Here is a 220,944-nt window from a genome sequence, read left to right on the forward strand (position 1 = left end):
GACTGCATCCCTCACAGTACTAGAACATATTGACTATTGATTGGCTGGGCAATAAGGCCCATTACAGGAGGAGCGCAGAAACACAGCCTGAGGTGTAGTGCTATACATACATGCACAAAAAGCCTGGATAATAGGGCCTAGCAGAGAGAAAACTGGGGGACAGAACAGCTTTACCTTTAACACAGAGGCCCCAAACCCAGGACAGGAGAGGAGTATGTATGTCCTGCAGCACAGCGGGGTGGATGCAAGGATTTGATAGATGTGAAATTAAGCCCTGGAGTGGGATGCAAGGATTTGATAGATGTGAAATTAAGCCCTGGAGTGGGTTGCCTGGAGAAGTCACAAACCCTTCTCTCTGAATGTCCCTAAAGACACTAGGGAACTAAGACTGCTGGGTGCACCAAGCTTCTCCCAAGCACCAGCTGGACAGTCCATCCTTGCTGTCTTTATCAGCATTATAGATAAGAAAGAGTCCTCTGGGGACAAAGTTTCTTAGAGGAAATGTTGATTTGCCCTTTGCTTTATGATCTCCTGATATAATGAACAAGGTTCAGGAGGATTAGCTGACTGCAGACAGACCAATGTTCCTGTGTAGAGAAATCAGATAGACTCTCATTACCACCCAGCTCATTTCTATGGTCAGAAAACGACCTCCAAACATTTTCAAATACATCCAGTACAAGGCTGATACAACTTCTCTAGCATTTGACCGCATACGCCTTCTTGCACTGATTTCATGCTTTCTGCAAAGGGGCTTCCTCTGTAACTAGATTGTCTGGGACAGGTATAAAGACCAATTTTTCCTCTAAGATCTCCCAATACTAAGTGCTTAATAAATATACATATGAATAACATTACGCAATAATCTGCAAGTCCTCTCCCCACACATTTCCTTATGCAGTTCTCACAACAACCCTGTAAGGTAGGTCCCATGATTAACTCCCATTTTCTGAATTCTGAAATATTCAAGAAACACGCCCAATATCACACAGCCAGTAAGAAGTTCTTTCCCTTGCTTAAATGAACTTTAAAGTCGGAAGAAGAAAAGTTATGACCAACCTAGACAGCATATTAAAAAGCAGAGACGTTACTTTGCCAACAAAAGTCCGTCTAGTCAAAGCTATGGTTTTTCCAGTAGTCATGTATGGATGTGAGAGTTGGACTATAAAGAAAGCTGAGTGCTGAAGAATTGATGCTTTTGAACTGTGGTGTTGGAGAAGACTCTTGAGAGTCCCTTGGACAGCAAGGAGATCCAACCAGTCCATCTTAAAGGAAATCAGTCCTGAATATTCCTTAGAAGGACTGATGCTGAAGCTGAAACTGCAATACTTCAACCACCTGATGCGAAGAACTGACTCATTTGAAAAGACCCTGATACTGGGGAAGATTGAAGGCAGGAGGAGAAGGGGACGACAGAGGATGAAATGGTTGGATGGCATCACTGATTCGATGGACATGAGTTTGAGTAAACTCTGGGATTTGGTGATGGACAGGGAAGCCTAGTGTGCTACAGTCCGTGGGATAGCAAAGAGTCGGACTCGCCTGAACAACTGAACTGAACTGAAAGCCGGAAGAGGCAGCCCCATCTTCCCATCACATATCTTTTCACATGGATCAATATGCACTACAGTATTTCAGGGATGGGAACACTGAAGTCCGAGGTTAGTATATGATGAATAAATGAATAGATACATTATGCAGTGGATGCACTGTATGGAGTCAGTGGAACGGAGACAACTTAAGAAAAGGAAGAATCTTTAGTTCAGACTATTTATAAGGAGGGAGTTCCCTGACAGTCCAGTGGTTAAGACTTGGTGCTTTCAATCTCACAAGCCGGGCAGCAAGGTCAAAACATAACAAAATTATATATAGGGAGTCTACTGAGTGTCAGGCATTGGAAACCCAGGCACAACTGCCCTGCCCTCATGGGCCTTACAGTCCTTTGCAAAAGATAGACGTTCAGAAACTATTACAGCAAACTAGTCACACTTTTTGTTAAATGCTGCAAAATGTTAGCGGGGATCTCTGGTCTGGTCCAAAGGAAGAGCTCTCATGATGGGAAGGTTGGCCTCTTTTGAGCAAGAGGTTACTTTTGCACAGGCAGAAGTAGAGAAGTAGAGGCAAATTGGGTAAAAAGAAGAGGGAAACTTTCTCACAAATAGAACTTAAGAACCGCGATTTCCAGTCCCGCTGCCTGGCTGCCTAGCTGCTTTACGAAAACCAGGAAAGAGAAAGCGAAGGCTAGTGAGAGGTCGATTCATGTAAGCGGGGTGGGGCGGCAGAGAGAAGCAAGAGAGGCGTGAGTCGGCATCGAGAGAGTTAAGATGGGCCGGCCCGGGATGCAAAGGGTTAAGCAGGGCGGTCCGGAGTGGGTCCAGTAGACCCGCCCACCGGGACGGGGGGGGGCGCGGCCTCGCGGAAGAAGCCCTTGGATTGGCCGCAGGGAAGGCGTTAGGCTAGGACGGTACCAACAGTCGCGAGCCGCGGAGGCGGGGGGTGGGTGTGGGACCGCCGGCTCAGCGCCGGGAGAGGTGGCCGGGAATGGCCGGGCCGGGGGTGGGCGGGAGCCGCAGTAGCGGCGGCTGGGGGCGGTGAGCGCGGCGTGGGGCTGCCCCTCCCCGGAGGTGGCGGGGGCGGCCGGGGCCGCGCCGCACCGCACCGCGCGGGCGGCCATGGAGCGAGCCTAGGGCCCTGCAGGTGAGCGGCGTGGGGGCGGGGTAGGGCGCGCGACCCCCGCCCCGGGCGAGGCGAGGCGAGGCGGGAAAGTGCGGGCAGGTCCGCGGGCGGGGCGCGGTGCGTGGCGCGCGCCGGGCGGGGGCCGTCTGAGGGCGGGGCGCCTCCCTGAGGGGCTGGGCACCGGTGCCCCGAGCGGACCCCGAGCGGCGGCTGCCTTAGAGACCGGCCCGGGCCGGGCACCCGCCTCGTTGGCCCTGAGCGGGCTCCCGCCGGTCGTAAAAGCGGCTGAAGGGACGCGGCCGAGGCCGCCGCCTCCTCGGCCCGCCTGAGGCGCGGGCCTTACCTGGGTGCGCCTCGGGCAGCCGGGGGTCTGTCGAGTTGACCCACCCTTGCGCCCGGACGGCTTCCCCAGAGCCGACTGGCCCCGGTGCCGCCCTCGTGTCCCGCCGAGCGCCCGTTGCAGCGGCCCGGGGTGGGGGGGTCGCGCGCCCGCGGGCCCACCTCGTGGCCGTGAGGCGCGAGTGACCTCCAGGCCCGAGGCGGCAGGCAGGGTAACCGTGCCTAGGGATCCGCGATCCCCTCGGAGTCGTGCACCCCGCGCTCGCGGTAGGGCACAAGTTAAGGAAATGGTGCGGTTGTGCAAAGTGGGTTGCGCTTGAGATTTCATTTCCGGGTGCTGTGGCCCCCTCAATTAAAAGAGAACCGAAACGTTGCCATTGATCAGCGTGAGGAGTTGTCAAGTTGCGTCCTTGATTGTGGGATCTGATAAGAGTTTCATTCTAATCAGGCTTCTGTTACCTGCAGGTCTCCCGGATAGGATGAGAAACGGTAGAGGATGTTGGAGGGAAAGTGGAGGGGACAAGACATGATTGGTCATTAAGGATTTATTAGCCCTTGAGACGGCCATATCGTCGGTTGGAGGAGTGAGGATTTATAATTTTGGGAAGTGAGAAATGCTTGATACAGCGACTTGAGTCTGGGGCCAAGTATCAGTATCATCCCCACCCAGCCAAGGTTTGGTTTCTCACCTTGAAAAGAAGGAATAGGGATGTGAGATCTTTTAGCTTTCAAATGGCTGGACTTTATGTAAAACCGTAACTATGATTACTGTTTACTAACAGTTGCTATCCTCCTTGTGTTGTAAATTAATGCGTATATTTCATTGGGGTTATTTTAAACTGGGCTGGAGACCTCAGTGTAGCACAGTCCTTGAATTTATGCAGGACTCTTGAGCCAAGCCTTAAAGCGCTTCTGCGTATATTGTTATTTATCATCAAAACATACCCTTGAGAATCTGAGATACAGATGTTAAAGATGCTAAATTATTTGCCTAGCCTTAGAGCCAGTCTACAGTCCATGGGGTCTCTAAGAGTCAGACATGACTGAGCGACTTCACTTTCTCTTTTCACCTTCATGCATTGGAGAAGGAAATGGCAACCCACTCCAGTGTTCTTGCCTGGAGAGTCCCAGGGACGGGGAAGCCTGGTGGGCTGTCGTCTGTGGGGTCGCACAGAGTCGGACACGACTGAAGCGACTTAGCAGCAGCAGCAGCAGCAGCAGCAGAGCCAGTCTAAGGTCGATTTATGTTAAATGAAAGAATGAAAATTGGAAAACATGCCCAGGGTAATTTGAAATAGGGAACAAACAGATCACTGTTTCTATCATGTACTCCTTAATGTCACAGAGTTACTTTATGCTGAGTTGATGATTTCTTGACTTTTAGTCCATTCTCTTGATTTCTATTTGTAGACTCCAGTTCTTTCACACAGCATTAAAGCTGCTTTTTATCTTTTCTGAATTTTGAATTTCTAAATGAAATTTTCTGTTTCTTCTACTTGCAGGGCAGTCTTCAGCTTCCTTCACTTTGTGTGACCATCATTTTAATGGCATAAACCCTGAAGCCAGATGCTTCAATTCAGCTCTTGAATTGATAACTTAAAAATAGCAGCCACAGTGGTTGTCTCTTGGTGATTGCTCCAATCTCTTTATAGAATTAAGAAGCTGCTCTTTGTATTCTCTGGGCACAGTTGGAAACAGTAAAAAGGAGACTGTCTTTTGAAGCTGATGTCAGGCCACTTTGGGATTAAGTGCCAGGTAGTTTGGGGCTGAGAAGCACAGTTACAATGTGTTTAGTTCCTAAGTCACTCTGACTCTCCTGCAGCTCCTTGGACTGTAGCTTGCCAGGCCCCTCTGTCCATGGGATTTTCCAGGCAAAAGTACTGGAGTGAGTTGTTTCCTTCTCCAGGGAATCTTCCCGACGCAGGGATTGAACCTTCGTCTTCTGCTTTGGTGGGTGGATTCTTTACCACTGATCCATCTGGGTGGAAGCACAGTTATAATGAGGAACCACAGTTTAGTGTTGTAGTGATCATGACTGATGTGCTTTGTTTTTTGTACCTAACAGTGTATAGTGGATAGTAGATGTGGAGTAAATATTTGGTGGTTGAATGAATGAATGGAAAACAGTATGAGGGAGGAGGACACATCCTTGTGCAGATATTTAATTGTCTAGTTCCTCTTTACAAGAGGAAAAAAAAAAAGCCAAGAAAATTGTTTCAGATTCATGTTGCAAGTAGTTCAGTAGAGGTGGGTATCTGTAAAGGGTGTTACTTGCTGGAGCTGCCCTGAGATCTGATTGTGTGATTGGATGGTGTTCTCGCCACCAGCAGCCTGGGTGCAGCTTCATAGACTTCCTCCTGCAGCCTGCTCTGACTCAGCTCACTAGCAGTTGGTCTGGTAGACACTATTTTTGCACTAGTGAAAAAACTCGAGCTCTTGGTGTTGACCATACCAGTATCACTGACCCTGACTGTCCATCTTCTGGTCCTTCGTATTGGGGATGGGAGAGGGGATTTATCCTTCCCTGAAGTGCTTGTCATCCCACACCTGTATATCTCTCCCTCTTTTCCTTCCTTACACTGCCTCTGTAACCCTCAAGGACTGAGGAATTCATTGGCACAGACCTCGGGTACTAAACAGAAGACCTTACTTTGCAACTGAAACCAGCTTTTGACCAACTTGTAGCGTCAACTTGACTGCTAGAGCCATCTAGGAGAGAATGTAATACAAAGCTCTCACTTGTGATTTTGTTCATATCCAGAATCAGGAGAGGTAAGGCCCCGCTCTGGACATGGTCAGTCTAGGGGGTGTGTCTGTCATACTAGTGTGAGATATGAAATGAAGGCTGATGCAGAAGAGAGACGCTGAGCTTTGGCGTGTGTGTTTGGGAGTCTACTTTCTAGCAAGGTAACTGCCCTATGGAGGGGATGGTGTTAATTTGGGTACATTATGAAAGGAGGGCAAGGAATATGAAATTATGAATGTGGAACAGATCCAAGTACAGGGTGAGGCAGTGAAGTCTATCATTTCATCATTCTTTGCTCTTAAATGCTGACTTTCTGCTTTATGTATCGATACCAACGTGGGAATATGATATTACCACCGTGGGAATAGGCTATTGTGTACAAAAATCCTTTTTTGGCTATATTTTTTGTGCAGAATTTTTTACAATGTATTTTATGTTTCATTTGCTTTTTAAACAATGTAGTTTAACCTTTGTTGATTTGAGATTATGGTTACAGACAGTAATCCTGCAGGGCTCGGAGGTGATTGACATATGTAGGTTGTTTGCCCCTTCAGCTTTTTGAATTCTTGAATTTGCTTTCAGCAGTCAGTCTTTCTGAAAGCAGGGGTGAAAAAGCTATGCTTTTGCTGCTGTTAGTGTCCCTGCTGCCCTTTTTAAAATTTTTTACAGCTTCTAATCTTCTGTGGAGGAGCAACCCAGATAACTCTGCTTCCTGAAATTGAATGTAAAACAGCTAAATAAGCTTAGTGAGGGTCTGCCTGGCTTTTCTTTATTAGTGGATGAACTTTGTAACCATTATTTTGGCTGCCCAAAGACCTGTGGTTCTTGTTTCTTATCGTTGGTTTAGATAGTGAATTTGTACTCTATACAGGTGCGTTTATGTCCCTGTAGTTCTTTCTGTATAAAAAAGAAAGTGATATGGAGATATCAGTGTTGGTTTTCATTTCAGAAAATATTGCCAATAACACTTGAAAGCTTGGTTCCAGCCCTGTCGTGTATCGTTCTTGGACAATGTCTTGGACCATCTCCAATCTTCCTCTTAGCATTTCCAAATCATCTTTACTCCTAGTCCCAACCAACACCATACACCAGCTTGGCAATATCAATGGCCATGAAAGGTGGAAGCAAGGTATATAGAAGGCAGCCGTTTAAAATTGAGTGTATAAAATTGGTATTAATATTTGATATGTCAATATTTTTACTGTATTTATATTTGAATTCATTACAGGACTTAGTTTCCCTATATTGGTTAAAAAAAGAGGTCACCTTTAAACCAAAGAGCTGAAGAAATGCTTAAAACCATAAAGGTGTCTGCCTTCCTCACTCTTCACTCCTTTTATTCAGTAAGTGTTTATCTCATGTGTCCTGAACTGTACTAGCTTACTTCTAATTACAAAGAAAGTAAAATATCCCCTGTCCTTGAGGAACTCACAGTAGGGTGGAGGAGACAGGCTGCCAAAAAATATATGTGTGTGTGTATGTGTGCACTTGTATTTGTATTCATATATAGCAAGGGATCATGCTGGGAGCCACTCAGCCATAATTCAGCACAGACCTGCTTGGGGATCCTATTTCTAAAGTGATCTGCAGCCTGGCAGCTTGACCGACCCTAGAACATAAGGTTAAAAGTGTGAGGCGTTACTGTTGAATAAAGTTTACATACTTTTTCATACGTTCAGCTTTTTACTGTTGAATGAAGTTTACATACCTTTTCAAGAACAATAAAGATAGAAAACATGAAATTTGAAGTAAATTTTTTTATTATTTGAAATTCTGTATTTCTTCCCTGGTGGCTCAGACGGTAAAGTGTCTGTCTGCAATGCGGGAGACCTGGGTTTGGTCCCTGGGTCGGGAAGATTCCCTGGAGAAGGAAACAGCAACCCACTCTAGTACTCATGCCTAGAAAATCCCATGAATGGAGGAGCTTGGTGCAGGCTACTGTCCATGGGGTCGCAAAGAGTCGGGCACAACTGAGCGACTTCACTTCACTTCACTTCACAGTATATAGTAATCACATTCTGTATAGCCTTAAATGATTGTTAGATCTGATAATTGAGCAGTGAAATACCTCGAACTTAGGAAAGTTCATTATACCTGGCTCATTTGAAACAATACAGATTCTTGGGCATTTCCACAGAGTTTCTAGATCAGTGAACACTGCCTGTGTTGGTTTTTTAGAACAAATCTCAGCAGTATGAGCTGAAAATTTTTTCTTTTCACTTTTCAAGAAAAATCATTAGAGGATTCCCCTGAATCAAGATTTAAATGGGACAGGTTGCAGGAATTGAATTTTTTTCAATGAGGGAGGAAACACTCTGATGCCTGTTTCATTTTTACTTTCACACCCCGAAGAATACTTCATTAATGTCTGGCGATCATTGTAGTTCCTTCCTTTGCAGGGAACTGTTAGAGGTTTTCACATAACACAAGTTTATATTTATTATGTGAATAAATATTTAAGTGGAAGTGAAAACAGTGAGGAATATATAACACTTGAACCGACTTGGACTGTGTAGAAGTTCGATTTTCTATACCCACAACTTAAGTTACTCCAGGGCTTATCTTAAAAGCTTTATTGTTCAGTCTTTCAGTCCTGTCCGACTCCTTGTAACTCCATGGACTGCAGCACTCCAGGCTTCCCAGTCTATCACCAACTCCCAGAACTTGCTCAAACCCATGTCCATTGAGTTGGTGATGCCATCCGACCATCTCATCCTCTGTCATCCCCTTCTCCTCCCACCTTCAATCTTTCCCAGCCTCAGGGTCTTTTCCAGTGAGTCAGCTCTTCGCATCAGGTGGCCAAAGTATTGGAGCTTCAGCATCAGTCCATCCAATGAATGTTCAGGAGTGATTTTCTTTAGGATTGACTGGTCTGATCTCCTTGCTGGCCAAGGGACTCTCAAGAGTCTTTTTCAGCACTACAGTTTGAAAGCATCAATTCTTCACTGCTCAGCCTTCTTTATGGTCCAACTCTCACAGCCATACATGACTAGAAAAACCATAGCTTTGACTGTATGGACTTTTGTCAGCAAAGTGATATCTCTACTTTTTAATGTGCTGTCTAGGTTTGTCATAGCTTTCCTTCTAAGGAGCAGGTGTCTTAATTTCATGGCTGCTCTAGGACATGCAAAGCTGTCACCTTTAAAACACAGATTTAATCTTCCAAACTGAAGAACATTGTGAAGGGCATTCTATTCAGCCATTTTCGTGAAATAGAAAAAGTTCATGCTTCCCATCTGTTTTACTTACGTTGAATGTGGTAGAATTGAACTTTGTAGACAAGAGGAAAACATTGGCTTAAGGTTGGCCAGATTAGTGACATAACCTCCTAGTCCTCTGCTTCACCTGGCATACACTCTGACGAAACCTACTTGCTTACAGTCTTACCTACTCCTCAAATTTAGGGAAGTCTTTGGTTCAGAAATATAAGGTTACTAGAACTCTTGGTAATGCAACACATGTATTCAGCCCCGACTGTGTAAACCCAGGAGACAGCGTAACCAATGAGGGTTATTTTCTTTGTCATTCTTTCTTCTCAGGAAGTCGTCTTTGGGTTTTTGATATGGTAATAATGACCAACAAGCAACTACTATGGGTTGTCCAAGCACTAGTTTTAGCACAATACACCTGGTAGTACCATTCATTTTTAACAGTTCTGTGAGTCAGGTAATAGTGTTTGTATTTCCTTTTTCATATAAGGAAATGGAGGCCCAGGGAGGTTAGCAGAAAGAAGGTGAATTAAGAACCTATTTAAGTGAAAAGGAAAACTGTAGGTAGATACTGATTAATGATGTTATTTGTTGCTAGGTTTTGTTTCAATTGAAGACTCCCAATTGAAGATGGAAAAGAATAATATTATGCTGCTGTAGGCGGTGGTGGCAGCACAGGAGTGGGCTAGTTTTCTGAGGATATAGAGATTTATTTAAGTAGTGAACACTTGATACCACTTAGTATTGGAGGTTTTGACTTCTTAAGCTAGAGGCTCACAATGCTAAGTGGAAAGATTTCTGAATGCCCTTTATTTTACTTATAAGAATTGTCACTAACCATCAGGAGAGACTGCGTTTATTTCTAGGAGGCAGCTAATAATAATGTAGCAAAGTGCTCTAAGGTCACTACCAATTGAAAAAAACAAAAGGGCAGTATATCAGACTGCCCTCAAGGTGAAAATATGCGTTTTTATTTTATTTTAGTACTAAAGGGCTATAATTTTTGCTATTATTTACGCTTTGACTGAAATTTAAAGGCTAGAATTTATAACCTGGGTGTTGAGTGTGTGGGGTTAGCCTTAATTGCTCTATAGTGTATAAATGAACTTTAGTAAATGATACATTTGAGATGCTCTTTTTTTCTTTTGTTACCTTTAAGAAACTTCATTAATCCAATTTTTATTTGTACTTAAATGGTTAATTAATATATCCCAGATGGTTGATATGGACAGAATAGACATGAAAATGTTAGGCTTACAAATTACCCCCAAATTAGTGACTTAAGGCTAAATGATTTATTTCTCATATTAGGCAGATCAACTGGGCCCAGCTGATTGGTTCTTCTGCACACATGATATTGGCTGGAGTCACATGGGTGGCTGTATTTAGCTGAGACCTCAGCTGGAACTGGAATGCCCTAAATGGCTTCACTTATGTATCTGGCTCTCAGCTGGGGTGGCCAGAATAAGTAGGGGCAGACCAGGCCTCTCATCATTCAGTAGTCTAGCCTGAGCCGCTTTACATAGTAGCTTGGTTCCAAATGGAAGCTGCTAGGTCTCTTAAGACACCTAGCACTCGGCCACTTGCACAGCATTCTGTGATCAAAGCAAGTTACAAAGCCAGCCCATATTCTAGGGAAGGAGAAATAGATGCCACTTCTTGACGGGAAGAATTGTTGGTTTCTGTCTTTGTAGACAGTCACCCGAAAACTGATAATTAAATTCAGGTCTTACCTGTTATGCTTACCTAACCTTCAGAGGTTTGCTGAAACCAGCAATGACCAAAGAAGAAGTTCGTGAAATGGTCCTTGTGATTTCCACTCAGGATGAAGGGCAAGGAGATTGTGTGAGTAAATATGATAATATGCTAGTTATATAATAAATCCTACCTCCTTCACCATCTTCTTTGTTAATCGCCCTCTGCGTGAAATGTTCGTATTGAATGTGTTTTCCTTCTGGTACCTGACACTTACAAAATGTCTTGCATTCCCTTCATGTGGTAAGAACTTATTTGACCATTGAATTAAAAACACAAAAAACAGGGATTGCTGAAGCCTTTGTTTTTGGTTGCTTTGAACAGAAGTTGGGATTTCTTCTCGGTGACCTCAGGTGAAGTAGTGTGAGGTCTCTTGATTAAAGGGAGATTCAAGGTGGCACAGCTACTAATGAGGTTTGGAACCTTGCTGGTGGCTTGGAGCCCCTGGTAAGGTAGTAAGTGTTGGAGCCAGGTCTTTTCATGTTCCTCAGCAGTCACATACATTGAATTTTATCACACAGTGGCTTACAGATCTTTGCACTAGTGTGTATTTCTGTATATGCTCCTCCAGACATCAGTCAGATTCTTGAACAGAGGGATCTAGTCTTTATACTATGACTTCACTTTTTTCTGTAAAACCTCTATTTCCTCTCCCAAAACAATTTACAATGTAGTCATAAGTTTATCCTTATAAAACACTTACTGTATGTGTAGGAGTGTGTGTGTGTGTGTGTAAGAGAGAGAAGAAGAATATATCAGCTTCCATATCAAACCTCATTTCACTGATACAGCCAAGAGTGAAACCAGGGTTCACTCTGAAGATTTCTTATGAACGTCTCTCTTGCACAACTCCAGTCTGGGAATTTATGCCAACTTTTAGTGTGAAGACCACCATTAGCCCTGCTTTTTTTATATTGAACATTTTTTTGTGTTTTATTATTACCTTGAGTCTATTTGTTCTTTGAGGTAGGCTCTGTTCTGCATAACAGAAACATTAAAATAAATGACCGTAATATAACTGGACAGTGTTCCACTGTTGGAGGCATTTATATGAGGCAGTGCAGGCATGAAATAGAGCAGGCAGACTCCTGAGAATGCAAGAGAAGTTTTCATGAATAATTTGGAATATACCCAGTGATGTTGCTTTCATTTCCTTAATATCTGAAATGGTGGATCCTCTTAGAAACCCGGTTTGCAGACTAGATAGTATGCTGCCGTTTTAAAAAGATAATACAGTATGGAAGCTCTGTCTTGGGAACTCTCCCCTCTCAAGGATATAGGAGAGGAAGGGATCACTGTAAAGAGTAAAGGAGTCTACGTCACTAGAGGAAGGAATCATTCTATATTGGGTATCTAATACATTTTCCTGGAAAGGAGTCTTGCAGACTCACAGGCTTTTTGTATAAATTCCACTAAAAACTCTATATTGTCAATTTCTTGAATACCTTTGTGCTTGCCCTGTAGGCTGAAGGAGTACCAGCCTTCCAACTAAAAGAAAACCTCTTTCTGAGCTGTCAATATTTACTCAGAAAAAGACTATCCTCCGAAACTACCAACTAAATTGAATGGTGTCAGTAGAGAAGTATATTGCCTAAAAATGGGTAGTTGATTAAAGATAGCCAAGTTAAGGTGCCAGGTGATATTTTCACTATGCTACGTACTGTAGGGAGTGCAAAAGTAGCTAAGATCAGTGAGGAGTCAGAATTCCAAGAGGGGAATTAAGAACAATCTATAAGAAGACACTGGATACGGCAGAATGTAGTTAAGTATTGGCCCAAAGACAAGAGAGGTTACTATAGTAAGGAGGGACCAGAAATGGCTTTGAAGATGGCCCTTGAAAGCTAGATTAGGCTTTAAACAGGAGAAGATGGGAAGAAAAGATAGGAGCAAAATAAATTTTGAGAGTGCTCCAGTGAGCAATGACACGTAGGGTACCATGTTCACACTGTTTTGGCGGAAGCTGACAAGTGAGGAGGGAAGAGAGTAAGAGTGGTGCCTAGCAACATAGATTGGCCGATGCCATCATTGCTTTGCTAAGGGATTTATGGAACTCACAAATGGTGTGTGATTAGAAAAATGATTTTGCTGCATTATCTATTCTGGATTGGAAGACCTGCAGGTCCAACAGGCTGTTCTTTCAGGGATTCAATAAAAGGTGCCCTCCCTAAATGCAGTCAGTGGCTGTGGACATGCCAGGCAGTTGTTGAGAGCAGGGCCAAATTGCAGTCTTACTTGTTCTACCAGGACGTGGTGACTAATCGCAAACGCAAAAACTTGCTCAGCCCCTTCTTAAACCTACCCTCACAACTAATCTGCAGAGGTAAATAGTGAAGTGAGGTAACAGTTGAATCTTTCAGTCACTTAATAGGAATTTCTTAGTTGAGTGGATGAAGTATTTGCAGCCCTGAACTGATGATGAGTGCGTTCTTCTGTGGCCCATCAAAAGGTAATGAGATTTCAGAACTTACAAGCACACACGCTCAGTTTGTTTTGTCTGAATTTTGGAGCTACTCAAACTCCTCATTGCATTGGTGATTTAAAAACAAAACAAAACACCTCCCTGTCCCCAATCTTTGTGCTAAACGTTTAGATATGATATGTTTATATAACACGAGGGAGGACTTTCTTCATTCTAAATGAAATGAGCAGCATCATTAGAATCTCGGGTTAACCGGACTTTAGTCCTGAGGAGGGTTTTGTAGGACATGAAAGGCTGTTCAGCTGACCCCTTTATGCCAGAATAGCACCTCAGCTGGAGGCTGTTGCAGCTGGAGGGGCTAAGGAAAAGATTGTCGACAGTGGATTTCCACATTGCATTTTAGCACTGCAGCCAGAGATCTGTACTGTTGAACAAATAACTGAAGAATTTGTGTGGTCTAGGTCATGTTAGGACCAGCAAAAATCTCTGAGATCTGTTCTACTAGCATCCCTGTTAGCAGTAATCATAGGGAACTATTTTACTGAGTTTTACACCAAATTTGATACCATCACAATTACCTTTTGGATACACTTGAATTGCCTGTGTTTCAGCTAATAGTGTTATGTACTCCCTGGGAGATGATGATGCAACGGAACAGGTGGCTGGAGATAATTAGAATTTGAATTTGACTCTCACTTTGCCATCTTCCTGAAAATGAAACGGGAGTGGTTAATCACCAAGAATAAACTGCGTGTCAGCAAGCTCTCAGCAAGGTGCTGCCCTGAGAACACACTGCCGCTCTAGTAGACTGTTTTGGGATGTATTTCCAGCTGCTAATAGGGGCGCAGTCTCCGGTTTGGCTGGGAGTGGCTCAGCCTGAGTCGTTTGCCCCATTTTTGTATTGGTTTTATTTCTTCAATTAATAGTTTGAGTTGTTAAATGAATTGGAGAGTGAAGCAACACCCTGTTATCTTCTTGTCATCTTTGGCTTATCCCAGCACAGTGCTGCCTGTAGGCATTTAGCAGAGCAAGCTTGTGCATGTTTTTAAAGGGCCCTCTGGAGTGGAAAGCAGCCTGTCAGCATGCAAATGAAATTGAATTTTATGTTCTTACACCTTGGCAAAAAATCTTGTATTTGGGATCTTTCAGCTTGAGAACTGACCAGTGTGGTGGGCCCCACACAGGAAGCACTTCTCTAGGTCTGTAGCATGAGTATCTTTGTTATGTGCCTGACCAGTCCAGATTTAGTCACGTTGCTATAGTACCAGGTTTCATTAATTTTCTGGTCATGTTCTCCTAATAGCCAGATGGTATAGGGATATGTGTTTCCTTTGCTTAATTTATCCAGATTTGATTATCCATATTTTACAGGGTTTTTAATTTTGAAAAATGATTAGAAGACTGATAAGTAGAGATACATGTCTGGGTGTTGTATTTCAGTATGTGAGCAGCAGATATGACATGTTTAGGCTTGCTGGGTATTTGAATTCAGAGAGGGAGTTATTACTCTTCTCTAGATGCAATGGCACCCCACTCCAGCACTCTTGCCTGGAAAATCCCATGGATGGAGGAGCCTGGTGGGCTGCAGTCCATGGGGTCACGAAGAGTCAGACACGACTGAGCGACTTCATTTCACTTTTCACTTTATGCATTAGAGAAGGAAATGGCAACCCACTCCAGTGTCCTTGCCTGGAGAATCCCAGGGACGGGGGAGCCTGGTGGGCTGCAGTCCATGGGGTCACGAAGAGTCAGACACGACTGAGCGACTTCATTTCACTTTTCACTTTATGCATTAGAGGAGGAAATGGCAACCCACTCCAGTGTCCTTGCCTGGAGAATCCCAGGGACGGGGGAGCCTGGTGGGCTGCTGTCTATGGGGTCGCACAGAGTCGGACACTAGTGAAGTGACTTAGCAGACCCTCTTTGGTGGAGAAGGAAATGGCAGCCCACTCCAGTATTCTTGCCTGGAGAATCCCAGAGACAGAGGAGCCTGGTGGGCTGCTGTCTATGGAGTCACACAGAGTCGGACACGGCTGAAGCGACTTAGCAGCAGCAGTAACAGTACCCTCTTTGGCATTTTTTAAGAGTTCTTGTCTTATAATATGTCATAATACTTGTACTTGGAGACAATAACTGGAAAGCTACCAAATACTGGTGGTTTTGGATAATCAAAAGTCATTTATGGGTTTTGAAAGGTAAAATGAAAATTAAGGAGTTATGCATATCTTAGTATTTAACTTTTTTGTGCTTTTTCTCATTGTTTTGGTTTCTAAGAATTGGTGGCCATCCAAATGGCTCCGAAACGGCTCTGCACCCTATTAAAACAGGAGTATTTGCTTTTAAATGTTCAGTGTACCTAGTTCTTAACTGTTACATCCTTCCTTGGACCAGTTCATTCTAAATTATTGAGTCTTCTCAGACATAGGATTAGTCCAGCTGAAAGAGTGAGCAATCTGTTTGAGGCTTGCAAAAGATTCAGGGGTGGAAGGACAGAATTTCTGAATGAACTGTGCTCTATACTTGGGCTTGCAGGAATTGTGGGAGGCACCTCAGTGAAGAGATGGACCAGTGTGTATAATCATGGAGTCTCCTTGCTGACATCACCACCCGCTCTCCTTGATAAGTGAGAGTGGTCGGGGAGAAGGAAAAGAGGTCAACATGAAGCTAAAGCAGCGAGTCGTGCTGTTAGCAATTCTCCTTGTCATCTTTATCTTCACCAAAGTTTTCCTGATTGACAACTTAGATACGTCAGCTGCCAACCGGGAGGACCAGAGGGCCTTTCACCGAATGATGGCGGGCTTGCGGGTGGAGCTGGTACCCAAGCTGGACCACACCTTGCAGTCTCCCTGGGAGATTGCAGCCCAGTGGGTGGTTCCCCGGGAAGTGTACCCTGAAGAGACACCAGAGCTGGGAGCAATCTTGCATGCCATGGCCACCAAGAAAATCATTAAAGCGGATGTGGGTTATAAAGGGACACAACTGAAAGCCTTACTGATACTTGAAGGAGGACAGAAAGTTGTCTTCAAACCTAAGCGGTAAGTCTTCATCTTGGAAGTTATCTGTGCTGTTTGGTTCTAACCTGGAATTTGTTTGAGTGCTCATCTCCCTCTCCTACTGTTCTCTTCAGTAAAATGGGAGGGAGAGACCCGAAGGTCTCTGAAGTCTTTTCTAGCTCTTAATGTTCCATGATTCTTTGAGTAAGGGAAACTTGCAGGAATATGTTTTGGTACCAAATTAGATTGAACACTTTACAGTGAGAGCTCTCCTTGATTTCTAAATTTATCAAGTACTATGTGCCAGATGTTAGAGATACAAAATGAATTGGTTAGGAAGTAAGCAACTTGTTACCAAAAGTGTACAGTTAAAGACCAGATATCCACGTGTCAGAAATGCTGTGGAGTAGGAGTCACCCAGAGTTGGAGTGAGTTTTGGATGAGTAACCTAAGTCCTTTTTAGTGCTAAAGCTATGATTCTTTCACTTGAGCTTTGGTTTTGTTTTAATTAATGGACTTTATTTTATTTTACTTTATTTTAGTAATTTTAGGTTTGCAGAAAAATCGAGGGGAAAGTATAGAGCGTTCCTATGTATGTCCTTCCTCCTCCTCCCCAGTCTCTCCTATAATTAACGTCTTCCATCAAATTAGTACCTTTGTTACAGTTGATGAGCCAATATTAATTTATTAACTAAAGTCCCTAGTTTATGTTAAAGTTCACTCTTGGTGCTGTGTATTCTGTGAGTTTTAATAAACTCATAATGACCAGTATTCACCGTCACACCATAATAAAGGACAGTTTCCCTGACCTCAGAGTCCCCTGTGTTCTATCTATTCATTCTTCCCTTCTTCCCCCTGAGTCCCTGGCAACCACTAATCTCTTTAGTGTCTCCATGGTTTTGCCTTTTCCAGAATGTCATATAGCTGGAGTGATACCTTTTGTAACGTTTTCAGATTGGCTTCTCTCCATGTTTTTTAAGGTTCCTCTGTGTCTTTTTGTGGCTTGATGGCTCTTTTTTTTTTTTTCCCCTGAATAATATTCCATTGTGTAGATACATGTACCGCAGTTTGTTTATTCATTCATCTACTGAAAGCTATCTTGGTTGCGTCCCAGTTTTGGCAGTTGTGAGTAAAGCTTCTATAAACATTCGTGTGCAGGTTTTTGTGTAGATAAGTTTTTAGCTCATTTGGGTAAATACCAAGGAGCATAGCTGCTGGACTATATGGTGAGAGTGTGTTTAATTTTGTAATAAACTACCCATCTGTCTTCCAAAGTGGTTGTTGCATTTTACCTTCCCATCAGCTATGAGTGAGAGTTCTTGTTATTCCACATCCTCATTAACCTTTGGTGTTGTCTGTGTTTTGGATTTGGTCATTCTAATGTGTGTAGTGATACCTCATTTCTTTTGCCTGTTTTAAGCAGAGAACTGAGCCATTTTAGTTGCCTCAGTCCAAATTTGAACTGGAGAAAGAGCTAGTTCATATACTATTAGACAGTGATCTCTTTGGACTTCTCTAAGGATCTACAGAGAGAATTTGTGTGGCAATTCTACAGTATAATTTTTTTTTTCAAGTTTTCTGTGTGTATATAAATTTGAAATAGGTTAACATGGTGTTAATCTATATTCTTTTGACAGAAATTAGTTACCAGTGCATTTTCTCAAAATTTGTAAGGTCTGAAATTATCTGTGGACTAAGCATTTTTTTTCATTCCTCAGTGGAGCTTTGGAGAGAATTATAACACATAACTTGGGGTCTCTTGCTGGAGTGGGAGAAGAAACAAGGGGTGATTATGTGCAAAAACTTAACTGTGACCAGAGTAGTTGACTTACCTCTCTTCATGACCCAAATATCAGTAGATAATAGGCAGCCAAGAGCTAGTATATTGGGATTCCAGAAATGGAAGGGATCTGCATTTGCCTGGAACTGGGAGGTAAAATGGAAGATTTGGAAATCAGGTAATGTGGGAAAAGCATGGCTATGTGGACCTCGAATCTAATTTCTGTTGCATGCACACTGTTTGCCAGGTGTTACACTAAGTACTTTTGTATGTTAATGCTTTTAACCTTCATCACAACCATGGACAGTTACAGTGCTTATTTCCAGAAGCAGAAACTGAGACGTAGAAAGAGTAGCTTGACAGGGTCACCCTGCAGTAACTAATGGAGCTGGCGTTTGGATCTGTCAGAGTGTGAGCAGCTGGTGTTCTGCCACACACATGCGAGCCTCTCACATTTTTTGTCTTCCTTTGTAAGAGAGAAGATATGGATCATCCATTTTCAAAAATTTGCTAGTTTCCTTTTGAAATGTGATCCTTGACCTCTTGATTTGTAGCCTGAGCGATCAGCAGCATAAGCAGACTGATGGAAAGAAAGCAAACTAAAAACAAGAATTAAGTTCATGTAAAAAGAGATGAATTGCAGGCAGTTTATGTTTAAATAAAAGACCCTCTTCATACCCACTGTTTATACACTGGGGAATTAAAGGTGAGATGGGGCAGCAGGAAGTGTTAGAAGGCAGATATTACTGACGGTGTGCAACGTTAGTGTTAGTTCAGGCGCTTTGCAGATAGGTCTGCAGTGTTCAGACAAGTTATGGAGGGTGGAAGAGGCCAGACTGGTGAGAAGGGGAAGTGGCAGCAGATAAACGCATGAGCTAACGTTAGTCACTGATGCTTCATCTCATATCTCTTACTACCACTGCAGCCTTCCCATACTTTCCTCTTCCAGACCATCCTGAAAACTACTATCATCCTTCTCCCAAATACCTGTATCATCACTGTGCTCCCCAGCTTTAAAACATCCAAGGATTCCCATTACTCACCAGACAAAACCCAGCCTCCACAGCCTGATGGCCAAGCCTCTTACAGCCTGGTCCTCCTCTCTACGCCCAGCTCTTTATTCTTGTCAAGGCAGCCCCTTAATCCCCCGTCATCTCCCAAATAGCCCTTTTCTGTGCCCGGCTCCAAGGATGTTCCTCCCCAACCCTGTGCAAGCTGCCGAGGCCCCTACAGTGGGTGGTAGCACCCTAGTCACTCTGGCACTCTCGCAGGCTGGGGAAAGTGGGTTCACATAAGTGCTTGTAGAAATCGACTCCAGTCCGAAAACACCCAGCAAATTGCTATTCTGACCCCAGGGGCCTCTGAGACTATTTAGTCCTAGTATAAGTGCAAATTAATGTCCTTGGTTACATTCTGATGTCCTTCACCAGGAGGATAGGAGTGATTTATCGGCAGTTACTGTATGAATTTCGTTGTTCTGTCAGTAACTTAAGATGGATCGCTCTGTTGAGAGGAGGATCTAAGTCCTTCCTGCTGAGTTGAGACGTGCACCTTTCTTTAACAGCCACTTGTGGTTCAGCATTTCTGGAGCCTGGTTGTCCATGTCCTCCTGTCAGAGATGGAAGATTTGTATAGTGCATGAAATGTACAGGAATACAGTCATGCCTTTATTTGCACATTTTACCTTACATTATTATAAAAGTAATTTTGTTTTTTAATGTAGCTGTATCTTTTCTGGAAGTACATTGATTTTCATAAGGAAAAAACTGCAGTTATGGTGGGAAAAGAACAAGCTGGCAAGGGCCCAGAGCTTGGGAGAAGTGAAGGATCATAGGAAGTGTTGAAAGGGACCTTGGTGATCAACTAGTCTAACTACTCATTTTACTTCTGGGAAGAGTGAAATCCAGGGTTCTGACGTTCATGTTTCACAAAAACCGAAACATGAACTAAGGATTCAGACCTCTGGACTCTAGTGCAGTTCTTTCATTTTGATTCCTCTTCCTTTGCCATTTCCTTCCCTTCCTGTTTCTCCAGCCCATTCCCAAAGTTTCTGAATTTTTCTAGGGTTTTACATTTCATTCTGTGCAGCCTTTCCATGTTCTGGAAAGTTCTCTGACATTTCAGTGAAAGGAGTGGACTGCATATCACCACAATCTTCTGTGGCTCCGCTACAGTCCTGGGAAATAAAGTATTCCAGGCCTGTCACCTGCAGCTGTAGTGGAGAGAGAAATGCTTGAATAGTGTCAGCTTTCGCTGCAGTCCTTTTAAAAACTGAGACTTTTAATTTGGAGGTAGCAGGTGTAATCCTAGGCAGTCTAAATGATGCTTTGACCCCAGAAACAAAAAAATACATATGAGTATATTGACCAGGCTAAGAAGAAACGGGTGTCCAATCAGGTGTTGAGGCATGTCTGTCTACTAACATAAATATTTCATTGCTTTGACTTGAAAATGTGTTTTATGAATATGGTTTCACTTTATATTCTGTGGTCATTTATGTTGAAGGTCACTGCCTTGTATAATACTGTTTCCCACTTCCTCATGGCCTTTTCCGCTTTGGAGATCCAAGTGACCTTAGTGGAGTGGCTCCTCTTCACATCATTCTCAACTTATGTCTGTCTTGTAAAGCCTACTAGGTCTCCTTTTGATTCAGGAAATGCAAGTGAACAGTAGAAGTCATAGATGAATTGTGTTCAGTTCTTCCCATTAACAAGTTTAAGTTGTATCTCTATATAATTAGTAGAAAGAAATATGCCAGTTTTCATTATCCTTCATTTATGTCATGCATGTGATGTAAAATCATCAGAATGGAGTTTGAGATGAAAGACATCTTCGTTGTTGTTGTTTAGTCGCTAAATCGTGACTAACTCTTTGCAACCCCGTGGGCTGCAGTGTGCCAGGCTCCCCTGTTCTTCACCGTCTCCTGGAGTTTACTCAAATTCATGTCCATTGGGTCGGTGATGCTATCCAACCATCTCATCCTCTGTCGCCCCCTTCTCCTCCTGCCCTTAATCATTCCCACCATCAGGGTCTTTTCCAATGAGTCAGCTCTTTGCAAAGACATCTTAGAACTTCTTTTTGGTCCAGCCCCTAATATTATCAATAAGAAATCTAAGACCCACAGAAAAGAAGGGTTTTACTCAAGGTTACCCAGGCAGGTAATGACAGAGATTTACCTAACTCTCACTGCAGTCCAGTATTCCTTCCACTGCATCATCATAAACTTAAAAAGAGAATAGTTATTCAGATAACTTAAAAAAAATTTTTCCTTTTCCTACTTATTTAACAAAGCCTAAAACATATCAGGACCATTGTTTTCCCCGAGAAATTTAAACTTCTGTAATAAGCCTTACCATAGCCATTCTGGTAAGCAAGCCTTTTAATTACATATTTGTCTTCATTGTTTCAGTTTAGTCTAATAGGCAATTCAGCAGACATTTATTAAGCACCAACTCTAGATTTAGCACTGTGCTGAAGATACAAAGAGTTCAGAAAAGTACCTTATAGTCTCACTTAAGCTACTTTGAAAGTCTTTAGGAAGGGTAGAAATAACATCCGTGTTTTATTCATAGAATGATTGCAGAGGTAGGTGTATAATTGTAGTTTGCTTCTCCACTTCGTCTTCACGTCATCTACTAGTGATCCATGCTCACCCATGGCTGTTCTCAGGGGTGACAGAGGTTGCTAGAGCAGAATCAGGCTTGCAGAGTGTCTGTTTTGCCTCTTGCACTGTCACCTCTGGTGCTGATGTAATTCATGTCTACATCTGTGCTTCCCATTCACTCTGCAGGTATAACCGGGACTATGTGGTAGAAGGGGAACCATATGCCGGTTATGATAGACACAATGCGGAGGTGGCAGCCTTTCATTTGGACAGGTATGTGCAATCACAATGGGTTACATTCGTTTCATTTCCTTTTAAAAATATCTTGGGGAGGTCTTGTGGACTCCTTTCAAAGGAGTGTAATTAAAAAAAAAGTGTAATAACTTTGACTTGTTAACTTACTTTAGATTGCTTCCACTAAATTTGTATGAGTGCCTCATTATTTGGGTAAATAAAATGGCAAGAAGAAAACCAAAGTTTGACTTCAAATCCCTAAATTGAACTGGTCATTAATTGGGCCTGGCAGTCCTGGTTTTTGTTTTGTTTTGATTCTGTTTTTAAGTAATATTCATTTATCCTCATATGCTGGAAACATAACATGACATGTATGTAAATATTATTTTCCTTCGTACAAAATATGCACAGCTTCAATAACCAGGATAAATGTGGATTCTAAATGTGCAAGTTAATGAGGAAAACTAATACTTTTTAAGCTGGTTATTAGTCAGGATTCTTGTAACTGAATTGTCTAGTGTCCCAGTTGCTCCTTCTAATCAGATCTTTAATCAGGGCATGTTGATAGACTTTAAAAGAAATTATTCACTATATTTTTTTAATGAATCTATAAGGAAACTATAAGAAAATAAAGATAATTTTTGTCTTTTTTCAGGACTAGGAAGGATTTTCTAGGTATAAAAACAATAATTTAAAAATCACAAAGAAGGACTTTCCTCGTGGTCCAGTGGTTGACTCTGTGCTTCCATTGCAGGAGGGCATGGGTTTGATCCCTGTTCAGGGAACTAGGATCCCACATACTGCAGCCAATAAATAAATTTTTAAAAACTCAGTAGATTCAACTAAAAGAAAAAATTTAACTCGTATGTCAAAAAATGTAAAAATTTAAAAGCAAACTAACCTGAGAGGAAAATACCTGAATCTAATATATAATCTAAGCATTAATAGCCTTAATATACAAGTTTATAAAATCTTAAATATACTCTAAAGCACTAGTAGAAAATGGTTTAAGAACACAGTTGGCTGAATAGAAATTACTGATTGCTAATAAATATGGCAGAGGGAGTTCATCTTCACCAGTAATAAAAAAAAAATCCAGATAATTCCCTGGTTGTCCATCGGTTAGGATGCCACTCTTTTGGAAGGCTCAGATTCAGTCCCTGGTTGGGAAGCTAAGATTCCGCAAGCCACAGAGTGCGACCAAAAAGAATCCAGTGAAATAATGGGACACTGTTTTCTCCTCCTGAAAGTGACAAAGAGCAGAAAGAAGATCGTACTTTATCGGCAGGAAGAGACTGGCATCCATACGCTGCTTGTGTCATTGTTAATCGGTTCCGTCTTTAAGAACTCTTGCACCATGAATCCAGAATCTTCATGTTCATACCTTTGAATGCCTTTTAATGCAAACATCTAAGACATTTCTCGGAAGATATTTCTAAAAAGTGCTCTAGAGAATCAGAAATTCAAAGATACATATAGCAAGATCTTAGCTAGTAGCATTTTCAGTACTGAAAATCTGAAAGCAACCTAAACATCTAATGACAGGGAAAATTAAATGAATGTTCATTCATAATACCATGAATTTTCACTGCCCCTATTAAGACCTAGTGGGAAAGAGCTGGATAAATCCTACTTATCACTTAACTGCACATTAAAATCAGTCTTTGCAAGCCCTTATTTGTTTCCTTGTTTTCTTCATCCCTAATCCCTTTCCTGTTTCTCTGTTGATGGACACCAGCAGTGCCTGAAGATCTTTTTCCTATAACCATACCAATATTTCATATTATCCAACACACTAGTTTTTGTTAATCTGATATATGTGAAGTGGTATCTCATTGTTCCTTTATATTCCCCCAATTATTGGCAGAGATACCTCCTCATCTTTTCACAGCACAGCACCTATTTGTTAACTTGGAGTGAAGTTGTCTTTGTACAGAAATTACTACTTTGGATATTAATTAAGTAATGTTTCAATTTATGACCTGTGCTTTGGGGCCTTGTATTTAGAAGCCTTTCCCTCCCTCAAAGTCTGAAAGCTATTCTCTGACTAGCCCCCTATCCCTTTTGTTAACTGCCTCAGCCAGGCCAAGTACCACTGAATATGACTCCCCAACACTAAATGGATGCTCTTCTTTGGTCTGACAGTGGTCAATGGGGAGAAAAGATACTTCCCCACTTTCTTTCCTACCCCATGCTCCTTATACTTTTCTGCTCTGAGTTGCTATTTCTCCATCACATTAGGATTTAACCCCCTTCTCTGGCCTCAGAAGATTCTCTCAATTTTTATGTTACTTTGATCGATCTGTGATCTCCTTGCTTTTGCGGCTTTTTTAAGAATGAGTTTAGGATAGAGAGTCAGTCAGCAGCCCTGAACAATGGATTATTTATTGCACAGTCATTTGTAATTGTAGAAACCTTAAGGCAACTTTCTAAGAGAGTCAGAAAAGGCTCATGATGCAATGATGAGTGAAAAGCAGGAGGCAAAATTGCACATAGTATAATTTCAATTATGTATATACACACAAGAGTGAGTATATGTCTGTATATACATGTCTGAAAAATATGGTCGAATGCCAGATTGTCACTAGTTACTTCTGGATTGTGGAATTATGGATGATTTTAATTTTCTTCCATAAATTTTCTGTGTATTCTGAATCCTGCCCCTCCAACTTTTATTCAGGGAGCGTGTATTTTTTTTTAGCAAGAAAATTCCCTTTTTTAAAAAAATGATAGTGCTCAACCATAAGGCTGTACTTTGAGACCATTAGAAGTATCTTAAAATGTATCCGTATTTAAGTTGTCCTACGAGTTTATCCTTTTAGGTTAAGTTGTGTAGTTTTCTATCAGTATTCTGTTTTATGCAAAGATTTGAAACCATGTGTGGGTTTAGGCCCAATCTTTTTTTAATGTTTTGTTAAGTTTATTTTAAAATCTGATTATGAAAAATTTCTAACAAACATAGAGAGAACATTATAATGAACCCATAGACCCACTCCCTAGGTTTAACAGTTGCTCACATTTTGCCAGATTTATGTTCAATAAATTACATCTCAATATTAAATTCATTAATATATGTACCTCTGAAAAATATTTGCCAGCAATCAACAGTATCTTTTGGAGAAGGACATGGCAACCCACTGTAGTGTTCTTGCCTGGAGAATCCCCATGGACAGAGGAGCCTGATGGGCTACAGTCCATGGGGTCGCAAAGAGTCGGACATGACTAAGCGACTAACACACACAACAGTACCTTTACACACCTAACAACATGATTAACTGATTTTTAAGATTTCTGTTTAGGGAATTCCCTAGTCAGGAAACTAAGATCCTATAAGCTGCTCAACTTGGCCCCCAAAAAAACCAAAAAACCCTACTGTTTAAAATACATCACAATAGATACACAAGCAACAAAGATTTACTATATAGCACGGGGAACTATAGTCAATATCTTGTAATAACCTATAATGGAAAATAATATATATGCATATTCTGGTTTAGTTGCTACGTAGTGTCCGACTCTTGCAAGCCTGTGGACTGTGTAACCTACCAGGCTCCTCTGTCCATGGGATTTCCCAGGCAGGAATTCTAGAGTGGGTTGCCATTTCCCTCTCCAAATATATGCATATATATATAACTAAATCACCTTGCTGTGCATCTGAAACTTTGTAAATCAAATATACTTCAATAAAATATATATTTTTTAAAAAATTTTAATAAATAAAAATATATCCCCAAAGATTTTTCTCTTCTGTTCAACCTTCCAAACCAGGATTCTAGGTTTCCGCCGAGCTCCCTTGGTGGTTGGCAGATTTGTTAATCTGAGGACAGAGATCAAGCCTGTTGCCACGGAGCAGCTCTTGAGCACCTTCCTAACCGTAGGTAAGCAGGTTATAGAGGACATTTAGATAAGGCAATAGTTAATAAATTAAATGGGGCATCATAGAGCAAGCTTGTTCATGACTTTTAGGAATTGAAGAACTCAAGGGAATCAAAAGCAAATCAGGCAGCTTGTTCTCAGGTTACTGGGGGAAATAGATCTAAAGGTAGATGGCAGGAAATTGAAAGTTTTCCCTAATGTGCACTTTGTGTATGAAGTTGGAAGTGAGATCATTTATGCTAGTGTGGTTAGGGAATAATTTTATTTCCTTCTGCTTGATCTTAAATCTCAAACTCAAAGTTTGCCCTAAATCAATTATTGTCTGTATATCATTGCCTTGATGGTTTCTTTCATGCCCCTGTACTTTCCTGGAAACTGTGTCCTGCTTCCTGAAAATTGAGCAGACCTTACGGCAGCTCTGTAAGAGGGTCCGGGTTGTACCTGGAAGATCACCACTGCCGCCTCCTACTCTGCGAAGGTCAGCCTGTAACTCACTGTGTGTGGAACTGACTGCCACCCTTCTGGCCTCTGTTCTCCACTGTCATGCTCTGAGTTGAGGGGTCTGCGTAGAACTCTCGCTCCTGTTCTCCTTGCAGACACAGTGAGGATAGGAGGAATTCAGAGGTGCTGTGGTCTCCTGTCTGAGCCTCCTCATGGTAACATTTTCAGTAACATAGTGCTCTGCATTGATATGACTGTTGAAATAGACATTGCAAGATGAACTTCACCTTGCTTTGCTACAGTGAATGTATTTACATTTATAATGAGGTAAAACTGAATATTTAAAGCACTTGCAACAGATTCATCATTCAGAATTTACACTTACAGGCTACGGCTCTGCTGTTCTTACAAATAACCAGAAACATACAGTGTCACTGATTTGTTTCGTATATTTTCTAATCACTTTTGCTTGCCCAATTTTATGCTCAGGTAAACATGCATTCCTGATGGATGAGAGGAGGTCATGAATAGGCCCGCTATCTAGAGACTAATGGAGGTTAACTCTCATATACCAACTGCGCAAGGTGTGGGGAGAGGGGAGAGGCCTGAGAAAGGAGTGCAGAGGAGGTTATTCACACTTCGACTGAGTGTTGAAGAATCTGTGTATGCTGCCCAGGCAGTGGAGAGGGATTGGCATTGGGCAGAATAGCAAGAAGTAAATAGAAACAAGGGCACACACCCCTGAAGTACACAGAACCATATGTGTAGGGAAGAGCTTCTGGGTACACCCTGCAGCACAGGGCAGTGTCTTAGTGTGGCTGCTGTAACAAGATATCATGGACTGTGTGGCTTAAGGAATAGGGGTTTATTGTTTCCACAGTTCTGGATGTTGGAAGTCCAAGACCAGGGTGCCCGTAAGGTTGGGGTCTGGTGAGAGCCCTCTTTGTGATTCACAGGTAGCAATCTTCTTTTTGTATCCTTACATGACAGAGACAGAATGAAAGAGAAATAAGCTCTCTCATGTCTCTTCTTATTGAATATTAAAGGCACTAATCCCATCATGAGGCCCCCTTCCCAAAATTCCAGCTCCCAGTACCACCATACTGGGACTTCATTGTGTGAATTCTAGGATGGACATTAGCTTTCACTTCATAGCAGGCCATTTGAGGGATTCGCTGGAGACAGGTTTTTAAATAATAATGACCTTACCACAGTATAACTAAACTTGGGGTAGCCTTTGCAGCTGTACAAAGCACTTTCACACAGTTACCTTATTTAATCATCTTGACAAAGAGTACAATAAATAGGGGAGATTTATCCACATTCAGGCATGAAAAAGAAGTTTAAAAAAATTAAAAGACTTTCTCCAAGTCATGGATCTACTAATTGTTAGCCAGGATTCAGACCCAGATTTTAAGACTCTAAGATATTTGATTTGCTTATATTTTTATATTCATTCATTTATTCATTGAACAAAATTTGGTTTCACTTCTGTGTGGCAGACTCCAAACCAGTACAAAAATGAACGACACCTTCCTCCGTTCAAGGAGCTTTGTCTAAAAGAGGAGGAGCCAGACATTCACAGAGAGCCTGTGGGACTGTGGAAGGGAAGAGGAGAGAGTCTAGAAGCTAGGGACAGGGCGATAGTTTTAACCAAGTTAAGGAGAGAATAGCAGTCCTGCAGGACGGTACAGTGGAAAAGAACACTTGTTAAAGTTTTTTGTGCAAGTGATTCCTTCGGCAGCCTAAAGAAGCTTTTCTGTCCTTTCTTAAATACATAAAATACACAGATTTATAAGTAAAACCAACAATATTGAAGTATATATTTTTGACTTAAAATTACAAAAAGCAATGTTGTGATAGAGTAACGTGTGCTTTGTTATTTTACACATTAAATAACAAGATTTAGAGTGACTTGGAGAAGGCAGTGGCACCGCACTCCAGTACTCTTGCCTGGAAAATCCCATGGGCAGAGGAAAATCCCTGGTAGGCTGCAGTCCATGGGGTCGCTAAGAGTCGGACACGACCGAGCGACTTCACTTTCACTTTTCACTTTCATGCACTGGAGAAGGAAATGGCAACCCACTCCAGTGTTTTTGCCTGGAGAATCCCAGGGATGGGGGAGCCTGGTGGGCTGTTGTCTCTAGGGTCACACAGAGTCGGACACGACTGAAGCGACTTAGCAGCAGCAGCAGCAGAGTGACCTAGTAACTACCATGACTTCAGACCATAAATATAATTGATAGTTTGCAGTATCTGCAACAGTGCTAATATGATATGAAAATGTTTGATTTCTACTGGTGAAAAAAAATCACAGCTAATGCTAATACTATGGTTTGCTCCCTACCATCATGCTTAAAGGAAATGCTAAGTTTTAGATAGAAATTAATGAAAAGGAAAATGTGATTTTGTTTCCATCCAGTTCACAGGTTCTCTGAGTTAACCTCATTGCAGGTGGAAGGCAAAGCAGAGACAATGGTGACGAAATAGGAGAGGGACGTTGAAGCTCAGGAAATTGCATAATTCGGCTGAAGTAAAGCCTTTCTCCTCAGGCACTGGGAGGCCACTGAAAGAGTTTGAGTATGGAAAAATGAGATTTGAGTTTTAGAAAATTAATCGTAGCCACACTGGTGGATGAGTGGGAAGAGGCAAGATGAGAGGAGAGCCTTTGGAGGCTGTTGTAGTAGATTCACATGCAGTGAGTCAGAACTAAAGCAGGGACCAGGTATGGAGTGATTTAGGAGATACTCAAGAATTAAGGTCTGGGCTTCCCTGGTGGCGCAGCTGGTAAAGAATCCGCCTGCAATGCAAGAGAGCCTGGGTCAATTCCTGGGTTGAGAATATCCCCTCGAGAAGGGATAGGCTACCGACTCCAATATTCTTGGGCTTCCCTGGTGGCTCAGCTGGTAAAGAATCTGCCTGCAATGCGGGAGACCTGGGTTCTATCCCTGGGTTGGGAAAATCCCCTGAGAAGGGAACGGCTACCCACTCGAGTATTCTTGCCTGGAGAATTCCATGGACAGAGGAGCCTGGCAGGCTACAGTCCATGGGGTCGCAAAGAGTTGGACACGACTGAGCAACTTTCACCTCACTTTAAGAATTAGAATGGAAAGAATTTGGTAAACGTTTGAGCTAAGTGCGACAAGTAAGAGAAGAAAGTGAGAGAAGGAAAAATTTTAAGAATGACTCTAAAATTTTGGGGTTAGATAGCTAGATAATGAGGCTGTTACAGAAAGGAACAGACTTAGGGAGATAAAGTAAAGGAAGATAATGTAATTTAGGGTATTTTGTTTCCTTGAATAAAATAATAAATAGATATACTGGCTTCTGTCCCCAGTTCCTGATACATGGCTCCTGAAACTCTTATTAATTCCTCCCTCAGGACACTAGGAGCATACCTTATTCTATTGAGATGATTCTGGGTGGGTCCTGGATGGAAGCTGTGAACCATCAGGCCATAATTCGAAGCTTGGCGTTTTCAGGACTGTACCCTTGCACTTTCTCCAGAGAGGGGGCGAAGGGCTGGAAATAACTGATCATGGCTGGAGTTAGTAATTGATCATGTCTAGGTAAGGAAGTCTCTATAAAAATCCAGTAGTACAGGGTATGGGGTATTTTACCAGTTGATGAACCAGAAGATTCTGTGTGTCCTTATGCCAGGCCCCAGACAAGGACAGAAGCTTCTTTGTTTAGGAATTCCCCCTGTGTATCTCTTCATCTGGCTGCTGATTGCTCTCTATTGTAATAAGCCAGTAATGTAGGAAGTAAACTGGTTTCTTGAGACTTAGGAGCTGTCCTAGCAAAAACTTTTTTAATTGAGGCATAATTGACATAAAACATTATGTTAGTTTCAGATGTACAGCATAATTATTCAGTATTTATATATATTATGAAATGATTGTCACAATAAGTCTAGTTAACAAACATCACCATATATAGTACAGAATTTTTGTGTGTTTCTTGTGAGGAGAACTTTTGAGATCTGCTTACTTAGCAACTTTCAAATATGCAGTACAGTATTATTTACTATAATCACCATGCTGTATATTACATCCTGATGACTTATTTTATAACTGGAAGTTTGTACCTTTTGATGTCCTTCACTCCTCCCACCCCCCACCCCCAGCCTCTGGCAACCATCCATCTGTTCTCAGCTATCCATGAGCTTCTTTTTTTTGTTTTGTTTTAGATTCTGTAAGTGAGATCATACAGGATTTATCTTTCTCTGACTTATTTCACTTGGCTTAATGCCCTCAAGGGCCATCATTGTTCTTGCAAATGGCGAGATTTTATTCTTTTTATGGCTTAATAATATTCCATTATACACACATACACACACACATATATATATATACACCACGTTTCTTTTCTCTATCCATTCATATGTTGATGAGTACTTAGGCTGTTTCCATATCTTGGTGGTGGTGGTGATTTAGTCGCTAAGTCGTGTCCAATTCTTGCGACGCCATGGACTGTGTAGCCCACCAGGCTCCTCTGTCCATGGGATTCTCCAGGCAAGAATACTGGAGTGGGTTCTCATATCATTCTCCAGGGTTTCCGTATCTTCAGTTCAGTTTAGTTCAGTTGCTTAGTAGTGTCCGACTCTTTGCAACCCAATGAATTGCAGCACACCGGGCCACGCCGTCCGTCACCAACTCCTGGAGTTCACCCAAACTCATGTCCATTGAGTTGGTGATGCCATCCAGCCATCTCATCCTCTGTCATCCCCTTCTCCTCCTGCCCCCAATCCCTCCCAGCATCAGGGTCTTTTCCAATGAGTCAACTCTTTGCATGAGGTGACCAAAGTATTGGAGTTTCAGCTTCAGCATCAGTCCTTCCAAAGAACACCCAGGATTGGTCTCCTTTAGGATGGACTGGTTGGATCTCCTTGCAGTCCAAGGGACTCTCAAGAGTCTTCTCTAACACCACAGTTCAAAAGCATCGATTCTTAGGCGCTCAGCTTTCTTCATAGTCCAACTCCCACATCCATACATGACCACAGGAAAAACCATAGCCTTGACTAGACGGACCTTTGTTGGCAAAGTAATGTCTCTGCTTTTTATTACGCTGTCTAGGTTGGTCATAACTTTTCTTCCAAGGAGTAAGTGTCTTTTAATTTCATGGCTGCAATCACCATCTGCACTGATTTTGGAGCCCCCCAAAATAAAGTCTGACACTGTTTCCACTGTTTCCCCATCTATTTCCCATGAAGTGATGGGACCAGATGCCATGATCTTCGTTTTCTGAATGTTGAGCTTTAAGCCAACTTTTTCACTCTCCTCTTTCTCTTTCATCAAGAGGCTTTTAGTTCCTCTTCACTTTCTGCCATAAGGGGGGTTTCATCTGCATATCTGAGGTTATTGAGATTTCTCCCGGCAATCTTGATTCCAGCTTGGGCTTCTTCCAGCCCAGCGTTTCTCATGATGGACTCTGCATATAAGTTAAATAAGCAGGGTGACAATATACAGCCTTGACGTACTCCTTTTCTTGTTTGGAACCAGTCTGTTGTTCCATGTCCAGTTCTAACTGTTGCTTCCTAACCTGCATATAGGTTTCTCAAGAGGCAGGTCAGGTGGTCTGGTATTCCCATCTCTTGAAGAATTTTCCACAGTTTCTTGTGATCCACACAGTCAAAGGCTTTGGCATAGTCAATAAAACAGAAATAGATGTTTTTCTGGAACTCTCTTGCTTTTTCCATGATCCAGCAGATGTTGGCCATTTGATCTCTGGTTCCTCTGCCTTTTCTAAAACCAGCTTGAGCATCAGGAAGTTCACGGTTCATGTATTGCTGAAGCCTGGCTTGGAGAATTTTGAGCATTACTTTACTAGCATGTGAGATGAGTGCAATTGTGCGGTAGTTTGAGCATTCTTTGGCATTGCCTTTCTTTGGGATAGGAATGAAAACTGACCTTTTCCAGTCCTGTGGCCGCTGCTGAGTTTTCCAAATTTGTTGGCATATTGAGTGCAGCACTTTCACAGCATCATCTTTCAGGATTTGAAATAGCTCCACTGGAATTCCATCACCTCCACTAGCTTTGTAGTGATGCTTTCTAAGGCCCACTTGACTTCACATTCCAGGATGTCTGGCTCTAGGTGAGTGATCACACCATTGTGATTATCTTGGTCATGAAGATCTTTTTTGTACAGTTCTTCTGTGTATTCTTGCCACCTCTTCTTAATATCTTCTGCTTCTGTTAGGTCCATACCATCTCTGTCCTTTATCAAGCCCATCTTACATGAAATGTTGGTATCTCTAATTTTCTTGAAGAGATCTCTGGTCTTTCCCATTCTGTTGTTTGCCTCCATTTCTTTGCATTGATTGCTGAGGAAGGCTTTCTTATCTCTTCTTGCTATTCTTTGGAACTCTGCATTCATATGCTTATATCTTTCCTTTTCTCCTTTGGTTTTCACTTCTCTTCTTTTCACAGCTATTTGTAAGGCCTCCTCAGACAGCCATTTTGCTTTTTTGCATTTCTTTTCCATGGGGATGGTCTTGATCCCTGTCTCCTGTACAGTGTCATGAACCTTATTCCATAGTTCATCAGGCACTCTATCAGATCCAGTCCCTTAAATCTATTTCTCACTTCCACTGTATAATCATAAGGGATTTGATTTAGGTTATACCTGAATAGTCTAGTGGTTTTCCCTACTTTCTTCAGTTTAAGTCTGAATTTGGCAATAAGGAGTTCATGATCTGAGCCACAGTCAGCTCCTGGTCTTGTTTTTGTTGACTGTATAGAGCTTCTCCATCTTTTGCTGCAGAGAATATAATCAATCTGATTTCGGTGTTGACCATCTGGTGATGTCCATGTGTAGAGTCTTCTCTTGTGTTGTTGGAAGAGGGTGTTTGCTATGACCAGTGCATTTTCTTGGCAAAACTCCATTAGTCTTTGCCCTGCTTCATTCCGCATTCCAAGGCCAAATCTGCCTGTTACTCCAGGTGTTTCTTGACTTCCTACTTTTGCATTCCAGTCCCCTATAATGAAAAGGACATCTTTTGGGGGTGTTAGTTCTAAAAGGTCTTGTAGGTCTTCATAGAACCATTCAACTTCAGTTTCTTCAGCATTACTGGTTGGGGCATAGACTTGGATAACTGTGATATTGAATGATTTGCCTTGGAAATGAACAGAGACCATTCTGTCATTTTTGAGATTGCATCCAAGTACTGCATTTCAGACTCTTTTGTTGACCATGATGGCTACTCCATTTCTTCTGAGGGATTCCTGCCCGCAGTAGTAGATATAATGGTCATCTGAGTTAAATTCACCCATTCCAGTCCGTTTTAGTTCACTGATTCCTAGAATGTCGATGTTCACTCTTGCCATCTCCTGTTTGACCACTTTCAATTTGCCTTGATTCATGGACCTGACATTCCAGGTTCCTATGCAATATTGCTGTTTACAGCATCGGACCTTGCTTCTATCACCAGTCACATCCACAGCTGGGTATTGTTTTTGCTTTGGCTCTATCCCTTCATTCTTTCTGGAGTTATTTCTCTACTGATCTCCAGTAGCATATTGGGCACCTGCTGACCTGGGGAGTTCCTCTTTCAGTATCCTATCATTTTGGCTTTTCATACTGTTCATGGGGTTCTCTCGGAGAAGGTGATGGCACCCCATTCCAGTACTCTTGCCTGGAAAATCCCATGGACAGAGGAGCCTGGTAGGCTGCGGTCCTTGGGGTCGCGAAGAGTTGGACACGACTGAGCGACTTCCCTTTCACTTTTCCCTTTCATGCATTGGAGAAGGAAATGGCAACCCACTCCAGTGTTCTTACCTGGAGAATCCCAGGGACGGGGGAGCCTGGTGGGCTGCCGTCTGTGGGGTCACACAGAGTCGGACATGACTGAAGTGACTTAGCAGCATGGGGTTCTCAAGGCAAGAATACTGAAGTGGCTTGCCATTCCCTTCTCCAGTGGACCACATACTGTCAGACCTCTCCACCATGACCCGCCCGTCTTAGATTGCCCCACGGGCATGGCTTAGTTTCATTGAGTTAGACAAGGCTGTGGTCCTAGTGTGATTAGATTGACTAGTTTTCTGTGATTATGGTTTCACTGTATCTGTCCTCTGATGCCCTCTTGCAACACCTACTGTCTTACTTGGGTTTCTCTTACCTTGGATGAGGGGTATCTTCTCACCGCCACCCTTCCTGACCTTGAATGTGGAATAGCTCCTCTAGGCCCTCCTGCACCCATGCAGCCACCGCTCCTTGGAGGAAGCTTAGAGAAGTCAAATTATCAGGCATAATGTCTTACAGTCTAATGACTGTTTATAGTCTCTATTTTGAACCTGCAAGCCTGAGCTTAGATCACACTCTTACTCCTGACTTAGATCACACTGTACACCTGACTTCATTCAGTTTTAAAGGGTCTTATTTACCAAGCTCAGGAGTTTGGATTTCATCACATAGATAGCAAGTTTCCTACACCAAGCAATGTTTTGTTTTGTTTTGTATGTTTTTTTATCAATAATATATTCCCACAACTCACAATTTTTTAAAAATGCCAAAGGAGAACAGTGAAAAAACTTCCATCCAACCATTCCTTCTCCCTGCTCCCAGTGGCAATCTCTATTAGTAACTTCCTTTTTTTTTTTTAGTTTTTTTTTAGTAATTTCTTTTTATGTCCTTTTTGTATGAAAAATGAATATATATTTTTATCTGCCATTTTATACAACATGTGTCACACTATACATGCTTCTGCATCTTATTCTTCTATGTAATACATCTTGGAAATCTTTCTATTATCTCATATAAAGAGCTTTTTCATTCTTTTTTTGTTTTACCCGTTACAGCATGCTCCATTGCATGGATGTACCATAGTTCATTTAACCAGTCCCTTGTTGGACCTAAAAGTTATGATATTTTGTTTTTACAACCAGTGTTGCCCAGAATTACCTTGTACATATTTCATGCATGATCAACTATATCTGGAAGTGGAAGTGCTGGGTCAAAGCCACATACATTTTTACCTAGATGTTTAACCCGTTTACCTTCTCAGCAGTGATGCATGAGAATGCCTCTCCCCTAGCTTCACCAACAACATATTACCAGACTTTGGGTTTTGTTTGTTTCATATGTAGCATCTTTTTATTTGTTTAAGAGCCATTTGTATTTTCTTTATCTTTGCATATCCTCAGTCATTTTTAACTCTATCATTGGTCCTCCAGATTTACAAGAGTTCATACTTAGGAAGGATGATAGCTCTTTGTGATGTGAGATGTAAATATTTTCCCCAATTCTTTAATTTCTTTTGCCTTTGCTTAGTTTTTTCTCTTTTTTTTTTATTTATAGAATTTTTTAAATTTATTTTTTAATTGAAGGATAATTGCTTTATAAATGCTTTATGGAAATTTTTTGTTTTTAGTGTATCAATCCATCTTTTTCTGATAGATTTTCTGATTTTGAATCATAGTTATGCCTTGCTCACTCCAACATTATGGAAAAAAAATTTTTTTTTTTTAGTACTTCTGTAGTTTTATTTTTCACATTAAGGTTTTGATATTGTTGGAGCTATAATGAAGTATGGCTCCACTGTTGTTATTTTTTCCCCTAGATGGCTATCAGTTGCCCCAGCAGCATTTATTAAAGAGTCTCTTGTTTTTCCCCTGTAGTAAATTTTCTTCAGCTTATTTAGCTTTAGTTTCTAGACCTTCTGTTCTGTTCCATCGGACATTATATCTGTTCATCAGCTGGTCTATGTTTTAATTATGAGACATTGTACTATGTTTTGAGATCTGATAAATCTAGTCCCTTCTCTTTGCAGTTATTTTAACAGTTTTCTAACAGTTCTTATTTATATTTTTTCCTCTGACCTTTAAAATTGTCATATCTAGTTACCCGCTAAAAGACCCATTGGTATTTTTGATGGATCAAATTAAACTTTTAAGTTTATATGATAAACATTATAAGGATGGTGTATCTTTCAATTAGTGTTCAAATCTCTTTTTATCTGGCAAAGTTTGTGAAGTAATAGTGATAGAGTCAACTTTAGGGGAGGGGTGTGTATAGTGGGTTCATTTTTATTTAGTGTGTAGTAGGCCAGAGGGTGGAAATACTAATAAGTTTGTCTCTTCAAGGACCCTTATACATGTTTATGTTTTAACAACATAAACAGTTGTTAAAATAGTATGTGAGGTTTTATAGGTATAGGAGATTAGCTCATTTAATGGTTATATTTCATAGAGGTGGAGAGCAAAAAAAAATTACCTACCTTAAGTTTTTATTTTGAAATAATTTTATGGTTTATATAAAAGTTGCAGAAAATGATCTGGAGTCTGCCCCCAGATTCCTCAATTGTTAATACTTCTGAATCGGTTGAGAATAGGTTACAGACATGAATATCCATTACTGCCTTATACACTCTTAAGACTTGAGTGAGTATATCACAACTTCCAGGGCACTCTTATACACAACATCATTCAACCATCAAAATCAAGAGATTAACATTGATCCAATATTGCTGATCACATAGACCCTATTCGCATTTTGCCATGTGTCTGTGTAATGGCCTGTGTACATCCAGGATTTAATCTAGGATATTGTATTCAGTTGCATTCACTTATTATGTCTTTTTAGCCTCCATCAGGCTGAAACAGTTTCTCACTCTTCTTGTTTTTCAAGACCTTGATGGTTTTGAAGAGTGCAGGCTGGTTACTTTCTGGAACATCTCTGATGTTCATGTTTCATTATGATTTAAAGACTTTAGTGAAAATGCCAACAAAGTGCTGTTGTTCACTTCTCAGTGCATAGTATCAGGAGGCACATGATGTTGGTCCCATTACTTGTGATGTTAACTCATCACTTGGTTAAGGTGGTGAGTGTCTGCAAGGTTTCTCCAGTGTTTTATGCTTACTAATAAGTAACTACTGAGTACTTTGTAGGGAGAAACTCAAACCTGTATAAACATTATATCGTCACCAGACTTTTGCCCTGCAGTTTTAGCATTCATTGATAATTCTTGCCCACATCAGTTACTGCTGTGACATTTGTCACATGGTGATTTGCTGATTCTTCTAGACTTACTGGTTGCCATTCTGTAGACCTCCCCTCACCCTGCCCCACTTTTGTTTATTTATTTATTTATAAAACTATGAGCATACAGGCTCTTAATTTACTCAGTAACAATGTTATTATTATTTATTTTGATACTCAAACTGTCGCAGATTTGGCGAGGGGGAATCCCTACAAACTGTCTCCTGTCATTTGGAATGTTCTCATCATTCTCTGAGTGCTTCCTTATGGCTGGCATAGCAATATGACCCAGACTCATCTTGTACTTTCTCTGCTCCTGCCCTCGGGTCATCTGTTTCTCCAGGGAACCCTGGTTATTTTTAATACAGCGCTGCTACTGCTGCTGCTAAGTCGCTTCAGTCGTGTCCGACTCTGTGCAGCCCCATAGACGGCAGCCCACCAGGCTCCCCTGTCCCTGGGATTCTCCAGGCAAGAACACTGGAGTGGGTTGCCATGTCCTCCTCCGATGCATGAAAGTGAAGAGTGAAAGTGAAGTCTCTCAGTCATGTCCGACTCCTAGCGACCCCATGGACTGCAGCCTATCAGGCTCCTCCACCCATGGGATTTTCCAGACAAGAGTGCTGGAGTGGGTCGCCTTTGCCTTCTCCGAATACAGCAGTAAAACAATATTTAGAATCTAATAGATGAGTGCTAGGTGTATTCATTACTACCTGAGTGTCGCTGTTTCTAGATTTTCTAGAGGGGCAGAGGTAGAAAACGTATGTGGTATATATCCTTGTGTGTGTGTATATATATGCGTAGATATACACACACACGGTCGTATTTTGTCTTCTTCTATATCTCTGTGTATTAAACCATCTATTCAAACTAGTATCCTCAGTTATAATTCAACAGCGAAGGATTTACTCTGGCCTTCTCCCTTTGTATGTGTTAAACTCCTTTATCTATCTATCAGAAAACTGGTTCCCATTATCCTCAGTCTGTTAACTCATTTGCTCAAGACCCCACTCCCCAACAGTATGTAAACAAAGTCTTGGGCCATTATGCCCTCTCTGCCTCCCCATGGCATTCTGGCCAAAATGTCAGTCCTGTCAAAGGAGAAGAGGCCATTACTTAAAGTGAGTTCAGAAAGATACTTGTGACAGTAGTTGACTTCTGGAAGGGGATTGGGTAGACAGGGCAGAGAGGGAGAAGGAGAGTTACCTTTTCATGTATGTCCTTTTGAATTTTTTTTTACACCGTGTGCTTTTATTTCCTATACAGAAAATAAAGATTTTTAAAATCAATTCAGGATCTTTGTTTTCACATAGAGCTGCTCTCTTCTGCATTGTTTGGGGAGAATTTGGAGTCATCCTTTTTCTCTAAAAGTATTTGGTTCCATTCTCTCCTTTAGGAAATAATACTTGTTTCTATGGGAAGTGTTACTACTGCCGAGAAACAGAGCCAGCCTGTGCTGACGGAGACACGATGGAGGGGTCTGTCACGCTTTGGCTTCCAGATGTGTGGCCTCTACAGAAACACCGACACCCATGGGGCAGGACTTACCGAGAGGGCAAATTGGCCAGGTAAATGCTCCTGTGAGCCATTACTTTATTATCTCCCGTACCTAGTCAGGTGCTGACCCTGTGTAGGAGCCAGGGGTTCTGTCCACAAATAAAAAGGACTATGGAAACCTGCTCGGGGGAAACCTGCTAGTCTAGGACTTTCTCTTCTCTGTGTTTTAAACAACGCTACATGCAGTGCTGACAATCAGTAAACACCCCCCATGCTGCTTGCCTCCAGGTGGGAGTATGATGAGAGCTACTGCGATGCTGTGAAGAAAACATCTCCTTATGACTCCGGCCCACGCCTCTTGGACATCATTGATACAGCTGTCTTTGATTACCTGATTGGCAATGCTGACCGCCATCACTATGAGAGTTTCCAAGACGATGAAGGCGCTAGTATGCTCATCCTTCTCGATAATGCGAAAAGGTAGGACCAGCAGGACTCTCCCTCTCCATTCGGGGTCTTGTATATACAAGAAGGATGCTGTCTAGGATGTCCTGGGAGAACTCTAGAACAGACTCGATAGAGGGCGTCCTTCCTGTTTGTACTCAGGGTCTTTGCCATGGGCACCCATCCTTCCAGCTTGTTCAGAGCTTATACTCCTTTCACCCTCAGGGATCTAAGAGTTTAATAAAAATGGAAAAGTCATTTTTTCCAAGGAGTCAAAGATTCTCATTCTCTTTACAGACAACTGGAAACCAAAGTCTTGTATTTATTGCTACTTATATCATTCTTTCTTGACTAGTTTCTTGACTAGTTTAGAATCTTGAGAAATACATAGTTAACAGAACATGAAATTTAGTTACTGTTAAATATATAGTATCCAAAGGTTCATGCAGTTTAAAAAATTAACTTACTTGATAGGGTGTTTTTGCTATTTTTATAGCAGTCTAGGCCCAGATTTTTTCTATTATGAGTAGGAGAGCAGTTGCTTAGTGATTATAAAGACAAGTCACTATCTTGAATAAGGCAATTTTATTAATTTTGAATAAATGAAATGTCCTTATTTAGATCTGAGCTATTTGAAGAGCACATTGTATTTTCAACTTGCACTCTGCATTCCCCATGGTACCCAGTTAAGTGCCATACTTTTAGTTACACTTAGTAAATGTTTGCTAGATAGAATACTTCCTTGGAGCCAGAACTGTCTAGACTCTAGGTCGCTAACTGTTAACGTCGGTTGCTGAGAATAAGCTGAGCCATGGATCCTCAGCAGAGAATGCTTGGGCAGCATTTGCTAAGCAGGCCACCACCTCACACTGGGCACCAGGCCCCTCATATTCCATGGAAGGTGGTGACAGTTACAGAGTGCGAGGCCAGCAGGAAGTGGCCAGTGCCGTGTGTTTCATTTTCATTTACACTGTATTTTCAGTTCCTGAATATCCTTACTTGTAAAAGTGATCATGTGTGCTATGGAAATACACATGGAAATAATTGCCTTTGCCATTTTTTATTCAAGGGCCTGCACTGTGCTGAGGGCTACCAGACCCTCCAGCTATTAAGGTGAGCTGCTAGGAAAAGAGTGGAAGGTTGACAGTTATTCCAGAATCAGTTCTTTTCTTACTCTTGAATTACTGCTTAAGGCATTTTTATATATGCTTCCAATCACCATTTTCTCAGCCTCTGTGAGCAGTTTTTTCTTTGTTGTAGGGAATAGGATAATCTAAGTCTTTTCTTATTGGTAATTTTGGAGTAGAACAAGTATAACTTCTTTTTACAGGAAATGGCTTTCTCCTTGTTTGTGAGAACCTAATATGAATAGCCTTTATTTCTCTGTGCACCCGTAAAACTTTCTCAGGTTTGGGGGTCTTCAGATTCTCCTCCATCTGTGGACTTCACACTTTGTCACAATGGTTACGCTTCAGCACCTTGCAGTCCCGGCAGGAGCAAGGACCCTTGTAAAGGAGTATATCTGTTTTTCGACGCTGCAGTGCAGGCTGTTAGGAATCCTGGGTCTAATTGGTCATAAACCCTGTTTATTTCTAATTTAAGTGATTTGAGCTGTGGGGGCATAAAATTATCTAGGATCACGTTGGGGTTTCTTATAGCATTTGTTCTTACCTTGATGCTGAAAAGGGAACTGGTGCTTTCATCTAATTTGCCAAGTTTTCGTTTAATTTTCAGCTTTGGGAACCCCTCACTGGATGAGAGAAGCATTCTCGCCCCTCTCTATCAGTGTTGCATGTAAGTTACTTCATCAAATGCATTTGCCTGCAGTGCTTTGCGTACTTTTCTAACCCAGAACCCCCTGGAGATCCTGGTATGTAGCGGATCAGGGAAGTATTTCTACAGCAAGGCTTAGACAGCATTTTGTGTTTTATATGAATGGAAATTGTCAGTTTATTTAATAATGTATATCAGTTTGTTTCAATATCAGAATACAGGCCCTGCTCCCCTGCAGAATCCAGTGCAGGCCATGCCCCAGTTGCTCTGCCGTGTGTACCTTCCTCTCTCACCGCCACAACCCACCTGTGGTTTGCTTATCTTAGTCAGAAGTTGTGTAAACCAAAAATAGCTATCTCCCTAGGTATTTGTGTGTCGTCGCTCGGTCGTGTCCGACTCTGTGACCCCACGGACTGTAGCCTATGAGGCTCTTCCATCCATGGGATTCTCCAGGCAAGAGTACTGGAGTAGGCTGTCATTTCCTTCTCCAGGGGATCTTCCCGACCCAAGGATTGAACTCGGGTCTTGCAGGCAGACGCTTTACCCTTTAAGCCACCAGGGAAGCCCTCCCTAGGTATTTAGTAATTGATTTTCTGAAAGTCTGTGTTAGAGAAGAAAGAAATTAAAAAATAAATCAAGAAAATGAGTTAAAGATTGAGCTCTAAGGAGCTCCTTTTCAGATCATCATTGCCAGTATGACTTTAAAGCGTGAGCACTAAGAATCAGCTCAGACCCAGCTTGCTTGGATACTACTGGTCAACTCCCAGAGAGACACTGATCGCGTAAGACTGCCCCTTCTGGCAGCTGGTCTGTTTTACTTTTCTTTTCTTTCTCTTTTTCTTAAATAACAACAGGATTCTGCAGAAAGTGTTACCTAGGCTACCCTAAATTATGTTCATTAATACTAGGAAGCAGTGATAACATCCAGTTAGAACCTGCATCTGTGAAGGAAGATTATCTTTGTGTTAATTAGTACTGTCAGTCTGGTGCAGTCAGAACATAGAAGAGACATGGTGTGTTCAACAGGAAAGTTTAATATAAAGGAGGGTTAAACCCTCTGATATACAAGTAGAGCTGAGGGAGAGTAACCAATTTGGAAGAGACCCCCACCCCCACCCCCACCCCTGGGTTTGGTCCTCAGTGGAGAAGGTGTAGTTCAGCCCACTTGATAGCAAAGAAGTGCACTAGTTTGCAAATGCTGGGCGTGCAGGAAACAACCCTCCAGAGTGCGGGCAAGGAACAGGCAATCCACAGGTCGTGTCCTGTACAGAGAGAGCCATGACTCAGTAGGGAACCCTCCAGGCTACAGGCAAGACTTATTTGTGGGCCTGTGGAGGGAATAAGGGTACCAGCATGAGTGGGTGGCCTTGGGGCTCTGGTTTCCATGTCAAGAGGGCCTTAGGAAAGTTACTACCAAGCCAGGCCGAAGTTGCGGTGTCACGGAGGACCTGCCTGCTCTGGGAATGCAACCAGGGAAGAGCTTCATTTGGTGACCTTCCCTGAACACTCCTGCCCTGTACAGCAGCCAGAAGCATCTCCCTCAGCATCCTGTACTGAGAAAGCCCAAGAGAAGAGATGATTAGAGGACCTCTGTCCACGAGAGCAGGGCATACATGAAAAGTGGATTTGGAGCTTTCTGAAAGGAAGTCAAGTGATACTTTGGTCATGCAGGAGAAATTCTGATGCTCTAGGCACTCATATTTTTCAGAATTGGAAAACCACACTGCCTCTGTGCTTGTCCATCCCTTCCATGCTTTAGCCAAAGATCCTTACTTTCTTACTGTTCAGATGGCTGCAGAACAGGCTGCCGGCCACATGCAGAGTCAGGCCTTAACGCATACCTAGTAGTTCCCGCATTACCTACAGGGGGCTTCGTACTTTTCTTCTAAAATAAACAGAAGATCCTCTTGAGGCAAAAAAAATTAAGAAAAATAGATACCCTTAAAATAAACTTTTTCTATTTGTAAGATTAATGCTAGAATTTTTAATTCAGAAACAAAAAGAAGGAAATTTAAATTACTTGCTAAAATGTAAGGATACCTTCTGTTAACACTCTAGTGCCTTCATTCTAACTGTATGTGTATGTTTGTGTGTGTGCTTATACACACATTTTCTTTCCCCACAGATTTGAAGTAAAACAGTTTTTCCTTCCAACTTTCCCCCGATTCAATATTATATGGGCATTTCCTCATGCCACTGAATTTTCATAACTACTTTAAATGGCTGCATGGTTTTTCATTGAATGGATGAACCATAGTTTATTCAACTATTCTCAGTTGTCAGACATTCAGATTCACATTTTTCCTGTTAAAAAGAGCACTGCAGTGAACCTGTGTAAATATTGTGTGTATCTCTTGTTAGTTACCAAGAAGGAAATATCAAAATGTGATAATGTCACTCATAATGTAGAGCTGCTTCTAAAACAGAAATGGCTTTTCTAGTTGAGATATTTTAGATAATTATTTCTTTACATTTGTCTGCCAAGCAGGCTTCAGTCTCCATTTGACAGTGAGAGGCTTTATGTAACCTGTTATAAAACTTATTTCTCCCAGCATTCGTGTTTCCACCTGGAACAGACTGAACTCCTTGAAGAATGGTGTGCTGAAGTCTGCCTTAAAATCCGCCATGGCCCACGACCCCATCTCCCCAGTGCTCTCTGATCCTCACCTGGACGCTGTGGACCAGCGGCTCCTGAGTATCCTGGCCACCGTCAAGCAGTGCACTGACCAGTTTGGGATGGACACTGTGTTGGTGGAAGACAGGATGCCTCTCTCGCACTTGTAATTCTCCACAAAATAAGTGAAACTGCTTTTTATAAAGATAGAGAAACAGCACAATCAATTCCAGATGGTATGAGATGGATTGGAAATGGCCAGCAGCGCATTCTGGTAATAGAGGATAGGGTGGCCTTGGATTTCTTTGGTGTTTGCTGTAGTAGAAGCTAAAGCAAAGACTTACAAGCTTCAGACCATGGAACCGTACCTGCTGAACCACCTTCAGACTTCCTCGGCATTTGCCCATCCTAGCAGTGGGCAGCACAGTTGGTCAGTCTTAATTTCTCATGCCAAAGGATGCAGAGAGGTGTGACATTCAACTGGGTTAATGCTGGGGTTGGTTCTGGAGTGTGTATTTGGAGTTCATCCTTATGGTCCTTTTTCCACACTTGCGATCTTCCAAAAACACTTTACAGTCTCTTGAGTCCTTTTTTCCAGGATTAGTCAAATTGGGGATTTTACTGCTTGCTGGGGAGCGGCAGCAAGGAACCCGGCATTCTGTTGAGCCAAAGTAGTATGCTCTGTTGGAGGGACTATGCTTTTAAGGTAGAATTAGAAGGAAGGACAAAAGCAGGAAGGATGTTTGGGCTTTTAAGTAAGAAGGTGGTAGTGCTTTTGATGATTCTTAAAGGAGGAAAGAAGAGAGAGAGACCTGCTTGGTAGAACCAGAATCAAGGAGGTGATTGAATTAGTGAAAAACAGGTTCCGCTGTATTTAAGTTCTTAACATATATAAAAGCAAGCATGACTTGTACCTAAGTAAGAGTTGCATTCTCATGGTTATGTCCAAATTAACCCAAAAAAATTGTCTGTAGAGAACCTACTGTTACAACCCAAGTACAATTCTGTTATGGAGGTTTACTTTCTTTTTTGCCCCAAACAGGCAAATCCTTTGCAGATTAACAAAGCAAACTGACAGCACCTTGCGTAAGAGTTAGGTTGCCTGCGATCCCTGCCATTCTGATTTCCAAAATGAATTTTCACTTTTGTCTTCAAGGTACTTAGTTGTTAAAGCTGTTCCCGAGAGACTGGCGATCCTATTTGTGCCTTTCTTGGAGAAAAGCCAGCTCACTCCTACAGCTAATAGTTCACATCCTGCTGGTGGCTGGACCTGTCTAGTGATTTGGGCCACGCAGAAGGCTAGAAACACAGATTTTAAGCCTTCTGAGCCTTAAAATTAAGGTGGTTACCAGGAAGAGCCTTAAGATTTTGATTTATGTCATACCCTGTCTTGTTCTGAATCCCTGAGGTAGTGTTCTTCTGTCTTCTATTAGCACTTTCAAATATCAGGTTGCTAAAACAGGCTTAGTTGTGTGTTCTGGCAAAGTGATTTTGACATGTAACCAGTTGCATTAAAATACAGGGCGAGGAGAGCTGGCCTGGTGGGTCCACTTGTGCGTCCTCAGAGCTAGAAGCTTCTCTCCTGCATTTTGTCTGGGGACTCTTCGGGTTTTGACTTCTGTGAAGCAAAGACTAATATTTAATTAAAGTGTGGTTGAACAAATTTGCTGCCAGCCACTGGAGACCAATTTTAGGTAACCACCCTTTCAAAAATGGTTTAGAATTTGTGCTCTAATTTTCTCAAATTGAAAGTCCACTGAGTACCCAGTAACTACTTTAAAGCAACGTGAAATTAGGATACTTTTGTACTTAGTTTGTACATTTGGAGATGTACACAGAATAGGCTTATTTTTTAAAAGCTTTTGGATTTAAGACATAGCAGACATATCAAAACACTGAGCTAATGTTAACAGGAAGAGGCACTGATTTCAGTTTTAAAGTCATGTACTGTGTGCATCCAGGGAAGTATACATTTGAGCTTGAGAATACCTTGGATGGTGCTCACCTCAAAGCATCAGGGAGCCAGTAAGAAGGTAGTCAGTGCTGCTTTGCTTGATAAATGTTAGTTGAACTAATTCTTTCAAACACATGATATTGTTCTTTGGTATGCCCCAGTGGAATGAGTAAGAACTGTTCTCAAACTCGGGAACTTTATTCATAATGCTGAAGGCAGAAGATTCTGTTGAGGGAAAATGCAGGAGGGAAGGCTGCTTTGAAAACGTCTCATTCTTTTTTCCAAACACTGCTTCATTCTCCTTCCCTATTTTAATATCTTAAAAGGTGTTCAGATGTATAGTGGTTAAAGTTAGAATTGTGCTAAGAGAGTGGTGTGAACTGATGCTTAGAATATAAATTTATGTTCTAAGTCAATACTGGATTAAGCTGAGAAAAGTGTGTTTAGGTAAATCTCGGAGAAAACCAACTATAAGCTCTTAGTTCTAAAATTCATAAACACTATATTCTGATTAAAAAAATAGGTAGATATTGTTTTTTAAAGTTTTGTAACTGTCCTTTTTATGGTTTATCTTTTGGAATTGAGGGTTGTTATAATCAGGTCATTGGAAGGGTTTTTGGTTAGTCTTTAAGTTGGGTATGCCTAGTTAACATCTAAAGATAAACATGGATACATTTCAATCTTCTAAAACTAAGAAAATCAGAACTGAGTAGCATTTCTGCACTCCTTCTCCTTTTTAAATATATTTATTCCAGAGTTTGCGGGAATATGGGTATAGAGGTTTCATCCTAAAATTGTTCTTTAATATGAAGGTGTATTATTAGTTTGGGGTAAATAATTTTCTGTGCAAAACAAATTAATAGACAGGATCTGACTTGCTCAGAGTATTGCTTAATAATATATTAATAAGGCATTTCTCTGTATTTGCTCTCAGGATTAATATGTCAAATGTAATAAGGAAAGGGAGAATTCAGGTACATCCATTGTATACTGTTTGGGGCAAAATGAATCCTCTACATGGCAAAATTTCAGTGTCACCTGAAAGCCACATGTTCTTCCAAAGAAATCCATCTTTTCTTTCTTTCTTTCTTTTTTTTTAAAAAAAGAGGCTTTTGGCCTTCCCCTCCTATCCAGCATGTCCCTTCACCCTCTCTTCTCCACGGCTTCCATATTCTCATTTGACCAGTCCATGACCACACCTCAAATGATGGTAAACAGCAGCTGTCATTTTGTGAGCTTGGGCTTCAGGAAACATGAGTCAAGGTATATGTATGTATATAGTCATATATGTATTCTAACAAGAAAATATTTATTTTCACACAGGGAAACACTGACTTATGTTGCTGAAGAACCTGAAGCTAGTAAAAGGTTCTCAGTCTCTGAGCGTGAACCTAAGTGACATAAAGACCAACCATTCAGGAAACACCTACTGTGCTAGCCAGGGCCGGTGTCCGAGGCAGATAGACCCGCCTCGTAAGACTGCTGTACAGCAGGGGTGGGCCAGTTTTCCTCCCTTCCACTCCTCAAGTCTGGGTTGAAAAGGTGGGGGCTGGATACTATACTGCCACAGGTTTTTAAGGAACTAAAGTGTTACTCAAAAATACAAAATGTTTAGGGGGGGAATCTGGGAATAATTTACCGGGAAGTAATTTATTTGCTTAAGAGAGAGGTGTTAAGAACCGCGATCCTCGGTTCTGATCTGCCAAGGATTTCCTCTCAGAGCTCTTGCACAAATAGAGGTTGTGCTTGGTAAGACATCAAACAAGACAGATATGCACCTAAATTTCTAATGTGTTCTATGGGTTTCAATTCTGAAAAAAAAGACAATGAATAAAGATTTTAATAAGTACCAATGTATCATTTCCTCTTATTATCCCCTCACCCCACCTGCTGGTTCAGGGTATTTCTATTGTTTTCAATTCAGATTTCCATTTTTGTTAGGGGACAGAAGATTACATCTGCATCTGCATAAACTTCCACAGGGGTTGTTTCACAGAATCAACGACAGATAAGACCTTTACACGTCTCATTACACTTCTTCTCTTTACACATCTCAGTCTTCAGAAGTTGCCTGTTAGGTTGTGACAGAACCAAGATTTTCAGTAGGATAACTCTTAGGTGCTTTTTATTTAATACTTAATTAACTCCATTCTTGCAGCTTCTGCAAAGAATTTTGAATCCCGAAGGACTTGTCAGCACATTACCATAGAGGCCTGGAAGTCAAGACCAGGTGCTGATAGTGATTTTTGGGACACCAGATTTCTAAATTTTGCAATGGAAATGCGACATCATAAACCTCAACCAGACAACTGAGTCGAGCTCTCAAGATTTTGACTTGATTTGTAGCATTTTTGTTTGTGCCAGTTTTAGTCACTTGTGCTTGAATACAAAAGGGAGGCTGAAGCCTAGAACATGTTCCTTACTGACTCACCTCATACGATCCTTTTCTAGGTGAGATTTCAGACTTAGTTTTCTTCTCAAGCATTCCAGAAAGACCACTGTGGAAGCCTAAAGGCAGCTGGGAGTAGCGAAGGAGTGATTCTATTAATATGGGCTTATTTTTACCCAGTATATTTCTTATAAAAATGATTTTTAGCAGCTCTCATTTTATAAAATAGAGACAAGCATGGTCATAACCACTGATTTAGCATGGGTGAGTTTTGTAAGATAAACTGCTTTGTAAGTCCCAGGAATTAAGAGAATAAAGTTAACAGTTGTAAAGATTGTTTTCAAGGCAGATACTGCTGTTGATGGCCTGCAGCAGGTGGGGAGGTTGTCTATTGCAAAGCTAGGTTCCATCCAGATGACCTCACTAAAGGTGCTCTGTGCCCTTTTGCTCTTTGAAAGTGTTTGCTAAAATGCATATTCTGATTGAGTAGGTTTGGGCCTGAGCTTGCATTTCTAACAAGCTTCAGGGCAGTACCAAAGCCAATGGTTCTTGGGGCTATTCTAGAGTAGGATTGAGTTTGCTTGCTAAGGAAACACAGCTGCCTGTAGTTTTCACAAGAGCCACTAGATGTCTCCGTCATCCATGAGATCTTGCTCCTAGCTTTACAACCAGGAGTCTCCAAGCCCTGAGAATGAAATAGCAAATTTACTGAAAATAGAGGCTTACCCATGAACTGGTGTTTGGATTCATTGTTTCTACCTGAGACTGACTTTGGTTGAAAAACAAACGTTGAGTCTTTTAGGAGAAAGATGTCTTGAAATCAAATTGTCCAAGAACTTCCAAGAGACCTGCTTTATTTATACTGTGAAATGAAATCTCAAATATCAGTTAACCCTCCATGAAAGTTACCAGTAGAGAATTATTTCCACAGTCTTAAAACTTGAATTTTTTTTTTTTTAAGAAACCAAGGTAAATACTAGTCATTTTATCAGCATGAATTCACCAGTTTCTTCCAGGACAAGATGGCTCTTAGGTCAGTAGCTTCAATAACTCAGGTGATCTTTGAAAAAAATGCAGTAAGCACTTGGGAAATCCAGCAAGCTTGTTACATGCTCACGTTACGGAGAAGAGAGGCCCAGAGGTCTTCTGCCAGCGGTGTCTTGAAGAGCTGTTCAGTCACAAGCATTTCAAAATTGCAAATTTAAGCCCAGAAAGTGCACTCAGTACTCAGCCTAGCTTGTTTTCAACAGGCTGTGATTACATTGACATGAGACCTCGTGGTTTTTCCATGACTCTCGGGGAGTTTCCCAAATCGAAATATCTCCAGTCTGGAGCCCATTAGCTTCCCCAGCTGTGGAAACCTGCTGACTGCTTGCTGCTCTGTTTCATTTCCCTCTAGCGAAGCCAGACCCAGGGCTCACTTCCCCTGGCTAACTCAAGCTCCCGGTGAGACGGTTGCCCGGTTTCATTTAACAGGTTGGCAGGAAGTTGATCTGCAGACACAGGACAGGGCACCAGTGGGAGCCCGTATTTCGTAGCCCTCAGGCGGGCCACCGGAGCCGAACGAAAGTAACTGGGTGATTGACAGTGGCCATTTCAAGGCCTGACTTCAACTCCTTTGCAACCACGATCACCCAGAATAGACTGCTGCCTGGCAGCGAGGCCCCAGTCGGCTGGGCGGCGCCTGCAAGTGGCCTCTGGTTGCAGTCTCAAGAACCACTCGGTTTCGGTTCCGGGCGGATTCCCGGTCTCTTCCCTGGGTCACCTGGGAGACGAGCTCGGCCCGCCTGCAGTTCCCATGGCAACGCCAATCCCCGGCCAATCCGGGCCTCGGAAGTACGGGCGCCCGCCCTCAGGCCGGGACCCTGAAAGGGCCGGGAAGGCCCAGCGGTGGAGGGATCTGCTGCCGGCCTGGTCATGCTCGGGGGCACAGAGCGTCTGCTCTGGCTCCTGCTTCTGTCGCTGCTGCTGCCGCCCCCGAGTGCGTGGGGACACGGCGGCCAGGCAAGGCCGAGGGAGGGGACCGAGGAGGCAGGCTCGGCCGGGGCTTGGCTGGCCTTCAAGGGCCTGCGGGAACGACTGAGGGCGGCCGGCGCGCTCTCCAGACGCTACTGGGCTCTCTACAGCTGCCGCGTGTGGCCTGAGGGCTGTGGGAAGGATGAGGAGGCGTCGGCGCGGCCCCCGGGTAAGACCCTCGGGCTCAGGAGGGCGGGAGCGGGCGGGAGGGATGGGCGAGGCCCGCTGGGATCCGGCCGCGGCGTTCAGAGCCTCGCGCCTGTCCCGGGCCGTCGCGATCAGCAGACGAGCGCCTTAGCCAACGGCTCTGCTCTTCCGCCCAGCCTTTAGGCCGAGCTAAGAGCAGGGCAGCCTCTTCGGAACCAGGAACCCTCATCACTGCCGCTGGCGCTGCGTCCTTAGGCAGACGAGCGGTCCTGGCTGCACTCCTCGCCCGTTCCTGGCTCCTCCAGACACGGCTTACACGTCCCTGCTGTCTCCGAACCTGCCCTGCCATTATTCCAAGGAGCTGCTCTTGCCCACATTCTTGATGACTTTGAGGAAAATCCCCAGTTGGGCACTCCCCTCAAGTACCTTGTCGTCCTCCTCAGCTGCTTACAGAAGCTGAAGCTGGGCTACCAGTCCCCCAGACCTGAGTTCTGATTTAGTCTCTGTCACTGATAAATTGTGAGACAGGGTCGTCAAATTAATGTCCTGGCCCTGGTGGTCTCAGACTCCTTGCAGTCGATGTCGTTAACTCTAGGTTCTGTAGTGATAATCCTGCAGTAGTGCTAGAAACATCTTTCATTTAAATTAAAAGTTCTTTTTTGGGGGATGGAGAGGAGAGCAGGGCCTCCAGACATGAGGGATCTTAGTTCCCCAACCAGGGATCCAACCTATGCTTCCTGCATTGGAAGTACAGAGTCTTAACCACTGGACTACCAGGGAAGTCCCTAAATCAAAAATTCTAAATTCCAGTGAATGGTTTTTGTTTTGTTTTTGCCAGTGCTCAGTATATTCAAATTGACATCTGATAGAAGAATGGAGCCTGGCTGGCTACTGTCCATGGGGTCACAACTTAGCGATTGAACAGCAGCAAAAGAATTGAGACACTTGGGGTTGGCCGTGATCAGATGATTCTGCAATCCAGAGCAAGTAGGAAGCATGGTAATCACGTTACTGTTTGTCTCCCTCGGAGACCGCAAACTCCTTGCAGGCAGGGCCTGGGTAACTTACACTTTGGCACAAAATAAGATTTATTGTTGAGTAAATTTGCTACAACTAGAGCTGCATCTATAGCAAGGCCATCTACTTCCTCATTACTAGAGATGCCCACCTGAGCCCATTCCCAGGTGCAGTGAGAGGAAGGCCCAGGGCAGAGCGGTGGGGAGTGGTTCTGGAGAGAGGACGGAAGAACCACTCTGGTAGTTTGAAGGGAGGCAGTGTTCAGCCCAGCCTGGGCTCCATTCCTGTCTCACAGCTCCTCCTTTTCTAGGCTGGAGCTTTGCCCTGCTGGGCCAGCAGTACCTGGATATCTTGAGCACGTGGTCCTGCAGCTTCTGGGACTGCTGCGACAGAGGGGACTGCAGGATCATCAACAACTTCACAGGTTAGACCTCACGTGGCCCTCAGGGCCAGGAATCTTGGGGAGGGAGGGAGGCAATTCAGGAGAATGCCAAGGCGTAGGGCCCCAACCTCAGTTTGCCCATAGCTGGCAGCATGGTAGAGACCCTCCCTGTCTCCACCATGCCTCCCATACCCTGCACCCTCATGGCTGAAAGAAAGGCCTTGGCAGAGGGCTTTGGCCACATTAGCTGCTTCAGTAGGTGTTGGCTGAATTGAATTGAAATGAATAAAATAAGGGGGTCTCCCTAAAATATTTAGGGGGTCCTGAAACTTCCAGGCAGGAGCAACTTCATGGTAGTGGGGGGCTGGGTTCCTCCTCCAGACAGGACTCTGCAACCCTGCTAGGGGGGTGTCTTCAGAACCTTCAGAAAGGGTGAAATCAATGTGGATTTCTCAAACTCTTCAGAAAATAGCACTGAATCTCTTCTACTGCAAGGTCTGCCCAGTGGCTTCCTGTTGTGAAGTCCCCAGACAGGATGGCTCCCACCTCAGAGATGGTCAGTGGTGCTCACTCTCAGCCATCCCCAAGCCTGAGGGGGATGCATCTGTGTGCCCCTGCTCAGCGTGGCCTCTTCCCCATCCCTAGGCCTTGAGGCGGACCTGCGCGTGCGCCTGCATGGCCAGCACCTGGCCCGGGAGCTGGTCCTGACGGCGGTGAGGGGCTACTTAGAGATGCCTCGGCCGGACAAGGCCCTGGCTCTGTCGTTCCACGGCTGGTCTGGCACAGGCAAGAACTTCGTGGCGCGGATGCTGGCAGAAAACCTGTACCAGGACGGGCTGAGGAGCGACTGTGTCAAGGTGTTCATCTCCACGTTGCACTTCCCTCACCCCAAGAATGTGGACCTGTATGAGGTGAGGCCGGCCGTGCTGAGGAGCTTGGGTGAGGGCTTGGGCCTGACGGAGGCCTGGGCAGCCGAGACACAGGCCTGGGTGCTGGGAGAGAGGCTGAAGCCAGCCCTGGGTGTGGGGGTTGGAGGACAGCAGCGCGGGAGGGACGATGCTGTTACCCTCAGAGACAGCTACTCAACAGGTGAGGCCCAAGAGGGCCTGAGCTTAACCAGAGAATCCATATGTTCAGTTTGTAAACTGGAGTGGAAGTGCCTCAGGAAGTGTGAAACAGAGCAAGTTAAAGCTTTATCGTAATCACCCCACATGGTGTACTTCCTTCAGGCTGTTCCCCTGTGCTCTTTAATGTCTTTATAATTTATATTGGACAGAAAGTTGCATGTTCCACAATTTTTTTTTAAAAGAGGCTTCTCATAAGTGGTTTTTCCACGGCTTCCCAAAATACTCATTTCGTGCCAACAGGTGGACTCATCACATACAAAGAGTTTCTGCTGCTCTGCTATATTGGGTTTTGTTCATTCAGACATGTTAGCCATGCAATGACCAAACCCCCCTGCAGCCTGCCAGAGGTGACTGTGTCTGGCTTTGGCTTTCAGTTTCAGTATTTGGAGTGTGTTGACCTGGGAAGATTACATAACTTTGAGGACAGACTGCCATGGCAGTTTCAGTGTGGCCTGGCAGGGCAGGCTGCGGGTCAGGACCCCCAAGAAAGAGCTAGCTGGCTTTTCAGTAAAACACCTGTGACTCTCAGCCTCCCCACTGTGGAAATCGACACGTTCACACTCTCACACCCACACACTGGGGAGATGGGGCTGAAGTCAAAAACCAGGAAGGCTACAGATAGATGGAGACTGTGGGCTCTGCTCAAACACCTCTCCCTTGGGGAGGGAGGTGGGAGGGATGTTCAAGTGGGCGGGGACGTGGGTAAACCTCTGGCTAATACATGTTTGGTAGAAACCAACACAATACTGTAAATCAATTATCCTTCAATGAAAAATTAATTAATTTTTTTAAAAAAACACCTCCCCCTGGGGCAGGAGCTGGCCCTGTTCTCCTGGGGAACTCTGCAGAGCAGCATCGTTTCAGTCCAGGACTTACTATCCTGCCTGGGGTGGGGAATCCCAGTTTTGAGTTGGGTCTCTTGGGCACCAGGCTGGGCTGAGATCTCAGGGAAGAAGCTGGTGGGTGCTCTGCTCCTGGGAGTTCAAGACAGGGCTGCCTCTGGGCACCCGAGCCTGTCTCTACCTGTCATCCCTGTGTGACAGCCTGACTGCTACCCCTTGGGGGGGGGGGAGTGAGTCAGCAGTTAGTTCTGGGATGGAACCTCATCCTGGAGCGGGGAAGCAGGGCTGGGGCCATTTGCCAAGGCCCTTTCCCCAGGCTGGCTCCACTAGTTGGCTTTTCAATCTCAGGGTGCAGGAGAATCACCTGGGAGGCTTGTTAAAGGAGGACGGCCTAGCTCCATCCCCAGAGGTTTAGATTGGTGGTTCTGTGGTGGAAACCAGCTCCAGGTGATCCACTGTAGACACCCTGGGAAAACCTCACTAGGGCCCTCAGGGTCGGGAGGTGCCTCCCACTGCTTCCCAGCAGCTCCCCGTATTCTGTGCAGGAGGAGCTGACGGACAAGATCAGGAAGACGCAGGAGCACTGTCGCCAGACCCTGTTCATTCTAGACGAAGCTGAGAAGCTGCACCCAGGACTGCTGGAGGCCCTCAGGCCACACCTGGAACGCCAGGCCCCCAGCAACCGCAGAGCCGAGTCCAAGAGAACCATCTTTCTTTTTCTCAGGTAAGGCCAGAGAAACAAAAGTCAGGACTGGGTGAGGGGAGGAAGAACCCTGTCCGGGCAGTGTGTGTGCCAAGCTTGGGAGCTGAGGGGGGTGGGGTGGGGTTCATGCTCTCCTAGGCTGCCTACCCTTTTCCGCAAAGGAAACCAACACAAACTCCAGGAGAGAAAACAGAAGCCCAGCTGCTTGGGTGGCAGCAAGGGTGGGGAGCCTTAGGTCTCCTGCCCTGATTCAACCAAACACTTCTGAAGGACTCTGACCCCACCCCCACCACCAGCACAGGCCAACTAACTCCCGGGACCAGCCTGGGGAAGACCCAGCCATCCCTTATCTGGCCTCCTCCCTGGTTCTCAGGATCGGGAAGCTCCCTTAGACTCCCCAGTTAGTACATGGCCTCCTGAGGGAGGGATACTGGGAGTCCCCTCTTAGATGGACATTAAGTGGTTTTTTTAAATTGAGGTATGATTGACATATTAGTTTCAGGTGTATAATTGATTTGCTATTTGTTTATAATTGTGAGCTGATCACAATAAGTTTAGTTAATATCTGTCACCATCAGTTCAGTTCAGTCGCTCAGTCATGTCTGACTCTGCGACCCTGTGAATTGCAGCATGCCAGGTCACCATACATAGTTATAAAACCTTTTTGATCCTGTGATGAGAACTTTCAAGGTGTACTCTTCTCAGCATCTTCCAAATATGCAATGCAGTATTATTTACTAAAGCCACCATGCTCTACATTACATCCCCACGAGTTACTAGTTGAAGTTTGTACAGTATTCATCTTATTTTTTCTCTTTCTGACCTATTTCACGCAGCATAATACCTTCAGGATCCACCCATGTTGTTGCAAAGAGCAAGATTTCCTTCTTTTTAATGGCTGAATAATATCCCGTTATATATGCATTTTTTTTCCTTTTCCATTCATCTACTGATAGACACACTTCATTTCTTATCTTGGCCATTGTAAATAATGCTACAGTGAACATGGGGGTACAAATATCTCCTTGAGTATTTTCATTCTCTTCAGACAAATATCTAGAAGTAGAATTGCTGGATCATGTGGGAGTCCTAGTTCCTAGTTTTAATTTCTTGAGGAACTTCTGTACTGTTTTCCATAGTGGCTGCACCAGTTTACACTCCCACCAGTGATACACAGAGGTTCCCTTTTCTCCGCAGCCTTACCAACACTGGTTATTTCTGATCGCTTTGATGATAGGCATTCTCCCAGGTATGAGGTGGTATCTCATTGTAGTTTTGATATGCATTTCCCTCGTGATCACTGATGTTGAGTACCTTTTCATGTCTCTGTTGACCACTTGTATGTCTTCTTTGGGAAGATGTCTATTCAGAGCTTTGTTCATTTTTTCATTAGATTATTTTTTGCTGCTAAGTTGTATGAGGTCTTTATAGATTTTGAATACTAACCCCTTATCAGGTATATGATTTGCAAGTATTTTCTCCCATTTGGTAGGTTTCCTTTTTGTTTTGTTGATGGTTTCCTTTGCTATGCAGAAGCTTTTGGTTTGATGTAATCCACTTGTTTATTTTTGTTTTTGTTGCCTTTGCTTTTAGTGTGAAATCCAAAAACATAATTGCCAAAACCACTGTCAAGGAAATTACCACGGATGCTTTCTTCTAGGAGTTTTATGGTTTCAGGTCTTAAGTTCAAGTCTTTAATCCATTTTTTTCTTCATTTTATTTTATATTGGAGTATAATTGATTAACAATGTTGTGTTCATTTCAGGTGTTCAGCAAAGTAATTCAGTTATACATGTATCCTTTGTCAAATTCTTTTCCCATTTAGGCTATTACAGAGTATTGAGCATAGTACCCTGTGTTATACAATAAGTCCTTGTTGGTTATCTATTTTAAATATAGTAGTGTGTACATGTAAATCTCAAACATCGAATTTATTCTGCCCCTCCCCCACCTTTCCCCTTTAGTAACCTTTAGTTTGTTTTCTAAGTCTGTGAGTCTGTTTCTGTTTTATAATAAGTTCATTTGTATCATTTTTTAATTCCACATATAAGCAATATCATATGATATTTGTCTTCATCTGACTAATCTCCAGATCCATCCAAGTTGCTGCAAATGGCATTATTTCATTATGTAATGGATGAGTAATGTTCCATTGTATACATGTATCAGTCTTCTTTATCCATTCTTCTATCAATGGACATTTAGATACGTGGATTTATTTCTGGGGTTACTGTCAGATCTAGTCCCTTAAATCTATTTCTCACTTCCACTGTATAATCATAACAGATTTGATTTAGGTCATACCTGAATGGTCTAGTGGTTTTCCCTACTTTCTTCAATTTAAATCTGAATTTGGCAATAAGGAGTTCATAATCTGAGCCACAGTCAGCTCCTGGTCTTGCTTTTGTTGACTGTATAGAGCGTCTCCATCTTTGGCTGCAAAGAATATAATCAGTCTGATTTGATATTGGCCATCTGGTAATGTCCATGTGTAGAGTCTTCTCTTGTGTTGTGGGAAGAAGGTGTTTGCTATGACCGGTGCATTCTCTTGGCAAAACTCTATTAGCCTCTGCCCTGCTTCATTCTGTACTCCAAGGCCAAATTTGCCTGTTACTCCAGGTGTTTCTTCACTTCCTGCTTTTATATTCCAGTCCCCTATAATGAAAAAGACATCTTTTTAGGGTGTTAGTTTTAGAAGGTCTTGTAGGTCTTCATAGAACCATTTTAGGAATTTGGGTGCTTGTATGTTTATAGTTATGATCTTCATAGGTCTATCATTCGTCTTTACGTAGTATCTTTCTTTGCTCTTGTAACAGTCTTTATTTTAAAATCTATTTTGTCTGATATGAGTATTACTACTCCAGCTTTCTTTTGATTTACATTTGCATGGTATACCTTTTTCTATACCCTCATTTTCAGTCTGTATGCTTCCCCAGATGTGAATGTGTCTCTTGTAGACAGCATATATATGAGTCTTGTTGTGTATTCAGTCTGTGTCTCGGTTGAAGCATTTAATCCATTCACGTTTAATTTGGTTATTGATATATATGTTCTTATATTTTGTTAATTGTTTGGATTTGTTTTGTAGGTCTTTTTTCTTCCTTTCTTCTTTTGTTCTCTGCTCTTGTGATTTGGTGACTAACTTTAGTGTTGTGCTTGGATTTCTTTTTCCTTCCCGGTGTATCTATTGTAGATTTTCAGCTTGTGGTTACTATGAGGTTTTGGTATATTTACAAACAAGAGTGTTTTAAGTGTTCCTGGTCTTTTAGCTTTTATATGCATTTCCAATATCCTGCATTTGTACTCACCTCTTCCCATGATTGATGGTTTTGGTATCATATATTTGTGTGTGGGTGATTTCCTACCTTTATTGCATGTTTGCCTTTACCAATGAGCTTTTTCCATTTGTAATTTTCTTGTTTCTGGTTGTCGCCTTTTCTTTTCTGCTAGAGAAGTTCCTTTAGTATTAGTTGCAAAGCTAGTCTGGTGGACTGAATTCTTAGCTTTTGCTTGTCCGTAAAGCTTTCGATTTCTCCATTGAATTTGAATGAGCGGCTTGTTGGGTAGAGTATTCTTGGTTGTAGGTTCTTCCCTTTCATACTTTAAATATATTGTTTCACTCCCTTCTGGCCTGCAGAATTTCTGCTGAGAAATGAGCTGATAACCTTATGGGAATTTCCTTGTATGTTGTTACTTTTCTCTTGTTGCTTTTAATATTTTTCATTGTCTTTAATTTTTGTCTGTTTGATTATTGTGTTTCTCAGCATGTTCCTCCTTGGGTTTATCCTGCCTGGGACTCTGCACTTCCTGGAATTGGGTGACTGTTTCCTTTCCTTTCTTAGAGAAGCTTTCAGCTATTAATATTCTCTCTCCAAATATTTTCTCAGGTCCTTTCTCTTCCTCTTATCCTTCTGGGTCCCCTATAACGCGAATGTTGCTGCATTTAATATTGTCCCAGAGGTCTCTTTGACTGTCCTCTTTTCATTCTTTTCTCTTATGTTTGATGGCAGTGATTTCCACCATCCCGTCTTACAGCTCACTTATTGTAAGTTCTCCTCCCTCAGTTATTCTGCTGTTGATTCCTTCTAGTGTATTTCTATTTCAGTAGTTGTATTGTTCATCAGTTTGTTTATCCTTTTTTAAACTTTTATTCGTTTCTCTTAAGCTGCACTAGGTCTTTGTAGCTGTGCACAGGCTTTCTTTAGTTGCAGTGAGCAGGGGCGAGTCCTCATTGCAGTACACAGGCTGCTCACTGCAGTGGCTTCTCCTGTTGCATAGCACAGGCTCTGAATGCATGGGCTTCAGTAGCTGTGGCACATGGGATCTTCCTGGACCAGGGATCAAGCCTATGTTCCCTCTATTGGCAGTGAATTCCCCGCCACTGGAGTGCTGGGCAAGTGCTGTTTATTCTTTACTTCTTCCAGGGCTTTGCTAAGCATGTCACGTGTCTTCTAGGTCTGTGACCCCATGCTCTTTCTAGTGATTCTTTTTCTTGGATCATCCTTACTGTCATTCCTCTGAATTCTTTTTCAGATAGGCTGCCTCTCTTCACGTCACTTAGTTGTTGTTCAGGGGTTTTAATCACGTTTCTCCATCTGGGACACATTCCTCTGTCATCACATCTTGCCTAACTTTCTGTGATTGCAGTTTCCATCCACAGACTGCAGGGTTGTAGTTCTTGCTTCTGCTGTCTGCCCCCTGGTGGATGAGGCCAATAGGCTTGTGTAGGTTTGAGGCTTGTGCCCTACTCTTGGAGGTCATACACAAGGTTTCATGTGCACCAGGACCCAAGGAAAAAAGCAGGGACTTCATAAAAGCCTGGGCAAGGCCTATTAGCTGATGCTGGAGGGCCTCCTGCAGAGGCAGAGGGTGGCTGGGGTTCATTGCAGAGACAAAGACCATTGCACTGGTAGTTCTGGGGAGTATTCATTGGTGTGAGCCCTGCTGGATGCTGCCATTTTCTCACCAAGACCTGGCTCCACCCAACTGGCTGTAGGCTCCAATGCTGGGACATCTCAGGCTGATAGGGTGGGAACACTGCCCCACCCATCAGCAGACAGACTTCTTGAAGTCTTCCTGAGGATAGAGCTACCTGCTAAACACCTTGACACACTTTGACATGGCCCTGCCCACCAGAGGGATAAGACCCAGCTTCTGTTTCCCTCATTAACATTTGACATTGAAGTCGCTCAGTCGAGTCCGACTCTTTGCGACCCCATGCACTGTAGCCTACCAGGCTCCTCCATCCATGGAATTTTCCAGGCAAGAATACTGGAGTGGGTTGCCAATTCCTGTGCCCAAATGCCACTGGCATTAAAGACAGATTATCTCGTGTCTCCTTGTCCCCGGGCTAGGGAGCCTGACCTGAGGCTCAGAACTTTCCTGTGGGAGAACTTCAGTGATATAATTATTTTCCAGTTTGCGGGTCACCCATTCAGCCAGTATGAGATTTGATTTTATCACAGTTTTGCTCCTCCGACCATCTCATTGTGCCTCTTCATCTTTGGATGTAGGATACCTTTTTTGGTAGGTTCCAGCATTTTTCAGCAATGGCTGTTCAGCAGTTAGTTGTCGTAAGTGAGCTCATGTCCTTCTACTCTACCATCTTATCTCCATCTTTAATCCATTTTGAGTTAATTTTTGTGTATGGTATAAGACAGTGGTCCAGTTTCATTCTTTTGCATGTGGTTTCCTAATAAATTTATTGAAGAGATTGCATATTCTTAGCTCCTCTTTTGTAAATTAACCATATATGCATGGGTTTATTTCTAGGCTCTCCACTCTATTCCATTTATCTGTGTGTCTGTTTATATGCCAGTACCATACTGCTTTGATTGCTAAAGCTCTGTAATATAGTTGGAAATGTAGTTCATGTGCTGGGAGTCCCCTCTTCAGTTCAGTTGCTCAGTCATGTCCGACTTTGTGACCCCATGAATTGCAGCACACCAGGCCACCCTGTCCATCACCAACTCCCAGAGTTTACCCAAATTCATGTCCATCAAGTCGGTGATGCCATCCAGCCATCTCATCCTCTGTTGTCCCCTTCTCCTCCTGCCTCCAATCCATCCCAGCATCAGGGTCTTTTCCAGTGAGTCAACTCTTCGCATGAGGTGGCCAAAGTATTGGAGTTTCAGCTTCAATCATCCAATGAACACCCAGGACTGATCTCCTTTAGGATGGACTAGTTGGATCTCCTTGCTGTCCAAGGGACTATTAGAAGGGCATTAAGTTTTCAAGTCAGCATATTAGTTGAAATTTAAGTACAAACTACCCTTAAAAATTCCCAAAGTATAAACAGTTGGAGGATAGTTGCCCATGAAGTCCAACATGGCCAATTCTTTCTCCAGCCTTGGAAAGTCTGTTTCTTCACTGATCATGAGAGGAAGTCACTGGCCTGGAATTCAGGGTATAATGTCGATGAAAAGCTTTCCAGCTCTTGTGTTGAGATTTGCAACCTTACAATGTAGGACTGATCACTTTATAAACACTGCACTCCATTTCCTGTTTTGCTCTACTGTGTGCCACAGGTTCTGGAAATGGCTTTGCAGAAAGTGAATTTTGAAATCAAGTGTCCAGCTGTATCTTTTTATGGCAGCTCCAACAGAAAGTCCTCCCCAAGTTCTATTAGCAGTCAAGTTTGGGTCCCTCTTGGCCCAACTTGAATGCATCACAAGCAGCTTCTTTTTTAAAAATTATTTTTAATTGAAGGATGATTGCTTTACAGTATTATGTTGGTTTTTACCAAACATCAACATGAATCAGCCATAGGTTGACCCATGTCCCCTCCCACTTGAACATCCCTTCACCTCCCTCCCCATCCCACCCCTCTATGTTTGAGTTCCCTCAGTCATACAGCAAATTCCCATTGGTAATCTATTTTAGATATGGTAATGTATGTTTCCATGTTACCCTCTCCATACATCTACCCTCTCCTTCCTCCCCTGCCAGCCACATCCATACATCTGTTCTCTGTCTCCATTGCTGCTCTTCAGACAGGTTCATCAGCACCCTCTCTCTAGATTCCGTATATATGCATTAGTATATATTTGTTTTTCTGACTTACTCCACTCTTTATAATAGGCTTTATGTTCATCCACCTCATTAGGACTGACTCAAATGTGTTCTTTTTATGAACGAGTAATAACTCCAGGAGTTGGTGATGGACAGGGAGGCCTGGCGTGCTGCGATTCATGGGGTCGCAAAGAGTCAGACACGACTGAGCAACTGAACTGAATATCCCATTGTATATATGTTCCACATTTCTTTATCCATTTATCTGTCGATGGACATCTAAGGTGCTTCCATGTCCTAGTTGTAAATAGAGCTGTAGTGAACATTGGGGTACATGTCTTTTTCAATTTTGGTTTCCTCTGGGTATAAGCCTAGTAGTGGGATTGCTGGGTTCTATGATGGTTTTAATTCTAGTTCTTTAAGGCATCTCCACACTGTTCTCCCTAGTGGCTGTACTAGTTTGCATTTCTACCACCAGTTGAAGAGGGTTGCTTCCCTTTTCTCCACACCCTCTTCAGCATTTATTTTTTGTAGACTTTTGGATAGCAGCTATTCTGACCAGCGTGAGATGGTACCTCACTGTGGTTTTGATTTGCATTTCTCTGATAATGAGTGATGTTGAACATCTTTTCATGTGTTTGTTAGCCATCTGTATATCTTCTTTGGAGAAATGTCTGTTTAGGTCTTTTGCCAACTTTTTGATTGGGTTGTTTGTTTTTCTGGCATTGAGTTGTATTAGCTGCTTGTATATTTTGGAAATTAATCCTTTGTCAGTTGTTTCATTTGCTATTATTTTCTCACATTCTGAGGGTTGTCTTTTCACCTTGTTTATAGTTTCCTTTGCTGCACAAAAGCTTTTAAGTTTAATTCGGTCCCACTTATTTCCATTACTCTAGGAGGTAGGTCATAGATCTTGCTGTGATTTATGTCATAGTGTTTCTGATCTTACGTTTAGATCTTTAATCCACTTTGAGTTTATCTTTGCATATGGTGTTAGGCAATGTTCCACTTTCTTTTATGCACAGCTGTCCAGTTTTCCCAGAAGCACTTATTGAAAAGACTATCTTTGCCCCACTGTATATTCTTGCCTCCTTTGTAAAAAGAAGGTATCCATAGGTGCATGGGTTTGTGCTATCTTGTTTCGTTGGTCTGTTGGAACATATGAATTGTGAGTTTTTTTGTTCTAGTTCTGTAAAAAATGCCATTGGTAATTTGATAGGGATTGCATTTAATCTGTAGATTACATTTGGTAGTATAGTCACTTTCACAGTATTGATTCTTCCAACCCAAGAACATGGACTCTCTCCATCTGTTTATGTCATATTTGATTTCTTTCATCAGTGTCTTACAGTTTTGTCTCCTTAGGTAGGTTTATTCCTGGTATTTTTATTCTTTTTGTTGCAGTGGTAAAGGGGATTGATTCCTTAGTTTCTCTGATTTTTCATTGTTAGTATATAGGAATGCAAGTGATTTCTGTGTATTGATTTTGTATCATTGATTAGCTCTAGTAACTTTCTGATGGTATCTTTAGGGTTTTCTGTGTACAGTATCGGGCTTCCCTGGTGGCTCAGATGGTAAAGCATCTGCCTGCAATGCGGGAGACCTGGGTTCGATCCTGGGTCGGGAAGACATGTCGTCTGCAAACAATGAGAGTTTTACTTCTTTTCCAATCTGGATTCCTTTTGTTTTTCTTCCCTGATTGCCATAGCTAGGAACTTCCAAAACTATGTTGAATAATAGTGGTGAGAGTAGGCCCCCTTGTCCCTGATCTTATAGGGAATGCTTTCAGTTTTTCACCATTGAGAATAATGTTTGCTTTGCGTTTATCATATATAGTCTTTATTAAGTTGAGGTAGGTACTTTCTATGCCCATTTTTTGAAGTTTCTTTTTATCATAAACAGGTATCTAATTTTGTCAAAAGCTCTTTCTGCATCTATTGAGATTACCATATGGTTTTTATCTTTCAGTGTTAGTATATCACACTGACTTGTGTATATTGAAGAATCCTTGCATCCCTGGGATACACCTGACTTGATCATGGTTTTTGATCTTTTGAATGTGTTGAATTGTGTTTGCTAGAATTTTATGGGGATTTTTGCATATGTTATCAGTGATACTGGCCTGTAATTTTCTTTTCTTGTGTTGTCTGTGTTTGGTTTTGGTATCCGGGTGATGGTGGCCCCATAGAATGAGTTGGAAAGTGTTCCTTCCTGTGCAATTTTTTGGAAGAGTTTTAGAAGGATAGGCATTAGCTCTTGTCTAAATATTTGCTAGAATTCACCTATGAAGCCATCTGGCCCTGGGCTTTTGCTTTGGGGGAAATATTGGATCACAGTTTCTATTTCAGTGCCACAAGCAGCATCTTGCATTCAGTGGAAGCCAAACTACTCCTCCCTGCCATCACCCTCCTCCCACAAGCCAGTACATGTTCACTTGGGGATTTTCCCCAGCTTTAGGGGACCTCGCTGGTGACTCAGCTGATAAAGAATCTGCCTGCAGTGCGGGATCCCTGGGTTGGGAAGATCCCCTGGAGAAAGGGCCAGCTACCCACTCCAGTATTCTGGCCTGGAGAATTCCATGGACTGTATAGTCCATGGGGTCACAAAGAGTCAGACACAACTGAGCAACTTTCACTGTGAAGAGAATTAAGGGGTCTGGTTTTCCCTCAAGGCTTGGCAAGTATGAAGGAGTGAGCTGGGATTTTGGTCTGTAAGTAACATTGGTCTGTTACTAACATTGAAAGATAAAAACCATATGATAATTTCAATAGATATAAGTAAGGCTGACAGGACCTGCAGTGCATTGTGAAGGAGGGCACAGGAGCCTCCAAGGTTATTTTAAGAGGAAAGCAGGGAAAGATTTTCTGCTGTGGTTTGAGTGGTTCAGAATTAGGAGGCAAGGACAGTAAATTCTTTGAATTAGCTCTCCTCCTCAGCTGTGTATTACCCCCTTTGAGGCAGCCTGGAAGTATGGATCTCTTCCTGCTGTGAATTAGGTGGGGGCTCCAAAATGCAGGGTCAGATAAGGAGTCATCTTGGTTCCCCAAGGCTTCTCCCCCAACGCCCTGACAGGGGTGGGGACCCAGAACCTCCTCCTCGCTGCAGGAGGTTCTTCCTTCAGAACGGAAGGAAGCCTGGAGCCCGGCCGCCTCAGGTGCCCTTTCCTGTTGCAGGGATCCTTTGCCATTGTGCATGGCTTCTTCCCCCTCTGCTGCCTGGTTCCTTCCTCCTCCTCAGCTGAGCCCACTCCTGCCTCCTAGCAATGGCCGTGGCCAACCTTTCCCTCACTGGTGGCAGGATTTCCTAATGTGACCCAGGTGACCCTGCTATCTCTAGGCAGACGTTGTATTTTAGTCATTGACCTGCCAGCACTGCCCTCGTCTAACCCACTGCCTGCCCTTCCCCCCATTACCCCGGCCTCTGTGCCCTGTCCAAGGCCAGAGGGTCCTAATGAGCAGACAGATGGCAGAGCGTGGGCAGGGTCTGGGGAGAAGCTGCCCCCAACCGGGCCTACTCTGGCAGGGGATGCAGAGACCCTGCTGGCCCTGGAGGAGCCTCTGAGCCCCTTGGGGAGGAGGACACACAGTGGTGACAGGAGGCGAGGACATGGCCTCCAGTTCCATTGACTCTGATGTGGGCCCAGCAGGCCGGGGTGGACTGTCTGGAGCCTGAGGGCCAGCCAGACTGACCCTGGGGCTCAGCACCTCGCTGCCCCAGGCGCCCTCAAAGCAGCACCTCTAGACCCCATCGGGTGTTCTGGTGATGGGCGGGGGAAGACTGTGTCTCTGGATTTGATTTCTACAGTGACCTTACCTATGTGGTGAGGACTCTTACATTTGAAAGGAAAGCACTGATGATGTAAACAAATCCCTGGTGTAAGGCTGGCGGTTTAACCCTGAAACAAATCCTGAGCATGCTGTTTGAAGTGCTAGTGGCTTTGGGCCCCCTGCAATGCGGTGGTGTCTGAATGTAGAAAGGAGGTGGCAGCTGAAGCAGGGAGTGTAGTGGGGAGTGTGGGTGCAGCTAGTCACCCTAATCCTCAGAACCAGTCTGGCCTCTGGGCCTGAGGGAATCAGGGCCCCTGGCTGGGCACCACAAAACTGACATTGACTACTTCTGCCCATTTTTACCAAGTATAGAGGCTCTGGGAATGGTGTCACAGGGCTGGGCGGGCACATGGAGCTCTGAAGATCAGAGCCACAGTCCTCCCACTGAAGCTATGAAGTGAAGAGGGTTAATACCTGCTCTCTTTGGGCTGTTGTCAGGAGAAGAACGGATAGAAAGGGCTTTAAAAATTAGAAGAACTATACACGTGTAAACTGTTCATGGAATCAAAGGCCTTGTACCCCAGCACACAGGAAGTACTCATGGAAATGTCTGTTGACTGACCATCGAATCTAAGGTGACCTAAGGAGGGCTTCTTAAATCATCTGCTTCAGGTCTGTCCTTTTACAGATTAGGAAACGAAGGCTCGGGGAGATGATGCTCGAGTCGAGTTTGTGGCTGTTCTTTAGGGAAGACTTAGCGGTCCAGGCTGGGGTTGGCGAGCACGGTTCTGGAGAATCCTTTGAGTCCCGTCCTCTGTGGTCTTAGGACTGGTAAGACCACAGGCTCTCCCCTCCCAGAGCCAGGGCAGAGGGCGCATCACTAGGGGGGCCTTCCGTCCCTCGTCCCTTCAGAACTCCCGGTCCGCAGGTGACCTGGGAGGATGTGCAAGGGAACTGAAGCACTCTGCGAGGGCAAGCTCTGTTAAAAAGTATAATGTTGGGCTTGGGTTGGAATAGAAAAGGGGCCCTGGTTATGTACTGGTGGGTGAGATAAAGCCAGAAACATGGAGGGTGAAGAGAGACCCTTGGCTGTGGGACTAGAGGAGAAAAGTCAGAAGGGAGGTGGAGATCTCAGACGTCAGGTCAGGTGGCCCTCTGGGTGCAAATGGGGACAGCACTGGAATCTGTGCCCCTGGCGCTGAGTGAATCCTGGTCCTCTCCCCTTCACCCTGGACGCCTGCCCTGCAGCCTGCACACGTGTAGACCTGCCTTTACCTCCCGTGAGTTTTGCAGGATGGGCAGGTCTCGCCTCAGCTGACGTAGTTGTGGTCTGGCATGTACACAGATGACCTGCCCAGTAGGCCGTCCTACAGGAAGAGGAGGACCGCAGCTTCAGGAAGTAGAGGAGAGTCGACGTAAGCAGCTTTCCCACCTGCAGAGGTCAGAGGAAGTCTGGCTGAGCAGGAGACAAGGGGTGGGGATTCCCCTCATCAGTGCCAGGCCCTCCAGCTGGGGGCCCCTGGCCTCGGGAGTAAAATGGAGTTGTAAGGGGCACACTGGCCCCTACAGGAAGGAAGACTGCATCCCTTGGCAGGAAAGGATGCCTGCCCCAGGAGGTGTCCTCCTTGTCCATCGTGGAGGCAGGCAGGCAAGCAGAGAACCACCCAGCTCCTCCTGTGTCCCAAACCCAGCCCCCAGGACACACTCAAACGCTGAATGAGCAGACAGATGAGCTAACGTACCTGAGTGTCAGCCACTCAAGAGTTTGATGAGGACAGAATGCAAATATTGGCTCTTTGCTCTTTCCCTTGCCTCCCTGCTTCCGTCACTCATACTCCCTCACTGTACTGGGCTGGAGGGAAAAGCAGGGCAGAGCTCGGTGTGTAAGGAGCTAGCAGAAGGCCTGAGTACTGTGAAGCAGACAGGAGGACGCCAGGAGCAGGGAGCATGACCTGCCGCCAGCTCCTGGCTTCACGTCCTCCTTCCCAGCTTCTCCTCTCTAAGATTTCCTCTACCCCTCATCACTCTAACTCATTCCTCTTTCCTGTGTTTTAGACCCACAATTCCAGTGAAATTACACAACACTCAGGGCACAACATTCAACCATGTGCAAATCCAAGCTGGCGTCTCCACTCTTCTCTTAAAGCGCACTTCCACTGAGCAGGCTGCGGGCCACTCCAGGCAGACACTTGTTTCTCTTTGGTGACCTCCTCTGTCTTACTTCTCACGTCCATCAGTTACAGGGTCCTCTCAGTTGTGCCTCCTACACTAACTTTAAACCCTTCTCCATTGCCTTTATCATCTCTAAACATGCACTATAGCACAAAGCTCTCTGACAAGCTTTCTCTTCAATCAAACCACTGTGGGCCCAGGAACAATCTTATTAGAAAGTAAAGCCGATCAGACCTATAAGCTAAAATCCACATGACTGGCTGACAAAGGCATCATGCCAGCCTCAGCCTGCCTTCCATGCCTCTGCTCCACACGCCTCTCCAAGCAGCTTGCAGCTCCTGACCACCACAAGCCCTCTGACCATCCATGCCTGGACATGTGCCCTTCCTGCCTTACATCTGATGAGCACTGCGGGGTCTGTGTGTGCCCAGAACCCTCCTCTGCCCTCTGAAGTCTTATTCCCGGGCCCCAGCTGCCCTGGAATCATACACATGGGCCTCTCCTTCCATACAGAAGTCAAGGGAAAGACCGACATCCTACCATCTTTGTGCACTCTGCATATAGGACAGTCTCAGTGTTGGTCAAAAGAGAGCAAGGCAGGGAAAATGGATGACCAAGCAGGACAGTGCCTTTTCTGTACAGACTTGTGTTGTGACAAGATTTCCTGGAGGATGGGAGGCCCAGGCCCCTCAACCTCCTTTCTGCCAGTCACCAACGGCTCCAGTGGTCAGACTGTGCATTTGGAAGCCAAATATAAAAATAATGAAATCTAAGACATAAGACCATTGAAACTCCTTGAAGAGAACATAAGCAAAACGTTTTCCAGCATAAATTGTGGCAATATATTCTTGGATCAGTCTCCCAAAGCAAAAGAAATAAAAGCAAAAATAAACAAATGGGACCTAATCAAAATTAAAAGCTTTTGCACAGCAAAGGAACCCATCAACAAAATGAAAAGACAACCTGCTACAGAAAAGAGAATAATTTGTAAACAATGTAACAAGGAATTAATTTCCAAAATATATGAACAGTTCATACAACTCAATAACTACCCCCCCCCCGAAAACTGGTATGTGTGCATGCTCAGTTGTGTCCCACTCTTTGTGACCCCATGGACTGTAGCCTGCCAGGCTCCTCTGTCCATGGGATTTCCCAGGCAAGAATACTAGAGTAGGTTGCCAAGTCCTCCTCCAGGGGATCTTCCAGACCTAGGGACCAAATCTGCATCTCCTGCATTCCGGGGGACTTCTTTGTCACTGAGCCTCCTGGGAAGCCCCCCGAAATGGGCAGAATACCTAAACTGACCTTCCTCCAAAGACATACAGATGGCCACAAACACATGAAAAGATGCTCAACATCACTAATTATTCAGTTCAGTTCAGTTGCTCAGTCGTGTCCAACTCTTTGCGACCCCATGCAAATCAAAACCACAATGAGATATCACCTCATATTGGTCAGAATGGCTAGCATTAAAAAGTCTACAAATAACAAATGCAGGAGAGGGTATGGAAAAAACGAACCTTCCTATATACTGTTGGTAGGAATGTAAATTGGTGCAGTCACTATGGAAAAGTCTGGAGGTTCCTTATAAAATTAAAAATAGAGCTACCATCTGATCCAGCAGTCCCACTCCTAGGCACATATCCAGACATTATGAAAATTGTTTCAAAAAGATACATACACCCCAGTGCTCACAGCAGCAGTCTACAAAAGCCAAGATATGGAAACGACCCAAATGCCCATCAACAGATGATTGTTTTAAGAAGATGTGAGGAACACACACACAATGGCACATTACTGACCCATAATGAAGAAATATTGCCATTTGCAGGATGGACCTAGAGAAGATCACACTAAGTGAAGTCAGTCAGAGAAATATCATATCACTTATATGTGGAATCTATAAGAATTATTCTATGTACAAAACAGATCCATAGATGCAGAAAACAAAGATGTGGTTACCAAAGGGAAAACAGGAGGTAGGGAATAAATTAGGAGTATAGGATTTATAGATACACACTAGTATAAATAAAATACTTAAGCAACAAGGATTTACTGTATAACACAACAGTTGATATTCAATATCTTATAATAACCAAAATGGACAATCTGAAAAAAAATACATATATATATATAACTGAATCACTTTGTTATTCAGTGACTAGTTTGAATCACTTAGTTTTACCTGAAACTAACCCAACATTATTTATCAACTCCAATTTTTAAAAAACCCACCAACAGAATCTATTAACAGGACTTGTCTCTTTCAGTAACCTTGGGGGCAATATCATCAACGAGGTGGTCCTGAACCTGCTTAAGGCTGGGCAGTCCCGGGAAGAAGTCAGGATGGAACACTTGGAGTCCCGCCTCCAAGCTGAGATTGTGGCCTCCACAGGTAAGCGATTGTGGCCTCCACAGGTAAGCGATTGCCAGCCTTGCAGAACATAAGCCTCTGGTGAGAGGGGAGGTAGAGAAAAACGTGTACGTGCTGGAAGTTGTGCTCATGAGACAAGACAGGGTACTCAGGACCACAGAGGCGCCATATAATATTCTTGTTGTCAGCTTGATGTAGGCATGAGAAAAGTCCTTTTCTGAAAACTATCCCTTAAAAAGGGAATAGTTGGCCTTGACCATACAGACCCTTGAAGAAGAAAAGTCTCACTATGTGAGTCTCAGTGGCTCAGCCTCCAGTTGTAGGCAGGGCCGCTGCACCTCTGCCTTCTGCCATCAGATGAAACCATAGCCTGGAAGGCACACGCAGTCTCTCCCTCTCACACGCCTAGTTCCTCTCGGCCCTCTCTCCCTGAAGGGAGACACAGTTGCATAGTTCTTGACACAGACTTAAGACAGCCTTCCCAGGGTTGCCCTTAGGGTGGGGGAACACCTCGACTCCAGCTGGGCTCAGCCCCAGGTCAGAACTCATGTAACCCTGCTCTTGATTTCAGACAGTGGCTTTGGGCACAGCCGTCTCGTGAAGGAAAACCTGATTGACCTCTTCATCCCCTTCCTGCCACTGGAGTTCCGTCACGTGAGGCTATGCGCACGCGACGCTTTCCTGAGCCAGGACCTCCTGTATACAGAAGAGGCCCTCGATGAAATTGCTAGGATGATGGTGTACGTCCCCAAGGAGGAACAGCTCTTCTCATCTCAGGGATGTAAATCTATTTCCCAGAGAATTAGCTACGTCCTGCCTGAGGGCTAGATGAAAACTTCCCAAAGCTGCCTTCCTTCCACTAATGGACCCTGGGCTGTCGTGGCAGCACACTGTCCAGGACATAAGGGGTTGGAAGGGCAGGCTAGCAACTGGCAGTCATGAGCACACAAGCAGTGTGTAGAGGGGAGGCCTTAGATCAGAGATAGAGCCAATGCTTAAGATCACTTGGTGCCTTAAAGAGCCACATTCCGAAATGTGAGCCAGCTGGTTGGGGGAAGTCATGTGGGAGAGACATCCCAAGGATTTATTAGCATCTGCCTGCAGATGTCTGGCCTTGGTGTTGGGCCTAAGGCTGCAGTATGCTCGGTGACAGAGAAGGGAAAGACTAACTTCTGCTTACCAGTGGCAGGGGCTGACCTCACGTTTGCAGGCTGGTGGGTGAGCTTTCAAGTTGTTATTCCCAGAGGAAGGCTGAGCAGCTTCTATCTGTGAGCTCAGGCCAGAGCTCAGAATAAAGGACACAGAAGAAGTTGTTGTTTTTTTTTTTAATCAGTATAGGTGAAGATTTCTTCTGCTCTGCAGATTTTTAAGACTTAAATTAGTGACCTTAACATATGTAAAGATTAAAATTTTGTATTTTTTTCTAAAACCCTCGGCTTACTTACCTTCTTATTGAGCCCTAGTAATCATGCTCCCGCAGCAAAATTCCATGCGCCAGGTGGTATGGATGGGGACTGGTGGAGATAGGGTGTGTGCTGGCACCCAGAGCTGACAGGGGGGTCAGCTGCTCTGCCAACTTAGCTCTGTTTGCTGCGGGACCACATCAACTAAGCCAGGCCTCCACAGCATCTTGCCCTTATATATGAAAACAGCACTCCTGTGCTCCCAGCTTTAAAGTCGTCCTTGAGGACCGAATGGCCACGTGTAGATGTGGGCATTGTGCCTCTAGATACACAGGAGGTGCTCACCGTTTTGCCCCTTCCCTTGGTTCTCCCCTTCTACCACACTTCTGGAATCACACACGGCTTGCTTTCGTGTCATCACCTCAGGTGGCCCTTTTATTTACAGTCCTTCCCACCCTCTCACCAGGAGCGCGAGTAAAAGGGAAACGCTTCTGGTTCTCTCCCATTTAACAATTACATTAATTTACTCCAATAGCTGCCCCAAGGTTAGGAGCACCTAGCCTGAGCCATATTAGATACCCAATCAATACACAAATGAATGAAAGGAGCTTGGTTTTGCACCATCCATGGGACAGAAGTAAACTTGGCCTAACTGCACAATGAAATGAGGGGGGTCAGTCTTAAGCGCCTATCTCAGTCTAGAGCATCTCGGGAACAGTCTTGCAGCCCCCCAAGCCTATAACATACCTGGATCTAAACTCTGTAGACACACTTTAAAAGGCACGTTGTACAGCTTTAGGTCTCAAAGCCACAGAACAGCTGACCCTTTCAGCACAGGTCAGCCATATCTGATGTCATAAATACTGGGTCAGAACCTCATACCTCGGGACCAGAACGAGCAACAGGCTGCAGTAATTCCACACACTCCCCTGGAGCCAGAAACTGCTCAGCAGCTCAGCCACTTACCTCCCGATGGTGAGACCACAGGAAGATGTTGATAACTTCAGTTTAACCTTGGCAATGACCTCATAGGGCTGTGAGAGTTAAGTGAGTTAGTATTTATCAAGTACTCAGGACACAGAACTTTGGCACCATACTCAAAGCCCAGGAAGGGCCTTTCCTGCCATTCTCTCAGACTCCTGGTTTGTTTCAGGTAACTTGATGTTTGCAAGCACGTCATGTGCCACATGTGATGCCTAACCTCATGTAATTCTTAACACTGAGGATTAAACTACCTCATGTAATCCTTAACATTATGACTTAGGGATCAATGTAATCACCATTTAATGACTGAGAAAACTGGGGCTGTAAGAGGTTTAATTACCTTTCCAGAGCTCGTCAGTGGAGAAATGGAATTCAACTCAGGGAGTCCAACTCCAACGCTTTAATGACTTGTTTCTAAAATGATTTTTTTTTTTGGGGGGGGGGGGCACATGCCATAGCCTCGGGTTTGGAAAGTATTGTAAGCAATACAAAGAGGGAAAAGATAACAATGGGAGGTTCTCCTCAGAAAAATCTGAAACAAGAATTTCTAAACTAAAAATGTGTGGGGGAAAAGGATTGACAGTGGAGGGTACAGAGGTGTATAAACTGATGCTTAACAGCGTCAAGGAGGAAAATTTTTCCTCTTTCGTTTCTAGAGTCTTTGGCTGGCCTAGTAATTAAGTTGACATAGATTAAGAGGAGAAAAATGAAAGTTTAATAAAATGTATACATGGGAGAGACACAGGAAAACTAACTTCAAAATGGCAGAAATTATCACTTTAAATACTATTTTCAGCTAAAGACAAAAGCAGATATTGGGTCCAGCGGGGCAGGGAGGTGCGGGCCGGTGGTCAGTTACGGACGGTTACCAGGAAGAGCATAGTAAACCAATGTAAGGTGGTTCTGCAGATTTACTGATAAGTCACCACCTTCTCTATTGTTAAGTTTCTCGAGATTTGATCCTCCTCTTCCAGAAACAGCAAGGGAGATACTCTAACAAGTGGAGAGCTCCCTCACAAATGTAAATCTCTTAAAAAAGGATAACTTTTACTCAGTTTTCAGAGCGTCACCTGTGTCTGCAATTTCTTATAGATAACCAACTTAAAATAACCCTTATGCTGAAGAAGCACATTCTGGGGTGGCAAATTCTGCTGCCCTACAACAGCCATTCTAATCGAACATTATACACACATGAGTATATGCTACTCATCCTTCAGCAAAATGTCACTTCCATTAGAAATGAGCATTCTATTCATATTAAGTCAAATAGTGGAATCAAAATGTCATAAATTTCTTAGCTAGGCAGAAATTCTAAAGTTTTCTAAAATATACATACTATTTATATGTACAAAAATTTTTCTACTACGCTTTATAAAGGCTTAAGAATATCAAAAAGAAAAGGAGAAATTGAAAAACAAATGACACGGGAGCACTGAATATGAAACAGAAAAAGTGAACACACTAGATACAAGTAATAGATTTCTAATTCAAAAACACGGATATGCCACAAGCAACAAATGTTTACTGCACAGCACGGGAAACTACCATTAATATCTTGTAATAATCCATAACGGAAAATAATCAAAAAATAGTGTGTGTATATGTATAACTGAATCTATACGTACACATATATTGAATGGGGGCTTCCCCAGGGGCTCAGAGGTAAAGACTGTTTGCAGTGTAGGAGCCACAGAAGATGCGGGTTTGATCCCTGGATCGGGAAGATCCCCTGGGGGAGGGCATGGCGACCCACTCCAGTATCCTTGCCTCGAGAGTCCCACGATGAGAAGAACATGGTGGGCGACAGTCCAGGGGGTCCCAAAAAGTGGGACGTGACTAAGCAAGCACACACACACAACTGAGCCACCTTGCTGTGCACCTGAAATACTGTAAGTCAACTACACTTCATAAAATATATATATATTAAAAATTCAAAACCAGAGGGATGGGATGGGGAGGAGTTGTGGGAGGGGGGTGTGGGATGGGGGACACATGTACACCCATGGCTGATTCATGTTGATGTATGGCGAAAACCACAATATTGCAAAGTAATTAGCCTCCAATTAATAAAATTCTAATGTTACTTCTAAAAGCAGTAAAATCACTCATTTCTTAAAAATTGAAAACCAAGTCAAAGAAGACTAGAATGTTCCCTGTGAGGTTCTACACTTACTCCATTAATGCTGCTTCGGCTCCAAACATTTTTAGAACTTCATTTGGAGCTGTCCTCAGAATGAACTTTGAGAGCATGAAGTTTCATTTTACAGTCAGCTCATGTTGGATGGATGGATGGACAGACTCACACATCACTCACCTTATGTATCAGCTGGGCTCCAGATGATCCTCTGGCCATTTTCAAAACTAATCCATCAGAGGATGAGTAGCCACACTTACAAAGAACCACTCGAAAGAATGTTCAGGGGATGCTTGCCAAAATCAGCTTCTTTACCTTACAGATACCATTATATATATATATAAAGAGAAATTATGCTTAAATTACCTATCAATTAAAATTATTGGGTAAACACTCCAATCACAAGCCTATATTGACAATAAAATATTGCAACCTTTATTTAAAATAAAACACAAGTTGGCAAGCCTTGTGAGACAACAGGCAGACAGCATTCCCCTTTCAAGGGTCTCATTATTTACATCAAGTTTAACACTGTTAGCAGTTCACAGTCAGACAACAGGGTGAAAGTATTAAATTAGAAAAACAAAACACCTGAAAATATATTACAATAACAAGAACAAATACCTGACAACACTGGTAGTGTGACCCATGACGGATGTGTTTTCTGTTAAATCCCATACTGTCTCACCGTGTCCCCTTAGCAACACACCCAGGGGTAGGCCCTCCAGATGTGCTCCTCTGGACCCCTCACACATAACCTGCAGAGCGTGACCTTTGGTATAAATATTAAACAAGTTCTAAAGAATGTGAATCATATGGTTTAAGGACAAAGTTCTATCAACCACCATGAAATGTTCAAACTTATTTTTGCCAAGCGAGCACAACACTGGAGTTTCTCCACTGATAGTCACTACAGAATTAAGATTGCAAAGAAAGAAAAGTGTGGGCTCTACCCAGGGGACAGGGCTCTGAGCATGCACAGAGAGCTCAGCCAGCCTGTTCACAGCACACACACTAACCAGGGCACAGCTTCCAGTCACCACAGGGAAATCTGAGCAGCTCCTCCCACTCCCCTCCTCCTTAGCACAACAACAGTGTATGTACATAATGTGGAATCACATGTGCCCTCGGCACAGATCTGAAATATGGTGGTGTCCAAACATACGCCCTAAAGAATGATGAGATGAGTACCTCATGGGTCCTTCCAGCTGCTCAATACTAATTTCTCTGAAGGACAGTCTAATCAAGGTGACTTCTCAAAGTCTCAGCAAATGTCCTTCATGATGGAGTTCCAAGAGTGGTCACAGTGAAAACCGGTTTGTCAAAACAGAGGAAGGCTGGTTGTCTGGCCCTCATCTATTGGAAACATCTGTCTCATGGCATTCTTGCTACTCATAACACATGGTACGCTACTTCTGAATTGTACAGAACAGTATTTGGATTCTCCACCAATAACTTCTGAATTGAGAATAAATTTGTTTGGCCTACCTATGCTGTGTTAGAAATGCTGAAAATTATCTTTTGATGTGAAAACTTTACTAGCCAGAAGTCCCATTCTCCAATTTAAGTTGATACTGCTTAATTACATGACTCAAAATGCCTATTCTGAGGCTTAGAGGCAAATCTAAGCAAGCTCCAACCAGACAAACTCTGCATTTCCTTTCTAAAAGCCTGCTGGCATTTCACAGTCTACCTCCCCCAGGTCCTGAAGAGTTAGCGAGAATTCGCCAGAGACCTCAAGCCCTGTGTGCACAGTAGCTCAGCAGCTCAGCAGCTTGAATGACAGGAAGAATCTGGAAACTTGCTGCCTTGAGTACAATGATGAACAGAGAATCTCACAGAACAGACACAGTGTGTGTTGAAGGGGAAGGGAGGGGCGAGGGGCACACCACGGCCCTTCAGCTTAAAAGGAGACATCCTTTCCCACAGATGGGCTGCAGGTTTGAAGATCTGCACACACGTCACCTGTGACGGCGGGCTGAGGTCACAGGCCCTGCTGCTGTGTTCAGGTCACAGAGCAATGGGGAAGGGAAAGGGTGTAAATTTTCTAGGAGAGGTCAACTGTTTCAAATTTGTAATAGTGCACTTGGAGGGTGGAAAGGGCCCAGTTGAGAGCATCTCCCCACCAGCTCACCAAGCAGGGGCAGAAACGTGCAGCGTCTATCTAGCCAGCAGCCCATGTGGCGAGAACAGCCCACTGACTGTGGCTCTAAGCCACCGCCACCAGGAAGCTCGCTTCCCCCAGTTTTAGTTCAATAACCATGCAACATCAACCTAGCTGACAAATCCTCTCCTCTGCAAAACAAACGAAACCCATCTCCGAAGGCACAGTTCTCTAGGAATTATCTCTGCCAGTCTGAGTCCGGAATCAAGATGCCCCACGCTGGCCTCCTCACCTGGAGAAAAACACTGATGATCACTTGGGTGATCACAGGGTGGAGTCTTCCCTAACTTCCGAGGGAGATGTGGGTCCAGGATGTGGAGTCAGAAGTGAAGGAAATCTCTTGCACCCTTGTTATCTCAAGACAGAACACACGCAGCTCAGGCAGGTGGTGTGAAAAGCAGCAGCCCCAGGGCAGAGACTATCTTCTGGGACTCTGCAGTAAACGTCACAGAGGACAGGCTGGGGCCACTGGGGCTCAGACGCTCGGGAGCAGGGCGCCGCCCATTCCACAGCCCTGAGATCCTCCCCACCCCCTCCCCCAAGTCACACGGGAGGGCAGAGGATGGCAGTGAACATCTGGCTGTCATGGAGCTGCAACAAAGCAGGTAACAGCAACTGTCACTCCAGGCAACAATGCTGGCTTGCCAAAGAAAAGCCAGCCTTTACTTTTAAAAGTTTGGTAGCTGGAAAAACTGGAACTTCCTCCAAAGAATATAAATTCCCCACTGTTAAAGAGTGGGACAAGTTTCCGAACCAGCCCAAGGCCTCTTCTCTGACTGGTGAGGCTCTGGCTAGTAGAAGATGTCCCTGAGCGGTCACATGGAAGGTATGGGCAACCCCAGGGCTGCCTTTCCCTATTTCTCACCTGTTCCCACATGTCCCCAACTGAAGCAGGAGGTTACCAAAGAACTGAGCTACTGGCTTGACAGAAGCTGACACAGAGATACAGACAGCTGACGTCTATTAATACATAAGAAGAAATTTATGTCCAGAGACACTTATCTAAAGATGACTGGTCGTAACAGATGCTTGGGACACAGAGATGGCCCCCAAATCCAGGTAGAATGAGTTAATGCAAGCAAGATGATGACACCTCAAAATCATCAAGAATAAAAACGTAGACAACCCTGTCAGCTCAACGTGAATGCCTTGGGGCGTGGGGGGTTGAATGCAGAGCCTGATGGTAACAGTGACATCAGTAGCAAAAATGGAAGGAAGTAGGAGAGGCCCGAAAGCAGTGAGCTACAACTCAGAAGTGGCCACCAAAGCAACTTCCTCTTGAGTATCTTTTTAATAAAGAGGTGAGTTACGTTCCGCTACTCCTCTTAGGTGACAAAAAAAAAAAAAAAAAGGATGGTAAATGTCAAGCTCATCTATAATTGGTAGGAAATCCTAGAAAAGTAATTCCCAAAGTGCACTGGTTCTACAGCCATCCCCCCGCCCCCCAAAAAACAACAAAACTATACAGGACATAGGTTAAAAAAGACACTGTCAACATGAACAGGTAACGAGTCTGCTCCCACCATTTATATTTAGGACATGAAATGGCTGAGCATGTAGTGGACAAATGTTCGGGGGTGAGAGCGCCTCACTCTTGAGTCAAGGTCCCTGGAAGAGCTTCTTTGTTCTGGAGTGAGTACATGTTACTGAAGTTTTATAATTAAGCCAGAAAGTTGGTCCCTAGTTTTGGGAAGTTATTCGGCACTGAGTTACCATTTTAGCAAAAGAGTTGCCACACCTGCACATACTCATTTGGCAGTTTCATACTTATAAATGCGATAAATCACAGAGCTGATTGTTTATATATCTCTATTTTCGGGTCCCCTGCACACAAAACTTGTAAGTCAATCATCACCTAAACAGACATTTAGATGTCTAAATTATAGACATCTATATAGACATTATAGATGTCTATGTCTAAATAGACATTAATAACACAACTTTATAGTTATATTACTTTTTCTCAAAGTGCTTTCATATATTATGTCAATTATTAAAATGATACGAAACAATAAAGTTTTTTGTTTCTGTTTAAGAAAAAGGAATGTAGGACTAGGTTTTTCTTTAAGCTGCTACTTCATTACAAAGTGCAGATTGCTGTGTCGCTAAGGTCTGTCCAAAAGAATGACCCCACATAATTTTTTAAATGACTGAGTTCTACTGAATGCCTGCTTTGCTAGTGCAGCCATTACTTAACATTCCAGGCCCTTAAGGTCAGAGAGTGCCAGGAACGTGTGCTTTAGAAAGTGTGCAGCCCCCGTGCAGACAGATCGTCTGAGTCACTTTTCTTGCAGCGTCTCACAGGGCAACAGGAACGGTGGCAAGACCCCACAGTGAGAAAGTGAATTAAGAACCACACTCTAGCCTTGGCTCTGCCACTAAGTAACTGCTCTGAGCTCATGGGCAAGTAACTTCAACATCCTCTCTTCCCATTTCTTAAGCTGTGAAGAAAAAAAGCTTACTGCTCACAGTGCTGGAGAGATTCTTGGAAAACACACTGTTTGAGACCTGGCCCCACAGGGAATTCCACAGGGTGAGGCCAATGAATCAGGATTTTTGTTGTTGTTTTTTTAAAACTCCAGGAAATTTTGTTGCACATCCTTGGCAAAAGCTCACTGGATTAAGTGTTAATAACAGCAGTAGTTAACATTTGTGGAGTACTCATTACATGCCAGACACTCAAGCTAAGTATCTTACACACATTATCTCATTTAATCCTTACAACAACCCTGAGGTAGTTACTATTATTATCCCTGTTTTCCAATGAAGAAACTAAGGCTGAGGAAGGTTAACTGTGACTTGCCTTCTAGACTGGCTTTAGAGTCTGAACTCTTAATCACTCATCTAAACTGTATCCTTAAAGCCCAAAAGCTTTAAAAGCCTTAAAGCATGACTTTGTTAAATAAATACGGGTAGTGCCTTAGCAAAGTCAGCATTTTATTAACTGGGCACTATTTTACCAGTCAACTTTCAGCTGAAGTGTACAAAAATTCTAACTTAAACCCCATAATTCAGCTAAAAAAGGGTCTGCTGTTGCTGCTGCGAAGTCGCTTCAGTCGTGTCCAACTCTGTGCGACCCCAGAGACAACAGCCCACCAGGCTCCCCTCTCCCTGGGATTCTCCAGGCAAGAACACTGGAGTGGGTTGCCATTTCCTTCTCCAATGCATGAAAGCCACTGGAGAGTGAAAGTCATTGAAAAGTGAAAGTCAAGTCGCTCAGTCGTGTCCAACTCTTGGTGACCCCATGGACTACAACCTACCAGGCTCCTCCGCCCATGGGATTTTCCAGGCAAGAGTACTGGAGTGGGGTGCCACTGGGTCTAGTGGAGACCTAATAACCTCAATGTATAGAGGCTACCTGGAAAAACACTGAATAAATTTCTCAGGACCAATTTTTTTCTTAAGGCTATATCTCTGAAAGTCACAATGGAGATCTGTAGGAAAATATACACATTTTAATTGTACACAAAGCCTTTTAAGAAAATACTTCATGTAAAGCACAAACAAGATGCATGTTACACAACACTGCATTGTAAGGTAGTAAATCTAAACTGAAATCGTATGATCTGTACATGAGAAGACTCCGTCTGTGGCAACCCCAAAGGGACGCACACATGTAACCACTTTAGAAAGTTTTCAACACCTTGTAGAAGGGCTTTTGCTTTTGCTGTCTGCTTTGTTTTTAAACTAGACAGAATTAAACTACATTTTTAGTTTCTAAAAGTAATTTTCTCTGCTTTGAATTCAAATGTTTAAATTTATATATGGTTAGTTTTTTAAAAATCTGGTCCCTTTCAAGTAGAAAAAGGAAAAAAACCTAAGTTACATTTTCATAGTAAGTTGACAGTGTCTCTTTAACCCGAACCCTGAGCCCTCAACTCCTGAAGCTGCAGTTAAAGCATCACGTGGATGGAGTATGGTGCAACAGTCAATGCTACTCTTGACAGTGTTGAGGGAAAAATGAAAATCCACCCATGGACATACTGAGCACCTACTATGAATGAGACAGAGCCAGGTGCTACCCCTGAGTAAGACCCAGCCCTCACCCTCAAAGACTGCTCTTCGGTGAGAAAACCAGGGAGCTTAAATACACTCAGTAGTGTTCCTCCAAGGCTTATTTTCAGAGCTCTCAAGAAAAGACCCCTTGCTTTAAAAAAAAAAAAAAGAAAGAAAGAAAATCCCCTGAAAAACAATTCTAATCCCTCAACTTGCATCCACAATGACAGGGATAAACTTAAAAAGCAGCATAATAATATTCTAAAGTTTTAGCTTTCCCTGCCCCACCCTTAAAAGGCTAATTGCTAAAACAATTTCAAGTTTATGGAAGTATATGATGAAGGAGAGTGGCAAAGAAGCAGGTGGCCAGAGGACTGTTGGTTTTCAAATCCAAGTTAAAGGAACTCTTCTAAACAGTACAAAGAGATCAGCCAGATCTCCGGTTGCCTGTGTTCCACCAACGAGTAACAGTCAAGAGGGACCACCCAACCCCTGAAAGGAATGCCCAATACTGTCTCCTCCCTGCTTCTTATTCTTTTTGCCTGGGACTCCTCTGGAACACCCATAGAAAGAATCAATTCCTTTCTTTCTAATGAAAACTAAAATTTCTTCTTGGTCAAAGATGCCAAACTCTGTCCAAAACCATTTTTCCCCTTAGCCTGATTAGTATAATCTCAGCAGTTTTAAAGTTCATCATCTGCTACCAAGCAAAGATGATGAAAAAGGAGAATGAAAAACGTGTATTCATACATAACAATACAGCACTAAAAAGCTTTCCAGAGGGGCTCTCAAAGGGATAATTATACACTTATTTGCAAAACATCCTTGAGAACATGTATCATTACCTCCATTTAATAGATTAAGAGAAGGGGCAATGGGGCTGACAGTGGATCAATGACAGAGCCAGGAAGAAAACTCACTGTCCACCAGTGTTGAATTCCTATCTTTCTAAGTTAATATTCCTTTGGGAGAAAAAAATAATGAGTTTTTAAAAAATACTGCATTCTCTTTGGAGGCAGGAATGGAGGGGGCATAAAGTTTTAAAAAGAGAATGAAGTGGTCACTGGACTTAGACCTGGTATCGAGAATATTAATAACATCTAACCAATTAGATTTGGTTCTAAATTCAGAAGTGATCCTAATTAACTTCTGTAACAATAACTGAATAGGGAAGGAAAAGAAACCATTAGGTTTCCAAGATCTAATTGGCGTCCCCTGAAAATGACCTGCTCCTTCAATTATGCATATGTAAGCAGAGGTGAAACAAAAAAATAAATATCAAAGAGTATTTCCGATATGATCTTTACAAACAAGCACAACAACTGGCAGGGGGAGTCAGTGAAAGAAGAAAAGCATGTGACAATAACTTAGGGTGATTCATTTGAAATCCACACAGTGAGAGAATGCTTCTCCCCACTCTCTACCTGGATTGGGTCTAAGGTGATAAGGGAGAGGAAAGGTACAGAGAAAGAGTCATTAGGACCAAGCCAGCTTTTCCCCTCAGTCACAGGCTCCTCGGCTGAATGCTGGGTTTCAAGAAGACACCCTTTCCCTGGCACTTTAGTTGATAAAGAAACATACATAGCTGCTCAAGTCCTTGGCCAGTATGTCAGTATGCAGGGACTCTCCTGAGAGCCCTTGTCCAGGACTGTTATTTTCAATAGTGTTCAATGCTGGTTAATGCCCTGAATGCTGCCAGGACAGAGGAAGACAGCCTGCCCAGCAAGGGGCAGAGAAAAACCACCAGACACCCCCTATGCCTATGGATCACAGATAGGCAGGCACCAATGAGCACAAAGCCCATCCTCACCCATTATGAAATCATACACGAGCCTGGGAGAAGTGGCTTCTGCTAGGCAGTATACAACGTAGGAGGAGGTTTCAATCTCCCTGAACACACATCCTAGCATTCTTTACCTCCGGCACCACTAACACACCAACAGACAAAAGGACAGGCGTGTACAGAAAGGGCCACGTTTCCCAGTTTTGCATCTAGCCATCTGAGCTGCAGCTCTTACTGCAGCCGTGACCTTGTGGGAGAAAGGCTAACAGCAACTTCCAACAGCCTTGAACAAAACCTCTTGGCCTCGTCCCCACCCACTCACTGAGATCAGTACCACTAGTACCTACTGGAGCCCCTAGTCAATTACCTTCCATGTGGTGCAAACTGAGAGCCACAGCCACCCCGTTGTCTGGGCATAGACCCAGCGGCCTCGCTCGACAGCCCTGTTTGGCCAGCTCACATCACTCCAGGTAAGGACGGGCTGGACTCGGTCCTTCGTAGCTCGACAGGCACATGTCCCTGATGCTTCAGTGCAGCTTCTGATTTGGCCCACAACTGCCCTGCCCCCCATCTATTTTCCCTCTCTCTCATGGATTTTGCTTTTTGTTATTTTTGAGATGAACCTGTAAACGTGAGAACTCAGAGATCTGAGGTACTTCACAGAAACACACTCAAGTATCAGTCTTCCATTTTCTGAAACAAGAACACAAGTAAAACAAGTCCCTTTCCCTCTCCCCTCAGAAACGTGTGCATCTTCCCACCTGGCTACCAGTGGCTACCTCTGCACCACATCACTGATTTCCTGTACACACGACAGTAAGTTGTTAAGGACAGGGTTTGCCCCGGGCACGCCAGCGGCTGCAGAAGACACCTGCAGCTCCTGCAGGCTGAGTTCCAGTTTGCTCACGGCCTCTCGGAAGGCAAATTTGTTGCGAGTTTGGGGGATGCAGTCCACATAGCCTGAGCAGTAGTCGAGCAGCTGGTGGCCAGTGTCCACCAGCTGGCTGTTGGGCACAGGTTCCGTGATTGCACTGGACAGTAGGTCAGCACATTCCAGCAGGGCCTCCTTGCTGATTTTGTCGGCTGAGATTTTCTCAGCCGCCTGTTTGGTTTTTCTCAGAGCCACTTTAGTACCTGCTGTGCCGTTGGCCATTTTGGCTGGCGAGATGGAAGATGTGGGCAGAGGCACTTGAGGTGGAGGCATCACAGGCCTCCCAGCTTTCCCACTGATGGGCACTGCCCCTGGAGCCGCCTTTTTCCCTCCCTCCTGTGTTTCTGACTTGGGCTGGACTGCAGTCGGGGCGACTGGCTCTTCCGTGGAGTCTGAGCACACGGACGGATGCTGCAGTAGTCTCATCACTGGTGGTGGGGGTGGGGCACACTTTGGTTTTACCCGGCGGGGTCGGTCCTTGTCTCCAGAGGAAGTGACCTGATGCTCTGACAAGAGCTTGAATTTATTCCCCTGAGAGTCTGTGCCAATGAGCTGCACGTCAGCTGGAGTGTGCTTCAGAGTGGGTGAGATAAGGACGGGCACTTTGTGGTTATGAGTGGTTGGGAGGACCGCAGCAGTCTTGGCTGGAGAAGCCCAGCCGGTCTGCTCGCCATCCTCTGGGACTCCAGCCATGCCAAGTCGTGCCCCACCATTCCTCTCCTTGCTCTTGGGGGCAGCTGCCGCTCCAGCCACCCCCAACCCTGGAGAATCCTTCTCTGTAGTGGCTGGATCCCCAGTGGGGGTTCTGAGAGGAAGAGCGGTGCCTCCTCTGGGCAAAAGTTTGGCTTTTGGTCTCTCCCTGGTCGGAGCGGCACCTTCCTCTGATTTTTTTGGAAGCGTGTCATTGGCCCTGTCCACATTCTCTTCTGGCTGAGAAGAGGTGGACACTGTCCTTTCCAGCTGGAGTTTGGACCTCTGGCAGTTCCTGGGAAGGGTCATTGCCATCCTATCCTGCTCTGGAAGCCCTGAGGACACGGAAGATGTAGAGTTTGACCTTGGAAAAGGCTTGGACGTGTCATCACTGGCTGTGGGTTTACCTGCTCGTAAGCCCAGTGTCTTTTTGATTAAGCGTGGTGTAAAGAAGCCTGTGATGCCAGACCACCCGCCCCCAGCAGCGCCACTGCCCCCACCCCCACCACCGTCGTCATTACAGAGGTTCCTCTGTGCAAAGCTACCCCCATAGCACTTGGGTGGCACCAGACTCGCTTCTTGCTGGGCAGGAGTGAGAGAGAACCCTTCAGCATGCTGCAGAGAAGCAACAGATGAGAAGTTACCCGTCAGTTCGTATTTCTTGTGGGGCTGGTTCTCCATTTCTCGGAAGGAGCTGCTGCGTTTGGGGGGTGTGGGAGCGTTTCTCTTTTTCATAAAGGAGCTGAAGAAGCCTCCCTTCCTATCTCTGGTGAAGCATGTCTCTTTGGCATCTTCCAAGAGGCTGCTGGGTGACTTGTCTCTCTGCTTTCGAGGCAGTGCTGGGGACCCACTGGGGGCCTGTGCACTTCTAATGAACCCTGATTTTAAAAAAAAAGAACAGCCAATCAGTATTGTGAAAAGTAAGTGACTCGCCTGAGTTACTAAGGCTGGACTGTGAAGAGTGTTGTTGGCATCTATTAAAAATCAAGTGTTAGCAGGACTTGGAGGAAACTAATAAATACATTATCATGTCACACTGCTGTTCCAAATGTGATGTGAGATATAAATGGAAAGAAATAAACCTGCTGGTTTTTACCTCCGCATCCATCTTTTCCCTAGCAACTACAGCACAATCTGGCTTCACCTATCAGACTCAGTGAAGAAATTTTTGCCAGAACCATAAGGACTGCAACTATCTGAGAATCAGGAGTTTAGGAAATGGAGTGGGAGGCAGAGTCGTGTGGTGAATGGACACATCACGACTCCTAACACTGGCAATGCAGAGCCGCGGACTAGAGTGGTAAATGAAACAGATGCCCGCCACACTTTTCCTTGAGGAAGACGGGCAGGAAAGTGGAAATAAATGCTTCATGCCCCATGGCTCTTTAAACAAGGCAGTTTGCCTCTGCCTCCCCAGGGAGTCGTACCTGGTGCTGAACTAGAAGCAGAATTTTCTGTGGCATCTTGTGCCCCCTCGATGTTCTCCTTGTTCTCCCCCTGCTTCTTTAGTGTCCGGGTCTTGGAAGGGAGCAGAGGCAGTCGGGGCAGATACGGAACCACAGATGAGGCGGCAGCAGCCCTCCCAAGCTCCTCAGCAACTTCTGTGTGGAGGACAGGGCAATGAGAAAAAGAACAATTTCATGACAAAAGAGAAGAAAGGGAGTTTTCTCTTTTCAGAACAGGCAGACAACTGAGAGGACCTGAAGGAGGAGTACTGAAACGTGTGTAACTCGAGTCACAAAGTACGCACCCTTTGAGTCTGGGCTTACTTTTGCTCAGCATTCTAGCCGTAGATTCATCCACATTACTGAATGTGGCAGGGGGTTTTCCTGTTGCTGTGTATTGTTCAAATATGTGAATACACCAAAATTCATCCATTCTCCTCTTGATGAATATCTGTTGTTTCCAGTTTGGGGTTATTAACACTGCTGGAAACATCCTACTATGTGTCTTTGACTGCAACAATGGTATGCACGTCTGCTAGATACAGGAGCAGGACTGGTGGGTCACAGGGCCAAACTGGCTGTCCCAGTCTCCATCCCTACTAACTTATAGGAAAGTCCTGGTTACTATGCATGCTTGCCAAAGTTTGATGTTTGTTTGTCTGATTTTAATTTTAGCATTTCGGAGGTAGGTGTGTAGTGGCCATTCATTGTTTTATTTTGTACTTCTCTGATGATGGGTGATTTCATATGTTCACTGGTCAACTGGATATGCTTATTTACTAACTTATTCAGAGGTTGAACAAAACAAACAGCTATTTCCAGATGTTTTTATTTTCAGGTTGTGCCTTGCAAAAAAAAGGAGGCTACATACATTTCATACCGATGATGCAAATGAGGCTCCTGAAAATGTGTTCACCCTATTAGTAAGCCTCAGCTGATTAAAAGTGGCCATCGGATTTGCGGCTTTTAATAATAAGGCAAAGACTCACTTTGCTATTCATTCCTGAACAAAAATGAAGTATGGATCAGTCAAACTTTGGAATTTTGTAATTTACAACATTTTTGGTAATTATTTTTCAAAATTGATCCCCCACAAGTGTGGGTACATAGCACATAATTCAAGCCATGCCAATGAGATTCCAGTGATATTCAGGATTTGACTCCACATGAACTAAAGGGTACAGAGAAAAGTGCTCTGATGGGGAGCTGCTTAATTTGGCCCAGAGGGCAAGCTGCGCCCTCCCCAACCTGTAGAAGTTCCATATATAGAAGGACGAGGATGGAAATACTTGTCATTAAACTCTGGTGGTGTACTTTTTCCTTTCTTCTTAGCAAAACACAATAAATCACTAAAGGAAGCAGAAAAAAACATCAACTTGCCTAATTTCTTCTTGAAACATTTTTTAACTTGAACTTAAGTAGTGAGTGCTCTGTTCAATTATGAAGAAAAAGAAAAATTTGAAAAAATATGATACAACTCTGGAACTACACCAAAATGTCTAATAGGCAAGTATAACTCAGAATTCTGTGTTTTTAGCTCTCGAGGAATAGCCTTTCTATCTCTTAAATTTCATCTATTCGCGTATGTATTTAGTGTTGGCTGCGTGCGGCCTTTGCTGCTGCTCTAGGCATTATCCATTGCAGTGAGCGGCAGCCACTCTCCAGCTGCAGCGTGTGGGCCTCTCGCTGTGGTGGCTTCTCTCATTGCAGAGCATGGGCTCTAGAGCACACAGGCCTTACTAGTTACGGCTCGTAGGCTCAGCTGCCCCCCAACATGTGGAATCTTCCCAGACCAGGGATCGAACTCGTCCTCTGCACTGGCAGGCAGATTCTCAACCACTTGACCACCTGGGAAGTCCAGTCGCTCTCTTCCTAAGAAGTAAGTTTATTTATTTTCTGACTGGGCATTTAATCTGTTCAGTATTTATTTTTACTTAGCCTCACCAGGTCTTAGGTGCAGCATGCAGGATCTTTGATCTTCAGTGAGACGTGGGATCTTTTATTACAGCATGCAAATTCTTAGGTGTGGCACGATGGGATCTAGTGTCCTGACCAGGGATCCAACCTGGGTCCCCTGCATTGGAAGCTCACAGTCTTAGCCACTAGACCAGCAGGGAAGTTCCAACAAGTACGTTTACTGTTTGACTTTTGCATATAATTTTAAACAGACATTATACACAAAAGTAGGAAACTTCCTGTATGTGTCCATATACTTGTTTTTTACCTAAGAAAAAGATTCTCACTGTTCATAGCTTAGCTTATTTAACATTCTCTTTCTAAACTCCTTTCTGTGTCAATATATTTAAGAATATCATTTTAACTACTTAATTATAGGGATGTAATAATTAACACACTGGATACTTAAATGTTCTTAATTTTTCAGTATTATAAACTACACTCTGATGTAACACCCTTACAGCTAAATCTTTGTTCATACTCTTATTAAAAATATGAGCTAGAGAGACAAAGATACATTTTAAAACAGCAAAAGAAAAAAAAAGAGAAAAAAGAAAACAATAATAAATGCCAAGAATTAATTCAATATCCTGAAATGGAGTCCCAAATTACAAGACACTATCATTTTTGGAATGTTATCATCCCCAGCACCCAGAACTAGCCCCCACCAACAGTAAATCACCAGGTTCTCACCTTCAGAAATGCTAGAGTCATGGAACATGGTTTCAAAAGCTTGATGTGTTTCTGCAAAAGAGGGCCTATCGGCAGGGCTCCACTTCCAGCCTACGTAACCAAAAGAGAACAGTAGTAAAAGCTTCTTGGCAGAAATTAAATATTCAGGGCACACCTGAGGGTGAGTTCCATGCACTGGGACATGTGTGAGCTAAAGCAGTTACAGCAAGTCTGCAGTGACAGTGAGGCAGCTATTTCTTAGTCCCAGCCCCAGAGGTGTGAAGAACCCACTTCCTAGGGCCAGTCCTTCTATGCAGTCTCAGCCCCTGTTCCCTCCACTAGAGCGATGCAGAGGGGGTGGGAAGATGGTTTAGAAGTTTTCTTCCGTTGGAAAAATGAAAAGTAGTAAAACCTGTCTTCAAACTCACTCACTCTCACTCACAATTAGTTATACACATTCCAAAACATAACAGTATATCAGAAAAGGGGAGTCTGGAATTCACATTTGATGAGAGCAGTAGGCAATCAATGCTCAATGAGAAAATAATGAGACTCAAATACCTTGCAGTTTAATTCACTACTCACCTCCCTACTTTTTCATCTTTAAGAAGTCAGATGCCCTTGTTTACATGTCACAGAAGTCACTTTCATGCATTCTCCAGTCTTCAACACACATTTTGTGTAGCTGAGAGCAACCCTCCCCAACCTAATCTCCAAATCCATTTTTTACTACCTTATTATACAGGCAAATGTTTTGGGAAACTGAGTATTTGGCCATGGACAATGATTTTTAGGATTCCAGTATGACTCAGTAGTAGAGCACACAGTATCCCAGCTGGCTGATCAGTGACCAACTCTTCTATGTCACGAGGCTGAATACAATCTTACAACATTGATAGGAAAAATGTTTTCAATGTTGTTAATCATCCAGAATTGCTAACTTAAACTACTTCAAAATTAAAATCTGCAAGAATACTCACATGCTCTCATAAGTTCATACACCTTAGGGGGACATCCTTCAGGCTGCTCCATTCGGTATCCTTTTTCCAGTAGATCGTAGACCTGAGACAGGTCAATACCTGGATATGGTGACATTCCATATGTAGCAATTTCCCATAAAAGCACCCCAAACGCTGCAGAAGGGATTGCAAAACAAGAGCTTTTATGTTTCTTCTGATTTATTATTTATTTTATACCATTAGGTAACTTCTCTTTCAAATTTTCACAATGTTACAATATTAGTATACTCTTATAATTCTTAAAACATGACTTGTTCTTCAAGATATTTTCCACAGGAAAAGTTTAGGTATAATCTAAAGACAGTTTTCTTTAAATTTCCCAATTTTGGGGACTTCCCGGGAGGTCCTGCAGTTAAGACTCCATGCTTTCACAGCAGGCGGTACAGGTTCAATCCCTAGTCAGGGAACTAAAGGCCACACAAGATGCGACCAGAATAAATATATAAGTTTCCCAATTTTTATTTGGATTTCCTTTACAACAAGGGAGAATAAATTAGGACCATATAAGAAGTTTGAGGTATAATCAAAACTATTCTTAAAGCAACTTACAATCTATTTAATGAGCTGCACAATTTTTAAGTCACTAATACTAAAGGAAGAATATAAAAATGGACACATTTGAAACCAAATAAAATTCACATGTGAAGAAAGAATTTGCTTGATTATGTCACAGGTTACTCTTGAGTTTGAGATTGCTGGTAAAACTATCTAGAATTCTCGACTATTTCTACCGCCCCAAATCCAAACATCCTGACTCGTTCTGTCCCCCAAATCGTTACTAAATAATAATCCTTTTCAGGAAGTAGAAACAAGATCAGTTACAAAGACAAATTCTAGATAAAACTTCACCACCCCTTCCTTGAAAAGAGGTTACCACTCTGTGTCATAGGGCTCTAGACACAAGCAATAAAGTCTAATGTGGAAAATAGGGAGCTTTATGGAGAGGATCGTTAGAACTTCAGTGCAAAATAGTAGCTAGACTGTGAGTGCTCCCAAGGCAGGGACTTTGTTTTTTTTAAACTTTATTCTTTACAGTTTCTTTCTATAGTAAGTACCCTGCAAATGCCCAGCAGATAGTATTTATTAATAATAAATGCTTGCTGAATAACTGAAGAAGGATGGGTGTAAAGGCAGAGGATACTGATCATATACCAAAAAAAAGCAGCTCTTAAAGAATTAAGCATTTAAGTATAAAGAAAATGATGATACACAGAAAAACGTCCCTTCCAACCTTACCCCAGACGTCAGATTTGATTGAGAAGGTATTGTAGGCAAGACTCTCTGGTGCTGTCCACTTAATAGGAAATTTGGCTCCAGCGTGAGCAGTATAGGTGTCTCCAGTCATCAATCTACTTAAGCCAAAGTCAGCCACTTTCACCACATGGTTTTCTCCCACCAGGCAATTCCGAGCTGCAAGATCCCTGTGGGAAAGAAGCCCTACTGTGATTCTATTCAGATGGTCCTGGAAAATGCTCATGAATGCTCTCGTATCAGCTCTTTGTGCTGCAAGCAGGGTTTGATAAGTAAGTGCTGACAGGTATGGTAGTATTTCATGAAAATGGCTAACATGGTAGAAAGCCACTAATTATACACCTCTTGTAGAATACTCACCAAGAGGCAGTTATGTGATGCCACAATAAAGCAGGCTTCAGAAAACCGGTTTCCATTTATAAGTACATTGGGATAAGTTTCAGAGGTGGGTAACAGAGGTTTTAGTTTCTTTACTAAGGCAGAAAACTATTTTTAAAATCAAGCCACTAGATGGAGCAAAATGATCTTGGACTTAGTCCTGGGCAAAATAAAGAGCCTTCTGTTCTGAGAACAGCAAAGGCCCTGCATTAGTACTTTAATCAGAGGACAGAGTAGATTTCTAAGTTGGAAATGACATTACAATGGTCCTTGTGAAAGAGAAAACTACTTTGCTGAGTTATCTGATATGCATGTCAGCTTCCTGGCTAGTCACAGGCGACAATCGGATTTTACACACCTATGGATGAAATTCTTCTTCTCTAAATACTCCATTGCAGATGAGATCTGAGTGGCCATGTAAAGCAGCACAACTGCAGTCACCTCTTCTCGGTTGCATTCTCGGAGATAATCAAGCAAGTTCCCATAAGGCATGTATTCAGTCACAATGTAAAATGGTGGCTCCAAGGTACACACACCTGATGGTTCAAAGAGAGCTTGTTTTGTTAGTATATATTTAAACACTCCAACCACTTTGGCAAGAATAACTGCCAATTTTTAAAAATCTAGTCTAGCAGTAATCTTTTCCTTTCCTGCCATTTCATTCTCTGAAAAGAACACAGCAGCGTTAAGAAGCTGGATGATAGTGAGTTTCTACTTCCAATGATACTATGCTTTGGAAACTCACATGCATTTTGAGAATGCGCCTGTTTGAACAAAGGGAGAGTCACTTGTCTTAATTCCATAAGGGGTCAGGACCACCAATGCCTCTAGAGTTCTGTGTGAGCCCATGATTTCACATCCTCAACTGCCTCCTGATGACAACATTTATCTAAAAGTAACAGCAATTGTGCACACATATGAGCCCTGACTGCAAGGATTTCATTACTACACAGCAGACTCCCAGTAAAAATACAGAAGAAGCGATTTCCTTTGGGGTAGTTTGGCTCAATGAACACCCAAAGAAACTGGCCCTATTTTGAAAAGGGCAATTGTTTCAGTAAAAGATTTCTCTGTGACCTGAATAGGTGAGAAGCCTATCGATCACTGCAAAGCACTTGGGTGGTCACAATTTTTAATCTGTTTCAACAGTCCTTTGGTTAATGTCTCTTTATTTTGTAAAAAATATTTTGGGATAGTTTGTGGTTTAGTATCATTTTGAATGATTCTGAACTTTGGATCTGGGGCAATCAGCACAAGCTGGGCAGTTTCATACATTGCAATCAATCCAGGTCACTGTTTCTTGGGTAATTTTAAAACACAGAGACTTCTGATTAAAATAACAACCTTTTATTGAAATAGATTTATACTGAGAGCTTCTGCCATGGTGATACAAAAGGAGGACTGGGGGACAATAGGGGGTTGAGGGACAAGCATCTTTGAGGAAACCTATGGTTCAGACAAGCTCCCTCACCTAATAGCTGTACCAGGTTAGGATGCTTGATTTCCTTCATCACTGCAGCTTCCTTGAGAAATTCCTCGACCTCCATAGTATCTTCCTGGAAAGGGGGGGAAGATAAGAAAGAAAAAGAGGAGAGGGACAAGCCCCCATCTTAATCATTTGAGTCAACTCACACTCCTAAAACCTCAGTTTTAAAAGAGGGTATCTTTTGGATATTTTTGCACTTACTTCAAGAAATTTTATCACTGCATAGTGTGCTCTGTATAAGTCCAATTAAGAAAGAAAAAGGCCTCCTTTAATTTATTCAGTATTTGAAACTGAAGTAAAATTTAGTAGGGTAAGTAAATTCAGCAATCGTGAAACACGAAAGACCTGGACAGACAATTCCATTCTCTGAAAGTTTCTTTCCAGATATCTTAAGCTTTTGAAAGAGGAGCCAGAACAGTTAGCTGTTCACATATTTGTCTTCCTGACAGATTCCTTAAGGAGCAAGATATATCTGCAAGGCTGTGCATACTGGTTCACACTCAGAACAAGCACTTAATAAACGCTTCGTAAAAGAACTGACTACTACTCAGAGGTGAAAAGCAGTCCTTAGGAGTCCTCCAGAGTTACTGAGGCACACGAGAAAATCTTCAGAGAATGGGATGAGTGACAAAACTTGTAATTCACTACCAGGATGCTTAAAGGAGAGAGATGGGCTGGGATCAGGAAGAAGATTCCTGTGAATATGAAGAATAAGGTGATCTAATCTCAGGGAGATGGGAGAAGTAAGCAACAGGGAGACAAAGGACAGAACAAGAGCGTGATTCTCCAACAATGCATGGAGAATTCTGCCCAGCAGGGGTTGTTCTGAGGAAGGAAAACAGCTTGCTTTGCTTTTACAACTTATAATTTGCTTCTAACCTCCCACCAAGATCTCTATCAACAGCCCCCAGGGACAAACCTTCCCCACATGTGGGTTTCACTGCATTGCAGTGAATAATCTGCCCCTGCACTGTCAGCAATGGCACCAGGGTTAATCATCAGAATTTGCTGATGTGCTTGGCACCAGTGGGTGGAAAGTGTTCCAAAGTTAAAGAAGGGCACGCTGGTATTTCCAAGTGATTCAGCACAAAAGAAAAAGATGCCTGAAAACTGTAATTCTCAGCAACCCACCTTCAACGTTTTCACAGCAACTGTAAGGCTGTATTTCTTCCAGACGCCAACGTAAACCTCTCCATACTGACCACCCCCAAGTTTGTGCTTCATGGTAATATCTGTTCGTTCCATCTCCCACTTATCATGGATGGGGGACACACCGTAGACTGTAGGCTTATTACACTTGGGGGCCGGATAGTGCAGGGTTGTCACCAGCCCATCAGCCACCGTGGAGTGATGGTGAACAAGCTCGGCCAAGGTGCTGAAGCGGCTCTCGGCAGTTACATATACCTGGTGAGCAGAGCGGAGAAAAATAAACCAACTGAAAAGGGGTCATTATCTCACTGCTCTCAAGATATGAAAATAAGCAGCACTAGTCACAACAGCCAAAACATGGAGACAACCTAAACGTCCATCGGCAGATGAGTGGATAAGGAAGATGTGGTGTTGTGTATGGCAATGGAATATTACTCAGCCATAAAAAGGAACAAAATAAGGCCATTCACAGTGACATGAAAGCAACTAGAAATGAAGACAGTCAGAAAAAGACAAACACCCTGTGATTTCACTTATATGTGGAATCTAAAATACGACACAATGAAACAAAATCACAAACAGAGCGAACAGACTGGTGGTTGCCAAGAGGGAGGGAGTCGGGGAAGGGAAAGAATGGGCGCTGGGGACAGCAGGTGAAAAATATCATATACAGAGTGGATAAACAACAAGGTCCTACTATATTCAATATTCCATGATAAATCACAATAGAAAATAATATAAAAAGAACACAGATATACATATAACTGAATCACTGTGCTATATGGCACACATTAACACAACACTGTAAACCAACTATACTTCAATTTTTAAAATGCTGATTTAAAAAAAGATGAAAATAAGGCATTATCTTACTGAGATAAGTGGAAGAATTAGGGAAGAATTTAACCATGATGTTGCAGGGGTGGGGGTGGGCAGAGAACTTCACTTTAATCTCATTTAAACTACTCTTCTTACGATTCCTAAAGTAGCTCGAGTCTTGAGGGGAAAAGCTTCTATATCTCAGGATCATCAAGATCACTGGTCTTCAAATATTTTTAAGCTAAATGACTAAGGAGCCCAAATATGGAAGATAAAGGAAGAGAAGCGCTGATTAAAGTAGGTAAGAGGGGACTGGCTTCCTGTAAAAGTTTATGAACTCCCACCTCAGAATCTTACACAGAACATAATTTGAAAACCACTGATTTTAATTTTTTTGGTAGAGAGAGGATATTCAAATATCTTATGATTTTTATTTCATTAAGAGGCACTTTTGAGTGCCCAAGCAATTTTTTAAAAAGAGCCACAATTTTATCTCAGAAAGTAAACAAAACAGTAGTTAATATGTGATAAGCAAGAAGAAGGATGAAGTAGGATAGCAGTCTCTAAGCCTTATCTTCCAAGGGAGCTTGTTTATTTTCTTAAAAAAGAGATTCTAGAGTATACAGAAGAGCATATAATTAATAAATGGAGAACAGACGAGTCCTGTAAAGTGAACTCACCCATGATAAACATCTCCCACCCAAGAGAATCACAGTATTACCAGCACCCAGCAGCCTCCCTCCTGCCCTCCGAGCTACTGACCCCGCAAAGGTAACCACTCTGCTGACTTCTAACGCCTTAGATTAGCTTAGATTGTGAACTGTACCTATGCAAACGGAACCACACAATAAGCATTGTTTTGTGCCTGTTTTCTGTCACCCAACTTTTTTTACTGTGATATAATTCATATATTTCACCACAAAATTCACAATTTCAATTGTGCAATACAGTGACTTTTAATAAATGCATTGATTGTCCAACCATTACCACTATCTAATTTCAGGACATTTTCATCACCCTACAAAGAAACCCCAGACCCATTAGAGGTCATTCCCACTCCCCTCATCCCCTTCCTCAGTAATCACTAATCCCTTCTACTCAACTTTATGTGTAAGAGATTCATCTATGACTGTTCTAGAGGGCCGGATACTAAGCATTTTAGGTTTGTGGCCACAGCATTTCTGTCGTTACTCAAGTCTGCCATAATACTGAGAAAGCAGCCATAGACAACACATACACAAATGGGTGCATCTGCATTCCAGTACAATTTTATCTGCAAGAGTAGGCAGCCAGTGGGTCATGGTTTTTGCTAGTAACGTGTGTAGTAGAGCTGCGTTCACTTTGTGTAAGATTCCTTTTTACAAATATACCACAATGTATTAATTCAGTCCACTGCTGTCAGACAGCTGAGTGTTTCTAGTTTCTGGCTACTACACGTAACGCTGCTATGAACATTCCTGTACATGTCTGCTGAACACACATGCACTCACTTCTGTTGGGAAGACAACCAGAAGTAGATTCTGCTGAGTGGCCCTTATATCATCACTTACCTGATTCTATTTGGTTTCATGAAGAAAAAAATACGTCTTATAGGGTGGTGCAAAGAAAATTAATAATTTACTGTTTCCTACTTTTTACCAGCCATTATCTTTTATTGAAATTATCTCACTGAATGCTGCCAATAAAATGGGATGGGAAACTGAGGCTTAAGTAAGGTCACAATGTGAATAAATGATGGAGTTACCCAGCAAACCAGATTTGCTTGCTCTAAAGCCTATGCTTTTCCCCTACTATGCATATCATAAAGAGAGAAAAAGTGGAAGAAACAATTCAATCTAAATTTACTATTCAAGGACTTCCCTGGTGGTCCAACACTTAAGAACCTACCTTGCAGGGCAGGCAAAGCAGGTTCAATCCCTGGTCGGGGAACTGAGATCCCACAGGCCACAGAGCAACTCAGCCTGCACACCCTAACTATAAATTTACTGTTCAACAGAAGAACGGACATAAATCTACTCTCTACCATTTATAAAGCAAGACAGTTCCACTCTAACATAGCCATTCTTATACGGTTGGTCTTTCTAACCTGCAAAGTGCTAAATGACTGACTGATCTATTTATATTAACATACATTAATGACCAATATCAGTCTCAGAAGCCTAAAGTTTTACTCTTTAAACTTTCTGGTAGAGATTATTATAATTTTCATAAATGGTTTAATTTATAAAATTCCACACAATGTATTGGATGTATATGTGCATATCTGTATACTGATAAGTTAACTTATACAGCTGTTTCCTTCATTTTTCACCTTCAAATCTAGTTCATCTTTAAACTCTTGATGTAATACTGTTTTTAATTTCCATTACCATACTGTCTTTTTTGTTTTGTTTTGTTTTGTTTTTTTTACCATACTGTTTTGAAAAGAGTAAGCGCTCTCTCATGTGCCAAACAGCTCAAACTCACATCAGTGATTAGTTTCCTTCATATCAGACATAAAAATTGTATTCTTTCATCATTCTGAATATTGTTTCTAAAGAGCAGGCCCGTTCACACTGGCTGCTGGCCAGTCTTACCTTGCCATCTGTGGTGGTATTGATCCTGTAGTGATATACACGCCCCTCGTACCTGAGCGAGATTGACAGCTGCCCGGGGCTGCTCTCACTCTCTCGCACCAGGAAGCTGCCATTGATTAGACTGCTGAGTAGGTACTCTGCTGCACTGCGAGACACAGGTCCATGGTACCAGGAATGTTTTTCCAGGCTGTTCACAGGGGTGATGTAGTTGCTTGGCACCCAGCCTTGGCCATTCTTAGAGCGAACTTCACTCCACTCACCATTCTGGTTGTAACCAAGGACTCGGAGCTTTTCACCTGGCCAGGAGATCATCACAGAGGGAAAGAAAAGATGTAAGACTTTATCTGAAACAGAAGCAGTCTACAGTCAAGCTTGAAATTCAGTGAAAAAAATGAATCAAGAACTTTTAAACCAACAGTTTTTTAAAAAATAATGAAAATGAACTTTGCTATCATCATAGCCTGATTGATATTTTTAGCTTGTAGCTTAAACAAAAGACGCATACTTAGAAATGTTTTTCTGTCATTATCAATAGGGTTTCAAAAACTTTTATACTACAGGAAACTCCATATATATAACTAAGGTAGCACACAAAGATTAAAAGGTCACTCAAATGTCTGGAATAGGACATGGTCTCACTCCTCAAAAAAAAAAAAGGAAAATTTTTTCCTCAAAAGAGTCTGTCACAGAACATATTTATGGTTCAATGCTAAAAGCAATCAAGGATTAGGGATTAGATATGTAAAACACAAAGTTACTTCTAAATTTCAGTTGGCAGCAAGGCTACAAAAACCATCAATGCAAAAACAAAAAAACAAAAAAGCACAGACCACAGAGCTATCAGCAATATTTCAGAAAGAAAACTGAGGAGGTATCGGTCAGCAGTCAGGACCTCAAAAGCACAATCTTTTCCAGGACTAAAGTTTTAAAATAATTTCCCTCCCATTCCCCATAACGAATGAATCTCCCATCTGCTCCTCTCAAATTAGTGTGTGGCAAAGAGAAGTTGAGTCTAAAGTTGGAGTCTAAGACTCAAATTACTCAGAGTATCTTTGCTATCAATTTCAATGTCCTTGATTTCTTGAATAAAGTAGTGAGTATCAACTTCAGACTCCCTAAACATGCATCCTTCCCCTGTACTTGCAGCCCAAGCAAAATAGGAAAGGTGAGAGAGATCATTATCAGTAAACGTTAAATTAAAGAATCCTGGGACTTCTTGGCAGTTCCATGGTTACGACTCCATACTCCCCTCAATACATGGGGGCATGGATCTGATCCCTGATCTAAGATCCCACATGCTGCATGGCAAGGTCATAAAAAAAATATAAATCCTTATAAGGCCTTACACCCCCATATCTGAGAGATGCAAGCCTTCCTGTAGAGTTCACATCCACCCCTCAGTGTCAGAGAACAGAAGAAAGCCGCAGCAATCAAAAGCACGTGGCCCAGTACTTATCAAGCAAAGACTGTTGGGGGGAAAAACTCAAAATTATTATTCTGCCAGTCATCTTTTTTCAGCGGTCTGCAGAAATGTTTGCCATAGTATGACTTTCTATTTGCCCCTACTATCTCACTCAAGACCTTGGGTTGTGAGACATTCAGTGAGGAAAAACATGGGTATGTGCACGTGCGCACGCATACACATGTATAGGTAGATAGTGTGTGCACATGTGGCGGTGGAAATGCACAAGTGTGCTGATAAATACTCCCCAATCATATCTGCAGGGAAAACAAATCTTAGTGCTGTCAGAAAAGCTATACAAGACTTGTCAGTCTGCAGCTTTTCTCTAATACTCTTAAGAAAATGAGAAGACTTAGTTCTTTACCAAGTACATTATTATACATTATTCTTCCTTACAAAGAACTGATAATGACAGGTCATCATAATCAGGATATAGTCGAACACTCTAGGTTTTGGGCTATTTGTCTTTCTCTTTTTTGGCAGCTAGGAGAATTTTCCACTCTGGAAGTTTTGAGTACCATGAAGATTAACAGTGGAATAAACATTGACCCTATTGCCAGAGGAAACCTAATTTTTTAATTCAAGCAAAATATTGCCTTCAAAGAAAGAACTAAAATAAGTATTGTTATTTAATTTAGAAAAATATTTTGTCTTTTAAAATAAAAAATCAGCTTTAGTATGACAACATTTTATATTAAATTAAAAACCTGGCATTTCATAGGTTTTGGACTACACAGTCCATGGAATTCTCCTGGCCAGAATACTGGAGCAGGTAGTCATTCCCTTCTCCAGGGGATCTTCCCAACTCAGGGATCAAACCCAGGTTTACTGCACTGCAGGCAGAATGTTTATCAGCTGAGCCACCAGGGAAGCCCTTAAAAGAAATCACTGTTGATTATAAGATAAACGAAATCCCACTTTTTGAGATGCATACTAGTAGTTGCCATAACTGGTAACTGATGAGTCAAAAGGCTTTCTTTATCAGTGTAGTCCTGGTGACTGAGCAATCTTGGAAAATACTGACATGAAAACTGTATCTAGGAAAGAATGTTCTGAGTCACCTTCACCAACTTTCCCACTGAAGCTCCTAAAGTAAAAGACTGTGTTGTAGCCCAAAGAGACTACCTTCCACACAAAGTATAAAATATTTCTCAAGTCCTGCATCCTAAAACTGTGTAAAATTTTCCTCTCATCATAAAACACAGTTCCACACACAAACAAATACCATCAAATGCATGTATACATACCATCATCCCCACTCTGGGACATACATATACTCCAGAAACTCAGTTTTAAGGATTTCTGCTTTTGATGAATCTGGCTGGATTTTAAAAATTGATGTATAAAAATACTTTATTTCAGGGTAACATTCCTTGAGTGGAAACCTGTCTTCTTAATCTGGTGATCCACTCTCATTTACTATCTCATTTCAAACCTTACAAATAAGAGAAGTATTGTTTGACAAAGAATCATTTAATTTACACTTTCACGTAGCTAAAGATTATCCAGAATCTTATTTTTTCCTAGTAGGAAGCTTTCATAAATTCAAAAGACAAGAAAAATATAAGCAGATTAGCAATCCAACTCATGTATACATGACAATGACCCACACTCCTATTTCTTTCTCATAAAAATTCCACATTTTCTGTCCTCGTTCAGAAAACCAATAAGGGATGGTTTTTACATGATTATGTTCTTGGTGCTCTCTTTGTTAGGATTTACTACTGAAAACAGTACTACTACTCTGTCGTGAGTGTTACCGCAATAGAAACCCTTCCTGCTCGTCCTTTCACTAACGCATATAAACACAAATGAGAGATAAGTTGTCTGAGCCAGTGCTGCCCAAAGCAGGTCCACAGCAAGGCAAGATGCTTGTGCCAGAGTGTGAATCACTGGACCACTTTCTTCAGTTTTGTTATAAAAAAAGAAATGTCAGCTGAACTAAATAGTAAGTGTACTTAGCAATGTAGTTGTTTTACATTTTGAGTACAAGTTCTTAATCTCAGCGTAGACTGGTAATGAATGGTTCCCACAGGAAGTCAGCCCACGAATGACCCTTAAGAGCAGCACTGGGGCCTGGAAACCTGCCTCCTCTTAGGGAGCCACAGCCCACTGCAGAGAGGTGTACAGTAAACCTCACCTTTGTGGCAGACAGAGGCTGGCATATTACCTACAAAACAGAATCTTGAGAAGGAGTCGAGTTTATGCATATATAGTGCGGTGGTTTTTTTCTAATGTACTTTGTCTCATTTTAGCCTTAATAAAAACTCTATGAATTAGATAAGGTGGCATTATCCCCTATAAAAGTTTTAAAAAGAGAATGAACCAGAGGTACCTGGGCCCAAATTACCTAATTCCAGTCAGAGGCAGAACCCAGAATAGATCCCATTATTTCTTAACCACTAATAAAAACTGAAATGTGAGAGGACGTTACGTAGAAGCTCACCTTTAGTGATGCTGAGTGTGTTATCACCACTTGCTACAAAATCATAAAGTGCAACAAAGAGATTAGGGTCACTCTCGGTGGCTCCGAGCAGGTTCTCCTTGGAGCTCCACCTGATGGCTTCGTTCAGGGCCTGGGGTTCAACATCACAACCGTAGGGGCGGTGCAAGGCTTCTGGAAGACATAAAGAGAAAGGAGTTTACACTTAAGTCCAACAGTTGGAAATTCATTTGAATTCAGTACACAGACAGTATTTTAGCTGTTGGCATTATACTGATGCCTCCAGCAAGGAACAAAACTGTACACATGGTTGTGGAGTCAGGAAGAAAGAGCAGATGGCATGTCTCCTAAGCAGGATAAAAATCTACTTGTTGAAAACATAATAAGATAGAGAAAAGAACACAAAATGAGCATTTAGCTGTGATGTTTATGCATGAAAATCAGAGGTAAATGAATAGGAAACACAGTTTCCTCAAAAAAAAAAAAAAAAAACTCAAAAAGAAATTCCAGTTCATTTTATAAAACATACAAGATATTTTGTCTAGATAATGGTGGTTTTAAGAAGGAATAGTTACGTTTTATAAGTGAAGTCCTCCCAAAGTACCTTTCTCCCCTTACTATCTTCATATAAAACAAATTTCAGAAAAGATAACAGGGATTTTAAGAAATATATATAGATTGTATTAATCCAGGCCCTCCATTTACATATAGAAAATTATAGAAACAGTGCTTTTAGAAAAAAAATCCTAAAATTATCTGCTAAGCAGAAAAGTATTTTGGTTTAATACAAAATATTCTTGGCATCCCAAGATACCTTTGTACTACCATGTACAGTCTATAACGCAACAGCTTTCCACTGTTAATTGTTTTAATAAAAAACACAATTTTTCCTTATTTTCTTTTCATACATTTTTAATAAAATACTGTAACTTAATTAGGACTCTCTAAAACACTGCCAGCAAAGGACATGATTTATTGAGTTTCTATCACCTGTAATAGTTGAAGCCTTGTAAGACCTGGTTTCTTCTTCAAGGCTTTGTGGTTCCTAAATTTAGTGACACTAAACAAATAGGTGATCCTTATACCATGTTAGTTAAAGATCACCTGCTTCTCACAGTTCAGGATAATCATACCAAAAACACACTGTTCTTTCAGCAGCAATTTCTCAGTCACTAAAAATGGGTTTCAGCGGCACTCTGCCACTCTGCAACTGCCTCTGTGGTGCAACAATTCTTTTCTAGTATGTCTCCCTCTCTTTCGCTCATTTTTAATTTAAACTTGGTTTTATCATATATGAAGAAGAAAAACCCTTGAATCCGTGGTTTTATTTTCCAATCCACTCCCTCCTCTCCACTTGTACTGCCAATGTCTTAGTTCAGATTCCCAACATCTCTCACCTGGACTACTGCCTCCAGTCTTGTCTCCCTCAAATCCATCCTCCAAACAGCTGGCAAAGTGATCTATTTAAGACAAAAATTTGACCATGTCACTCTTAAGATACTTCAATAGTTCACCATCAAGCTAAAAATCTCTTTTAACAAGGCCTTCAAGGTGTCTCATAATCAGATCTCCACCTATTAATACTTCTCCAGCTTCCCTTCTCTCCCATCCCACGCCTTGAATTTTAAATTTAAACAAACACCATGATGCTTCCTACCTTTCTGCCTTTGTTCACATAGTCCTATCTTCCCAGAATGTGAACTCATCCCTCTTTTTTCTTTTTTTGACAGGTTGACTTCCATTCATTTTAAAAACACTCAACTTCAATGTAACCTCCCCTTGGAAGCCTCACATACATTATACTTGATACAGTAATACCTCTTATTTTTATCCACAACTTATGTTGATTTCCCCAACTTTACAATGTGCTACTTGGCATAAGAACTTTATTTTTTTTCCTAGTAAGAGTCACATAATATGTGTTCAGCAATTTTGACTGAATGAACAACTAAGTTTCATAAAAATACAAGTGACAGGAAATAATGAGGTGTCTTTTAAAATAGCATTAACCAGTGTTTTTTAAATGGCTTCATATCTGTCTATATCCTATAGACAAAAATTCCACTTGTAGGTCAGATGCTTTCCTAACAGTTTATTTCACTTCTTCACATTCCTTCTTCCTCTTAAAACGAATATGTTTTTTAATTTTCACAGCTAATTAAATCATTTTACATTAAGAAAGTTACAACAAACCTGAAGATATGTCCAAATGTCCTGAAAAGATAATCTGAAACAGGTATCTTGCTTCTTGTTTAAGCACATAATCACAGTGAATAGGAACAGCTGTATTATACACTGAAATAAACTAGGATGACCAAACGTGAAACTCTTTGACAGCTCCCTATCTTAGAATAAAAAGCTAAAGTCCTTACAAGGGCCTTTGGCCAATTCATCTTCCTACTCTTCCTTCCCTCCTTTACCTCATTCTGACTACTGGCCTCCCTGCCGTTACCTGAACAAGGCAGGCACACTCCCACCTCAGGACCGTTGTACTGGCTTTTCCACCTGCCCAAAACATCCTTCCCTAAGCCACCGACACGGCCCTTCACTCAAATGCTCCCCTCTTGGTATGGCATTCTCTAACCATCCTACTTTCAAGTGCCTCTGTTCCTGGCAACACTTCCACATCCCCTATGTCTCCTTTACTAGTTTCTCGCCATTGATCTTATCACCCCCCAAAATGCAATTTACTTGTCTATCATCATATATATGGGCTTCCCGGGTGGCTATTCATGTGAGCTATTATCCCACCCCACTAGAATATTAGTTTTATGGAGACAAGTAATTTTTATCTGCTTTGTACACTGGTAAATTCCAAGCACCCAGAACAGTTACTGCATATGAGAGGCTCTCAAAAACAATTTATTGAATAAATGAATCACACATTCTGCTATACTTACAGAGTATACACTGAGAGGACAGAAGACAACACTCTGCAGTCAGAAAAGGTTTCAGAGAAAAGAAAGCATTTAAATTAATGAGCACATTTAAACTGGATTTTGCACTGATGCCAGCAGAATGACAGACTGTCAAAATGCAAGGCTATATCTGTGACATGTGATTCATCTGCACTGGAGAGGAGCGCAACCAAACTCAAAGGAGGATTTTTAAAGGCAAGTCAGCCTCTTAAAACCATGTTAAGTGACAAAAGGAGAAAAGAGAATGAGACCTTCAGCACAATTTTATGAAAACTTAAAACATATACACATGCCGAACAATACTGTACATTTCTCAAATATACAAAATAATAAATACAGGAAGACAATCATTTCAGAGGCCAAAGTACAAAAAGAACCATAACTTGGAAAACAATCCTTTTTATTCTCCAATCCCCTTCTTCCCATCTCTGGTTTTACAGTCTTTTCGGTCAAGTCAAAAGATCTTATTTCCTTCCTTTCTTCTTTCTTCCCACTCATTCTTTTGTTCTCATAGAACTAAGGGTCAGTTTCCTGCACAATCTGCCTGCACAGGATATCCACTTAAACACCATCTTACCCACTAGCACCAAACAAAAGAGCAAATTTTCCAAAGACAAGAAACATCCTAACATCTTGAGAATGAACATGTTTTAAATCATAAGGAGTTAAAGAGCTAAATGGAGGCGAAAAAGCTAAGGAATGAAGACAAAAAGGGGAGGGGGGCCTACAGAAAGTAAATGCCACGGTGTTATCCAGTAGATCCAGCCTATGCTCCTTTCCCAGACAAATCCGGATGATTCAGATCCACTGCATCCGCCCAAATACAGGTGCGCAGGCTGGGAATGTTTCATTTTTGAACAATGTTAAGTGACTACTATATATAAGGTACCTTAGATAGCGAGTTATCCTTCATTAATCACTACTATGGAGGCACATCATGAACGTACGATGAGGCAGCAGAAGACTCTAATTTTTACTTATGGAATATGGAACCCAGAAATAGGTCCCAGCAGAAATATATTATGACTATTAAGAAAAGGTCATTTTTTTCTACTGATACGCCTGTAGGATACAATAAAAATAAGGTAAAACTAGAAAGAGTAGCTTGTACAGAAAATTATCAGGATTAAATAAGACTCAAACTCAAATTTACAGATAATTCCTAAATTTAATGCTTAATTTTATTAAAAATACTTTTTTACCAATTAGTCATTCAATAAATTTTATCAGTTGAAGTAGAAATTTGTCAGTTATTAATTGGAGAAATTAATAAAAAATTTCAGTTTAGCAGGCATTTCCAGGCATTTTTATAAACACTTACCTTGCCAGAATTCTACTCTGTCTGACTGCATATTCTTAAAAACTAATACTTTTTTTTTTTTTTTTGCCATGCCACGTGGCTTGAAGGATCTTAGTTCCCCAAGCAGGAATTAAACCCAGATGTGCCCATGGAAGTGAAAGTATGGAGTCTAACCACTAAACCACCAGGCAAATCCCTAAGGAAGCTAATACTTTTTAATAGTGCTTTTAAAAACTATGTAGGGTGGTTGGATAAATCATTCAATTGTTCTCAATATCAAGCCACACATATCTTAAAACTAAAAAATACTGCACATTATTCGTTTATTCATTTATTCTTTCATTACCAAGGCCCTACCAGGGAAAAGACATGAAGCTTCACTGGCCAAGAATAAAGATGTTAACAACAATAGCAGTACAAATTTTTTGGAATCTCTTTCATGCTTGATTACTGTGGTTATCTACCCTCCCCCAAACGATCACCCCTGTTATCATACCTGTCAAGCTGGGGAGAGCCGTTTTTGAGTCCTCACTGCATAGACAGCAAAGTGATGTGTCCTGATCTCTGCCATAACAATTAGGTGGAAGCAGAACTGTCCCAAAGACCATTCCTCTGCCCAGAAGCGCGCAAGTTTAACTGTTCTATGTACGGAGGAAGTCTTGGAATTCTAGTCTCTGACAAGCAACACCACAGGCATGTGACACTTATTCATGTACTCTGTGGCCAGAGGGGACCAATGGCAGGGTGACATTTACAAGCCCAGTGTGGGTGGAGAGTTACCTAAAGGGAAATGTCTCGTAATCAGCAAAACATTGAGTCAGAATGCAGTTACTTAAAAAACTCTGGAACATTTTGAAAAACTAAATAAGTAAAAACCAACACACATGAGTAACAAATGATAAAATACACAGGCGTCAGTGCATGTAGATGGGATTTCATTCCTAGGTGATGATGAAGTGAGACTGTACAGAAGTTTCCTTGGAGAAAACGTGTTTACAATAAAACACCAAATACACTTTTAAAAGAGAGGAAACGCCTAACAAGAGTCATCTTTTGCATCACTTAAAGTAGTTCAAGAAACCACAAATCCAAAGTTAAAGAAATAGTTGCAATCTGATTCATAAACACAGAAGCCAGGAAATGACGGCCTTCAGTAAAAGTTTGGCTCTATTGCTTAATAAAGGTTAAAAACATGGCATGATGGCACTGAAAACTTTAAAAGTTTTGAAAGTAAAAGCCTAATATTTGTTAATATATAGGAACAAAGTTAAATAAAACTCAAGAGCCTTATAAGAATGAAACTAGCAAAATCTACCAATGATGGATGACTTTAGGGATATTGAAGGACCTAAGCTACTCCATTTTGTTAACAGAAAAACTCCATTTTGTAAGGATCCAGAAAAGAGCCTTTAAAAATCCAAGAGCCTTTGGAAATCCCCTGACCTCACCCCACCACCCTCGAGCCAATCAGACCCCAGACCAAAATCTCCTGACTTAACGTAGTCTACCTAGGTAATGGGAACCAATCAGAACCCAGGGCCAGCCCAGGGGGAAAATAAGAATCAATCAGAAACCAACACCTAACCCTTCCACAGAAGGTAACCAATTAGATGTCTCCCAACCCAGAAACTCCCATTTTTCAAATTTCTCGTGCAAACCCTATATAAGCAATGTAACCCAGAACTCGTGGCTCCTCCCTATAGCCGCTGCGTCGGTATCAGGTGGGAGCCCCAGCTTGAGCTTGGTAATAAAAACTCTCTTGCTTTTGCATCGGATATCGGCTCCCTGGTGGTCATTGGGAGATTTCGAGACTTGGGCATAACAATATAACCTACAAAAATAATTTCAGAATGTCTGTTATTATACAAATATTTGTTAAGTTGTTGTTATGTACCAGCTACTGTGCGAGGTTCCAGGTCAACAAAAGTTAACAGGGTAAAATTATTGATAGTAAAACTGACACAGCCTTCAATAAAGATGTTACAAAAGTTATAATGCAAGCTTAAAGAAATAATGACTCTGGTGTAGGTAATAATTAACAGTTTTTTAAAAAACAAAGTTTATGCACTCAAAGAAATTAACCTTTTATGAAGCCAGTACTGTTTAACATAATGAGGAAAGTAAGAGTCAAATGACTAACGGGTTACCTCAAATCAATGACTCAATTTCAAATACCAGGTTGAATTTCTCCTTCCCTGAATTACAAAAAATAAAAGGGAAAGAGGCTCCATAATTCATGTTCTATAGATATCTATATTCTATAACATATGATTTACTATTTAATCAGTAAATCTGCTATTTAAATTATCAATAATGAAGTTACATTTTTTAATCCTCCTATATTGTAACCAAGAGTACAGAGGATGAACAAATAAACAAAATATGGTACACACAATGGAATTTATTCAACGATAAAAAGGAATAAAATTTTTATACATGCTACAATATAGATGGTCCTTGAAAACATCATGCTAAGTGAAATAAGTCAGACACAGAAGGACAAATATTGTACAATGCCACTTATACAAAATACGTAGAAGCTATTCTAGCTCTGGAAATCTAGCTCTGCACTTGGGTGGCTATGTAACACTGAATGTACTTAAGGCTACTAAACTGTATACCTTAAAACAGTACAAAAGGTAAGTTTTATGCTATGTATATTTTCTAATTAAAGTTTTTAAAGTAAAAAAATAAGTATTTGACTTCCCTCCTGGTACAGTCGTGAAGAATCCACCTGCCAATGCAGGGGACACGGGTTCGATGCCTGGTGCAGGAAGATCCCACATGTCAAGGAGCAACTAAGCCCGAGAGCCACAATTACTGAAGCCCGCATACCCTAGGGCCTGTGCTCTGCCTCAGAAGCCGTCACAATGAGAAGCCCATGCACCGCAACTAGAGAGCCTGCAGCACCCAGAGAAAAGTTCATGAGCAGCAATGGAGAGCCTGTGCGCTGCAAAGACCCAGCACAGCTACAAATAAATAAATATTTCTTAAAAACATAAAAAAAATTAGTATTGACTCTCCAAAGACCTCTGTTATGTAGGTTGTATCTACCATTATCTACCATATTTGAAATTAAAACTGAGAAATTGTAATATTAATTTCAAAATAACAATAAACTCATGTTAACATTTTATTAAAAATAATTACTCTTGAAAAGAATTAAGAAGTAATAGTAACACTGTCATTTTTTGCAAATATCTTTAATATCCATCTTAAAACAAGATGGATGAACCTTTATTCTGCATTTGATCCACTGTGATGTTATTTATGTTGAAGTATATGAAAATCTAACTGCACAGATATGGAGGTATAAAAGGAAAAGATATTTTAACAATCTTTCAGATGATGATGGATATTCTTCTCTGATACTACACCAAAACTCAACAAATATTAGTTCTTTAAAGGCTAACTGTATACTGAAATCTGAAACCAAATAGATAAAATTTTTATAATCTGTCAAACTAAAATTTATTGTTTTATCTTGTACTTGAAATAAGTCTATCTTGTACTCTGCATTTTTTAACATCATGTATTGATCATCTGGAAATATATCCACTAAATGTTGATATATTCTATTATGTAACTTTGATATATCCTGTTCATTACTATCACCATCAATCTCACCACAAAAGTTTTGAGTACCAGGGAAGTTCTCACAATCACAATGGTTGTTACTAATTTTATAAAATTCTAATTTTTGTTTAAGAGCCCCAAATCTACCATTTCCAACAATTCCTATCTGTTTTCTTTGAAATAGCAAATTTATTTCATTCATTTTCGAGACAATGTCTACCAAATCCCAATTCTGAATGGTCTGTCATTCAATCTTTTAAGTAAGTGTTCCCAGAAAAAAGCTGCCAGTTCAGTTAGAAACACAGCACACCTGGACACAGGTCTAAGAACAGCCACAGCATCCAGTGAGCAACAGAGCTGTTTTCTGCACGCCTTCCATTCTAAGACAAGTAGCTGAGAATCAAGATTTTTTATAAACATAATCATTTTACTGCTTCATCAAGGAAATTCTTAGCAAGAGTGTGGCGGTGACAACGCAATGATGGCTAGGGTACAGTTTAATATCACTACCTTGATTTCTACTAAGGACTAAGCAGTTTTATCAATAGTGCTTTGGCACCATCAGTGCAAATGTCAACAGAGGGATCTGTTGAACACACTATCAGATTTTGAGAACTGCTGCTACAAAGATATCTGCATGAGTTAATCTGCTTCATTTTATTTTCAATTTTTCAGTTCTGCTTTATGTGTTTTATTTCATTATATAAAATATTTACATGGTTCCAAAGTTGAATCTACAGAATGAGGTACCTTTCCCTCTATCCTAGTCACTCCTTCCTTCAGTTCAGTCGCTCAGTCGTGTCCGACTCTTTGCGACCCCATGAATTGCAGCATGCCAGGCCTCCCTGTCCATCACCAACTCCTGGAGTTCACTCAGACTCGAGTCCATTGAGTCAGTGATGCCATCCAGCCATCTCATCCTCGGTCGTCCCCTTCTCCGCCTGCCCCCTGTTAAGCAGGCTGGTCGGCTCAATGAGGTACATAACAGCGCTGGGGACCTGAATCATGTTTCCTGTTTTCTTGAAGAACATTCCTTAACCAACTAAGGAAAAATTTCTATATGCGATAGCATAAGGAAGGCGTTGCATGAGCTCATTCTGCCTGTCCAATCAGGTATCGCCAAGTACCCTGTAACTGAGACAAAGAGCTGACTGTATATAAACCGCCATACTGCTTTGTTCGGGGCTCTCGTCTGATTTCGGGGCTCTCGTCTGATTCCGCTGCGTCGGATGAGACTTGAGCCCTAGCATGCTAGAAATAAAAATTCCCTTCTTGCCTTTGCATTACCACGGTGGACTTGTTCACTCTCTCAGTTGGTTTGGAGATACGGGCTCGGTGCATAACACCCCCAATCCCTCCCAGCATCAAAGTCTTTTCCAATGAGTCAACTCTTCACATGAGGTGGCCAAAGTACTAGAGTTTCAGCTTCAGCATCATTCCCTCCAAAGAAACCCCAGAGCTGATCTCCTTCAGAATGGACTGGTTGGATCTCCTTGCAGTCCAAGGGACTCTTAAGAGTCTTCTCCAACACCACAGTTCAAAAGCATCAATTCTTCGGCTCTCTTCACAGTCCAACTCTCACATCTATACATGACCACTGGAAAAACCATAGCCTTGACTAGACGGACCTTTGTTGGAAAAGTAATGTCTCTGCTTTTCAATATGCTATCTAGGTTGGTCATAACTTTTCTTCCAAGGAGTAAGAGTCTTTTAATTTCATGGCTGCAGTCTATGCTTTATTCTTACACTGTTTTAATGTAAATGGATACACGCTCACATCCCCACCCTTCTTCTTAAACAGTAGGATATTTCACATTCTTTCTCCACTCTGCTCTTCTCACTTAACTGTAAGATCACGCCACAGTAGCACATAGAAATTGTTCTTTTCCTATGTACAGCTGCATAATATTTCATGCCAAATGCCACACACACTCTTAAGTGAGGACAACTGAGAATAAACAGTAAGTTTTTAAATTCTGGATCATGAACGTGAAAAAAATGCCAATTAAGTGGTTCATTCGTGAAGTTGGAAAAAAATATAATCAGTACTGTTTATGTTGTTCAGTTCCTAATTAGCAACTAGACATTTCCATTTATGTTATAAACTTACGCACACAAATGCAAACACTTTTTGCTGAAGCATGTCAACCCCTCTAAACTGCTATCCAGCACTGAATAAGGGACCCCTAAAAAAATTCTCAATAATTCAACACTTTTCCACAAAAGCAACTGTTGTTCAGACAATAATTACCTTCCATTTATTACTGTGGATAAGAAAAGAATAGCTACAATGACAGGACATTCAGGAGCTTACATTAAATATTGCTTGACTGTAGTCACACAGCTCAAAGAAAAAAGGAAAAGGAAAAAGCCTACACAACTCCCACAGTAAAAATTAGGCAAGGTTCATCAAGTCATTAAGGGCACTGAAAGGATATGCAAACAGCTCTGTGGGGAATGAATTTAAATGACGACAGCCATCTAAGTTAGAAAACTATAAACATTAACGAAAGACACTCTAAAAATATTTTTTTGTAAACTTCTTTCATTCTATGCTGTTTTTAATGACCTAAGCCATCTAATACCACCTTTAACATTTTAGAGAATAAAATGAAAGTGCAGATGAAAAAATAATCAAAAAATGATAAATGAAAGCCAATAAGACTAAATGCAACAAAGTTATTAGTATGATGTGTTCTAAATTGTTTTCATAAAAGTAATATATACTCATTGAAAATCTGAGAACTATATATAAACAAACAATAACACTACCCACTCTACATCCACACTTATTAAATTATTAAAATATTGGCTCTTTTAATCCATATTATGTTTCATTCATCCAGTTAATTACTGAGTGGATATGATGTGCAAAGTATCTACTAGGCAGGATACATCAGGTGCTAGGCCAGAAGTAAAGTCCATTAAGAGACTGAGGTAAGGTGGGGGGTTTCACTACTTCACTGCAGGATCACACTTACAAGAGAACTGGAATACTGACAACTTTGAATTTCAAACCTTGAAGGCTAAAAAGAAATGAAAAAACATAATCTCAAGTGCTAAGAAAAAAAAGCTGTCATCCCCAAATTCCATAATCACAGAAAATATTCAGAAATTAAGATGAAATAAAGACTTCTCAGTTGAAAGGAAGAACTCGTGACCAGCAGACCTCCTCTAAAAGAACTGTTAAAGGAAGCTCTTCAGACAGAATGGAAAATACCAGAAGGAAACTATTCATTAGGAGTAAAGAAAGAGAAACAAAAATAGTAAATAGCATATAGACTACTCTTCTCGAGTTCTTTAAAATATGCTTGATGGTTAGAAGCAAAAAAATGTTAACACCATTGCAGGGACTTTTCAATGCATGTAAATGTAACAACTGTAACATAAAGAGGGAAGAGAAAACTGTGTGACAGTAAGGCTTCCATATTTTACTTGAGGTGGTAAAATGATGAATCTGAGTGTGAAAAGTTCAATATGTATACTGAAACCCATACAGCAACCACTAGAAAACCTATGCAAAGAGATATAGCCAAAAGCGCAACAGATAAAAAAAGTAAAACTAAAAAAAAAAAAAAAGTGTTAATAATCCAAGAGGGCAAGAAAAGGGAAACAGAGGAACAAACAGAGGAAAAAAAAAAAAAAAGGCAGACCTAAATCCACATATTAATAATTACATTATATGACAACAGCATAAACACAGATATATGATCCAGCTACAGGCAACTCATTTCAAATATAATCATACAAGTAGGTTAAATGAGCTTCGGCATCAGTCCTTCCAATGAATGTTAAGGGTCGATTTCCCTTACAACTGACTGACTTGATCTCTGTGCTAAGAGACTCTCAAGAGTCTTCTCCAGCACCATAATTCAAAAACATCAATTCTTCAGCGCTCAGCCTTCTTTATGATCCAACTCTCACATCCGTCCATACATGACAACTGGAAAAATCACAGCTTTGACTAGACGGACCTTTGTCGGCAAAGTGATGTCTCTGCTTTTTTAATACACTGTCTAGGTTTGTCAAAGCTTGCCTGCCAAGGAACAAGCATCTTTTTAATTTCATGGCACCGTCCACAGTCATTTTGGAGCCCAAGAAAATAAAATCTCACTGCTTCCACTTTTTCCCCTTTTAAGACAGGGGTACTTTCACTAATATTTATCTAATGGCAGTCCTTAAAATATGTTCCATTCCATTATTATTGAGACAAAGAAACAAAGCTATATAAAAACAAAATGATCTCTAAAGTGGCCATATTGTGCCTGTTATTAACCCTCAACCTCCCAACAGAGCAGCTAACCCAGCATTCTAAGAAGAAAGAGCATCAATTTCACACTACACTACTTTACTCTCAACACTCACATCTTCATCTTTCCTTTTGTGACGTCAGGTCTTTAGATTATATTAGATTATTATGTCCTCTGATTATAAAAAGACCTCAATCCCTAATGTTAACAAGTTTTTGTTTTTTAAACCCAAGACTTCAGACTCTCTATTAAGAAATCTTGTGCTCTGCCAGTTAAAAAGTGAGGTGTCCTTCATTAAGTTATTTAAATATCTTACAAATTTCATTTGTAAAACAGGAAAATTAATGGCAAGTACTCTACAGCATCCTTAAATGAGATTAAATGCATGTAAAGTGCTTAGTGAACTTGACACCATAATTTAAAATTTTAGTTCCTCTGCAGTCTAAAAGTGGTCCCTTCCTTGAAAATAAATTCACTGAAAGAATAAATGTGCTGAGCTCAAGCGGGAAGACTTGCATGACTAACAAGAAGTCAAAGGTACAGAAATAAAAACAAACAACTGATGAGCCCCTAAACTTGTACAAGGTTAACTCTCTGATAGCTCAGCTGGTAAAGAATCCACCTGCAATGCAGGAGACCCCGGTTCAATTCCTGGGATGGGAAAATCTTCTGGCAAAGGGATAGGCTACTCACTCCAGTATTCTTGGGCTTCCCTGGTAGCTCAACGGTTAAAGCGTCTGCCTGCAATGCGGGAGACCTGGGTTCGATTCGTGGATTGGGAAGATCCCCTGGAGAAGGAAATGGCAACCCACTCCAGTATTCTTGCCTGGAGAATCCCATGGACGGAGGAACCTGGTGGGCTACAGTCCACAGGGTCGCCAAGAGTCAGACACGACTGAGCGACTTCACTCACTCACTCACTCACTCATGCCAGGTCTCTAGTTGTTGCACGTGGGATCAAGCCCTTAACCAGGGATCGAACCTGGGCCCCCTGCATGGGAAGGCTGGAGTCTTACCCTACTGGACCACCAGCAAAGTCCCACGATATGCTTTTAGAAAGAAATTCAAAACAACTTTATCAAAAGGTAAGTCGTTTTTATACCTTTATAAAGCATAAACAATTTCAATTTTCAAGGATGAATAAAGTTGAAAATGAAACATGTTATAATCCATTCTTAAAGCATTTTACTCATTTTGTGGGCAAAACAACTACCCAAAAGTAAAAGTAGCCATCATATGTTCTTAAAACCAAATAGCAAAGTTTTCAAAGTCTATTTCAGAAATTAATGAGCTTATAGTTTTATTTTTAAATGTCATACTTAATTATGTATTGGTCTCTGTGAAAGAGATGTTGAGGTCTCCTCTCTCCCTTCACAGATCTTCATTTCCCTCACAAAACAGAATTCAAATCTTGACTATCAACTTCACCTTCAAGGAAATGGAAAACTTGCTATCAGTTCAGTTGCTCAGTCATGTCCAATTCTTTGCGATCCCATGGACTGCAGCACGCCAGGCTTCCCTGTCCATAACCAACTCCCAGAGTTTGCTCAAACTCAGGTCCATCCAGTCGGTGATACCATCCAACCATCTCATCCTCTCTATTGTCCCCTTCTCCCCCTGCCTTCAATCTTTCCCAGCATCAGGGTCTTTTCCAAAATGAGTCAGTTCTTCGCATCAGTTAGCCAAAGTATTGGAGCTTCAGCTTCAGCATCAGTCCTTCCAGTGAATATTCAGGACTGATTTCCTTTAGGATGGACTGGTTGGATCTCCTTGCAGTCCAAGGGACTCTCAAGAGTCTTCTCCAACACCACAGTTCAAAAGCGTCAGTTCTTCGGCACTCAGCTTTCTCTATAGTCTAACTCTCACATCCATACATGACCACTGGAAAAACCATAGCTTTGACTAGACGGACCTTTGTCAGCAAAGTAATGTCTCTACTTTTTAATATGCTGTCTAGGTTGGTCATAGCTTTTTCTTTCATGAAGCAACCATCCTTTAATTTCATGGCTGCAGTCATCACCTGTATTGATTTTGGAGTCCAAAAAATTGTCAAAACCTTGCCCAAAAATCTTGCTATAATTTATTATATTCAGAGATTTTTGATTGGGCCACATTTTCTCTATCTACTGTGTTTTTCTCCTATTTTTTATTAGAAGGTGTGGTCTTTTCATGCAACTATGGAGGTATGATCTACAGTTTGGTCCTAGCTAACTATTTCTTCAATGGGCTTGAGGACAAAACTCTTTCTATTAACAGAAAGTGTATCTGCCTTGCTTAATTAGTTCCACATGCAGATGTCATTCTTGAAAGAGAATTCTTTCATGAGGAGTTTAAAGGAGTGATGTTAAGCGGAACTCAGGGATTGTGTTGTCTCTAAGAGAACTCTTTAATATCTCCCTAATAGCATCCCCTTCTCAATATTTCTCACTTTATCATTTGTCCTTTTTTTGAGGGTATAGTTGTTGTGAGATAGTATTAAGGTATTTGCATTTGGGAAACAGTCACCCAGCCATTTGCAGATAAGATTCTTTAAACAGATACCTGTTTGCATTCAACAATACGATCACTAATGTTTCTCTGTACTAACAGCTGCACTGTGCACATAGCAAGCAGTCAAGTATTTTTTAATTAATATTCACCAAACTCCCACCAGCATGTTTTCCATGCAAATTTAAAACAACTCAAAGCAATTCTAGCTCTCTCTATAGTATGATTATAATAATAGCTACCATTTGTGGAACACCCATTATAAACTACATACTTTTACACATCTTCATTGATATTTTACAATTTATATTAACTATAGTCCTAAAGGACAGGTTTTTGTTATCACCAATGTACAAATGCTCAGAAATACTAAGTATCTTATTCAAGCTCCAAAGTAAGCTGGTGAAGCCAGGATTTGAAAGTGTAGGTCTTCTGTAACTCCAAAGCCCATGCTCCTTTTACTAGTTGAGGCTGCCTCAATAGAGAGTGATACAGAAACTACTGAGAAATGTTTTTTTCTAACCTTCTGGAGAAGCACTTTAAGACAGCCAGACTCCGAAAGTGGAATGACCTCAATTCACCTATCTATACATAGAATGACATTTAAAGTCAAACCTAAGAGACGAATCAGAATGACATACATGTGCTCACCAACCAGTCTACTCCAACAAAAGAAACTGGAAATTTCTGGAATTTACTTCCAGCAGCAGAGCAATTACAAATTTTTCCACAGTCAAGGCACAATAACTCAGAGAAGAGTTTTAAAAATTTGTATACGTCATGCCAGAACTCAAAATGCATTAAAAAAAATACAACCTTTTCTCTAATTAACTAAGAACTATCATTTCTTCTTTGAAGAATCTTATATTTAGACCAAAACAGATGGTGTCTTTACTTCTGATTTATCCTCAAATATGAAAGAATGAGCTGAACAAAAGTTTTCCCTTAACGTACAGCTCATCTCACAAACATCCCAAACAACAAAAAGAACTGTATATGTGGGTATCATTAGGAAATATTTATTCGAGCTCTTAAGATCCTCGAACCTTACCTTTTAGGACACTTGTCACTGCCCTGCAGGTAACTTGGTATGTTATCCTTTCACGTGATGTTAAAAATCAAAAAAGCTGACTTCTCTTTCAAACCGGTGGAGCTAGTTTTCCAACGTCTGTGAAGAGGCGTGTGTGTGTGTGTACATACTACACTGCCTATACTTGAGTCCTGGCTGCAAGCTATTTCCTGCTGGCTGAACTCATATTTCCAATGGCCTTAACTAAAAGAAACAAAGACCTTATTCATTTTCCTTATTGCAGCAGCGCTGGCTGTCCAAACCAACAGAACTCTCCCTAAAGCATGAATGACTAGAGCTAAGAAGAGAAAAAAACATACTTCAAGTTACAAAGTTCTTTTGATTTAGGACTCATATTAATAAATACATATATACATATTTGTTCAAATAATCTATAAAAACACTCAGAATTCAATCCCTATGATTTCATTGCTAAACTCTCCAGCTTAAAACAAGATATTAATAAAATTACAAAATCACTGAAAAATTTTAATGATAATCTTAGTTAATAAAGCTCTCTATTAGAGTTATTTTTACTAGAAGATCTGTCTGAAAATACACAGTACTAAAAGTACTACATAAATACTATGTATTACATGACTGTCTATCATGACTCAAACTTCGTTTTTTTCTTCAAACTTCATTCTTATCACTAGCTTAATTTACAACATGGTGTAGCAAAAAACTCTGCTTTAACACCACTACCACCATTACCAATAAGGTCCTTCCAGGTTACAAGATCAAAGATCAGGTGAGAGCTGTAGGGGAAAAGGGAAGAAAGAGGAGGCGGAAAAAGGAAAGAGGGGAGGAAGAGCAGAAAGGAAGGAAAAAGAATACTTTAGAGGTAAAAGTATAAAAGATAACAACATGTAGTTCTTACAAGCAGGAGCTAGCAGCATTTCTTCACCAGAACACCAGGCCCAGGTCAAGAGTAGTGGCTTTGTGTATTTAAATTAACCCAAAAGTATGACTAATATCCATGTCCCTGATCAGTTTTGCTAGATTTCCACTAATTCTATCTTGATGGTAGAAGGACAGAATATCGTGCTCACTAATAACACTATGGGCTTCCCTGGTAGTTCAGTAGTAAAGAATTCACCTGTCAATGCACGAGACACAGGTTTGATCCCTGGATGGGAAAGATTCTCTGGAGAAGGAAATGGCAACCCACTCCAGTATTTTTACCTGAAGAATCCAATGGACAGAGGAGCCTGGCAGGTTACAAACAGTCCACAGGATCAAGACATGACTTAGCGACTGAACAACATTTATAGGATAGATTGAGGAAGAATACAAATCAGATATCAAAACATTTTCTAAATGCTGAGCCAGATTGTGAGAAAAAGAAATAAAGGACAGGGAAGAATAAGTAAGAGGCTGAAAAAAGCAATGTTATACCAAACCCACAGAAACAAAACTTAAATTCTGGACTTTTGAGCACCACATCATTTAGGAGCAATTTAGAAAATAGGGAATAGGAGAAAATTAACATCTAACAGTTGATAAATACTTGCTTATCTAAGCCAACCACTTACATCTATTACCACTATTACTCCTCATCTTAACTCTGATAGAAATGTTCAATTTCTCAGATAAACAGACTACATAATGCAAACTATATGCATTTTTAATTTTAATGCATGACTATACTCAGACAATTTTGCATTGAGATTGAAATTCTACCTCTGGCACTTATGAGCCTGGAAACTGAACAATTAATAACTCTGAAAACAAATAAAGCCACCCTATTTACAGCAACAACAACAAGCAACAGTTAGAAATGGACATGGAACAACAGACTGGTTCCAAATAGAAAAGGAGTATGTCAAGGCTGTATATTGTCACCATTTAATTTATATGCAGAGTACATCATGAGAAATGCTGGGCTGGATGAAGCACAAGCTAGAATCAAGATTGCTGGGAGAAATATCAACAACCTCAGATATGCAAATGACACCACCTTTATGGCGGAAAGAGAAGAGGAACTGAAGAGCCTCTTGATGAAAGTGAAAAGAAGAGAGTGAAAAAGTTGGCTTAAAACTCAACATTCAGAAAACTAAGATTATGGCATCCGGTCCCATCACTTCATGGGAACTAGATGGGGAAACAGTGGAAACAGTGACAGACTTAATTTTCTTGGGCTCCAAAATCACTGCAGATGGTGACTGCAGCCATGAAATTAAAAGACACTTGCTCCTTGGAAGAAAAGCTATGACCAACCTAGACAGCATATTAAAAAGCAAAGACATTACTTACCAACAAATCTCCATCTAGTCAAAGCTACGGTTTTTCTAGTAGTCATGTATGGATGTGAGAGTTGGACCATAAAGAAAGCTGAGTGCCAAAGAATGGATGCTTTTGAACTGTGGTGTTGGAGAAGACTCTTTAGAGGCCCTTGGACTGCAAGAAGATCAAACCAATCAATCCTTAAGGAAATCAGTCCTGAACATTCATTGGAAGGTCTGATGCTGAAGCTCCAACACTTTGGCCACTTGATGCAAAGAACTGACTCACTGGAAAAAACCTTGATGCTGGGAAAGACTGAAAGCAGCAGGAGAAGGGGACGACAGAGGATGAGATGGTTGTACGGCATCACCAACTTGATGGATACGAGTCTGAGCAGGCTCCAGGAGTTGGTGACGGACAGGAAAGCCTGGTGTGCTGCAGTCCAGGGGGTCACAGAGTCGGACACAACTGAATGAACTGACTGAGCATAGTAAAGAGCACAGACTCTCAAGCCAGATTCTCTGTGTTTGAATACTAGTTCTACACTTAACTGTGTGACCTTCGTCAAGCTAACATTTCTATGCCTCAGTTTCCACATCCAAAAAGGAGAGCATGATAATACCTACTCTTAATAGAAGTGGCAGAAGAATTAAATGTTATTCTATGTAAAGATGCTAAAACAGTGTCTGATACAAAATAAGAGCTACATAAGTAGTTAGTTATTTGGTTGATGAAGATGAAAATACTGATTAGAAGGAATGTATACCAAGCCCTATTTTCAGACCTTAGCAATGAAGTTTCTGCCTTTTCTATCAGACTATACTAGATGCTCCAATGAAAACTGGTTTCATCCAGGTTAATGTGGTTAAAATGCATACTCTAAGGACAGATAATCTCTTTTTAGCTGTGATCCTTAGAACCTGATGTCCAAAACCAATTAATTTTGCAATACACAGAGAGGGTCTCTGCTAACTTCTTTTCTTCTCACAACTAAACTAATGGATGGTGTAACAGTAACAGAGCACATGAAGATTATCACATCTTGCTAGTGAAGGAGTGGCAAGTAGTCCTATACAAGATAGCGACTCAAATGTACTAACAGATTGTTTCACAAATTATCAGCAACAGCTGTTTATAATGGGATTTCTGATTCAGATGATTTCTTGATGTTCTCCCTATGAGTTTAAGAGATCAGTCTGTTTAAAAAAGAGGCTAGACTTCCCACTAAAATCTAGAAGAAAAGGATGTCCACTCTCACCACTTCTATTCGACACAGTATTGGAAGTCCTAGCCACGGTAATCAGACAAGAAAAAGAAATAAAAGGTATCCAAATTGGAAGGTAAGAGGTAAAATTGTCATTTTATGCAGATGACATACTATACATAGAAAACCCTAAAGACTTCATACAAAAACTACAAGAACTAACTAATTCAGCAAGGTAGCAGAATACAAGATTAACATACAGAAATTGGCTGTATTTCTTTACATTAACAATGAAATATCAGAAAGAAAAACTAAAAACATAATCTCTTTTACAATCAAATATAAAAAATTAAATATCCAGGAACCAACCTGACCAAAGTGGTGAAAGACTTATATGCTGTATAAAACACAGATTTAAAAAAATGAAGATGAGTCAAGAAATGGAAAGGCATCCCATACTCTGAGATTGGAAGAATACTGTTAAAATGGCAATACTATTCAAAGCAATCTATAGATTCAATGTGATCTCCATCAAATTGTCCATGCCATATTTCACAGAACTAGGACAAATAATACTAAAATCTATATGGCACTACAAATGACCCAAAATTGCCAAAGTAATCCTGAGGAAAAAGAACAAAGCTGGAGGCATAACCCTCCCAGACTTCAGACAATACTACAAAGCTACAATAGTCAAAACAGCATGATATTGGCCCAGAAACAGACATATAGATCAATGGAACTTAACAGAGACCCTGGAAATAAATTCACACACTAAAATCAATCTTCAACAAAAGAGGCAAGAATATACAATGATGAAAAGATGGTCTCTTTGGCAAGTGGAGTTGGGAAAGCTAAACAGACATCTGTAAATCAATGAAGATAGAACAGTCCCTCATCCATATACTAGAATAAACTCAAAATGGCTTATGGAAAAGAACCTGAAAATATATATTAATACATATATACACATACACACACATATATATTGATATATACATACACAAAGAGAATCACTTTGCTATACATCAGGAATTAACACAACACTTTAAATAATCTATATTTCAAAAACATGGTGGGAACTCTGCCTATCCCTTCAAAATTTGCCATTTCAGATTGTTTTTCTGAGTATTACCTTGCAGTCTTCCTGGAATTACGTTTGTACCAACCTAATATTTAAAGGTCAACTGCATAATGATAGAGAACAGACCAGTGGTTGCCAGGGTACAGGACTGGAAGAAAGACGTGACTACACAGAGACTGCACAAGAAAGTTTTTTGAAATGATGTAATTGCTCTAATTATTGGATTACACAAATCTGCAGAGATTAAAATCACAGAACTATAAAAGAAACCCAAAAAAAAAAAAAAAAACTTTACTATGTGATGATTTTTGAAGAGAAAAAAGGAAAAAAATGGAGCTGAAGCATATACATTTTCACACCAGTTATGAAAATAAAAAGTCATGCCATATCATAGAACACTAAATTTTAGAAATACCTACAAATGAGAATTTGCATCTTAACTTGAGAATCTAAAATTTCCACACTTATTTTAGATATAAATAAATACCTTTCTGTTAAGAATTGTGCTAAAAGTTTAGAGGAAACGAATAACCTGCCTAAACACACAAAATTTGTGGAATTCAGCATTCTAAGATCTTTGCACGTTAACAGAAATCTGTCACTGCCAACGTAAGCAGAAGATAATGAAATATCTGAGGGATGAAAAGAATGTGCCAATCCTCTTTCCCTCATGGAATTCTCAAAGTCAGTGTAACTAACACCTGGTACAATGACTTGAATGCAAGCTCAGAGCTAACATTCCTAGGGACGGACTCACAAACAAACCTAGATCATTCCTAAAGATCTACAATACAATCCTCTGTAATCCAAGGAGTCAGCTGTTTCACTGAGACTAGGGAAGCATGCAACAACTGCTTACATACACTCACATACATACATACACACACACACACACACACACACACACACACACATTTCTGCATGGAATGTATATGATGTCTGTGCCCACATAAACTAATTCAATCCACAGGAGATTCTAAAATGCCTAACTCTCAATATTAATTCACCAATGTATTAATTATTCAAATATTTATCAAACATCCACTTTGTACCAAGCACAATAAAAAGTACCTGAGATATATCTGTAAACTGGAAAAATGAAATCTGGGCCTCATCTATTACCTCCAGTTTAAAGACATACAAGTCATTTTTCTATCAACCATCTGAAGTAAAGTGAATGAGGATGAAGGCATTAAAAATAAAGGAATTAATGACAGCAAACTGCGTTATCACATGATAGGAACTGAAAAAAAAATTAGTGTGACCCCAGGGTTTCCACTTGTTCTCTGTGCGGAGGAGGGTATATATGCATCAAATGAAGTGCTAAGAAAACTCAAGTAGGAAAGATAAGCAAGAACCAAATCTTGGAGAACACTGAATGCCATACCAAGAATTTCAGATTTATCTTGCTAGCAGTTCAGTTCAGTTGCTCAGTCGTGTCCTAGCAGTAACGATTTCAAGAATTTTTCTTCCAGACAAATAATTCCATCCATTCATTTTTTGGCTGTGCTGGGTCTTCGCTGCCGCACAGGCTTTTCTCTAGCTGCGGCTACTCTCTGGTTCCGGTGTAGGGGCTTCTCACTGCAGGGGCTTCTCTTGCTGCTGAGCACAGGCTTGAGGGCACGCAGGCTTCAGCAGCTGCAGCTCCCAGGCTTTGGAGCACTGGCTCAATAGCTGTAGCACATGGGCTTAGCTGCTCTGTGGCATGTGGGGTCTTCCCAGATGAGGGATCAAACCTGTGTCTACTTTACTGGCACATGGATTCTCAACCACTGAGCCACCAGCTGCTGCTAAGTCACTTCAGTCGTGTCCGACTCTGTGCGACCCCACAGACGGTAGCCCACCAGGCCCCCCCCGTCCCTGGGATCAGAGAAGCCCCCAAATATGTATTCTGAATATTATGAATTATGGAGGAAGGAACAGTTAAACCAAGGAAATAGATAATATACACTAGGTCACTGAACAAACTGCTAAATAGTGTTTCTCTAGCTTTAATAAGACATATTCATATATTAACTCTTTTTCCCAAGGGATTCAAAAAAAACATCCCTTACTATTTACTCACTGGAAAAACCCTGATGCTGGGAAAGATTGAGGGCAAGAGGTGAAGGGGGCAACAGTGGGTGAAATAATTGGATGGCATCACCAACTCAATGGACATGAGTTTGAGCAAACTCAAGAGAGAGTGAAGGACAGGGAAGCTTAGCATGCTGCAGTTCATGGGGTCACAGAGAGTCAGACATGACTTGGCGACTGAACAACAAAAAAATTTACAAGTAGCAAATAGTAAAATCCTTTTTAACATGCATTGCTGGGCTTCCCAGGTGGCACCACTGGTAAAGAACCTGCCTGCAATGCAAGAGACACAAGAGACACAGGTTTGATCCCTGGGACGGGAAGATCCCCATGAGGAGGGCATGGCAACCCACTCCAGTATTCATGCCTGGAGAATCTCATGGTCAGAGGAGCCTGGCGGGCTACAGTCCACAGGATCACAGAGAGTCGTACATGACTGAAGCAACATAGCATGCATGCAAGCAGGCTAGCATTCATACCGTTTTAAAAATTAAAGACTAAGGACTGATGTTAACTGAAAAACTGCCCTTATTCTAACATTCAAATTGCATATAAATGAGAGAATGACCAATGTACTCCCTAGATAAAAATACTTTAATTCTCTGTGCCTCAACATCATCTCTTTCAGGCTCTAATTCCACAACCTTAGTTTAGGCCACCTTCATTCTTCACCTAAGTTTTTGCCATGGTCTCTCTAACATCTGTCTAAAATGCACAAATAGACAAAGATGATTTTTTCTTCTAGAGCACAGGAAAATCTGATCACATAACCGCTCTGCTTAAAACCTTCCAATGATTTCCCCACACTGCATCAGGTTAAAGTCTAATATCCCTCACATGGCATAAAAGGTTCTTCTGTGGGGACCTGGGCCTTATTCTACTACACATTCTCTTTTTGGTAAATAGCCGGCCTCTCATCTTATGCTTGTGACATACCCAACTCTCTAATTGCCCAAACCCTCTTTTATTTTGTCAAATATTATTTTCACCCCCTAATACTGTGGCCCACTGCTTCTACCCAGATTTTGCCTGGCTAACTTCTACAGGTTCTGATCTCAATTTAGATATCTCAGAAATTCTAGTAAATAAAATCCATGGACATGAGAGAAAGTATCTAATTAAAAGATGCACACAATAGGGCTTCCCTGGTGGCTCAGTGGAACAGAATGCACCTGCCAATGCAGGAGACGCAGATTCGATCAATGGTTTGGGAGGATCCCACATGCCATGAGCAACTATGTCCGTGTGCCACAACTATTAAGCCTGTGCTCTACAGCCTGGGAACTGCAACTACTGAAGCCTGTGCACTCCAGAGCCCATGCTCTGCAACAAGAGAAGCCACCGCAGTGAAGAGTGCACGTACCACAACTAGAGAAGCCCCCACTCCCCGCTACTAGAGAAAAGCCCATGCAGCAACAAAGACCCAGCACAGCCAAAAATTTATCAATAAAGTTATCTTTGTTTAATGCACAAAACAGGCTGGACTATTATTCTCAATTTTTCATTTCCTCCCTGTTACAAAAATACACATCCGAATCTTTGGCCCAAAGACTTGGCAGTTATCTACCACTAGAAGGTTGTTGCTGCTCAGTCACGCAGTCAGGTCCGCCTCTTTTTTACCCCATGGGCTGCAGCACACCAGGCTTACCTGTCCTCCACCATCTCCCAGAGCTTGCTCAAACTCATGTCCACTGAGTCAGTGATGCCATCCAACCATCGCACCCTCTCTCGTCCCCTTTTCCTCCCACCTTCAATCTTTGCCAGCATCAGGCATTTTCCCAATGAGTCAGCTCTTCACATCAGGTGGCCGAAGTATTGGAGTCTCAGCCTCATCATCAGTCCTTCCAATGAATAGGAGAGACTTCCTTTAGGATTGACTGGTTTGATCTCCTTACAATCCAAAGGACTCTCAAGAGTCTTCTCCAATACCACAGTTGAAAAGCATCAATTCTTCGGCACTCAGCTTTCTTTATGGTCCAACTCTCACAACCATACGTGACTACTGGAAAAACCACAGCTTTGACTATATGGACCTTTGTTGGCAAAGTAATGTCTCTGCTTTTAAATATGCTGTCTAGGCTTGTCACAGCTTTTCTTCCACTAGAACAGAGAAAGAATATTTCCCTGCCCCACTGAGGTTGGGCTTGGTCATACGACTTTCTTGGCCCAGCCGTGTGGGCAGTATGCCAACTGTGAATTAAGAGCCTTAACAGCCTTCATGTGTGCTTCTCACCCCTCTGGTGTTTTCACTATCCTCACGACAAGATTGAGACATGCAGAGCAGACCTCGGAGTTTGGAGCCAAATCCAGCTGAACCTAGTAAAACTCAGCTGAGATCAACCAAAGCCCAGCTAGTCCAGAGACTCATGAGAGAAAAAGAAACGCTGTTTTAAACCACTGAAAATTTCAGATTATTTGCTACACAGCATTTTTGCAGCAACAGCTGATATAATGTATTTCCAATAAAATCTTACTTTTAAATATCAAAAATGTATATTGTTTTGATTATGTACTAACAGGCTTCCCCCATGGTTCAGTGGCAAAGAATCTGCCTGCAATGCAGGAGACCTGGGTTCGATCCCTGGGTCAGGAAGATCACCTGGCGAAGAGAATGGCACCCCACTCCAGTATTCTTGCCTGGAAAATTCCACGGACAAAGGAGCCTGAGAAGAGCTACTGTCCATGGGGTCACAAAGAGCTGGACATGACTGAGCAACTAACACACTTATGTACTAACAGGTTAGAATCCTAAATCAAGCATACAACTTTTTAAACACAGAGAAACTAAAAGACATTCAATTTCAATTTATATACCTATCTTAGATGCAGAGAAATATGATATGATTTTCGATGGTCAAAAAAATGCAACATTAGGATAAAATTCAATGAGGGAAGTAGGACAGAAACACAAATCCAAAGAAAACAAGAATAACCAACACCTTTCAGCTGTTAGATGGTAAGTGATAAATCACTGATATTTAGATTCTTACTTTCTAAAAAAATAATGTAAGTTTTATTTTAAAATATCATTATAACACATCAAAAATCATATAATCAACTATTTAAACTTGGGATGAAAAAAGTTTTTTAGATGTCACCCAAAATATGTGCAAGAGAGTACACATCTACTTTCCTTTCTTTTGGGGTACAGTTCTATTAATACAATACATGTATAGATTCATGTGACCAACATGTTTGTATTAGATACATACATCTCCCTCATACTATTCCTTTACAGTTACATTCTCTAACCTAGATTCTCCAAAAGTCCTTTTAGGAAACCTGTGAACAAAACAGTATGAAAACACTGCTATATGACACTAACTAGCATGACTGGAGTAGGAAACGGCAACCTGCTCCAGTGTTCTTGCCTGGAGAACCCAGGGACGGGGGAGCCTGGTGGGCTGCAGTCCATGGGGTCGCTAGGAGTTGGACATGACTGAGCGACTTGACTTTCAGTTTTCATTTTCATGCATTGGAGAAGGAAATGGCAACCCACTCCAGTGCTCTTGCCTGGAGAATCCCAGGGACGGGGAGCCTGGTGGGCTGCCGTCTATGGGGTCGCACAGAGCCAGACATGACTGAAGCGACTTAGCAGTAGTAGTAGCATGACTTATTCATCCAGTAAAATTTGGCTTCAAATTTTCAGCCAAGTTCTAGTTTATTTAGTAATATTAACCATGCCAAAAATATCCAATAAGTAACGGTAAAAACTACTCTGGGGACCAAATAATCAAGCAGTCAAAACTGAGTTGGTTAATATACTGACTCAGGGTTCACTACAGTTGAGACAAGTTTTTCCACATAGTCACAGTGGATGACACAGGTCAACTTAATCTGGAAACTATTCTTATCTTTAAACAGGTCTGCTTGCTTATACTAAGTATTAAAATACCTCTGAGTTAGGAAATTTTCTATTTTCTGCTTGCCTTAATTTTTCAGAAAATTGAGACTTAGATAGATATCACTTCAAAACAGCGATTTCAGATGAAAATCAAAGTACAATACAAATGAGAATAAACCCTTTTGCACACATATGGAATCCAACCAGTCTCTCAAAACACCAAGCATTTCAGGAGCAGGATCAAAAGCCAAAACCAAGAGACTTTAAACGATTATGAAAAATATAAGCAGGGAAAAGTCAAATATAGAAAAAAAAAGTTTCTGTTGAATTACTTAAGAACACTGATTTCATTATGTCTAACTCTATAGAAAACCTGGTAATAAGGTAATTATTTTATTCATTAAGACCAAACATTAAATAGTACCTCTTAAAAAAAAAGTACACAATACAAATCCCCAACATAGTTGTATTTAAGAACAAAGAATTAAGTAGAAAGTGGAAACTTCAGTAATCTGTTCGCATTGATTAATACATACAGAAATCCTCATTCACTCAAATTTTTGTACTATTCTGTTCAAGGGACTATAATTGTGATATAACATAACTGCTGACTGGCAATGTGTGCAGAAGCTCATTGATAATTCTACTAACCTCTTCATAACACACATTTTGGACCCACTAACAGCAGGTTTTACCATTGGCAAGATACTAAGGGGTATACAAAGATGAAAGATATAGACTGCTCAAGGAACTTAACATCTAAGCTAGAGATCTGGTTAGAATAGGTTCATTTTACACTGTTAGGAAATAAAGTACATGTACTTAATAGTACTACACCTACATACAAAGAAATGCACATAAAATTCAATAAGGAACTCTGTCAAACTTCACAGAATGAGTTTTTATGTACCCAAAAAAAGAACAATAAAGCCACCCAACTAACGACTCTTGGTCACAAATGTTCCTTATTGATGCTAAGAAACCTCCCCACAGTGGGGGAAACCATAACACAGACCACACATAAATACCTTTCTCCTCACTAAAAGTAATCATAGAGCAAAAGCTTAAAACAATTCATGACAAAGCAAAAAGCAAATCAACTCACCTTAAAAATAATAAATAATGTTATCAGCATTTTCAAAGACCAAACAAAGACTGAATTAAAAGTTAGTATATGCTGCACTTTAAGAGAGGCTAACTCCTTAACCAGGTCTCATTCTAAGCAAAGTCATAGAGTAGTCCCTGACACCCCTTTCCTGACTTCCCTTATGAATGTCTCCTTCTTTCCCAAGGACTTTAATCCCTACAATACTTCTACTATTTTCTGTATGCACACATACATGAATGCACACAGACTGTGCCAGGTCAATCTCTTTCTATTTGAAGGACTGCAGTGCTTTTATCTTCGATTGGAGAGTGGTATTAGGGGAAGAGAATGGCCTCCATTTATTTTCACTAAACAACAACTTAAGGGTGTTTACTCCCCTAGGCTTCCCTGGTGGCTCAGAGGTTAAAGTGGCTGCCTGCAATGCGGGAGACCAGGTTTCGATCCCTGGGTCAGGGAAGTTCCCCTGGAGAAGGAAATGGCAACCCACTCCAGTACTCTTGCCTGGAGAATCCCATGGACAGAGGAGCCTGGTAGGCTAGAGTCCACAGGGTCTCAAAGAGTCAAGACATGACTGAGCAACTTCACTTTCACTTTTTCACTCCCCCAGGCAAAGCCTCTAGAAAAATTAGAATTTAAAGATCATATAATAAGTAACTTCTATTAACATGCTAATGCACAAATAATGGCACTGAATCCCACCACCTCCCTAAATAGTGATATCTACATCTTAATAGGTTACACAGTTAAAAATGAAAGAAATTCCTCCAAAGAATTTTAGCCATTAATTGGCAGACAGAAAGAGACTGCTGGTGTTCCTAAAATCATGTCATAAAGCCTATTCACCTATCCCTATTAAAAAATATTCAGTACACACGGACTAGCTCTGTTAACTTTGGCCAAAAAGCAAGCAAATCTCTTCTAAAAATACTGGGTCAGACAAATGTCTACTCAGAATATTATGGAGAACTCTACACTGTAAAATAAGTATGTAACAAGCCCCATCTGGACATTTAGCAACTCGTATTAAAAATCATAACTTTAAAAAATGATAAATTATAAATAAAATATTTAGTTTAAAAACTTCCACACACATTCTTTCAATACCATCAAGAAAGTTTGACGCATAGTCTAGAAAGCAGCTGATATAATCAGAGTAACATAAGAAAGTTTAAAGCTACAAAGCCTTCAATGACTTTTTAGAAATAACCTTTTCCTTTGCACAAAATATTAAGAATGAAGGCAGAGAACCTATAGATCATGAGAAGATTAAAGATACATAGCAATTACATTAGATATGATATGCTGTATCAATTATTTAAAATATCCTTGAGATAAATAGGTCTTATCTGGATACTAATTAAAAAAAGCATGACATTTAAACCTAAGGGGATATGTGACTGACTATACAGAAGCAAATCAAATGTTTTTCAAAAGAATAAATTACAATGACACTCCAAAACACCCTGAAGCATGATACTGTTATTTACAAGTTGATAAAAGATTCAAATATATTAGTAAAATGGAATTTTTATTACAGTTTCCCTTTAGTAATCATTTATGTGTGTGCATGTGTGTATTCGTATCAAATTTCAGATAAATATGAAAAAATACCCTTTCCTTGTTGTTTTGTTTTGTATTCTGACCTAGGTGTACGCCTTGGACACAGCTGTGGCGCACCTCTTTGCTGCCAACACGCTCTCTCCCTCTGTCTCTGGCTTTCCCTCCCCTCCCTTGCAGGCCCTGGGAACACACCTACTCCCCTACTCCCACCCTCCTCATCTTGGATCAAGGAGTGAGCAATGTAGCCCATCTCTACTACCGGCAGACACCCAAAACCTTTCCGGTGCTATAGTTTTGTTGTTTGGTCACTCAGTCATGTCCGACTCTGCGACTCCATGGACTGCAGCACTCCAGGCTTCCCTGTATCACTATCTCCCAGAGTTTACTCAGACTCATGTCCATTGAGTCAACGATGCCATGCAACCATCTCATTCTATGTCGTCCCCTTCTCCTCCTGCCTTCAATCTTTCCCAACTTCAGGGTCTTTTCCAGTGAGTCAGTTCTTTGCATCAGGTGGCCAAAGTATTGGAGTTTCAGCTTCTGCATCAGTCCTTCCAATGAATATTCAGGACTGATTTCCTTTAGGATTGACTGGTTGGATCTCTTTGCTGTCCAAGGGACTCTCAAGAGTCTTCTCCTCCAGCACCACAATTCAAAAGCATCAATTCTTCGGTGCTCAGCCTTCCTTATGGTCCAAGTCTCACAGAAGTACATGACTGAAAAGATCATAGCTTTGACTAGATGAACCTTAGTCGGCAAAGCGATGCCTCTGCTTTTTAATATGCTGTCTAGATTAGTCATCCTTCCAAGAAGCAACTGTCTTTTAACTTCAGCCCTGCAGTCACCATCTGCAGTGATTTTGGAGCCCAAGAAAATAAAGTCTGTCACTGCTTCCATTTTTTCCCCATCTATCTGCCATGAAGTGATGGGACCAGATGCCATGATCTTAGTTTTCTGGATGTTGCATTTTGAACCAGCTTTTCACTCTCCTCTTTCACCTGCATCAAGAGGCTCTTTGGTTCCTCTTCGCTTTCTGCCATTAGGATGGTATCATCTGCATATATGAGGTTATTGATATTTCTGTATCAAGTACTACAGTTTGTTTCTTTGATATTCCCCCCTGAAATCCCCTGCTTATGTACACCTGAGAATCAGTTTGAAAATTTTTAAAATATAAATATTACACTTTATTCAGTCCACAGAGTCTTATAACCTTCTACAATTTTCTTTTTTAATGTCCCTCAACTTTCCTATTGACTCTAAGCAAAAAGGAGACAGCAGAGAAGTAAAAAGAGATTATCTCTCAACAGTCTCTTAGTGCCTTTTCCTTTGGCTACTCCCTGTGAAATTTCTTAAAGCACTTTTAGAAAATATAAAGGATAGGGGGTTTTGGGGGGATTTGTCTGTTTGTGGGTTTTGGCACAAATAGGCAAAGCAGAAAACATGCATGGCCACAGCAACAACAGGAAGTTAGGGATGCCAAAACCAGAGAGAAAAGGACAAATGCTAGGCCAGACTGATACTAGATGTTGAGCCAGCTTCTTTACCCTATTCCCTTTACTCCTTGAAATTAGCCTTCTGTTTCCTGACTAGCCTTAGAAAAGAAAAACCACTACCAGTCACTTGGAGCTGGTAAAGGCTAGACTTCCACAGCCAAGGATATATCAGTAGTAAAAGCTTAGCGAATATCTGGTGGCTTACTTAGAACTTAAGAACAGACAAATCTGAAGCTACATGAGAGAAATAAATTAGTTACTTGATGGGAAGGGGGAGGTACTCTCCCTAGATGGATGTCCTTAAGGAATCTAGCTCTTAATTTTAATCTCCTAGCAGACAAACATCCTAGGAAGCTTTACTACTGTCTGGCATGCTCTCCTGTAAGTCTAATAAATGAGAATGTGAGCTCATGCCCTAGCCAGTAAAACATAAAAGCTGATGAAAGAAATGATGAATCAAATTAATAAAGGAGATTACAGGCTAGAAAAGTTCTTACCAGTCTGCACAATCAAAAGAGGTTATAAGAAACAGACTAAAATCAATCATAGCTCCTTTTTACCTACATGCATTAAAGAGTTCTTAAATTCTGAATCTGTTACTTTGGGAGATGAAGGCAAATATCTGGATAACCAAGTGCTATTCAAAAAACCCTTATTAAGCTATTATTATTAAAAGCAGCTCATTTTTAATGTTGCTACATTTTCCTATTCAAAAAAAAAATACAAGTAGCTGATCATTTTTTCAAAGTAAAACTCTAGATTTTGATGAACCAAATTTAGGAGTGAGTATAGCAATAAGAAAAAAAAATCTGTAACTAAACACCCTGGGGAAAAGGCAGGGGACTAGTGGGCTGCCGTCTATGGGGTCGCACAGAGTCGGACACGGACTGAATCGACTTAGCAGCAGCAGCAGCAGTGAAGTGCAGGTTTATGTTACTACCAAGAAGAACAAGGATTTAGAGAGATTTGAAAACAAACAAACAAATAAAAAGTGGCTGCAGGCTGGGCTGCTATACTAAGCATCTTGATTATTTCAAAGATGCCCTGAGATGCAACCCAACCCTTTGGCTTCTGCCAAAGCCTCATAGAAACAGCCAAGTCAAGTTCCAAGAATAGTCATGACATACTATCCCCTTCCAACTACAGTCTTTGGGGGTATCTTGTCCTGGGACTAAAGGTATTATCAGAAGGGCAATGAGCTGTTAACACTGCTTCCTTCTTTAGCCACTGAAACCCAAATAAACAGGAAAATAAGGAACCTTGGATTTAATAGCAATTAATTCATTTATTTGTCTTTCTTTCTTTTTTTGGCTGCACCATGTGGCTTGGAAGATCTTAGTTTCCCAACCAGGGATCGAACCTGTGCCCTAAGCAATGCAAGTATGGAGTCCTAACCACTGAGCCACCAGGATATTCCTAGTTCATTTAACTGAATAGCAATTACTTCATGTAATTCACTGGGGAAAGCAAGAATAGACTAAAACTGTTATCTCTCTCACAAATCTTGTTTTTTCTGGGGCTACCTGGAGAATAGGTACTAAAAATCAACTTGTAAAATACTTAAGTATGCAAGACAGCCCTTTTCCTGCAAAGCTGGAGTAAACTGTATATTAACAGGTTACATAACCACTTTAAAAGTGAGCTATTGATCAGGGAATAAGAGCTACTCAGACTGTTCTCCCTGTTCAACCATCAGTAACCAAGGGAAAAATTCTTCCTAAAACTTCTTTACCTTAACTCATTATGGCCTATTAGAGTGTTATGGCCTTCTAACAGAATGTCCCTCACACAGGATCCAAGATTCCTGGCCTCCCTACTCATTATGTGTGTGATACACTCTGGTGTAACTACACTGCTACCTGTAACCGTAGTTGTGTGTGTTTTCAGTTCAGTTTTCCTTGATGCCTTTTGTCCCTTTATTTCAAGCTTCTATTAGGCATCTAGAGATAATTATCTACATGCAAATGATGCTACATTCTTAAAAGTAACCTGCTTTCTTATCAGTGATAAAAAAATACTTATAAAATACTCAATACAGCGAGAAGTATCTAAGACCCAGGCAGAACTCGGGTCTCCTACACTGGCAGGTGGATTCTCTACAACTGAGCCATCTGAGAATCCTCAGGAGAAATTTTAAAGATTATCTAACTCAAACACCATTTTCAAGGATGAAGGAACTGAAATACAAACAGAAATTAACAGACTCATCCAAGGTAATATATTACTAGTTAAATGGGATACCCAGGTGGTGCAATGGTAAAGAATATGCCTGCCAGTGCAGGAGACACAAGAGACATGGGTTCAATCCCTGGGTTAGGAAAATCCCCTGAAGAAGGAAATGGCAACCCACTCCAGTATTCTTGCCTGGAAAATCCCATGGACAGAGGAGTCTGGTGGGCTACAGTCCATGGGGTCACAAAGAGTCGGACATGACAGAGCAGCAGGAATGGCACAGCAAAGCCTTACAGGGAGAACTATCTCCTAAGAATGAATCCCAGTACACTACAGAAGAGATATGAAATGGTCAGCTTCCAAATAAAACATTCTGGTGGTTCTTCAATAAGCTTAACGTTGATTTATCACATGTCCCAGCAATTCCACTCCCTGTGGAGTGGTTGGCCACGCCCTCCTCCAGGGAATCTTCCTGACCCAGGGATCAAACCCATGTCTCCTATGCATCCTGCATCACTAGGCCGGTTCTTTACCACTAGCACCACCTGGGAAGCCCTTTTAATTACCCAAATAAATCTAAATAAATTTGGGACTTTACAGTTGCTATTTATATAATAAATACTTATGGTACCTAGATTCATGCCAAAAATTCCAAGACATTTTTAGTATGCTCATAGTCTCCTTGAATATTGTTTCACCTTAGGAACAGTCAAAATTTATGGTAGAATGATTAAGATTCTGGACTCTAAAAAACGAAGAACATCTAAAGTAAAGCCTTTCTTTTTTTTAAAAAATTATTTTTACTTGACTGCGCTGGGTCTTAGTTGCAGTGTGTGGCCAGGGAACGAACCTGGGCCCCCTGCATTGGGAGCACAGAGACTTACCACTGGCCCACCACAGAAGTCCCAGTAAAGCCTTCTTGAAAGAACCCATGATGTATCACCCACTAAGTCTTAAATGCTAAAGAATATCCAGATGACACAACTTTTGACATCAAGAATAGAAAGGAAAGCAACACTAACAAAAAGAGGGTGGAAACTAAGAAATACAAATGCATTAAAACAGTTACATATTAATTAGGAATAATTTAATGAGTCAACAATTTAAAATTCACAAACTCAGATGTACCAATCTAGATGGGTAAGGCTTACATAGTCTTGTTCAATGATTTAAACAGCTCAAATAATTCCGCCACATGAAGATGAAGTCTGCAATTCCAACCTTCCTAACATCTCGTCCCATAATAAGCAATCATATTATACTAATTGTGACTTAAGATATATACTCACTGGAATACTGATTATTTCACAAGTGTCGAAGCAACTTTCACTTTGGGAAGGCAAATTTAAAGGCCAGGAATATTCAATATATAATGCTACAAAATGTAAAATATTAGGAAACAAGAGCAACAGCTATCTTAAACACTTTCTGTAACAGAAAGTACCTGTGAAGATTAAGTAAAGAGCTAGGGAGTAATAAGGTAAATAAGACATGATCCCTGGCCCTCAAGAATCTCACATGTTAGTGGGAGAAATAAAAAAGTAACTAGTGGCTATATACAGAGATGTGGCCTGAATATTTTGGTACCTCAGAGCAAGACTGCTGGCTAGTGTAGCCAAAAGCAGAGAAGCCTCTTAAAAGAGGCTCGAGTCTTAAAAGGAAAGCCGAGTCAGCCCTGGAATAAAAGTACATGTAAAAAAGTACAACTGAGATACATGCATATGTACATATGTACACATACATGTATTTTTTCCATTCTTTCAGGAAGTATTTTTAGACTACCTACTACTTGCCAGGCATAGACCATGTTTAAAGAACAACATGTATCTTAGTATGGCTGAAGCCTAGAGAGCATGCATGAAACCTGGCAGGCACGAGATTATGAAAGCCTTGGATGCTCTGCTGAGGAGTTTAGACCTCATCTTGAAGACGGTTAAGAAATGAAAAAAGCTGCTAAGGAATTGACAAGATCAGACTTCGCTATACTCTGATTCAGGCTTTCCTATACATCTCTCTGAAGAGCTGGCATGAAGGCTTCATGGGGAAAAGAGGAGCTGGTATGATCCACGTTTCAAAGATACCATATGAACATCAGGAGCTAATTAAGGTCTACCTCTTCTCTTGTTCTGTCACCAGACTCCACTCATAGGGTAAAAAGTTTCTGTACCAGTAGCAGATAGAAGAGTGCTAACAGAGGAAAGCGGAGTCCCTCTGGCCAAAGTGCATTAGAGTCATCCACAGAGAACTATTCATTTTAAACAGAATATCGTATTAACAAAATAAAACCAGAGCATATTAAAACATTTGATAAGATGGTAGATTTTATGTTGTATTTTGCCACAATTTAAAACAACTTTTTAAAGAAGAGAAAAAAAAAATCTGCAAATTAGACACCCAATTTTTTCTACTCTGGCAAACATTTTTACAAAAATGTATAAATGTATGAGTTCATATTACATTTAATTCCCTCATTCTTCCTTCAAAGTTTAAGAACTCTTCAAAGTCTGGACCCCACCACAAAGCTAAATGTGTAAGACCACAAAGAAAAAAAATACGATATTTATTATCATACTGCAAAAGAGAAGAGAATCATATCGCAAACGGACCCCATCCAATAGCCCACTATGCTTTCCTAGAGACTTGCCATGGTGCAAACTGCCACCATAAAGAATGCACATGGATTTGGGCAGACACATTCTAACAGCACAGCTGTCTGTCCAGGCATGCTGCTGAAAGAACAGTACATTCCTCTTTGTCCTGTCCGCCACCCACCTTAAACCCCCTTACAAAAGGGAGTTTAAACAAAAACTGTCTTATTCAAGTGTTTAATGTGTGTGTGTGTGCTCCATAACATCAGTTACGCAATAACAGTAGCAATGAACCCCTCTAACATCACCCTTATGCCTAAGTTAGTCTCTGAAGATTCCTGAAGAGGAAAATAATTTTTTATGTGTATTTCTCAAAAATCTTCACTCAAGACTGCCATTTACGTTCAAAGAGAAAACAACAAGTCATCAACTTTCAGAAAATTGATACAGTATGGTAGAGGAGAGAGTACTGAGTGAGAGTCAGAGTAATAGAGTCTAAGTCCTAGGTAGCCAACTGACTGGCTTTGTGACCTTGAGGAAATTGTCCAGCCTCTCTGAACTTCAGTTTGTTCATCTATATAACATGCTTACACTATCCACATCAGGGCTGCTGTGAAGATCAAAGAACTAAATGTAACCTTACCTCAGTCACATCCTGCAATTCACCCTTCTCAGCAATCTCAATTTCATGCAACCACTTCTGAATACAGATTCTACCTTCTTAACTCGTTCCTTCCAGTTGTTGTTCCCTAAGTCATGTCCAGCTCTTTGCAACCCCATGGACTGCAGCATGCCAGGCTTCCCTGTCCTTCACTGTCTCCCAGAGTTTGCTCAAACTCACATCCATTGAGTCGGTGATGCCATCCAACCATCTCATCCTCTGTCATCCCCTTCTCCTCCTACCTTCAATCTATGCCAGCATCAGGGTCTTTTCCAATGAGTCGGCTCTTCCCATCAGGTGACCAAAGTATTGGAGTTTCAGCTTCAGCATCAGTTCTTCCAATGAATATTCAGGACTGATTTCCTTTAGGATTGACTGGTTTGATCTCCCTGCTGTCCAAGGGACAATCAAGAGTCTTCTCCAGCACCACATTTCAAAAGCATCAGTTCTTTGGCACTCAGCCTTCTTTATGGTCCAACTCTCACATCTGTACATGACTACTGGGAAACCCATAGCTCTGACTAGATGGACCTTTATTGGCAAAGTGATGTCTCTGCTTTTTAATATGCTATCTAGGTTTGTCATAGCTTTCCTTCCAAGGAGCAGTGTCTTTTAATTTCATGGCTGCAATCACTATCCACAGTGATTTTGGAGCCCAAGTCACTGTTCCCACTACACTACATTCAGAATTGAGAAGATAAAACTTACAAACCAAAAAAGATATAAATTACATTTAAGTCAGCTTCTTAAATACACTACTATAAGAAAACCACTGCATCAAAATGTTTAAGTAAGGGCCAGGAAAGATGTTTCAAAAGTAAGAAAGTAACAGAATGACTATTTTTAAACCATTTAAACTGATATTAGTTTAATAATACCACTAATGCTAAATGTAACCACTCTGCCATCAAACTGATTTACTGTATAAGAAACAATCCTTTTTTTAGTTTCAGAAACTTTTGACTACATATTTGTTATGTGTTGTTTTTACTGGAAACTACCTACAGAGCAATATGTGACTGTATCTACTAATAATTCCAACTTATTGTTGTAGTGTACTTTCCAGTTAAAATCTTTCAAGTAAAAGTGATAGGCACAGATGTTTCTCCTACAGCAGTTTTCAAAACTCAAACTGGATACAACTAATCAAGGAACACGATTATATCACAAAGAATTTACTGTTGTTGTTTAGTCACTAACTCATTTCTGACTCTTTTGCAACTTCATGGACTGTAGCCCGCCAGGCTCCCCTGTCCAAGGGATTTCACAGTCAAGAATACTAGAGTGGGTTGCCATTTCCTTCTCCAGGGGATCTTTTGGGCCCAGGGATCAAACCCGAGCCTCCTGTATTGCGGGCAGATTCTTTACCACTGAGCCGGCTGGGAAGCCCATTACATACAGCCATTGGTTAAAATTCACAATCAAGGAAAACACTGCACATCACTCAAGACTCAGGTGGTGGGTGATCAAGGAGTGAGGCGATCATTCCTTTCCACTTAATAGTTGTGACTTTTCCTACCAATCATTAATTTTATAACCAATGTTGAGTATAGTTGGCTATGCAAACATTGCTCAAGAAAGTAATTTCATTCACAACACTTTCACAAAGAGCACATTTCAGTTATAACCAGCTTCCATTTTTTACTCCACTTTGGCTCAAATCATTAGATATACCATTTTACATACCAACAGGTGGCTTTAGGGTTCAATATTTATGCATATTTTAACAGCCTCATTACCTCAAAGTTTTGGAAACTGTAAATATTTTCTTAGGAATTAACAAAGTTTGTTTCTACATATCTACAAATATTTGGCTTGCTAAATAATACCAATAAAATTTTAAGGATAAAGGTATTAAAAATTTTAAATTATAAAGATACATTCTCCATTTAATTTTTTAAACAATTAGCACATTAAAATGCTACTAAAAACATCCTGGGCTACTTGTCAAATCAAGTGTTTCAATGATTCTTATGAGCCAAACCACTGAATCCACTTGCAGTTATCTATACCTCAAAAAAATAATAATGAATCTCCTAAAATATGCCATAAATCCACCTATAAAGCTAAACTGATCCTTCTTATTAAAATTAGTAAGGCCTTGTAAGCTTTTAACAAAAAAATTTCTACTTATTCACTACAAATTTAACTCTTCTAAATAAATTTAGCAATGCAAAATTTAGTTCAAATCAAAATAAGTAAGAAAGCAATAAACACAACCAGAAAGCTGGAAATTAAGATTAAATGGTTTGGATACTATATTCCTAGAAAGTCCAACTGACTTCCACTTGGAGGAAGATAATTAAGGCTGTTAGCATCTCAATGTAAAGAGAGCACCTTTGTATGTATGCACAAACTACTCAAGATAATCATAAAGCAGCAATTTAACAACAAAAAATAACTCGTCTTTATTAATGTACCATTGAAATAGTCAAAAATCGTAATGCAAAACAAACAGAAGTAAAACTTACAGAAGAGCACTGAATCAAAACTCAGAAGACCTAAGGTATAATCTTTTCTCCATCATAGATATGAAAACCTACTATTTCCATTTCCCCATCTGCAAAATTAAGGCTGGCAAAGGAAGAGATCATCCTAAGGTTATTTTCAGCTCAAACCTTATTAATACCATGAACCAAACTGAAGCTATGTCTTATTTTGTTTTAACTTAAATAGAAATAAAAATAAATTATTATATAATTGGAGTTAAGGGTAGCCTTGTACTATCTGAAAGATAGTAGATGTTGATAAAGACTATGTCAAAAATAAAAACTCATAAAAACAACTGAGAACTTACTAATAAAAATATCCACTACTTTTCTGGATAAAGTTCCTTCTGTAAGTACTTATAAAATATCTGAAGTTATCTTCTAAAACATCAACTTGAAACTCTCAATAGCTACTTTATAAGTCTTAGGAATCCTATACTGCTAAGTCGCTTCAGTCATATCCAACTCTTTGCGACCCCATGGACTGTAACCAGCCAGGCTGCTCTGTCCATGGGATTCTCCAGGCAAGAATGCGTGAGTGGGTTTCTCAAAGGAAATCCTATATAAGGAGATGAAGTTACTATAGGAATCCTATACAAGGAGATGAAATTACTAGAAATTAAGAATAGAGAAACTTATCAATGTCTTTCTAGGCTATAACTACATAATGTGTAATGTAACAGTTTTGGAACTCACATTTCAGAGATCTTTTTTTGAGTGTTAGTCAGTTCAGTCGCTCTGCTTGCTGCTGCTAAGTTGCCTCAGTCTTGCCTGACTCTGTGTGACCCCAGAGACGGCAGCCCACCAGGCTCCTCTGTCCCTGGGATTCTCCAGGCAAGAACACTGAAGTGGGCTGCCATTTCCTTCTCCAATGCATGAAAGTGAGAAGTGAAAGTGAAGTTGCTCAGTTGTGTCCAACTCTCTGCGACCCCATGGACCCCAAGCACGCCAGGCTTCCTTGTCCATCATCAACTCCCAGAGCTTATTCAAACTCATGTCCATTGAGTTGGTGAGGCCATTCAATCATCTCATCCTCTGTCATCCCTTTCTCCCCTCACCTTCAATCTTCCCAGGGTCTTTTCCAATGAGTCGGTTCTTCACATCAAGAGGCCAAAGTATCGAAGCTTCAGCTTCAGCATCAGTCCTTCCAATGAGTAGTCAGGACTGATTTCCTTTAGGATTGACTGTTGGATCTCCCTGCAGTCCAAGGGACCCTCAAAAGAGTCTTCTCCAATGCCACAGTTCAAAAGCATCAATTCTTCGGTGCTCAGCTTTCTATATAGCCCAACTCTCACATCCATACATGACTACTGGAAAAATCATAGCTTTGACTAGATGGACATTTGTTGATAAAGTAATGTCTCTGCTTTTTAATATGCTGTCTAGGTTGGTCATAGCTTTTCTTCCAAGGAGTAAGCGTCTTTTAATTTCATGGCTGCAGTCACCATCTGCAGTGATTTTCGAGCCCAAGAAAATAAAGTTGGTCACTGTTTCCATTGTTTCCCTATCTATTTGCCATGAAGTGATGGGATTGGATGCCCTAATCTTAGTTTCCTGAATGTTGAGTTTTAAGCAAAATTTTCACTCTCCTCTTTCACTTTCATCAAGAGGCTCTTTAGTTCTTCTTCGCTTTCTGCTGTAAGGGTGGTGTCATCTGCGTATCTGAGGTTATTGATATTTCTCCTGACAATCTTGATTTCAGCTTGTGCTTGACCCAGTCCAGCATTTCTCATGATGTACTCTGCATATAAGTTAAATAAGCAGGGTGACAATATACAGCCTGGACCTATTCCTTTCCTGATTTGGAACCAGTCTGTTGTTCCATGTCCAGTTCTAACTGTTGCTTCTTTCCCTGCATACAGATTTCTCAGGAGCCAGGTCAGGTGGTCTGGTATTCCCATCTCCTGGAGAATTTTCCACAGTTTGTTGTGATCCACACAGCCAAAGGCTTTGGCATAGTCAATAAAGCAAAAGTAGATGTTTTTCTGGAACTCTTTTGTTTTTTTGATGATCCAACACATGTTGGGATTTTGATCTCTGGTTCCCATGCCTTTTCTAAATCCAGCTTGAATATATGGAAGTTCACAGTTCACACAATGTTGAACCCGGGTTTGGAGAATTTTGAGCATTATTTGGTAGAGTGTGAGATGAGTACAACTGTGCGGTAGTTTGAACATTCTTTGGCATTGCCTTCCTTTGGGATTGGAATGAAAACTGACCTTTTCCAGTGTTGTGGCCACTGCCGAGTTTTCCAAATTTGCTGGCATATTGAGTGCAGCATGTTCACAGCATCATCTTTTAGGATTCGCAATAGCTCAACTGGAATTCCATCACCTCCACTAGCTTTGTTGTAGTGATGCCTCCTAAGGCCCACCTGGCTTTGCATTCCAGGATGTCTGGCTCTACAGGACTGATCACACTATCATGGTTATATGGGTCATGAAGATCTTTACTGTATAGTTCTTCTGTGTATTCTTGCCACCTCTTCACAGTATCTTCTGTTTCTGTTAGGTCTATACCACCTCTGTCCTTTATTGTGCCCATCTTTGCATGAGATGTTCCCTTGGTATCTCTAATTTTCTTGAAGAGATCTCTAGTCTTTCCCATTCTATTGTTTTCCTCTATTTCTTTGCACTGATCGCTGAGGAAGGCTTTCTTATCTCTCCTTGCTATTCTTTGGAACTCTACATTCAAATGGATATATCTTTCCTTTTCTCCTTTGCTTTTAGCTTCTCTTCTTTTCACAGCTATTATAAGGGCTCCTCAGACAACTGTTTTGCCTTTTTGCATTTCTTTTTCTTGGGGATGGTCTTGATCCTTGCCTCCTGTACAATGTCACAAACCTCCATCCATAGTTCATCAGGTATTCTAATCCCTTCAATCTATTTGTCACTTCCACTGTATAATCGTAAGGGATTTGATTTAGGTCATACCTGAATGGTCTAGTGGTTTTCCCCACTTTCTTCAATTTAAGTTTGAATGTGGCAATAAGGAGTTCATGATTTGAGCCACAGTCCGTGCCCAATCTTGTTTTTGCTGACTGTATAGAGCTTCTCCATCTTTGGCTACAAAAAGTATAATCAATCTGATTTCAGTATTGACCATCTGGTGATGTCCATGTGTTGAGTCTTCTCTTGTGTTGTTGGGAGAGGGTGTTTGCTATGACCAGTGCGTTCTCTTGGCAAAACCCATTAGCCTTTGACCTGCTTCATTCTGTACTCCAAGGCCAAATCTGCCTGTTACTCCAGGTGTTTCTTGACTTCCTACTTTTGCATTCCAGTCCCCTCTAATGAAGAGGACCTCTTTTTTGTGTGTTAGTTCTAGAAGGTCTTATAGGTCTTCATAGAACCATTCAACTTCAGCCTCACTGGTCATGGCATAGACTTGGATTACTGTGATACTGAATGGTTTGCCTTGGAAACAAACAGATCATTCGGAGAGACAGCCATGAGCTGTCCAGAAGAGAGAGCTTTGTTCCCTGGCCAGGAACTGAACCTGAGGAGCCTGTGAGAACAAAGTTTCAGTTTTATTCCACATGCCAAACACCAGCTATCTAGCCCAGCAGCTCCATCTATCTCATATCTCAATTTCAACATAGTCGCTAAACTTGACTGGATCCAGCAATTCCTTATTTAAAAGTTTTCATAAGCTCTCAGTATACTGGCTTTCCCTTTAACTCTCATACTCTAGTCCTCTCCTTCCAACATTGACTATTTATGTAGGCTTCACAATGTCTGCTTTGCTTTTGTATTTCTTACATCTTTACCATGTCTGATCTTTACGTCTCCCTTATCCATGATTTCATTTCCGAGTCAAAGTGCCTTTCTTCATCCAGTTGGATATTAACTGTTCTCAGATCCTCAAATCTCCTTTGATGCAACTCCTTTCCACAATATCAAACATGGCAGGTTTACCAACAAATTGAGATATATTTCTCAGTCACTTGAAAGTTTAAATTTTACCAGTTGACATTTTTATACTCCATTTATTTTAACCACCAGCAACCTACTTGCTTAAAGTCTAAGAATTTTGACTTTTAAATACTTTTCAGCGTGTTGATACATGCTGAAGAAACCAAAACAGCTTCAAATTCAAAATGTCACCTAGTCAAATTGGAGGAAAAAATAGCACTCAATATTTGGCAAAACTCTGCAACACAGCCTTTTTTGGAAGACCTAAGAAAAAAACTTACTATATACTATAATATTACTATAAAAGGTATTGGAGGTTCTTTGAGGAATCTTACCATATTTAAGATGCAAGTGATGCTTGGGGATCTATACAAATTTAAATTATTACAGTTTAACTATAATATCTAAAGTTACCATTTAAAAATAGCTATTCATTATGAATTCACTTTTCTTTTCTTACCCTATTATTCAACCTAAAGTCAAATCCTAGAGAGAAATGATACTAAACTAAATTTGATAAAGGTCACTGTATCGAGCACATTGCCACATATTCTATGGCTATTTCAGACTCATAACTAGTCTCTCTGTTTTCACCTCTGCCCCCAAGTTTATTCTCCACAGAGCAGACAGACTGAATCTTTAAAAAAAAAAAATTATTTTTATTTATTTGACTGTGCCAGATCTTAGTTGCAGCATACGGGATCTAGTTCCCTGATCAGGGATCAAACCTGGGCCCCCTGCATTGGAAGCACAGAGCCTTAGCCACTGGACTACCAGGGAAGTCCCCAGACTGAATCTTTTAAAATCTAACACCCCATCACAATAGATTCCCATCCTACACATGGCTTTTACCTCCCTTCTCCCTCTATGTATCTCCTAGCATTCTCCCCCAACACCAGTCCTCTCTAGCCAGTTTAGCCTCCTCTGCCATACTTGATGGACAGAAACCTCTGCTTTACAAATATCCTTCAGAATTTTCTCTCTGATGGTCTTCTTTCTGGAATACTTCTCCTGAAAGTCCTAAGTCACAGTCCTTCAGATCATTCAATTCTCTACTGAAATGTCATCTTTAGACAGGCTGGGACCTGGGACCCTTTGCTGCAGTGCTGCAATGCTTGTACCTGGACAACCAATAACTGCACTCTTGCCCAGTGAGGGGCAAACTCTGGACAAAAGATGCAAAAAGGCCCCAAATCCCTACTGCAACTTCTGAAGAACCAAGAGCTAAAAGAACATGATGGGGAAACAGTTGAAACAGTGTCAGACTTTATTTTTGGGGGCTGCAAAATCACTGCAGATGGTGACTGCAGCCATGAAGTTAAAAGACACTTACTCCTTGGAAGAAAAGTTATGAGCAACCTAGATAGTATATTCAAAAGCAGAGACTAAGGTCCGTCTAGTCAAGGCTATGGTTTTTCCAGTGGTCATGTATGGATGTGAGTTGGACTGTGAAGAAGGCTGAGCGCCGAAGAATTGATGCTTTTGAACTATGGTGTTGGAGAAGACTCTTCAGGGTCCCTTGGACTGCAAGGAGATCCAACCAGTCCATTCTGAAGGAGATCAACCCTGGGATTTCTTAGGAAGGAATGATGCTAAAGCTGAAACTCCAGTACTTTGGCCTCATGCGAAAAGCTGACTCACTGGAAAAGACTTTGATGCTGGGAGGGATTGGGGGCAGGAGGAGAAGGGATAAGATAAGATGGCCACCGAGGATAAGATGGCTGGATGGCATCACTGACTCGATGGACGCGAGTCTGAGTGAAATCCGGGAGTTGGTGATGGACACGGAGGCCTGGCGTGCTGCGATTCATGGGGTCGCAAAGAGTCGGACACGACTGAGTGACTGAACTGAACTGAGCATGCCTCCTGCACTCAACAACACCAGAGGGGTGGGCAAAACACCTAAGTCACCCCTCTGACCCAATCCTTGGACAAATCCCTATGCTCTTGCCACCGTCCCACCACTCCCCACCACCACCACCAGTGAGTAACCAAGCAAGGAAACCTTTTGTGTTTTCATCCCCTCTTGCTGCAACAGAGACCTCAACAAAGGCTCTGGTCTGGCCTCTCTAGTTGATTTCTTCTGGTAAGGGAAGGCCAAGAATTCTGGTTGGGATCAACACTACTAGAAGCTTTCTCTGATCACTCTATCCAAACCTGCATCTCCCCTATCACTCTGTCCTTTTACCCAGCTTTATTTTTCTCTCAGAACTCATGATATATAGTAAATGATATAGTAAATAAATATTTAGAGCCTGTCTCTACCCACTACAACATAGTCTCCAAGAAGGCAGGTAGTTTCACTTGTTCAATGCCGTATTACCAGTACCAAGATAGTGCAAATATTAAATGTAGTCGGCCCACATATCCATGGGTTAGACACTGACAAGATTCAACCAACCATGGATGGAAATATTTAGGGGAGAGGGGGGAGCCATCAGTTCAGTTACTCAGTCGTGTCCGACTCTTTGCCACCCCATGGACTGCAGCACGCCAGGCCTCCCTGTCCATCACCAACTCCCAGAGTTTCCTCAAAATCATGTCCATTGAGTCGGTGATACCATCTAACCATCTCATCCTCTGTCGTCCCCTTCTCCTGCCTTCAATCTTTCAGTGCATCAGAGTCTTTTCAAATGAAAAGGGTGAACCATACAGTTCCAAAAAAGTAAAACTTGAATCTGCAACATGCCAGCATCTATTTACAAAATGATTTACAGGTTCTAGGTATTTTCACCATGACACACTTTGTGGCAAGCAATCTGGCCCAACAACCTATTGGCCATAAGGCCATTTTGCATTAAAAGATAACTGATCAACAGTTCTGGATTTATTATACTAGAAAATGATAACCTATCAGTTCTTCCAAATCTTTTGGTGAGCACAGTCATCCTTTCCACCCAACAAACCAAAAGTTTACCAAGCTATGGCAAATACAAAAAAGGCAGTTAATAATTCACATCAGTCTTCAAGAGCATCAACTATTGATTCTTCAGCTAATTTAGACACAACAGCTTGTTCTGTAATACCATCTTTACCAATTTTATCAGTTAATATTAGAAGTTGGAGACAAAAGAAGACTCAAGTTACTCCTATCCTCCCAAAAAGAAATGGTTACATGATTCTTGATGAGTGTAAGTTTCTTGAAAATGGTGAAAATTTCTTGTTATTTAATAGTGAAGAATGTGATGCAGACAGAATTTTGGTATTTGGCACTTAATCTAGCTTAAATGATCTGATAAAATATAAGGATGGACATGTGATGGAATGATTAGATTACTAACCATTACAGACGAACACTACCAGTTCTATGTTACATGTATTGTAAAGGAATAGCCATCTCCCTTGTCCATTTTACTTCCAGAGAGACCTGAAGAGATTTAACAGCGAATTTTTTTATAGTGTAAAGAACTTACATTCAACATTATATCCTATATCCTTAATGACTGACTTTGAGAAAGAGGTATTGCTTTCTTCCCAATACATCTGAATACAACTGTAACAATGAATCTTATCTCATTTCACATAATATTCAAGTATTTTTCTATCTTTACATTTCATAATAAGAGTATTACTGCTTTTAAATTGTTGTTTTCAATTTTCCACATTTCATTAGGCCCTTTTTAATGTCTCTTTTTCTTTTATTGCTACTTTATCATTTGAGGCAAAATTATTTTATGATCAAGTTGTTGTGTGGTAAAACTGCAGCAAAACTCTCTGCAGCAAAGACTTTTAGGGTGAAAATATTGTACACAGTATTTACAACTACCTACATAGCATCTACAATGTACTAGGTATTATAACTAATCACAAAATAATTTAAAGTATATAGAGGGCATGTGTAGGTTATATGCAAATACTACACCATTTTATCCTCATATTTTGTCATCTGCAGAGGGCCCTAAAACCCTGCAGATACCGAGGGATAACTGTAAATGAAAAATGTAAACATCTGAGTCTAAAATCCATGCTATCGACTTTAATTATTCATGCATGCCAAAGAAGTCCTTTAAATAATAAATGTTAAAAGTGTATTTAAACTGGGAATATTGATTGCCTCTAGAGAAGAGAATTGGATGGCTGAAGAGAGAGAGATACAGGACGATTAAATGTATATCTCTTAAGTCTTGAACTGTATTAATGTGTTAACACTATATTAGTATGTTAACTTTTCATTTATTATATTAATGCATTAATTTCAATCTTGAACTATATTAACATGTTAACTTTCTATTAATTTTAATAACATTTTAAAAGTTGATAATAATACTAATGCTGGGTAACAGCCTAGAGAGGTAGAAGGAGATGGAAAGGAAGTTCAAGAGAGAGGGGACATATGTACACCTATGGCTGATTCATGTTGATGTTTGGCAGAAATTAACATTCTGTAATTATTCCTCATTTAAAAAATAAATTAACTAAAAATATATATATTAATGCTGGAATAACATAACCTTCCCAGTTCATTCTATATTTTCAAGATGTGGAGTACTAATGGTAAAAGTATGACATTCTTCATGTCCTAGGATAGTTTAATAAAATTCTTCAGGAATTTCTCCGAGCACAACCAAGAAGTTTTCTGTTCCTTCTTAAATGTTCCCTTACTCTTGAATCATATTAACTAATTCTCTTACTCTAGTATCACTAGCAAACTGTTAACTACATTCACTAGTTCATTCAGACAGGGTAAAACAGCCCTCAAACCACCAAGTGTGGTAACATCTTTACTAAGTAACTATGAGGTTATTTGCCAAATACACTGTTACCAGAAATTCTGTCACCAGGACAGGAGTAACAAAGAATATTCTAAGATAGCAACTAAGTAACAATACTGGAGCCTAAGTCAAGTCCGACTCTTTTGCCACTCCATGGACTACAGCCCACCAGGCTCCTCTGTCCATGGGATTTCCCAGGCACGAATACTGGAGTGGGTTACCATTTCCTTCTCCTGGAAATCTTTCCAACCCAGGGATCGAACCTGTGTCTCTTATGTCTCCTGCACTGGCAGGCGGATTCTTTACCACTGAACCACCATGGAAACCTAACCAGATGCATAACTAAAAGGCTAAATAATCCCAACACTCTCTAGCTCTCTCCCCATTTTGCCAGGGGGTATAAAGAGAAAATACAGTGCAATCCTTCTATACAACACTGTTATCATCATAATATCCTATCAAATTATCACCCAAGCTCACATTAAAACAAATTCTCAGTAATTCCTATACCACTTTCAATTTCATTGGAGAAATACATATACTTGCTCTTATTCCAGATTGCCTGACTTTCTATTTTCAAATCATGCTATCACGATTTGACCCATTTGTTATAAATATCAGAAATCAGATGAATTGATGAGTTACATCTGACAAGTCACTTTAGAGAATCTATGTTCAGGGACTTCCCTGGTGGTCCAGGTGTTAAGACTTCACCTTCCAATGCAGGAGGTGGAGGTTCGATCCCTAGTCAGGGAACTAAGATGCCACAGGCCTCTAGGGTGAAAAAAGCAAAACACAAAACAGAAGCAATATTGTAACAAACCCAATAAAGACTTTAAAAAGAGTCCACATCCCCCCCCAAAAAAAAAAAATCTTTGAAAAAAACTATAAAAAAAGAATCTCTGTTCAAGGTACATAGGAATGAATTTCATGCTTTGTAGAAAACTCATACAATCAATCACATCACACAAAAATCAAAAAATGGCTTAGGAAAAACAATAAATTTTTGGTTAACTAAAGTATTTTCTGAAATACTAAGTGTGATAACCTTTTCCTAATAAACACAAAAGAGTCTAAATTATTTTCTTGAGTCTTTGCTAACTTAAAAATGGAACTCAACTTTTTATACATTTTTCTTTAAGGCAGTAAGTAATTGCATCCAGTCTCCTCAAATTACTAAAAAGAAATCAAGGTAATATTAAACTCTGCTGAATTCCTTTAGCATAAATTATCCTCTGCATTACATGCAACTAAGGTCATATTTTATACTTGCTAAGATGTATGTTGTTATAATGATATAATGGAGAAAACGGTAACAAATTAAAACCACGTATCAGCTTTTCTGACCTTCCAAGGAAGAACACAACTTACAAAATAAATTAGAACCATTACTTTCCTGTACTAAGGATGAAAAAATAACCAGTTTTTCTAAAATGCTTGAAGTCTAAGACAACACTATCTGAAAAAGCAGCTGACAAATCACATTATGAATTTCCAGACTATAAAAAATGCAGGAAATTCCATAACCTCAATTATACATGGAGTCTAAAATAGTCAAACTCAGAAGCAGAGAACAGAATGGTCGTTGTGCAGGTAAGGTGGAGGGAATAGGGAGATGTTGGTCGAAGAGTACAACATTTCAATTATGCAAGGTGAATAAACTCTGGAGAGCTAACGTACCACACAGGGACTGGAGTTGAAAATGTATTTGTATCCTTGAAATCTGCTAGGACAGTAGATCTTTAGTGTCCTCACCACAAAAAAAAAAAAAAGAAAGAAAATAACCTCGTGAGGTGCTGGATCTGTTAATTAGCTCGACTGCAGTGCTTATTTCACAATGTAAACATCAAAACATCATGCACGCTGTATCATGAACATACACTAAAACATAGCAAACATACAATTTGATGCCTTAAATATGCACAAGTTCCATCTGTCAGTTATACTTTAATAAAGCTGAAATGCTGCAAATTCTCCGAAAGATGATTATTACTGTCAAATTAATAACCCAAACCAGTCCTAAACAGTGTATTCTTTTTAAATGTAAGCAAACGGGAAAGTAATAATTTTATTAAGAGATAATTTTCAAACTATCATAGCAACTCAATTTTCTTAAGTACTGTAGTATCCCCTAGTGGACTGGTGAGGAACAGGTTTTTTTTTTGGTTATTAAATTAAATTTTTACATATTTGATCATAACAAATTCACTAACAATCCTACCTGAAAAGCGTCCCATGGTCAAAGCAAAATTTTTTAACTTTTTTGTAAATTTCATAATTGTGAATTCAATAGGGGCCCTCCAAGAGTCAAATTTGTTTCTTGATAAAACATTGTTTCCACTATTTCAAGTATAGTTTCCTCCAAGAACTGTTACATAAAATGAGCATCAATTTAGAAATTTAAAATCAATCTCCTTTAACAGTTTTCTAATAATACAATTTAATGCAAAGGAAATTTATTAAGAAAATTACTTGGAAGGAGACTGCCAAGCCCATGGCCAAGCAGAGTATCTAAAGCCTCAGGCTTTGTGTTCAGCAGTATTCTGCAGTGATTTCATGGGAGTAACCCATGACATAGCCGAAGTGTTCGTGGGGCATTTCAACATCAGTCAGTTCAGTTCAGTCGCTCAGCCATGTCCAACTCTTTGCAACCTCACGAACTGCAGCACGCCAGGCCTCCCTGTCCATCACCAACTCTCGGAGTTCACTCAAACTCATGTCCATCCAGTCGGTGACGCCATCCAACCATCTCATCCTCTGTCGTCCCCTTCTCCTCCTGCCCCCAATCCCTCCCAGCATCAGAGTCTTTTCCAATGAGTCAACTCTTCGCATGAAGTGGCCAAAGTACTGGAGTGTCAGCTTTAGCATCATTCCTTCCAAAGAAGTCCCAGGGCTGATCTCCTTTAGGATGGACTGGTTGGATCTCCTTGCAGTCCAAGGGACTCTCAAGAGTCTTCTCCAACACCACAGTTCAAAGTATCAATTCTTCAGTGCTCAGCCTTCTTCACAGTCCAACTCTTACATCCATACATGACCACTGGAAAAATCATAGCCTTGACTAGACGGACCTTTGTTGGGCAAAGTAATGTCTCTGCTTTTCAATATGCTATCTAGGTTGGTCATAACTTTCCTTCCAAGGAGTAAGCGTCTTTTAATTTCATGGCTGCAGTCACCATCTGCAGTGATTTTGGAGCCCAAAAAATAGTCTGACACTGTTTCCACTGTTTCCCCCATCTATTTCCCATGAAGTGATGGGACCAGATGCCATGATCTTCGTTTTCTGAATGTTGAACTTTAAGCCAACTTTTTCACTCTCCTCTTTCTCTTTCATCAAGAGGCTTTTTAGTTCCTCTTCACTTTCTGCCATAACGGTGGTGTCATCTGCATATCTGAGGTTATTGATATTTCTCCTGACAATCTTGATTCCAGCTTGATTTCAACATATGACAAATATAATTCAAGATACCGTAAAAAGGAGAGCAGCCAGGGCGGCAGGGTAGAAGGACCCTAAGCTCATCTCCTTTCAGGAGCACACCAAAATCACAACTGCAGAACAACCATTAATGACAAAAACAGAAACCCGCCAGAAAAGATCCTCTACAACTAAAGACATAAAGAAGGAACCACAACAAGACAAGTAGGAGGGATGGGCCTGCAATATAATTAAATCCCATACCCTCCCACCCCTGGGTGGGCGATCCACAAGCTGGAGAATAAACAGGTTCTCCCACAAAAGTGAGAATTCTGAGTCCCGTATCAGACAGCTCATCCCAAGGGTTCAGCACTAGGAAAATGACCTCCCAGAGCATACAGCTTTGAAGGCCAGCAGGGCTTGATTGCAGGAGCTCCACAGAATTAGAGGAAATTAACACTTCAGTCATAAAATATCTCATGCACCGGAACCAAGAGCAAATTGATAGGAGCCTGGACCAGACCTACCTGCTGGTCTTGGAGGGTCCCCTGGAGAGGCAGGAGAGCCAGCTGTGGCTCATCCTAGGGACATAGACACTGGTAGCAAACATAAAGAAAGTGAAGTCGCTCAGTTGTGTCCGACCCTTTGCAACCCCATGGACTGCAGCCTTCCAGGCTTCTCCGTCCATGGGATTCTCCAGGCAAGAATACTGGAGTGGGTTACCATTTCCTTCTCCAGGCAAGAATACTGGAGTGGGTTACCATTTCCTTCTCCAGGGGATCTTCCCGACCCAGGGATCGAACCCGGGTCTCCCGCATTGGAGGCAGACGCTTTAACCTCTGAGCCACCAGGGAAGCCCATACCAGGGAGAATTCGTCTGAGTGAGCTCTCCTGGAGGCTGACACCTTGGCACCAAGACGTGGCCCCATCCAACAGCCTTTAGGTTCCAGTGCTACAACACCTCAGGCAAACAAACTGGGCAGGCACACAGTCTCACCCATCATCAGACAGGCTGCCTAAGACTTCCTAAGCCCACAACTGCCTGGAGACACACCCCTCGACATGGCCCTACCCACCAGAAAGCCAAGACCCAGCTCCACCCACCAGTGGGCAGGCACCAGCCCCTCCTGCCAGGAAGCCTGCACAAGACCAGCTTCGCTCACCAGGGGGCAGACACTAGAGCCAAGAAAACTACAGTTTAGCAGTCTGCAGACCAAATCCACAAACTCAAGCCAGACAATAGCCTGAAACCAGCTGGTGCCTGGTCCTTGGGTGACACTGCTAGGGACGTGCACTGCTAGGACGCTTAGGACATCTCCCACAGAGGGTCACCTTTCCAAGGTCGAGAAACCTACTATACAGGTTACAAGCCTATTACACACCTATTACATACACATGTATGTAATAACTAATCTGTTACATACATAAAAATACAAAACAATTTAGACAAAATGAGGCAGCAGAGGAATATGTTTCAGATAAAGGAGCAAGAGAAAAACCCAAAGAACTAAGGGACAATCTACCAGAGAAAGAGTTCAGAGTAATGATCATAAAGATGATCAAAGAACTCAGAAGGCTCTGTCAGTGATGCTATCTAACCATCTCATCTTATCCTTTTGCCTTCAATCTTTCCCAGCATCAGGGTCTTTTCCAGTGAGTGAGACTAATGATTCTAAATGAAGAAACAAAAGACATTTCAGAGAAGATCAACAGAAGAAAAGAAAAAAAAATGACTAAGAGAAACTTCCCTGGTGGTCCAGTGGTTAAGAATCCACCTGTCAACACAGGGGACAGAGGTTCAATACCTGGCCTGGGAAGATCCCAGATGCCCTGGAGCAACTAAGCCCACACGGCGCAACTACTGAGCCTACACTCTGCAACAAGAGAAGACACCGCAATGAAAACTCCACACATCACAACGAAGAGTGGCCCCCACCCGCCACAACTACAAAAAGCCCATGCGCAGCAACCAAGATCCAGTGCAGCCAAAAATAAGTAAGTAAGTATATTTTTTAAAAAAGGCCAACAATTCAACAAAAACACCTGCTTTATTTTTGGGCAAAAGACTTGAATAGACATTTCTCCTCAGAAGATATATAAATGAACAATAAGCACATGCAAAGATGCTCAACATCATTAATCACTAGGTAAGTGCAAACTGAAACCACAGTGACATTAGCACCTCACATCTATTACGACGGCTGTGCTGTCCTCAGTCACTTCAGACGCGTCTGGCTCTTTGCAACCCCATGGGCTCTAGCTGACCAGCCTCCTCCCTCTATGGGATTTTCCAGGTAAGAATACTAGAGTGGGTTGCCATTTCCTTCTCCAGGGGATCTTCCTGACCCAGGGGCTGAACCTGCAGCTCCTGCACTGCCAGGATTGTTTACCACTGCGCCACTGGGGAAGCCCCCATTATCATATTACAGTGAACTAACTCTTAATCTAATGTACCTATCCAAATTACCAGGCAGGGTGTTTTTCCTTGGTTTAGCAAGAACACATTTTTTTCTTTTTAATATTTTAGTTACACTTCTAGTTAAGCAGAGGAAGCAAAGGAGGAAAAGGCAGAAAAGGAAGGAGGCAATATAATAAAACACGCGAGATATAACATTAACAACCTGGGATGGGCTTCCCTGGTCGCTCAGTGGTAAAGAGTCTGCCTGCCAATGCAGAAGACACAGGTTCGAGCCCTGATCCGGGAAGATCCCACATGCACGGAGCAACTAAGCCCATGTGCCACAACTAATGAGCCTGCGCAACTACTGAACCTATGTGTCGTAACCCCTGAAGCCTGTGTGCCCTGGAGCCCGTGCTCCACAATAAGAGAAATCACCTCAGTGAGAAGCCCGAGCACCACAGCTGGAGAGTAGCCCCCACTCTCCACAACTGGAGGAAGGCCTGAGCAGCAGTGAGGGTCCAGCACATCCAAAAGTAAATGATTAAAAAAAAAAAAAACAGAAAACATTAGCAACAAGAGGAACAGCGCAAAGAGCAAAAGAGTTCATTTTTTCTTGTAATTATTCTATAATCATAACTTTCAAAATAAAGTTATAAAAAGAACAAAAACACATATATACCAGAATTACACAATTCTATTTTAAGATGCCATTATTTCTAAACACTGGTTCTAAAAATTCTAATAGGAAATCATGCCTATACATTAGTCAAAACTGTCCCATTATCACCAGGGAGTATTCATCACGAGAGATTAGAGAGAGACTGGATGTGTTTAATCAGTTACTGAAACTTGCTAACACTCGAGTGTCAACTAATTCATAACACTCTCACCACAAAGGTACAGAAACACATTCATCGAGTTGCTATGCCTCCCCTCATCCCTGCTTGAGTTTGCACTTAAAATATTCTTAGTTTTTAAACTATAAAAAGTTCCTGGGTGATTCTGAAGATAAATTTAAAATTCCATGTTCTAAAACTTAATGATTCTTCTCTCCTCACTAACCTTCCTACCCAATTTCCCATCAAACCAATAAGAAGAGAAAAACAAACTTCACCTTTCACTTCACTCTCTCCTTTCTCCCCTTTAAATTTCTCCAATCTCTCTAAATCTTGAAAAACAGAAAAAGACTAACAATTTTTAAAGTCATTTATGTGCAACACATAGTGGTAGAAGATTTGTATACATTATCTTGTTTAACAGTCAAGCCACCCACACAGCAAGTATTGTCATCCTCATTTTATAATGAGGAAATAAGCAAGTTCAAACAATTCACACAATTAATAAACCACAATTCTGACTGAAATCTGTCTAGCTCCAAAATCCCTGTGCTTTTTATATCATAGTGCATTGCATCATACTTGTCTCATTTTAAGCTCTCCTTTTAGAATAAAATTTCTATGAGGTACAGAACCTTAGCAGACAGCCTGCCATCAAGATCCATTTTCCCAATAATAGAACCTTGGACAGAAGTTTCTCAATCATAGATTGAGTTTTTTCCCTCTCCTGCAGACCCCCAAATTACTTTTAATTTCACTTATTTATTTAGACATGTGTGCTCAGTTGTTCAGTGTCCAACTCTTTGTGACCCCACAGGTTCCTCTGTCCATGGGATTTTCCAGGTAAGAACACTGGCGTGGGTTGCCACTTCCTTCCCCAGGGGATCCTCCTGACCCAGGGATCAAATCCACGTCTCCTGCACTGGCAGGCGGATTCTTTACCACTGAGCCACCGGGGAAGCCCTATTTAGACATTAAAAAAAAAAAAAAAAAGATGACATTATTGCTCGCTTCCATGTAGAAGCTTTTTCCATGAGCACGGTACAATCCAGTTTAAATTTCTCGGATCCACTGCTGTGTTGGAGGGTGGGCAGTGGTACCCAAGATCACTCCCAGGTTCAATGATTCACAAGGATGACTCAGCACACAGTTGTGCTTATAGTAATGATTTATTGAAGTGAATGGATACAGAGCTAAATCAACAAAGGGAAAAGTCAGATGGAGTGAAGGAGGCAGGAAACCAGGGACAAGTTTCCAAGAGTCTTCTCCCAGGGGAGTCACAAAAGACACACGCTTCTTCCAGTCATGAGTTTTAACAATACGTGAAAATACTGTCCACAAAGTAATAAGCTCCTTGCTGCTCAGTCGCTTCAGTCGTGTTCGACTCTGTGTGACCCCATAGACAGCAGCCCACCAGGCTCCCCCGTCCTGGGATTCTCCAGGCAAGAACACTGGCGTGGGTTGCCATTTCCTTCTCCAATGCATTAAAGTGAAAAGTAAAAGTGAAGTTGCTCAGTCGTGTCTGACTCTTAGCGACCCCGCAGACTGCAGCCTACCAGGCTCCTCTGTCCATGGGATTTTCCAGGCAAGAGTACTGGAGTGGGGTGCCATTGCCTTCTCCCAATAAGCTCCTTAGAGGTTCGGTATCCAAGGTTTTTCTTAGGACTGGTCACGCAGACACCCTCTACCTACTTCGTAGGACTCCCAGAAGAAAAGTAGGTGTTTAGCATAAACCACATTGTTTGTGCTAACAGTTTAGACAGTGAACTACTCTTCACAGTTCTGGGAATGGTGGAAATAAACCCTCTCAAAATCCAAGTCACCAGACGCCAGTCAAGAGCCAACCTTGTAAGCAGGGGGTTCTAAGGATTATCATCTCAAGTCGGCTATGTTCAGTTTTTTCTGTACCACTTAGATGTTCTCTTTAGAAACAATGTTTTGCTGTTTTGTTTTCGGCAATCCCTGCTTTCTATCCAAAATATGTCCCCATTTCCTATCATTTTAACTAAAATTTCCTTTCCTGAGATTTGTATTTTTTAATAACTTATCAGCTACCTATGCCCAACTTCTAAAATTCTTTCACAAGCCACAAGTATACTAGATACACAATGTTATGATTAAATTCTGTATCTATCCTAAAGGAGAATATTTATGAGAAAAAAATCCTTTTAAGACTTAAGACAATTAAATCTTAGCACACTGGGATAAAATTATTCAATGCAATTTGATATTATTGTTTATACTGCAACAGACCCAGTAAACTGTAATACTTTAAAAAGGAAAAGAAAAAAGGAAGCCTCAGTTCCATTACATTTCTACACATTGCTATGTATAGTAACAAATTAGCTGCAAGTTAGCTGTTAACCCTGTAGGAGTGCTCCATTGCCTTCTCCATTCTTTTATAAATCATCATCTAAAAACTAGACAGTAAACCCACGCTTCCTTCTTGAAAGAAGTTAAACGACTTATGACATTTTAAAGGGAATAGAACATAACCTTCCTGTCCTCCTCCACACTTTTATTTTCGAGCGAGTTCCTCATATAAGTATGTGCTATTCAAAGTAAAATTAAGACCACAGGAATACCTTACTTCAGCTTAAAAAGGGGAAAGGTTTTTAAATGCACATATAGAAAGTTACACTTTCTTAGTTTTGGTTTATATCAGCAAATTAGGCAACGCTGGACTGTAAGTGATTTAGTGACTGATCTGTATCCTGATCAGTACCCCAAAATAGTTGCTGAAATGCCTTCTGCTTTTTTCTCTAGTCTCTCCCATTAATGTTTCCTGGCCTTAAATATACTTAATATGAGCTCCAAAGAACACATAAGAGGGCTTCAATGAAGAACTTATCTAAAGAAACAGGAATAACAAAAATCTAAGACGAAAGCATGAAAGTTAAATAATGTAATGAGGATAAATAAAACAAAGTTCAAGAAAGAGAAACAAATTTACAAGTTTTGAAATATATAAAGTAAAAAAAATAATTAACAAAAAAAACTTCATGAATGTTTTATACACAGTTTTCCTTGTGGCTCAGTGGTACAGAATCTGCCTGCCAATGCACGAAACCCAGGTTCTATCCCTAGGTCGGGAAGATTCACTAGAGAAGGAAATGGCAACCCACTCCTATATTCTTGCCTGGGAAACCCCATGGACAGAAAAGCCTGGTGGACTACAGTTCATGGGGTCACAAAAGAGTCAGATACTCATGTGAATTGAATTGCCAGTCTATGTCTGACGCAGGATGCAGCATGCTTGGGGCTGGTGCATGGGGATGACCCAGAAAGATGTTCTGGGGAGGGAGGTGGGAGGGGGTTCATGTTTGGGAATGCATGTAAGAATTAAAGATTTTAAAATTTAAAAAATAAAAAACTAAAAATTAAAAAAAAAAAAAAACAGTCAGATACAACTGAGTGACTAAACACACACGTTTTATATACTTTTTAGTTAACAACACAAACTATGAAAACAAAGTTTAAAAGGATACACTCCAGAACAGGAAGGTAGGTTTGGGGTTTGTTTTACTTTTTGCTCATGTTCTTTCTTTTCTATAATGAAATATGCCACTTTTACAGTTAAAAAAAAAAAAAAAAACAACTAATTTTTTTCCTTTCCCCTTAGAGAAATTAAGGAAATGAGTAGTAAATACATGGCTTTTCACCCCCTTTTCTAGTTTAAAGATGAAGCAAGATCTCTGTAATAAATGAAAATTTTATGCCTGTACAAATAACACAGGGAACTGTCTTAGATCATTCTTCACTCTCATTATCTTCCCCAAAATTACCCTCCTCAAAGTAAACTTTTCTCCTTTCTGTATTCATTGCAAATAACAACAACAAAAACTACATTCATATTATTGTTAAAAAGCTCTAACACCAAAGTCCATGCATTAACAGAGACAGCTTGGTACACTGGAAAGCACAGTGGGCTAGAATAAGTCTTACATTACAGTCCAGCTCTTAGAATGTAAGAGGATTCTTTTGTGGTAGGTTGTCTTTAAGATATTTCTCTTTACACAGTACCTGCTAACTATAAAAAATTTTGTCAAATAATATAGACATATATAGAGTTGAAAGTGGAAGTTCTTTTTACATCTCCATTCTCACAACCAAAGAGCCTAAGAAGATACTAAGATGCTTTTCTAACAGACCAGCTGATAACATCTTTTATTCACATCTGTCTGGACTAAAGGAAACTCCCCTGAGACTCAGAGATTAAAGATTTTGAGCTCAGCATAGTTACTTGATAGAATTCGGGTCTTCTCTCTAAAGGAATGGCTTAGCGTGTTGCATTATTTTCTTGCCTAGGAAATCCCATGGACAGAGGAGCTTGGCGGGCTATAGTCCATGGGGTTGCAAAAGAGTCGGACACGACTTAGCGACTAAATAACAAAAAGTGTGTTGCATATAACACAAAGAATAACGGAATACTTAGCAACCAAGAGAGCAAACTAAGGTAGTTAATTATTGCTTTCCATCTTCCCAGGCACATAGCAAAACTGTACCTTCCTCATCCCCACGGCATGATGTGATGACAAACGACTTGCTCTGGTCAATGAAATATAAGAAATGATGTATGCCTCTTCTGGTTTTTAAAGTTTCCACTAGCACTTGATTTAACAATCTCTGCTTCCCTCTGCAACGCAACTGCCAGCATTCTAGAGTGATGGTGTAAGACTGTCAGCCTGGGTCTCTGGGTGACAAAAGTGAAGTCACTCAGTCATGTCCAACTCTTTGCAACCCCATGGACTGTAGCCTATCAGGCTCCTCCATCCATGGGACACATGTTCTGTTCTGGAGTGGGTTGTCATTTCCTTCTCCAGAGGACCTTCCCAACCCAGGGATCAAACCCAGGTCTCCTGCACTACAGGCAGACGCTTTACTGTCTGAGCCACCAGGGAAGCTCCAAACAGGCAGAATCCCTCTCCCACCTCTGCCAAGACCCCCTGCCCCAATACACACAGTGATCTTCACTGAACAGGTAGTGTGAATGACAAACTTTTGACATGTTAATCCCCTAAGACTGGGGTGGGGAGGAGCTATTGTTACTAACCCATAACCTATTCTATCCTAACTAGACAAACCGACTGACTCTAAAGTTAATACAAAAAAATAATAATAATAAGCAAGGAGGAATAGCCAGTAATATTCTGCAAATACAGAGAAATGAACTAGCCAGACTGGATGGTAGAAACAATAAAGAGCTAATACTTACATAGCACTAATAACATGCAAACATTACTCCTAAGCACTTTATTAATTCATTTATTCTTTATAACAACCTTATTAGATAGGTATTATCATCTCTATTTTACAAATAAGGACACTGAATTACAGGGATATTAAGTAACTTGCCCAAGATCACACAGCTAAGGAAGTAAAGGTTTAAAGCAAGGCAGTTTAGCACAAAAGTCTATATATTATTAACCACCATGCTATAACGCACATCATAAAAACATAATAATTAAAACAGTGTGATACTGACACATAATGAGGCAAATCAGAAAGAACAGAAAATCCAGAAACAAAACCAAATGCACACAGAATTTTAGTATACAAAGAGATAAAGACAGTTATTCAATAAGTGGCTATTCTGAAATCCCTATATCCTGTCAGCAATTCCAATTCAAGGCTTTTATTCTATAGCTATTCTTAGCATATGTTTAAAATGATAAATATTTTTCACTACAGTACCGTTTGAAAACAAATAATTCATCCATACAATGAAAAGCCATGCATCAAAAAAAAAAAAGGCAAGTTCTTTATTTATTAACATGGAAGAATCTCTAACGCAAACTAAGCAGGAGGGGTAGGAGTGAGATGCAAAACAGTCTACACAATATGCTTCCATTGGTCTTAAAGAAAATAAGGACTGGGGGGATACACATACATGCATGCACGCATACACACACACGCACACACACACACGTACCTCTGAAAGTATACACAAGAAACTGGTCTGGATTGCCAAAATCTGACTGGCCAAAGAAAATGTGGTCTCAGAAACACTTTTGCACCACTTGATTTCTGAACTATACAAAGGTACTGAGCATTCAGTAAATAAATAAATGACTTAAATTTTACAGGAGAAAAAGACTGAGCCATTCAGCAGCAGGGATAAATGCCAAAAGAATACACTGAGAGCTGTCATGATGAAGAAGCTGAGCAGCCATTACACTCCGTATACCACAAGCTGAAACAGAGAAAGCCAGCTGGAAGAAAGAAAAACCGAACAGATGTACAGAGCAAAAAAACGCTGTCAAAACCTTACAGCTCCTAAAAGAGAAAGATGGAGTATGCAGTCTTGATTTCTAATGGTTTACTAGCTCCAGTTTCCATTAGGCCCAGATCTACAATGATTCCCATCAATGGAGTGTCACGATCCCCAGAGAACCCACATACAGCACATGCTTCCACTGGCGTTCACTCCACCGCGTCACCATTTCTTCTTTTTTTTTCTTAAGGACCCTACAACTATTCTATTCATGTGAATGAGAAGGCATTTCAGGATACTTTCGAAGTGCCCTCTGTGAAAGAGGAAAGAAAGACTGATCTAACTGAAGAGCTAGAAATATCCAATCAGAATGCTGACAACTGTACCAAAATAAAACTATACATTATACTTACCTATATATTCAGAAGCACTGAAATCTGAGAATTACACTTAGACACAGAAGAAACCTAAATATAATATACTGCTTGGTATTAAGGTATCAAAATTATCTCAGTCTTAACATTACCATAATTGTTAAGTACATTAACCAACAAACATGTTAGAAAGGCAACTTTAAAAAAACATACTATGCTATGCTTAGTCACTCAGTCGTGTTCGACTCTTTGTAACTCCATGGACTGTAGCCCGCCAGGCTCCCCCGTCCCTGGGATTCTCCAGGCAAGAACACTGGAGTGGGTTGCCACACCCTCCTCCAGAGGATCTTCCCAGCCTGCTGCCGCTACTGCTGTCACTTCAGTCATGTCCAACTCTGTGCGACCCCATAGACGGCAGCCCACCAGGCTCCCCCGTCCCTGGGATTCTCCAGGCAAGAACACTGGAGTGGGTTGCCATTTCCTTCTCCAATGCCTGAAAGTGAAAAGTGAAAGTGGAGTCTCTCAGTCGTGTCCGACTCTTCGCGACCCCATGGACTGCAGCCCACCAGGTCCCAGCCTAGGGATCAAACTCAAGTCTCCTGCATTGCAGGCAGATTCTTTACCATCTGAGCCACCAGGGAAACCCAATTTTTGACGACTTAAGATTTATCACATACCCTCTGAGGATTTTACATATAATAATTCTCATAACTCTATGAGGCAGGGACTATTTCACATGACTATTTTACAGATGAGGAAACAGATACATATAAAAATTCAGAACCCTAAGAGACCTTAGAAACTATGTATTACCCCAGCAAGCTATTTATTTTCCACTCACATCAAAATATTGGTATGTTAAATCATAAATTTAATCCAGGATTTAAACCTACATAGTCTAACACCAGCAACCACAATATTAACAGCATACTTATAAATGGCACTGACTGCTGTTATAATCGAAAGCACTCAACTAGAAAATCCAAAAGCTTCAAGAACTACAAAGTGTGAAAACTGTTTATATCAAATGAGGGAGCAAACAAAAAGTCATTCCTGGTAGGATAAATAATAATCTCTTAAATATGATTTTTTTTAAAAAACTGTTTTCCTGTTAACAGTAATTATCTAGCTCTTTTATTAGTATTTCTTTTAAACTCAATTCTATAAAATACCTAAGGAGGCACAAACAAGTACACGAAGGCTAGTCTCAAAATAAACAAAATGGTAATATGTGTTAATCCTTAATAAAGTGAACTATACACATTATACTGTATTTTTCCTTCTATTTTATTATCATGAAAGCTCTGTGAAGACAATGGAGCATCAGTATAAGAGTATTTCCCCCTACATGCAGCAGAAACTTGAGAAAACCACAAAAGTTAAGTCAGGCTCTGCTTCCTATCAGTTATGTGGCCTTAAGGTAAGTAAGATACTTACTCCCTCTCAGCTAAATGCCTTTATATGTAAAACCAGGAAATATGTATAGCTTCCAAGGTTGTGTTGAGGACTAAGTGATATCATAGAATAAAGGGTCTGGGACACAAGCACCCAATCCTTTCCCAGTGCTTTTAGGTTACTATTAAAGCACCATGGTTAGGAGAATAGCATTAAGAGTGAGACATGTCTTACTATGAGACCTGTTTTCATTATTCGCCAAGGACTAATTGGATAACATCTGAAGCATGGAGTTTGGCACGTAAATACTGAATATTATTACATAAATAATACTACCAAAAGCAAAGATTAACTAGAAACTAAACCTAGAAAGATAATAAAAACTAGACCCTAATTTTTTGTGCTCTTCTACTAAGCTACAAGTCCACGATCAACTTGTTTCATGTACCTAAGCATTAGTTTATCTACTTGTAAATTAAATACATCAAAGTACTGAAATTCCCTGGCAGTCCAGTGGTTAGAACTCCAGATTTAAATCCCTGACAAGGGAACTAAGATCATGCAAGCTGTGCGGCGTCCCCTTCCCCCCCCAAAAAAAGTATATTCTACCTATGCCTATCTGGCTACCAAATTCATAAATTTTATCTTAAAACAACCAACATCCTCACAGATATATACACTCACCCTCAAGGAAAAGAAACAAATCAGCAGGAGATTGAGAAATTCAGAGATTCAGAGTAATGACCAAAACATCAAGTTCTACAGTGCCAGTTTAAGATTTTAGTAAGAACCATATTAATAGTAAATACTTTAAATGAGAAAAAATATTTTAAAAAAAAAACACCTAAAATAGTGAAAAACAGTGTTAAATTCATAGTTGCTACAAAAAACTGGAAATACTTTTCAGACATTTTGAGGACCTGTCTAGCTCACAAGGCTTTTCTGAAACATCCTTCTCACACAGTGGTAGGCCCAGAGCAGTCAAATTACGCTCTAGATCAGAGTTCTCAATCAGGGGTGATTTTACCTCCAAGGGAATTTTGGCAGTATCTAGAGACATTTTTTGGTTGTTACAGTTAGATGGTGAGTGCTACTGTTTAGCTGATAGGGCCAAAGACACTGCTAAATTCAATGCACAGGACAACTTCCACAAAGGATCATTCAGCCTAAAATGTCAATGTTACAGAGGTGATCTGACCACCAATCACAGTGGTGATTCTAATTCTGAGAATCTGTAACTGAGACTAAGAAGTATTAGTTTAATATGGACCATGCTTTTGACCAGAAAAGATTACCGAAAAAAAAAAAGGAAATTGTGGTATGAATTAAATGTCTAAGAGATAATAAAGTGAGCAAACAGAAGACAAAATAAGAGACAGAATAAATAAATATTGCCTGAGATTTTAGCAGCCTTCCACTTCCTGTTTCTGGGCCGGCCTAACTACATTCCTGTCCTTGAGTCTCCACTATCTCCACACAAATTTTCTGTGTATTACATAATCTGCAGTTGGTCTTTCCCACTTGTAACCAAGAGTCCTACTCACACATATTACCCACAGAAAACTGCTAAGGGAAAAGTAACTACAGAGAGTATGTAATACCTATAGTCCAACATAAGTAAATAAAAAATAAATTTGATGAAACTTTATAATAGTAAAAAAAAATGGTGAGGTATTGAAAAAAGATCAATAAGGACTAATCTATAAATATAAGGAAAACAGGGAAAATAGGACAAATAATGTGGAAACCAGCGAAAAGAGTCAAAATTTCCTAAACTAAAAGGACAACCAAAAACCACAGACACATGGTGCATTACACAAAAATTGAGAAATAATCATTTAAGACAGACTTCTCAAGCATCTATGTACCAAGCTCTTAATCTTTAGGAGCAAGAATTTTATAGAACTCAATAGCATAAAAACAGTTCAATTAAAAGATGGGCAGAGGCCTTCCCTGGTGGCACAGAGGATGAGAATCCACCTGGCAATGCAGGGAACAAAGGCTCAATCTCTCGTCCAGGAAGATTCTACATGCCTCAGAGCAACTAAGCCACTGGTGCCACAACTACTTGCCTTAACTAATGAGCCCGGGCACTGCAACTACTGAAACTGGTCTGTGCTCCACAACAAGAGAAGCCACCTCCGTGAGAAGCCCGTGCACCACAACCAGAGGGTGGCACCTACTCTCTGCAACCAGAGAAAGCCCACATGCAATAACATGCATGCAGCGCAACCAAAAAAGGAAAGAAAGTAGAAAAACTGAAAATGGGCAGGGAATTCCCTGGTGGTCCCAGTGGTTAGCACTTTGTGCTTCACTGATGAGCGCATGGCCTCAATCCCTGGAACTAAGATCCCACAAACTGCACCATGAGGCCAAAAAAGGAGGAAAGAAAGAAAGAAATTAAAAATGGGCAGAGAATCTGAATACACACTTTTTCAAAGGAGACATACAAGTGGCCAATAGGTATATGAAAAGGTGCTCAACATCACTGTCACCAGGGAAATGCAAATCAAAACCACAAAGAGCTATCACCCCATTCTGGTTAGAATGGCTATCATTTAACCAAAGAAGGGGGAAAAACACCACCAAAAAAAGCTCAAGAGACATCAAGGATTGACAAGAATGTGGAGAAAAAGGAGCTGTTCTGCACTGTTAGCGGCAATGTAAACTGGTGCAACCACCACAGAAAACAGTATAGAGGTTCCTCAAAAAACTAAAAACGGAAGCCCCATATGAGCCAATGACCTGACTTCTGGGTTTATATCCAAAGGAACTGAAAACAAGATTTTGAAGGTACATCTGCACTCCCATGTTCACTAAGCATTAGTCACAAGAGCCAAGACAGAATACAACCTAAGTGTCCATCAAGAGATGAATGGATAAATACGGGTGTATATATATTCACACAATAGAATACTTCAGCCATGAGAAAGAAGGAAACCTTGACATTTGCAACAACTTGCATGAATTTTGAGGGCATTACACTAAGTGAAATAAGTCCAAACAGAAAAAGGCAAATATTATATGATATCACTTACATGTGGAAATCTAAAAAAGCTGCACTCAGACACGCAAGTGATGGTTAACAGGGCCTTAAGAAGTAGGGGCATGAGGAGACACTGGTCAAAGGGTACGAACTTCCAGTTATAAAATTAACAAGTTTTGAAGATCTAATATACAGCAGCATAGTGATTATAATAATACCATACTATATATTTGAAAATTGCTAAGAGTAGATTTTACATGTTCTCACCACAAAAAAGAAATAATAATCATGTGACTTGATGGAAGTATTGTTAGATAATGCTATAATGGTAATCATATTACAATACATAAAAGTATCAACAGCTGTATATGTACCTTAAACTTATACATTATTATGTTAATTATATCCCAATAAGCTAGAAGAAAAAAAAGAGGAAGAATTTTTAAAATAAAAAGATTTTATATGCTAAGAAAAAAGAATAAACAGATAAATATAAAAGGATAACCACGACCCCAGACTTGAAAAAGTAACAGCTTGGTAGAAAATTTAACAGAGCTAAAGCCATCCTGACACACGCCATGGCCAAGATGACTTTTCTCTCTGAAGACACCTAATAATCTCAAGAAACCGGTAACTTGAAATAATTAAATCAAAGAATTTACAAATCCATTAGAATTTTCCCAAACAACAGGGTTAACTTCCCTTGTGGCTCAGCTGGTAAAGAATCCGCCTGCAATGTGGGAGACCTGAGTTCGATCCCTAGCTTGGGAAGATCCCCCAGAGGAGGGAAAGACCACCCATTCCAGTATTCTGGCCTGGAGAATTCCATGGACTATATAGTTCATGGGGTCACAAAGAGTCAGACACAACTGAGCAACTTTCACTTCACTTCAAAATAGAAAATTAAAAATATAATGATAAAGACAGAATGAAAACATTATGATATCCTAAGACTTGAAAGTGTAGTTAAGCTAAAAATAGGGTAGTAAAAGGAAAAACATACACTGCATAATGAAGCCAAATTCAAAGTAACTTTTATACCAATCAGTAACTGCAAAGAAAATTCAAAGCACCCTAAGTGAACAATGCAAAAAGAAAAAGCCTCTCTCTACCTGCTGAATGCATCAACTCATTTAAATTTATCGAGCATCAGCTTTGTGCCTGTCACTGCTCTCGTGGTGGGCAAGATCAAGTTCCTGCTCTCATAGAGCTTATCATTTAAAGCAAGACTGTCCAACAGAAATGGAAGCCACAAATGTAAGCAAAAATATGTCATTTTACATATTATGGCAGCGAAGCTAAATTTTTTAATCATTAAATTTTAATAATCTATTTAATCTGGCATATAAAACACTATCATGTCAACATGTAATGAACATAAAAATATTGATGTGATATTTTGTATTCTTGTTTACATACTGAGTTTTCAAAATGTAGTGTTATTTTAACATAGCTCTTCTCAGTTAGGACGAAGAACATTTACTGAAGTCACACGTGGGTAGTAGCTGCCATACTGGACATTGCCGACTTGGGAAGAGGGATGGGGCTGTTCCCACCCCTGCCAAAACTTGTCATATTCTTTGACTATTTATAAACTGTCCGCATATATTTCTCTGATTAAAAATAACTAAAAAGAGCTTTCTGGTCAGAACAAATAGCAGCTCCAACCATCTATTTTATGCAAAACTGGCAACAACCTACCATCAATATGAAAACTGAATAAACTGTGGTATACAATGGAATACTGAACTATATTGTTTCAACACGGATATATCTCAGAATCACACAGGATAAAAAGTAAAGCTGCAAGATGATATGTCTGGCATAGCATTTATGTTAATTTTCAAACATACAAAGTTACAAACTGGAGTTCACACACACATACACTCTCTAGATAATTACAAGTGGAATAAAATCCAACTATGTGGAAGGGAAGGATAAACACCATCAGCGTAGTGTTAACCTCAGGATAAGGAGAGAAGAATAGGTTTGAGAAGGTCTGAAAAGCGTATTCAACTGTCTCTATAATTTTTTTTAATGTAACATAACTAACAATTGTTAAATCGAGGTGATGGGTACCTGGACATTCTGCTATATGAACTTTTCTGTATATTTGAAATACTTCCTTTTAAAAAATGCTTTCTTCACATTTTATTTCTATTTCTGTGAAGAGACCAGAGTTTATTGGTATCAGAAAGTTAACTTCTGATAAAAATACGTATTTGTCAAAGAAAATATTCTTTCCTCATACCTCCTTAAAAGTTAAATCTCAGTTTCACAGAATTAAACATAGCACAGGAATCTGGTCTTAGAGTTAGCTAATGGATTATCAAAATTAAAAATACATATATTGATTCAGAAGCTAAACACAAGTCCCAATGCAACCTGGAGAGAATCTGGAACTGCTCTGTAGTATCCACAGAACACATCTTTTTCACAGCAAAAAGGTTCACATTTACCAAAAATCAATGCTCAGAGGTCTCAACTACTGATGTAGCACTGTGACTATGAATTGTCAACATTAGGAATGTATTTACCAAACTTAATATCTTCCTCAGTGCATACATAAACAATAAATTGCACGCTTTATTCTAGATGCTAGTCACAAATGACATTTCTTTCTGCAAAACACAGAGAAGTAACAGTGTGAAGTAACACCTATATATGCTTTAGATATATGTACTATATATAGGCTTCCCCGGTGACTCACTGGTAAAGTATCCAACTGTCAATGCAGGAGACACAGGTTCAATTCCTGAGATGGGAAGATCCCCTGGAGAAGGAAACGGCAACCCACTTCAGTATTCTTGCCTGGGAAATCCCACAAACAGAAGAGTCTGGCACATTATAGTACATGGGGTCACAAAGAGTCAGACACAACTAAGCGACTAAGCACGCACACGTACCTCTTTACAGATTTTCATACAATTAAAAATGCAAACTTCAAAATAAAAGCAAGCTAATATAACAAAAACTTTCAAGTATCAACCTTTCTTCCCCATAAGAAACAGATGGGTGATAAGAATTGTGCCGGTTAGCACTGTTAGTTTTAGAAAATGTTTTCTTGGTAACTACTTGGAACCACAAGATGCTAAGTGGCACTCTTTAGTCCTAACTAAGTATTATTTTAATTTGCTGGAATTAGCATAGAGAAAGGAATATGTTAACAAAATTGTCTGTGTACATACTGTATATTAAGCCAGAACAGAACATTTTCTTTAACCTTGACCACATCAACTGAAAGGTTTCTAGACCCTCCCTTTCCTTGGAAAGCAAGTCAGGGAATATAAATTGCCTGGGCCTGCTGGTGAGCTTTGTGTTCTGCTGGATCAAAAGCCAATACTGGCAGAGTTCACTACAGAAGGGCCTGAAGTACCACCACCATAGACTCAGCACATTTATACCATGAAGCAAAGAGACAGAAAAGGCTCGATAGAGTTCTTTTTATAAGCAACCAAAATTATACTTGGCATGGTATTATATTTAATGGGTATATTAATCTGTACATTTGAGTGAAAGTTCAATTGAAAATAACTGAACTGAGAAATCACTATAATTAGTATACTAATCACAAATTTATAGACTAAAGTTATGCTCTCAACCCCAAAATGCAGAGATTAATAACCAAGAGTTATTATACAAAATATGTACTTCTCCACACATAGACACACAAAACAAGACTAGTTTTTTAACTGTTTCATCAGTCTTCATCAGTATCTAAAGCAGCATCATTCTTTGAGACAGCAATTCTGCTTAAATTGTACCTAAAATTTTCTTTGCAACATTAACACAGGCAATTACTATTAACTGAACATAGAAATATAGAAAATACTCTGGAATATCACATTAATTTTTTCAAAAAGATTGTCACATTACCTAAAAAGGAGAAACATCCTTGTAAGTTGCATATTGCAATGATAAACAGATCACTTTAAGTGGCTATAAACATACCAATACAAAGAGAAAAGGAAAGGTATAATCTATCAACGGGGGTGGGGGTGTCAGTCTTTAAATAAGAAACTGTTAGTAATACTAAATCTAGAGGTTAGGCCAGTAGTTCAACATTATCATGAGGTTTCAAACTGCCCTGTGATTGCCTCCTGCTCCCTGTGTTAGATCAGGATACCCAAGTCTCAATCCGCAGTCACAGAGTCAATATACAGATCCAATGCTGGTTTCCTGTGTGTTCAGTCATATCCGACCCTGCGACCCCCTGCCAGACTCCTCTGTTCCTCAGATTTTCCAGGCAAGAATACTGGGATCGGTTGCCATTCCCTTCTCTAGGGGATCCTCCTGACCCAGGAATCGAATCCTCGTCTCCTGCACTGGCAGGTGGATTCTTTACCACTGAGCCACTTGGGAAGCCCAACCCCGGTCTACCATGCTGAAAACCTCATCACTGGTCTCAAGAGAGATGGGGTAAAAAGAAAAAACTAATAATCTTCCCATATACACACACATACAAATACATATGTACATAAACACAAACCTCGAAAGGAAACTAGGCACCATTATACCATAACTATAGAATCACAAATAGGTATCCCGTCTTTGGCCTCTAATCTTTTTCAATTTGGACAAGCAGGATTTTATGGAGTTTAAGTGGGGAAAAAAAAAACCCACCCTGATATTAAGTACTTAGAACATGCTTGCCACACAGCAGCACTCAATAAGTGGCAATTATTTCTTCACGGCTTCTTCCAGGGACTAGGGCCCACTCTAGGTCTGTCAGCAGAACCCGATGTCTCTTCCCTCCATTTTTCCTGACACAAAATTCTTTCAAAAGTGCATCTCTCAACAAAATTTCAACATATAAACTTTTAGAGATTAACCAAAAAAAAAAAAGGCTGAGGCCAAAGCATCTTTTCCTGACACAAAAAGGTGGTATAAGACCAGTGGACACTTGCATGCAGACACCAGACTTGGAACAAAGGGATTTATAAACCAATTTTAAGTAGAAGGGTCAATACACTACGCCCTCTGACAACGGACAATCTTTGAACTGCTTTTGATCCCCCACTCCTCTTACTCTCACATTACCAACACTTCCCAACGTGGGGCCCCAACCAGCAGCATCCAGCAACACCGGAAATTTGTTAGAAATGCAAATGCTCAAAGCCCACCTCGGACCTAAATAAGAAACTCAGAGTGGGACCCAGCAATCTGGGTCTCCACACAAAAGTTTGAGACCAGCTCTATATAATTAGGTGAAGTATCAACAGTGAAACTTCAAATTTATCTATTGCAGGAGAAACCTGTTAAGATTCATGAGGTTAACATTAAGTAAGGAGACACAAACAGGTCTTAAAGGATGTTAAATGAAGGTCATTACAACATAAAAAGTGATTATATACTAACTAGCAAATAAATGTGCCAGCTTAAAATTAGGTCTCAACCTAAACTTTACATTTGCCTTGGCTTGTATTTCTGGTTCAACTTCTCTGAAGGAAGAAAAACACCAGTACAAAAAGAGTAAGAAAGAACCATAAAACCAATCATCCTAAGAGGATAACATTTAACCCCAAGGAAGGCAGGCCTAAGGTGATTTCAGAGTTCCAAAATTTCCCTATCTTTCTGCTGCTTTCTTAAAGTCCCTTAATAATAACCAAGAGTAGCTTGAGAGAAAAATAGACTTAGAGAAAACAGATTTAAAATGTAAATGCTAAGACAATTCTACACTTCAGAATGCTTTACGATAGCTTACAACATTTTCATGAGACTTGTAATTTTCACAATCATTTTGAGGTAAATAACAGTGCCAACAACAAAACTACTATTTATTACTTACGAGCCTTACAAAATTTTATTATTTAATTCAACTGTTGAGGTTGGAGTTATAACCATTTACTAGTGTAAGACACGGCAACATCTGAATCCAACTCTAATTTTAAAACTTAAGTTCTTTAAATCTCTACACAATGGCAAGATGTGGAGACAAAGGCTTGAGTTTCAGCACCATATCTTAAAGAGCTGTGTGCTGAAATACTTGGGAAGTCACTCAATTCTCTTTACTCTGCATCTATAAAATGGGAAGATTAGTATCTGTGCTCACCTATTTCAGAGTACAGTTCACCCTTGAACAACTTGGGGGTTGGAGTGCCTACCCTCCAAGAAGTCAAAATCCACTTATAACTTTACCAGGTGGGTCCTCCACATCGGGGGCTGGCATCTGTGGATCCAACCTCTCACAATAAAACTATAGTACATATTTATTGAAAAAAATCTGCCTACATGTGGACTCTCAAAGTTCAAACCTGTGTAGCTCAAGGGTCAATTATAATTGTAAAGATCAAAATGAGATAAAAGACATAAAAGGTGTTCATAAGCTCTTTAAAAAACTACACAAATATAAATTATCATCATCATTACTGATATTGATAGAACAGAGTGAAGAGAGGAAAGAAAACAACGATACAGTATAGGGATAGGAAGGGGTAAAGATACTGGTTTTTCTTTTGTTTGGCTTTTATTTCCTTATTAAAGCAGGTTGAAGACCCTTAAGGAGAAACTTCAGATTTCAAAACCTTACTGTGACCTTACTGTCAACTGGGCTGTAATAAAAGAATCTGTGCCACAAATTATTGTTACTTTTCTAAAAATACACACATACACAACTATATACTTGTATCTTACATAGATATGGAGGTTAATAAAAATGTAACAGCTGACTTACTTTTAAAAGATTAGTTCTCGTAAGAATCAGTGACCACTATACTAGGTCACCATAATTAAAATTCCCTTGCAAACAGCCTTCCTGTTCTTTTCTAGTGCATCATTTTCGACCTGTGGTGCCTACGTCTTTCATTCTGCAATATTAAAACACGAACTACAGATCCTAAATAAGTAAATGAGACCACTTAAAATGATGAGTTTGATTTAAAAAGGGGACAATTTTATTATTCAAAACTTCACAACTTAAGGTTTATTTTTAATAGCATTTACAGCAAACGAGTGAGAGAAGAAAGTAAAGCTGAAGTGAAATCACTCAATTGTTGTGAGGTATGTCAGATATTAAAAAGACAACGAAAGTATTCAACCCTAGATTACCGATCATGAAATGTCAGCTCACAGAAAAGTTTCAATAACAGAGTTCAGGAAAGTCACAGCACTCACCTCTTTCATACCAAAAACAGCCCAACTATTTTTATTCCTTCTACATTACATTCACAAAAAGCTTTTTTGGCAAGTTATTATAACAACTTACATTTTAATAAAAAACACTATTCTCATTTTCAATGAGAAAATACCAAAAAATCATGGACTCTGATAAAGCATTTCTATAACGTACATACATTTCTGACTACATACAATATTTAATCTACATTGAAACCTACATGTAAACGCAATAGTCTGTCAGGCCTAGCTTTCATATATGAAATTATGTGCTAATACATCAATACTGAAATTCAAGACAGTGATTTGCACACTAGTTGCCAGGTTTTGTGTGTAAATGTCAAACAATAGGTCCACTAAGAAGGTTCTGAAGCTAACTCAATTTATTCATTCAAACCAGAATTTATCATGTGTTTCTAAGCACTGGTTCTCACCTAGGGGCAATCTAGCAGTGTCTGGAAACATTTCTGGTTGTTACAACAGGAGAGGGTGGGGATTACCAGTAAGAGGTGCTACTGGCATCTAGTTAGTAGACGCCAAGAATGATGTTAAACACATTACAAAGCACAGGACAGCTCCCATAACAAAGGATTATCCACCTCAAAATGTCAATACTGCAGAAGTTGAGAAACTCTGAGCTTTAGAAGTTTATAAATACCCCATCTGTCTAAAAATAGTACTCACTTCTCCTTTGTTTAGGTATTATTTGCCAATTCTATTCTTTACATACTAGTCTCTGGCAACAAACTTACCATGTTCCCATCTTTTCAATCAACTTCTAACTTCCAAACTTGTCAATAAAACCAATTTCAAAATCTTTTGTCTTTGATTCATCCTTATTTTTAATAATAGGAGGAGGAGTAATGGCCAGACCAAAACATATGCAGCCCTTACTACATGCCAAGCATATTCTAAGTGCCTTGCATATATTAACTCATTAATCTAGGTACTATTATTACCAGGTATTCTTATTATCCTCATTTTACAAATGAAGAATCCAAGGCACAAAAAGGTTAAATAACTTGCCCAGGGTTACAGATAATAAGCAGTCAAGTCTGGTTTCAAATCCAGACAGAATGGCTCCAGTTCATAACCTTAAGTATTCCAGAGTCATCTCTCTCCTTCATCCTCTACATCAGATCATAAAGATCTGATCCTTAGGATCAGATCCTTAAAATCCACAAAGGACAGGGACCTTGTTATGTTCACAGCAGCATCCCCAGAGTTCAGTACATAATAGGTGCTCAAAAAACTTGTTTGTTGAATGAAGTATCTCTCAAGCTCACCCCACCTGTTTTCATTGCCGCCACTCAAGGCCAAGTCTCTGAGCACCTCATACTTAGGTTTCTTTACATATCCTATTTACTAGCAAATCAAGTGAAAAGATATAAACTCCTCTGCCACATTTTCGATAACTCAGTCCATAACCCAACGTAATCAAAGTTTTCTTCCCACTGCTTCTCAATTAGAATCATAATATCTTAAGAGTCAGAAGGTACCTTAGAGATCATCTAATCTAACATTTAACCAGAAACCCAAAGACAGTTAAGCAGCTAAATCACCCAGCCAGGTGAAGCCAGGATCAAAACTTGATTCCTGCAATTTTTGTCCAAGGATTCACTCCTGGAAGATTTACTTCATTCATGACAGATGTCTGCTCACTATTTCATCAACAAAATAAGTTCATTTCAATTGTCCACACTTAAGTTGTTTCTCCTGCACAGCCTGCCCTTTTTCTTGCTCCATAGATCCAAATTCTATCCACCCTTCAAAATCTCTTCCTATTCCCTTCTTCATGACCTCCGCCTCCTCAGAAAATCTTAGGTCTTGAATAGAGACTAAACAAAGAGGATCACCACTGCCTACCAGGCGAAGTTTAATACATACTAACACTGTGAAGAAGGCTGAGCGCCGAAGAATTGATGCTTTTGAACTGTGGTGTTGGAGAAGACTCTTGAGAGTCCTTTGGACTGCAAGGAGATCCAACCAGTCCATTCTGAAGGAGATCAACCCTGGGATTTCTTTGGAAGGAATGATGCTAAAGCTGAAACTCCAGTACTTTGGCCACCTCATGAGAAGAGTTGACTCATTGGAAAAGACTCTGATGCTGGGAGGGATTGTGGGCAGGAGGAGAAGGGGACGACCGAGGATGAGATGGCTGGATGGCATCACGGACTTGATGGACGTGAGTCTGAGTGAACTCCGAGAGATGGTGATGGACAGGGAGGCCTGGCGTGCTGTGATTCACGGGGTCACAAAGAGTCGGACATGACTGAGCGACTGAACTGAACTGAACACCTTCCATAATGCAAAGCTACTTAGATAATTTCTTCCCTGAAAACTATTTACCCATTCTTTCCTCCTGCAATGCAGGAAGTGATTTCAATAAAGACTAACTTATATGGCACCTTCATAAAATGTTCATATCTCTGGAAGAGAGGCTCACTAGCATCTTTAATAGTAGACATATAACACTCGAATGGCCCAAATCACCTCTCTCTCTTCCATTAAGAAACTCAGCTTGTTCACAAAGTCCAAACCCAGAACTCTGATACAACTCACCATCTCTTTCTCTGCATAAGACCATTTGTCTTAACTTCCTCCAAAACTCCATTTCTAAGGAACAGTTCACATTTCCTTCCTCTTCTTCCCTACACTAAGCAGAAAAGAACACCCTCTTTTCTATTTTCCTTATGCCTCTTCAGTGAAAGTCCAGTTTGCTGCTGCTCAGCCAACCTCAACTATCCAGTCCTTTATATAGAAGTCACATCTATTTCTTCAGCCTCCCTCAGATTTTAGGGTATCTCAACTCCATGAAGGTCAGTTTTTTTTTTCCCTTCTTCCTTTAGACAAATGACCTCAAAAGGTGTGGGTGCAGCTAAGAAGAGTACCAAAAAGTCCATTCTTCCCTGGACTGCAGGAAATAATATATTAGAACTCGTTATATTTATTTTTTCATCTCATCCTTTCTTAAATTCTGCTTCTGTGTACATCTGTACATTACACATTAGTATAGTAGGACAAGTATATTATACATAAATTCTTGGAGTATTGTATGATCAAGAGATATTAAAAACTGGAGTTGGCGACCACTTAAAAATACCTTTATATGAGGCCAAAGTAATAGGTTCCAGACCATAGAGAGGATATATGTTTGTATACATGTACACATGATTGGCAGAAAAACTTGTTCCTACCCAAAGTCCTAACTATGCCCACCATCATCAAACCCCTGCCAGCCATTTCAGAATTGTGTCCTACTCAAAAGCCCCACCAAGGGCTTCCCTGGTGGCTCAGAGAGTAAAGCATCTGCCTACAAATGTGGGAGACCCGGGTTCGATCCCTGGGTCGGGAAGATCCCCTGGAGAAGGAAATGGCAACCTACTCCAGTACTCTTGCCTGGAAAATCCCATGGACTGAGAAGCCTGGTAGGCTACAGTCCATAGGGTCGCAAAGAGTCGGACACCACTGAGCCACTTCACTTTCACTTCAAAAGGAGCAGAACAGAGGATGGTCTGGCAAAACCCTTAATTTCCACTTTGGGGAAAAAAAAAAAATTCAAATGCTGAGTTACTATCCTTACCTTTCCCATAGAAGGGGATTTCAGAGCACTGTTCACTATCCTAACACCGCTCATTGCCTGGCTTGTTCGTCTACTTCACAGGACACTACGTCCTGAGATTCAGTTCCTATTTACCAACCCCTCGAGGCACAATTCACGGTCCCTTCGATAACAAGCGATTTATGCTAACACCTGGATTAAGCTCACACCTCCCTCAGTCTCCTCTCCCCTGAGGATACCATGCACCGTCCCCCGCGAGCCGCACAGTCGTGTCCAGTGTAGACGACAGTCCATCCAAGATCCCTAAGACCACTTCTCTTTCCTCCTCCGCCCCCGGGAGCTGCCAGCCAGGCTGGAGACGGGAAGGGGGAGGGGTGTGACTCGCCTCCCGTGACTGGCCCAGATGGCAGCCGATTCCGCCCCCACTCTCGGGCACCCCTCCACCCGCTCGACCCCCTAGGGCTGCCTGTCTGCCTCCCACCCCGCCCCAACTCCACCTCCGGCCTCCCCCACGTCCTCACGCCGGCTCCCGGACACACTCACCATGCTGGGTGAAGATATTGAAGCCGGCCTCTGCGGTACGCCCCACCAAGTCCCGCCTGCGACCGGAGGGCCTGGCTGCGCTGCTGCCCCGGATCCCGCGGGGTTGCGACTGCTGAAGCCCCGGAGCCTCCCCGACGCGGCCCACCTGCTGCCCCATCCCTGCGCTCGCTTACTCCCGCGCCCCCGACGACCCCTGGTCACATTCCTCCTCGGCTCCGGCCTCGGGGTTCCAGGCGCTGCTCCGGCCTCTCCTTCCCAACCCAGGCCCCGGCCCTGAGCGGTCCGGCCGCCTGCGGCTCCGCACCCGACTCCTCACAGCAGGCGCCGCGCCGCCTCCCGACGCCTCACAGGTTCTCCTTTTCCCTTCCCATCCCGCGGCTCCGCGCCCCCAATGCTGCCGCTACTGCCGCCGCCGCCATCTTTAAACCACCGAGCACTGGGAGAGCGTGGGACAGAGCGTCTCCTGCCCGCAACCCGACCAGTCATCTCCGCTACTCAGAGGGCGGGCTTCCCGGCGGCCCCGCCCCTCCCGCGCGCCCCCGCCTCCTCTCAGGGTGGGGCCACCCCCGCCACCACCCCAGGTACCCACCTCTTTGGCACGTCTACAGCTGCTTCAGGTCCTTCTGTTCCTTCGCGGCGGCTCGGCCTCCCACGTCCGAATCCGCCTTAGCCGACCCCTCCCAAGTTCGGTTCAACGCGCTTACCGCCTTTTGGGGGGTCGGTCGGTTTAAAGGTTTCCCTGTCACTCCTCCACCTGTCAAATCAATCAGTTGCGCTGAGCGCCCCAGGTGCACAGTTCTTTAGCCGACTCAGCTGGGACGGAAAAGCACAAGAAGTTTGGTGCTTGCTATCCAGGTGAGGCTGTCTAAAATACCCTGGAGGATTCCTTTAAACATCCGTGTCAGCAGCAGACATACAGTCAAAATTAAATGATATAAGGTTTACGTGAACATAATAAAGTACACTATTTCATTGTAATTTTTTGAAATTATTTCATGATGGGAAATTGCACTCACCTTGGTTGTCTGTAATTTACAATCTCATTGGGGAAGCAGTTATAACCCGATTCCTCCTCTTATATTATCATGAAGTCCTCTTGAACTTCTTTACCATCTGACCACGTATGTGTTTCTGTTACCGTTACTTCGCTTGTCAGTAAAGCTAATCTTCACACCGGCATGCTTTATATACAGTGCACGCGGTCAAGTCTTCTTTTGATGACAAAGGAGAAAAATAAAATTACCTTTGACCCTGTTTCTGAGTCAGAACTTACTTATATTTTGCCTGTATTATCTAAAGAGAGTGACTCAGGCAGAAAAATGTTTTTAAAGCGCAGGCACGCAGACATACATTTGTATATTCACTTATCTCCCCCTCACTGCTCACTCTTGCATCTTAATATTCAGTTTTTTACATTTTAAAGAACTTGATAATTATTTTTAGGTATTCAATTAGCTTCCCTATGTCCTTTATTAAAAGTATCAGTTATTGGAGTTACCTTAATAAAAATTTGCTTGAAAGCAGAGTATATGTGCCATTGCAAAAACCAACAAAACAACCATTGGGAAGATAAGGTCCAGGAGAAAAGGTGGATGAGCTCTTCTTTGCACATCTTTCCAAGAACAGGATGAAAGATGAACCATTAATATTCACTACAATAAAAGCTCTATGAAATTATTCCATTGCCATCCAGGATATCACCAGAAATAACTGAAATTGCCCACCAAATGGCAAAAGAAACACTGCTTTTGCACTGGATACAATATGAGTTTTTCATTTGGATCAAAGTTTTCCTGTGTTTAAATACTTTTTTCCTTTTAATTCCCAAAGTGTTTGCAAAACAAAAAAAGAAATCACTGATAAGGGATAAAGGTGATCATAGAGACAGAATTGGTTTTGTTGTTTGATTTTTATTATCTGAGAGAATGTCACTTGGAAACAGATCTGGGTTCTCTGCTAATTCTTTAACAGTATGCAATGGATGGGTATAGTATAGTGCAATGGTTAAGGACAGGCACTTAAGCCAGACTGCTTAAGTTCAAAACTGAGCTCTGATTACTTGTTAGCTGTATGTTCTTAGGCAAATATTTAACCTCTTTGTGTATCAGTTCCTCATCTGTGACGTGATGGTGATAGCAATAGTACCTAACTTATAGGGCTGTTGTGAGAATTAAATTGGTTAATGTAAAATAAGGCACTTAAAACAATATTTGGCATATGAAAAGCACTATTAGTACAAAAACAAATGTAATGTTTTCAGAAGTTCATCAAATTTCCAGGCCTAATTTTTTCAAAAGCTATATGCTTAGATCATGGAACAAATTCTACAGTATTTATTCATGTGAGCCACCCACCACCACCACCTGACACCTTGCATTTAACTAGAAACAAAAACACCAGTCTACCAATAAAAACACATGGACTCATATATCACTTTATTAGGCATCCCTACCTGGTCATCACCAGTACCTGCACATGCGAACTATTATCTGCGAAATACTACTTTTGTTTAGCATATGAAGAACCCTCTACCATGGATTCTTAAGATCCTGCCTAGACTTAGGCAAGGGCTTCCCAGTGGTCAAGAATCTGCCTGTCAATGCAGGAGATGCATGAGATGTGGGTTCTATCCTTGGGTTGGGAAGATGCTGGTGGAGGAGTGGGCAACCCACTCCAGTATTCTTGCCTGGAGAATCCCATGGACAGAGGAGCCTAGTGGGCTATAGTCCATGGGATTGCAAAAAGTCAGACACAGTGGAGCACAAAACTAAGGCAAACAAAAGAGAGATTTTTCAAAGTGAAGTGGGAATTTTCAGAATGGGGGTGAGGGGCAGTAGACCAGGGAGAAACCTACCTACTAAGGTGTGGGACACTATTTCATCTCAATAAAATCAAGCCCAAGTGACTCACCTGAGAATTACACACTTGAGACAACTGAAACACTTAAAATTATCCCAGGTAGTGCTGCTGCCGCTGCTGCTAAGTCACTTCAGTCGTGTCCGACTCTCTGCAATCCCATAGATGGCAGCCCACCAGGCTCCCCCGTCCCTGGGATTCTCCAGGCAAGAACACTGGAGTGGGTTGCCATTTCCTTCTCTGATGCATGAAAATGAAAAGTGAAAGTCAAGTGGCTCAGTCCTGCCCAACTCCTAGCGACCCCATGGACTGCAGCCTACCAGGCTCCTCCATCCATGGGATTTTCCATGCAAGAGTACTGGAGTGGGGTGCCCTAGCCCAAGCTTAATTGAGGGCAGCTGTGAACTCCAGGCAGGTGCAAAAACCAGATGAAGACCAGGCAGGTATAGAAACCAGATGAAAAAAAAAAGTAGAGTGCATGGTGCACAGTAGCATAGGGACAGCCTCACCTGAGCAATGGCTGGGGGATGGCACAAAAAATCAAACCCATCATCATCAACAAGGCGCACTGAAGACAAAGATACTCATCATCTTTACCTTCCCTGTAATAGAAGTAATACCACAATTTTCAGAAGCAAGGAACAGGTAAGCAGTGCTTCACTGATCCTTGTCTTGACTGATGTGGATTTCCAGGGTATTATTGCCAGTCTTACATTATCTCCCATCTTAGACCATATTTCTTTGTCTACATTTGTATGGATATCCGGGTCATCTTTCTGCTGGATTCTCCTGCTACTAGCCTTTTCTTTTGAGATTCCTCACCTTTAGCACCAAACAATTCACTAAAACAAAAATACCTATTCCTGTCATTGCTTTGACTGTGCTTCCCCTACCCTTCATAATGTACAAGGTCTAAAATTTTCCCCTGATGTCTCAAAATTATTTCCCAGGATACCCTGGATTATAATTGCCTAATGTCCCTCAAACCCTCACCCCTTCTATGGTAGACATGTATATTTTATTCAATAAGCCTACTTTAGGATTTCTTCCTTTTTAGCTCTGATTTTTGCAATGCTCAGGGTTTCCCTAATAGCTCAGTTGGTAAAGAATCTGCCTGCCATGCAGGATACCCTAGTTCGATCTCTGGGTTGGGAAGATCCCCTGGAGAAGGGATAGGCAACTCATCTTGGGTTTCCGTTGTGGCTCAGCTGGTAAAGAATCTACCTGCAATGCAGGAGACCTGGTTTCAATCCCTGGGTTAAGAAGATCTCCTGGAGAAGGGAAAGGCTCTCCACTCCAGTGTTCTGGCCTACGTTCCCCATGGAATGTAAAGTCCATGGGGTTACAAAGAGCTGGACATGACTGAGTGACTTTCACTTCACTTTTGCAATACTCAGATTCTCCCCAATACGGTGCTGAAGTGACTCCATTTACAGCATTCAGGACTTGAATTTACAAGCTACAAAATCTACTCAGATCATGCCTCCTTCTTAGGAAAATCTCAGACTTATCCACAGACACACAATAGTTCCCCTGTACTCTACTCAGGCTATACCTAAAACAGTCACAGCTGATAATGATTATTTGCCTGTAAAATTCAATTACCTTCTTCTACATTCCCCCAAGTGTTTCCCAGGTGACACTAGTGATAAAGAACCTGCCTGCCAGTGCCAGAGATGTGAGAGATGCAGGTTGTGAGTTCGATCCCTGGGTGGGGAAGAGATCCCCTGGAAGAGGGCATGGCAACCCACTCCAGTATTCTTGCCTGGAGAATCCTATGGCCAGAGGAGCCTGGCAGGTTACCGTCCTTGGGGTCGCACAGAGTCGGACACAACTGAAGTGATTTAGCACACATGCACGCATATCCCCCAAATATGTTTAATTTTGACACATGGCTCAATGTCATAGGGTTGGAAAGAACCTCAGAGATCATCTAGGATAATCTTCTGGAATTCCCTGTACAGAAACTCCAGTGAGGGTGCCCACTTATTTCTAAGAATTCTAATTGTCAAAAAGTTCTTCCTAAAGATAGAATGATACATGCCACCCTGAAATTTCCATCTGTTTCACCCCTAGTCCTAGTTCTACCCAGTAACTACACAGATTAATTTTCACTTTTCTTCTGCATAACAGCCCTTCAAATATTTGGCAGCTATCATGTTTCTCGAAATCTTTTCTTTTACCTTTATAATGCATATACTTGTATAGTTATATTAACCTCTGTCTATATTATCTACATGGACTCAAAATGTTTATGTAGATAAATTGGAAGAAAAATATAATTTCATATGCAGCACTTTTCATTTTTTTAAGCTTTATTGAGATTTAACTGACATACAGCATTGTTTAAGGTGTACAGTGTGTTGATTTGATACACGTATATTGCAAAATGATTACCACCATAGAGTTAGTTAATACCTCCAGCGGGTGTGTAATTATTATTTCTCTTTTTACATAATATTTATTTATTTATTTTCGGTTGTGCTGGGTCTTTCTTGCTGCATGTGGGCTTTCTCCAGTTGTGGTGGGTGGGGTCTACTCTTTGCTGCAGTGCATGGGCTTCTCATTGCAGTGGCTTCTCTTACTGCAGAGCACAGGTTCTAGGCACGCAGTCTTCAGCAGCTGCAACACTCAGACTCAGCAGTTGCGGCTGCCCAGCTCTAGAGCACAGGTTCAGTAGTAGTGGTGCTGGGCTTAGTTGCTCAGTGGCATGTGGAATCTTCCCGAATCAGGGATGGAACCCATGTCCCCCGCATTGGCAGGTGCATTCTTATCCACTGTACCACCAGAGAAGTCCTACCATTTCTTTTCTATTATAAGAACATTTAAAATCTCTCTTCACAACTTTCAAGTATATAATACAGTATTATTAGCTATGCTGCTGCTGCTGCTAAGTCACTTCAGTCATGTCCAACTCTGTGCGACCCCATAGACAGCAGCCCACCAGGCTCCCCCGTCCCTGGGATTCTCCAGGAAAGAACACTGGAGTGGGTTGCCATTTTCTTCTCCAATGCATGAAAGTGAAAAGGGAAAGGGAAGTCGCTCGGTCGTGCCCAACTCTTAGTGACCCCATGGACTGCAGCCACCAGGCTCCTCCATCTGTGGGATTTTCCAGACAAGAGTACTGGAGTGGGGTGCCATTGCCTTCTCCATTATTATTAGCTATAATAACCATTAGATCCCAAAACTTATTCACCCTGTAGGTGGAAGTTACTCATGCTTGCTTCTTGCAAGAAAAGCTATGACCAACCTAGATAGCATATTAAAAAGCAAAGACATTACTTTGCCAACAAAGGTCCATCTAGTCAAAGCTATGGTTTTTCCAGTAGTCATGTATGGATGTGAGAGTTGGACTATAAAGAAAAGTGAGCGCCAAAGAATTGATGCTTTTGAACTGTGGTGTTGGAGAAGACTCTTGAGAGTCCCTGGGACTGCAAGGAGGTCAAACCAGTCCATCCTAAAGGAGATCAGTCCTGGGTGTTCATTGGAAGGACTGATGCTGAAGCTGAAGCTCCAATACTTTGGCCAACTGATGCAAAGAACGGACTCATTTTGGAAAAGACCCTGATGCTGGGAAAGATTGAAGGCAGGGGGAGAAGGGGACAACAGAGGATGAGATGGTTGGATGGCATCACCAACTCAATGGACATGAATCTGAGGAAGCTCTGGGAGTTGGTGATGGACAGGGAAGCCTGGCATGCTATGGTCCATGGGTCGCAAAGAGTCGGACACAACCGAGCGACTGAACTAAACTGAACTGACATGAAAGTTTGTACATTTGACCAATAGCAATCCTCCTCTCCCCCTACCCCCAGCCCCTGCTAACCACCATTCTAGCCTCTGTTTTTACGAGTTTGGCTTTTCAAGATTTCACATATAATGATACCATACAGTAATCTTCTTTCTCTGTCTGATTTACTTCACTTAACACACTTCCTTCAAGGTCAATTCATGTTGCTGCAAATAGCACGATTTTCTTCGTTTTCGTAAATAAAATTCCATTGTATATACAGGCAAACCTTATTTTACTTCACTTTATTGTGCTTCACAGATACTGCTTAAAAACAAAAAAAATTGAAGGTTTGTGACAATCCTACATCGCACAAGCCTGTTGGCACCATTTCCCAATAGCATTTGCTGAATTTGTGTCTCTGTGTCACACTTTAGTAATTCTGGCAACATTTCAATTTTTTTCATTATTATCATACTTGTTATGGTGATCTGTGATTCAGATCTTTGATGTTACTACTCTGACTTGCTGAGAGCATAAATGATTAGCATTTTTAGTAGCAAAGTATTTTTTAATTAAGGTATGTACATTGTGGCATTTTTAAGACATAATGCTATTACACCTTTGGTAGACACCAGCAGAATGTAAACATAAATTTTCACATGCATTAGGAAACCAAAAACTTTGTCCGATTCATTTTATTGCAATATTTGCTTTATTGCAGTGGTTGGGAAATGAACCCACAATATGCTCAAAGGATGCCTGTATTTATCACATCTCTTTTATCTGTTCTTTTTAAGCTGTTTATGCATGCAGCATTTTGAGTTTTAAGTGTGGTTTGTCTCTGCATCATTGTATTAAATCTTTAAAGGCCTAGAGAGTGCCAAATACCATTCCATTTACAGATCGACATTTTAAAAGTTTTTTTGGATGTCAGTGAGGAGGAGGATTCTTATCTGGCCGGAATAGAATTGTCATTCTCTTTGAAGATAAAGAGATGGAGTAAATGACCTCTTGTTCCTTTCAGTCCCAGGGGTCTATAATTCAATATTGCTTTGATTAAAAAACTTTATAAATTATTAAGAGACTATCTCAAACAATGGGCAAAATGCTATATAAATTATCACTAGTAGCAATAATGTCTATTCATTTTAAATTAAGAAATTAGCACCACTTCTTTTCTATGGTAATAATGAAATAGCTGACTGAACAATCCATTTAACAGGTAGCCTATCACTAACTGGTGTAGTGGAACTGAGCCCAGTTTAGAATTTATGTGAAATGGGTTGGTTTTTTTTTTTTTCAGTTATATATTGCTGAATAAGAAGCTATCCCAAAATCCAGTGGCTTAAAACAACAGTGATTTTTGACCTCTTGCAATTTGTGTGGATTATCTGAATAGTTCTGCTGATTTCACCTAAGCTCACTCACGTAGCAGCATTTGGCTAGAGCCTCAGCCAAGCTGCACGTTTGTCAATGGCCTCACTCACATGTCTGGCAGTTGGGGCTACTGTATCAGTTTTCTTCCCTTAGCCTCTTGTTGTGGGCTGAATTACACCTCCCTCCCGATTCGTATGTTAAAGCCCTAACCCCCAGTGCCTCACAGAGTGACTGTATTTGAGGATAGGGTCTTTTTTTAAATAAACAGGTCAGAACACTTTTTATTTATTTATTTATAGCTGCTAGGTCTTCATTGCTGTACAGGCTTTCCTCTAGTTATGGAAAGTGGGGGCCACTCTCAAGTTGTGGTGTGCAGGCTTCTCATTGAAATGGTTTCTCTTATTGTGGAGCATGGGTTCTAAGGCACGTGGGCTTCAGTTGTTGGGGTTCCTGGGCTCTGGAGTACAGGCTCAGTAGTTGTAGCACACTGGCGTGGTTGCTCCACGGCATATGGGATCTTCCTGGATCAGGGATCAAACCTATGCCTCCTGCATTGGCAGGCTTATTCTTTACCACTGAGCCAAAGGTTCAGGAGAGGGTCTTTAAAGAGGTAAACAAGTTAAAATGAAACCCTAAGGGTGGGTCCTAACCCAATATGGCTGATGTCCTTATAAGAGGAAGTTTGAATACAGACACGCAAAGGGAAGAGTATGTGAAGACACAGGGAGAAGACAGTGTAGACTTAAAAAAATATTCATAACACGAAAGTTGAGAGTTACCTTTTATTTGGTGGGAATTTTTAGGACTTCAAGCCTGAGAGGCAGCATCTCCAGTAACCCTGAAAGAACTGCTCTGAGGAGGTGAGAGTGGGGAGGGGAGCCAGGATATATAGAAGCTTTGCAACAAAGGGCAAGTAGTATGAAAATCAAAAGATTTTTGTAAATTAAAGAAAATCAGATATCCCAAGTTAGGGACTTTAGCGCTTTCCTATGTATGGGAAGATGTAAGAGTCGGGACTCACTGAAATCATTCCTTTGACGTGCACCTTTGCTATCTGGGGCCAATATCCTGTGTTTTCACATCCTGAGTTTCCTCAGGGCTCACCAGGGGGAGTGGCTGCAGTCTGATGGCTGCTAAATGGCAGGTATTCTTTCCTTCCTGAGTGTTCTCAGGGTTCACTGGCTCACACTGGAGGGCTGCAGTTGCTGATGACTGTGACATCCCTGATTACTGATGTGGCAGAAGATATTTCATTTCTTAATAGCCATTCACAAACCAAACAGAGGTCTCAGAAGAAACCAACCCTGGAACTTCCCTGGTGGTCCAGCGGTTGACATTCCACACTTCCCACGCAGGCGGCATGGGCTTGACCCCTGGTCAGGGAACTGGGATCCCACATGGCATATAGCACAGCAAAAAAAAAAATTTTTTTAAGAATAAGGAAAAACCTCAATCTGACTGACACCTTGATCTCAGACTTTCAGCCTCCAGAAGACTGAGAAAATAAATATCTGTTAACTAACCCATTCTGTGGTACTTTGTTATGGCAAAGTCTTAGCAAACAAGAGTAAACAATCTAACCTACTGGAGAATGAGGTTCAGTTCAGTTCAGTTCAGTCCAGTCGCTCAGTCATGTCCTACTCTTTGCGACCCCATGAATTGCAGCACGCCAGGCCTCCCAGTCCATCACCAACTCCCGGAGTTCACTCAGACTCACGTCCATCGAGGCAGTGATGCCATCCAGCCATCTCACTTAACAGTATTTTATTTTGTCATGGTTCTTGAGGTTAAAAGTCCAAGATCAAGATGTCAGCCGGGCTGGTTCCTTCTGAAGACTACGAGGGAGAATCTGTTCTCTGCCTCTGTCCTAGCTTCTCGTGATTTCCTAGTAATTTCTGGTGTTCCTTGGCACCTAGCATCATCCCATCTCAGCCTAGAAGTCACTTCCTCCTAGAAGCCTTAATTGACATGCTGGAATAGATGTCCCTCCTCTGAGCCCACATTAACCCTTATCTATGCCCCAGGATTTAGAAGTCACCTGTTTAGAGTTGTTGAGGTTAGTATAAAGGACAAACTGGGCCATGCGTAAATTGAAACCCATTTTTGAAGCAGGACCTGTCAATACACAACCTTGGTTCCTAAAAACAGTATACATACTGTGTATACAATTCATATATTCTTTTACCCAGCAATTTCTAAAAATTACACAAAGATACATGTTCAAGTATGGTCACAGTATTGTTTTTAATTGTGAAAAATTGAACCCAGAGTAAATGTTCATCAACATAGAAATAGTTAATGTAATACTAAACACTGGGTGAAAAAAAAAAAAGAATGAAATAGATATATAGGGCTTAAAAAGATCTCCAAAGTTTATCTGGGGGGAAAAAAAAAAAAAAACAGCAAGACACAGAATAACATGAAAGTTTCTCTGGATGGGTAATGGGAAGAATTATCAGAAAGGAAATGGTGGGTGGGGGATACCAGAAGTGCTACCAGTTTGTTTAGGCTAACTTCAGCATTTGCTATGATATATGCCTTCCTTCACACGCTAGTAAAGTAACTCTCAAAATTCTCCAAGCCAGGCTTCAGCAATACGTGAACCATGAACTTCCAGATGTTCAAGTTGGTTTTAGAAAAGGCAGAGGAACCAGAGATCAAATTGCCAACATCTGCTGGATCATGGAAAAAGCAAGAGAGTTCCAGAAAAACATCTATTTCTGCTTTATTGACTATGCCAAAGCCTTTGACTGTGTGGATCACAATAAACTGTGGACAATTCTGAAAGAGATGGGAATACCAGACCACCTGATCTGCCTCTTGAGAAACCTATATACAGTCAGGAAGCAACAGTTAGAACTGGACATGGAAAAACAGACTGGTTCCAAATAGGAAAAGGAGTATGTCAACACTCTATATTGTTACCCTGCTTATTTAACTTATATGCAGAGTCCATCATGAAAAACACTGGGCTGGAAGAAGCACAAGCTGGAATCAAGATTAACTGGAGAAATATCAATAACCTCAGATATGCAGATGACACCACCCTTATGGCAGAAAGGGAAGAAGAACTAAAGAACCTCTTGATGAAAGTGAAAGGGAGAGTGAAAAAGTTGGCTTAAAGCTCAACATTCAGAAAACTAAGATCATGGCATCTGGTCCCATCACTTCATGGGAAATAGACCAGGAAACAGTGGAAACAATGTCAGACTTTATTTTTTGGGAGCTCCAAAATCACTGCAGGTAGTGACTGCAGCCATGAAATTAAAAGACACTTACTCCTTGGAAGAAAAGTTATGACCAACCTAGATAGTATATGCAAAAGCAGAGACATTACTTTGCCAACAAAGGTCCGTCTAGTCAAGGCTATGGTTTTTCCGGTGGTCATGTATGGATGTGAGAGTTGGACTGTGAAGAAAGCTGAGCACCGAAGAATTGATGCTTTTGAACTATGGTGTTGGAGAAGACTCTTGAGAGTCCCTTGGACTGCAAGGAGATCCAATCAGTCCATTCTGAAGGAGACCAGTCCTGGGTGTTCTTTGGAAGGACTGATGCCACAGCTGAAACTCCGATACTTTGGCCACCTCATGTGAAGAGTTGACTCATTGGAAAAGACTCTGATGCTGGGAGGGATTGAGGGCAGAAGGAGAAGAGGACGACAGAGGATGAGATGGCTGGATGGTATCACCGACTCAATGGATATGAGTTTGTATGAAGTCTAGGAGTTGGTGGTGGACAGGGAGGCCTGGTGTGCTGCAATTCATGGGGTCGCAAAGAGTCAGACACAACTGAGCGACTGAGCTGAACTGAACTGAACTGATGCCTTCCTTCTGAAGACTCCTCTCTCAATTTCCTTATCTATATGAGGTCAATATTAATGTATACCTTCAGAGGTTGTACGAGGAGTTAATATATGTGAATCTCTCAGAATAATACAAAATTGCTTCATTGTTCACCCCCAGCCAAAATGATTGGTCTTGGGATGATCAGCTGACCCAAGCATGGCCAATTCCAGTCCTTCCCCAAACATTTTGGAATTGAAATTGAGAGGGGCTAGCCTTTCTTTGGGAGAAGGCAATGGCACCCCACTCCAGAACTCTTGTCTGGAAAACCCCATGGATGGAGGAGCCTGGAGGGCTGCAGTCCATGGGGTCGCTGAGAGTTGGACACGACTGAGCGACTTCACTTTCATTTTTCATTTTCATGCATTGGAGAATGAACTGGCAACCCACTCCAGTGCTCTTGCCTGGAGAATCCCAGGAACGGGGGAGCCTGGTGGGCTGCTGTCTATGGGGTCGCACAGAGTCGCACACAACTGAAGCGACTTAGCAGCAGCAGCAGCACCCTTTCTTTGAGAACTTGGACTGTGAGATGTAATATGCAAGATGTTTCAGCAGCCATGTTTCCCCTCATTTGGAGCAGCGAAGAACAGGGAATTGATAAGCAGAGTGAAAAGCAAGCATTTATATTTATAATCCATTTTTTGCTTACGCTAGTTTGAGATTTTTTGTTGTCGTTGCGATCCTAACCAATACAGCCAATACAAATGCCAAATGCCGTGCTTCAGTCTTATTTAATGTGTATCATTCATACATGGGCCTGCCAAGAATCTGCCTGCCAGTGAATGAGACACAAGAGACACGGGCTCTATCCCTGGGTTTGGAAGATCCCCTGGAGGAGGAAATGGCAACCTACTCCAGTATTCTTGCCTGGAAAATCCCATGGACAGAGTAGCCTCGTGGGCTACAGTCCATGGGATTGCAAAGAGCCGTACATGACTGAGAAGAAACGCACACTCATACATAAATGGTAGGTTGGAGAATGACATCTATAAAGCAGGTAAATTATGATACTCCATTAGGATCTTTCCCAACATGTTAATGTTTTGAAGTGACTGATAATTAACTTTTAGCAATAAATGAAGACTTTTTTTAAAAAAGCTGACAATTTCATAGAAATGCCATCCTTTATTGTATACACAAGTGTCTTCCTTTAGTGAATAAGTGATTATTGACTTCAAAACTACTGTATTTCCCCCTGAGCTATGTAGAAAGGCTGCAAGTGCAGAGGAAGAAGCTGCAAAGATATTTTCACAGGTTTTCCATGAGAGGGCTTGACAGACTTTCCTTAGCTTCCTTGTTTCTTCTCCAGCTTCCTAACTGTATCTCTCGTGACTCTGCTTTCTGCAAAAGAACCAAGCTGAGTTTATTTCTCAATGTTCCCTCTGCCTAAAATGTAGTACTTTTTTCAGGTTGACTGGCTAAGTCCTACTTGTCTCTTAGCCCAAGTCTTCCCCTGGGAAGACTTCCCAACCCCTAATCTAGGTTAGATTATCTCGCCTTCAAAATCCTATGCACTTCCAATGCAATTCATTACCCACTACTAACACTTATCCCCCATTATTGTAGTTACTTGTTTTGTAGCTGTCTTCCTCACTAGATTCTCAGCTCCCTGAGGGCAGAGTTGGTCTCATTTACCAGCGTATCCCCAGCTTCTAGTACAGTGTCTGGTTTATGCAAAGTGGCCTTTAAGTAAAATAGAACATTAGAAATCTCTACTTTCTATCTTTCCTACAAATAATTTATCAAGTACATTTCTTTTGAAAATGTAAATGGAAAACTACCAGAGCAATAAATTCTCATTTCAAGAGATTTAGAAAATGTAGAAATGATACAGAAAAATGCAAAGGTTGTCTATAATACCACCATGTTGTCTATAATACCAAATACTGCCTGTAGTACCATGTCTATAACACCCAAAAGATAAATATTTTGATGTTTTTCTTTTCAATTTTTTGTGTATAGATACACACACATACATGTATGTTTTTGTTAGTTTTATCTTTAAAATAAATAATAAACAACTTCTTCTGTCCTACGAATTAGAGTTATATAGAACATAGATTAAAAACTCAAAGTTGTCCTTTAAGCCTCCCCTCAATTGCTAAAAGTTGATTCACTTTTTTCCTCCAGCTTTATTGAAATATAATTGACATATAAAACTAGACAAGGTTAAGGCATGCAACATGATTTGATACATGTATAGACTGTGAAATGATTACCACAATAAAGTTAACACATCCATCATCTCATAGTTATTTTTTTTTAATTGAAGGATAATTGCTTTACAGTGTTGTATTGCCTTATGCATATGATATTGAGAATCAGTCATAACTATATATATATATATATATATCCTCTCCCTCTTAAGCCTCCCTCCCCTGCCCATCCTCCTTCCCTGCCCATCCTGCCCCTCTAGGTCATCACAGAGTGTCCTAGGGTGGGCACCCTGTGTTATCATGTTGTTATTTTGTGTGTGTGGGTGGATTCCATTTTTTTAAAGCAAAATTGGAATCATACTGCATGTATCAGTGGTTTTGAATTTTATTTTACCCTGCTCCATAGTAAAAGCATATATTTTACATTACAGTCCAGTGATACACACACATACATGGATGTATGTTCACATACTCACACATTGGTATATGACTGAAATTTAAACATTTCAGGGAACAATATATACCCTTATGATATACTCATAGTCTCTAGTCTAGTCTATATCCATTTGTTTCTTTGTTTGTATAAAAACTGTACCTCCAGAGCTCATTCTGAACTGTCAGAGTCACAGGAGGGTGAAGAAGAATTCATGTTGGGAAGACAGCCAGCCAGTGGGGAGAGGGAGTGTCAGAGCCCAAGTAGGCTGAGCAGGGTGTCTCCATGGAGAAACAGTCTCGCATGAACTGTCAGAACCTGAATATTGTGAGAAGTGCAACCATGTGGAAGGGGTAACTCAGCCTGGGGTGTCAGAGTCTAAATGCTATGAGGAGCGTATCCACATAAGGGAGGAAGCAGCAGTCATGGGAGATTAGTTACATACAAGGGGCGTAATCAAATAGGTAAATTTATAATTTATTCAGAATGTCAACCAGGGTTCTCACTACCAGAGGAAGGAGTTACAAATACAGAAAGAGAAAAATTAAAAGGAACCCTATGGTGTTACTCTATACTGGAAGGTTTTATGTATATTTAGAACCGACTACTTAATTTGTAGGGCCCTATGCAAAATGGAGATGGAGGGTTCCTTGCTCAAAATTAAAAACTTCAAGATGGTGGAAGCAGAGTTTTAAACAAAGTTGCAGCTGTGTTTCTAAGTATGGGGTTCAGTGCAACCACACAGGTCTCATACCCATGATGCCAGCCCTGGGTGCACTCATGGTTTTTCTATCTACACAGATTGAAATGTACATCTGTATTTACTAGTAATTATGAAATATGATATATAATTTAAAATATATAATATTCCCTACTCTGACCATGAAAAGATTTGAGATCAGAAGCACCCCAATAGCAATATCACATTTAGTACCTAGATCTTGGCTTCTAAACACCAGTCTCTACTAAAAAGAACCAGAGTTCCTTAGAAAAATGGTCTGAAACAAGCCTGGGGCAGGAAAATAGATGACTCTAGAGCTATTCCAGAAGGCAATGCTCAGAGAAAGTGAGGCATGTTGAAAGAACACAAGGGTTGGTGTGAATGGGCTCTCATTTACAAACCTGGAAAATTTGAGCATCAAAATAAATAATTATGAAAAAAGTAAATATATTCAAGATAATGAGAGCCAGGTTGCTCACTATTTGAGAAGAATGTTAGAGATAAGGAAATGGAGAAAACTATTGAATAAAATAAGAAGCCATAAGTCCATATATACATGAATTAATAGATAAATAATTTGAAAGTTTGACATCATGAGTTACATACATTCTCAAGAACCTCATTACAAAATACTTATTAATAAGTAATTATTAATAAAGACACACTACAATGGAGAAAACAGATATCATCTTAATGAAGTGATCAAAATAAAATCACATCACCATAACTAATCAGAATCCTGCTCCCACTGATAGGTTACAAGTAGAGAACATGGATATTCCTACCAGAAATGAGTTTGACTGAGGAAACATTGAAACTCCAAAATAAGAGACATTCTACATTCTTTAATCTGCAAAAATGCATCATGAAAGTCAAGGAAAAACTATTTCAGAATAAGAGAATAAAGAGGCATCACAATCTAAAGACAACATCATCTTGGATTGCTCTGTTTCTTCTAAGGAACATTTGGCAAAACTTGAATAGCTTCTGAAATAGAAGATCCCTATGCACAAGTTTTAATTTTCTGATTTTAATGATTGTGTTGTGATTACATAGGAGAATGTTTATAGGAAATGCACACAAATATACTAAGGAATGGGCTTCCCAGGTGGCACTAGTGGTGAAGAACAAGTCTGCCGATGCCGGAGACGTAGAGATGTGGGTTCCATCCCTGGTTTGGGAAGATCCCCTGGAGGAGGGCATGGCAACCCACTCCAGTATTCTTGCCTGGAGAATCCCATGGACAGTAAAGCCTGGCGGGCTACAGACCATAGAGTCGCAAAGAGTCAGACATGACTGAAGCAATTTTGCATGCATGCATATACTAGGGAATAATGACACATCTAAGGAAAAATAGCACATTGCATCAGCGACTTACTCTCAAATAATTCGATGGACAGAGAATGTTGCCTACCTTTTCAGTAAACAAAGAGAATATTGTGGCCATAAAGCCATCAGTCACTGCAACCATACCCAAAGGTGTACCCTGAGGGGTATTTTGGATGAAGAAATACAGAAAACTGGCCCTAGATTGTTAAGATCCATATCAAAGGAATAATTTTAACAAGCCAAGACTCTTGCATACATAGAAAAAGCCCACACTCATTAACCTGAGATGTCTGTTTTTCCTATGTGATTAGCGGTAATCTTTTAATGTTTGACTACATGTTTTTCAGCAAAATTTTCTGTATATCTTGGCTCCTCCCTTACCTCTTAGGGAGAATCATCAAAGCTGTTTGAGAAGCTGATTTCCCAAGCTAGAGTCCTCAATTAATGTCCTTGAGTGAAGCATATTCTCAGTTTTCAGGTTGCAAATTTTTTTCAGTCGAAAGTTTCAGTGCTTTACCAAAAAAACAAAATATATAGGTCTATGAAGTTAACTTCATTGACTAATAACCTTATCAAGAAAAGAAACAAGGGTACTTTATTTTTTCCTTTCTTATATTTTAATTTTATTGGAGTATAGTTGATTTACAATGTTGTGTTAGTAACAAAGATGAAAGACCCTATGTGCTAAGACCCACCCAGCACAGCCAAATAAATAAATAAAAGTAAATATTTTAAAAATGATAATAAAATAAAATGGACAACAATATATTAGAATTGTGAAAACAATGAAAAATGGCTTCAGTGAATACTGCTTTTTTTGGATGGATGCTGACAAGTTATCTATCAGTTTTTGTTGTTTAATTGCTAAGTCATGTCTCTTTTGCCACTCCATGGACTGTAGCCCACCAGGCTTCTCTGTCCATGGGATTTCCCAGGCAAGAATAGTGGAGTGGGTTGTCATTTCCTACTCCATCGATCTTCCCAACCCAGGGATCAAACCTGCATGTCCTGCATTGGCCGATGGATTCTTCTCCACTGAGCCAGCAGGGAAGCTCCATCTATTGGTTAGGAATTGATTATAGTCTCAGAGGAATATATTTCTGAAAATTGAGCATTGCCAATCTCTTATGTCTCTCTTGACATTTTAAGGATTGCTCCCAGTACTAGAGAGATCAACCTTTCTAGTTTGTTGGAGTTGTAGCACTGAAAAATCCCACTAAATAGGAAACTCCTCCATAGGATGGAAACAGATACTAAAAGCAAGACTGTTTCAGTTGTCAGATGGCTCCAACACGAATTATCCCACTTATGTAGTCACTGATGGCTGTTTTCACTCCTAGGCTGATGTTTGCAACCTTGATTACCAGTTCACAGTAAGGATCATCCATTTTGCCTTGTTGTTCAGTCATTCAGTCACCCAGTCGTGTCCAACTCTTTGTGACCCCATGGACTGCAGCACACCAGGCCTCCCTGTCCCTCACCATCTCCTGAAGTTTGCCCAAGTTCATGTCCATTGTATCAGTAACGCAATCCAGCCATCTCATCCTCTGACACCATCTTCTCCTTCTGCCCTCAATCTTTACCAGCATCAAGGACTTTTCCAATGAGTTTGCTGTTCACATCAGATGAGCAAAATACTGGAGCTTCAGCTTCAGCATTAGTCCTTCCAACAAGTATTCAGGGTTGATTTTCCTTAAGATTGGTTTGATCTCCTTGCTATGCAAAGGACTTTGAAGAGTCTTCTCCAGCACCACAGCTGGAAGGCATCAGTTCCTTGGCATTCTGCCTTCTTTACAGTCCAGCTCTCACAACCATAATGACCACTGGGATGACCATAGCCTTGACTATATGGACCTTTGTTGGCAAAGTAATGTCTGTGCTTTTCAACACACTGTCTAGGTTTGTCATAGCTTTCCTGCCCAGCAGCATTGTTGCCTTACTCTGATGCAATTTAAGTGGGCAATTTAAAAGCCTTATAACGATTCACTTTTGGCTGTGCCTATTATGGTTCATATCAAGATAGTACTAGTTTAACTTTCAGTATTGTGTACTTTCATTTTTCACTTTCATGCATTGGAGAAGGAAATGGCAACCCACTCCAGTGTTCTTGCCTGGAGAATCCCAAGGATGGCGGAGCCTGGTGGGCTGCCATCTATGGGGTCGCACAGAGTCGGACATGACTGAAGCGACTTAGTAGTAATAGTATTGTGTATATTATGACCATATTTTCTAAGAATTCAGATAATGAGAATGAACAATGACAATACCTACACCACTATGACCTAAACATCACTGAAAAAGAAAGTTAAACTGTGATTATTTTAATAAGAGACAGATAAAAGGAGCCATGTAGCCAGACTAAAAAAGTAAATAACAAAAACAGAGCATACTACACAATTCGCAGAAAAGGATTTGAGGTTAAACGTGGTGAAGAGAAAGTGAAAGTTCTGACTCTGAGAGTCTCACCAATCAAGATTGAGAAAGGCAAATACTTCTAAATTCATCAAAAGTTATCTCCTCTCCCCCAAAGACATCAATACTCAGTCTAAAATAGACTGAGCTGAGTTAGTTAAGCCATAGTAAACAAGCTAATAAGGATTAACATGCATTATTTGGGGTGAGAGGGAGGCTTTAGAGGGAGGAGTATATGTACACATATAGCTGACTCACCCCGTGGTACAGCAGAAACTAACACGACATTGTAAAGCAATTATACGCCAATAATAAATAAATGCATTATATTTTTCTAAATCCTTTTATATAAAATAGAAATCTATTTTAAAATATTGTATATAAAATTAATAAAACACATGTGTATAGTTTACATGCATGCATGCTTAGTCGCTACAGTTGTGTCTGATTCTTTGCCACCCAGTGGACCATAACCCTCCAAGTTCCTCTGTCCATGGGATTTCCCAGGCAAGAATACTGGAGTGGGTTGCCATGCCCTCCTCCAGGGGATCTTCCCAACCCAGGGATCGAATCTGTGTCTCCTGCATTGGTCAGGAGATTCTAGTCACTCCCTCCAGCATTGGCCATTCTTTCACTAAATATTTACTAAATTCTTGCTATGTGCCAGATACTGTGTCAGTGTCTATGTTTACAGCTGTAAAAAGGCAAACAAATTTCCCTTCTCAGGGAAACTAGAGGCTAATGGGGTATTCAGCTGAGATAACAGACGCTGTAATATATTGTGTGATGAGTGCTAAGAGAAAGGAAATGACCTAAGAGCACAGAAGCAGAGCAAGGAAGGCTTCCACTAGAATGGAAATCTGGAAGATGAATACGAATCAGCCAGGGGAAGCTGGGGGTTGGGGAAAGGGCAGAGAGAAGCATCCTCCAGTCCCTAAATAAGGTCAGAGAGAGCACAAGTAGGGAACTATGAAGTTTCCTATCAGATTTTTTTCTAGCATCGGCAAATATCCATATTTGCTGTGTCCCTTATGGGAGATACAAACAGCAGTGGGTAATCGTGTGAGTGGTTACAATACAGTGGGAATCTAAGACGTAAAAAGTTAAATACTAACACAGGAGAACAAAGCAGTGCAAGAGATGTCACAAGTCAAGATATAAATTCAGTTAACTTTTTTCCTGGCCTCTTCTTTATTTTTTAAATTTTTATTGGGGTATAGTTGATTTACAATGTTGTGTTAGTTTCAGGTGTACAGCAAAGTAAATCTGTTCTATATATATACATATATATATCTCTCCACTCTTTTTAAAGATTCTTTTCCCATATAGGCCATTACAGAGTGCTGAGTAGTGTTCCCCGGGCTATCAGTAGGTCCTTATGTGCATGCATACATGCTAAGTCCATTCAGTCATCCCTGACTCTTTGTGACCCTATGGACTGTAGCCCGCCAGGATCCTCTGTCCATGGGATTCTCCAGGCAAGGATACTACAGAGGGTTGCCATGCCCTCCTCCAGGGAATCTTCCTGACATAAGGATAGAATTTGAGTCTCTTAAGCCTCCTGCATTGGCAGGCAGGTTCTTTACCACTGGCGCCACCTGAGAAGCCCACAGTAGGTCCTCATTAGTTACCTATTTTACATATAGTAGAGTGTATATTGTCAGTCCCAGTCTACCAACTTGACCCTTGTCTCCCTTATCCCCTGGTAACCATTAGTCTATTTTCTACATCTGTAACTCTATCTCTGTTTCTGTAAGTAAGTTCATTTGTAGCCTTTTTTTTTTAATAATGCCACATGTGATATCATATGATATTTGTCTTTCTCTATCTGACATTTCTCTCAGTATGACAATCTCTAGGTCTATCCATGTTGCTGCAAAAAGCATTTCATTCTTTTCATGGCTGAATAATAATCCACTGTATATATGTACCACATATTCTTTATCCGTTCCTCTTTTAAGGGACATTTAGGTTGCTTCCATGTCCTGGCTATTGTAAACAATGCTGCAATGAACACTGGGGTGCATGTATCTTTTCAGGTTGAGAGCTTCTTGGTGGATGAGATGGTAAAGAATCTGCCTACAATGCAGCAGACCCAGGTTCGATCCCTGGGTTGGGAAGACCCCCTGGACAAAGGAATGGCTACTCAGTCCAATATTCTTGCCTGGAGAATTTCATGTACAGAGGAGCCTGCCAGGTTACAATTCATTGGGTCACAAAGAGTCAGATACAACTGAGAGACTAACACTGTCTTTTCAAATTATGGTTTTCTCTGGATATATGCCCAGGAGTGAGATTGCTGGATCATATGGTAGCTATAGATATATATTTTTCATACTTTAAGGAACCTCCATAGTAGCTGTACTAGTTTACATTTCCACCAACAGTGTAGGAGCATTCGCTTTTCTCCACATCCTCTCCAGCATTTATTGTTTGTAGATGTTTTATTTATTAAAAAATTTTTTTTTGGCTGAGCTGGGTCTTCAGTGCTGAGTGAGGGCTTTCTCTAGTTGTGGGGAGTGGGGCCTGCTCTTTGTGGCAGTGCACAGGCTTCTCATTGCAGTGGCTTCTTTTCTTGCAGAGCACAGGCTTTAGGCACACAGGCTTCGGTATTTGCAGCTCGCCGGCTCTACAGTGCAGGTAAATAGTTGCAGCATACCTGCTTAGTTACTCTGAAGCATGTGGGATTTTCCCAGACCAGGGATCAAACCCACCTGCCCTTGCATTGGCAGGCAGATTCTTAACCACTGGACCACTAGGGAAGTCCCTGTTTGTAGATTTCTTGATCATGGTCATTCTGACTGGTGTGAGATAATACCCAATTATAGTTTTAATTTGCATTTCTCTAATAGTGTTGTTGAGCATCTTTCCACGTGCTTTTTAATCATCTGCATGTCTTATTTGGAGAAATGTCTATTTGGATCTTCTTCCCACCTTTTGATTGGATTGTTTGTTTTTTTGATATTGAGCTGTTTCTACATTTTAGAAATCAATCCCTTATCAGTTGCTTGGTTTGCAAATCTTTCCTCCCATCCTAAGGGTTGTCTTTTTATTTTTTTATGGTTTTCTTTGCTTCACAAAAGCTCTTAAGTTTAATTAGGTCCCATTTGTTTATTTTTGCTTTTATTTTCATTACTTTAGGAGGTAGATGGAAAAAGATTTTACTGCAATTTATGTCATAGTGTTCTGTGTATGTTTTCCCCTAAGAATTTTATTGTATCCAGCCTTACATTTAAGTCTTTAATCCTTTTGAGTTTATTTTTACATGTGATGTTAGGGTGTGTTCTGATTTTATTCTTTTATATGTAGCTGTTCAGTTTTTCCAGCACCAATTACTGAAGAGACTGTCTTTTCTCCATTGTATATGCTTGCCTCTTTCTCATAGATTAGGTGACCATTAGGTATATGAGTTTATTTCAGGGCTTTCTATCCTGTCCCATTGATCTATATTTCTATTTTTTGTGCCTACAGTACCAAACTGCTTTGATGACTAGTTTTGTAGCATAGCTTGAAGTCAGGGAAACTGATTCCTCCAGCTCTGTTTTTCTTTTTCAAGACTGCTTTGGCTGTTTGTGGTCTTTTGTGTATGTCCATACAAATTGTAAAAATTTTTGTTCAAATTCTGTGAAAAATGCCATTAGTAATTTGATAGAGATTGCACTGAGTCTATGGATTGCTTGGGGTATATATTCCTTGGGGTATAGTCATTTTCACAATATTGATTCTTTCAATCCAAGAACATGGTATGTCTCTCCACGTATGTTTGTTTCATCTTTTTATTTCTTTCATCAGTATCTTATAGTTTTCTGAGAATATGTCTTTTGCCTCCTTAGGTAGCTTTATTCTTAAATATTTTATTCTTTTTTGAAGTGACGGTAAATAGGATTATTTCCATGATTTATCTTTCTAATGTTTCATTGTTAGGTATAGGCATGCAAGAGATTTCTATATATTAATTTCACATCCTACAGTTACTATTTTAAGTGACTTAGCTCAGTGCTTCTACATTATAATTTGAAACTTTTTGGGGGAAATGGATGTGCATAAAAATTGGGAGAACAGTATAATGAAGATCCATATTCCTCCCTACCTACCAGTTAGATTCACCAACTGTTGACATCTTGCTACACCTGCTTCAGCTCTCTCCATATGTGTACTCACGCTTCCCTTTTTCCAAAACATCTGAAACTAGGTTTCAGGCATTCTACATTACCCTTGAAAATGTCAGTCTGAATTTCCTAAGAACTGAAATATTCTCCTACAAGAACACAATGCCCTAACTACACCTAAGAATATCATCATGAACTCAGTCACACCACCCAACATTTAGTTAACACTCAAATTTTCCCAAGTGTTCACCAGATGTCCTTTATAACTGTTCCCCCCAACTATTACCTTTAAGAGTTCTTCTGTATCTTGTAATGTACTTCTACTGTGCCTGGAAAATAAATGTAACTTATTTTCACCTTTTTCCTCTCCTTAAAGATTAGTTATTCATTGTTTTACCTGGACTTACTGGACCTGCAATGAATGATTTATGATTGGATCTGTGAAGAAAACAATTTGGAAAGCATTTCAGGATTGGCAATCACATCACGAAAGTAGCCTCTAGGTGTCCTCCTTGGATAGAAGAAATCTGTAGCTATTTGTTACAGAGGACTTTTCCAGAGCACTCGTTTGAAGACATACATTTTTCTTTGGTCAACATAGATCAAAGAGTGTAATAATGCCTCAGAATTCTAAACAGAATATAAACAAAGCTCAGTTTATATGGTTCTAGAAACATTTCGCACACATGAACTAGGTTGCATACTTGGAGATGTGAGGATAATAAATCAGTCACAGGGCAAAAATAAGTGTAAATATTCAGACTTGTTTCCCCGACTTCCATCCTTTTAAAAGAAATGTGTCTTTATTCATGTTTGATTGTGCTGGTCCATCCCTATTTAAAAGGGTATTTTTATTACTCAATATTGTGCCTTTTTTATAACTCCTCAGTTAAATGGGCAGATGAGAAGATGGAGACATAGAGAAATGAAATTATTTACCTAAAGATCACACATCTAGTAAGTAGCAGAGTTAACATTCAACTCAGGTAGTTTGGCTTCACAGTCCATGAACTTCTGGTTTTCACAATGCTATCAAGCCATTATAAATTAATGAGTTTGTCTTCAATTGTTATCATTCTTTTTCTTCACAGATACTTACTACAACAAGGTCATAATATAAGATTAAAATAGTGCTATGTGTGGGATTAAGAGATCACTTAATCTTCATGTTCTAGATCAATCCAAACTATTTGAGTTCATTTTAGAATTTCGTTTCCTAAGCTGTTAAAACTTTATGTCACTGTATATGAGTTTGAACATTAAGGTTCATATTTAAAATGGAATTGGTCCCCAGTCTGAAGTTGGTCCTGGAACCAACCCCAGGTTTTTAATGAATCTGAAGTAAACAGAACCTAAGGGCCAATCAGCACTTTTGTACCACCTCACTGAAGGGGAGGACTCCGAGCAAATGGGAAAGAAGAGGCTTGGAATGCGGCAGAGTTGATTGAACTGCCATTTATTGCATCTGAATTCATTCCTTTATTGACAAAAATATTTTAAAGTCTCAAAGTAAAAAAATTTGCTGTAGTTAAGTCAAAGCAAAATACTTTGTTTAGATCCCTATTTCTTTTTTAGAAGAAAAGAGGCTAGGTAGACTGAAGGACTGGATCAACTCCAATTCTTCTCCCCACCCCTTTCCCATACATAGCTCACATAGACTATAATTCTTTCAACTTGTTTCTGGAATGTCCTGAACATGGCAGAGATAGAACTATCTTTTTCCTGGAGAAAGGATATCAGTATACATTATTTACAAGGAAGTATACAGTCTTACCCAGATAATCACGATGGTGTGATCACTCATCTAGAGCCAGACATCCTGGAATGTGAAGTCAAGTGGGCCTTAGAAAACATCACTACGAACGAAGCTAGTGGAGGTGACGGAATTCCAGTTGAGCTATTTCAAATCCTGAAAGATGATGCTGTGAAAGTGCTGCACTCAATATGCCAGCAAATTTGGAAAACTCAGCAGTGGCCACAGGACTGGAAAAGGTCAGTTTTCATTCCAGTCTGAAAGAAAGGCAATGCCAAAGAACGCTCAAACTACCGCACAATTGCACTCATCTCACACGCTAGTAAAGTAATGCTCAAAATTCTCCAAGCCAGGCTTCAGCAATATACGAGCCATGAACTCCCTGAAGTTCAAGCTGGTTTTAGAAAAGGCAGAGGAACCAGAGATCAAATTGCCAACATCCGCTGGATCATCGAAAAAGCAAGAGAGTTCCAGAAAACATCGATTTCTGCTTTATTGACTATGCCAAAGCCTTTGACTGTGTGGATCACAGTAAACTGTGGAAAATTCTGAGAGAGATGGAAATACTAGACCACCTGACCTGCCTCCTGAGAAATCTGTATGCAGGTCAGGGAGCAACAGTTAGACATGGAATAACAACTGGTTCCAATTAGGAAAAGGAGTCCGTCAAGGCTGTATACTGTCACCCTGCTGATTTAACTTATATGCAGAGTACATCATGAGAAACGCTGGGCTGGAAGAAACACAAGCTGGAATCAAGATTGCCAGGAGAAATATCAATAAGCTCAGATATGCAGATTATACCACCGTTATGGCAGAAAGTGAAGAGGAACTAAAAGCCTCTTGATGAAAGTGAAAGAGGAGAGTGAAAAAGTTGGCTTAAAGCTCAATATTCAGAAAACGAAGATCATGGCATCTGGTCCCATCACTTCATGGCAAATAGATGGGGAAACAGTGGAAACAGTGTCAGACTTTATTTTTTGGGGCTCCAAAATCACTGCAGGTGGTGATTGCAGCCATGAAATTAAAAGATGCTTACTCCTTGGAAGAAAAGTTATGACCAACCTAGATAATATGTTCAAAAGCAGAGACATTACTTTGCCGACTAAGGTCCATCTAGTCAAGGCTATGGTTTTTCCAGTAGTCATGCATGGATGTGAGAGTTGGACTGTGAAGAAGGCTGAGCGCTGAAGAACTGATGCTTTTGAACTGTGGTGTTGGAGAAGACTCTTGAGAGTCCGTTGGACTGCAAGGAGATCCAACCAGTCCATTCTGAAGGAGATCAGCCGTGGGATGTCTTTGGAAGTAATGATGCTAAAGCTGAAACTCCAGTACTTTGGCCACCTCATGTGAAGAGTTGACTCATTGGAAAAGACTCTGATGCTGGGAGGGATTGGGGGCAGGAGGAGAAGGGGACGACTGAGGATGAGATGGCTGGATGGCATCACAGACTCGATGGATGTAAGTTTGAGTGAACTCTGGGAGTTGGTGATGGACAGGGAGGCCTGGCGTGCTGCGATTCATGGGGTCGCAAAGAGTCGGACACAACTGAGCGACTGAACTGAACTGAACTGAACTGAAATGACTTAGCATGCACACATGCATACAATCTTACAAACACTTTCATCCCACACTCAACACTCCCAATGCTTTCATTCATTCATTCAGCAATATTTATTGTTTGATTACTATGTGCCAGGCACTGTTCAAAGCAGGTGGGATGTATCAGTAAACAAAAACAAGGATCCTGCCTTCATAGACTATATATTGTTTCCAGAGCTCCAATTACATTTCTGAGTCCCTATCATTCAAACAATTTTTGTCTGGCTGTTTATTTGAGGAATATATGGACAAATGTGTTTTTCTTTAAAGCTTGTATCTCTAGGACTTTCCTGGTGGTCCAGAATCCACCTTTCAGTCCTGGGGGCCTGGGTTCGATCCCTGGTCAGAGAACTCTGTGTGTGTGCTCAGTTGTGTCCGACTCTTTGCAACTCCATGAACTGTAGCCCACCAGGCTTCTCTGTCCATGGACTTTCCCAGGCAAGCATACTGGAGTGGGTTGCTATTTCCTTCTCAAGTGGATCTTTCTGACTGACCCAGCGATCGAATCCACATCTCCTGGATCTCTTGCATTGCCAGGAGGATTCTTTACCACTGTGCCACCTGGGAACTAAGATCCCACACATTGCCAGGGTACTACGCTGTTTTGCCATAACTAACCCCTGACACAGCCAAATAAATAAGTAAATATTTTTTAAATAAATAAAATGTATCTCTAGTAAACGGATATTAAATTATACTTGGTTTTATTTTTATCTATGACTTTAATAACCATTTCCAGCCTAGTTCTCAGGTGGTTCTGAGCTGGGAGCAATTTTGCCCTCTAGGTAGGGTTGCCAAGTTTAGCAATTAAAAATACAGGCTGTCCAGTTAAATTTGGATGTCAGATAAACAGTGAATTTTTTTTTAGCATAAGTATGTCCCACATACATGTACATGTCCTGCATATTGTAGCTTTTCTGGCAATCCTACCTCTGGGTTTTCATTGTCTGGAGACATGACTCAGGATGTGGTGCTATGAGAATCTAGTGTGTAGTGGCCAGGAATGGTGCTAAAGATTCTGTAAACATAGGATAGCTTCCTCCCACAACAAAAAATTATCAGGCCTAAAATGTCAGTATTGCTGAGGTTGAGAAATCCTACTCTAAACTGATGATTTCCAAAAGAAAAGAGACAAATCAAAATTACCTAAGAGGTTTAACATGAATTATTAAAATATAGTATAAAATATTTAACATTTTATAATATAAAATCAATTATTTGGCACTCAGCCTTCTTCATGGACCCACTCTCACATCTATACATGACTACTGGAAAAACCATAATTTTGACTATGTAGAGTTAGACCTGGAGAAGGAAATGGCAACCCACTCCAGTGTTCTTGCCTGGAGAATCCTGGGGATGGGGGATCCTGGTGGGTTTCCGTCTATAGGGTCGCACAGAGTTGGACACAATTGAAGCGACTTAGCAGCAGCAGCAGCAGCAGAGTTAGACCAGTGATCAATAGTATTCCTGTGAAACAATAGGAACAGTAGACGGATCCACTTTGAGGATTGCCCACTCAGATGTTTTATTAGTTAATACCAGCTTTTTTCTTATATTAGTTAACACTAGCTGGTTTCTTTTTTTTTTTTTTTCTGTGCTTAGCACAATTCCTAGAACATAATAAGAGCACAACAATCTTTGTCCGGTGACTGAATGAAGGAGTTGGCCTGATACAGTGGTAGCCTTAGAGTCGGAGAAATCAGGGTGTACCTTACACCTGCCAGTGACCTGGGCCCTCAGGGAAGCTTTGACAGCAGAAGTCAGATCCTCATGGCTTCTAAAGCCCTCTGAAGGAGGGACAGATCCAATGGTAGCTAAGGAGAAAGTGGGTGAACCACAGAATCTAGACAGTAAATATTCTTAGTTTTGTCTACTTAACACTAGCTGTTTCTTTAGTCAATAGTTCTCAAACATAAATGTGCATCAGGGTACTGGAAGGTCTTGCTGGGTCCCACCTCCAGACTTCTGATTTGGGGTGGAGGCTGAAAATTTAGAGTTCTAATTTTTTTTTCTGTACTACTTGTGGGATTTTTAGTTCCCCAACCACGGACTGAAACTGTGCCCTTGGCAATGAGAGCCCAGAGTCCTAACCCCTGGACCACCAGGGAATTCCCTTAGATTTCTAACAAGTTGCCAGGTGATACTGACGCTGCTGGTCTGGAACCATACTTTAGGAGCAATTTAGCCTTAGTCTTAGATGAATCCTCAGAAACCCTGTGGTTTAACATAATCTTTCAGTTATTACATCGATCTCAAAATCCAGGATCTCTGGGTTACACAGTATTTTCCACTGGGTCTGGATATAGGTTCTCATGATCAGAGGATTTTTGAATTAGAAAAACAGGTTTTCTGTAAATTGTCCTTTTCCCTCCCCTATATTCAGTGGTGGAGCTGGGACATTACTACCCTCAATAAAACAAGCAAACCCTCATTCAGGAAAATGAAGAACAGGAGATTGCTGGTTTTGCAACTGTAAAAAACAGCTGGACAGGCATTGTGCAGATAGATATCTATCTTGGGGTGGAAAAAATTGTCCTTGATTAGACTATGGTCCTGCTCTTTGGGTGGGATTCCTGTTACCATTTTTCTCTATAATTACTGGTTCCATCCTCTGCAAGCCTCTCCCTTTCCCATTATCCTTCACGGTCACATCTGAAGATGACGTTGAAGAATGTGTCTTCTTTAGGCACTTTCACTGTGTACTCCCTGCCCATGCAAACACGGAGGCTTGAGGGTTGTTTTAAAATTTCCTGATAGAGAGAAAAACATATGGACACCAAATGGGGAAAGAGGGATAGTGGGATGAACTGGAAGATTGGGATTAACATATATACACTCTTAATGCTATGTATGAAGTAGATAGCTAATGAGAACCAGAGCTCACGGAACTCTACTCAGGGCTCTGTGGTGTCCTAAAGGAGAAGAAAATCTAAAAAAGGGGGATACATGAAAACATATAGCTGATTCACCTTGCTGTACAGTAGAAACTAACACAACATTATAAAGCAAATACTCTTGTCTACTCAGTTGCTCAGTCATGTCGACTGTGCGACCCTTTGGGCTGTAGCCTGCCAGCCTCCTCTGTCCATGAGATTTTTCAGGCAAGAATAGTGCGTTGGCAGATCTCCTCCAGGGGATCTTCCCAACCTAGGGATCAAATCCACATCTCCTGAGTCTCCTACGATGCAGGAAGATTCTTTACCACTGAGCCACTGGGGAAGAAAAGCAACTATACTGAAATAGAAATTAATTAAAAAAATAAAATTTCCTGGGTAGGCAAAAGCTTTATAGACTAGGCTTGTGGGTTCTTTATCAATATAATTCCCTCAAAGACTTGGATGTTCTGATCTATTTGCTTTCAAAAAGACTCAGGTGCCAGTAACTACTTTCAAAGTTTTTACCTGACCTAGGGTTGCCAGATAAAACATTGGGTTTCCGGTGTTTTTATTTGCTAAATTTGGCAACCATATCTAGATGCAGTTTTCAGGGTCATTTTCTTTGCTTCTTTACTTATGATTTGCTCTTTCACCTAAAAGATAGTTACCTTAAGGGTTGGCAGAGAAGACAACATCCTTAATTACCTAGTTGCCACACAGCTGTCATGTTATTTACTCAACAGTCTCACTGAGCCTTTTTCGCTCAAGGCTTTTTCTATCTTATCCTTTGATATTTGGAATCTAGAAGTAGTAGGATTTCCCAGCCTGATAAAGTTCATGATATCTGGGTTTTCCTCATCCTCTATGACCTCTGCCTGAATTGAGATCAGCTCAGTTCTAACCTACGCCCATCTCTCTCAAGAATAATAACTTGCTGAGAGCAGAAAGTTAAAACTCAAAATACACTAGCATTCAAACTCTTTCTAACTGCTCTCCCTAGGGCAGGGATTCTTGACCCAGGAATTCGTAACTTGGATGGTGTATTAAGTCAAGTTCTCTGCAAGCAAACCCTGAAATGAGGATTCATGCGCAAGTGATTTACTAGTGAGTAACCAGGGTTGAGGGAAAAGCAGAATAATGACAGAATGAAATTTTAGGCCAAGTTCCAGCCTCAGTTTGATCTCACTGGAGCGTATGTTACATTCCCAAAGCAAAGAAACTGGGCTGTCATCATCCTCACCTGTCAATGACTAGGATTCACCCTTTGGGAACTGAAACACACAAGTATTCCCAAATTTCTACATCTGTAGACAAAGGGCTATAGTAGCCCAAGGATAGTGCTCTGAAATAAATCTCAGGTGAAAACTGGCAAAGCAAAGGTAATAGAAACTGTGGAATTAGCAGATGGAACCCCTAAAAAGGATCTGGGGAGACTGGGCAGAGCACCAACAGTGTCCACCAACATGGGAAACAAATTATATCTTTTTTTAAAGTTTTTATACTCTAATATAAAGAGTATAGCTGATTAACAGTGTTGTGATAGTTTCAAGTAGGACAACAAAGGAACTCAGTCATACATAAACGTGTCCATTCTCCCCCAAATCCCCTCAAATCTAGGATGCCACATAACATTGAGCAGAGTTCCCTGTGCTATACAGTAGGTCCTTGCTGGTTATCCATTTAAAATATAACAGTGTGTACATGTTGATCCCAAACTCCCTAACTGTCCCTTTTCCCCATCCTTCCCCCACCCCCATAAGTTCATTCTCTAAGCCTGTGAACCTGTTTCTGCTTTGTAAATAAGGTCATTTGTATCCCTTTTTTTTTTTTAGAGTCCATGTATAAGGGATGTTATACAATATTTCTCCTTCTCTGACTTATTTCACTTGGTACGACAATCTCTAGGCCCATCCATTTTGCTGCAAATAGTGTTACTTCGTTCTTTTTAATGGCTGACTAATATTCTGTTGTATATATGTACACATCTCCTTTATCAGTTCCTCGGTCAGTGTACATTTAGGTCGTTTCCATGTCTTGGCTATTGTAAACAGTGCTGCAAGGAACATTGGGGTGCATGTATGCTTTCGGACCGTGTTTTTCTCCTGATATATGCCCAGGAGTTGGATTGTATGGTCATATGGTAGCTCTACTTTTAGTTTTTGAAGGAACCTCCATATTGTTCTCCATAGTGGCTGTATCACTAACCTCCAGCTGAAAGTTAGCAGTTCCTCTATTCATTATGAATGTAGGCAACAAATCACAGTAGTATTAGCAGCACCTGTGATTTATGTCCCAGGTATTTTCATATAATACTTGGTTCATATAATACGGACTGTTTCAAAGTTGGGAAAGGATTATGTCAAGGCTGTATATTGCCACCCTGTTTATTTAACCTATATGCAGAGTACATCATGTGAAATGCCAGACTGGATGAATCACGCCTGAAATCAAGATTGCCAGGAGAAATATCAGAAACCTCAAATCGGCAGATGATACCACTGTAATGCAGAAAGTGAAGAGGAACTAGAGTCTCTTGATGAGGGTGAAAGAGGAGAGTGAAAAAGCTGGCTGAGAAAACTGAATGCCAAATAATTAATCCTTTCAAACTGTGGTGCTGGAGAAGACTTTGAGTCCCTTGGACAGCAAGGAGATCAAATTTGTCAATCCTAAAAGGAAATCAACCCTGATTATGAACTGGAAGGACTAATGCTGAAGCTAAAGCTCCAATACTGTGACCACCTGATGCAAAGAGCCAACTTACTGGAAAAGACCCTGATCCTGGGAAAGATTGAGGGCAGGAGAAGATGACAGAGGATGAGATAGTTGGATGGCATCACTGACTCAATATATATGAGTTTGAGCAAATTCCATGAGATAGTGAAGGACAAAGAGTGGGATACAACTTAGCAACTGAACAACAACATTTTCATATAATATTATAGTTGTTGCATACATGTTGTAACATATCTCAAAATATTCTTTATACTCATCAGTACTTTGAAATTACGGTAGTCCCAAGAAATGCTGTTGGCAGGATGGAGACCCAGGAGAGCTAATGGTATAGTTCTATTCTGCATCTGAAGGCTTGAGATCCAGGAGAGCCAAGGATGTAACTTCCAGCCTGAGTCTGAGTCTCAAGACAAAAGACCAATGTCCCAGCATGAAGACAGTCAGGCAGAGAGTAAATGAATTCTCCCTTACTCAGCATTTTTGTTCTAATCAGGCCTCCATTGGATTGGATGAGGCCTACCTACATTGGAAGGTCCATCTGCTTTGCTTGTCTATTGATTCAAATACTAATCTCATCCAGAAACACCCTCACAGACACACCCAGAATGTTTGATCAAATATCTGGGTACCTAGATACTTCGGTCAATAGAGCATCAGACTTTTAATCTGAGGGTCCAGGGTTCAAGTCCTGTTCAGGTGCCTGCTGATGGGTTTCCCTGGTGGCTCAGATGGTAAAGCGTCTGCCTGCAATGTGGGAGACCCAGGTTCGATCCCTGGGTCAGGAAGATCCTCTGGAGAAGGAAATGGCAACCCACTCCAGTACTCTTGCCTGGAAAATTCCAGGGATGGAGGAGCCTGGTAGGCAACAGTCCATGGAGTCACGAAGAGTTGGACATGACTGAGTGACTTCACTTTCTCACTTTCTCTTTCTAGATACTTAATGGATTAAGAAAGATGAGAATATGTTACCGTGTTATATCTTTGTTTTTTGAAAGTATTTTGATAAGTATTTAACAATACACTTGGTATTCTTGTACATATTTTATTTTATACATTTAAAAATATTACTCTGGGGCTTCCTTGGGGGCTCAGTGGTAAACCATTCACCTGCCAATGTAGGAGACATAGGTTCAGTCCCTGGTCTGGGAAGATCCCACATTCCATGGAGCAATTAAGCCCGTGAGCCACAATTATTGAGCCTGAGCTCTAGAGCCCGGGAGCTGCAACTACTGAAGCCCACCAGCCTTGGAGCTCGTGCTCTGCAACAAGAAAAACCACTGTAATGAGAAGCCCATGCATTGCAACTAGAGAGTAGCCCCCAGTCACCGCAATTAGAGGAAAGCCCACACATCAGTGAAGATCCAGCACAGCCAAAAAACTACATAAAAATTTAAAATATTACTCTGAAAAGGGGTCTGTCCGCTTCACCAAACTGCCAAAGGGGTACATGGTACCAAAAAGAGAAAATGAAGGAAGGACAGAAAGAAGAAAGCAAAAAAAGAGAAACAGATGAAAAGATTAAACCTCTCTGCCCTAAAATTATAAATTCATTTAATCACACAGTCATCCTTCTAAGTTATTTCAAATCTTATCAAATCTTATCAAATCTTTTGTTAGTGCATAACATGCATCTCTATTTTCCTAGGTTTATAGTATCTTCCCACTGCTGATTCACTAAGCTCATCACAAATTTTAGGGTATTGTTATGACGGCTATAGAGCGCTCATGAATGGGATATATGCCCTTTTAAATAAGACCCCAGAGAAATCCCTTCCCCTTTCTACTATGTGAAGACACAGTAAAAAGATGGCCTTCTATGAACTAGGAAGCAGAGCCTTACCAGACACGGAACCTGCCAGCACCCTGATCTCGGACTTCACAGTCTCTGAAGCTGGGAGAAGTAAATTTCTGTTGTTTATAAGCCACTTAGTCTATGGTCCTCTGTTATAGCAGCTGAGCAGATGACAGTGGTATTTCGTCCATTTCAAGATACTAAAGATCTGTATTGGTTAAGGTAAAACTGCTGTAATAAATAAATGTTCAATTTCAGTGGCTTAACAATAAAAACAACAGTTTATGGAGTGTTCAGGATTCATGGCACATGGCTGTCCTTGGTGATTCTCCAGGGCAGCTCCTACCCAAGTTGCGGATAGGTACCCAGATTCTTTCCATCCTGCTGCTCCATCATCTTTACCAGATGGATTCCCCAGCCAGACAGAAAGAAAAAGAGAGAGGATTGTGCTTAAGAGGCTTTGATGGCTAGAACCCAGTCACATGACCCCACCTAACTGCAAGGGAAGCTGGGAAATACAGTAGCACTGTATATCCAGAGAGAAGAAATGGTTATTGTAAGGTTGCCAGATAAAATATAGTCAAGTTTAAATTTCAGATAAACAATAATTTTTTTTTAGTATAAGTATGTCCCATGTAATATTTGGGCATCTTATATACATGCCAAATCTAATAATCTTAGTTTTGATGATCAGCTAACAGTCTTTGTCACAGGAACGGTGTTAGACTGACCTTTTGAACTCCTTAAGGCCTTGAGTTAATCGAAAATTCGGAGGGAGGAAGAAGCCTGAAGAGACAGCAATTCTAGACTTCCTGGTAAGTGGGTTTGGAACTAGTGTAATTTATTTTGGAAGATGGAAAAAGTAGGACAATCTTTGTATCACATGTTCATGGAGACAATAAATTACATTACCAATGGCCTTATCCCAGGATATTGATGAATTTCCATTTAGCTTGTACTATGGACCAACTGAAATTCCCAAAGTGGGAAGAATTGAGTGTTTTTTAGACATTGACTATAATGCTACAGATAGGTTAGAGCACATGAATGGGTGAGATACTTAAAGTCCCTGCTAATATGGTAGGTAGAGACTAGAGTTTGTGATTAGTCTGAGTTTGGGAGGATTCTAAGCTATTTGCCTTTAAAACCAGACAAATACAGAGTGCTTGGCAGAATATGCAGGAGAGAGGACATGATATTAATTTCTTCTTTCTGATCCCCATCCCTGAAGAGTTTGTATAATGTACAGAAGGTAGTTTCTAAAGTTTCTAACTCAGACCCCTGAGATTTCTAAAATATAACAGCACTCTTCTTGAAACATCAGTTCAGTTTGCTCAGTCATGTCCAATTCTTTGTGACCCCATGGACTGCAGCACACCAAGCTTCGCTGTCCATCACCATCTCCCAGAGCTTGCTCAAACTCATGTCCATCAAGGTGGTGATGCCATGCAACCATCTCATCCTCTGTCATCCCCTTCTCCTCCTGCCTTCAATCTTTCCCAGCATCAGGGTCTTTTCTAATGAGTCAATCCTTTGCATCAGGTGGCCAAAGTATTGGAGCTTCAGCTTCAGCTTCAGTCCTTCCATTAAATATTCAGAACTGATTTCCTTTAGGATGGACTGGTTTGATCTCCTTGCATGGACTGTGGCAAGTCTTGGTATACAAGAAAACTCAAATCACCCCAAGCCTGGACAAGGCATCAGAGATATGCCCATGTTATAATAACCTATGGGAAAGGCCATTTAGCCTGTTCTAGAAATAATGATTTCTAGAATTTGAGGGTATTGTCTGTAATGACCTTTCCATTCCTGGGAAAGAAATAAAATTTTAAACAAATTGCTAAAGTCTTGCAAAAGAAGCAGATATTAGAAAGGGACTAGATATCAACAAAGTGCTCCAGCAATGGTGCCCTAAACGTTGTTGATGACCCCAGGTAGGAAATGTCTTTGTAATGTGGTGAAGTGTTCATAGGTTCTTAAAAGCAGTTGGGCAAAACAGTTTTCTCCACTTAAAAAAATCATAATTATATATGAAAAAACATTCTTTACTAACACTGTACACTAGTGCAGTTCTGTGAGTTCTGAGTCATTGAACCACCACCAAAATCAAGATATAAAACATTTCTTCCCATCTCCCAAAAAGCTGCCCTATCTTCTTATAATCGGTCCCTCCCCTGAGCCTTATCAGTCCCTGGCATCCACTGACATGTTTTCTGTCCCTACTACCTCTGCCTTTTCTAGAATGACATCCAAATGCAATCATATAGCATGCAAATTTGTTTCACTTCAGATAATGCTTTTGCAATCCATCTACTTTGTTGCATGCATTAGGATTTGGGACTTTGAGTTCAGTTCAGTCGCTCAGTTGTGTCCAGCTCTTTGCGACCCCATGAACCACAGCACACCAGGCCTCCCTGTCCATCACCAACTCCCGGAGTCCACCCAAACCCATGTCCATTGAGTCTGTGATGCCATCCAACCATCTCATCCTCTGTCGTCCCCTTTACCTCCTGCCCTTAGTCTTTCCCAACATCAGGGTCTTTTCAAAGGAGTCAGCTCTTCACATCAGGTGGCCATAAAGTATTAGAGTTTCAGCTTCAACATCAGTCCTTTCAATGAACACCCAGGACTGATCTCCTTTAGGATGGACTGGTTGGATCTCCTTGCAGTCCAAGGGACTCTCAAGAGTCTTCTCCAACATTACACTTCAAAAGCATCAATTCTTCGGCACTCAGCTTTCTTTATAGTCCAACTCTCACACCCATACATGACCACTGGAAAAACCATAGCCTTGACTAGACAGACCTTTGTTGGCAAAGTAATGTCTCTGCTTTTTAATATGTAGTCTAGGTTGGTCATAACTTTACTCCCAAGGAGTAAGTATCTTTTAATTTCATGGCTACAATCACCATCTGCAGTGATTTTGGAGCCCAGAAAAATAAAGTCAGCCACTATTTCCACTGTTACCCCATGTATTTGCTATGAAGTGATCTTTAAGACCAAAATAAATAAATAAATAAAATTCTTTTTCAGAATATAGAAACTCGTCAGATCTCTCTGTTCAAAAAGTTTTTAAGACTAGATTCAGAGAAAGGGGAGTCTCCAGATTCAAAATTATTAAGATAAAATACACATTTGGGGGCTTTGCTCCAAAAATTTATCTCCAATGGATGTCATGGAGAAATCAAGTCATCAGAGACACTGCTCTTAGTGAAGGGCAGAGATGTAGGCTAAAGCTGTGAAGATTGCCTCCATGATTTCTAGAATCAAGGACACTACTTCTGAAAGAGGAAAAGAAGATGACACTTTTGAAAGCACCATCAAGACTCACTCTAAGGTGCCTGCAATCAACTGGGAATGTCAGCAGCTCTGAACTTTGTCTGGAAGTAATCATCAAAGACTTTTAAGGCCAGAAGGAACTGCCCAGCTATGTCTATGCTTTTATTCACTCTGGAAAAGGTGCGTATTTATAGAAGGATAAACCATAAAAGTTAAGACATATTTTGAAGTTTTCAAGAAACAAAGGTGAACCCAGAGAAAAGAGTGTCCCAACACTGATAGAAGGTCTGTCTCAGAGGACCCAAGAAGGAGAAAAGAGGCTTGAAGGCTCACAAAACAGTAGGAAAAAAGCAGTCTGGGGGCTAGTCATATTCAAGCTAGACTCTCTCCTACTTGTCTGCCAAAAAGTAGTTGCTATCCACTCTTTGACTCCTATGGTGGGAACCATGGAGAGTATGGCATGAGCCTATAAATATAAATAAAAAGCTATTTCTTCTCTCCTGTGGGGCCCAGAGACTTAGAAGATGGTCATAACTCTGAGGATGAAGGCTTGGCTGGAATTTCGGGCTAGAAAAACAATATCTCTTTCTATTTGGAGCTAAATTTAGAAGTAACTTACCAGGCTTCTAAAGAGGAAAAGAGTAAAATTAGCCAGAGCCTTGGGTCCATAAAGCGGCAAACACTTCAGCACATCCTGATTCTGGCTCAAGGGCCAGATTATGGCCCATAAGGCAGCAGTGCAGGTGGCTCAAGAAGCTTGTTATGAACAAGCATCCTGCCAGTGCCATGGCAGAAGCCAGAATAGAGGACCAGCCAGCACCCTGTAGAAGCCAGCTGCCATTTACTGTCAGCATTCAATTTCATGTGAGAGCAGCAAGAAATTCTGTGTACTGATTACCCTGTATTCTCTAAGCATCCTGGACTACTAGGATCCAGTATCCACACTCCGAGGGAAAATGAGGGCACTCATAAACCCCAAGCTTGGGGACTAGGGAAGTAGAGTCTCTGGTTACACATATTTTTACAAAGTTAGTTGCGCAGTCATGTCTGACTCTTTGCCACCCCATGAACCGTAGGCCATCAGTCTCCTCTGTCCATGGGATTTCCCAGGCAAGAATACTGGAGCGGGTTGCTATTTCCTTCTCCAGGGGATCTTCCTGACCCAGGGATCGAACCTGGGTCTCCCACATTGCAGGCAGATTCTCCCACATTGAAGACAGTTTCTTTACTGTCTGAGCCACCAGGGAAGCCCTATTTTTTTCTTTGTTTTTAAGCATTGTGAGGGGTACAGAGCTGTATATGACATTTAAAAATTCTTTATAAAACTATGTCATATACAGCTCTGTACCCCTCACAATGCTTTTTTTAAAAAAAGCTTCTCATTCAATTAAATCTGTATTCAGTTCAGTTGCTCAGTCATGTCCGACTCTTGGCGACCCTATGGACTGCAGCATGCCAGGCTTCCCTGTCCATCACCAACTCCCAGAGTTTACTCAAACTCATGTCTATCGAGTTGGTGATGCCATCTAACCGTCTCATCTTCTGTCATCCCCTTCTCCTCCTGCCTTCAATCTTTCCCAGCATCAGGTTCTTTTCCAATGAGTCAGTTCTTCACATCAGGTGGCCAAAGTATTGGAGCTTCAGCTTCAGCATTAGTCCTTCCAATGAATATTCAGGACTGATTTTCTTTAGGACTGACAGGTTGGACTCCTTGCCGTCCAAGGGACTCTCAAGAGTCTTCACCAACACCACAGTTCAAAGCATCATTTGGGTACTCATTATTACAAAGCACTGTTGGGGAGAACAAGGTCACATATCAATTCCTTTTACTCAAAACACCATTACTATCAGTAACACACTCATGGAGAACTAATCAAAATGATCTGTCCACTAAAATGTTCCATAATTTATTTGAGAAATTATTCCAGGGATTTCCCTGGTGGTCCAGTGGCTAAGACTCTGCATTCCCATTCAACCTCTGGTCAGGGGTCTAGATTCCACGTTACATGCTGCAACTAAGAATTTGAATGCTACAACTAAAGATTCCACATGCTGCAAGAAAGACTGAAGATCCGAAGTGTCTCAACCAAGACCCAGCATAACCAAATACATAAATAAATATTTTTTAAAATAATTTTTCCAAAAAGATTTAATGAGAGTCTATTTACTAAGTGCCAGGCATTGGACTAGGTTCAGGCTCAGAGGACAGAAGAATAAACAGGTAGTCTTCTACCTCAAGGAATGTGGCCTAATGGATATATAAACCATGTAACCATTTTATTTATATTTACATATATGAAATTTTGGGGCTTCCCTCGTGGTTCAGGTGGTAAAGAATCCACCTGCAATGCAGTAGACCTGGGTTTGATCCCTGGGTTGGGAAGAACCCCTGAAGACGGGAATGGCTACCCACTCCAATATCCTGGCCTGGAGAATTCCATGGACTGTGTAATTCACAGGGTTGCAAAGAGTCAGACACAACTGAGTGACTTTCACTTTCCTATGAAATTTAGAGCCTTGATTGTAAACATCATAAACACTGGATGGGCTTTATAAAAGGAAGGCTTTATAAAAGTAAGAATAATGAAATGTGCTCATGCACATTTAATGCCATACAGCAGAGTATCCGACACATAGCAGGTGTTCAGTAAATGTTTATTCATTTGCCAAATAATTGTATTTGAAGATATTCTAGTTAAAAATTATCAGAGGAAAGCACAGATATCAACATGCTATCGTCTGGCTTTCACACTGAAGGGATTTATTTTCTACTCTTTTATCTTTGACCTGTAAAAAGCTTTACATCTACTATCAGAAAGGGGAATTCTCATTTACCTCTGCATTTCTAGGGGAAACTTTTATAGGGCAGTCCAGTAAAACTGGTTTAAGGAATTGGACTGTTAGTTAAAGGTCTGTGCAGTAAAACTTCTTTGAGATCTGCCCGCTCCAAAATACCCTGATTATGGATCTGCCAGTGAACTTGGAATTATGTCCGGTAGAATCATGACTTTGGATAGGATACTATTTCAAAAAGTTTCTAAAAGTGCAATTCTACTAGAGAACATATTGATAAGTTCATACATGTTAAAATATTAGCAGGGATTAGCTTATCAAATCAATTTATAGGACAATTAGCTATCTCTGAAGGGTGAGTTTTGCTATAAATTAAATCTCATTAAAACAGACAAAATTTCAACATAAAGAGATGACATTTGGACTTTTAGAGACATTCAGAAAATTATTAAATAGATTTTCCTGAGCTAGGAAAAGAAAGAGCAATCTTAAAACAATAACGACATTACTGTGGGTTTATCTATCGCCTTTCCTCTGAGAGATGAAGGTATATATTTCTTATTTCTATTATTTTGATTCATCAGCCTCTAAGGTAATCTATTTAAAAACATGTTGTTTAAACACAAACTCTGCTACTGTTACTGCTAAGTCACTTCAGTCGTGTCCGACTCTGTGCAACCCCATAGACGGCAGCCCACCAGGCTCCCCCGTCCCTGGGATTCTCCAGGCAAGAACACTGGAGTGGGTTGCCATTTCCTTCTCCAATGCATGAAAGTGAAAAGTGAAAGTGAAGTCGCTCAGTCATGTCCGACTCTTCGCGACCCCATGGACTGCAGCCTACCAGGCTCCTCCATCCATGGGATTTTCCAGGCAAGAGTACTGGAGTGGGGTGCCATTGCCTTCTCCGGACATAGACCCTTAAGACAATTTAAATGGACATTCAGAAGTATTCCAATTAAAATTGCATTGAATGGGGCACTAAAAAGAAAGTCCTGCTGGCATAAGATAAATTCACTTATATTTAAAAAATTCCTTTGAAAAGATATGCTCGTTTTCAGAGACGTTGAGTCCAAAATTTTGCATTCACCTTTTCTGCGAACTGTAGTGAACTCTGTTATTACCCAATGAATTAACCTGCAGGCACAGACATGTGGATTACACCGTAATGCCAGAATAGCCTGTTCTCTACCAAGTGAGATTTCAGGGGTTCTAGACAGCTTCTCCACAATGCTTTCTTGTTCTCTACCAATGTCAGTGATAGATGAGGTTGGAAACCTCACCTTTTTGTCACTCTTACTTAGATTAGAGCTGAGGTGGCTGTGATTTAGTCACTGAGTAGTATCTGACTCTTTGTGACCCATGGACTGTAGCCTGCCAGGTTCCTCTGTCCATGGGATTCTCCAGGCAAAAATACTGAGATAGATTGCCATTTTCTTTTCCAGGGGATCTTTCCTACCCACTGATCAAACCCACATCTCCTGCATTGCAGATGGATTCTTTACTGACTGAGCCACCAGGGAATACAGATCCAGATTGTCTTAGAAGATGCAGTAAGTGGAGCTAAAATTCACATTCGAGTGTGAAAGTTTGATATAATGCATTTAGAGGAGGGGCGGTGACGAATGGCTTCTGGGATCTTAATTCCGTGATCAGGGATTGAACCTCAGCAGTCCAAGTGCAGAGTCCTAATCACTGCACAACCAGCGAAGTTCCTCACAGTGCATTTTTGATAAGGGGGAGGATGGAGCCTGGGAAAGTAATGTATTAGTTTGTGTCTTTCCTGGTGAGAAATGTCACTGCTTTACAATCTGCATTGTGAAGTAGAACATTCTAACCTTTATTCGTTTAGTTACCTTCCAAATGCTTTGAAGTGTGTCCTGAATAAGTAGACTGAGTTGACAGGTGGAGTAGCCTCAGAGGTCAGGCCTCACAAGTATATCTCATTTGACTCCAACTTCTACTTTGCTTCTGCCTTTGGCTATCCATGTCCAGACATGGGAAAATATGTAGAGAAGACAGAGGAATTTCAGAAGAAAACCAGGCTACGTTCAGGATAGGAAAGTAGATTTTATTGTTTTATCAAAAGGAGGACTCTTGGTGACATCTGGAATATATTCAGAAAATAAATGGATTTACCTTGGTGTTGATCTTATTATAAATTGCATAGGTCTTCTAGAAATTTCTTTAAAAATAAAGCTCTTTATATTTTTTTATTAAACTTTTTGTTTGTATTGAATTATAGCTGATTAACAATGTTGTGATAGTTTCAGGTAGACAGCAAAGGGACTCAGCCATACATAGACATGTATCCATTCTTCCCTTAACTCACCTCCTATCCAACCTGCTACATAACATGGAGCAGACAGAAGGTCCTTGTTGATTATCCGAAAAGTGGAACCCTTGACAGAAAGAAAGAAAAATTTTCAAAAAATTGGAAATTTGTCAAAAGTAATTGAACTACTAACTATAAAATCATTAAGCACAAATATGCTTCTTCACATTAAAAAAAAAAAAACTTATTGAAATGAAAATGTGAAAACTTTCAGGAAAATTTAACCTGGTTTCTCAGACTTTTACACCATATTATAGAAAGCCTGTGGTTAAAAGTTGAGAGTTGTGATATTCAAGTTCAGACGGTTGCATTAACTACCTGATTGAAGTTGAGAAATCCATTTAAACCTGCTTGCTTTCAGTTTCTTCATCCATAGAATTAAAGAGGCTTAGTGATCTGCAACTCTTTTAAGTGCTATCATTCTGTGTTGTCAGTCACTGGTCATAATTTTAGCTCTAAGTCCTATCTTGGAATCTTCAATATTTATTAGAAGATATTTCCTATAGTTTCAACTAGCATGTGCATTTAACAGGCTAACTTCTTACACTTCACAACTGCATAAGCAAACTGAGAAAAAACAGTGAATCTTCACTGATACATACAGGCGTCATATTGTCTTTCTATGTAAAATTAGGAATAGACTAATGTTACTTTTATTAGGATCGGATTTCCTCACAATGGCCCAAGGCAAGGCTTTTAAAACCATGAGGTTCATTATAAGTGGCCTCTCACCTCTTTCTTCACCTCCTCCTACTTGCTAAAATAACCTTTAGCATAACCCCAAGTAGTCCACCTTTCATAATACTCTGCAGGTGCCCAACGCCCACGGCTCTTCCTAACCTCATGTTCCAACTTCATGTTCACCCTTTTATACAGCACCTCATTATTAAATTTGTTTCTGTGCAGTGTGTGTGCTCAGTTGCTCAGTCATGTCCTACTCTTTGAGACCCCATGGACCCACAGAAATCAACATGGATATTGATTATTCCTAATTCAGTTCGTATGATGAGGAAAACTATCTGATTAAGAGTTAACATTACATTTTGAATATATCCGCAACTTAGAATAATTGGTGGACTTTCAGGCTCACCAGCAACATAAAAGAATTTTAGGGAATCACGGGAAATTTCAGTTCAGTTCAGTTAGTTCAGTCGCTCAGTCATGCCCGACTCTTTGCGACCCCATGAATTGCGGCACGCCAGGCCTCCCTGTCCATTACCAACTCCCAGAGTTCACTCAGACTCACGTCCATCGAGTCTGTGATGCCATCCAGCCATCTCATCCTCGGTCGTCCCCTTCTCCTCCTGCCCCCAATCCCTCCCAGGATCAGAGTCTTTTCCAATGAGTCAACTCTTCGCATGAGGTGGCCAAAGTACTGGAGTTTCAGCTTTAGCATCATTCCTTCCAAAGAAATCCCATGATTAGGGCTCTGCTTAACTTGACAACCTCAGTCTCATACCCTCCATACAAAGTGTTTCAAGCCTCCTGGTCTTTCGTTCCTCAAATAAGCCAAAGTTGCTCAGCATCTGCATTCCACACCATATCCTGTCTAGAATGGTTTTCTTTCCCGTACTTGGAATAGCTGGCTCCTTCTCCTCATTTAAGTCTCAGTTCAGATCATCTCCTCAAAAAGTCCTTTAGTGACTCTTCTGTTTTGTTTTTCTTTTTTTTGGCCACACTGCTCAGATTGTGGAATTTTAGTTCTCTGACCAGGGATTGAACCCACGTCCCCAGCAGTGAGAGCTTGCAGTTCTAACCACTGGACCACAAACGAACTCCCTGTTTTATTTTCTTCTTAGCACTTATCTTTGCCTGCAATTATCCTATTTACTTTTATAAAAAAATTTATATTTTCCACTAGACACGTAAGTGCTGGGTTTCTGTTATATTCACTACGGTATCCCTAGTGCCGACAACAAAATGCAATATTTTTCGAATGAATAAATGAAATGGAGGAAGAAAACGAGTCAAACAAGTGTGTATATAGTGGTGAGCTGAGTCACAAAGAAAGGAGTCGCTGTGTTCCTACTGCTCTTAAACTGATAGGAGGGGAGAGGTGAAGGACAAACTCTATTGGGATCTATCAGATTCTATTGTCATCCAGTTGACACAACTAGCAACTGCAACAGTAGAAGTGAAACTGTTTGGGAATTGTTTTAGCAGCTCTAAAGAGCTGGTTGGAGCTGGAAATGCCAACTCACTCCAGTATTCTCGCCTAGAAAAATACCATGGGCAGAGGAGCCTGGTAGAATCTAGTCCATGCAGTTGCAAAGAGTCGGATGTGACAAGCACAAACACAACAAAGAGCTCTGGTACCGCAGTCCTTTAGGTTTTAGCAAGAACTACGCTTGAGGAAAAATGGTAGATAAGTGATTTAGAGAGGTGAAGGACAAAAGCCACTGGGATCTATCAGATCCTATTGTCGTCCTGGGCAGGATGTGTGTCTCGAACCACCACTGTTTTACTGTTTTGGGGGCATAGCTTGTGCTTCTGCTGCATGGTTTTGTTGCTAAGTAAATCTGCTCTCTTGAGTAATCATTAACTTAAAGGGGGTCTTCCATATTTTTTCTACTTACTACTTTAAACTACTTTCTAGTTAATTCCTACTAGGATTAACTGTTTAATCCCCTATTTTGTCCTTTTACTCTGTTCCTATCAGAAGAGGTAAACTGGGTGGGTCTGCCAACAACTGGGAGTCATGAACTGATTGAAAGCTGAGGCCAGGTTCTGCTTTGGGGTGAACAACACTGGCTGTTCTGGCTGGCCAGGGGAAATATACAAATCTTGTTAAAAGATCCATGGAGAGTAGCCAGTTCGGGTAACCTTGATCCATTTGTTCAGGGCTGCTTGATTAGGTCATGGGTGGCCATCTCAAACCTGTTTGCCCTAAGGGTGGAGTGATTACAGGGGCTGGTTAGCTTGTTTTAGGCTGTCAGTGTGACCCTTCAGTCACTGCTACCCTCATCATTCCCGTCTCACATATCCTCACCCTAAGTTTACCTATGTTTCACCACCCTTATGGCAGAAATTGAAGAACTAAAGAGCCTCTTGATGAAAGTGAAAGAGGAGAGTGAAAAAGTTGGCTTAAAGCTCAACATTCAGAATACGAAGATCATGGCATCTGGTCCCATCACTTCATGGAAAATAGATGGGGAAACAGTGGAAACAGTGGCTGACTTTATTTTTCTGAGCTCCAAAATCACTGCAGATGGTGACTGCAGCCATGAAATTAAAAG

At 41.1% G+C, this 220,944-nt stretch overlaps 3 protein-coding genes across 25 annotated transcripts; 2 read left to right on the plus strand and 1 right to left on the minus strand.

The window, feature by feature from the left end:
* The first annotated feature begins 2,430 nt into the window (after positions 1 to 2,430).
* On the plus strand, positions 2,431 to 47,174 carry FAM20B (FAM20B glycosaminoglycan xylosylkinase). 15 transcript variants are annotated; one of them, XM_042229403.2, is made up of 11 exons: positions 2,431 to 2,464; positions 5,615 to 5,787; positions 6,711 to 6,890; positions 6,990 to 7,104; positions 15,677 to 16,179; positions 21,708 to 21,794; positions 25,524 to 25,633; positions 38,440 to 38,611; positions 38,829 to 39,020; positions 40,719 to 40,778; positions 43,310 to 47,174. In XM_042229403.2, the coding sequence occupies exons 5-11, from the start codon at positions 15,803 to 15,805 to the stop codon at positions 43,539 to 43,541; spliced, it is 1,230 nt and encodes a 409-aa protein (XP_042085337.1). In that variant the 5' UTR covers positions 2,431 to 2,464; positions 5,615 to 5,787; positions 6,711 to 6,890; positions 6,990 to 7,104; positions 15,677 to 15,802; the 3' UTR covers positions 43,542 to 47,174. The 15 variants fall into 15 exon arrangements, with proteins under 15 accessions (XP_042085337.1, XP_060252624.1, XP_060252628.1 ...); XM_060396641.1 differs by lacking the exon at positions 6,711 to 6,890; XM_060396645.1 differs by lacking the exon at positions 6,711 to 6,890 and having other exon boundaries at positions 5,777 to 5,922.
* Positions 47,175 to 49,581: 2,407 nt separating this feature from the next.
* On the plus strand, positions 49,582 to 73,751 carry TOR3A (torsin family 3 member A). Of its 2 annotated transcripts, XM_027975914.3 has the most exons (7): positions 49,743 to 49,899; positions 50,716 to 50,876; positions 51,205 to 51,318; positions 51,922 to 52,187; positions 53,791 to 53,969; positions 69,169 to 69,293; positions 69,844 to 73,751. In XM_027975914.3, exons 2-7 carry the CDS (start codon positions 50,843 to 50,845, stop codon positions 70,098 to 70,100), a joined length of 975 nt encoding a protein of 324 aa, XP_027831715.1. In that variant the 5' UTR covers positions 49,743 to 49,899; positions 50,716 to 50,842; the 3' UTR covers positions 70,101 to 73,751. The 2 variants fall into 2 exon arrangements, with proteins under 2 accessions (XP_027831712.1, XP_027831715.1); XM_027975911.3 differs by lacking the exon at positions 50,716 to 50,876 and having other exon boundaries at positions 49,582 to 49,899.
* A 454-nt stretch (positions 73,752 to 74,205) lies between these two features.
* ABL2 (ABL proto-oncogene 2, non-receptor tyrosine kinase) lies at positions 74,206 to 176,004 on the minus strand. Of its 8 annotated transcripts, XM_060396639.1 has the most exons (14): positions 175,581 to 176,004; positions 167,073 to 167,135; positions 101,411 to 101,473; positions 100,017 to 100,187; positions 96,109 to 96,404; positions 92,696 to 92,968; positions 91,550 to 91,634; positions 90,437 to 90,614; positions 89,686 to 89,870; positions 88,411 to 88,563; positions 87,452 to 87,541; positions 84,785 to 84,958; positions 84,002 to 84,235; positions 74,206 to 83,692 (listed from the first exon to the last, which is right to left on the minus strand). In XM_060396639.1, exons 1-14 carry the CDS (start codon positions 175,735 to 175,737, stop codon positions 82,512 to 82,514), a joined length of 3,303 nt encoding a protein of 1,100 aa, XP_060252622.1. In that variant the 5' UTR covers positions 175,738 to 176,004; the 3' UTR covers positions 74,206 to 82,511. The 8 variants fall into 8 exon arrangements, with proteins under 8 accessions (XP_060252622.1, XP_027831717.1, XP_060252621.1 ...); XM_027975916.3 differs by lacking the exon at positions 167,073 to 167,135; XM_060396638.1 differs by having other exon boundaries at positions 74,206 to 84,235.
* Between the last annotated feature and the right edge of the window lie 44,940 nt (positions 176,005 to 220,944).

Source organism: Ovis aries, chromosome 12 (assembly GCF_016772045.2).
Source record: "Ovis aries strain OAR_USU_Benz2616 breed Rambouillet chromosome 12, ARS-UI_Ramb_v3.0, whole genome shotgun sequence".
Lineage (NCBI taxonomy): Eukaryota > Metazoa > Chordata > Mammalia > Artiodactyla > Bovidae > Ovis > Ovis aries.

Bases quoted from the DNA above. Each gene is read 5' to 3' on its own strand.
- FAM20B (XM_042229403.2), top strand. From the start codon at position 15,803: ATGAAGCTAAAGCAGCGAGTCGTGCTGTTAGCAATTCTCCTTGTCATC. The intron at 16,180-21,707 runs GTAAGTCTTCAT...TTCACTCTGCAG, and splicing joins GTTGTCTTCAAACCTAAGCG to GTATAACCGGGACTATGTGG. The intron at 39,021-40,718 runs GTAGGACCAGCA...TTTAATTTTCAG, and splicing joins CTTCTCGATAATGCGAAAAG to CTTTGGGAACCCCTCACTGG.
- ABL2 (XM_060396638.1), bottom strand. From the start codon at position 175,737: ATGGGGCAGCAGGTGGGCCGCGTCGGGGAGGCTCCGGGGCTTCAGCAG. The intron at 90,615-91,549 runs GTGAGGGAGCTT...TTGAACCATCAG, and splicing joins TAACCTGGTACAGCTATTAG to GTGTGTGTACCTTGGAGCCA. The intron at 84,959-87,451 runs GTGAGAACCTGG...TCCTCCACACAG, and splicing joins TGACTCTAGCATTTCTGAAG to AAGTTGCTGAGGAGCTTGGG.
- TOR3A (XM_027975911.3), top strand. From the start codon at position 49,632: ATGCTCGGGGGCACAGAGCGTCTGCTCTGGCTCCTGCTTCTGTCGCTG. The intron at 49,900-51,204 runs GTAAGACCCTCG...CTCCTTTTCTAG, and splicing joins GGCGTCGGCGCGGCCCCCGG to GCTGGAGCTTTGCCCTGCTG. The intron at 51,319-51,921 runs GTTAGACCTCAC...CCCCATCCCTAG, and splicing joins GATCATCAACAACTTCACAG to GCCTTGAGGCGGACCTGCGC.